This window comes from Nylanderia fulva, unplaced genomic scaffold, assembly GCF_048542155.1.
Source record: "Nylanderia fulva isolate GAGA-0341 unplaced genomic scaffold, ASM4854215v1 Scaffold8, whole genome shotgun sequence".
Taxonomy (NCBI): Eukaryota; Metazoa; Arthropoda; class Insecta; order Hymenoptera; family Formicidae; genus Nylanderia; species Nylanderia fulva.
The window spans coordinates 450,656-715,991 of record NW_028190916.1 but is presented as its reverse complement, the minus strand read 5'-3'; the positions used below and the strand labels follow the sequence as shown (position 1 = coordinate 715,991).

Below are 265,336 nucleotides of genomic sequence, written 5' to 3'. Positions count from 1 at the left end.
TAATATAGGCACACTTTTTAAATGTAAATGTCGAGAAATAGAGAAAGAGAGGGAGAGGAAGACGATGATGACGGTGAAAAGAGGTCGTCGTGGATAGAAGGAATTCGAAAACTTTCTCAGAGGTGGAAAGATCGTCGCCCTTCTCGCCACGATCCCTGCTCTCACGGGAGACAATCCGAAAGTAACTTCTGGTGCGGGCTACTGGCGCCACGAGAAGCAATCGTCCATCGTGATCGTTCGATGCAGCTTGGCGCGCGAGACAATTATTTCCCAGTGCCTGGTACCTATCTCAGTTAGACATTAGATTTATCGACATATTTTCTCAGTCTTTTGAGAGACTTTATTTACTTTTGTACAACCTCGTCTACCTCGCCCTCGTCTCGTGCTGCTCGCGCGACTACACCCGCCTTGTTTCGGCCCGCGCCGGACGCTGGTCGATCAGATCGGAGGGGGATAGCAAGAGAAACGGAGTTTAACCGGGAAACAGAGAGATCGGTGTTTGTATAAACTCTATTTTAAGCAAAGGAGAGGAGATACGTGACATGAGAATTGGTAAGAATCGGATAAGAGAGGATTGAAAGTGGAACCAGCACGGCATGTTAATCCGTGCGGAACAGAGATTTGTCCGTGTTAACGATTAAACATTGCTACATTATTATTTATGTCATAATTATACGCGAAAAGAATGTGAGAGTTTTCGAAATAACATTTAATTGCCAGATTTTTTAATTATGAATTTTTAAGCCAAAATTTCTATGTGTAAGTATATAACTCGGGATAATTGATTATGATTTAATTAGATGATTGTTAAGTAAATTGTTGAATCGAGACAAGTTTAAAAATATTGACAGAAATTTCTATTATTGGAATCATATAACAGATGCATAGGTACTTACTGCAAATGAGGACATTGCATGATCTAACTACCATGTGATTGTCCGAAACGATCCTTCGGATGCGTCTCGACGGAACTTTTCAAATAATTCGTAAAAATCCTCAGAGGACAAACAAGTCCATAAAGACCTCTCCGTTTCTCTTTCCTTGCGTTTAGCTTTCTCCTTTAATCAGTTCTTTTACATTTCATTGAGATGAGATCAATCAGAAATTCTGAAATCATAGTATATCTGATAGCATATAAATAATGTATTGAAATGAATGAAAATAAAACAATTGGGAAAACGTAGATTGAAAGAAATTTACAATAATTTATTCTGTGAAAAATTATGTCTTTCTTTTTAATAAGAAAAATTTTTTATTTTTATAACTGTCATAGTATTATCCTGTATTCTTTACGAATAATGTCCAAGAATTGTTTTAATAAATAATCAAAAGAATATCATTTAAGTATATCAATTCTTACGTTAATGAATTGATTAAAATGTAGAAAAATAGAAAAATAAAACATATAACAAAATATCGATCTTACTCTTGGAGAGAGAGAGAGAGTCATAATTTCGCGGAATAAATTTCTACGAATTTCTTTTAATTCGCCAATTTTTTTCGTAGAGATATTGAATACTATAATTCACCGACGAAGGGACTGGCAGAACGAACTCCTTCTTGTCCGACGTGGTAATTAGTCTCGATTAATTCCTCAAAAATGAGAAGGAACGCGCGCGTGCTATGCGGTAGGTAGATAGGTACAGATCTTTTAAGGTAGGGATCTCGAAGTCGAATAATAGGAGGCTGAAAGCTAATTCACGCACGGGACCTGTGTGAGCTCGAGCTTACCTTCTTCCTCCTTCCATCCTTTCTCTCTTTTACCTCCAATGCTCTAATCTCTTCTAGCCTATGTACCTACCTTGCGCTTGATTTGCGCGCATATGTATGCGTGTTCCGTTGGCACGCCAATACGATGCGTGGTAGTGCACTTTAATGCTGCGGCGCGGCCTACTTAGCGGCCGGCTTGATTAACATGGAGTGATTAATAGTCGCTCCCTCCGTTCGTAACCAACCCCAACAGCGGCAGCATCGGAGATCTAATCGCATGATATTTATTACCCTGCGCGCGTCGTCCACCTCGGGGCCCATGGCGATTTTGCGAGCCCTTTCTCTCTCTTCCTCTTCTTCTGCCCTCTTCCGCGTACTCGTCTTTTTCGATTTTGTTTATTTTGGTTTTTATTTTCGTCACACACACACACAGACATCGTTTTACTCGGAGCCGGTCCACGAGCTCCTCGCCTTTCTCAGTATCGGCCTTCCAGCATTATCTGAATTCCTCTTGGTTCCCGTTTCAGTATGAAAAGAGGAAGTCGCAATTTAATAGAGCGATATAAAAATATTTATTAATTGCAACTTATAAAGAATACATGCAACGAATATAACGTCAGTTCAAAGTGGGATATCAAATGTTTGATTTGTTGCTTTGCTTCAAGATCTCGTGCTTTTTTGCTTTATAAATAATGACAAATATTTGAGAATATTTTTGTATATATTATAAATGTCGATATTGATATTGACTTCGATGATTTTAATCGATTTGAATAAAGGGACTCTGTCTATGTTTCCAATATATTTGAGATGATACGATCTTCGGTTTTTGCATGAGACATATCTACCTCATTTATTACCTTTTTACATGTGCGTCAGCGTTACGTTGGCGCCGCATTCATCTGCTTAATCTGTAATCGTATTTACAATCTCAATTTCGATAGCTTGTTATGGATTATTCTGATCACAAATGACTACCTGTATAAACAGATAACTTTATATTTCTAAGACTATCAAGTTTTTATAATAATTATTAAAAAATATTAGTATTTTTTAGAGAGAGATATATATAACACATGAAAATATATTGGAAATAAAAAATAAACATGATTATTTTTTAAAGCTTTTAATAAATTGTTTGTAGTTTAATATAACATATTTTGCTTGAAGTGCATATCTACATACAAATATAATATATATATATATTTTTTTTTCTGTTGCTTTATACATATAGAAAATTATATATTATCTGTATGTAATTACGTATTTCAAATAATATGTTACTTTAAACTATATCAAACTACATATTATATTATTGAATTTTAATTATTATTCATATTTAAATAGTAAGAAAAAAATGTATTAAAATAAAAGATAATTTAAATATAAGAGTTTTAACAAGGCTCTGTAATATAAATATAAATTTAACGTATAAGACGGGCAACAAGAGCCAAATCGCGGATGACAATGCGTTATCCTAACGAAACTAAATAATTTTTCTAGAATAGATAATTTAAAATTTTTCTAGAATTATAAATGGTATAAAATTTGCACGAGGAAATAACATAGGTATGTCATAAAAATAGAGTATTATTTTCAATCGCATAAGAACGTCAAAAATTTTACTATGCGCTGCGATAAATTTGATAGATTATAAAAAATATTGTATTAACAAATCTGTGTGTATTTTCTTGAATAACTATATACGCAATATATAATCAATATACTAATGTTTATTTATATTAGAATGTCGAATATAAATCATTTAATTAATCGTAATAAGTCAATGGTATTATCCTATGGACAATAGCAGTCGAGGCCTCTGTATCAATAGGATATAAAGTCATTGCACGGCAATGCGCTCATCAACTTTCCGCGATAGCTTCATATTTATATGCTCGTCCCGGACAACGAGATAATTAAGACGATGTGCAAATTAACGATTAACGTGCGTTATTAACAACGTAAACAGTCTGCCATCGACGAGCCGGCGCGCCATATGGGGGATTACCGACCCGTAGTATAATAATGGGCGGATACTGCAAACAGATATCGCCGATACGTTTCGTCGTGTATACGAAAGAAACATACCGATCTTTTGCACGGACCATCGCGTTCGAAATTTGCCATTTGACGAAGTCACATCGCTGATATTTGGATATACGTGAAACGTGTATGCGAGATAGGAGATTCATAGCTGAAACGCGTGAAATGCATCGTTCGCGGAAATTAAATTCACTGGGAATTCGACAAACGTGATCAGTGACATAAATAACAGTTTTTTCACAACCGCTGCATCATTTTTGAAGATAATTTGCATCTGGTAAGAATTTTATTCGTCTTTTTTAAGTTTATAAAAACACGTCGCCATATATTTAGATGTAAAGCTTTTACATGTTGAGAGTGTAACAAAATATTTCGTACTCTTATCACATTATTATATTAATATAATTAAATAAGTTTATTTGGCATCTGGGGGAAAATATTTTTCCATCCAATGCTTTCTGATAATGCGCAATTATTGCTTTTATCAATTATTATCAAATAATAAAATTAAGGGATGATAATCTCGATGTATCGAATACATAATAATAATAATCGCACGCACGTGACAGTTGTCATTTTCGATACGAGGTACTGTTAACCCTTCTGCCCCACTTCCTTCACCCCCTGAACAAATTGAACTAATATTACTTGAGCAAACAAACTTCTCTTTCTAAATCTCAGCAATAAATTGTCGTCTATCTATCTCAGCGGGGACGATCAAAGGTACATGTCTCGCATAAATACGAGGAAGCGATAGCCGCAATTGTGATCGGGAGAGACGACATTGTCTCGATGGTCCCGACACCCACGACATTGTTGGACGGCCTTATTATCCCCGAGCCCTTTGATCGATACGGACAGATATCGATAACGGTGCGATGTTTATCGTCGTGCGGGTAGGCTCGGATAAACGCGTACGGTGTAGCGTTACACAAAGAGCGTGATGCATGGCCAATGATGGTGTCGGTGTGTGGAATGGGGAAAGAGAGAAAGGGCGAAGAGAACATCTTGTCTCTTCTGTGGTCGTAGGTGTGTACCCTCAAAAGGGCTACGAAGAAAGCTCCTCGCGTTTGTTCACAGAACGTTACAATTTGTAGGCTCTTTCTAGAACGAATAGAATATATATCGCACATTATACAATAAAATCAACACATGCGTTGATTATAATTAATATTATTATAAATTTATATTATATTATTTTTAAAAAAATTAATATATTTTTATGTATAAAAAAATAACGAGAACCGTTTATGATGATTATTACACAACTTTGCAAGCGTTATAAAAGCTCGAATTCTTATTATCAAAATAGCCATTACATTCTTGAACTTACATAATATTGGCAATATTTTCCAAGATACACAGAGAGATATTTTGCTCTTTATTAAATTAAATTAAATTCCCGGTTAAACTATATCTTTGTCTCTTTTTAAAAACTTATTTGAAAGTGTTAATAGAAAACGAGTGTTTTGCTTTTCTTTGAATCAGCCTGCGAACAAGAAGCTAAGAATGAGAGAGCAGGAGAAGAGAATGTAGGTGGAGGTGATACAGGATGAAAGATGAAAGAGGGACCAGAATCGCATGCAAGAGGGTTTGGTGCCGCTGATATACGTACGTCGATATCAGATCCGCCGAAACAAGCGGCTGAACGCGTAATTGAAATCAATTCCTCGGCGCCAAAAGAGTAGCGGCCGATGGCAATGAGATACGATCCTGCCGCACGCACACGCGTGGAACGCCGCATTAACGGCCGGAACTGTTATCGACGTCTCTATTAGGGAGCTCTGTCGATGAGGGGAATTCAACCTACCACCTCGACCAGCGCTGTCGGTTCCGTTTCCGAATTTAATATTTCGCATCATCAATACGGAATTCGTCGCGCCAGCTTCGATCCGATAATCGATACGCGTATATATCTGGAGGCGGCGACCGAACGGATGAAGAATTCCGTTTTCCGTTGTGAGAACGCTCGCTCAAAATTATCCCGACACGTGGTAATCATTTCGATTTATTTATAGATATACAGTTTATTTGTATTTTATTTAAAGTAGGGAAATTCCAAAGAAATCAAATGGCAGGACATTTATTTTTGCGCAAGGTAAACTCGCTCTATCAATAATTATTATCATATATTAGCTATTAATTACGCATCGATCAAGAATAAATGATACTTTTAAAACGCACAATACGTTTCACGCGTTAATTGACGCGGAGCAATCTCGCGATCCGGTTGACAGGAGCGGCGTATCAGAGATCGGCAAAGAGCTCCCATTCTCGGAGGAAAGAGAAACGAAGTGGCAGGCGAGAGAGGATAATAACGTAGGTAGCCTGCGGCATCGGATGATTAATAAATCAGGTATGCCGTTGAGAGAACAGTTTAACCTCCGACCCCGACGCGATGCATCGCGCTCCTTTTCATTTTTCCCCGTGCCCCATCTATTCGCATCTGCTCTCACGCGGCGCGTGAATCCTCCTCGCGAAGGCCGAAACGAACTTCTTCGTCTTCGGCGGAGCACGAAGCGCGCGCGGCGTTACAGATACGCATAGCTAATGGCTCGTTCCCACAGGCCTTAACTCTGAATGTTAATTGTTGCTTAAATTTATGACAGCCCGTCCCTCTCCTCCTTCTCTTTCCCCGATCCCTTTCGGTCTTCTCTCCCGCGTCTTCGGTCGGGCCCTTTATTCCACCCCGAATAATCATGGCTATCCATTGCGAATGACGAAGCCGCGAAACAAGCCCGATGATTAGCAATTCGGGAATTGGTGAACCAAGCACCGTGTTCGGGTTAGCGAGTATTTAGTGTCAGGAACATCTGTCTATGTTATCATCGCTGTCGCGGGACTTTGAATTTGTAATGTGCTGAATTCGTGATAACACACAGACAATGACCAGTGTGTGATGTTGCAGAATGATGTTTACAAGGCATCATTAAAGCGGCACTATTGAATCGATACTGTTGCTTGCGTGAGAACATAATGTGAGATATTTTTCTATATAAAAAGCGATTAATATTTTTTCAACAATTTATTGAGGGTAAAATGACACATGTTATAATGAGGAAAACCAGGAAATGTTAAAAAGTACAAGGTGAAAGATACTGAAAAATGCGCTATATTGGAAAATACTATCTAGTTTATCAACGTTCTTGTGTTAAAGGTCAGTCGAATTGTGTATTGAAATATCGCGCGTTTATTTGTTCCGGAAAATGCCGCGTATGTGTCGATCGTTCTGCACAGTAGGTCAGATTTTTCATTTAGAAATGTCGTGGGAGTTTATATTACGTTTGTATTCTCTTGCGTAAGCTTTCGCATATTCGCGCAATGTCGTTGAAATATTTGTGAAGTGCTTCGGATTTCTGGATATAAGTCATTAAACCCATGATATTTCTCTATAAAACTATCGCCATTTGTTATATAGAACATAACGAATGACGTTTTATTGAACAAACAGTACTAGGATTTATAACGTTGGCCGATTTTCTACGGACCATTGGTTTATTATTTCCGCGATAACGAGAACTGAGAAAAAAATCGAGCCGATGGAGTGTTTTGGGATCGTAAAAATATAATGACATTACAAATAGTCTGTGTTTGGGTATATATATATATTTATACTATTCTTAATATATTTAATATAAAACCATTTTATATTATAATTGCAATGAGACATTCGTAGATAAAACGTAACAAAAAATTATTCCTATTATTATGAAAGAGAAAGTGTTGTAGTCTTATTTATTAGATGCCCAAATCATCATTTTTTTTTAATGGATGAATTATTGAGAAGAGATTTGATGAGCTCAAAAAACATATTACGTTCCCTCCAAACGAGACATGTCCCTTGAGATTTTTTTCAAGCACGCAAACGCTCGCAGAGTAATACGGATATCCGGATAGAGTAAGCCACTTCTCGAGTTCCCCTTCGTATTCCTTGGTCATCATCGGCCAACTCGGACTTTCGAAGGAAGAGATGGTAAGGGGAGACACACTTAAGGATCTGCCGGGACGAAGGCGCACATTATAGCCGCATGATACGCGGACCGGATGACTCAGAAATTCCTGGAGCCGGCACTGACGAGCGAAATAGGTCAAATGTGATCCACTTAATAAAGAAGAGGGCAACGGACCCGCGATCATTATCATATGAATCGGTCAGACATCGTCCGAAAGGGAACACGGTCGCTCTGTCATTGCATATATATATATATATATATATATATATATATATATATATATATATTAAGAGTTTAACTAGGCTCTGTAATATATAAATATAAAATTAACATATAAAAGAAAGGCAATAAGAGCCAAATCGCGGATGACAGTGCGTTATTCTAAACGAAACTAAATTTTTTCGTTAGAATTAAATACCTGTGCACAAGGCACCAAATTTTTACTTGGACACGGCCAAGATATAAAATTGGAATAATCTCTACAAGAGATTTTTTTTTTTAATTCCATGTATCCCCTATTCCCCCTAAAGAAATAAAGTGCGAGAGAAAAATATAGATCCGAAAGTCGCAGAATCGGGAATCGAACCCGAGACCTTTCGCTTGCCGGGCGACTGCTCTTCCAACTGAGCTATTCAGATCCTTTCGATTCTATATTTTTCTCTGTTATATATATTAATGTTGGTAAATAAACGCCTTTAAGCCAGCGTGTATAAATTAAGAGTTTAACTAGGCTCTGTAATATATAAATATAAATTTAACATATATAAGATAGGCAATAAGAGCCAAATCGCGGATGACAGTGCGTTATTCTAAACGAAACTAAATTTTTTCGTTAGAATTAAATACCTGTGCACAAGGCACCAAATTTTTACTTGGACAAATTTTTACAGTGTCCAAGTAAAAATTTGGTGCCTTGTGCACAGGTATTTAATTCTAACGAAAAAATTTAGTTTCGTTTAGAATAACGCACTGTCATCCGCGATTTGGCTCTTATTGCCTATCTTATATATGTTAAATTTATATTTATATATTACAGAGCCTAGTTAAACTCTTAATTTATACACGCTGGCTTAAAGGCGTTTATTTACCAACATTAATATATATAACAGAGAAAAATATAGAATCGAAAGGATCTGAATAGCTCAGTTGGAAGAGCAGTTGCCCGGCAAGCGAAAGGTCTTGGGTTCGATTCCCGATTCTGCGACTTTCGGATCTATATTTTTCTCTCGCACTTTATTTCTTTAGGGGGAATAGGGGATACATGGAATTAAAAAAAAAAAATCTCTTGTAGAGATTATTCCAATTTTATATCTTGGCCGTGTCCAAGTAAAAATTTGGTGCCTTGTGCACAGGTATTTAATTCTAACGAAAAAATTTAGTTTCGTTTAGAATAACGCACTGTCATCCGCGATTTGGCTCTTATTGCCTATCTTATATATGTTAAATTTATATTTATATATTACAGAGCCTAGTTAAACTCTTAATTTATACACGCTGGCTTAAAGGCGTTTATTTACCAACATTAATATATATAACAGAGAAAAATATAGAATCGAAAGGATCTGAATAGCTCAGTTGGAAGAGCAGTCGCCCGGCAAGCGAAAGGTCTCGGGTTCGATTCCCGATTCTGCGACTTTCGGATCTATATTTTTCTCTCGCACTTTATTTCTTTAGGGGGAATAGGGGATACATGGAATTAAAAAAAAAAAATCTCTTGTAGAGATTATTCCAATTTTATATCTTGGCCGTGTCCAAGTAAAAATTTGGTGCCTTGTGCACAGGTATTTAATTCTAACGAAAAAATTTAGTTTCGTTTAGAATAACGCACTGTCATCCGCGATTTGGCTCTTATTGCCTATCTTATATATGTTAAATTTATATTTATATATTACAGAGCCTAGTTAAACTCTTAATTTATACACGCTGGCTTAAAGGCGTTTATTTACCAACATTAATATATATAACAGAGAAAAATATAGAATCGAAAGGATCTGAATAGCTCAGTTGGAAGAGCAGTCGCCCGGCAAGCGAAAGGTCTCGGGTTCGATTCCCGATTCTGCGACTTTCGGATCTATATTTTTCTCTCGCACTTTATTTCTTTAGGGGGAATAGGGGATACATGGAATTAAAAAAAAAAAAATCTCTTGTAGAGATTATTCCAATTTTATATCTTGGCCGTGTCCAAGTAAAAATTTGGTGCCTTGTGCACAGGTATTTAATTCTAACGAAAAAATTTAGTTTCGTTTAGAATAACGCACTGTCATCCGCGATTTGGCTCTTATTGCCTATCTTATATATGTTAAATTTATATTTATATATTACAGAGCCTAGTTAAACTCTTAATTTATACACGCTGGCTTAAAGGCGTTTATTTACCAACATTAATATATATAACAGAGAAAAGTATAGAATCGAAAGGATCTGAATAGCTCAGTTGGAAGAGCAGTCGCCCGGCAAGCGAAAGGTCTCGGGTTCGATTCCCGATTCTGCGACTTTCGGATCTATATTTTTCTCTCGCACTTTATTTCTTTAGGGGGAATAGGGGATACATGGAATTAAAAAAAAAATCTCTTGTAGAGATTATTCCAATTTTATATCTTGGCCGTGTCCAAGTAAAAATTTGGTGCCTTGTGCACAGGTATTTAATTCTAACGAAAAAATTTTAGTTTCGTTTAGAATAACGCACTGTCATCCGCGATTTGGCTCTTATTGCCTATCTTATATATGTTAAATTTATATTTATATATTACAGAGCCTAGTTAAACTCTTAATTTATACACGCTGGCTTAAAGGCGTTTATTTACCAACATTAATATATATAACAGAGAAAAGTATAGAATCGAAAGGATCTGAATAGCTCAGTTGGAAGAGCAGTCGCCCGGCAAGCGAAAGGTCTCGGGTTCGATTCCCGATTCTGCGACTTTCGGATCTATATTTTTCTCTCGCACTTTATTTCTTAGGGGGAATAGGGGATACATGGAATTAAAAAAAAAAAATCTCTTGTAGAGATTATTCCAATTTTATATCTTGGCCGTGTCCAAGTAAAAATTTGGTGCCTTGTGCACAGGTATTTAATTCTAACGAAAAAATTTTAGTTTCGTTTAGAATAACGCACTGTCATCCGCGATTTGGCTCTTATTGCTTATCTTATATATGTTAAATTTATATTTATATATATATATATATATATATATATATAGTCGCGAGGATTCGTTCGCGCACGGCTATTGTGTGTGGTCTCGGACGTGTGCGTGCGCCTGTCATCAGCTGTCAGCGGCAGCTAGCTTGACGAGCCATCGCTCACCTCGCTGTCAACGGGTTTCACGCACACGCGCTGGCACGACGACCGCATGCGCCAGCGCGCGCGTTCGTTTACGCATGTTCCACGCAACCGGTTTCACGGCCGCACCGCGACATCACCCTATAAAGGGTCTCTCTTCGTCTCTTGCACGTCGCGTCGCGCCGACTTTATCGCTTCCCGCTAATTTGATTCCGGACTCGATCCTTCGAGGGATAGGCAAATTAGGCGGCTAGGAATTGAGAGATCCAAATGGTCGGGGTCGATGTCTTAATCTTTCTACAAGATAGCACGCTGTCGCGAAGAATGACATATTCTTTTTATTTCTTTAGGTGACACATTTTTCATTCGATTATTTCAATATCCTCTTACAATCTATTATAGCGACACTCATTTTTTTAATTTCATATATTTTTTCTTTTATAAAAAAATCATTTTTCTATTGGATATCGTTTGATAAAATTGACATGCAGCTTCGAAACGTATTCCATAAGTTTCTCGCAGCACAATGATTGCTTTTAAATTTCATTATGGAACTGAATTCAACGCATGGACACATTTTTCCATTAGCCGCGATATTATATATTTGCTTTAAGTGAACGACTCGCTGCATGTGTGTGGTCACACATATTTAAAAGATCAGAAACGAATACGCCAAATTACCTTGACATCAATCACGTGTCGCGCGATCGCGAAAAGGGAAAAGCATTTTATTCGAATTACGTCGCGTTAATTTAATTATTCGCTTCGATAGCAATGTTAATTGTATCTCTCCCGATATATATACTCGCCATTGATCTTCGCTTTGCGAGGAGACCGCATGGAATCGCGCATATATATGCTAACAATCCCAATGAGGCAAATAAAGAAATACCAGCGGCGAGGCTATAAATATTCGATGGCGTATACGCATGCACGGCGAAAGGGTTAAAGTCGCTGCCTGCAACCGCTCGCGAGGCGAGCGAGACCGTAATTTGACACGGACTTGCACACAACGACGATGTCCGTCGACGACGATCGTTTAACGGACCGGTCGGCGTAAGACGCGGTTACCGATTTCCTGGACGAGCTCTCGCTCCCGTCCCTCGAACACGCCGAACGTCCTCGAGATGCTTCGAACGAGACGGCGTAGTAATGTCATTATTAACGTCGGAGGATTTTACGACGCGTTAATTTGCGCCATCCCAGCTCTCTCTCTCTCTCTTTCTTTCTCCCTCTCCTATACCGGCGCGCCGATATTAAGCTTGTTTAATTGGAAAAGAAATCGCGCGATTACGCGGTACCGAAGCAAATCGTCGCGTCGTAAACAAATGCGGGAAGTTCGGCGCGAAGAGCGGAGAACCGGTCTTTTGGAGAACTGAAAATTCCACCTGTCGGTTTCATACTCGTGTATAAATATAGTATGCACTTTTCATCTTTAACGCGTTTTGCCTCCGTTTCGAAATCTATATTTGTTTTTGCGATACTAGCAGACTCTTGTATATAAGAACTGCGAATCGCCCAAGGATTCTTCGCGATTGAACGATGAATAAGACAGTATACACACCCTCTTATATGTGCCAAGGGGGATGCGATACTAAGAAATCGGCTTAGGTAGAGAACAATAGAGTTAACGCACAATTGCGAAAGGGAGATACGCCTCCGCTTGGCGGAGTTAATGTTTGTTTGAATCTTTGTAAAGTCTATTCTTCGAGTACGCATCTCGGATGAATTTAAACATGATATGGAATTATTAAATTTCTCTAAAATATTTATGTAATTTAAAGTAGCAAAAGTAGATATATCAACTATGCATTAACTGACTCATTAAGTATAATTAAATATCATAGTTTGTGCCCTTTTAATATAAAATATTACTTAAAATATCAACATTTTTAACTAACTTTAATCGTGTTTTCATAATAATTTTTCCTTCGAATTTTTACCGTGAAAATCATGGTATCGTGGGATAATATTTAAAATTGGAAGAATTTTATTAAAGTTTCTCTGATTAATATTTACACCACAAAAAATATTAATGTCCACAATAAGATATCAAATATGTTCGATTAATTGTACATAGTTTTAGAGAAACTCTTATGCTTCCAATATCATATTGTCCCACGATTATCATGATTTTCAGGATAAATTCTAAGAGAAAATTCTCTTTGTGTATGTAAAGAATATATACCATACTGTACATTGATGACTATTATTTATACCTACTAATTATAACTGATACTTTCCTGTTGCACGTGCTAAGATACATTGAATCGAAACATCAGAGATGATGTGTTTGACACGTCATATATGCAGCGAATTCGAGTACGCGAAAATTTTACGTAAGAATCACTATACGTATGTATGGCCGGGCAGACGCCGGGTTTCGCCAAAAATAACGCTCATTGATTTAACGTTTTGAATGAACGAGTTCGCGACGGAGAATGAGACAGCAAGCCCGTTGCAAAGGGTGGGGGCGCAGTTATGTACGACTATCGAGGAGAATGGCACAATATCCAAGAACGTGGAAGCTCCTCTCTTTCTCCTCGCGGATACGTTTCACAACGTATAGATATATAACGTCGTAGAATAAATGGCGAACGAATAGAGTTATGCGTCGCGTTACGCCGCCTACGTACCGTGGTAATATCACCCTCGGCTTTCTCGCGCGTCCGATTTTGACCATAAATATTCTGAATATTCCGCCAGACCGCAACGACCGATAGAGCCAGCTTCTGCTTTATTATTCGTATTCGCCTGTACGCGAATAATAGCTCTGTGTATAGCTTTAATCGACGATAGACGCTGCGCTCGGCTAGATCTCCTTCTATAGTGTCGTTATTTGCCAGAGGTGAACGCTAAATAAAGATTTTCGCGCAATGTCCCCGCGATCACAGATAACTTTGCGAATAAAGGCGAAGCCAACGCGCTTTTATTTTCTCGCGTCTTTCTCGCCTCGCGTCGTGTTGACGCCACCGTCTGAGGTTTGACGATCGTTGCGCATCGCGATGATAGATTGCATTCCCCTTTTATTGCTCATTTGCACATAAAGAGTCTTTCGTCTCTGTAATTCGCGATGAATAACTTTGACATTGACGCCGGTTTCGGCCAGATAGCGAGTCTGCGAGTCTAGAGGCGAGTGCAAAGTTAAAGAATTTTCCGGCTATTGTTTGCTTTTCTGCTATGTCTCGATCGTTCATTTGTAAAGCTCGCGCACTTGACATTCCATCTAGAATACAACGGGTTAGAAACGCCGTGGTGTAATCGCCTTGAAAATGATGCCGTCTTACCGCGACGTTGTATAGGATTTTTCAAATATCATTTTGTACATCGCGCATTTTGTTTCGCTTGCAAAAATAATACGATCTATTTATAATTTATAACGTATTAAATATCATCTACGGAGAGAAATGTTAAGAAAAATATTAATTTAGATATTGATTTGTGTCACACAATTAGTTTTACAAGTGAATATATATTTCATTTAAATAATATTCGAAGCGCAGAAGTATATTTGACAAAAGTCATAAATGATTGTGTGACAAGTTGAAACCATTTTATTCTCGAGTACGAAATGACACTTGGAACGTGCTGTACAATCACTGTTATTATTTGCAGCTACGTACCTCTCACGCTGTACGTGCGCGAGGCAAACGTAGAACCCCATGCGTCTCCGAGTTTATTTTATGCTTACTACAGTTGGGCCTGTGTGCCTCAACTCTGCCTCTCCTCTTGCGCGTTGTTCCTATACCTCTATTTGCCGCCCGTATAATGAAACGGTAATTCCTCGTCGCACGTGGCTGATTCCTTTACGAAGACGACGACGTTAGTAGCCCTTCTAGAGAGCGTCGTTTCAACTTTAAACCATCGAGAAACGTGTAGGAAACTACGAGCGACACGTTCATAGTACTTATGTGCATCATTAAATGTTTTTTACTTCCCATTAATATGATTAATTAGCATTACCGATGTACGTCGCGTTGATACTCTCATATGATTATATAATCATAATAATAATTTTGAAGCTTCCATTTTTACACCAATTACGACCATTTTATGTCATTTGATCGATTTTCACGCTGTAATAAAGAGTGTGACGTTGTCAAAATTATCCGCATCTCACGTTCGTTATTTTATGTCTCTCGTACGCGGAGTGTATATACGGCGATAAAAATGCGTCGACGAAAATGATATCGATCAGTGACATTTGCCACGGTCCAAGGTTAAAAGGCCATCGCAAAAATGCCAGTATCGGTGAAGGAAGCATTAACGAGAAACGGCGAATTAATCGCGGACGAGAGACAGAGAGAGAGAGAGAGAGAGAGAGAGAGAGAGAGAGAGAGAGAGAGAGAGAGAGAGCTATAGTCGCGCGCGGTATCTCTTGCTCGTGAAATTTCCTTTTATATTTTTCGGTGCTCGGTCGAAGTTAATGGCAGCTTGGGAATACAGGGACACCGTTGACGTCATTGAGTGCTACGCTCACCACTACAACGCTAATCGGACCGCATCTCGCGATGCACTACGACGACTCTCTTCTCGAGTTTAGTCGATAGCATGAAAACAGGAGACGGGAAATTAGCTGCGGTTTCTAATTTCTACTTGACACACGTTACGGACCATCGAGGATGTCGGATATAATGCGCGTAGGTCGAAATAACGACGGGATTATCTATCGTGTATATATCCGCGAACGAGAATGCAGAAAGCTTTTGACGCACGAAGACGCGGACAGATCAAGGTCTCTTTGTAAAAGCATTATAAGAACATAAACTCTGCGCGTGCGTCGGGACATAAATTAAAAATTTCTCGTAGCCAAATATTTTGTTGTCACGCGAAAACGGATCTATATATATATATATATGTACACGTATATGCGATTAGAATATATGCACTTTATACTTGTGTGTTTCGCTGTCCCGTCGAGTTCATCGCAATTTTATTCGCGACGCGACGCGTTATTACGCCCTTGAGGATCACACATCGTATACAGATATATGTATATAAAGCATTTCGCCAGCAATTATCGATCGTGATCCATGGATCGCGCGTGTTGAATAATGCCCGGTAATAAATGTGTGTACGTAAGATGCGGTGGTTAATGGCTGGGCTCTGTTATGGCAGCGAGACGACGATTTTGTTTTTCCGTCCGAAACGGGACGATTGTGGAAATGGATTTTTGCGTGGTTGCGTCCTAGACTAGCGTCTACTTACGTGGGTAGATATAGAGTCAGTAACGCCCACGTCGTCGCCGCCGGGCTGCTGCTGCTGCTGCTGCCGCTGCTGATGCTGATGTCGCTATACCGCCGCTGCCGGCAAGGGTGGCTGCTGCCGCCGTTGCGCGAAAATGTCAGACTGGCCGACTGATACGTTACACCCACGCGCCGAAAAGTGGGGCAAAGTCGATTCATTCATCCACTGATTCATAAGTGTGGGCGTAAGAGCGTAAGGGTTGCCGCTGACGCGGTCCCGCGTCTTTCTTTCTCTCTCTCTCTCTCTCTCTCTCTCTTTTTGTATACAACGGAGATCCTTCCCCCCTATCACGGATAGGATAAAACATTAAGACTCCTTCGGGATGTCCCCTCATCCGGATCCACCGCCGTCGCGAACAATGTTTCCCGCGACTTCCTTAGCGAGCTTTCGAGCTCTTCCCGACGTATGTCCTCGGGAGTGAAAACGTGCATCGCGCCGAATTTATTCGCACGGGAATACTGTTGTGTGTTCAGAGGATTATACCGATCGCTGTGAGGGAAATATGCCGAACTACGTAGTAGACCGGGGGTGCAGGATGTCGGCTTTATTGTCATACGTCTTGTTACATAGGTAAGCGTCTGGACGTGAAAGAATTTGTCTGTATAAAAGCAAAAGCTCTATGTTTACTGCTTACTTAAATGTAAAGCGGAGCGCGATTGCATCAACATACGCAACTTTGAAATAGAGTGGACGCACACACTTTTTTTTAATCGCTGAAAATATAAAGGTAATTACTTAGGGGCGAGAATTTTGTAAACACGAGTATTTTTTTTTTTTGTAAATTACTAAATAGTTTTGAAGTATTTTTCTTTTGAATTTTTTAATTTTACAAAATTATCTGCCTCGATGTGCAATTTTGTTTTATATTAGCGTACTTTGGTTTCATTTACATTGTGCAATTATGTAAAACTTAATTTTAATTGTGATACTATTCTAAACTATATTATTGGCTCATGGTATACCACGCATACTGTGAAATGAAACCCGCGTCGATATGTCTGGGAAGAATTTCTCGTCTGACGTAAATCCGCCACACGTGGCGACTTATATATATAAGTATATATAGATACATATAGATACTTTTATATTACTCACCATATTAAAATAAATACTTATATGTGATTTTTTTCAAATGACATAAATAATCTTTATCAAGATCGGAAATGTCAATCATCAAAATTTGATAAAACGTAGAATTTCTGCAACTATTATTTTCTAAGAATCAACAACGATCGACGATGCAAAAAGTCACGTCACAACAAGAACTTTGTGAACTGGGATTGACTTTTCGATTGTATAATTGAACGATTGCTTAAGCCAAAAGTTTCTAGATTAATATCGCAGAGTGATATTAATTCTAGAATACCATTTGCGTCGATACACATGTATAACAAAATTACGAATATTTACTCCTTTTCTGAAGCTTCCACCCACTAACTTCTCCCCAACTCTGAAGCTCGAATCGTCCGCGGATATTATATACACTACTAAACACAATACACCGTCTGCTATTTCTGGCTGTGTGCCATTGCCGATAACCTTTGCATTGTCGAGCCGATGATGGGAGTACCGCGATAGGAATAACGTCTGCGAAGTAGCATCAGTATTCGCCGTCTGTCGCTGGCGATTCGTGAAATTGGTCGAATCTCTGGTGGTCTTTCGGCAATGCTGAAAGTTAGAGGTCACTCGAGGAAGGTCATATGATTATAAGGCAATAATTATCGGGCACTGGACATTATGCGGATTATCTTACGCGTCATTAAATAATGTGTGTGACGATTACATTTAATCTCACTTATTATCTGATCCATATTTGTTATGACAAGAGTTACATTTCTACAAATCTACACAGAGAGAATTTTGTTTTAGAATTTATCCTGAAAATCATGGTAATCGTGGGACAATATTTATTGAAAGAGTTTTATAAAAGTTTCTCTGATTAATGTTTATCATAGGAAAAAGTATTAATATGTACATAGGAAAATTAATTGAACATATTTTATATCTTATTTTTTTGTTGTAGATAGTAATAATTTTATTATAATATATAAATATTAATCAGAGAAACTCTTATAAAATTCTTCCAATATAATATTGTTATTCTATGATTACCATGATTTTCAGGATAAATTCTAAGAGAAAATTCTCTCTGTTGTATGTTACAAGATATGAAAAGATGATATTTTACAATTATTATTTTTCCGTTTTTATACGCGATTCTTCCATTATGCACGGACATTTAGAAAAAAAGATTATTAGCATGCGTCTTTGCAAATTATAAAAATACGAGAACACGCTCAATAGACATTCAAATTCCGAAGGAAAATAAATGAGCGAGCGTTGAAATGAACGTGTGGTCTAGAAAAAAAAATAACAGCGCGATGACCGTAAAAATTCCACTAAATAACTCACGCGATGGCGCCATATATGAATTTTGCGGATGCTAAAAAGCGTTGTGTATCAACAAATCGGTGTCTTGCGTAAAATTCGTAGAACAGGGGATACCAAACTTTATCGCGATTCTCTTTTGCGTCGTTATTCATACGCACGGCCTAAATCTTCAAGGAAGAGGCAGGGTAGAACGGGAGATACGATGAAACGAATGAATCGCTCGCCTACGCTTTTCTTCGTGGTTTTTTGTTCCCAACTGGCGCCCTCGCAAAATTAGAATTCGACGGCCAGAAATAGAATGCTGATCACAATAGTGCGGCTCGGCCAAAAATAAGAAAAATCGACGAAGAGAGTTTTCGCGAGCTCTTGAATATATCGCGCATTTTTCACGAAAGACCAATCGAGCGCAATTTAATAAAGAAGAAATGCGATCACAAGGAGATATACTAAGTATAACGCTATGACGAATTTTATTGATTTGCAACGTATATTTAGATGTATAAATTCATACACGTAGATATATCATTTTTATTGATTTTCTCTGACGTGAATTTTCTGATGTACGGTTTGAGATATCGGATATTGATTTATTGATATTTTTTATTCTTAACGTGAAGTATATTTTTCTGTCAATCGATATAAAAAATTATCTTACTATTAATTAACTTACTTTTTATGTAGAAGAATGAACAGCTCTAAATAACTTGTTCTCGGAAAAATTAATACGAACTAAATAAAATTTGTCAAAATTCTCGTTCCAAACGAGTTTATATGAAAATTTTCTAAACTTATTTTTTTTTTACAAAGCAATAGCAAAAAATTACAAAATTGATATCCGTGTAACGAAATAATACGAGCCTTGTCGAAAAAAGATTTCATTTGAGAAGCTCACCGTAGCAATTATATTTGTTACAAAATCATAGATGCCGTTATTTCGTACAATATAATATTACACGTTTTGTTATAAGTTTTTTTATTTTTTGTAGTGACGAATTAAGCGAGGCAATTTAACCCATTTCCGTTGTTATGCCATTTTAGGCTTTATATCGAACCTTAAGAATCCTGAGGGTTTAATCAACGTTCGAACGTATCAATCAACCCGTAAATTATTCGCAGCGAAATTGTAAATATTCACTTCGAGGAATAACTCGACGATATAACATACAATTTCGATCGGAGGTGCGAGGCGTGCATCGTGTGTGGTCCCTGGCGCTCGATCCAGTTTATCGACTAAATCATCCGCTCTGCCATCGATTTGCATAACTTATGCGGTGGCCGGTGACTGTTTATTACGCAATCGGTATATAGATACAAGTTGCAACGGATAATATTAGGAATATCTGATACAATATTCGTAATATTGATATATTAATGATATAACGATAAATTACGTTTATTTAATACAAAAGTATAGATTTTATTTGTGGGTTCGCGTTCATGTTCCCGACGTGATTAATTTAAAAGTTGTTCCGTTAAAAGTAGAAATAATAATCCAATGAATAAATAAAGTGTATGCCGCTGGTACTACATGTTGTTTCTACAAACATCACCGTCGAGTTGAGGATGTAAATCAAATGCGATATTCGCGTACAGGTATCATCATAAATAACTCTAACGTGATGCGCGCGCTTACATATAAGTGTAGGGCACGTGGTTTACATTCTTTCGACTAACTCTTATAAACTTTGTGGCACAGTGACCCGTACACATATCTACACACGTGCGGAATTCGTGTCGATATTTCTTTTTGTCCGTGAAGAAGATAAAGATACGATTCGGCAAATCCCTTTAAATCTATCGAGTTTACTTCAAACGTGCCCTGCGCCGTTTTGTGATTGCGAATCTTGACCCTCGATATCGGCAATCGAGTTTGGCGATTGCCCAAATCGATCTGCGGATATGGAGCGCCCGCCAGTGAGCCGCAGGCATAGAAAGGATGTTAACCGAGAAGAATGAACGATTATATAATTGCAAGTTCGCGTTCATAGATGAGATACATATATTTAAACAGTTTCATGAAACATATATTCTATCCTATTCGATAATAAAGTCAGTAGTAATTTATAATTTTTTATCGTCATATCTATTAAATAAAAAAAATACATAATAAAAAATATAAATAATATATATTATAATATTATATTAAATAATTATATATTTCATACATATATAAAATATATATGTATAATAAAAAGTTAAGAGATATAAATATTAATTGCATTATTGGAAAAAATAGATCTGTCAAAATTGTAATATTATCGCAATTGTATTCAACGTTTGTTTCTATTTCTTTCAATCTTCGAGATTCGTTTTATCGCGCGTACGTGCTGGCTCTATTTTTACCGTTTCAAGCTCCAGCGAAGAAGCTTCTCACTTCACCGAAGTGTTGGAGATTATCGCAAGTTGTAAAACTACAAGATAACACCGAAGGCGCATCCCGCGGCGACGTACGCGTGAGATATGTAACACGATAATGTAACGCGATAATATGAGTTTCGGAGTAATTGTTTACGCGTGCCAAGTGAGTTATTTGGCACGTGGCCCGCACGGGGGGTAACACGGTGACGGCACCCACGTGGTCGGCCGACTGCCCGCGGGATTTTTGCCCTCTCTTGTGCTTCCTACCATACACTTCTTCGGTGGCTTTTCCTCCTTCGTTCCGCGCTCTTGCGCGATTTGCTTGCACGCAACGTGCATACGCAACAAAGAAACATTTCCAAAGTGACGCGAAGGGTGGCGTTTTGCTGCGTCCCTTTGGCTCTATTGCGCGGAAAAAAATTATTATTCTCATCAAGAGTGAAGGGATAGAAGAGCACATATCATTTTCAGAAAATAATATTTTATAGCAATTTATATAACTTGAAAGCTCATATTTCGACATATTGGCAAAGCTGTATAATAGGATCTATTAATATTTTGTAGAACACGTGACACATTAAATGACAATTAATTATTTCAATATTATTAATACTTCTATTATAATGAAATACATTTAACAAATGCTCATTATCGTGTAATCTTAATACCATTTCGCACTCTTGGATTTTTCTTTTTTCAAATTCATAATCGACAACATTGTTAAATTAAACTCTCAGTGAATACACTGGGATATACTGATCGTATAAGTTCGTATAAGAAACTAGCGAATTATCGTTAAAATAAAACCTACCCTTTGTTTTTGCTACATTTTTCGGATCAAATGGCGCAACAATCGATTGCATTAGCGGTAGAGAACGTCTTCTTGCTGAAAGTCGTTATCGCGCGTGATGCAAGACCGTAACAAAGTCGCGACTCTGGAGAATGCCGGCGTCGGATGCGATCGAATCAAAGTCATTTCGAAACATCGACGGGAAGAAAGAAGGGTAGATGCGAGGAAGAAGAATAGGAGATATCGCGGTGGATGCCTCGGATAAGTCTGGAGAGGTCAAAATCGTCCTTCGGGTGGCAGCGACGTCGTCGTCGACGACGACGACGACGACGATGTCAGTGGCGACGGCGGCGGCGGTGGTGGTGGCAGTGTCGCAAGTGGGGGCACGAAATAAGGGTAGTTTGCGGGGGCGGAGGCGGTGGTTCGTCAGTTTCCGGGTTGTTCCGGAGTGAGTGAGGGCGTCGTAGGGCGCCACGGGCGGGCAGGAGCCGCGAGCCACGACACGACGAGGCGTCGCGACGTCAGTAGAGCGCCGCGCTATCGACCACCGCCACGAGACACCGCCGTCGTCATCATCTTCGTTTCCGTCATCATTATCGTCATCGTCATTGTTGTCTTCCAGCGTCGTCCTCCGACACTCTCCAAGATAGTTTCTTCGCGAGACGCGGCAGTTCATTCGATCGGCAATTTGCGGCGCGTAAACGGTGTCCCGAACCGGAGAAAAAGACGAAGAGGAAGAAGAAGAAGAAGAAGAAGAGACAAAAGTTACACATTGGCGTGAAAGATCGGCGGAGGATTGCGAGACATCGCGGAAATATCGTGAAAAATCGGTGAGGACGGTTGAAATTTTTTTTTCTGGTGAACGATCGCGGCACCGGACGCAACACGAGGATCGTACGACGACACGGCGCACGCACGCGTGTAAGCTGCACGCGTGGCCGTCGCGAGATAGCTGCGTCAGGATCGTGCGAAAACGTTGCGTGCGTGCGTGGATACATACTCCAAGCTTCGTCGTCTGAGTACTACGAGCCACCCCGTGTGAGACCCAATGACTGTCCATCCAGGGACCACGGGACACACATGTTCGTTATAAGGTCAGTGTACGAGCCGCGCTATCTGCCTGCTGTTCCCGTCGTAACGCGCTTTTTCTTTTTTTTTTCCTCTCTCTCTCTCTTCTCTCCTACGAAGGAAGATCGCGAGAAAATTTTAAACCCCGCGAAGAATCCACGAATCCTTTCGGAATTCAGTTCGTTCACGGAGAAACTTAGATTTGTGCGTACAAAATTCCAATTTGATAATTTCGTCCAAAATTATATATAGATATGACATTCTCGAAGAAGGTCTCTCATGGCCGCGGAAAAATAACGCGGAAATTTGCTCGTTCTCTCCTCCGTGCGTGATAATATCTTAGCGAATTTACGGTAGCTTCTCTACAAATGCGGACTCATTCCAGCTGACCTTTAGAATTTCCGAATAAGTGCGTTAAGGCGAGCGGATATGTCGATAAGTAGACGCGTTCTCACGACCGCCCCCGCAATCGCTCCGAATTTTCGCAATTTGCGAAGGAGAGAGAATCGCGACGTCTCGCGCGTGCAGATTTATCGTCTCCGGTTTCGTTTCTCCTATACGTATATATTCTTGAAATCGCGACGTTGAAATCCATTCTAATCGCGACGTCTTCCTTTCGCGTTCCATTTCGGTGTCGCGGAGCGACTGCTGGAGGGGACGAGAGAAGAGGGCGAGAATTTGCTCATGGTTAGACGACATGATCGCTTGGTCCAAGGCTGGATTAAAGGGATAGGATCCGTTTCGTTCTTTGCGCGAACTACTCCACTCTCTCTCTCTCTCTCTCTCTCTCGGATATTTCGCGTATCTTCCTTCTACATATTTTGGCAATCTCTTTATTTTCCGCGCAACTAGCTGCTCGAATTGTTAACGAGTCGCGCGAAATGCATAGCGTTTACGGCGCGAAGATATTGCTTGACCTCCTATTTAGCTCAGGCTGCATAGGGAGATTGTACGGATGCATTAATGCAATTGAGCGTACTGTTCGAGCGCCGAAAATGCGAAAAATAAATTCCGCGAGCTTCGAGGTAGGGGACATCGATTGAGAGAGAAAAGTGGATATATCAAAAAGACTAATGATAAATGACACGCAATACACATGTATGATTTATTCTCTCTGATATTTTCACTTTTTAATTGCTACGTAAGTGATGTAACGTGATATTGGTGACACGGTGGATTCTGGAATAAGGGAAATTTTGAATTTTAAATTCTGATGTTTCCCATTTCGCAAAATTGATTGCATTGTATATTTTCCAAGCATGTTTCATAATATTTTATCTGTCTTTGCTTGAGCTTGCTGAAATGAATTATGTAAAATGAAAATAACATTATTTTCATGTCTTATGTTATTTATATGCTCTTACATATGTAACATATTATTTATACTTTTATTACGTGCATACGTAATATATTTCATCACATTTATTACATATCACACAACATTATTTAAAATTGATATTTAAAAATTATTACGTAATATTAATGTAGTATAATGATCACATATCTTCAGTGATTGCAGATTATAAATTTTATTATCATCGTGTGTGCGGGAACAATTCGTCTGATCTTTCATATGCGCGTGTGCTAATTACGTACATCTTTATTAAAATTGTTAGATAGAAGATACAGAGGAATTTATCCAACTGTCATGAGATTTAGTGTCAATTAAGGAATTTCTAGACCATCTTAATTAACTCATACAAATTAATTAAACATTAATAACATATATGAACTAAATGATCTTTTACGCTCGATTTACACAATACTTTTAAACATTTATGTATACCAAACTTTGGGCTGTACAGTTCGCGTGTGCCGTCGATGAATTTTGTCCAGGACCGCCGGAAGGATCTCGAACCCTCGCGAACATCCGCATTCGTACTCGCAGTGACGGTCCTTACGCCTCGCGGGGCCTCGTCAAAAGCGAAACCCTCCGTGATATTTCCGCGTCAACTACATCGTCGCTTGCCCCTTCTAGTGTCCCCCGACCGTACAAAGGTCCGTGACTGAACCCGACATTGCGAGGGGACGATTTCCAAAGGAATTCGCGATTAACGCGTCATCGCCCCATTGCGCATCAATCTGCTTCCGTTTGTCGACCCGCGGGCGACTCTCGCGTTCGGTAGTGGTGGAAACAAACATCCGTACCCCACGGGTTGTCTGCGATTTCCTCCGGTCGTGCGTCTTCCTGAGAAAATGGCGCCGGATCGATCGAGTTTATCGCGATCTTTCTAGAAGCTGAATTACGATGCAACGTTTCGTTTTTCGTACATTTCTTTTCAATGCTGATGCACTTATATTTGTCAAGATAAGTATAAAGGAGAATTGGTTGCAATTTTAAGAAATGAAATTACGAATTGTTTATTATTACAAAGAGCAATTAGAGATTTTGATTTATTTAGATTTTAATCCTGTTCGCGAATTATAAAATTACTTTTTATTAAAATTGTTCCTACTTTGATATAAATATTCGAACATATAGGTCTTTAATTGTTTGTGCGATTCGAATGAATGTAAATGACAATCTCGAAGAAATGAAGATTAAAAAAATTATCATAGTGTAACAAATAACACAATTTGCAGATGCAGTAATTATTTCTAAAGATTATTGGTGCAACAGAAAGATAAAAATAAGGTGGCAGAGAAAAATAAAAGAAGATTTTTTTAATTTTCCCTTCGTGAATTAAAAATTCGTCGATCATTGTCTTATTCCGGGGTGTTAATGAAATTAGATAAAAAATATACTCTTACTCCGATAGAAAGCTGAAGCTAAATTAAAAGGATGCCGAACCTGCCAAACTTGAAAGGGTGCCAGTGCTTACGGTCTCTGGGTTAGCGAACTGGGATATATACCTTGGCCCTCGCGTATATTACAGGGTCGAACTAGTTTAGTGAGTTGGACGCGGCCGAAAGCGTGCGAGGGAGGTGAACCTTTCATCGCGTTGAATTTCAAATCCACGTATCCCACGGGAAGAATTGGCGCCGTTCCAATCGCGATTCGACGCTTACCTGCTCGTACTTCTTCATCCGTTCTTCTTTTTTCTCGCCTCGTCGTTTTATCGTGACTAAGCAATGGATAAAAGCGGATCGTGAAACTTCGTTGATTGAATTAGAAAAGTATATGCGTGATACGATTTTATTGCAAGTTTCATATTACTCAGCCTCTGCTAACGTTTGTAAGTTTAGAAAAATTATTGCAGTACTGAAAATGAACGATCTATTAAAGAAAGATGTGGAAAATGAAGAAGATCTCTTTTGCGATCGAACAATTTCAAAGATTGATACTTTATTTCTGCTGTCAGCTCGGCTTTCCAAATTCACGTTATGAGTTACGAGTTATTTTATTTTCGTCTTAATGCGATGGGGTTGCGAAAGACCGGCCGGCGCTCAAGTGCCGGGAGCCTTGACTCAGTCACCCTGAAGTTTCAAGTGTCACCGAGTCCGTGCCTCCGCCTGCGATTCACCGCTTATATTTGCGATGCGGCCCTCGTGAGAGCGAATATGCCATATTCTTGCCGAGTACCGAGAGAGAGAAAAACAGGTTGTATTGTCGCGACTATTGTCGCGTATGGTTGGTTTAGGGTCCCCTTTTACTTATTCCACTTACCGCCGTAAATACTCGATACGGCGATCGACACCGCGTATAAAGACCGCTTGCCGAAATGTTGGCTGTTGTTGCGGCCCTGACTCCGGCTGACAAGGTGCATTTTTTTTACGCAGATTGACGTTTACGGGACATGGTCGTGCATTATTTATTCGCAGTACCGGAGTAAGCGTATGTATATACGCGTCGCTCCTTAAGGCAGTGAATTTGACCCTAGTTTAGTAAGGCTTTACGCTCGCGCTGAGAATAATAATTTGCATAACGACCGGTCGACGCAACTCGCGAAACGATCGCGGATGAATTTACGCATTTTCTTACGATCCGCGACTATTAACGGCGCGAAATGTTTTCGCACTCTGGCTCGCGTATATATTCAGACCTCAATTAAAGATCTCGAACAAACGGCATCGCAAACGGCGTCGCGTGGAATTTACTTCGGTGTAAATAAACGTATGCCATTCCGGACCGTAAAAACTTGGTACCTTGTTTTCCACGGGTATTTTATCGACAATAATATAACGAAATAGTAATAGAGAGAAAACGGGGATCCCCGGTTCCCTCGTTACAGACTGCCTGTTGCGAGAGACCGTATATAGCTCCTACGCGCTCTTCCCCACCGCATGAGAATCCCCTATACATTGATTTTTACAACACGCGGCCTTGTCGTAAAAATCGACAAGGAATGTAAAATAATGTGACGTTCACGCCTTGCGTGCGAACGCAATGCCTGACGTGTTTGCAGCGCGCGTCACTGACGATGGTGAATTCATCGAATTTAAATTTAATCTCGCAGGTCAGAATTACAATCCCCAAAAGCAAATATGGTAACACGCCTCTATGGAGTTTTGAAATCGCATTTGAATGCAACTGATATTTTTATAGATGAATGATATCGAATATCCTTTTAAAATTGACATGCGCGATATACCTATTAATATAAAAATAAATATGAATTATTTATACGCTACATTTTATTTAACGTATTACAAAATTACATAGAATCCCATAATTTTGTATCAATGTGTTTGACTATTTTAATTGAGAATTTGTTATTAATAGCTAAAAAAAATTTGGTCATATAGTAATTAATTAAAAATTCAGTGTACGAATCGCAAAATAAGGTTCAGTGGTATTGATTTTACACATCAGGTTATCCCAGATATCGTAATTTATTGATCAGGACGATCGATGAATATTGTATCGCGCGAGTTTACTCTAGTTAGAAAATTCTCCGATATATCATCGCCGCGAATAGTGTCCCACTGTTACGTCGCGTGCGAGAAACTTTGCGAAAAATTCGCACCGAAATTGACAAACGTTATTGTACTCGCGCACATATAATTCGTGTGGAGAGCGCGTTGAACAGGCCGTTCGCCGAATTGCACAACTGCCATTACCATTTTGGTTCCGAAACTTACGACGTTTCACGATTTATATATCGACGACATGCTCGCGCGCCGGTACCTGTTTACGTTGGCGTCGTGGTAGCATGTTGTAAATCAGATTCCGGCGACGCGTGGTCCGGCATTATTCGGTTACGTCGGTTCGATTCGAGGTATCGTAGAGGTACCCGGTGGAGGAGAGCCGCAGGTGCCGTTATATGAGAGATGCATTCGCACTTCTTCGAGTAGACACTCTACTCCGTATACTCTCCCTTCTCAATAAAGTCGGTTTATTGCCGCTCATTGAGACGGCTATCATCTTCCGATTGTTGATCCGTGTTCATCGGAGCTCGTAAAACGATCCTCGTCGCGATCCTCATCCTCCTTCCGTGTACGGATACTTGTTCCATCGTGAAGTTAGAAGTCCGATAATAACCGCCTTTCCCCGATGTGGACCAACATCATATGTGATATAGAGCACGTAAAATGGAATAAAGAGTAGCACGTGCCATTTTTTATAGACTCTTGAACAATATAAACAAAAAGTGTGCTATAAAACTTGAAAAAAGAATCTATATGCATTGCATTATTTATGATGTATATTTCACCGATATTATATTATACTATCTGCATGCAGAAGGAAAATATCACGATCAGTATCTTTTAGAGAAATTAAATAAAAAAGCCCTACATTATTAATGTTTCTATGAATTATATATATATTTATTTTTTTTATTTTAATTATAATTCTAATTTTAATTTTAGTTTCATCGAGTTTAAAATTATACCGGAAGATTTTACGAAGTTCATAAAATGAATTTAATATAATAGAAAAAGTTAATAATGATTGTTCATGCGTTGGGTGTCAAAAATTATTTAAATTTATATAATGACAGGAAAATAACGCACTACGTTAGAGATGATGTTGTATGAATTTATCACCAAGCAATTCTTGCTAATAGCCGTCGAGCAATAAACATGACGTGGGATGAGAAAGCCATGCTTGGAGTTGACAGGGTGAAAATCGACAAATTTACGGGATCGCCTTAAGGTGCGCATTCTTTTAATAACAATAAAGTAACTTCCGGTATGTAACATATAAATGTCGATGCATGATAATTTAAGAACTGATGCGCACGTATACGCTATAGTTTCGAGATTTTAACTTTTCGGCATGACAGTATTACGAGGATACAACGAAATGTATAATAAAGATAAAGGACCAACTTTTATTGAGATGCAGTTTTTAACAGCTACCTTATTCTTTCCACTTGATCAATTTTCTACGAGGGGTAGAAGGAAACTTTTGGAGAAAATCGTCTTTCCAGATTACAGGCAGTTTTCCGCGACTTGGCAGGTAGAGAGTGCCTCGAAGATTGTGGTCTCAAGGACTAGAATATAGAGAGGGATTCACCAGCCGCGGCAATATAGCGTTAGAAAGTCCGCCTCGATCGGTGTTTGCTCTAACGCCTTGGCGACTCGTCTGCGGTTATCCAAACGAACGGAAACCCGCTCACAAGAGCACCTGTGGAGCCTGTGGCTCTGCTGCTGCTGCTTTTGTTCTTCCAGCCATTCTCATCTTCTCGCTCCTTCTCATGCAGGCGCGTTGCCGGTGGCCTCCACCGTTCTACCTACCTACCTACCTGTTGTGTTACTTACGCCTCGTCGGCCAATCACACTTCCCGGGACACGGGCGGGAGGTCGCTTTTAAAGGGATTAGCACAATTTTCGACCGCGACGCCGGACACCCCGAAGCCATCGGATGATTCCTAGCCGTGTGAAAATACAAATTACAATACGCGCCACAGTCCTTTCGTCACGCGGAGACGACAAAATTACAGGTTCTCTACCTTGGGAATTACGGGACAGCACTGATTCATGGAAATCCTTTCTCAATATAATAGTTTGAATACGTGTCGAATCAATTCGATCCGTGATTTTTAGCAAAGTGCGCGCGTTTCCATTTTTCTTTAAACTGAAGACTTATTAAATTTTAGGAGCTTATTCAAGTGTAGACAATTATTTCGTAAAAAATAAAGAACTTTAGAGTTTTGTTATACTATATGTATTATTACATTATCAGTTTTAAATATTGCTTCTTATTTTTGAGCGTTAACTAAATACACAAATAGCTGATTGATTTATAAATAATGTTGCTTAAAGATAAAAAATTTATAAGAGTTTTAACAAGGCTCTGTAATATAAATATAAATTTAACGTATAAGACGGGCAACAAGAGCCAAATCGCGGATGACAATGCGTTATCCTAACGAAACTAAATAATTTTTCGTTAGAATTAAATACCGGTGCACAAGGCACCAAATTTTTACTTGGACACGGCCAAGATTTTAAATATGAAATAATCTCATATTTTGAGATTTAATTTCAATACCCCTTTTAACCCCCCTACGGAAAATAAATAAATGAATGCAAGAGAAAAATATAGATCCGAAAATCGCTGAATCGGGAATTCCCGATTCAGCGATTTTCGGATCTATATTTTTCTCTTGCATTCATTTATTTATTTTCCGTAGGGGGGTTAAAAGGGGTATTGAAATTAAATCTCAAAATATGAGATTATTTCATATTTAAAATCTTGGCCGTGTCCAAGTAAAAATTTGGTGCCTTGTGCACCGGTATTTAATTCTAACGAAAAATTATTTAGTTTCGTTAGGATAACGCATTGTCATCCGCGATTTGGCTCTTGTTGCCCGTCTTATACGTTAAATTTATATAAAAAATTTATTTCATGTTTAGTCTACGAAAGAATAGCATAGGCATTTATATAATATTGTACAGATTTATATCTTGAATTATCGTATGCAAGTAAATGGTTGTTTTTTTTTTGTATTATGGGTTCGAAGCTGACGTACATATATCACGCGTTTGAAATTAAAACAACCGTAATTCTTAACGAATGAAAGGCGAGGTACCACAAGACGAGCGCTATACATTATTCCATGTGTCAACCTATGTTTTTTTATCCCCCTGATATTCTTAAATAAGGTTCTCCAAATTTATACGCATGATATTGTGTATTGGAGCACATATGTATTTAGACTTAATTAAAATCTAAAATCAAATTTAAAACATTGTACACACAATGAGGACTCTGCTTAGTAAACTAAAACAGTACATGTCAAGGCGCAAAAAATTCGAAACTCATTCTGAAATACGAGAGCTTTTTACGTTTTACAAACTTTTTCCGTCTTATAGCTAGTTTCTTCGCATTCTTTCACGTTCGTTCCGCAATTGTTCGTCGTTTAAAATATATACAGTACTATGAAATGAGCATACTAAAAATACGTCTCGCCGTTGTCGAAAACATCTCTCGATTCGGAACAACGACGCTCGTTACGCGACGCTCTCGTCGTCGTTCACGGCGGGAGCTTCGTTCCCTTCGCGGTTGGAAGCCTCCGATATTCCGGATACGAGAAACTTGGTCAAGATCCTTGCACAAGTAGGTCGAGTCGAGAGCGGGATTCGGACGACTCGCGCTAATTGAACGACCATATATATATATATATATATATATATATATATATATATATATATGTTGTATGTCCGGGATTTCGAGCGACGACCGCTGAAGTCAGGGAAATACCGATACGAAATATCGCGCTGATACGACTTTTGATTGTGACCTCTCAAACTTGTGCGGGGAGACGCGGTGATAAATTTGTCCCTCGAGAAAACAACTGGCAGCAACTTGGCTACGTGAGAGAGCAGCCGTTCTATCTCCCTTTTTCTTCCTTCACCCTCTCTCACTCTCGCCCGTCCGCCATTCGTACGCCGCTGCATTCTCATCTCTCATCCCTCGTGTTCTCCTCGGGTTCTCCCGTTCGCTACGGACCTGAAGACTTCGTAAATGCATCCATGCACATGTATTTTATAGCCAGCTCTTTCGGTCTTTCTCCGCTGGTTCTCTGCTGCGCGTGCCGCCATTATCCGGAAACGCGGGACAGGGATATTTTTGCAGGATGGATTCTCTTTGAAAATACTTGAAACTTGGACGATTTGTCGTCCGTGGCCGAGTCAAACTCGATAAAGCCCTGGTGGATTCATCCCGGTCGCGTCCGACTGACTTAGGAAGCGGCGCGCGCCTAAAAGAGCGGTAGTAGAGGGAGTGCAATCGATGCAGGCGCGCAGAAATCGTGGAAAAAGAAAGTCACGCGAAGAAAGCGCGGATTGAAGCAAAAAAGGGAAAGGCGAACGAAAATAGCGAGGGGATAAAAGCCGAGGGTAGTAACGGCGGAGAACTTAATCACATAAAATCCTTAAAGTTCGCCTCGATACGACGCGATGCACTTTGATCGCGAAATTTATGTCCGGGGTGCAACGTACCCGCCATTAAATCCCATGCTCGTCGGTGCGTGCCGCGGAAAAATTCATCGCGGAGACTCGCGGGCGGATTCGCTTCTTCCACCATTGATCGGCGCGGTAGCTCAGAAGAGAAGGAGGGAAGTGCTTTCCTATCCTTTCTCTCCTCGTCGTAAGAAAATATTATTCTTCCGAGAAAAAGTCGGCGTTCGCCAACGTCGGATTTCAAACTCCCTGCGGTGTCTTTCAGCCTTTCGAAAATCTCGCTGTCGGGAAAAGTTCACTAAACTCTCGCCGTCATCGACGTGCGATTTTTACTCACAATTACAACTTAGGATTCGCAGTTAAATATGTCCACCAGCCGGACAAATCGATATTCTTATACTATTCGTGTCGGATATCATTTATTTAATATATTAAAGATTTTTTTTCATTACACACCATTTCATTCGTGAACTGAATATTCCGAAAAGAGCAAAGACGATTTTTGACTTTTAACAGAGTTTTGTAATACGATTGCGATCGGGCACAAAGTTGTTGGTTGAGGGAAGCTTTTAAGAGGGAGGTGATATTTCGGAAGCGAAACGTCTCGTCGATGCGTGTTGGAGAATCGGATTGCTTTCTTATAAGAAGCACATTGACGCCCAGATACAGATAAATCGCGCGGAAAGAGAAGTTAGCCCCAGGATCTTTATGGTCCGCTGCTAAAGTCAGCAAAGACAATGAAAACATCTCGGTAAATCAGGAGAGACGACCGGTAAGCAGATTAGTAGAGCTTACAAGGCATTACCAAGGAGTGAGACGGAAGGAGACAAGCCGCAGTCATCTCAACTTGGGAGCTGGCTGATCTTTCTCCTCCTTCTTTCTCTTTCCTCCTTTACCCTTTTCGCGCGTTTCGTTTTCTCTCTCGCTTTCTATTTCCTCCTCTTCCACTCCCACTCTGTCTCTTCAGCGGCACCGTACAGATTGCCTCTCATTCTCTCTTGGGAACTGTTCGCGCGGAGTTAACCACCCGTGAAGCGGCACAATATATCTCGGAGATAATTCGCTTGTTAGGGTCGTGCGCCTTTACATTAATCCATCTGCTCGCGGTCTGTCTCGTAACTGCCTCTTTGCACACGGGAACAACGACAGGTCCTTTTGCGGCACCGTGCACTTCGAAACGAATAACTGCCGTCTCAATTTACCGCGCTTAATATGTATTATCTTCATTCTTTTTTCGGTGTTTCAGCAAACAAGAATTCTCTCCTCCATCCTCGTCGGAATAATTTCTCAAGGTCTCACGTACGATATCCTTCTTACGTGATTTCACTTTTACGAGGGTGCACATTTTTCCTAATGCACGCTATATGTATACATAAGATAGTTTGACAAATAAGCGGATACATTTTTTTCTCGAACAAACTGCATAAGAATATGTTGCAATATCTAATATGATTATAATATTTCGATTTGGGCCAATTACCCGGTTTAATCTAATTTAATTCTGCGGAATATTTTTTAGACCGAAACAATAAAGTAAAAAGTTGATATCGCGTAAAACAGTAAGATTGAAGTCTCGGATTTGTATCGATACGATGGGAAAGCCAGGCGATATAAAGTTGTCATCTCGTTCGTTCGATTACAATGCACCGATACATCCTGCATCTCGTGACTACAGCTACGTCATCGGGACAAAGATGTCCTTCGAGGCACGTAGGTAACGCGGTGTGCGAGGCACTTGTCGTCATGTCGATGCCCGCGATATCACCAGTTACCTGTCACTCGGCCTCGATTGATCGATTCTCGCTTCTTCATTCGAGAACCTCGCCCTCCTCCACCCTTTCTCCACGTTCCGTTCTAGCCGTATCTCGCATGCGGATGCTTTCTCCTCTTCGACCCTTCTTGTTCCCTTTATCGTCGTTTCGCCTTACACGCGTACGCTTCTCGCATCCTACGTAGTCTCACTAATTTGATATACGAACGGCCGGAGACTGACTAAAGATGTACCTGATGAATCGATACACCCGAAACCGATCCAACGGGATCGCGGTCTGTTCATTGTAACAGCTTGTAACGAGCTATATTCACGGGCTCCTATTCGGTCTTTTACGTTTGAACGGCTACAAATTAATGATACAACGATATTAATTTTTATACATTTTCTTTTCTTAGTATGTTACGTTGTACTTGCTGAAATTGTGCAATGTGTTTGAAGAATTCGGAAGATGAATCACTTGGAAAAAAGTTTCTAAAAAGAATTAAATTTTAATTACATTAAAAAATTAAATGTCTAACTTTTTATTGATGAATTTTTTAAATCTGTTTAAGTTTATTGTATCTTCATTTTATGACATTTAAAATGTGTTATTATCTCGATTCATTATTATAATCGATAATTTATTAGCATGTGGTCGGCTAAAGATTGAATCATTGAGATATGTATAATAATTACGTCATCATAAGATATTCTTGTGAAAAGCAACGTGCTTGAAAAAAATAAATCGAAAACTAATAATTCTGATCGATATGCCAGTTAGGTATGTAGAAGTTCATGAGCTGTAAAATCATTTAGTCACAAATATTCGTGATGTACGCACTGACATCGCTTAAGAAATGATCCTAAGTTAGCAAGAAGATCGCTATAATAATGATCGCGGCTTCTCAAGAAAGTTTATTTCAATCAAACATCGTATTAATTCTAAATTATCGCGTCGTAAAATTATATACGTTAGTTGGCGAGATCCGTGATTTACGGAACGAGGTCTATTCTAGAATGATCTTAAGCCGCGATAAATACCTCATACCGCCTTTTCTCGGGATATCGTCATCGAGATCATGCCGAGGCACCTGTGTAATACCGCCGATCGGTGTCGCACTTACGGGAGCGTATAGGTGCGACAACGCGCGAGGATTATCAGGCATTACGGTGCGTTAACGGCATGACAGGGCCGTAAACTAACGACGTAGGAAGAGCCGCTTTATGGTGGTCCGTGGAGCAGCAAGCGCCGAGATAATCCCTATGATCGCGCCGGATGTCACGACGCTAATTCATTAAAATGCTCTTAAATCCGGCAAAGTTCCGCAGTTGGTAGGCGCGCGCGATTGCAGGTTACTGGAAAGGACAGGTAGTCTATTAATTTGTCATAAACGTAGCGCACACAAATACGTGTGCTACTACCTGCCGATAATCGGCTAAATTTATAGTCCCACCTCTCTCTTTGTGCAACTCGCCTTTCCGTATTATCATTCCGTAAGTGCCTGTCGTTAAATAAATACTGACAATTATAGACGTGTCATTATGATTTAGGGTGTCTGTCAAGTTACGTGTACGTCATATTTATTTTTAAATGCTGCCTTTCAAGTTACGTAATTTTAAAAGCAAAGATGAGTAAAATAGAAAGAGCTCGAGAGAAATATTACAAAGTATTTCACACTTGCGGTATTAATATTTAAATTAAAATCTAAAATTAAAAAAAGAGGAAAATGAAATAAGATAACGTCTTATTTTTTATGAGACAATATTTAATCTATTTTATTTTCTTATAAAATAATAATAATATTCAATATTCATCTAATCTTTTTTTTCTTCATTTTTTTAAGTTTCTAAATCTAATTTTCATATACACATAGGTAAAATATTTTACGCAACGGTCAAATTTATTGATCGTCACTGCACGATGACAACCGGTAATACTGGTGTTCAGGGCGCCAAATAATAAAATTATTCGAATAGGCGCCTAGTAAGCGCCGTCTCCGATAAAATGTTTAGGATAAAGCTCGCGTCTCGCAAAGAGTGTCGAAGTCGACTAATCAGACGAGCGTGAACCGAACAAGCTGCCACCAGCCTTGCTAGGACAGCTTCTATAATCTGATTGAAGTCCCTCAATGGCTAATGAGCAACGTCCCCGCATTCCGTTCTCACCTTTCCAGACCCTTTACGCGTGCCATTAAACGTACACGCGTTTTGAAAGTTTCTGAACGAGACTCGCCTTTCGTGTTTTTCTTTTTATTGACGTCACAATAGATCGGTGCCGTCAATATTGTGATACGGGTGCGTGTACGAACAAAATATTTGTTATGCAAATTACGATACTTAAAGATGTCAACAACACAGAGATTGCGGATGCTCAATATTTCTATGAAAAAAAAAAAAAAAATTAACGATGCGGACGTTAAGATTTCCGGCTTTGTAATTGCACACGGAAGAATACAAAATATGTACACATGTTAATAATTTTTTATCTTAATGATTTTTAATTATTCTGACTTTAATGATATTTTTAACCTAGAGATAGATTCTCAGAATATATCTTTAATAAGTATTTCCGGCGAGAAATTATAGTGCACATAATATATGCAATTAATAAAATTAATTTATTATTCAATAAATGTAATAATCAGTATAGATAATATTTAAAAATTGATAACTTTAAATAAAACTTTGCTTGATTATCGTGATCCGTGTAAATATAATTTTTGTCAAAGATATATTATCCATCCATATTATAAATGATAATCGCAGTTGTATATTTTACATTGCAAATTATTTACGAAATCGTATTAAAATATGCACAAATTGTATCTTTATTTTTCATAATTATTATTAGAATGAAATTATCAAAAAGATAGGAATCGTAAATAAATCAGTGAAATGTGGATGCACTTTTTTGAAAGATATAATAAATATTCCAATTTTTGATAAAGCAATATTTTGGGGCATATTTGAATTATATGCTCTTCAGCTTGAAAACGATGATAAGATATTCAAATTAACTAGAGTCATTTTGCATTTAAAATTTTCATACAAGTACACCATCACCAGATGAAGCGAATCTTATCGTTGTTTCGAGACAGCCTGTAAATTCCATCAAAATTTCTTCCATATCTTCTTCGCGCTTCGAAAAGAGATATCACTCGTTGTTACAACTCGTGCAGCCCCTAATAGAATTATACGTCAGTAATGATGACGACACTTATCGATAGTGGCAGTACACAACCAGAAGCATCTGTTTTACAATCGCAAAGGTAGAAGCGGTGCGGCGGCATTCGATAAGATCTGCGAGGCGGGAACCGGTATTCGAGTCTCACACAAGTTTCGCGTGAGAAGAGGTAGCCCGTGATCGAAGTCGGTGATTGAACAGCGCGAAGTACCATTCATACGTGTGCATGATACATTGGGTGAAAATTCTAAAGTAATGTAATTCCATCGTCGTTCATCGAGGGAACTCAATGAACCGGAGAAAGGCTTTCGAAGTGCAAACTACGTACGTTGCCAACTACGTTGCAAATATTTTGTCGCGAAGACAGGTTAGCGATACACATTACACACGTCAATGATGTCAGGTGATAATATTCACGTGCTCGGAAACGTGCTTTAGGTATAACGTCGTTGCGAGTCTCATCCGATTACCGATAATAATAACAGTAACACTTATTCACAGCGTCACGCTTGACCAATGATGTTTATTATAATCACACTTACGTATCTTTATAACCGTCTCGTGCTAATGGAATTAGGACTGCACTCCTGTCTAGCCCCACTCGATCATCCTGATGCTCTCTTATGTCGCCAGTATCTCCGACTTTATCTCTTCTCTGCGCGCGCGGTTATCCTTTACATGCGCTAAGTTCCGCCCGTTACCAAGTAATAATGACGATGACGACACGACATCTCTTTATCACTTCGCCGTGATAATAGCTCGAGACAGCCCTTCGTTTCTACCTTCGCGATCATTTTAATAAGTTTAATTAATATGATGGTCCCCGAGACAGCGCGATTACGCGCCCCAACAACCGGATTCTGCGATGCATACGGGAGAATCTTATATATGCATTTAAGATACAATTATCTGAGATAGGTTCCACGCTCATTTCGCATACTCGTGTTCGCAGCTGTGTGACAAAAATCGTAACTGAATTATCGAGTTTTAGTTTATTCTAAAGAGAATGACAGAGAGAGAGAGAGAAAGAGTGAGATATTCGAATCAATTCCACATGCTGCGAATGAAATCCAATTAGTAACTTCAACGCGCATCGATCTGATTTTATCAGCCTGAGGCAGCTTTGAATAGTTGCATTAGCGAGCTGACTTAAGTTTAAGTGAGTTTGTTATTTTTCTTTTTATTTGCGTGTCATGTAGCGAAACGTGCAGTGCACGTATATTACATTCCATTGTATAATTTTTAACACAATCTAAATTTTAATTCCTTCTCACGTGTATTCACTTTATATTTCTTATTTTATAAAGTAATAACGATCATTAAATAATATATATAATGTTTATAAATTAAGACTTATTGTATTGGGAAAAATGAATGATGAGAAATAAATAATATTTCTTTTTTTTGTACGTCGTATTATAACATATAAGCGCTTACCTATGTCTAGGTACTTTGAGAATAACACAGTGGTATTTAAATTATGAACTTTAATTAGATATCTAGGATGAAGCACTTTTCCACGCACCAATTACATAGTTTTTGAAAAGCTTTATACCTTCAGATAAGCGTTGAATTTGCCCAGTGGCCACGATCTGTTCTTTTTCGAAAACGACTCCTGAAGCTAAAGCGCAGATCAATGTTTGCGAGGACGTCCGACGATTTGTAACAATTACGGGCTGATGCCCGAGAGCAGATAGTAGCCAGTGGTGCGGCAATAACCCTATGTCATCCTGAGCCTCTCTTGGACACGGGCTCGCAGAGCAGGGTGTTGTAGGCGAGAGTCGCGCCTCGGGAACGTTCGGTATTCGGTAATCGTGTTAGCGTGTAACGGTGCCACCCTATTCTCGGTCTCTTCTATCACGATCTCCTCCGTTAAAGCTGGCCGTATGCAGCCGACTATTGTAGCCAATCTATATCACGTAATCGTTGAGACTGTTTACGCGAGAAATAATATTTTGTAATCAGAAGAATCGCGGCGAAAGCACGGTCGCGACTCGAACGCGCAACAGAGAAGGATCTCTATGAACGCGAAGCGAGGTCATCCCTTTATTATTACCCATTTTGCTATATATAGAAGGGCCATAAAACTGCTCGACTACCGGCGAAAAATAACTCCGAAGCTCGTTATCCTTGCTGCCGAACGTAGAGCGTGAGACGCGAAACAATCCTCAGGGTTTGTCTCCTGGCTGGAAAATGACATTTCGCGCGAACAAACGTGGGAGGTGAGAAGGCCGGGAGAGAAGATGTGAGAATGGCGACACACATGGGATCTCCTTCGAGTATAGACGTGCATTTACGAAGTTGTTTCGCGCATTTGTTCGCCGAGTTTTCTGTCGATAGGCAGCCAAACTGGTCGCGCACTCCGACATGTCCTTCGCGTTTCTCTCGATCGTTTTGCCTTTAATCCTTTTCGAGGAAAACGAGGATCCTTCGTCGTGAATTCGATGTGGATTTGCGTGCGCGCGCACGACGTCAATGTTCGACGATTTTTCTCCGCGACACGTCCGATAATTTATCGATAAACGCGATCATGTATTTTGGACTGATAACCGCGACGCGTTAATAACAGGATATTATGATTCGCCATAGATATCCGTGACGAGGGGACCGTTCTTCTCCTCCTCTTTCTCAGTGCTCTTCACCTCCGGCCAAGTCTCCTTTTATGTCCTTCGGGAATCTTTTCGGGCAAGAGTATTTTTTTGGACGAAAGTATTTTTTTGGGTGCGCGAGCATTTTGAGAGCTGAAAGAAGGAGAGAGAAGGAGATAGTGGGAGAGCACTGGATTTCGTGAGTATATAATGGGCTGAAACACGAAACGTATGCAAACCTGAAATAATACGACACTCGGGGTCTTTCGATGTGAGATCCCTCCTTCTTCTTTACCTCCTGCAGGCTTCTCTCTTCATATCGCGGTTCCGTTGGTATCTTACGTACCCTCTTGCCCCCATCATATTTGCCGCGGGCCTAATTTTAAAAGGTCCACGCGAAACTTGAAACTTCAGACAATGCCGAAAAAGCCCTCACGGTTTTGCGATCCGAGATAGTCTCTTCTTTTCCTTGTGATTCAGCGACAAATAAACGTACATCTGTTTGTGCGAACAAAAAATATCGAGATATTTTGTTTCAAGTAATTTTTATTTATCTTCTATATTTATTATTTATTCAGATATATCTCTCATATATTCAAACAATTAAGCGACATAAAAATTAATAGCGGCAAATGACACATAGGCAGAAAGATGTCGGCAGCGTCTAGTTTATCGGACAAAGCTGACGTTTGTTTATGAGCTGTGAAATTTAATTCGTAGCCTCGTACGAGAGACTCTCATGCCTGCCAGTCGATGGGACATGGGTTATGGGTTTACACGCGTGCGTGTGCACACACGTATTATCGTTATCGTATGTATCCGTAGTCTGTCGTAAGGATTACTTGTCTAAAGGGGCGATAGGTTGTACCCCAGAGCGACGTCCCGACAGTCGGTTCCTTTCTTACAGCACTTCCGAAATTATAAATTAAATCTCATACTCTCTGTCGTGAGAGTCGGCGCCGCGCGAGAATCATCTATCTTTCTACTTTATCTTGTTTTCTCTCGGCGCAGGACGCAACAAAAAGCGACTGTGAGATTGTTGCGAATTACATCGTAAAATCGTTGTGAAATTGCAATGGTAATTACCGAACGAAAGTCTTTCGTTATTTTTATATGCATATACATATATATCAATGGAATTTTAATTATTTGTCGAGAGATCGGCGAATGTAAGAAGCGATATGCGATGTATATGTATTTTATGCATTTATTTTTGATAATATTAATAATATTCAGCAATATATTCGGTTGATAGAAAGTGAAGTCGTCGTTGATGTATAATTGATGATCGCTGGTCGATGCTGTCCACATTGACATTAAGGAGATCCAATTTTCAATTGGATAATCTGTCTCATTATATCAATTTTCGATTGTGCCTCGACACCTTGTCTCGTGAGAAGAAACCCCATGGCGGTAGCGCCGTCCAATCAAAGGGGCCTCGAAGCAGTCCCAAAGTCCAGATAACAGAATGCGGGCCCGAAGCTGGGCCACGAAATGCAAGTTCGATGAATCGAATTCGTGAGAAACCGAGCAGTACCCGTCATCGACCAGTGATTAATAGAGAGCGGTCGTCATATCAGCTGTCCGTAAAAGAACCAGGACTCTCTGGTCCCGTTCCTACACTCTCTCCCTCGTAGACCTACATGGTGTCCCATAATCGCTTGACAACCTGACGCTCTCCTAGAAGCATTCGATGACGAGACATCGATCATCGAAAATATTTCAGGCGCGTTTTATATTGGATTCGCTCTCGGTCGAATGGCATCTGCTTTGAGATCTTGATCGGAATCGTATATATACGTCTGTTTCGAAGAATTTTTCACATATATATTTTTTAATCTCTTATTGTCACTCTATTTTTCATATTTAATATCATTATTCTTAACGCATAAAAAAGTAGATATCTAATATTTCTAATTTTTTAATTATCTTAAATTTTACAAAAATTGCAATTGACAAAAGATTAATGTAATTATAAAATCAGATTATAACGGGATTTTAAAATAATCGGAGTTAAATCTTTATTGCGTAGCAATTTCTTATATGTATTAATCATTTAAGAATATAGTGCAATTTATCTCAACTCTCACGGATAAAGTAAGACTTGGTGTGCGAGAATATCGATGATGTGGGCAAACCGCTGTTCGACAAATTACTCTGAGACGAATGCCAGACAATGACAAGACGAAATCGTAAACTCGTCTTCCATCCCGTAGCTTTTTGTCTTGCCTTTCAAAGCTTTTTCTTCTCAATACACCCTTAGATACATCGATCGTGATGTATTGTACGAGATTACTGGAAATTTCACAATATATCAGTTAGCTACGAAAGAATATATTAAATACGCGCGCGTTCTATTATTTATATATGTAGTATATCTTACATGTTTTTAAAATTATGTTTATACGTACACTAAAATGTAAATTTAAAAAATAGAAATGATTAAAATTAAATTTATATAAAATATTTTTCTTTCTTTTTCTTTCGACATAATATTGTTTGTCATAATATAGTGTATAAATTAATATTGAAAACAATTGTAAATAATTCTTAATGGTAAGACGTGTGTTCGAGATATTGAAGTAAAATCCGTAACACTGAACGAAAGACATTAAATTTAATTAATTAATCGATTATTTGCATAAAGTCTCGATTTCGTTTATACAATATAAAAATGTGGAAATGAAATTAAATGCTCCATATTATCCAACTCGTGCGCTAACTCCGAATTTACGGTTTTTCCCGTAATAGTAGCCGACGTTGCTGTCGAGATGAATGCCCCAGCTTCCTTCATCGCGTACGTGTCTGTGGCATTTGTCCAGAAGATCTTGACCTCTCTCAATTCGACCCTACCGCAGCGGGGTCAAGTTGTCAGCTCACATATCCTCACGAGCATATATCGATCTCAATCGGCATTTCATCGGCACTATCGGCCATCTCGACGAAATTATAGGCCGCAGCCGTAGCCTTAGTGACTCGAGACAATAGTACCCATCACCTGCTTGGCTCTTTCAAAGCGGATCCTCCCACTCATTGGATCGTATCTCTTGCATCGGGTCGAGTCGGCACTTCTTAATTGGTTGGTGTTGACTTAATGTATTTCAATACGTCGCTAAGCCGACTAGGCTAGTATCTCTCTACGCGATTAATATTTGTAGTTTTATGTCTTTGTTATTAATGATTTTTTTATTAATTTATTATTAATCAATAAGAGAAGCATACTTAGAGCTTTGATATTAATTGTTATTAATTAATGTAGTTTAAAAACTTATATTAAAAACTTGAAAGATAATTTAACACACTATAATAGTATAAAGATATATATGAGATGAAAAATTATTTTGACAATTCTCTTTTATACCGCCTTGCTTTATAACTTGCATAGATTTTTCATTTTCCGTGAGATATTGTTTTCTTCAAGGGACAAGAAGCATGAAATGTTGTCGACTATATCTGCTTCAGTAAACCGATATTGAACGCATTCTTGTTTGTCGCGTCGGCGAGATTGATATCGTAATCATCGCCGAGAGAAAAGTCACGGGGGACGCAAAATAGAGCAACTTTGAATCGCATTACACGCGTCTGCCAAGCGACATTCGTCACTATCACGAGGGGGTCGAATCGGAGCAGCTATCGGATAGGGATGTAAATTATTTGCCTGCGAAGTCGTAAAAAATGCATCTGCGGGAGTCATATTGAAAAACGTCCAGACACCCCGGAGCGTTCGGTATAGATAGATGTGCGAATTGTATCCTCGTATATTTTGTCATACAAAAACACTCCACCTACGTCTACAAAAAATCCCAATAAATAGAAATAGGAAATATAACAATACATGTTGTTCACATTTTTGCAATTTTAATACACAGTTCAACATTTTTCAATCGAGCCGACACATTTTTATCAATTAAAATATTTTTTAAAGTATATACAAAAAGAGACAGTATTACATAAGAGTTTAAAAGAACAGTGGAGATTATCGTTATTGGTTTAATCTTTGAAAATGCCGAAGCACTCGATGCAAATTGAACTCGTGACGCACTCATAACTTTTATGGATGTATCAAAAACACCTCTGGAGCGTTGTTCGAAATAAGATGAACAAAAACAGATGGAGTCGCGGGAGAAAAGAGGAGTGAAGGGATGCATTCGGCGAAAAGAGAGACCAACAAAGAGGGCTGATTGAGGAGATCAACAAGCGGAACGAAGACGAGGTATTACGAATATCTCAGTGGGACATATGTGGGTCCCCTGGGGGCTGATTCGCTCGGCGGGGTCCCTGATATACGCCATCGTAAACCCCGTGAAATTGTGCCACAAGTATCGGCTGATGCCTCCATTAAGACCCGCTGATGTTATTACAGTAGAGCTTGCTCTCCATAATTTTTGTTTTCCTTTTTCCGTCGCTCTATTCTCGGTATTCTTCTTCTTCACCTAACCGCATTCCCAAAGAACGTGTCCTAGTTTCCGTTGTATATCTTGTGTCTCTGCAGCGACGACTGCGCTTGCAACTAGATCGTCCTTTCCTTTTTCATCTCCAAGTACATACGCGTCCAAAATTCCCGATTACCCTTTTACTTTCCCTTTCTATCCTCCACCTATTCTCTCCCGTCGCGTCGTTTCGCGGCGGGTTAACCCTTTCACGGTTTAAATCAATCACGCATTCCTGAGAAATGATTACGGTCATGCCTATGGGAAACAGCTGCCCGCGTGTATAATTTACGGCGAAATATAAAACGATAAAAATTGATGGAATTTTCGTTGATATCTGGACGCTTTACAGTGCATTTTATTACGAGTTGTTGACGATGACGGCTTCCAATTACGAACGCATTCTTCCGCTTGTTCTTTTACCGAAAGGTATACATCGTGTCATTAATCACATTTTAAATGCTTGTTAGACCAATTAACAAAATATGTTTATCCGAATATCTTAATTTATTTGATTTAGTTGAGTATATGCGTCATTTTTATTCATAATATTTTTAACTATAATTTTTTCTGCGTGTTACGGCAAAGTAATAATTAAGATAATAATTGGAAAGAAGAGCTGTTCCGCAATCTTCGCGGAGAATTCTCGGACAACCCGTAGAGGATCAGAAAACATGATAATAAGCGATATCTAAATGTGCCAATTAAGACGGCCCTGACCCGCGCGAACTTTGACCCACGATGGATAATGGAACGGTCGGTTCTACGCTGTGACTCATTGTCTAGATGAATTTTTTGAATGAACCGATTAGGTGTTGCTTATGACACGCGCTGTGAGTTCATTGCCTGCAATGTTTTGTTTTTCTATGAATTATTAACGTCAGACATAAATTATTTTCACGGCTTAAAATCGGAGGAATTATTTACAGCTAATATGTCTTTTTATAAAAAATGATTCACGTTTATTTAAATAAGTAATTTAAATAACTCTGTTCGACATACATATTGTGAATTTTATTACTGATTAGTCACGGATGACATTTTCAGTGGCGACAAAAACCAGCGTAGATTTAAATGCGAAATATTTTATTCTTAGTGAGGTTGGTGCGGAACTGTCAATTCAATGTCGTTCGCATACGAGGTCGTGGGGTGAGTTTCTACCCTTTTTTTGCGGGAACGTTAACACCCTTCGGCATCGAAGGGATTTACTGTACGAAACCGATCCGTCGCGGCGCCCCCTTTCAAAACCATTTCTTCTTATTGGTCGTGTTTCGTACCTCACAGTGCGTTTCACCACCCCGGTATTCATATGCTAACGCAGGGTTGTCCGTGAGTCTCGTTACGCTGTCAATGGTATTCAAACATCTCGAGACCTCGTTAATGATGCCGTAAATTTCGGCAGGACCGTCGCGTTTTGAGCACCACTGGGTCGCTAAGCGTATGCCAACAACCCTATAAAAATTCAATCCACGCAGTCTTAAAAATTATAACGCATCGCTAGCCTATACGGGGTCCCATAACGCGCAGACATATGGATACGCGTATATCTGCCTATATACCTGCCTATCTACCTGCATCGAGCCTGCGGTTCTACCAGACGTTTTGCTTCCTCGTCGTCACCGTTCCCTTTGCGGTCCCGAGGATCGTAAGTGGTTTTGTTGTAGCGCAATTAACGGGAAATCGCTTATTTCTTTCTAGTGTTAATTAAATTGGGATCAGTGTTGTCATACAAAGAGTTTTATTTTAGTTTAACTTCAAGATTATTCTCTTTAATCTGATGAATTCTAATCTCGAATCTCGACTCTTATTTGTAGTAATTATAATAGGTTTGCATTTAACATATATTAAGCAAATATTTTACACAGATATTAATGTGTTATTTGTATAATATATTTTAGTATGTTTTATTATATTCGATTCTGATTGGAATGATTTTTTTGAGTAAAATGTCTGTTTTAATTTCGAAATTTTTCACGATAAACGTTGCATAAAAAAGGCAGCAATATAAAAATTTATTATATTTCTCGTATTTCCAAATACTTGCCTATAGTTTATAGAGATTGAAATTTATCTCAACATAGATATATGCGTATATAATAAAAAAATATCTCAATATGTTCTATCGTGATTTTTTATTTTGCTAATTGAGATATAACGTGAAAAATGTTTTTGATGAAAAATAGCTGGCATTTGCTGTAAATTTCTCACTTTGATTTCATATTGCAACATTTAAAATATTTATAATGTTTTGTCTTAGTGTTAGAATTATGATAACAGATATCTATGTATTTATTCATACTGTTTTCTCTCACAACATTAGGTAAATATTATTTTCTATCAGTATTACTTATATTTATAATTAGGACAAAAATAATGAACCAAAATCGTTTTATTAATTATTGATATACGAAGTAAAATTCTTGAGAAACAAGAGACGGAGATTAAAGGGAATCGGCAATATTTCTCCGGCGATTTTCGTCTGTTAAGATTTAAATACGCGATACCGGCATTTTTCTTAGGAAGTGATTATTATAATTTCGCCACCCTTGTATGGAGAATACGAGGGCCACGTGCTGCACACTCACGCATCCCCTCGTGATTTACTGCTAATTATCGTTCTGCCCAAATAGCCTTACGCCTTCCCGGTGAGAATCGGCCAGTCAACGACCTCTTGGCGGTCGGGGACGCGCCGTTTCGCAAAAATCGACAACTAACACGCGCAGATTTCGCGGCGCGTTACAAGCACCTCGACGTGCACATCCGTATAGTCAGGCGTCGTCCCCGGTAAAAAAGACCCGGTCGCAACGAGCGGACCCCGTGAGCCTACTAAATTATTGTTCTTGCATCGCGGTGCCAAAATGTTTACAGCCTCAGCATGGTGAGGATATGAGAAGGTGCTCGAGAAGGGATTGGAGGAGGCAATGCTCAGCCTCGGTTAGTTATGACTGAGTTAAGAAGAGCCGCCTTCTCCGAAGAAAGCCACGTCTCTGTGCCTCGTGGCTACCTATCTCAGATTTTATTCCCCGGCACGATGGCAGTTGGCGCGCACCTCGTATAAGATAAACGCGTTATTGAACCGCGAGCGAATAATAAAAGTGAAATGGGTTATGCAATAAAATCAATACCGGCCATATTAATTGAGTATCGATGCGTGGTTACGTAGAGATTCGTGTTGCAGAGAGTTACTTATTCGTCAGATATGTTGGTTATTTAAGATCGTATATTGTTTTGATTATAGACAGATTATATCATGTCATCTACTTAATAAAATGAAAAAGTGTAATCTATATATTTGGAAATATTTGAATAGCGGAGGGAAGTTATGTGAGAAAAACTAGCAGAGAGAATATGATATGATCTCACATCTCTTATACTTTATATTATTTCGTATAGTCTTCGCCATCGTCGTTTGCTCCTACGACTTTGACGTCTTATCGATTGTAAACTTGTGAGATTACTGTCAGATCTAACCGAGTACTGAAAAAGTCGTTGGTACAGTAACGCTAGCGTATACCCGTATCTATATTGCGGCGTAGTTTCCTTTATATTGCTTTTCCCACGTTACGAGTAGCGCGCAATAAACGTCGTTTGCTCCCATTCGCAGATACGGTAGTCATTTCGGTATCGCCGCAGTTGCCCCTTATATCCTCTTTCTCTCTTTCTCTCTCTGTAAATTCTCGATATTATAGACAGGCTTACTCGCTCGGAGAAAATTCAGCACGTATCGTCGATGTCAGTGGTACGTTATCTGAATTGGAATTCTTCCCGGTTCCCCCCCCACAATTTTTACTTTCTCGTATTTTAATCCCCGATATTCCGCTTGGCAAGGGTTGTTACTCGGTTATTGTGCCTCCAAATTCCACTTGATTTTTTTCTTCTGTTATGTTGCCTTTTATCTTGTACTGCTCGCTGGCAATAATATACAGAGCGTCTCAAAAATTAGTCTCTTCAGTTATGGATTCTTCGAACAATTTGATGTTCAATTTTTCTTCATAAAAATTTAAATAAATCATCAGATTTTTTTAATATAATATTTTAATTTTTACTTTTAATTTGATTAAATATCTTCGTATTTTTCAAATAAAAATTCAGTTTGAGTAAAATTGACATTTAATTTGAATGGAGAAATTTTGTCATCTTTCTCTTAAAGAGCAGTAAAATTTTAATCTTTTCTGACAGCATTCTTTTATATATTTAATTTGACAACGTTGGATAAATGAAACATACTCGCGTGTTTAGGCGATTCTTTGCATGCACATAAACGCGGCGAATCGCTGCACGTGATTATTTACTCGAAAGTACATATTCATTCCCGTTAAAGACACGCGATCCGGCTTCTTTTAGAAGGGCAGGCAGACAAGAAAAGACTTCGATCCACGTTCAACTGACCCCGCGACCCTGGTCCCTCAAGGGAAGAAAGGCGCCGACGCGCCACTATAAAATAAGCGCCACGTACATACGTATCCCTCGTATATGCACATAAATCTATAAAAAAATCATAAAGTTTAGTATCGTATATTATGCGATATGCTCTCGACGAAAGTTTTGAACGTATTGATATTCGGTTTCTTATCGGTATCATTTTCTAGTACTCGAAGAATCTATGATGCAAAGTTTTATATGTTTGTGACTTTATATTGCTTTTAGAGAGATGGAAAGAAAATTGATAATTTTTGTATGCAGTATCGCGCAAGAGTTAGGAAAGTCGCGTTACATAAAATCGCGATTTCAGCCGAGAAGAGAAATCAAGGAAGAGAAAGATGATCATAGGGCGATTATTATAGGCGCTAAAATGTTAAGCCACTATCGATTATTGTTTTCTTATTATATCGCTCATAACTGCAGTGTTTCGGCAATTTATATAGTAATTACGATCTCATCCACCGGCCTCTGATAATGCACTCCTAAACATCTCCATTATATCGCGGATTAAGTCCAGATAATCATAACGTTCAAAACACCGCTATAATTTTGTTCGTAATGATTGGTAAGAGATAAGCAGGAAGCTAATAGACTTTTTTAGTTCGAAGAGATTACTTGGTATCTGCAATAATTCTTTATTATGCATATATATATATGCAACGGGAAAGTAATCATTGCAACTTAAGTGAGCATAAAAAATGTGTAATATATTTTTTTAATATTAAAATATTCTACATTAAATCGTAAATAGAAAAGAGTTATATTATTTTTTATTATTATTTAAAAATAATGTCAGACTTTCTTAAAATAAAAACAATAAATAATGGAAAAAAATACCCGGTAAAATGACGGAGATAATATTATATAATCTATAATATAAGAAAAAACAATAAAGCTGATTAAACGTATATGGATTCTGAAGTTTATGTATATGTTATTGTGTTATAATTTCGTTAGCTTGATTAACTGAAACAAACGCATGGCTACTCGAACACCCTCGATCACCAAAATCATTACCTTGCTCGATGACACAGCAGCGAGCTGGGTGTCTAGCGCATTTAGCGAACGCATCTCGGAGTGCGATAATTTCGACAGTTACTTGGCGCACACGTTAGGTATATACAAAGTTCTACCAAGGGAATAAAGGGGAAAAGAGAATTCAAAAAATACTCTGGTTCTATGCCACGATAATTAAATCCTCCCACAAGCGGGGGATTCAGCCGCGCGATGCTCAACGATATTTTGTGGAATGCGGCCAGGAGGCGCCTCGCGATATCGGCGAAAAAGGCGACTGAGATTGATGGATGGACGATCCTTCCGGATCTCAGGAATATGTACATCGCAAACGAGCGCGTACGAAATAACTCATTAGCGCGAACAGATCGAAATTTAAGAAACGGGAGGACCAAACGAGTGTTTTTGCGCGATGAATGGGTTTGCCACACGGACGAAATTCCGGGAAGAGGGTGAAGGGAACTGGCAGTCGACGGTGCATGCAAATTTTGCTTTCGATTCGATGAACAAAGGCGCACCTTCTGGCTGCTGCGTATTGCAGACTGCATTGAGACTCGTCAGACCAGAAACAATTAAGCTCTGTCAGTTATCTTCCGCGACCACGCGGCTCATCCAGTCGCGCAGTGGTTTTCATTCGATTTCAACGCTCCGATATCGATTAGAAAGACTTTGATTACGAGTCTAAAGTCTGAGTGAGATCCTATTTTAAGATATACTATGTTCCAAAATATACACGCTGTTTTATTAACTTTTATCGTTATCGCTATCTTTATCGTCGTAAACGAACATAGAGATTCATTCGGATATCAGGCAATCAATTGAATGTACAAACTTCTCCTATCGCACTTGGCAAAATTACGAGCACATAAAAAAATATGTATACTATGTTGTTATATACATTTATTTATAGCATTATACCCGGTTACATTTATCAAATGTATATTTAGAAGGAAAATAAACATGTTTTTGTGTAATAAAGGAACATAAATGGGATAAGTGTGAGAATGAAACCGAGTATTTATTGGATACGGTGATCGATATACGACTCGTCCCGTTGCAAGAGACATGGCCACAAAGACCTTAACCCTTTTCGCTTGATATACGCGCGCATTCGTACATATTTATGAGGTTGCCATGCAGCATAGAGGTCTTTTGCTTACCAAGAACCCTCATAGAAATACTATGGTGTCCTGTCAAACTGTTTACCCTCCAAAGCCTCGCACGTCAACGCCCTCCTGATTCCCGAAGCTGCTGATCCTTCCGGCACGGATTAGATCTTCCTGATGCCCGGCAACCCCTGTGACATTCAATAATAAACCTAGGGAGAGAGAACCCGTGGAGACTAGGGGAGCGAATTGACTTGTCGTAATTATCGTTGCATTCATGCATTTGTATATGACCATGATGCTTAACAATGAATGAAATTTGTAGCGGCAAACACATTACTCGTTAAGACACAAAAAGTCCCTCACTAAGCAGAGTGATATATAATAGCACCCGAAAACAATATAAATTTTTTACATTTTTTTACCGAACAATCATTTGAATAAATTTGATAAATAATAATATTTTATTATATGTAATTCGATTTTTGTATTCACGCAGATGTTGAATGCCAGCTATTATTAAAATTTCTCATCAAAACGATGTTATATGTATTCGCGACTTGTTCCTGTCTTTTTTAGAAGCGACGTTCCTTCCCAAAAATTCACGCACTGGCGACCCGTAGAGAGAATTTATGCGTAATCGCGGCGCGGATCCATTCGGGGCACCGTGCTTCCCGTGCGAGGAACGAGTGGCGCGTGGCGAGGGCCCGAGGCCGATGCAAACCTCGCGTGCCACAAATTGCTCCGACTCGCTGAGGTATACGGCAACCCGCGCGTTCGCACACTCTCACTCATTTGCTCGCTCGTGCCGCGTACGTATATAGTAAACGCGCTAGAATCTACATATTTATGCCGTTTACCAATACACGTATATCCGCGTAACCATGTAGTAACGCGGCGCAAAACGCTACGATGCTACTCTTCCCGTCAGTAAATTTACCGTTCCCCACCGTCAGCTCGCTCTACTCCCTCGCTTCTTTCCCTCGTTTGTCTTCCCGGTTATATAGCCACGAAGGACAACAACGTCTTTGTTACCCGCCGGTCGTTACTTCGACTTTCGTCGCGAGATGAAGCGAAAAGGAACTAAATATACGTATATCTAGCTATGCGCTATTTTCGATGGATTTTTTGACGTTTATATAAAGAGCGCGTCTCTGCTCTACTTGTAATATTTTCCGACAATTCGCGCAAAGTCTGGTTTCACGCGAGAATAATGCCTGTGATGCGAAATTTGAAAATCTTGTTCCCCACGTTCCCGACGTGTTTCTCAATCCCGACAAAAGGAAAACACGGTACGGTTTTATGATGCAGCACTTCCGGAGTAATGTATTATGATTTCACACTGGAAGGAGCATCGTATACGTGCTTTCGATTGCGCGCGTTTCACATCACCGCGATATATATTGCCAGTTCCGTGTCGGTTCCGCGTATATGTTTCCGGGTCCGCTCACTTTTACTTCCGGCGTGTACGTCTGCTTTCTTCTCTCGAAAAAGATGCGGCGCGAAAGTCTTCTCGCGGTAGCCTAATGAGTCAAATGCGCCTCTGAAGAAACGACGACCCGTCTGGTCCTAAATTAGGCAATTTACGCCAACTGACGTTGGCCGATTCGGCCGTGTCGCCGCCGTCGCTTTTCACTTCGCAAAAAACCCGCGCCAGGCTATTAGTCGTGGGGGGAAACGAGGGAACCGAACGGTCAGGCAGGTTTTATATTCGTCGCCTCGCAGTTCGCTGCTTATATTAGGGAATGCAGAAGAAGGAGGCGGTATACACGCTCGCTAATATCTTTCGACGCCCCCATCGGACGGGGCCCCGAACAAAAATGGTATTCGTATGGTACCCACGAGGCACGAAGGGGGCGTTTGCGGATTTTTGTACAAGGAGTAATTACAGTTCCCCGGCGTGGTATTTATTTTCGGCCTAAGTAAGGTGGAAGGAGATTATCGGAACGCGATAATAGGACGAGATTCTCGTTTAATTACGACGCGCTGGCGTAGGTGTGTCGCGACGCCGCCTCGAACTATGGCTCGTAAGATTTTTTGCTTTTTTGTCGCATGGATTTTTTTTGCGAAGCGGAATCGGGAACGGCTAAATGTAGACAGACGAATGTCCATCCATTTCTCGCGGTTGCTCCCGCCCCGACGCATAAATTCGTGCTGGTCCCTCGTTAGCGAGGTAACAGCAAATTCTCGTAGAGAAGCTACTTTGCAGCGGGGCCACCAACCTGAAAGAAATTTGATTGTTTCTTTGACCTTTGGTCGTCGTCGACCATTTCCTACCTTACTTTACGTGAAAAGAAAGGCATTCCAACGCTTACCGGATGCATGGTTGTTTTCAAATTTCTTAACTGTGCGACAATATGAGTTTACTGAAATATTATATGTTATATTTTATCTCTAATATATTTTATCCAAATATATCTTTGAATAATTTTAACAATGAAACAATGGTTTAAAAAATTAGACAAAGCATTGCATAATAGAGATGATTAACTTTTTATAAATTATTTTATTATTTATTAAGAAATTTATTAAGGCATGCATATATATTTCGAAAAATATAATTTTGGATAAACGTAGAATTTTTACGTAGATTCCTTCAAAGTTATTACTGAAATTCGTTATAATTTAATGATGCACTTAGGGAATGCTACGGAGTACATTGAGTGAATGACCTCGAATGGCGCACTAGGAGCTTTCGGCGATTCGGTTATGCAACGCGTATGAGCGTCGTTATTGTCGCTCGGCTCTTTCTATTATCTCGTAACATTATTCGGAAACGTTTCGTAAGAAGTACGTATACCTTTCCATAATTTCATCTCCATCGCACGAATAGTCAGGAAAGATTGATGCGTATTAATGAAGATACTTTGTCTCTCGCTTGTCCGACACATTATGCGTGATCGCATCGTAAACTCGCGACAATAATGGCTAATAATCATAGTCTACACTACGATATTCAAATAGATTTTGCAGACGTATAAAATAAAAAATACATAAAATAAAAATGTCGCGCAATTTATTTCAATGACAAATACTTGGTATTAAATTACGATATTTTATATTCGGTTAAATAGAACAGAATTATCGACTAAGCGAGTTTATGCAGCTGAGCAAATCGGTTGTTGAAAGGTTGGATCTTTATATCAGCACAGCATTCTCATAGGATTTCAATCATCGGTCGAGTTAATCAGCTTACGTCGACGAAATCTCTTCTCTCTTTTCCGGTACTCTCACTTTATCCTGACTGGATTGTACGCTTCCCAAACTGTTGACAAATGTAATAAAGATTATTTGTTAAAGATCAGAACCACATATGTTATATGTATACGTTTATTCTTCACGAGTGGAGGAAAGAATTTTAATAAACGAAATAATATATATAAGTAAAATTATATATGTTATTATCGGTAAATTTTTGCTTAATTCATATTGCGAATAGTTAATTTTATACTAAATTTTTTAAACGAAATATTCAACATTATGTTTTTTAAAAATAAAAAAATAACCATATTTATATATATTATTTAATATAACAAATAGTTATAATAAATGTTGTGTCGAATATTTTACAAAATACTAATCTCTTTACAATACTAAATACTAATCTCTGTTTAGAAATCGAGAAAATGTTCACACTTGTTTCTAGGAAGTTTTTTATTTATCCATTTCGTAGTGTCTCGTCAGGAATTTAAGTCAGCTTTGTGTCAGTTTAGAGACATTGACGCAGCATTGTGCGAATTTTGGTGCTTTAGGCACAATGGCAAGCGAAAAGAGGTTTGTGCCTTTGGCTGTTTCCTCACAGAAATCGTCAGCAAGAGATGAGCAAACGTTAATCCGATTTGTCCGACCATCATACTCTGATATAAGCCGAATAGAAAACAAATGTCCAAGTCTTACGATTATACGCCTCATTTGAATAGTCATTTGAGCATTGTCCCATTGGAAAGAAAAGAGAAGGAGGTTGGAAGGGAAGGCATTTTGGTCCCTCGGACCGCGAGAATGGCTCAATTTTCAAAGAGAGCGAAAGTGAGCGGTAGGGCCTCGAATGCATCACAATGTACCCCACGCTGCGCCAAAGGATGCAACGACCGAAGGGAAGTCTCGCTCGGTGCTCGATCTTGTATCATTTGTGTGCGCTCGAGGCTTTAAGACTACCTGAATACAATGATTTACCGTGCAACTGTAATCGTTATTAATGCGATGGCTGCACGTTACGAAACGCGTGGTCGAAAACATTTATGATTCTATAAACTGGCACTGCTCGCACATACTCTATACGAGAGTCGACTAAGATCAAAATGATCGAAGAGTGGATCATCAAAGGTTAAGAATGCTCGGTATCTTCGTTCGTTCGATTGATCGCTCGTTAGCGCGTGTACATTTATTAGTTAAGACTCAGCAATTATGTCTCGCTTTAATCGGTGCCATATCTTTATCTGGCTTATCCTAGTTGGAACAAATTGCGAATCTGATATCGCGCTTTCGTCTAGACGATTAAGACACACACCGAGCTTCTCTCTCGGTGTGAGGTCTTTAATACGATGGCACATTCTCCATGTCCAAGCCGGTTTCATTTACGCGGTAGTAGCTTATATTCCATTTCATGTTTTAAGTTTTCTTATAAGAAAGCCAAAGAGATTCGAAAACGAAGTATATATTTGCGCGTCAAATCAGACGATAATAATAATATTTACAAAACCATAGCGATCATTGTTAACTAAATTAGTTTCTGAAATATGTATATAATGAAATTTATTATATTTTAATGCAATTATATATATATATATATATATTAATATATAAAAAACTTTAACTTATCTACTACGAAACAGAGCATTGGCTGAATCATAACTATAGAGCTATAATAAGGCTGAATCATAGTAAGCTACATATTTTCGCGTCGGAAACATCAGAAAAAATATATCTTATCTAGCGCAGTTCCAGTAATGGCATAATCGATACAGAGAACAGAGATATTCTCTAGATAACTCACGTTATATTAGATTCACAATAAGTTGAACAAAACGTCACATACATTCAAGCTCGAATTATGTATCTAAAAGCTTTCTAATTTGTGATGTAATACATATAAACATTACAAGTGGATTGTTCGCAAAGTAGTTCCGATGTATATTAATCAGATTTTAATCAACAATTCAGTTTAATACAATATAATTTAACAAGAGTTAATACCAAGTCGATATATGTCACATTTTTTTTCTTGTTCTTTCCTCGTTGTTACTCATATTATGTTTGAAAACGATTCACGCGTATCTCCGTTGGCGTCGCGCCGGTTTACGATCGCAGCTTCTCATCCCTCGTGTCTTTCGGCACCCTCGTTCCTTCACCCTCTTCCTCCTCCTCGCATTTACATTTTTATATTTATCGCAAACGAACACGACGGCACGTTTGTTTTGTGCGTCATCGACGAATAGTCGTCCCTTTCGCTTTTGACAAAAAAATTTAGCTCATTGATTTTCCTTCTTCTTCTTCTTCTTCTTTCTTGGATTTTTATATCGTGAGAAGATGCTCGAAAAGAAAATTGGAGAATATATACTGAGAAAAAATATAAAAAAATACAAATTGCATATCTCGATACTTGCATACTTTTTTGTAAATTCTGCATTATATTACTTTTTGAATATAAATTTTGAAAACATATTTCCTTGCAATTGAAATAATTTGAATTGAGATGTCAGATTTTTATTTCTTCCAAACTTTTAAATTAAAATTATAGCATCAAAAAGTTTGAATCGCTTTGTTTCATTTATAACGAAAGTTTTCTCTCGCTAAATTTGACGTTATCTCTCTGAAAAGCATCTCGCGAATCAAATTCGTGGGAAGAAAGTGACAAATATGTGATGAAAGGAAGAAAAATGAAGAAGAGAAAAAAGGAGGACTACTCCAACAGTCCAACCAAAACAGTCAAAATGCTAATAGCTGGGTCTTTACGAGCATGTTTATTTGAGCACGGTGAGAAAAATGTTGTAACAAAAATCCTGTATGAAGAGTTTGGCAAGTTTACGTCACTCACTTTGGAGAGTCAATGGACCAGTGTAATCGTTAAAAGATTTTAAGACACGGAAATATAACTTGAAAAATATAAGAGCGACTATTTATCAGAAACTGGACAAAACGCAAATGCGATCTTGCGTAATATATAAACGATATGATTTCGCAACGAAGATAAATCTTCTCACTATATCACGAAGAGCGTTGATACGATTCGTAGTCATTGTAAAACTATTTTTTTTTAAATATATAACACGCTAAAATCGAATGAAAAAATTGACGGAGACAATTATCGGAAGATACCTATCGGGCGATGTTAAAATTTCGCAAAGTCGATCGGATGACGTAACTCGACGTACGGAGCGCGGAGAAAGGATTCGCCCTCGAAATGATCCGCGAGCCGGATTTTCGTCGCTGAGACGGGATCTTGGAGGAGACACCCGGTAGAAGCAGCGTCGCCGATCGTATTATTCACGGCGGCGACGTGTACATCGCGCGGCCGCGTCGGTGTGCTGCCGAGGTCCCTGCACCCAGGGCGCCGATCGATAATCGATGGAACAAAAAGTTAGAATTTGTTTACAGTTTAGTAACCCAAATCAGGGCGGCGGCCCGCCATCCTCGGCCAACCCTCTCCAACCCCCCAGTCGGCCGCACCACCACCATCTCGCCGCCGACGTCTCCGATCAACACGAGCCAGCGTTCCTCTTCCGACCAGCACACCACCACCGTGTTCGGCGAACATACCTCGTCACGACGCGCGTGATACCAACACACCAGTAGATAGTGAGAGAGACAGCGAGAGAAAAGAGAGAGAAAAGCCGGCGCTACCAAAGCGCCGGCGGTAGAGTTACACAGGCAAAGGCCACCTATACCTACCCAGTTGCCGTCACCTACACGTCGACCGTACACCCACCGCTCTCGTATCACTTTATTTTTCCCCACTTTTCCTGCGCCCTCTCCTCCGCGCCGTTTCGTTCCGTCAGACGCGTAGTTTGCCGAACTACTTGCCCGTCCTGGCCCCGAATGCATTTGTCAAACGGTGAAACAAATTGGTAGACAGCTCACAAATACTAGCGCGTCGTTCGCCGCCGCGCACTCGTCGACCACGTAAACTGCCTTTGACTAATGTGTTGTTCATCCCCCGACACGGCTCATGTACTCCACATTCGACGAATTTTATAACTCGCGTTTTCCCCTTTCGTTTCTGCTCTTGTCGCACTCCTCCATCTCTCTTTCTCTCTCTATGCGCGATCGCACTCCCCAGCTTTGCATTTTCGCTCGAAGACGCGATATACTCTTACGTATACGTATATATAATACGAGGATTAACATCTTGAAGAAAGAGTAGCGTGGAGATACTTTTTTTATGACGAATGAATTATTTTGCTGTCTTTTGCCTCGCGCCTCATATATATATATATATGTATGTATGTATACATGTATATGTCCCTACATTCTCGGAGTCGCCGTTCACGGAGTGACGCTCATATTCGATATTGATCTGAAAGAATTTGCTACAGTCGCGGAGGAGATGCGGAGGGAGCTTGGGATAGCCGGATGTTTTTGCTTCGAGTCGAATAGTACGATCGTAATAATTCATCCCATGTGAATTTAGTTCCTGATATTTTTAGACGATGCTAGATATTTTGCTACACGATCGTTCAATTTTGATAAAAAGGATGCATCTAATGACACTTCTGAAGAAAATAATTATATTGTTTATTTCACCTATAGCTAATATCAATAATTTTTCGAGGAGAAATTTGAAAATTTGTTTTAAAAAAGCAGGTAGAGAAATGAGAACCAAGTGAGAAATGAGTTTGCTCTTTTTTTCTTCAAGTGTCCTCGCTCAAAGGGTCTTAACTGAAATAATATACAGGATGAAAAGAAAGCTAAATATTTCTTTGGGTAAGATATGAGCCAATTTCGTGTGTTCGTTTTGCGTGTGGGCTCCATTGTGAATGAATGTGTTCTTCTTTTCCTCGATGATTAAGCATCATGACTTTACCGTTCATCGCGTTTCTACTTTTCAACAAATATATATATATATTTTTTTCATATTTTATTTGCAAAATGTATTATAAAAATTATTTCTCTTTCTCTCTATACATATATCTTCTACACATAAAGCTTTCAGGCAGTCGAGGAAGCATAAACATTATAGTAATAGCCTAGAGTTCCATTTGTGTTATGAAATGTCGGGATTTAAAAAAATGAGCAAAGCATTGTAATTTTTTAGACGGTAGTATAAAAATCGAGCAAAACGGAAAGTGTTACAGTGGCAGAGCAATTCACGATTACATTTCTATCCAGTCGTTATATATCCGTCCGACGATATTGTACGTATATACAGTCGCGTCGTGTTTGAATGTTCATTGCCATTCACGTTTCCTCCATCCAGTGATAATGTCATCACCTCGCAAAAAAAAAAAAAAAATCTTTTCAAGTGTTCCGGGAATCTGATGTCAATTGATCGCGTCACAAACTGGTCAATATACTCCTCCGTGGGAAAAAGAGAGGGAAAGAGAAGGAGTGCTCGCCCGCTCGTTGTAGATATACATAGATATGCTACTCTCGAGTAACTAGAATCGATCTGCGAGTCTCGTGGCGAAGCGCGGATACGCGAATGGCTGATGCCTAGGTGTTGGATTTTATGACTTATTGACTCTCGTCCATGTTTACCGGACTCGGTGCGACGAGTATGCGGCGCCAAGCGTCGGGAATGCGGCCACCTTTGCGAGTGAGCGACCGTCGAACACGTCGGATCGATCGATCTCTTCCCCTTCGTCCCGCTGTTTTTTGGTTCGTTTCTTTTTTCCCTTTTTTTTTCCCCTTCGCCTTCAGATGGATCGTCGATGCACAGCGATGACGATCGTTATCGTCGATCGACGTTAATATCTTGCTTTATTCGTGTCGTGCGCTCGGATGTTAATCCCAATTGCGATGGCACGGATGAATGATTGCCGCGAAGCGTTCCGCGGACTTTAACCCAGCGATCTTACAAGGATCGCGATGTTGATGACGTTACGTTCTTCCGCACGTGCATAGCGCAAGTTCCCGTAGTGGATATTTGAAAACAACAATATATACGAAAAGTCACGTTACCTCATCGTGATTAACGATCCTTCGAGTATGATTCGTCATATGCGCGACATGTAGGCGATATATATATATATATATATATATATATATATATATATATATATATATATGAATAACGTCTTTACATGACGTTAACGCAGCGTTGCATTTCTTTGCAGCAACCGGCGAATTCACCGTGCAAATAATAGATGCACGCGAGGGCGCCGCTTTCGAACGACGAACGCGAGGATTCCGCGGAATCCTCATCCAGCCGGCTTGTGCAAAGCGTCGTGAGATCTCTCTCGCACAAATATTGAATTTACTTGATACCAGGCGATTGACTGCGCCGCACGGCGATAAAACGTGAGCGATGAAAGCATGATCGAACGTTTTGCAAACTGACGTCGGGGAGGGTCTCAGACGCAGGGTCTTGCATGCATAAGTGATGCACGTCGGGTAAAAATATGAAAGTAAGAATATATTGTTTCACACGCTTCAGTAAAACTAACTTTAACTCGCAATAATTAGCGTGTGCAATCTGGCATCTTTGATCGCTGAAAATATAAGTTTACATTTACATATATAAAATTTTGATTATACATGATTTTCTATATACACTTGCTGCTTTACTTGAATAGCAGATTAAAAAAGGAATAGAAAAGAAAAAATTCGAAATAGAAAATTATTTTATTATCTTAGAAAAAGGAAGCGAAAGATACTATATCTTTCGCTTTCTTTTTTCTAGCATTATCCGATTGATATAAAATTCTCATTACAACAATAGAACTTTTATATTTTGCGAGTGCAAAAAATTTCTGCGAGAAGACTAAGAATTTCCTCGCGAGAGACGTCGAGACCTCGAACATTATGACGCGAGAAATGCGTCTCGTTGTAGCATTTAAGGGGAGGTGGGACGTATTTATCTGCTATTTATCGAATAACTGTGGGATTAGTCCGTTATTGGATGATGATTGCACGTACGTCGTTCAAGTTATCTGTCATCGACAAATACAATATTTTTTCCTCGTGAATGCGAAAGAATGGAATGTCGATTGGTATCACCGGAAGTCTGATGACCAATGACTGGTCTCGTACAACAGCGCGCGCGTATACAGGTGTCTGCACGCTGTTATTACGCCACGTGAAAGTATAGAGTTGCCGCGGGAGAATAAATATAGGCGTACCTTTATTAATACAACACACAGCCATAATTTATTTACGGTTGCGACCATTTTTGCACTGTATATACCATTCGTTCATACAGTGATATCGAAGCTTTCCTAGAAATTTCGCCGGCTCCGGAAGTCCCATATTACTCATGAATAATACATGGAAATTTCGCCTAAGAAACGTTTCGCTTAATTGAACGTGCGCCTGCATATAGGACTTAGGTCCAATCGTCTAATGCGAACAGCTTGAATAAGATATTTTATCGAATAAATAAATAAACATTTTTAATTTTTATATTTTTATGTTTTTATATTTCTAGATGTAACGATACGCACAATAATTTATGAAAAATGAAAAGAAATATAATAGGAAAAAAGAAAGAAAAATATTTAAAATATTCTATACAAATTTCAAAGATTAATGAGGCAAAATGTTATGATGTATTATTTACGGATATATTTGCGTGTATCTGCAATTTTGAATTAATTTAGTGCCTCTCGCATATAGACAAAGCGCGTGCATTTAATTTCGCATTTCTGGATGACAGCGAGACCGATTCCGCGAAAATGGCGAAGAATATTTTTCGCCAGTGCTCCCGGCACGAACGGATGGCGACTATCGGGAAGAAGTCGGACAGTGTGCTTATGCAAACACTTTTAACCGAACGTTCGTGTCGACTCGCGTCGAGCTGTATCTCTGTGAAGAGAGAACTCCTTTTCCCCAGCCTCTTCGTTGTAGCCTCCTTGTGTTTGTCTACGCTCGTATTTGCCCGACGCATTCCACTGTCGCTCGCGTTGCACCGGCGCAATCAGTTATGGCTGTGGCGATTCGCTGCGCTTTGTAGATTATCGCTGTCTCCAAGATATACCTTAAAATGTTTTAGTCATACCAAAATGTAATGTTTCTTCTGGCTTGATTAATTTTACTATTATATTACGGAATAAATTATTAAATACTAATAATTTAAATAAATAGTAAATAAGAAATCATTTAAATACCGTTGTAATATTCTTTTTTCATAAAACAGTGATGTAATATATCATATGAGAGAAAATTATTTATTCTATTTATATTTATACGTGTATCAATATATATATATATGTGTAGATACTCGTGTGGAACATGTGTCAAGCTGGATTAAAACGGCGATGAAACACGAGGAAGCTTGTAGTTGACAAAGGGTGCAAAAAATAAAAATCCACTTTTACCAATCACGTGGATCGCAACACGTCGCAAACGCCTGCCGGACATCGTCGCATGATTGCGTGTGCGTGAATATGCGTGCGGGAAGCAAAGGGGATGTCCTAAGATTTGTCACTGTTGCGGACCGCTTGGCAGCGATAATGTTCGCAAGACGGATCGGTCTCGGTTTGCTGAACTTAACCATCTATATATTTGATGTCTACATATTTGCTGACAAGATCGGATCCACACGATACTCTTTAACTAACCACCAATCGACATCGTTAACGATACATTCCTTCGCTAATCGCGGACAATTTGGCAAGAAACTCGAGTTTCTTAAATAATTATAGCTCATTCGGATTTTAATAGCATGTTTCTTCCCTGTTCACTTTCATTTCTAGTTCATTAGATATATTCGCGTAAGCATTTCAATATATACATATTAATATTTTATATAGAGCGCAATATTTTATATGCAGTTCTAAAATAGTTGAAAGGAAAACGAAAAAAAAGGGAGAGAGAGAGATATCTTAGAAATAGATATTTAAGAAAAGTTTTCTCATATGTTTAAGAGCGAAATAGATTTTATATAAGAGAGAAAAAGACACACATACGCTATGTAGAAAGCTTCTATTCCTGTCGGTTTTTTGTACTTTTAGCATCCTGGAATAGCTATCGAATATGAGTAGTGATTGTATTTCTAGTACCGGCTCCTTTCGATATGACGGAGGTAAGGTCAGGAAAATTGGGACGTTAGAAAACGTAATATCGGCTTGTGTGAACAATCCTGTACTTATTGATTCGTTGCACAAAGTCTCTGTTACACCGCCGCGGTTGACACTACTCTACATCGAGGATTAATTCAGAATAACATCGGCGATAACAGCTTTAATCTTAGCCGTGGCCGATATTGGTCGAGTGTTGGTTTATCGATACGAAACGGTTGGGTGGCGCTTGACATTACGAGAATCGTTCTAGTGAATATTATTCATTCGCTCAATGGATTTCAAGAAGTCTATCGACGAATAACGAGAACATTTTATTGCCATTCGAGATAAAATATAATGATCGCATCCTATTTTGCCAAGAAGTACAATATGCATTCGTACGTCCTGAATTATACACACTATGTTATTTTGAAAATATTATCTATATTATCTATGATTGATTTCGATAAGAATCGATTATTATCGATTTTGTGAAATTAGGTCAATCAATTCCAGAAATTTGCGTAATAATTAATAAAGAGTTGTGTTTTAACAAACACAAATATAGGATTGACTTTATCAAAAAGAATGGCATATTTGAAATATTTTCTACTCTAAATAAAAATAAGATTATCATTGTGAATTAAAAATAGGTCAAGAATAAAATGATCACATAAACGTTACTTTGTGTGTATGTATGTACGCACAGCAGTATGTATCCGATAAACATAAATCATAAAAATACTATAATAGCAGGAAATTAGTACTTCCATTATAATTCTTCACGGTTGATCGAAGATTCGATTAGCATTTAATAGTATAGAGCTATTTATATCTTATTGTTAGCGTTATATCTACATGAGAATGTAGTGTCATCGTTGCGGTCCTAATTTATTTTCGTCAACAAATTTATTATTATATACCACAGAAAATTTTTAAACCTATATGCGAAGAATTCATGAAATGTTTTAGGATAGATATAATTATGAGATCATTTTTTATTTCATAGGTTTCATTGGTTTTCGATCTCTGAATATGCAATATTCTCAAAAAGTTTTTTCTGAAATCTTTTTTTGTAAAAGAATTGTAATAGTATTTTGTCAGTTTTTTATTTGTATAAGAGATTATTTCGATTACTAATCAGATATCACCTATTTTAAACGTTTATTTAGACGATGCAATCTTATTCATTAATTAATATAAAAAATTTTCTGGCTCTACTTCTTCACTTCAAATATATTAGTCAAATAATCAGCAAAATTTTTATCTAATTTGAAAATTTTATCGAAAAATTATAATTTTATTGAAGATATCATTTATTTGCGATGTCATTTAATTTATCTAATACATCTAATAATCGAGATGCTCATTAATTAAAGATTGTCAGTCTCTCATGGTTTACACACATACATACACACAATACTAGCATGATAAATCAGTCTTGAAAGCCAGCATGAGAGATATCTGGCGCTTGCGTAAAACGGAATGGTGTGCGTATATATCAAAGCCTTTAACCGCGCACGCATCTTCAGTGCTTTGGTCGCTTCATCGACACGTGGGGTACCGCGTATCGATACATGGACTCCAGTAACCTTCGCGCGACTGACCACGTGGTCGAATGTGATGAATCAAATCCGCAACAACGGCGCTTGCTCGCGAGAGTGTCGTCGGTCAAGCACGTACTTTCACGGTATAGACAGTATACGTGTCGATAAATCAGTGTTATTGTATAATTTTAATTAATGATTACATGTGCAGCACAAACTGCAAACATTCCGTTCCGCAATTAATCGGTAATAAAGAGGCATAAAGTATACGTAATAGTGAGTGAAAAGAAAGAAACATCTACTGCAATCATGTTTCTTATTATGTTCTTTGATATTATAATTTTTAGCAATATGTGCCAATACGATAATTTTTTTACAATCATTTTTCATATTTAATTGTATATATATATATATATGATTAATAATAAATAATTTTCTTTTATATTTGACATATGATATACTAAGTGCGTAAAAAAAGATTAATTAATTTTGCATCAATACCCATTTTTTTTAATTAAGTAATGTTTTTAATTTTTTATATACACATTATTAGTAAAATATTTCTATTTCTTGATACGGTATAAAAATTAATATCTTTGTTAAATATGATTGATGATGAATGTAATGCGAGCATACGTCATTGATGTTATTTTTAGTAATTCTTCTCGTCATTGGATTTCATCGTGCGACATAGATAGGATTGCAATTTCTTGCATCATGCCAAGAGAGTATATGATATTTATTTTAATTCACATTTCCATCCGATTTCTCGATATGATTTTCGAGACGATACAAATTTTATAGCTTTTCCTCGTGTTCGCAGTCAAAAATAAAAGGGGAAAGCATTCGCGAATGCACGTATTGCGATGTCATATCGCAAATGCAACACAAGTCCGATGCACATCGCATGAGTATTCCGTCAATCGTATCTCGTAGAATATTCAATTAATACATAAGATATCACACAACGAAGGTTAGCGGGCACTGCATATAGGTATGTATGTGCAGATGTCTCGAATTATTTATTTAATCAACGAAGCTTTTATTATAAATATCGTATTGCATGTGCATATCTATACACGCTCAAATGTGCCATATGGCTTTCTTTATGCACAATATATAGATTTTATTATAGGTATGAATTAGAAGTCGTCACAATTTTCCATTTTGGATTGTACACAATTGTACGAATTAATTTAATCTGAAGTAACATATGCAATGCATTTATATCTTGTATCGAAATTTTTAAGCTTTAATCCTTAAAGGCTGATACCTAAATAAAAAAATAATCATATTCGTATAATTTGCCCGTTTTTTTTCTAATTTAATGCTTATGGTAAAAAATTATAAAACAATATTTTCAATTAAGATTGTGTAATTATCTTCGAGTGAAGACGATTCTAAACTTCGTGAATATTTCGGGTTTATAGTCTACGGTTCGATGATTGACGAAAGAATTTAAAATGCAGGAGAAGGCCGTGAATGGAAATCTTGTGGAGCTCGCCGCGCTTTCTGCGAACAGAAAATCCATTCACGCGTTCGCGGTCATTTAAACAACAAGAGGACAATCCGCCACTTGTCAAGGCGCCATTCTAACGCATCTATTACCCGTTTGCAGATATTACCTTCGTAAGTTAAAACTTGGTTTTCTTGGCGACGTTCCCGTGACATTTCATGTTATTCGCGTTCGTTTTCTACTTTTCGCGGAACTCCTCATCTTTAGACATATTCATAGATACAGCAAAAAAAGACAATCTTTAAAAAAAAAAGATTGATTAATAGTGAAAGCGAGAGATGCCATATTAGAAATGATTTGAATCAACAATAATATTTCGCTACGTACTTGTCATCGAATACAATGTTTGTATACTCGCGAATATGAAAATCATTGCTCATTTCTCTCGGTTACAAATTTTTGCCACGCGTGTGCATAAATTGCGCGCTTAAGAATGCGAAAAGCCTGAGCACCACTGCCCCGGGCCACACATGCAGTATTATTGTTGCAGAGTGGATCTCTCGTCTTCTCACGAGACGCAGTGTGTTGGTGTAGAGGCGCGAATGTTATTGCAACGGAAAGTTGTGGTGTCACAAAGCTGCGGTGGGTCCGCGTGGCGTTATAGCCGCCATCGCGGATCGCCTAAAAATCGCGTGGAATATATCGGCGAAACGTGTCCTTCTCATGTTACCCTGGCGCATATTATCAATCTTGATCGCCATGTAAATTCTCAAACGGGAAGATCGTAAGGCGCGAAGTAGCCAAGCTACACCGGTTGGCTACACTGCTGTTAGAGAGAGGCTTGAGTTTCAGGGGACCCCGGGGCCAGAGTACATAAAAAGAATTATTAAGCACTGAAAACCGCGTCGTTTACCCGCTTCGCATTCTTTTATGTTTATAGCTTACGTCTTCATTCGTTTCTCTCTCGTACGACTTTATTCAGCCGGCCGGACGCGCTCTTTCACTAGCTTTGTCCGTTTCTCGGAAGAATAGGGTCGTTCATACAGACTAAAGGAGTGAAGATTTATTGCGCGCTGGAAGATTCAATCATGTTGGGACATGTCGTAAGATATATTAAAGAAATAGTGTTCATCCGCGTTGTATAATTAATAAGAAATAATTCTTATCGTTCTTACATAGAATAGTACGAATGTTGATTTGAGAAATTTTCTCTACGTCTATATACTTTGAAAAAGGGAAGAGAAATCAGAATATATATCCGCTAATTCAGATAGTCAAGACACAGCTGCACCAATTGATTCAAAAGCATTATATATTACATTTCTTTTTAATTTTTCACCCAGTCCAATGTAAAACTTTTCATTTTCAATTTAAACTTTTTTTATTCAATATAATATGGATATTACTTCAAGAGTTAAGAATAAATTGCAGAATAAGTTAAAAGAATAGCGATATGTAATGATAAAACAATATGAGAAAAATCTCGGAAGTAAATTAATTAGTGGAGAAGTCTTGATTACGAAATTTGGAAATAACGTATTGGTCATTAAGTTTATGAACTTTGTGTAATTGATCAAAGTATATCTCGCTTCCGTCTGATTAACTTTATGTCGATTGGGGGAGTTTGCACGGGAGAGAATTTTCGTCCTCTGCCGTTTATTAATTCTCAAGCGACGTTGAAGTCAGCGCGAATGCGTGTTGGCAGCAGCGAGAATCCTTGACAAATTTGAAGATTGACGAAGGAATCTCGGGGGAGATTGTTGGTAATAATTTGAGGAACCGCGATAGACCACACAGGACCAGAGGGGTGTATCTCCTCGAAGGGTCCTGACTTCTGAGATGTAGGTATGTGTAAACCTTCTGGCACGTTACGGTGAAATAAAACGTTGAGCGTACCTGGCGTGCCTCCGTCCTCCACTTCCAGGTCCTCTCTCACGAATCCCGCGAGACACCGTCGACCCGTGCTTACGTTAATGGGACGGGCGCTATTATTTAATTCCACCAAATTGCCAGTCGGCCCACTCTCTGAAACAGGCGTAAAACCTAAAAATCTCCGTTCGGATCTCTCTTGTACTCCCGAATTCTTTCCGGGAGGAAAGGGAACAGAGACTCTTAAGACAAATAAAATCGGACTCGGTTCTCATCCCCTGTGCGATTATGAGGTTCATTAATTTTTTCCGCCTTCGTTAAAATTTTTACTAATTTATTCATGCCATAAATAAATTCATAGTATGATCACGTCCCACTAAATTTGTCGTAATAAGAAAATTTGTTTTTCAACATTTGATTCCAATAATCCTATATGCTTCTCGCGCGCGAATACCGGCCGCGTATGATTTCAAAGAACTTCCAATTGAATCATTCTGTCGCCCCTGCTGTCAGACTTACTTTCTACGATGATATACAAAAGGATCGGAGAGACGATCTCACCAGCTGGTAAACCTCGCGTCCATCTGGAGAAAGGAGTGATCGTTCTCGTCGGTATTGCGCAGCGAACGCGGGAGTTGAGTTACGTCGCGGTGTCGCACGCGAGAGCAAAGGGAACGGGGGAGAGGAGAAAACGTATTAAAAGGGCATAAGAGAGCGGGCCGCGACCGCAAACTGATTAAATGCGGTCTGCGCAGGCCGCGCCGCGGGACTTAATACGAGCCGTCATGTAAGCTACACGGGGCCCGAAGGGGACCCGTATGACGCGCGCCTACTATACACGACACTCTCCACGTGGTCTCTGCTTCTCGGTCTCTTTGAACCAGTTTCTCTCCCTTCGTGTTTAACGCGCGCGTTTTGCGGCCGCCGCCAGCGGCTCGGAAAGAAATTGTTTCTCGCATCTATACTACCTTATTGAAAACGAACGCTTTCGTAATCCGCGAAATCTTACGTAAACGCATGTATAGAAAATGGCACCTATATATGTATCTAATAATATGTACATATATATTGTCGAGTGTATAGGATTCCCTTTATTTCATGCACGCATCTATGACTTAATATGTATGGTATATGTCAGCTATTCGTATCGATGTAAAAGTGTGGCACGTATGCATTACAGTCTTGTAACATTTTCTTTATTATATGTCAAGAGGAAAGTTTTGCAACGCTTTTTCATGTTCTCGCGTTCTTGCATCGTGATAATAGCACCGTCCATTTTTTTCTACTAAGCAATTTAGACGCACGCGCGCGTGATAAGATATAACAATATCTCTAGAATAGATACATTTTTGAAAAATATATATTTGCTCATCAAAGCAGAAAATCGAACATGAATATTTATCAAAAGATAGATTGCACTTTAGATACATGCTGCACACAAAATAACAATTGAGAATTCTTAATTTATTTGGGTATTGCGTGTCTGAACGTGTTGACAACTGACAATGAGATGTCTGACGAATATCAAGCGAAGATAAATGTATTAAAGTCACAACGTATGATTGGCACAAAGTCTACAATCTGTGACAGCGATGACTCGTAATAACATTTCGTGAATAGCTATACGGGCACAGTTTAGAAGATAAACAGTTTTGGTTGGAAGTATGTCCATCGACAGAGAGATATTCATACTCACACATCGCGTTCCGGATATAATTTTACGTTAATATATTGCTTATCTTTCATAAAAAATACATTTAATATCTCTTTAATATGATTCTTTGCTTTTTCAAGCAACGATTTCACATTGATTGAATAAATTTTCTATTAATTTTTAATATTTTCTGATTATGCAAATTTACAGTTATAAAATATATCATCCGCACGTCGTCTTTAAAAAGAAAGGAAAAAAAATATTTCTCCGATATCTCGTTCACACAGTTGATGCCGAGCGAAATAAGTCGCGATTTGTTACGTCCTAAAACTGGTCGCAGGTTGCAAGCAGGTAGCAGATTGCCACGAGAGTGACTAATTGGTACGCACAGACTGCAATCTGCAGCCTGGTAAGTTTGTGACAAATAGAGGTAGAGAAAAGCGCGCAACGTTTGTGACATAACGAACCGCTTAAAATGTCTTTCTGTCTACATAAGACTTATCGTATCAATTATTCACCGACGTAATAAATACGACGCGTATTTTAGAACATCCGTGATGTTTATGGAGATGTAGGCATTATTACATTGACCGTCTCATCAATCATTGTATCTGTAGTTGAGTATTTCTCTTTTTTTACGTGAATTAATAAATTGCGAGGTAATAGAGAAATATTATAAGAAAAAGAAATTATATAGATGAAAGAAAATGAAATGATTACTCTAATAATAGGAAGACATTATTAGTTAATATTCAACGTAATATTTAATGCAAAAATCTATATTAATTCTTAATTCCAAGTTGATAATCTATATTAATATTTTATGTGAAACTTTATATTAATCGCGCGATAATAATGTTATTAACTATAAAATATTTCTGCGAGCCAATAGTTAGAATGTTGAACTCTGGACTCAATGCAGATTTTCCAAAAATACATCGCGAACGAGCTGCAATCACAGTCCGGCTGATTATCATATACATACAGTAACATAGCTCTAACATATGGTCGATAAAATGATACGCGAGTCGCATTATTTTTTTTTTTATATGCATAGAAAAGCATTACTCGTGATATTGCGGTGATTCGAATCCCCTGAGATTATAACGTTAATTAGCAACGATTAATCGTCGACTACCTGCAAGCGATCTCGTGGAATTCGGAACGTTTGATCTTTTTTAAAACACGCGCTGTTCACCGCAGTCAGGTCTAATAAAGACTTCGTGTATGCGGACTCATTCGTTTCGGAGTCGACTAAAAATAGAAGAAAAAGAGGGAGGAAGGAAGGGGCGAGGGAGAGGATATTTCAATGCATGACCGTGTCATTGGTTACTCATAGCGTCGAAGAGTTCGAGGATGTGGACAGCTCCTGCGGACGATTCGTCATCCGAGCAGATCATGAGTGACGATTATATCAATCTAATTTACATTTGCGTGAGCTTCGTTTTAAATAAGAAGAGACGTTCTTTCGGCGTCGTGCTTAATCAACTCTCTTGCCTCGCGAGAAAAAGAGAGAGAGAGAGCTTCGGGCAATTAATCCGATCATTTATCAAAGATTAACACGCGACCATTGTCTCTCTCTCTCTCTCTCTCTCTCTTCAATGATTCGATTGATTCGTTGTCAGATGAAGGTCAAGCTGATGTCGAAACAGAGATCGTTCTAAGTCTCTTGGAGCATATATAAATCTCGTAGCTTCTACATTGAAATCGAGGATTTCACGTGGAGTAACGTGATGTGATCTTCTCTGAAAAACGTTGACCGTAGAAGTAAAAGCATCTTCTCAGCCTCTCAGCGAGATTTCCGCCCCGACTAGCGAACAAAGGTCGTAGCCCATTGTTCTATGATTTACGCTAGTGTCGGACCTCAGGTATCTCGAAGTAGGTTTCTGAATTTTACCGGCAACCGACACTTGTCGCCATTGATAATTAAGCGAACATCCCGAATTCACCCTCGCTTCTCTCTTCCTCTCTTTCTTTCCTTCTCTGTCTTTTTTCTTCCTCAATATGCCAATAGATTGTCACTCGTTTCTCTTTCTGTTAATGTATGTGTGTATGTGTGTGTGAAACGAATTCCTTTAGAATAGCTTCTAAAAGATGCAACTTATAAGGGTAGGTGTAGGTAGCCCAACACAGATGGTATAGATTAATTCAGATAGGTAGGAAGCGCTTTGTACAGATCAAATTTACCGACAATCAGGACCGTATACATCGGTGGTATCACTAACAAATTTTCGCTATTATCGGAATGTTAAAGTTTCCTCGGAATAAATTTGATTTTAGTTTGAAATAAAACACCCACATACATTATTTCAATTTTTTTACATCAGATTATATATACTTTAATATAATTGTAATTTTTTTCTCTATTAAAATATAATAAAATAAATGTTTAAGTTTATATGAAATAAATGTTGAAGGCTTCGGTTATGCAAGGTCGTAAATTTTGTGTGCGAAAGAAAATTTTACCTCGAGTGTATCTCGAAGGGTCATTGTCGAAGTACGGCCCTAAAAGGCGCCACTCTCCCACGCAATGCCCACGTTGACGTTCGATGAATTAGACCACTTGGAGTAAGATTTGGCGACATGCAGTCGGAATTTTAGGAAATAGCCGAAAAGGGACGGCGGAACTGAATCTCATAAAATATAAAATGACGAGACCCTTTATGCTCAATTATCGGTTAACGCCCAGCGCGAGCGGAAACAAATTAAAGCAGCAGTCTGGAAATTAATTAATTGTCGCTTTTTATTAAATACTTTTAAATTATTTAAAAGTATTTAATAAAATATTAATATTCAATGTTACATGAAATTTATATCGCGTCGTATATTTTTTCGACAGACATTAATTTTATAACGTGTTTTTATACAAAATTAATATCTTCTCAAAGATAAGGTTCGCGCGATATTTTTCCATCAATTTCGAAGTTTCAGCACATTTCAATAAATAAGAAATTGAATACGCGATATCTCGTTGAAAGACTACGAAGGAATGAACTGCAAAAGACAATTTGATCGCTTGCATCCCTCGCACCCCTTCGACACCGACACTTTAGTTATCACGATACTATTAAAGGAACGTGTTATACAAAACGTTCTACAGTGCGGACTACTATCGCTGGCTATCTACACGCTGGCGGGCATCATCTCGTGTGTTGAAACCGTGTTGAACATGCATATTTAATAGTGCAGCGTAAGCAGAGAGCGCAGGAACGCGCATTGCTCGGTTGGCGCAGTCGTTGATTTCCTTACAGCTATCAAGGCGAAACGAGCGAGCCAATGCGATGACAACGGCGCGTCAGGAATTAATCGGCGCGCGAGATTGATAATTAATTATCTCGTTGTGCCGGGCCACCGGGCGTTCGCGACATTCTCCGTCATCAGTGCCTCGCTCTCTCACTCTCTCTCTCTCTCGCGTCGCGGAGAGATGTGAGTTGCACATCTTCGAGCGAATCTTTTTTTTTATTCTTTTTTTCCTTTTACGTGCCGTCTCTTCGCCGCGCTGCCTCCTCGTTCGTCTCGTTATGGAACGCGAAATCCGAAATGCGTATTCCGCGAAAGAGTCCTTGAGTGCCTCGTGTGAATGGTGCAACATTCATTGAAATATATTAAAATAATAAGTGTGTGTTCTCGCGCGGTTCAACTCACTCTTAGAAAAACAAACTCTCGGCTTTCGCGTGCGGATTACGCAATCGAAACGCTCGTCACCCGCGTCGATGCGAAGAGAAGTATTGGAATATATACACGCCTTGTACCGTAATTTATATACCGCCTGGCCGTCACACATCCCGGCGGCGAAATGAAAGTAATAAAAAGAGATAAATAAATCGCGTCGATATCTGCGTGCACTTTCGATCCGCGGATTGTCAGTCCGTTTATGAAGTGACCTTTAAGTTTTATTGTGCGTTGAATGCGTGTGTGTGTTGCGTGATGGTTCGAAAATGCGAATGTTCGGAAACAGGCGCGAGGATGCGTCAGGATGCTGGAGAAACGGCGGGAAGAATAATTCCGCAAGAGCGAGGAGTATCTTGAGAAATATTCTGGAGAACAAAAATATGTGGGGCCAGCAACATTTGCGCCGACTGTCGCATAGAGAGAATGCAATAACAACGTTCCCCAAAGTGCTATTTTATCAGAAGTATTGAAAAGATGATTAATAACCTGCCGAAAATATATACTGATAACAATTTAAAAATAGCAAATTGTCACGTTGCAATTTTCGAGTGGTAGCAGATGGTATTCGTCAAAATTCGGATATAAAATCGAATGAACTTTCGGTAAATGCATTTTTATTAATGCAACAAATTATTCAAATTTTCTCTCGCGTTAGATTATGAATGAAAAAAATCTGAAAATGCACACAGATAATTATTCAAAGACATATATAATAGGATTAAAATATGACAAGTAGTTTTGCATCCGCGATGCTATTTCTAAAGCATCTGCAACCGGCGAAACGCGCAAAGATCGCCGCCACGTGTTGCTATGAAATCGCCGCAAATCTTATCACCGGGCAATCTAAAGCGCTTTCCATATCATTTCACTATATAAAAGAGAGCAGGATACACATAGGTACGGCAAGGTAGAAAAGTGCGTAAGGTAGAAAAGTAGATATTCAAACGAGAAGTGCACAGTACGTCGTCAGAGAGAGAAAGAGAGACAGAGAGAGAGAGTGGGGAAGAGAACATCGTCGAAATGGAGGGGCAGCCTCGTGTACCATACGAGTGGAGGGGTGGCACGAAAGGGGTGGGGGTACATTCTAAGCGAGCGGCCAGGTAAGCCGACGAGTCGACACTAGTGGGGCTGACTTGCGCGTCTTCGAGCCGTCGAGATACTCGGCGAGCTGCACAGCGGCACTGTTGTTGTATCGTACCGTCGTGCTACGTGTGTTACGGTCGTGTCCGTCACCGTCGTCGTGGTGTCACCGCGTTCCGCCATTCGGAGGACGCATCTGGAGAACGCACCCTCGCTCACTCTTGTCCCTCTGTCTCTCTTTCTCTAGCGCGCGCTAAGGAGGGTGCGATCGCTCCGGAAGGGCTGATCGCGCTGAGAGGAGCGCATTCTTCGCGCGCATTTTTCCGAGTACCTTCGAAGTCGGCCACGTTTGCACCCCCGCGTAGAAAGCGGAGCGGACTCTTTCGTGACGGTAGAACGCTGGCACCCTTCCAAGCCCGCGTAACGACTCGACGTACTACTGGCCACGTTGTCGTCGATGCTCGTCAGTCCTGAGAACACGTTGCGCTCGTTTCTCATTCAGTCATAGGGGTAGAATCGGCGTGCGAGGGATGTTTCGCGCGAATCGTTCGGATCTTGTGTTTCTGTCACGTTCTCGATAGTATCGGTGCAACTGTAGTGTAATGCAAGCAGTGCCGCGGATGCAATAGTGACGCGACGGTGAACATCGTCGAAGGTTGCTCCAGAACGACTCGGAGTTTTTTTTCGTCGCACCTGCTCGCGGTATCGAGTCGACGTAGTGCAGTATAACAATCTTTGTGTTTAAACAATCCAGTGTTATCGAGCGAAGGAATTGCAGTGTGATTCGAGTTGCAAGGAGACAAAGTGCGATAACGAGGAAGTCAGCGGCGTCGTTAGATGCGAGGATTTTAAAAGCAGCTCCCGGAGGCCAGCCCGACGCAATGCGTCGACGCTGCTGACGCAAACGCGCCTGGATGCGTCTCACTAACACGTGAGTGTTTCTTTAACATGAAAAAAATTAAGGGATAGAACGAGAATAGGGTTTTCGCGCAAATCTTTTTTTTAACATCGGATTATTCTCTCGATCGAGTCTCGTGTGAATCGATTGAGTTAAGATGATTCCGAGGGGATCGGATGAAAGAACGATCTCGGCATCTCCACCGCATTACACCGACACTTGAGTTCATGCATCCACTGAGGATCGTACACCCACGGGTATATCCACTTGTGACACAAATCCGTAAAAAAAAAAAAAAAAAAAAAAAAAATAATTATTCCCCGTATGGTTTGTGGCGGGGCCTGCGTGCTGCGTGCGGTGGCGGTGTTATTGTTATTATTGTTATCGGTGGTAGTAGTGGTCGCGCAAGTGCGCACGCGACGACGAAGGTGGGTGAATGATCCTGGCTCCGAGCTGACAAAGGTACTCGTACACGAATACTGGGATGACGTCCGCTTCGGATCACGCGGTTCCTTCACGATCTTGTCAATCCACGTCGTCTAACGCGGAACCAAATGTAAGTTCTTGCTTCCACACGCAGGGTCTCATCGCGATATATACGCTGACGTAGGCAGAGTTGTTTGTAAAAATTCACGTGCGCTCAGCGACGGATAAACGACGAGCTGTGAAAACGGCGAAGGCTTGTCAGGCAAAGTTGGAGCATACGCAATTCAATAATTTAATGGGTACACAGAGAGAATTTTCTTTTAAAATTTACCCTGAAAATCATAATCGTGGGACAATATGGTATTGAAGGAATTTCTCTGATTAATATTTATCACAATAGAAAATATTAATATCTACCACAATAAGATATAAAATATGTTCGACTAATTTTACTATGTACATTATTATAATATTTTTTATTGTGATAAATATTAATCAGAAAATCTCATAAAATTCTTCCAATACCATATTGTTCCACGACACCATGATTTTCAGAGTAAATTTAAAAAGTTCTCCGTGTAGGTTTAATAATCAGGCACCAATATATATATGTGTATATATATATATATATATCTTTATTTAAATTTATATATGTGGTATATGTATATATAACACGAATATTTTGATTGTAATGTACTTATTAATTTGCGTACTTATTAAATTACTTATGTTTTAATTTTCTTTAAAGAAGATAAGCTTCTCCCTCTGCTCTTACAGCTCACAGCTTATCGTTTGCGATGTTATGCACGTGTTTCTCGAGTAAACTCTTTGCTACAGTAACCACATTTTCGTTTTAAGATTTCATTTAGATTAAACATATATATCGATATACGTCGCGGATTTGTTTGAGATCGTTCATCGATTGAATTCTCTTGACGATAATATTATTAGTATTTTTAAAAAATGCGACCAGCAAATTTTGTTGGTCGAAAAACGTGCTTGATTTTAAGCTGAAGCATCTATACATAAACACGAAACAGATTGAAAAAAAAATAGTTTGTCGAATGAAGTAGGCTTTATCCGAAAAGAAAAACATTCATTCTAAGGCAAGGATTTTTTTGTGGAATTTTTCACCATCAGACAGGTATATAATGCGATGAGTGGACCCGAAAAATCGTGTCGATTTTAAAGCGCAGTTATGTTCAAATACGGTAAGAGACAAGTCGTACCTTGAACAGGTACGACAACGCTTGTATAACGGTATCCCTTATGAACGCAGTGTATGTTACTAGAATAGTTTAAGGGAGAAGATCGACTCTCTTCTCTCTTGGAGGTTCTTCCCTATTTAACAAAATCCGCCCTCTTCCGACAGTACAATCAATCTGCATCTTGCAGTTGTCTCGATATCCTTGAACGCGGTATTTTAATTTGCACGAAATGTCTGAAGGAGAAAAATCGAGCTTGCGTCTCTTTTAAAGTATCACTTTTAATTTATTTGCACTGCTCTTGCTGCATAACGGTTTCGAACAGCGGTGCTCAACCAACCCTTTGTCCATATTGGACCAGTAACCCCTACAGATGAGCGTAACCGACAGGACCTTGACACGATTTGCAGTCGGCTAACGAAAAGCTATACTCGACTATACCCTTTCAAGCCAACGGTTATTCACGTTAGGTAGGGGAATTCACGCGTGATTTCATGGTGCTGCATACACGCCATTTGCGGCTTGTGTATGCATTCAATTCAGCTTTATACATCACATGATCTTTATTTCTCTATTCTGCTCTTGAATTCTATTCTTCAATACATAATTAAATTTTTTATTATAACATAATGACATGCTACATATTCGTCTGTCAATGATTTTGATCTCATAATTATTAATCGTCTTTGTGAAAATTTAATATTCCAGTACGAATTAAAAATATACACTCTAATTAGTCTATAATATTAATCTAATCCAATTTAATTGCGCTATTACTGCTAATTTTTCCGACAAAGTTTATCAGCGATTCTCAACTTCTATTATAAACAACGAGAGAATTCAATATATATTGTAAATCTAAACTTCACATATTCGCCTATAAATGTACGAACTAAAAAATATCAACTGGACTTTCGAATCATTAAGTGGGACATTCCGATTTATCAGCAATCTGCGCGAATAAGTTTTGATTTTATATAGGCGACACACTGTCGCAACAAATCGTATTCTGCTCTCCAGATCGAAACTGATCAATCTAGGAAGACGAAGACCGAGAGAGATCGTTTACTTTTTTTATCGAATAAACACTCGATCATTCGGAATTCCGCCACTTTGACGATTATCGGGAGGCCGCAACTTGTCAGCGAGAAAATCAGATGACACGTCTGTGATAACGAAGCATATTTTAGATAAGGAAAACGCATAATTAAAATACTTTTCGGATGAGCCCCGCATGATTAAGCAACGATATATATTCAATCTCAAAGTTCTTTGCTCCTCCCACGCAATCGTTATATTTGGTCAATCGTTGCAAACTGATTAAAAGTTTCTTTCATAAAATTGATGATAAATTGTCAATCGTGCGCCCGAGCATTTTTATTTGTCTCATAAAATTATATCGTAGATTTTGGCATTATTATCATCCGCAATTTTCTCATTATCTGCATTTCGATTTAGTCTGTTGCTGATTCTTATAATTTCTGGCATTTTTATTCATAGAAAAAAGAGCACGCGGCACACGCAGAACAATATAACGCGTGTAACGGGGATCATTCATTTTGCACTATGAATTGCGAGAATTATCCCCTTTCGATTCGAATGACAGCATTCGTTGCGCCGTATAGTCATATATGTCTCGCGATTCTGGAACCTTTCACGACTCGTTGGCTTTTATCGAATTTCTTGTCATTAATGGGTGGGCGACTTTTGTCCACCCTACATTTATTGGATAGGCACAATGAGTTTCGAAGAAATTAACCAGTTGAATTCTCTTACTCACTTGCTCTGCGATTTTTTAATTTTTTTTCACGATCTCGATATTGAATTTACTTTATATCTTTTATGAATGAAAAGATAATGGTGCTTTATCGCCGCACGAAAATTAGCATTAACGCTTCATGAGAAATCCTTGCGAATTTTTTCTCGTGGAGCAGCAGCTCATCGAATAATGACACCGAATAACAAAGCTCCGACTTACGTTACGACGCGCAAACATTTTAAATCCCCGACGAAGCGTGTGCTAACATGAATAATAAACGAACATAGGAAAGATTTTAGCGGGGCCGATGACTGCACATAATGCATTTTGGTCTAATCTTAGATATCGTTAAAGAATGTCCATGACACAGACATTTTAAGTTTGATCGTACTATTTTTTCTTTTTGTAAAAAACTTCTAAAGATTTTGCGAACTAAATCATCACGTATATTTCGACAGCATATATACAGATGAATTCATTTTTTTTACACAAGTATAGATATTGTAATATTTATGTTTGAGAAAAAACAAACACTGCATAATTTTGCTGTTTATATATTGTAAATTATTCTTAACCGTTTTTTTGCATACGTGAATATTTCTCATAAATTATTTAACAAGAAAGGAATGTTTAAAAAAACGTTAAGAACAAGAAAAAATCTAAAAATTCTTTTGTGAAGAATATTTCGATTCTTCAAAATTTACACATTCGTAGAAGTCTTATATATTAATAAAGATTAAACAAGAACTAAAATGGAATGTAAAAGTGGCAGGATACGCTCATTTTGATTACTGTTATATGTGTTGATTGTAATGATATACCGAATAGCATCTATACATAGGTGAGCGCAAGTAAAATTTAATCGGAAAAGACAAGATCGCGGTAATAATATTATCTATCTTGTGTCATAGTTAGTTGATATTGAATACTATTGCGATATATTTTATAGAACAAATAGATTATATATCTATGCATAAAGTCCTTGAGCTCTTTTTATTAGTTTAATACTAAAATCAGATTCATAAAATGAATGGTTTTTTATTTCTTATATAAAGCTGAATTTTAATGTATCTTTTTGATTATCACAGATAAGAAAAAATAACAAATTTTGTTTATTTTGCCTACATTTGCTTTAATCTTATTGTTAATTAAAATCATATCTCGCGAGTAAAAATATCATTAAAGTAACACGAATATGTATTAAACGCTTATCTCAAATGCGTAGGTAACTTTGTAGATCTTGCATGTAATATCGCTTTTGAACAAATACTTTAACAGTGTTTAAGAACGGATATTCCCAATTAATTTATTCGTTATATGAATATTCGTTATCACATATTATAATCGATTATTAAATAATTAATGATACATAATATTATTAATTATATACATAATCAATTAATAATGAATTAATGTTATTTATATTTATTCATTTTATAAATAATGAATTTTTTATTGCATCTTGTTTTTAAAATATTTTTTGAATTTTTTGAAATTGCATTTATTTTTTACAAAACTTAACAAAAGATCGATGTTTGGATATTATCGAATGGGAGACGCACATTTTAACGCGTTTAACATAAGTAGGCTAGTTAACGACCAAGAGAGCGAACGTGATTTTCCTAGCAGCCTCTTATCGGTAATTTGGTCAATTACTAAGCACGATAACGTGTTAAGTAGAGGCATTCGTTTACAAGCAGAACTGCCCTGCGATTATGGCAGGTACAATATCTATATATTGTAAGTATAGTACCTTCGATTCGTTCAACTACTTCGAAGTAATAATGTGCATGCGTTACTTACACTGATTGGAGTTCTTAATAATGATACGATTTTTATATATTACTGTTGTTATTTGGAAGCTTGTTCTTGATTTTTCTAAAATTCTTTATTTTTATTAGAGGTTTAAAATTTAAATTATATTGTTACATATTGTATTTTTATTCATAATTTAGATCCTTTTTTATATATCAATTTATATAAAATGTAAAAATATTGCAATTTTTATTAAAGCTTCAGAGTTTACTTTCTTTTAAATTAATACATCAATTTAATCTTGCTATCTTGTTACAATGAAAGTCCAAACGGTTTAACGACGTGGAAATTATCAGCAATCGTGACAGATCTGATCGAACGACAAATACATCATGAAGGTAATATAACGCCCCACGTATATATCGTGTACGTGTATATAAAAGTCTGGTACTACTCTCTCTCTTTCTCTCTGTACTCATTCTTTCGGTTCGTATGGGGAATTGCTTGGAAGCCTAGCAGAATCAAATATGTACGTATAATTCACTGTGTATAACCTGTGATAACACCTGTTATGACTTGCATCGAAATCGATATTTAAGAGAAATTGCAATCGTAGATACATATATGTGAAGTCACCTTCTTACACAGTAGACAGACGAGAAATATTTTCACTGCATTTGTGTATATATATCGAGACATCCTACAATCTTCGTAGGTGTTAGCAGTTCAAACATTGACATGAATGACTGTGGACGGTGTATGCTTTTTTCTACTCGACAATAAATATATTTAAAAAAAGGTCAGTCTCTCTCTCTCTCTCTTTGTACAAATTCAAATTTAAGGGCTTATTTATCGATGATTTTTTGTTGGCTCTAAAATTTCTCGTGCATTTATTTTAAATAATAAACAAATAAATAAATATAAAAGATCTATGTTACAATTAAGACTCTAACACTTTGAATAATAATAACAACACGCGTAAAAAACAATTACTTTTATTTAGCATAATCTTTTAAAAAAAATGCAGCTAATTGTCTATTGGTGTATTTTATCTTGTGTGCGAAGATGCATACTGTTATCGTATACTTTCGAAGAACCGTACGGACGATCACGCGTGCCAGTTAATTTGTTCGTGCTTCGTGCGTGGTAGTCGGTGCTAGGTCCTTCTCCTCGGTCGGATTGAGTTCTAAGCTCGAGGCAAAGATCTCGAGACCGCGCCCTCTCTCCTTCCTCTTCATGACATGCGGACGTGGTGGCGACCGTACGCTACCACTGCTATTAGGTAGCTGCGGGTAAAAGCAATGCGCTGGCTCAGGAACATTTCTACATCCGGTGTACGTTACGGGACATAAGCCGAACGGGTATCAAGTGACGTCTAATCCCTTGAAATTGCGTATTCTCCCCGTTCTCGCGGAAGGAGAGAGAGACGGGAGTTTTGCTTATGGGGACGAGTGTTCCTGTATGCTCGTCTCTCATAAATTACTTGGACTATCAGGTTATCTGAACGGTATAAGTAACATTTACCTATATTCAATAATATATGTAAAGATGCTTTTCCTGTATTCGCACTATTTATAATTTAGAATAAGAACAACTAATTAAAATTATCAAACAAATAGTAAATGTCTGAAATAATATATTTCTATGGTATATTATATTTAGTACAAATATATTTAATCGAGATCTACGTGTAATAATTAAAAAACATTGCGACCTCGTTTTTGCAAGAAAATATAGGAAAATCGGTTATTCCCGCTTATTAATACATCTGTTTTAAATGCGGTAGAAGATCGATCAGCTTAATACGAATATCGTGAATAATCTCTTTTGCCCTTTTTGAATATTTCTTTCCACGAACCTGCTTTTTATTTTACTATCTTCCGAGCGACTTGGTAAATCGATCGCGGTCATGACGTATTTATTCGGGGCATTCAACCGCAATTGAATTTGCAACCGGTGACAAAGTGTAAAGTCCACCATAATCGAAGAAGGAAGTAAATCGCGTGGACCGAAATCCATAAAGTCGTAAGGAATGATCGATGATCGTGGCCGAATCGACGCGACGGCCCGTTACCTTTTGCAAAAATCGAACGTGTATCGATCGCGATGTCTTTCTCTCAATGTAGTTTTTTCTCAGTGCACAATAATTGACAGAATCGTCTTTTTATACGATATATGCTATGTATATACGAAGTATACACACGACTCACGCGCTTTTTTTTATTACTATCTCTCGCGCACAAAATTCAATTTAAAAGACAACCGGTCGTTAACCGAATGAGCGAATCGCGTATCCAGACCGAGTTATTGCACTTTGATATCGCTTTTCTGGGAAATATCCAAGAATTTTGACCGCAGAAGAAACATACTGTTCCCCACGTGCGTATTCATTCATGTATATAATACACGTGCGTACGTGCATGTGCATGTGCATTTGTATTCGTTAAATACGCAAAAAAGGTCACATGTATATTTCACTTCTTCACCCTCGAAATATATGAAGATTAATGAAAACTGTTCATCTTTTTTTCCCTATGCGCTCGCATGGCAGAAAATTTGCGCTCATTGTTCTTCGATACGTGACAGAGAAACACAAAGCGTAATCGATTATTCTCCCCACTTATCATGATATTGTCCGGCTCGTTGTGCTATATAAGCAGAGCATTAGCCTAACGCTTAACTAAAAAAAAAAAAAAAAAAAAAAAAACTTTTATATCCTCTTTGGCGAATATTGTTTTCCATCGTTAAATTTTTTAATTACTCTTTTGGTTGGTTTTTGTAGGAGAAAAATGTATTTTTATATTTTATCTCTTTCTCTCTCGAGGCTCAAGCATACATAAGTAATTTTATTTCAATATGATTTGGACGATATATCTCCAAATCATATTTACTCTGGCATTCAATTTATTAAATAATCTATTTTTTTATGACAAAAAGGAAATTCAACGACTCAATGACTAAATATTTTTCATTTCTACATATTATGTTTAAAATTGCTCGCGAAAATTACTACGCGAATCATGAACTTTATATGAAAATGCAGCATAATTTTTGTCGGGATACTCTTTTATTAAGTTTTTACGCCGGTTCATCATGGTGTGAGAAACTGCTTACACGCGCGCACTTATCGCGTCTTCGTATCTAATAAGCTTTGGAAAGTTTGTAACATATATGGCAATTACGCTTACATGATAATTTTAATGCGATCACGAACATGCGACGATACCCGGTGTCGAAACGGAGCTACAAGCTACAAGACGAGCGGGTGTCTGAATCAAGAATCCGGTCAGTCAAGAAGACGAGCGGCGTAATGAGGATCATTTCGTCGCTCTAATAAATCAACTCTTTTCATTTCGCGCTGCGCGGATGCGCGCAGGTATGTACGAGGATCTCGGAAACTTAATCGCTCGCACGCGAAGAATAAATAGGGATACTTACGATATCTTGATACTACATCTCGATCCCATATTACGAGGAAGGTCTAATTATGAAGTTATTTTACATTGATAATTAAAGGGTTTTGTGGTAAATTGAGTATCGATTGGGTAGAGATAAAAAAATCTTATGCAGTTAATTTCGGATAGGCCTTTTAGCTGAAATTTAATTTGATACTGTCTTATACATCGCGAAATGATTGCTGTATACAATTAAAACATTGCACGCGGAGAAAAGTGATAATATATTAAATTAGATTTCCTTGAGAAAGAATATCCTTTTATAATGTTTTTGATAAAATTATGGATATTAGTGGTTCTCGATCAGTTTAAGTATTCTTAAAAAATGAGTCCTTTCTAAGAAGGATTGAATTGCTTCGGAGATTTCGAGCCCTTTATAATCACATGTTGCCGATCGGTCTTGTCATACACATCGCATCGCGTAATCTTTCATGCGATATATTCGAGTTTTTTTTTTTTTTAATCCTTTATGTCTCTGTTTCCACCTGCTCCGACATCTGTCCGTATCAAGTCGAGCTGATCTCGCTGGTTAAAACCAACATAGTAGTGACAAGGTGAGATAAAAGCGACGTGGTTGGGCGTTGTTCGTCACGGACCAAAGTAAATGATATCAGACGACGAGAACGTGTATTCACGGTGATTTCCAGTTTACGTATTATCGAACTTGTATAGACATCTGCTTGGTCGTTCCAAGTACGAGGACTAGGGATAAGAGGTTCGACGGTTGTAATTACCGGGGCTCCAATTAAAAAGTCAATCAGCCTGTTTCTCGGTGATCCGTTAGACAGATGAGAGGAACAGAGAGAGAGAGAGAGAGAAAACATTGTGTCGCGACGTGTAAGAATGAGAAATATTTATGGAAATTCTCAATAATATTTTACCGTGTTATTTGAAAGCATTATTGTCAATATAATTTCGAGTTGTATTATTATAAAAAAAATTATTTTAAATTAATTATGCCAATTAAATATTTGTTTTAATATCAATTTCTTATATCAATTTTGCGCACGATAATTGACTACGTACGCAGCCCTCGCAGCAAAACAATTCTGCGTTGTAAAATTTAACATTTGCATGGATGATTTATGACTGCGCCTATAAATTCTTCCGTTGTTTTACTAATTGGCTACGATTAACTGGCCGAGCAATTCGTGATGAGTTTGAATTCCATTTTGGTTCGTCGTAATAACGAGTTAGAGTGCTCGTAAAAGGGTTCGTTCGTTCTTGGATAGGTCGCGCACCCTCCATGAAGTGGGCGATATAAGGAACAGCTGTGTCCTCCAAAACGGCGTAAATCTCTTTCTCTTTTCTTCAGCTCAATTCCCGCCTCCCTCTATTTAGTTAGTATATCGTTAATGATCGTGTAAATCACAATGAACTGCCAAGTAACACGAATAGGACGGAAAGTTATGGATCGTCCAGATAAATCGACCGCCACCATGCGCGAGGATATAAGGGTAGACGACACAGGAATCATCGGCCCTCATATCCTCGTTACCAGGTCTGACGTCACTGGGTCTCTGGAGCTACCTAATGAGTGTCTTGGTGTAGGGACTTGCTTAGGCGGCAATTAACTTTTCTACCGTGGCTACGTAATGGCACGTCACGCTCGATGACAGGTACGCTGAGAATAAAATAGAGAGGCTGGACGAGTTAAGATTAGCGGTTAATTTGATGACGTTGAACGCTATAAAACTATCATCGCCTTACTCTCGCCGGAGACGTTTCAGTATTTTTTTTTTACAGCGTCTATTTCGTAATTGAAAGGGCAAGTGGACGAGAAGTAGGTTGATTTATAGATTACTGATTTTGAAATTGAATCCATTACGGTAATACGATTTATTATTGCATATAAATTAACTAAAAAATAGATTAAAATGTTACTGGAAAATTCGAAGAGAATCAATAAAAATGTAGCAATATTCCAAAGAGTAGCTTTCTTACATTATAAAGTACCTTTTTTTTTATTACAAAACTTTTTTTCATCGAGCTCTTTTTATGCGTTTGTTGTGAATAAAATTGAATTATACGCGCATATCGCTGGACGATGATGATGATGAGTGTTTAGCCGATAACTTTTGTCGAGCGGACACTTTTCGCAGTTAAAGACTACTCTATTCGCGAATGTCATCCGGCGTTAAAGTTCGCTCACGTATTATTTCCGTTCTCTTGCTTCTCTTTATCCGGGGACTGTGCCGGTCGGGTTATAACAATCTTCCATTATTGAGAGCCCTGTTTACAAATCGAACTCGGCGAGTTGATCGTGCGCGCCCAACCCACCGAGAACTCCCGAAAGAGCGGCGGCCATCGACTTTAGTTTAGAGTATTGCCACCACCGACGTCCACCCCCTCGAATCACCGTCGCCGTGCTAAAGTCTCCCTCCTGCTCTCTCGCCTCCGGGTCCAGGGAAGACTTCGAGTTTTCTCAAGTTTTCGGGCGCCGCCACCGCCATCGCCGCCACCGGGCAAACTTTATTCCGCTGACTTGTCGTGAGACCAGCAGCGCGTCTTGTTTTGTCCGCGTTTTCCCCTGGTCGGGCATCGAACTCGATACCCTGTACCACGTAACTTTTAAAGGAATGGGTGCTGCTGGGGTTGAAGAAGAAGCTAGTCTTTGCAGTTACCGTTAGGGTAAGAAAGGGAGAGGGAGAAATGTGTCCTGATACACACACGTTCAGATCTTACGCTCCGACAATTTTATTCGTTCATGTAAATGTTGGCATTACATACCGTACCGTGTTCACCTCGCGAAAGCAACATATGTGTTTCCAGGTCGAAAACATACATTACAAAAGTCGCCAAGAATGCTAACGCATATAAAGTTCTGTTTAATAGAATAAGGCCAAATATTTTTACGATATAGTAACCGATAATATATATTAAAGCGAAAAATAGTTGAGATAAATGTAATTTCTTCGCATCTTATCATTTGATATACATATAATTATGGACAGCGAATAACAGAACTTTACATGAACATATCTTCTTATAAAATATATATATTATCATAATTTTATTTATGTGTAAATATAAAATTTGATGACCAGCATCTTTGCGAATGTCTATAATAAAGTTACGATATTTCCGAAGCACATAAATGCTTCAATATCTTCGATATTTTCTGTGCACAAGTTATTCTCGCGATTCCCGCTATCGCTAGCTATCATAGACGTATAATAAGCATACCAACTTGGATAGAGTTAGTATATGCATTGCGCGCTACTGCATCGAACGGTAGGAAGCAGTAAAGTCGTTGAATAAAAGGGTGAGGGAATATACAATGACTCGAACACGCGTCTGCGTCACGAATCGTCTCAACTTGTAACACGATATGAGGGCGATAACGGTCTCAATGCGTTATCGTCCTTTCTCGATGGCGTATTGCATCGGTCAGGCTATCGCGCACACATTGCATATAGGATCTCTTGTCCTCGGCATACCATGTGATTAAGAAAGGATGGTACGTCTATATAAGCAGATTGGTTGGAACAGGTCAATGATCGTGAGACTAAATATTTAGAAGATGATCGATGTCGTTGCTCTTTCCGTTTGTATTATCGAGAAGCGTATCTCAACTGGGTGGGTTAGTCTTTCCATAGATCATTTCATTGAAATATTAACACTAGAAGAGAGAGAGAGAGAGCTCATTCATTCGATGCATTTACACCGCAGTTGACCCTTTCAGATAAAATACAATTTCATATGCAAGATATCTTATCGTGGCTAAAATTAAAAATCATAAAAGTAAACTACAATAGAAAGAAGAGATAATAAAAGATGCGAATGTAATTCAATACTGATTAATGGTTTCTGCTTAATTTTTTAAAATTATTTGTATTATACAAATATTTATATAAATTTTTCATTAATAATAAAATTTATATTAATGAAAGAGGTACGAGTCATATATAAAATTTATTGCGTCAATTTTTATGATCAATTACATGTAAAAAATATATGAAATTATCCCGAATATTTATTAATTTTATATGTTGTGTGTTAATACAATAACATTTTATTTTAAAAATAATTTTATTTAGATTTAAATGATCATTTCATTATCTTTTAATTAATTATCTATTAGATTATTTAATGTATAAAATATTATATAAATATGTATGAAATTCTATGATGAATATCTACTACATAATATGAAATATTATTTATTTTAAATTTAAGTTTGTTTCAAATTGTTTAATAGTTTTGTACATACCTATCACAGTTATTTCTTCCTTAAATGAAAAAAGACGCTATTAAATCTCATAACGTGATCATTATATCCCTTGGACTTTTATCGGTTTCTTATTTTATACAATAGATAGAGTTGTAACGAATAGAAAAGAGTTAGTTTGCCTAGGTTTTACATGTGTTATTGAGTTTTACTTCGGCAACCAGTACACTACTAAATATAGTTTATGTGGGATAAAGAGTTATTCTCTGTGTCTCCGCATGGGAGAATTTATATGTAGTTATCATGGCTTTACATTCTTTAAGGCGGATAGAGAGATCGGGACAGAGAGAAACCAAACTGACGTTTCTGCTGCAGATATCGACTTTTAGTGACGACGACCCCGTAGAGACTCCTGAAAAATTCATGAACTCACGTCTGTTCGATTGTGCCCGGCTCTTTCCACAATTTTCTACCCGTTCTCGAGCGAATATCTTGTTCCCGATTGTCGCTCTTGCTTGTCGAGCTTGACTAATTTTATAAAGCGATATCGAATAAAGAATAGTAATCAAATGTTTCGTAATCGTGTACACACATTACGTGCGTGGCCGTGCTGTCTGCTCCATTTTATGAGCTTCGTGCAATTACGAAACAGATAGATATGGAGAAAACATTTGGTTTTGCATAACCGTGCTGTCTTAATGCAGCGATAGCGCGTCGACAAATATTATGATCAAAAAACAGATAACGCACACTAGATTGGCGTAAATTCGCCGCTTATATTCATTAATATTTTCTTTACAAGGATAATAATTTCTATATAATTGTCACTGGAAAAATATTTTTATTCAAATTAAAAAAATACAAATTAAAGATCCATCTACGAAAAAAAAAATATATATATGTCGTTGAATTTTGTGGAAAACAATATTCATAGTGAATGATCTATCTCCGACGTATTCCTATGCGAGGCGAATTATCTCCATTTTATGTCCATAAATACTTTGTGTGAACAGACTATATGATGGAGGAAACACACAATGTGCGCGCATAAAGTCGGTTTTTCCTCAAAGTTCAGGTATACGCTTTACGGGGTTGTACAACTTCGTTTTGCCTAGTATAACGCTCGTCGAGTATAACGTGGCTGATGTGGTGTGCTTTGGGGACGACGCGATCGAAGTGTCGGGTCTCGGAAACTCGCGCGGACACTCGACGTGCACATGGTCGCCTCTTTCGAGAGTACTCCATGGCATTCTTCGTGGGAAAACCAAACAAACATCTTCAGTTCACGACGCGGGCGGCCTGGATGTTTAGCCACGGAGTACCCGGGAAGTATCTACCGCGTGTCATTGACTACGTCTAGTATGAACGAGATGCGCGGAGATGCTATGCGACAATGTTTTGCGTGAAAAGATTGTGAGAGATGGCCAAACCTGGTCGATATACTCGTCGGAATTTGGTTAGCTTCTTCCTACAATCGAGCAATGAGAGCTCCGAAAGAATGATGTATATTATATAATATTATGTAACAATTATATCGTATCTAATCGATAATAGCTGTATGTAATCGAGAAAGAGAGAAAGGAAAAAGTATCAACGAAAAAAAAGCATTAGCGGTGGAGTTTGTTTTATTTTAGGACAAATGTAAATGTTACGATTAATTTGCCTTTTAATTTTTTTTCCTTATACTTGTTTTATTATCATTAAGATTTGATTTATTATCACGATGAAATGTAAGTAAACGGAAATTGATATAAAAAGAGTAATGTTTTTTTAATTTTGCTCAAGTAAGTACATCCGTAAAAAACAATCGTTGAAGTTCAAACACTTTAGATAATGGCTCTGCCTGATGTATCGATATCTATTGATTGCGTAAATGATTACACTTTTTAAAATTTTTAATCGCACTCATTAAGAGAAATTATTTGAAAAATAATCGCTATATTAATATTAATTTTATTATATAGTTGTTTTAGTGTATTTTTTAGTAATTTTCTATTTATATTTTGATTACCATTTTGTTTTCTCTTTTTCAAATCTATTTCTTATTACATTATTTAATACATAACTTGACTATCTTTCGTGAAGCGATTAGATTATAATATTCAGATTTTAATATTTAGATATCACAGGATTGTGTGGCGTATATTCATAATCAGTATGACTTGATTCTTGTCAGAACGTCATAGAAAATAATTTCACTTAAAGTCGTGTGTATATTACGTTGATGGCATAGTTAATAATCATACATGATGATCGATGCGAAATTAGCGAGAAGAGCCGGCTAATCGTCCCATTAATAGACGAATATACTGCGCAAAGTAGAGGAAAGGAAAATAAAACGTTAGGACGTTAGCTAGTTAAGTCGTTGAGTCGCGAAGAGAAGAAATCGAAGAGGAAGGCGAAAGAGAGTACGGGGGCTTTTAAAACGACTTTACACTACCCATAGTAGTCATCTATATGTCTATACGACGTCGTCTGTACGTCGTTATCGAGACCACCTACGACGAGATCTCTCTCGTGGTTCACGTGTCTGTACAGACGTGCCCCCACAAATTCGAGGTTGCGTTCGGGGCCTGTTCGCGGTCCTGCTGTTCGGCAGGCCTTAATAGCCCGATCGATTAGGCTCGAAGGGAGAAAGAGCTCGCGCGCCCCTGATCACGCCCGATGCGCTGTTATTTCGCACTGACCGCGACGCAATTACGCATTCAATCGGAGAATCATCATTCCTGAACCTATATATCAGCATTGTAATTGGTGATCACAGTATTGCATCGTCGGCGAAAATTATTACATTAGCGCGACGATATAATTTATCTTAAACGCCACGCGTAGACGTCGATTACTTCAGATGTAGGGTTCCGATGGCAAGGTGTTAGTTTGAAGATATGTGGCGATATATTTTTTATTTTTCTCATAGCAGTTAACATTTTTTTAAATATACACTGTATGTGGATGGAATAAAAATCTATCGCAGTATTTACTATATTACCAATAATAAGTTATCGATTATTATTAACAACGAAGTACGAGTTATTAATAACACGATTCAAGGTTTGTAGGTCAACGCAACTGCACTTCTGCACATATCGCTTCGTGGTGGTAATGAACTTGTTTGAGAATCGCTAAGGCGTGTGACTAATATTTGCATTGTCAATTTGTACGTAATTTCGTGGTCGAGATGCATTTTCGTTCCCTACTTTTGAGCGTGTGGCGTTTTCACGTGTATGTAGGTAAGATGGATCGCGAGCTATCCGGGGCAGACTTTATGCTGACAAACCGGGGTTGATGGTTCGAAATGAGTAAGAGGCAATAAACACGTTGGAGAATATACGACGGCGATTAAATATGTTAATAACATAACGGTGCATTGTACACAAAGGCGCTTCCGTAACGCAGCGCCGTCTATTTTGCCGTAAGATTTATTATGCCTCTCAGCATGCTTTTTACTTGTAAAATGTCAGAGTTACTTGAACTTATTGTTAATAATACAGAGAGCGGAATGTGAGTAGCGTATACTTATCATAATAGTGTCGCGGAACATAGCGGGTGTTGCCAATGTTATGGCTGGTGGACAGTTTATAGCCTTAATCTGGGTCAGATACCGTGCCTTTGTTGCTTGTTACAAAACAACCCTTTTGATCGTGCGCATTATTCTTGTCGGGATTGCAAATTTAATTGACACCGCAGATAATTTTTTTTTTTTTTAGAAAATAGTCTTGAAATATTTTCATAAATTATCTAGAGTAATGTGATTATTGAAAATTAGTTATTATCTTGCTTTGAAATGAGGTATATATTATATATATGGTCGCATACAATAATTTAACTAAAAGTGATAAGAAAAAGAGAACAAAAGGAGAGAAAGAATGATGTTTTATAGTGTAACATAAATGTCTCGAGGTTTAGTTTGTAATAAATTATGCTTCTGCGTAATCTTTTACAAGTTGTATATCACCGATATCGTTATTAGATGTGATTTAGAAATTAAAACTACTCGAGTGCAAATGCGACTTGATGCATGAATGACGACACGTTGCAAGGTGACACGGTATTAATATATTACCGCGATACTCTGTTTACGATTACGACTCGATAAGTGTAACCCGATCAATCAACTACTCGGATTACCGTGTACTTATCTCATCTATATAGTCTTATAGTAATAAAATGCATGTAAATATACAGCATCTTAGAGGAATATAATGCGAGACGAAAGCTAAGCTGATTTCACATCTGACAGAAAATTTTACGACACTCATTTTGCGCTCACTGAAGATTGTTGGATCGTTATGTAATCACCGTAATATAGTTTCCATAATATTAACGTGGATACGATCATATACAATTTTGACATTGGTTGTAATCGGTAATGTATCCACGAGGATTCACGATAATCTGTTTCGAACGAGTCAGCGGATCGATAAATGTTTGCATTAATCGTCGCGCGCGAACAAGCCGACGTGCAAAGTGATTATAATTGTCGGATATTTTCTACCTCGGCATATCTTACGAGTCGATATTTATGTCGGTATTATAGTCCGGAATGTCAATGCCATCGATTCTTATCCTTTTTATTTTCTTATGGCTGCCCCCTGTCCGGCCGATTTTCGAAAATACCGAATAACGTCGCCGCGTTCCGGACGAAATTATACGAAAGTGGCTGTCTCTTTCGAGCGGAAATCAATTTCTTTAATCTTTCGTATACCTACATATGTACCTTCTCTGCGCGAGCGCCGATCAAAGTATATATGAGCGGTTCCATTATCGTAAAGAGTGTTCGACGTCGATATCGTAACTAAACGCGACGGCAGTTTGTAAAATTCGTCTCAATGCGCTTTCAACGGTAATATTAAGAACCGGGCGTAAATCTCGATTAATGATAGCGTGGATAGCGCGACGGCGATTATTTGCGCAAGAGACGCACTTCTTTCACCGGCGGCTGTGCGTTTTGTCGACCTTGCGGTCGCGTACTCTCAGATTTCCCGACGAAACCACTGAGCCATTTTTGTCCTTAGCGTCAAGCTGGTTCCCTTGGCAGAGGAACTTAATGTCTCCTTAATGGCTGCGATAAAGCGGAGTTATATACGTTTGGTGCCAGTATAACGTACTACACGTATGCACGGCGGTACATTGGTACGTGTACGTGTGCACGCACATAATGTGCGCTTGATAGCGTCGAAGTAGATTCATCTGCCGACCGAAAGGCAAAGGACGCGGTTGACAATAATTGCCGTTCAAGATAGAGAGGTAATGGTGGATATACGAGCGATTAAATTCCGAATATCAAGGAGCACTTCCTCTTGAGGCTTTTCGTTCGAGACTTCTTGGCCTGATTCATTCCTCCCCTGGCCATTATTTTTCTTCGATATATCTGGCATATATCTATCAATGGGAATAAACGTATCTCTCGGTATTTTCTCTTTTTTTTTAATTGTAATTTCTCCTTAAAAGAATAATATTTCTTGTCGACTCTGTTACTTTATCAACTAAATTATCTATACTTTTAGTAGTTACACATCAGAAATTATTATATATATTTTTTACTATATTTTAATTATCGTTGCTAATTGATTACAATTCTGCTTAGAAACGAAAACATTGATGAAACTTAGTCTTTAGAATTATGGATATCTGAAAGTCATCTTATAGTCTCGTATACTGAAAAACAAAATTGTTGTAAAAATATTAAAATTAAATACTTATAACATATTCAATCTAACACAAAACGTATATTTGACTGTATACTAATATATGTTTAATTTATAAAATAATAATTTAGTTGTAAGGTTAGTCAAGTCAACAAATTTTTTTCATTAACAAAATTAAGTTAACAACATTTTTTTCAGTGTAATATTGCACGGAAATTGTGTCAAATAAAAATCATCAAACTAATTTTAGCTACATACAATATATATATATATATATATTATTTATTTCAAGTATTATTTCTGCGCTTAGAAGATTAATGATGCTCGATTAAAAAATTAATGAAGGATGAAAACACGTTTATAGAGTTGTTGACAATATCGCGAGATAAGAATCTTTATTTTTTATTTTATTTCGAATTAAACTCTTGGCAATGAATTAAATTAAGAGATTGTTTTGATCCATCATTCATAAATCTTGCTTGTCGTGCAGTGATAATGATATTAATGTGGCGATAGAATTTTCTACGATTACGGATGTAATATATATTACGATTACATAATAAACAATCTAAAATCATGTCAAGTCTAAAATGTTAAGATTTTATTGCTTTCTTTCTTGCGCATATGCCTTTGATTACAAATATCGCATCTGTGCATCTGATTTTTGATATAAATAGCTTATATCTGTGCACGTGTATGAAAGCTATGTGAATTTTTCCGAAGTCCACATGATGGTGATACACAAATGTACGTCGATACATTATCACGAGATTAGATTATAACCAATATAGCATGGCGCCAATGTATTGGATAGGGAAACTTGAAATTGACACAAGTAAAAAGATAAACGAGAGAATTCTATAGCATTCGCGAAGTCATAATCAGCTTGTTTCACAGAATTTTTCTGCCGGTTTTATCCTCGCAATCACGTTGAAGATTTATCAAACGCGATGCAATATTGATTGTTGCAAAAATAGTAGCAAATACAATTTATAAGGAAGTGCATAACATTTTAAGCCTTTTAATCGCTTTACGTTCTTGGTGAAGCTAAGTTTTATTGCCTTTGACGTATTAGTGATTAAATCGTGCTAAGAATATGTGTTCGCATTTTTTGTTTATAATTTTTTTCTACTGCCATGGAACGGATATAACTTCGATATCTCATACAATCAATTGAAGCGATAAATAACAATATGTAGATTTAGATAACAGATTTAAGCAGATTGCCGAGAGATTACCTTTATAAAAACTCTATATAAAAACAAGAATTCTGGAAATTTACCAATTCTACAGAGCACAGAAAGAAATACGCATTTGACTTTATAATCGAAAGAGAGAGAGAGAGTAAGAGAGAATTGCAATTACATTATACTATTATTAGCATCATTCTTTCTTAATTTTCTTTTTATATCGGATATCGGATGTCGATTTTTAAAAAATACTAATAATTATTTTATTTTTATTCGGCTTTTCAACTTCTTTGATTTAATAGCGAAATAAATTACGAGACATCACAAAATTCTCTTTAAAAAAATACAAGGAATGAAATTTTTCTAACACAATAAAATAATTGTTTAAAATAAATAAAATAGATCTTCCCAAAATTATCTATAAATTATGGATATACTCTTGATAATTTTGTTATACATATGCGATTTAATTAATTAATCAAATATAACATAAATATGGATAAACATTTTTGCGAACAATACGCAGAGATGCGGTCAATATTTCTTTTTTCGTTTATTTTTCTTTAGCGCTCCAATTCATAAGTATTAATGAGGCCGAGGGGAATCGCAGCTGGGGAGCGCGTAAAGAATACTAATAAGTCCGACTGGCGTGGCACTAAAAAAACCGACGGTATACGCCGCAGCTTCCTATCGTTGGAGAGTGCTCTCATGTATAGCCGTCGCCGGACGGCAAATATTTTTGGCGCCAACTCTTTTTCCGCAAAAGCTTGTTAGCATTGCGCGAAGGCCTGCGAGACTGGCTGGCCGGCCGCGTGCGTGCGTGCCGCATATGATTATTGACCGAAGGCATTATCAGCGAGAGCGTATACGTGGGTATGTACGAAACGTGGCGCTGCGCGACTCGCGAGCGAGGAACCGATCGGCTCCATTCATGTTAGAAGACGCTCTTCCTGCCCGGCCCTCCGGGCTAAGTAATCGGCGACGTCCGTCGTTTGCCTTTGAAGCCGGCACCGATTCATGCCGCTTGCACGCGCGAATAAATTTGTATGTAAATGGACAAGAAGCACACACCGAGACCGGTCCACACGCGCGGTCGTCGCAATCTGTGCCGTCAGAATTCTCTCTATACGCGATACAAGATTCTCTCTATGCGCGACCTTTCTCACATTCTTTCAGTATATTAAAATCTGAATTTTGAAATATGCGATTGTAGGAGCAGGATTACCTTTGGTGTGATCAAGAAAGAGGAGATATTAAACTGTAGAGTAGTCGAAAAAGATTGGTGAAAGGTGCGCGTGCGATAAATTTCGAATTATTCATAATTGTCACATTCTGCATACGAGTATGTACATAGTTTGCGAAACGTATCGCGAGCTGCACGGTTTCTCGAGATAAAAAGTATGGCGGTATGTATTTTCTCTTTGTTATCATTACTAGTTTATGATTTTTATCACGAGCGTGATGTCGGTTCACACATTTGCAGCCGCCGCTTTATCGCTTTATCGCGCAATGTTAGATGGTTTTCGCGATGGAAATAATAATAGTTGCGACAATAATAATAATATATATAATACGATTTTATGGCTCGAACATACGAGATAGCGGGTAAATAGATTACGGATAAAAGCATATTTATCCACACAACATGATTTACAGTCCTTCAAAATTAATTGTACATTTATTCTGAAATAACAGTGGCATTCTAGTAAATTTTTTGGTTCCCAAATTTTTCTGCGATAAAATTTAAAGTCAAATGAAATTTTTTAACTAACAATTTTTTTTTCTATAGAGTAGCATTCTCCGAAATATAATTTTTTTATTTTTTGTTCAAGTCTTTACGGTTTTTTCGTCTGTCATTCTTGCTCCACTCCTAATAATTCCAATAAATGATGCTGATGTTAAGAAAATCAAATTATTTCTCAATTATGCAATAAGCCTTCCCAATTTTCGAGATTCGACAAACTGCTGTTCACCTTGTTATTCCGGACTCGTTTTCCTGGTCGTTGCATTTTTATTGGCTCGCGAAGCGTCGGTAGATCTATCGGCGATAGGGTAGCGATTTACAACTTAATCGCTTTCGATTCCCGTGGCGCACTGAATGCTGGTTCCGATTCCCCGCGGTGATGAACTTTATTAAAGTTGTAAACGCTGTGTGTGTGTGTACCTAAAATTGAATTGGCACGATATTTTCCATCGTGAGTTTTAATATTTCTGGATCGCAACTTGATCGCGAAAACGCGGATTTTGCATAGTCATCAAACATGTGTCACAGATACACAGATTGATAAAACTAGCTACGTTGGTGGTTAATCAATCAGCAGTGCGGTTAACCGATATGCCGAGGAGGGCTTGTGATCGCGTTAAAAAATTATTGATCGCATTACGTGATAAAGGAATCACATCAGCGCGATCTTTCCGTCTTTAGAAAACGATAGAATTTTCATCAATCCTGTTATCAAGCACGTCTGAGCAACGGTTGAGATTACGTTGGTAATTAAAATGATAATTATCAATGATATATATTTAAAATATAGAGTATCTGGATATTAGATCGCAAATATTTGTAGACGGGGTACAAAAAATAATATTGTGTGTACGATTCTGTAACGCATTGTACATGCGAAATATTATGCATGTCATTTCACTATTTTACATAACAAATGTAAAATATTATTCGCGCGTTATAAGACAATTGTAGAAAATATTTTTGCCTTTTTGCATTGAAAAATATATATTAAAAGTATACAATATTGTGATAATTAATAAATATATTATAATAATATATAAATGAATAATTTGAAGAAAAATAATAATTAAAAAATAATAAGATTTGCTCTGGCAATTGTGGAAAATATTTGAAAATTGGAAATCAAAACATAAATTAAAAAGAAAGTATTTTTGTAAAATTTTCGTATAATATAGTTGAAATATAGTTCGTAATATTGTTGGTTATTATGAACCTTCGAAGTTGGCAGAAGTAATTTCGTAAGCAATTGTAGTATTTCGAAAGTCCTCTTCGCGTCCAAATTTTATCGCACGGCCCTTGGAGAAAACCGAAACAGAGGGAGAGTCGCATTCCACCGGTACAAGCCGCCAAGTACAAGTGCTCCGCAAACAACGTAAATGTATTTATAGAGGGAACGACGCGTACGACATCTCTTGCTCGGTTCTCTTTGCTTCCCCTCTCGTCGAAGTATAGACTCGCGATCATCGAGTTCAGGATGCTGGTCATTCACGGATTCAAGCGGCTATTTGAACGTACGAGACGCTGTTATTTTTCCTTTTACGAATTGCGTTTTACGAACTATCGCTAAATTAGTATGTGCATGGAATTATCTTTAACTATTGTGTGTATGCACTTTGTTAAAAAAATTGACCCCGTATTATTAAAAAAAAGATAAAAAATTATTAGGTATATAAATTTTAGAATGCTCGATTTTACAACAGTTTTATCATTTTACCCCTTCACGAGTTACAACGATTATTCTTATGTTAGACTCAATAAAACAGTAAACAGAAGATGAATAGGATCGAAAGAGAATTGAATTTTAAATTAGAAACTCGCTTATTTTTTTCTACTCATTGCTACTTGCCTACTTTTACCTTACCTTACTTGGTTGCATTTACCGAGAAGCAGTTACTCTTATGCTCAGAAAGTTATACTGAATTTCTAACTTTAATCTGATTCACTTTTTATTTATTTAGCCGCTCTTTGCATCTCTCATATCAGCATTATTATTTTGAATAGATTTAGATAATTTTTTAAATACTTTAATATTTTCATTTGTTATGTCAAGATAAGATATTTGCTTGAAACGCCAAGATAAATATCGAAAAAAATGTGAATTAGTACAGAAGTCTCCGAAGGTAATGCTGAAGGCAATTGATTTATAATCGGAAATTTCCTTGCCGTATGTGAAATTCCATTGAAGTTGTAAACACCGTCGATCGACGTTCAGGTGTGTTGTGTGTGTGTGGATTGCATAATTTTCCCACGAATCATCTATCGCATCTATCGCGCAGGCGTATATAAACTCCACGATTGTGCACGCGTGTGTGACACGCGACGTGTGTCACGAGAAAAGGATGAAATATACTTTTGTATGCATGTGTATTTCGGACTTTCCCTTAATTTGCATATCAACATGTTTCGCGATTGCGGCTGATATTTGCCGTTTAGATTAGCGCGTGAACAATTCTACGTAACTATCAAACATTAGAAAAAATACGTCGATCGGATCATCCTGTCGCATCATTTCCAACATTGTGATGACGCGCGTGCTACTTGTCGCATGCGTTTATTAATCATTTGAGTAAGTTACTGTTGTTCGGAGAAGTGTATAGTCTTGTTTGGAATATCAATTTATTTTGACAAGATATTAGTTCGTAAATCCTCTGTGAGTGACACATGGAATAAAAATTAAGTTTTTATATCTAATTATCCAGTTATACACAAAACATGTCAATATATTCAGGTTATTAGACATAACAATATTGGAAAACAAAATATTTTATATTCGAAATTATTTTTTATATCTAAAATTTTTTTTTTATAATTTTGAATCTATATGTAGAGACAAAAAGTAGGTATCATCTTTTGAACGACCTTGTATATATTATACATATTTGCTTAAAGATCAATATCGATGTAAGCATTGATTCGAGTGACCCTCTCGTTATCTTTATAGATTGATTAGCGAGTTCTACGCGATATATATCATAATAGCAGAAAAACCAGGGACTGATTATGCGGGTGTCATATATAATACTTTTTGTAATAATGTCTCGGTCGATGTACGTTAATTGTTGGCTGCCAGATACGAGCAGATACTCTATCCTAAATGCTAATTTATTGTGCTTTTAGAAGATGCCTCAGAGTAGCGAACGAGTGAGAAAACGTTTCTACTGCGAGTCCTAAAACACAGTGACGTAATTTTGACTGTATATATGCTTGAGTGTAAATTGACATTGTCTTCGTGCGACTTTAGCGCAATTTATCGAGCTCCACGTTTCAATTTTAGTTGGAATTGCTCGTCGTAGCAATTCATAAATTCCGATAGTATTGACGAAGACTCTGAAATATATATCTTTCCAGCGTTGCGTAACAAGAATCAATCTTTGCACGTTGTCTTTATTTACTCTACACAAGCACTCTTATAATCAACAGTATCAGAAAAATGTGCTAAAATTTTCATCGCATAAGCAGGAAATCATTATGCTTGTTTTCTTAATAATTTACAATGCGCGAATAACATCTCAGTCATCAATATTTCACCGCCATTTTTAACGCGATATGATAAGCTATAATAAGCTTCAATCAAGTCAATTTATTCGGCAGATGATTCAGCTAAAATTGAGCTCGGTCGTTGTCCGAATAATGATTGTCCCTCGCTTAGAGGAAAATAGTGCCCTTGGCACTATATATGTACTATTACATCTTCTTCGGAGCAGTGTCGTCTCTGATCGACGACGTGACAGTATTCCCAAATCGGTATATCTACACAGAGAGAATTTTCTCTTAGAATTTACCCTGAAAATTATGATAATTGTGGAACAATATGGTATTGAAAAAATAAAAGTTTCTTCGATTAGTATTTACCACAATAAAAAATATTAATGTCTACTACAATAAGCTATAAAATATGTTCGATTAATTTCACTATGTACATATTAAAATTTATATTGTAATAAATATTAATCCGAGAGAAACTCTTATAAAATTCTTTCATTACCACATTATCCCACGATTAGCATGATTTTGAGAGTAAATTCTAACTCCGTGTACAGAAGCTCACTTCCACGCGAAACTATTTCCTCGTGCGTGCAGCGTGCACTTTCTCACTATCCCGGCCAGGGCAAAAAGGTGCCGTTCGGTGGTTGCTGACGAGGAGAAAACGGCAGGGAGGACAGCGCAAGACGCAGGCGTCGAGAGAAGAAGAAGAAGAAGAGCTCGCGGAGATGAGTTGGGCGGAGCGCGGTTGTACTCCAAACAAATAATCTAGAACGTCTCAATCCTGTCAAGCGGCGGACGTCGCCTCCTCCTTCTTTACCTCGACGCGACCTTCCCTGCCGGCGATGACCTGGCCGGTTCTGGCGTGATGTTCCGTCATGACGTTTCGCGAAAGAGAGGATCGACGAAAGGCCCGAAATCGTCGTAAATTATCTGTATGCCGTGGACATGTGGCGTTTAGCTCAGTGTAATTGATTACCTGTACCTAGGGGAGGCCCGAGGACCTTCGGGAAGTACAGCCTCGAGGCATAAATTATAATTGAATTAGCCTGAGTTCTTAATTAGACCGCTGGAGAGAGGACCCGATCTCTCTCTCTTTAGTGCCGCGGCTCCTTTCTCGCGTGCATCCTCTCTCTCTCTCTCTTTCGTCTCGGTATGGTTCCTCGCGCTTTGTCCACGTCATCGTCCGTTTCAGAGGTTTCACCTCTGTCCTGTCTCACCCGCGAGATAATTTACAACGGGGGCGTCGCTATTGCATGTCTGATGCGCGCGCGTCTCTTTCTCCGTATCTCCGCGTTTTTGTTTCTCTCGGTTTCTTTCCACGAGACGTCGAGACACACCGGCATCGGTGGCGAGAGGAACCCTTTGTGCGAGACGGTCGTCTCGGGATATCCCCGCCGCATTGCGCTATTCGATTCCCAGGACTCTCTCGTCCTGGTGTACGTCGTTCTCCGACACGCCAAGGTGGAAGGCGGTGGCGACGACGACGGCGGCTGTTGCTGCTGCTGAGGAGATTGCTATTGCGGCTATTGTTTTCCTTCTCGCCGCGAGAGAGTCCCGCTCGTTCGTGCTTTACGAGCAGAACTCACTCACGTCGGACTGTAATAAATTACGAGCGATATCTGGGAAAGGGAGAAAGCTAAGATCGAAGTAAGAAGTTTGGTGACACACTCGAGAGAGAGACCGCGATAGTTAATGAAGAGAAGAACATATATTACATAATTTATAGGTTTTGATGTGCGAGTGGCATTTTCGAATAAATTTACATTCTGCGGTATATTACGTGACACTTAAATTAAAAAAAAAAAAAAAAAAAAAAAATTGGTGGGGATAAGAAAGCTCTGCATGCTAAGTTTTTAATATTATATTACTACTATACATATATTAAGATATTTTAATAATTATTATATTTAATATATATATGAAAAATAGAATATATAATAAATAATACATTTGTTTACGCGGAAAGAATTTTCTCTGAATTAGAATTTACCCTGAAAATCATGTGATAGAGTTTCCCTAATTAATATCTACCACAATAAAATATAAAATACGCCCATTACCATTGATTTAAAAAAAATTCTGTATATACCATATTTTCAAATATTTTGTATAACACTCTGAAATAAAATTCGCGAAAATATGTATGATTAAGAGCTTATTGTTAGTGCATTAGAGTGCTTGGTTTCTAGCGAGCGAATGTTGCGTATCACCGATGAGGGGGCGAGAGATTGCCGTCTCGGTGCAACCGCGAGTGCACAATCGCGAAGGCATGCAATTAACGCGATATCGATCCGAATCTCCGAGTGCTCCCGGCAATCTCTTTTCCAGCTCGACTTAAAGCCCGATCGTAACTCTAGCTTTTATCGTGGAGATTCGTTTCCGCCGGCGCGTGCAAAACAAACGGCGACGCTCTCTCGCCCCGTATATATAGGTATATATTCGCAACCTCCCTCCCGGTTTTCCTTTCGCTTTACTCGGTTCTCCAACCCGCTCGCTCTCTTTTCCGCGCTCGTAAAAGGAACGTTTATTATCGCGCGTGTCTCGCGATAAGCATCCTGTCCAGACGTAGCTTCTGCCTCGTCCTGTTGTTGTCCGAGAGCGCGTCGCGGGACAAGGAACTTCATTCTTATATTTCTGAATCGTTCGTCTGTGTCGCGGCGTTTCAGCGAGCACGAATTCAAAGAGCATTATTCAAAGAACTCTTGTGAATTATGCTACAACGTCCCACTTTCGCGCATTCCTAACGAGCGCAATCTTGCATCAGTTAATAAACGCCGAAAAAAAATAAGATTAACATTCACGTATGCAAAAAAGAAAATTATATTTTTCTTTTTCGAAAAAAATAATTTATTTTTTTTATATAATCAAGCAGAGTCTTTTCTCGAAATAATTCTATAAAAATCCTTCAAGTTTGTTACGTGAACTTTTGACAGGTGGACACGCGACTATTGATAAATAATTAATTTTTATATTACACATGAGTTAAATTTAAAAAAAATTAGTAAGGGTAGAAAATAAGAAAACTTGTAAATTTTTAATATATTATATTTTATATAAAGATAGAGCTAGACACACACGCCGGCGGATTCTAAGGTCGTACATTTTGTTCTTTCTTTTTTGGCCGGCGCGGAGAATTCGGAGGGAAGCAAGCTCGAGAGATAGATATAAGGATGCCCCCGCGGTTAAGAAAGCGGGCGGTAGCCGTTTAGGCGATGCAAATTTGAGACCGAAAACATTCGCGATGTATAATTCATCGCCCTTTCGGGCCGGTCCGCCTACACGCGATACTACGCGTGCTCTCGTGACAATGACACAATGTTTGCGGTCACATAGGGGATATGTCGTCGCATGCGTGAGTCGTAATCGCGTGCAGAGTGTGGTCAAAGCGCGCCTCTCGGCTCGGTGATGCTGAGAACGGGGTATGAAATCTTCGCGAATTGCGCGCGCGCGTCAAGGGAGAGATTTAGTGCTGGCCAGAGGGAGAGATGAATGTTTCGGTGGACACTTTTACACTAATTGTTGAATAATTAAAGCGTGAGAATATGCGCACGCAAAAGAGGGTGGAGATGTAAGAGAATGCGTGCTCATAAAAAAATAATATACCTTGGAAAGTGTCAAATGTCAAATAGAAAAGTCGCAAGAGAGCTTTGCGGATAATTTTTCTTTACTAAATATAAAATTTTAATTTAAATATATTAATATATTTATTAATTTTAATTTTTGTACGTGTAAATTCGTTGAAAACTCGCGAACGATAACGATTTATCGCGAAGTGCCTCGCAAGTGTCCGAGTAAAGGACAAGGGGGATCGAAGAACGCGAAAGCGAAAAGTGGAAACGAGACTACGGGAGTTCGGGGATGATGAGAGAGAGACCGAATCGCCACTGGAATCCGGGTGCTGATCGTTGAACCTGAATAAACGGAGCAATCGGCGATACGGCTCGTAAAGCCATAAAAACAAAAGTATCTCGACTCGACGGCTCCCGATGTACGTGTAGGTGTTCATGTCGGACGTCACCGTGGATTGGAGAGTGGATGAGAATACGTGCACTCTCTTTCTTTCTCTCTCTCTCTCTCTCTCACACAGAAATATATACGCATACAGAGACGTGCGTGACGAACGCGCCGGGGGAGAAGAAACGTGCGTATGCACCGTGTGAGTGGAAAGATTCTGCTTTCTCCGACTCTTACGTGACAAACTTGCGCTATAAAAACGCCCTGACGAACGATACGTTCCGTGGGATATCCGCTTCGCAGACGAATTTTGTCGAGACGTCCGTCGAGTATTTCTTTATATCTGTTTGCGGCGCCTGACGGATTTACTTTACGCATAGAATGGCTTTAGAGAAACTTGTGTGCCGCGAGAGTTGAAGCATAGCCTCTTGGTTAATTTTCATTTAACAAAGAAAGATTTTATGAGAGGAGAGAAGCTGTTGGAGTATACCGTTTACACGTCTTTTATCAGACACGAGATGTGTTACACAATATATATATATATATATATATATATTTTTTTTTTTTTCACAGTTAAGTTTACAATCTTATTTGCAATTAAAATATGTTTTAGTGATTTAAATTAATTATTTTATAATTATTAATTATTTAATCGACTTAATATAAAGCTTAATTTGAATGACAGGCAAGAGTTGCGCGAAGTCTGTGTCTGACTAGTGCGGGTATTATCTACTTGTGCTCGTCTGTCCGTTTCGCGTATAGTATATATATATATATATTTCGAAGCATTCCGCGGTAAAAATTCCGAAAAAAGTAAACATTCCGAAAAAAATATCATCGAGGTATGCAGTTGCTTTTCACGAGCACGCGTAAATTTCGGCAAATGCATGCGCACATAAAGTTTTAGTTAATTAAGTTTGCCAGGCGGGACGATATATTTCTGGCGATACGATTCGCAGACTTACTATTTTTGGTTATTCCGTTGGGAAATGTACTTATTTGCCGCCCATACCCGTATGATGATGTTGGATCCTCTTCCCCATATTTGTTGCAATTAACACGATTTCGAGGTTCCTCTTTTTTACGAGGAAAGCTATATTCCCGTAATCGCCGCGCGATTTTAACAACATATGCGTAACGCCAAATATTTTAGCACTTGTTCCGGAAAGTCCAGCGCAAATAGAAAAAATTGACGAGTATATATAGGGGCGTGAGTTTGTGTCGGAGAAAGATACGCTCGTCTGAATGTCGGCGAGTAACATCGGTAAGCGATTCGGCCGCTCTTCGGCGAAGATGTTCGCTTGTTAATGGTACGGGAGGATCCTGTCGAGATCCCGCTAAAGAGTAGCGGTGTAGAGCTTGTCGATAAAAAAGAGGCAACGAGAAAATTTCCTCGTTCGCCATTCCTCCCTTCCTGCGCGCCCCCGAGCTAGTAAAGCTAATTAAGAAATAAGTCAGACCACCAACGTTGCTAGATAATTTGCATCCTGCGCCGCGGTATGAAGATCGAATGACGCGATATGAAATATTACTAATCGTATCGCGTAGATCCGAGGCACCGTAACATCTTGCGACCATTTTTTTTTCAAGACCGGAATTGGCGACCTTGTTTGAGAAATATTATTCTCTCTCGGGAATCCAATAAGGGAGCTAATAAAATACAAATAAATCAAATCCAACGAAACGAGTAAAGTGATCAAGAAAAATCTATTTTTTTTACACCTTACAGATTTAATTTAATTCAATTACTTTCTATTTTTTATATATGGTATTGGCACATATATAGAATTACGTCAGGCTCAAAATGATCGCCGATACTATCCGTGGCATCGAAATTATTCCGCCACGGCAGACCACCTGATCGCGGTTAGATGATTGTCCGTGAGTATCGGGGTCAATTAGTAGCAATATCGCCGATTGGATACCACGTTCTCGCTAACTATATCCCCGATTGGATATCACTCGGCCATGACAAAGTCCCTCCCGCGAGCGGAGAAACAGCCGCGGTACGTCCGCCTCGGACTGGTTCTACTCTGAAAGCAGGAAAGCCCCTTCTCTTTCTCTCTTTCTCTGTCCTCCTCTCTCTCTTTTTATGTCTCTTTCATTCTCTCCAGCTTGCCGCTATCGTCAATCGGTGCAAATCACTCACTAATTACATCTAAAACGACTCATGCATATGAGACGATCGAAGAAGCTGGAGAGTAGGAGACCTTCGCATCTTGTCACGCTGATGTTACATACACATACACATGCGACTAATGGCGCTCGTGCGATTATGCATACTGATGGATTCGTGGTATATACAGGCGATTGATTTCATCGCTAATTGTACCCAACCGTGTTGTTCGTTATCGGGAAAGAGGGGCATCTCTCGACGACGTTCGCTCCATCGCTGCTACTTCACAGACGGCGCGGCGTTTATATAGCGACGTTTTAATTAGGTCGGCTAATGGCTCGAAAGCGGCGCTTCTTCACAAAGAGAATAAGTGTATCGCGAATTTGAAGATTATCGGCACGGCCGGCGCTGCCGAGTTATTAAACCGAAGTGATTCCGGTCAGTTATTTCACGGCGGCTTAAAATCGCTTCTTAACTTAATATATCTGTAGACCACTCTCGTCTGTATCGCCACGAATGCTTTTTCTTTTTTTTTCTACAGGTATCGATAAGCATTAACTGTGTAATTATCTACACTTCGGATAATTAGACGTAAAATAACTTTCTATTATTTATGTCGGTTAAAGAGCAAGTTATCGTAAGAGGAAGAAATTATCGTGAAATATTTATCGATATTTTTTGATATATTTGCTCCAATTTTTTTTTCACATAGAAAATAATTATATTAAATGTAATATTGATATTTTATTAGATAATTATAATGACATTATTTTTTTAAACTCTATTTGGCATTATCTTTTTTATTTTTAATTAGTTTCTATTATTGTAATTTTGAGATAGGATATATGTACACTTGCCTAATAATTTAGTTGTTTTTCTCATACATATATCCATCATTTGTTTTTTTGCGTATATATGTATCGACTGTGTCGAGGTAGAATACCGCACAGTCGTTAGAGTGATGTGTCACGTGTAGCATCGTCTTCTCTCTGTTTTTGCTGTCGGGGTGAGTGTTCTTCCCGGTTCTTAATTTTTAATTCTTGTGAATTGTTCTACGTTTAATTTATACCATGTTGATTAGTGTTGGTAAGGGAGTCACTGCTCCGCTTCCTTCCTGACGATGGTCACCGTTAGGGAGACACTCCGACGGCCGGACGGTTTGAATAGGGAGGAGAATGATTTTTAATTTATTTGCGGATTGTATGTATACGAGTTTTATAATTTTCTGATTGTACCGATTATCTTCTATTTTTGTTTCTTTGTATTTTGCAGCTACTGAAGAAGACCCGAAGTGGGTCGAAACGTTTAGAATTTAATAAATGAGTTTGACTTGAGATCTCATTTTAATTTATTAATTTTGTGCATGTCATCCGCATAGGCTCCGATTGCCGTCGAGATTTTATTTATATCCATCAATTTAGCTTAATGTCGTAGTTGCTCATCATCTGCGATGTCTGCGAGGATACTTTTGATAAAGATTTGATATCATATCCCTTTTCTGGGGTAAGTAAACATTCGATTGTTCAATGTTGATCGCGAGAACGACATCGGTCTTAGATATCGCGACGTTGTACGTTAAGCCATTGACGTAATACACTTATTTCGGACTCGTGCCGCACGAGCACTCTTCCACGAAATTCTCGAGAACGATTACACGAATTCCATCGCCGACTTCGCAAGTCTTATCTTCCACGTACTATACTCCCACGCTCTCGTTATCAGCGATTCCGAGGGCATTGCTTTAGTATTGAGAATATTTGTTCTCGCAAGCGATCGCGATATCTGAAGCTAATTATAACCAAGCATTATTATTACACATACATGATATATGATAATTTGTCACAATTAAATTTTTAATTAGATAACAAATATCTCAGAAATAATTGTCTCGCTGCATTATTGGGTCAAAAGTTTAATTTTTCTTAGACATACGACTATTTGTTGAACTGTGTTTTAATTTAGAGATGTGTATACTTTTTCCAATGTGTGCGGGCTTTATATCTACCGCGCAATTTATTAATCCAATAATTTCTACTTCTCCAACTCGCGCATCCCTATATATATATATATATACGGACTATATTCCGAGTGATCTGATCAAGAGCGAAGTTGAATCCTCTTCGACCATTGGCCTGACCATTAAACGCAAGTCATAAAATTTTCGCGTTACATTCCATCAACGACTTGCGATTTAATCTTTCTCCTTGAGAACATTTTCCGACGGAATTCTCTCCGCGGCATTGACTTATTCCCCGCGACGAACGATTTCGCTAAATATAAATTTAATCGGTGGATCGTTGCCCGAATCGATCGAACGCGAGGTAGGTATATATTGTCGTTTCCCGATGGTGGCTCGGATTGCTGAAAGAGCGTCTCCGCTCTTGTGTGGATTCGTCGTCGTCGACTAACCAAGTTTCGTATGACTAACCTCCGGTTGTGACTCATCCTCCGGTTCGCGAGCGAGAAAGATCCGTCGCAGACAGATTTTGGCAGAGCCATTTTCTCCCAATGTCGTACATTTTCATCTCGGTAATGCAATATTATCGGAAACATTTGTCTTTGTTCATCTGTGATTTTTTCTTCTTCCCCGTAGGCCTTCGTATTTTCCGATCGAAATCTCCTGACGATACGATCCTTGACTCTTAGGAACAAAACTTTTACACAGAGGCGGAATAATAGCGAGCTTTTCCAGCCAATTGTAACGTAAAAAAATGGAAAGCCAAAACGAGAGGGCATTCGTTTTCCTTTCGATCAGCTTGCGCCTCTGTGATAGTGATGCCGTGATTCCGAGAAAAGAAAGATAGAGAAATACGAAGGAGAGAAGACACGGAAAGAGAGAGTTAAGTGATGGTGGGTGGGCGAGATGGTTATTTAAATGCCCATAGGAGCCATTAGAGATTACGGTCCAACAACAAATGCGGATGAGCCAAGTCGAACGGCGATACGTGTTGCTTTTTGAAACAAAACTTTCTACAACCGCTATATATTTTTCTTTCACTCTTTACTCGCGTGAGACGGCACGCAACATGGGTTTTGATTATTCCGCGTGAAACACGTCGCGAAACAATGCGCGTATATGTATATAACGCGTCAGCGCAACCTTCACCGTTCCTGTTTAAAAATATATAACCGAATTATGACAATTATGCCCGTAAAATGATATATACGCACGTTCACTCATATATACTTACATATATATGTATGTAGCTGCGGCTTCATCATTGCTCTCATAGCGCTGCTTTATTACGGTGATGAATTCGTAGATGAATCATATATTCTCGGTAATACGATAACCAACGAAATGATATGCAAATCATGTATTCCTCAGTTTTTATACTTAACATTGAATCATATAAAATTGAGAAAATTATTTTTTATATTTTGTTATTTAAATTTATTTTAAATGTATATCATGACTATATAGTGAAGAAACATTAATATAGAATGTATACAAAATTTTCCATGTAGGATATCGTCATATAAAAGTAGGATAGTAATCATATAAAAAAATACAAAGTTTGATTAAAAATATAATTTTATTGTAATTGCTGAAATGACAATCAGCTATAGTAATAACGATATAAATTGAAGCCTCGATATAGTGCATGTGGAACCTTTTGGATGCATCTCGTGTGATTTACGCTGAAATACATTCTCGATTATCGCGCGATCACCCATACTGAATCGTAAGACACGAAAGTATGTGCGACGATACACATAGCGGCTCCTCTTTTCAAAGATATCGTCACGTTCGAAATTCTCAGAGGTCGGTCACAGAGTTGGGCACGGCACGTTAAGGAGAGTACCCAATGGGTTATCGGCGACGAAATGAATTCCTAAAACTCAATTAACCGTGGCCTCTTTAACGGCCAAGGCTTAACGAACGACGAGACGAGAAGAGACGAGTAATGAATGGTCGGTCGTGCAGGATGCGCCGGGTTTCAAACCGGGTTGAGCTATCCGTAAACGTTCATCTGAAACCGATACCCGCCCTAAGAGCATCGAATGTGATCCAACCCTTTTAAGTAGGTCTAACAATAAGTAAAACGCTAGGAATGCAAGGGATAGCTTGATGATACTTCATCGGAGGAGTACGAGATCAATTTCAACGTGAGTCATCGCGAGTTCTTAAATGACACGGTTTCAACGCCTTTTACGATCATGTAAAAAGTGCTGATTGAATTTTAGTTTAAAATAATCTGAAATTATTGCAACTTAAATTTAATATCGGAATTTGAAGTCTGTTATATAAATAGTTTTAACAGCAATAATTGTAGTCATTGTATTATTAATATTAGAAAGTTAAATATAGTTGATGAAAAAATATAATATCAGCAATACACTTAATATTACACAGCATTGAAGAAAATATAACATCGTAATGCTAATGAAAACTGATCAACATTTTACGGCCTACAGCTCGTACAAGCGATTCACGAAAATTAATAGATCATCGGTTTTTCTTTCGCAACGACGATATTTGTTCATCTACCTCTTGCTATCTCTCGGCTCGCTATTCTCTAACCGTTTTTTCTTAACGGAGAAGAAGAGGAATGACGAGGAGCGTGTCAGAATGAATGTGACGCCGGCGGAACGTCGCGGCTTTCGAGCAAAAACTACGTCGCGTAGTCCTCTCGCGTGGCTTCTCTTCTTGTATTACTCTCTTCTCTCTTCTTCCCTCTTCTCTCTTCTTTTTTCTCTTTTGCACTCGCTCGCCGCGGTGCACTTGACGCACGACAGTCCTCTACGTAACGTTACAGGACGCGTTTAGTCGTCTCCTTATCCGTTCTCCATAAACGCGACGACGTCGACGGCTATCTACCACTTCACGTGGCACCAACCCTGAGACACGAGTGTGCTCGTGCTAAAAGGGAGAAAAAGTCGGGGCCAATCAATGAGATAATTTACGTGCAGTATCCCTGGCCTGATATAGTTCCGACATTACAAGCCGATTCGTGTTATTTCGATCCTGTTTTCGCGTAAATGACGCGTGTCCTTGTATCTTTTACAGATTGCGATTAATTTTGTTGTCGCTATAACAAATTTCTTATTTTATTACAAAAGTAATAAAGTTGCATTGAAAGTATTTATTTTTTAATTCTAGTGCATATTTGGTTATTAATAATGTGACATTTAAAGGATAAAAGTATTTTAGCATTTAAATACTTAATGAGAAAATGTGAAAATTTAATAAAAGCAATTTTTTAAGTTTTAGAATTATTAACAAAAAAGATTTTTTATGATATTAGTTATAATATTAATTAGTATCATTAATTAATAAAATTGTAAGTATGTATGTAATTGTATCAAAATTGAAACAGTTAAATTTTTCTCGGAAAATTTAAATGTTATGATACAAAGTAATGATCTGACGCATCAAACATATGGGAGACAACCGTAATATTGCCCATAGCTAGCAAATGTCACGATGACGAATTCGATGATAATCCGGGTAATCTCCTGGAATTCAGAGGTAGCTGGATTAAGAGATGCTTTTCATGGAAATAGCGTGAATGACTAGCTTATCTAATTCCGACAAAGAGATAGTCAAATTTTATGTGTACAGTCGCAAATATTTCCGATTACTCATTGATCTTGATCATTAACGATACACGCACATGAGCGAGTTCGAATTTAATCTTTGATACATAGAAGATTTATAATGTATTAGACATTGTCTGGAAAATTTGCAATATTGCTCTGTTTTATAATTGAAAAATATAATTGGAATTATAATTGCTCCCTTTGAGAAGGAGAAATAAATGAATACATTTAGCATGATTATTAGTGAAGAAAAAATATATAAATCAATCAGATTTTTCTAAAATAAATAAAGATTAAATTTTTACAATAATGACAAGTGCTGCGATAAACTACTTTTTTATTAATATAGAATTATATTTGCATTGCGGGAAAAACGCAATTTAAAAAAAATATTTACAAAGAATTTAATGAAATGTAAATACATTTTGAACCTATTATTTTTTATTATAATTATTGCAAAGATGTTTATACTTTAAAGGAATCTTTGATTGTTATTTATTATAATTTGGAAAGAAAAAAAATATGTTTTCTATTAGCAGATGCGTCCGTATTATCGCGATTATGTTGATTGTATATTGCGTCCATTATTATCTGATTAGGCCCGGTCAGTTAGCGGTCGAATTTACGGGTTCTAAATCAAATTGTGACTCGCGCGCGTCGATCTTGATCGCGATGCGCTTGCGATGTAATGCATTGCCATCGCGATTGGTCACGACAATTTACTGTAACCGTCTGGGAATCCATTGACACGCGTGATTTGTCGCAATTTGCTACGGCTATATAGGAAACATTTCGGAGCCAGCTTTTGTGACGTGACGCCAGGTGACTTTTCCCTTCAGGGCGTTCGCATAGATCGGCTCGTGCTGCAAAAGCACTACAAAGGTAGTAAATCTCGCGGTTATATTGAATGGAGACGTCGTCGTTTATATCTCCCCCATAACGCCCCCTAACATATAAAACTCCGGAGAACGGTTTACCAAACGCCCATTCAGCTTTTTACCAAATACTGTCAGTGTAGATAAACTTATGTTTTTCGAATATATATTAATATCGAGTTGATATAAATTTTCTGTAGGGTGAAATCATTTTTGTTACAAACGAAAATTGTGTTATCCGAATTTATCAACGCGATTTCATAACTTTATCATGTCTCTGCCAATACACACGTACATACACGTGCAAAATGTGGAGTATCAACCATCCCTCGATAGTAATTCATTTAGTTGGCGACGCAAACAAGTTCTGATATACGCGTCGGCCAGTTTTGTGGACGGTGATCTAGGTGGTTGATCGATTAAGTTGCTCGTTAAACGACATCGACGATGAGTGGGATCCTCCAGGATGACTTCTCAGGATTGTGCGGTGTGTCACGCACGAAATCCGCGTACTTCGCCTAGACGACAGGCGGTGTCCAGCTGAGAGTCATCGGCGTCGGGTCGGTAGCCGCGTTTTTCATCGTCGTGTCGGAGCCTATTCAAGTGTTGGCAGTTTTTCACGCGGCGGGCGACAAATATCCCCACCAAAATCTCCTTTGGATGAGTCCCCACGTGGTCCGGGATGTCGCATTCTCGCCAGCATTCACCGTGCTGATCCCGTATAAGTCGCGTGTACTCGCGGAGTGATTTTTCGAATCTATCATCGCGGATATAGCGAGCGGTCCGAGTAGAAGTTATTCCCATTTCGAGAAAAGTGATTTTGCGCGCCAACAAATCCACCGCTCAATCAATTTCTGTGCGTGTCGCGCACAGAGTAATCAAATTTTCCAGTCGCGGTTCACGGACAATTTAACATCTCGTCGATAGTGGGATATCCTGTTAAAATCCCATGCTTCCGTCAGGAATTAATGACGACGCAACGAGCGATTCGTCGTTTTTAATAGGCGCCTGGTTCGCGATACTCGGTCGAAAAACCACATCGGTCTCGTAACGTATATTACGTCAGCGTTACGATTCACTCCGATATCTACTTAAATCCAGGTTAAATCCCCGACTCGAAAACTCACGGACTTTGATAGGTGCGCGATGCGAATTCGCCGCCGATATACGTAACATATATAGACTTGATTCGGGGATTTTTCGCAAAGTCGATTTCGCTGGGACACGAGTGCGTCGCACCGTCACATTAAAATCTGCGCGATTTTTTTTTTGTTGAATTCCGATAACGATGTAACGTATATAACGCTGCTTTCGAAATTTGACTAGTTCGTATCGATCGAGACAAAAGTGCAATTGAAGTGGAATCGCGAAAGTGTCATCTGTCAAATTTATTTTTTCGCATATAAAGTATATATGTATGTCTATCGCAGATGATACATTGTCGCCGCAATTATAATAGAAACCGCGAGAATCTGTGGTGGAACGATGCGTTTAAATCGTTATTGCGGCTAGCTGGTGGTCGTAATTTGTACGGTTTACAATGTACGGATTGAGATGACACGTCGAGACGGAGATTCGCAGCTATGTCTACGGCGATCATTGGGTGAGTTATGGCGATTTCGTCGCCAACGTTAACATGTCTCGCGTTGACCTAGGACGTTTTCCGGATTCCACTTTAGAATCGGTAAATTGAATAAATGAAAAAACACATTTGGGTTATTCTTATCTCCGATTATAATTCTTCCTATTATTATGCATTTGTCGCATTAATGATAAGGAAATTCAAGAAATTAGAAAAAGATTTTTTATTTTTGTAAATTCTGCATATAAATGTCTCTCTCATGAATCACGCGTACTGTTTATTTTCTTCAAAAAGAAACGAGGTATGTGTTTGCAGATTTTCTTTGTAGCGGTAAGTATCTTTTTTTAGACACAATCAGCTACGACCAGATATCAGTATAGAAGACGTAAGTAACGAGCATTGACTGGATGCTGCGTCACGGACTGCATGACGCGCGCAGACCGTTCTTGCGTGTTGGAATTTTGTCACGGTCGGATTTCACGACGTCCCGGAATTTCGCGACTCTCCGGAATTCCATGATGCGGTCATGTGTACATCGCCAACCACGCAGGGTTCCGACTCGGCACGTGAGCGCGTGTTCACGCGACGGCAGCATCCTGCATCTCGTACTATCAGTCGCGTGTATCGATACCGATAATAGTACTTGTTAATCAAGTGGTCGAAATTGACGCACTCGAGCTCATTTCATTTAAATCACTTTCAATCCTAGAGAAACCTATGCATTTATTCTACACAGAGAGACTTTACCCTGAACGTGTGAGACAATTTTATAAGTTTATACCACAATGAGATATCAAATATGTTCGATTAATTTTACTATTAATCGTACATATTAATATTTTTTATCGTGGTAAATATTAATCAGAGAAACTTATAAAATTCTTCCAGTACCATATATATTGTTCCACGATTATCATAATTTTTAGGCTAAATTCTAAAAGAAAATTCTCTCCATGTATTTAATCCTAGACGAAATCTACATAATGTCATAATAATTAAAAATGATTATATAAATGGATATTCAAAATAATTCGCGCGACAAACAAAAAATATCGCGACTAATGTCTAACGTTATGGAATTCTTCTCAGCGTTCTTTCCATCCCGATGACACGTCTCACCCGTCCGTGAAACACTCACGAACATCTCGCTCTCGAACATTTTTCCTCCTTACGTCAGACGTCCCGGGAGAGATCCGAATGTTAATGTATCCCCGCGCCTTTCGATGCCGTAGTTCGCCTTCGTCGCTGTATACATCGCGTGTATTATCGCGTCCGAGGTGATCCACGGCCGTTAATGAAACGGCTAGCAAGTAGTTGTCAGCGGGACGTCGATGTGACTAAGTTTGCAATTATGTAAACCGGCATACCGGCGAATGGGATACTCGTACACCTTGGTTCAGAGACGGCGCGATCATCGTCGATGTGAAAATTGAAAAATCGATATTGACGCTGCTGACGTAAATTAGATACTTTGGAATGTGGCACGGTACATTCTACAAGTGGCTCTCAGTATTCAAGAAAGCAAGAATGTCACATCGAATGGCAACAGAAGGCAAATGTGGTCTACTAATATACACTGTCTTCTTTTTGTACAGTTATTATTTATTTTTATTACTATACATTTGTAAAAAGTAATAAGAATCTTTTAAAAATTATGATTATCATTACATCGAATGGATGATGATTTGGAGTGATGATTAAATCAATCTTTAACCTCTATGTGTGATCTTTATCTTTCAAATTTTTTTTTAAAGAATGTTTGACACATGCGTAAAGGTCTCTCGATTTAATAAAGCATAAATCGTTTCTTCACACATCCGGCAGCAAATGTCGAATACAGTTGCGTATTTGCAATCGAGTCGCCGTGCCGCTGCTGCAGTCGCGCCAGTGCAATTAAACCTCGAAACCTGAGTCGACTGCGTACGCCGTATCGTGCTCCACGTTACGACCCGATGTATATAACACGGAGAGTGTGATGATGAATGCATGGCAAAGACCTGCGGCGAAATCTGTATCACGTGAATTTATACCGTATCTTCCTCTTATACATTTTCTGCATAAAACGGAATAATTCTTGTTGAAGATCGCACTGATAATATAATATATCTCGCCCAAAAAATTGAATTCAATTTAATAGTAACAATCAAAATTTCTTAATTAGATTAGAAGTCTTGTAAAGAAAGGAAAAAATTGATAAAAGCGATAAAAATCTGATAGCTCGAAAATTAAACGTAATCCACCGCGAGAGAAGATTCCGTTGAACAGAGACGAAATAAAGCGAATATTTTAAGAGGATTGGGGACGCCGCGAAAGAGAGAGAATGGCATTCCGCGCGGTGCATCGAGTGCATTGAGACGGAGTAGGCGGGATGAGGCGAAAGAAAGGCATGTTTGGTCCAGCCCGCGAGAGTATGGCGAGCCAATAACCCAGCCAAATTAAAGCGGATAACGAAAGCTCCTACCGACACGATCGTTGTTCACCTGTGTTCCATAACACGAGATGCATTTGCATTACGCAACCGCTTTTGCGGCGGCTTGACGCACGCAGAGAGAGAGAGAGAGAGAGAGAGAGAGAGAGAGAGAGAGAGAGAGAGAGCTCGTGCGCGTAACTGGGTTAGTTGCAATCCGCGGCGCGTTCGCTATATTTTCTTAATTTCTGTGATTCTCTGCGCTGTCTCTCTTTGTCACACATGTTGATTTAAGACATTATGCATTTCAGATTTCAAAATATAACTAAAAATTATACAGATTTATTTAACACATTTTCTAATCTTAAATCTAGCGAAAACTATTGATTATATTAATTATAGGATTTGTGACAAACGCAATTATTCTTATTTGTATATCAAAGATTTCTGTTCGAGAATATATTAGAAGTGTTATTTGTGATGTGGATTATTTATATTAATTTCTGTGTAATTTAAAACAAAAAATTAAAATGTACAACATAGTTAATGTAGAGAAACTAAGTATCAATAATTAAGTAATAACTATTTTATGAAATGTAAGGATTTACAAAGGTACATGTGTCAATTAAACGGATTTAATGCACAGTTGAAATATAATTAAATATGCGGCATACTTTATTGGCAGTAATGTGTTTTTTTTTTCAACACTGATTACCTCGGGCATATTTTCTCTTATCAATTACAACCGATCAAATGCATCCTGTACTTTCGACATGTGCAGTTGGCAATAGTAATAACCGTACTGCGCGAGTTTAGTATATAATCATGTGAAATTTATTTGCATACGAAATCACTTAGAATCGCCGCAAATTGGAATGCACTCGATAAAAACGGTCTTATCGCATATTCCAGTTCATATTCCTGATCGACATTTTTAACTAACGGGTGTATTTTTGTTGTTTCTAGGTTACCACAGCTTACCGTTTTAGCGAAGATTTTGTGCCTCCTGATGGTGAGTAGCTTCGTAATTTTGTTAATTATTTAACATTAAGAAATTGTAGTCCCTCTATTTTCAGTAATTGAGAGTTTTCTGAGATATATACGAATAAGTACACATTAAAAAAAAATTTTGTCTTTATATTGTAACTAAACTATTAGAGAAACAATCTAGTGGGACCACAATATCGCAATTAAAATATAAAAAATATATAGCATAGTTATATATCGTTATTTAAGACACACTTATGGAGGGAAGAGATATCTCGAAATATTTATTTTTCAACACCGACGCATTCATCGCGCTATAATTGGCTCGTAATCTTATCTTTCTGAATGTGTCCGATTTGTAGCACGAACCAATTGCATAAAGGTAATCTGATGATCAGTCGGCCTAGTTTTCGCGAACGGTAACGAGCTGGTACGAGGTATCGTATCCGAGAATTTCAACCGCAATTCCGTTGAAGCCACAAAATCACCTACTTTTGTAGCTCGCGGAATATATATGTAAAGATATACGGCGGACCGCGCAATCTCGCGAGGGTGACTAGGTCAGATCTGAGATATCCCAGTGTACGAAGAAGAGGTCGAGACCTCTGAGAGAGCATCGCGTGCTTGAAACTTGTGCCAAGACTTGAGTAAATCGGCGATTATGTCGGCACGCACCTTACCTGCCATAGATTAATGATCAGGGCGCTTCCACTCCTACGCGTTTACAACACTGACAATTTATATGGCCGAGGCAGCGGTGCTCGCTGCTGGCTTTGAACTCATCTTAACTCATCTTAACTCATTGCGGCGTACGTTTAATTTCCCGCTGTGGGCGCTGCAAAGCGCTATAAGTTTTGACGTGGAATTTTTAAGTACTCGGCGGTTCATTGCGGTACCGCTAGCTTGTCATCGCACTTTGATTAACTGCGTACACGATATATCAAGAATTATAGTTTCTTTTTTTGACGAATTTTTGTTTTCAAAACTATTTTTTATATAAGTATTGTAACATATGTTTAAACTTGCTTTAATTTTAAATTATTGACAATTTAACCTGATTTCGAATGGACTGAAAAATAGTTTGATTGAACATAGAATAATCATTCATATATATCAATTCTGATTTTTCTATTGTAGTATTTAATATGATTTTTGATATTAATAAAATAATTTTTCAAGCTTGAAGCTATATATAAATTGCTCAATACTATTTCAGATTTTACATTTATTATTTTTATGCTTTTAAAATTGATGGAGCTATTTTCGACTTTCTAATATATATACGATAAGAACAATCTATGCGACAATTCTAGCGTGCGGAGACACAAATCGTATTTAATAAGATTTATGTATCCTCGATATCGAGTCTCGAGAGTGCAGTAAACGATTCGCTGATTCAATAAATAATTAAATGGGTGGTCAGTTGAATCGCGAACGATAAATTTAGATGTCACCGGTTCGAGTAACTGTCTGATAAATAGCGCGACATATTCGAGACTATTCACCTTGATGATGCGTTCGCGTGAGAATTTAATGAATGGTCGATACATGAAATTGCAAAGCTATTCACTGACGATTGTCATTATCCTTCTCGCTCCTCTTTACGCACTATGAAAGTCCTGTCGATTAAATGATAATGTGAATATTGCGGAATGAGGACGCGGAATCAATTAGCGTGCCGAGTCTTTATCGATACATCTATAAGGACAAACACATATAATGATGCATATTGCGATGCACTTATGCAGAATTTGTTACATTGCGACGCTTATTACAGCATAAAAAATTTCGGCAAATATATACGGTCGTTAACTTAATTTTTGTTTGTTAAACGATAGAGAGAAGCGTCGTGTTATGTTTTAGTTCTACTTGTCGCTTGAGCTATATACGATCGACCATCTCAAAGATATTAAAAGGTGAATGTTACAGGATCATGGAACTGCAATAAACTCTCGCAATGTGAATTTAATTGCTCTCTGTGACCGACCATTCACATGTATATTTGTTCATTGTGCGGTTATTACACATAGATACAGCATTATTCAACGCTATTTCCTTGTAATAAATCATGAAGTAATTGCGCGAAAAACATAGCATTAATTTACGTCAAGAATAATCAATTTAACATGTTATTAATTTTTAACTATAAGACACTTTCCGCATGTTTTGACATTTCTTTGACAGATCGCATCGAACATCGCAATATGTGCATTGTCAATATTTTTGATATAAACAAAACGCCGCTTTCAGCGACCATTAATGAATGGCTCGTGTTCGCTCGTTAACGAAATTTCTGCCATCAACATGTATGGTATTTCCGAACAGTCAGCACGATGACTTTTCGTCTTTCTCCGACACGGTTCACTTTTATCGCATCTTATCCGTTGTGTTGGCGAATCAACGAATGACTCGATGTCGTGATATGTGAACCGATCGTAAAAGCGTTCTTCTTAGGCGGCCATGAAAGAATTTCGGCGTCCTTAACGATTCTCGGGTCGGTCGTTGTTCTGAAAACACGGCACGCGAATTCTTATCTCTCACCAGCTCGATCCTTTTATTTAATCGGAGAAATCAACATAATATACGCCAAGGGTACTATATAAAACGTGACTCTCTAATTTTGATTCGAATTGTCTTTCACGATTTCTCCATGTTTAACTGCCTCTTATACTAACTCCGTTCGTTTAATATATTATACGATCGTGCTTGCATATGAATTTTATCGACACATTTGAATAATTCATTAAATATCGGAAATAAAACTATACGCTCCCGGCTAAAGTATCATCATCGTAAAACGGGCATCTTGAATACGGTCCTTTTACAAATCGCATAAATATATAACGCCACTGATTTGATATTGAAAGAGCTGCCGATCCGAAAGAACGCTTGCGATTACTTTATTTTCGAGGAACGATTTTTTTGTTACGCATTTTATTATATATAAACGACTCTCGGAACAAAGTACCGGTAAAACAATTTCACAAATGACGTGGCCGAGGAATTTCGAATACACGAGGGCTCTTGTAATTGCAGGTGGTGATGTGCGGGGCGGTGCCGGCGATGGTGCGCTCCGTGAGTCTCTACTCGACTTGCAGCAGCGGCAATGTTACCGTAATAAGCCGCTCGATCAAAGCCATGGGCCGCGACGATCACAATGCACCCTACCGTAAGTAAGATACCGTAATAATTCGTTATGCCTTTCATTGTGCTAATATCATCTAAACGCGATGAATAAAACATTTTTTTAATCACAGAAAAAACAGTATCCTTGAAAGAATGCAAATATGCCTTGATTCAAGTATATTTTATCCTTATAATAGCGTCAAATATAAATAATTTTGAATAAAGGATAATTTATCCTTAAACAAAGTGCAAAATATTCTTGGTTGAAGCTGAAATTTACTTATAAATATTGCAAGGACAAGTGAGCATCGGATATAAGCAATACTTTCAAGTATATATAATAATTCTTAGTTCAAATGTGACTAAGTTTGTTTTTACCATATGCGATTTTTAAAACAAGAATATATCTTAAGGATAAAATATACTTTACACAAAAGAGCATTCTATGCTTAAATCAATCAAATAGCGTTCAAGAATAAAAATATACTTGAATCAAGGATTCTTTTTTTTTCTGTGATGAGGAAAATTACTTGAATACATTTTGTTGTTCTTATTAAATTGTTCTCCAAATTTTTCAAAGCGAATGATTCATTGAAATAAATTTCTTTCCTTCATGAAAATATATTTTTTTTATTTAGAATATAATCTTTTTGATATTAAAGTGAAGAGAATTTTATTATATGTGCATAGTAATGTAATTATCTATAGGATTTATCGAATCTGTTAATTAAATCGATTCGAATCTCGGCATCTCGTTATCGCTCCGATCGATAGTTTCGTACATAAAATAAAAAGAAGATTTCGTGCCTGTAATGTCCAGGCACGCGGTGCAACTAAAGAACTTAATTTACTGCGATTCTTATCAGTCAGCCTCCATTGAGGACCTTATCTCTCTCTCGTTTTCACTAGGAAATGCCTCCACGGCGGGGGCTTTTCCGGATAAATCTTCATTTTTACGAACTAATAACTGCAGTTCTATTTTCGCGAATGGAACATTGAGTGCACGGAAAGAGGCGAAAGGAGTAAAAGAGGGTGGCTCGCCAATGAATTATGACATAATTCTGCTTTGTCTCGATTGTTTTTGGCTAGACACTGTTTGTCTCTCGCCCGTTTGCTTTATCGTGCATCGAACTCGCGCTTTTTCTCTCTTCTTTACTTATCGAATTCCTTGTTAATCGCAAGCAGGTTTACAAGGAGTTTAGCTTTACTCTTTTAAAAATCAGGGGAAGTTACTTAATAGAGAAATGCGTAGAATATACATTTACATATGTGCTTGCTTGTTTTCCATTTGCATTTTATCGCCTCGACATACATTCGCTATGATCGCACCGACGCTTGTTTATGTGTTGCGATGATACATTTACCAAACATTTCGCATCCTTGACTGATTCACTTAAATCGGGCAGATCGTTAGCGCAGGATCATGATGAATGACACTTCTCGCGTTCGCCTTACATAACTCGCTCGTTTACGATAATTTGCCGATGACCTTAATAGTGATCTAAAATTAACCTTGTTTAATATAGAGGCAAATAGCGACAGATATTTTAGAACTTTGAGTTAATAATTTCTATGAAGACTAATTCAAAAAATTCTATGTCACGTAGTAAATAATATTCATATCGTTACTATTTTTTGCGTATAACTTTGTATTAAAACAAATTTGAATAGAACGATGAATCATTAATTCATATCTCATATGATTATTTTATTCAAAATTAGGTATGAACAAATCCTAATAATAGTCAAGTGCAGATATTAGGTGCAACAAAATTGTTTTTAATTCTTCTTCAATTATTTTGAATATGAACAGGGCTCTTATTAACCCTTTTCACATCTGATTTATATATATAAAATAATCTAAAATATAAAGCGTGCTTAATATAGAGCGCAATTAAGATAATAGAAAATTCTACATCGTAGCTTAAAATTTGTTGAACTCTCGTATGAATCCGTCGTCGAAACGGTCTGCCTACGGTGGTCTCTTTCGGGCTTTCGCGAATTTTTCCGCGGGAATTTGCGCGCGATATCCCAGACGAAACGAGCGACGAGCCGGGCTGTCCGCCCTACGTGCGGCACGAGTACGAGGCGGTTCCTCTCGAGACGATCATCGTCGAGGTAGGGGACGAAAGGAAGGCTCGAAAGGAGGGAAGAAGGCTCGCTTGTGCAAACAGAGGAGCCAGTTTTCGCGCCGCACGCTGCGCGCCGCGTCTGCACCTCCCCAAGATCCATCACCTTCGCGTACCTTCTCCTTCTCCTTCATCTCCTGCCCCTTTTTACCTCCTCCTGTCTTCTCTCCTCTCGCACAGGTTTCCCTTTTCCCTCTGTTACTCTGCTCTCTCACCTCTCACGGCACTCAACTGCCGACAACGAGTCTCTCCTGACCGGCGATTACTTTAAAGCCCCTATCTCGCGCAGCAAAATACGGCACGTATATGTTGCTGCACGAGGGATCGAGACACTGTGAGAGCGTCCTTGAAGAGTGTATCAGGCTTTGAGGAAGAATGTGACATGACGAATCTTCAGGAGTTTCAAGTCTTCTGAAGTTTCGTTGTGCAAGTTATAGTCATCCGGTATCCCGATGATTTACTAAATGAAAATATGATATGATTTGCTAAATGAGTCATGTAATATGCGCCCCATGTCATGCAATCGTGAAAATAATGCAATAACTGTCTGTTGAGTCATTTTTATATAGGTATACAGATAAAAGAAGAGAGAGATTGTACAAATTCTCATGATTATTTATTTCTTATTAATTGTCGTATTAGATATTAATATATCCAGCTGTGATTTAATTACAATTCGTATTATCAGACAAGAATAGAAGAGTAGAAATTCTGAGGACGAAAGAGAAAGGGAATCCAGCCAGGAATGATAAGACATAATTCAAGTGCGTCAGAAGTAACACGATAATAACTATCATCCACAATCAAGGCAAATAATAATTATCGACTTTTTGTTACCCCTATCGAGTAAACGCAGATATGATCGACGTGGCACGCTTATAATTAGCATGACGCGACATACTTACCGCACTCATTTAAATGATCTGTCAAGCGTCTCGTTTGACGTTTAACGCTCCGAGAAATCGACTGATATCTATCCGCGCGAATTTCAACACTGTCTCGCGAAAGAGGGAAGATCAAACGAAACTACGGAGATCTGTATACGCACATATATACAAAGGGAAAAAGGGGAGGCAGGCAAAAGGCGGAGAATCCAGCAGCACCGATCGTTCGGACTGGAATTTAATTATTCGAGTCGCGGCGGACTGTGATTACCGCGTCAGCCCGATAAACCAGGTTCTTCACCTGTCGCACCTTTGATCCATCTTCGTGATACCTCGCGTTGCATTCTCCCGGTCCGTCTTGATGCGTCGGTATTCGTCTACTGTACATCGTCGAAGAGTTGGACGTTGTTCCCGGTGCGCGCGTTCCTCGCATCGGCCAATCGTGCGTTTAGGTGTTAATGACAGGGTCGCTATTATACGCGCGCGCTCATAACGAGTGAGCTGCGCCTCTCTCTTTCTCCTCCTGCCTTTCCCTTTTGACTTTTTCTTGCGCTTTACACGGTCGGTACCGGCCATCTCTCCCTCGCGCGTTGTATTATAGCTTTCATAACGCCGACGCCGCGAAATTGTAGCGCCCCAGTGGTTCTCGATCCGGCGATGGTCATCTCGTCTTCGCGCCAAGACGCAGTGTTGCGTTAATAGCCGCATCGACACCCCTTAGGTCTAATCGTGCGAGGGCGCGGCATTTTTTCGGTTTGTTTTCTTTTTCTCTAACGCGAGATGACGGAGACCTCGAGTTTCTTGAATTTGTCAGGTTGTGTCGTGGGTTAATCGCGAGATGAAATGATTTGTAGTTTGCTCCGTCGCGATAGAAAAATGCAGGTAGTTGCGAACCTGTAACAAGCGGCGAATTGGTTCCTATATCGCGAGGAGCACGTAGAAGTAATATATGGGATCCATTCTTCTCTCCCTCTCTATCTCGCTCTTTTCCTCTTACCCGCGCAGGCCCATCCTACTAGTTATTATCCGGGGTAATCGTGCCTAAAAGCCGGTGCTCGCTTTTGATTAAAATTGGCTTTTAATTCATTTGGCAGCCTCTAATCTCGCGGCGGCTCCGATCAGAGGGAACCAGAGCGAGGGCGACGAGCCGAAAGCGAATAGGACGAAGAAAGGGAGGGAGAGAAGACAGGAGGTTTGAAGCGAAAAATTTAGTGGCTTCCTCTCTTCATTCTCATACGCGCCGTCGAGCTTGCGAGTGCGCCATGAATAAATTCCAATGTGGCATCTTTCGCCAAGATATATTACATCGATCGATTGTGGAGGTCTTGCAAAGGAATGCAGCTCAGCTTCTTACATGCCCTGAATTTTATATTTCGCGAATAGCGTCAGATACGTCATAGTCACAATGAGAAAATACATAATTACAAATATAATATAAAATCATTTATATTTTTATAATTATTCACATATTATTTTTTATTACACACTCTTATCCGCTCAATTCAATATCCTAGGAATTTAATCGTAGAAAATCATTCTGGATACTCTCGTTCCTTTGCATTATGTTTCTCAAAATTCTAGATGAATTTTCTGGATGAAAATAATCCTGAATATTTTCGATCTGATATCAAGATTTATTGTGTTCAATTGACATCCTGAAATTTGGAGAAAAGAATTCATTGGTCGAGGGAGATCCATCAAATGGAAGATTGAAATCAATGCGCCGTAGACGGCTGTCTCCGCGCGTCTAGCAACTTACTAACAAACGCGTCAGCACTCGAATGGCGCGCCGGTCTCACTTCCTTTCTTTGATAACGATAACCATCACTTCGAAACGAAGCGACAGAGTTTCGCTGCGATTGCTTCGGTCGTCGACGGCGACGAGGCACCGGAAATGTGAAAGTTCGGTAATGGGTAACTGGAGCGAGCAAATACGTGGAGCGGACTTTGTGAAACGCGGTAATGTCGTTGCCATCGGGTTGTTATCATCGTATCTTTTTCCGTCGTTGTATCGCAGATATTGCGCGACGCATATCTAAAATTCCCGGTGTCATGAACCGGAAGGAAGAGAGAAAGTATATCGGTTCGTATAGTTTCTGACTTGTTTGCAACCATCAAGATATACTTATATATTATCATGTAACGCATATTCTGTATTGACTTGCTCTGCTCGAATTTTTACAGCTGCATAATTCATGCAATTGCTCCATTAAGCGTATTCAGGTATAGCGTAGATGCTTTTAAATTTTATTTTCTTATATCGATTACCTATCATAAAAGTTATCATTCATTAATCGATAAATTTCTCGTTTAATAAAAAAGTACTTAATATCTCTTATCAATTTCATCGATATTTGTATAAATAACATTTCTCTTTATGATAATATTAAAAATAATCCCAAGGTTTTATTTTTGTTAATTAATTAGCATTTGATTGATCATGACGGATCGACAGAAGAGATTATATATAATTTTTGCTCAAATATTTGATCCATTAAAATTATTAGATATAGTTCTGCATCATATGATCGATGAATCATTTGAAAAAATAACATATACATGAATATTTATCAATTACATTTTCATAAAACTATTTTTATTGATAATGATAAGTGAAAAAATAATATAGAATTTTTTTCTTTATGATAATTTTTATTATGAAATATTTTGATTGCTAATGCGATTTCTTGTATGCGAGGTAATCTATTCGCCAATGCTATGTGTATATCTATACCATCTATCTAAATGGCAAAATAATTGTATATTTCATGATTAATCAATCAGAGTTACAAGTTTTTTTTTTTTCGAAATCTATTTCTCGATTATAGCCTCCATTAACCGGCGCATTAATATTCAAAGAGCCTATCCGTTGCCATTTTAAGGGTAACATAATGATGTAGATATTTCTCACGTAGACTATCTCAAACGATGGGACAGAAGGGACAATTATTTGTTCTCTTTAACGATACTATCGGAATCGATGCTCCATTGCGAGGTAAACCCAATTAATTAGCGTAAGTGGTACAATTAATTGGCGCAGACTGCGCACTGTGTAAGAAGCTAAGCGAGACAGCAGTTTGAGATTAAGACCTCTCGCTTTTTTCGTCTACGAAGACCTGTAGAAGGCGGATGAGAGAAAGAGACGCAAAAGCAAGAGGAAGGAAACCGAGAGAGAAAGATAGAGGGAGGGAGAGAGAAAGAAAATAGACTGAACCGAAGAAGGGCTTTACGAGGCAGTTCGGGGACATTCTTGATTTCGATGTTGGGCGTCCGACGAGAACCACTTGAATTTAACGAGGCTCCGGCAAATGGGCCACCCTGCAGACTCATCTTCTTTATTCTTTCTATATTACTGAAGCTCATGCCGCACTACTAACCCACGGACAAACACTCGATCTCAAGATAGCGCCTTCCGTCACAAAGTTTCCGAGAAACGTTGCGATCGGCTGTAGACAAACCTATCAGCGAGAGGACAAAACTTTTGCCTTTTCAATTTGATTCTTTTCTCATTACGATTCTCTTCACGTGCTAACATGTATCGAAATAGAGATTCTTTAAAGCGTCACGCACTATATATTTTTTTATTTTAATTGAGGAGTAAATGCTTGTGGCATAAAACGCAAATTTATCTTTCATATGCGCAAAACACAAGGTATAAAAATATTAGATCGATTACACATTCTCGTTCGTGTAAACGACGTGAATAAGAGAGGAATCGAATTTCAAACGCTTCCGATCCAGTTCTGACGTTCTGACGAACACCATGTGAGCATATTGAATTAGATGTTTCTCGCGTGCGCGCTAGAAATAAAAAGGAGAAGGAAAAAAAAATGGAAAACGTTCGATGTGCGCACCTGTACCCGGCCGGTCCCTTTTTTTTTCTCCAACCGGCGGACAAAGGGTGCCTGCTTCTCGCTCGACAAAATTTCGTAACACCAGGTAGGAAGGGTGGAGGAAGAAAAAGAGACGCGAAGCGAAGTGACGCGGAGCGAGAAAGAAGGAAAGACGGCGCTGGTGCAACGTGCACTTCGGGGTCGAGGCACGACAGGATCCGCTAAGTGGCAAAGCACACACCGGACGGTCTGTGCCTCCTTCATTAGCACCAACTAGCCTCGGCGGCGGGCTTAGCCAAGCCTTTTCTTCTTTTCTCGATGCCGAAGAACACCTTGGTCGAGAGAGGGGGAGCCCGGCGTCGTTGTAGGTACAACTCGCGCCATAAACCTCGACGAGGTTTCTTCTCGGAAATATGCCAGCGTGCATACCGAAGCACAAAACGGTTCGCTTTGTGCATCCTGTCGCTTGTCCTCCGAGATCGGAGACCGGTAGAAATTGCAAGGGTTTCTCAAAGTCTCTCTCTCTCTCTTTCGGCCTCTTCCGAGTTATTCTCATTCCGAGTTATTTACTATGCATATTGCTTAATGCGAAGCATTTTCGTTATTCTCTCTTTCACGGAGAGAGAATCATTTTAAGGACGAATAATTTTAGGAATTATTCTTATTTAAATATAATAAATTTGTTATACGCTTCTCTCTCTTCTTGTGTGTTACAGAGAAACTCACCACACAATCGGAAGATTTCAGTAGGAGGCTGTACATCCTTGCGGAGAAGACCCAACGATACATTTGCTTCAATAAGCGGTGGAAACTTGTCGGCCTGGTAATTATTCGCCTACCAATTAGTAGACATACTTCATCATCTCGCGAGTGAGCGAGTAGATTTACACGCACCGGTAAACGCTCCGCATTGCACTGTTCGTAAATTTCTATTCGTTACTTACGTGCGGGGCTGTAATTTAGAAATTGGATTATTAACAGTCTGATGATTTAAGGCTTCAACGTTTACGACGTGTATTACAAGCTTTAATCTTACTTGATTCATCGTGCGTTAAATTTACCGCTCAATATCTGTCTTGAGGGGAGTTCTCGAATAATTATTATTGTTTACTTTTATGTGAGAGTGCTGCTCTTCCTCAAATCACATTCAAACCATTCTTTAATTTTCAATTTCGATCGATTTACTAAAAAACAAATTGCAAATTGTAAAAAAAAATTCTCAGGAGATTTGAATAAACATTTTTAGTCTCTTGTAATCGTTTTCTAATAACAGTTTTTCGAATAAAGCTAGACAAGACATTTTTTACTCGAGAAAAATGATATCCATCCATATTATCCCAACCCTGTAAGGGTTGAACAGCAGGTAGTATATGGCGAACCATCGATCGTTTGCTTTCAGCCTAAGAAACAAAAGGGACCGATGTGTCAGTTTTACGAAGTATTCAACGGCTCGTATCTGAGGTACAAGAGCGTGGTCGACACTACGCGGTACATCGGCTTCAACAAGTTCGGCAAGCAGATGAAGAATCCCCACGGCAGGAAGGAGTGCTTCAACTTCATCAAGTACAATCCCAGCGCCGACATAGAGCACCACAACAGCCTAGTGAACGCGGAGATGGGCGGCATGGAGCCGCCGCAGGAGTCGTTCGTCGTCTCGAGGAAGCCGTCGCCGATGATGAGGGCCACGAAGAACTCCCTGTTGCAGAGCAAGAGCGCGAGGGAGCACGCGCACACGTCCCCGCATCGCCATCGGCATTCGAATCGCTGGAAGAAGGATGGGGCGGACTCGGGGCCCCGGAGACGGCACGAGAGTCGCCTCGTCGAGGCCAACAACTATTGAGCCGCGTGCGAGCTCGCCGATCAAGACTGCCTCCTCCATTACCCCGTGAGAACCTGAGATCAGACTGCCAAATACGCTGGTGGACCGCTCGTGGTCGGGATGTCAGGAGCCCACTTAACAAAAAAAATTTTTAAAAATAAAAAAAAGACCTCGGCGCCTCCGTGAGTCGCGACTCGAAGCACCACGTTCGAATTCGGTCGGCGAATCGAGAGCGTGGACACGCGGCTCGCTCCCCTGCGTGAGAGAGCGCATGCATAACACGCGCGACACATACACGCCTTATGTAGCCTGCGCTCTGTTCAGTTCCCGTCCCCGGTGACGTTTTTCCGCGGCGGGAAACGGCTCGTCGTCGAGATAGAATAAGCATCCCGAAAACGATCCCTTGGGAAGACGCGAGACGACGTCGAAGCGTGAGCGCGCGCGAGTTCCCGTCCGACGAAGCTATCTCAATTTCACGCGGTTAAGTTCGATTTACACTTGCCCCGACTGACCCCTTCAGGCAAGTATGTAACAATAAGAGCGTCTTTTCTTTTTTCTCTAATCATTGATTACTCCTCCGTTTGGTTCGCGCGAATCAATTGTTCGTTATCTCTGTTCTTGTCTCTTTTTTACTCACACTGAAACACACACACGCGCACACACACACACACACACTCTCTCTCTCTATCTATCTATGTAGCTATCTATTTATCTATCTATTTTGTTCTTAATCTCGTGACAAAGCGTGGCCAATTAGTACATTTTTTTCTTTCACCCTTGATGCTGCGCATTGCGATAAACTGCGCGATACCAGTCATATATATGAATTCGTTTGAGCCCATTATTGCCCAATCGATCGTTGAATGCGAATGGAAGGGATTGACGTCGTACAGAAAACGCAACCGAACGGCTGCTGTGCTTCGAGCGCGGTCACTGGCCCGCGATGGTAGCGCAAAAAGACGCGCGGACGACGCACGCCGATGGACATGTCTTCGCAACTTGCCCGACAAAGGTAATCCGTCTTTCGGATATCGTGAAATATTATGAATTACTAATGTACACACATACGTACACACACATATATATTTTTTTTTCGAAATATTAATACAATTCTCGCAAACTTGATTCGCTCAAACATGTGATATTGATATAAAAAAAAATTAAAAAAAAAAATTCGACGAAACGCCCGATACAATTCGCGATGCAATTGAATATATATATATCTCAATATATATTGAATCTTGTATTTTAAGAAAAATTAAAAAAGTAGACAATTTCGTTTGTATACCGCACCGATGCACCATATAATGTTTCGGCTGTCGAAGAAAAATTACGCGTTAATTAAAAAAAATTCAAGTCACGATCTCCGTTACGGTTTCGTTCTTTCGTCGAAATCAAAGCGTTGTCGGCGCTGGTCCAGTGAAGAAATATTTGTCACGTTGCGGACGTCGTCGTTCTTACGCCCTCCTGCGCAGTTAGAGCTCACGCCGCGCAAGACTCTCTCGCTCGCTGTGCTAATTACGCCGCCTAACGTAGCGTGCGTGCGTGCCTGCCCGCGTGTATGAATAATGTGTGCGTGCCTGCCTGCGTGTTCGCGACCGCAGGCCTTACCGCCGCCGACGCACAAACTCGTGGCACGATCGATTACGAACGTGCCGAGTATATATGACGACCGACGACAGTTCTCCGAGTTTTTTCTTGATAATCCAAACTTTATTTTTTTCACCTAGGTCGTTGATATGACGATCGCTTTTTATATCGAGATCAATATTCTATCTACTATCCTCGGAAAAAGATTAATAATAAAACGATGTCATTGCGTGGCTTTGAAATAGAAGAAACACATGTTTCAGATGCGGGACATTTGAAGGTTTAAATATAAAATAAGGCTCGAAGAGAGCGCCATGTTTTCGAAAAAAGAAGAAAAAAAAATTACTTTTGTATATTTAGAAAAGAGCTCTCTATACTAATATAATAACAGCGGAAAGCTGTACATGTAATTTTTGAGGATTCTTATGAGATACGCAATAACGAAGAAAAAAGCAAAGAGTATATTTCTATAAAATGACATCGATTGAACTATCGACATATATATTTTTGAAATAATTTCACGTGAAAAAAATCTATCTTGCAAACACTCTTTTCCTTTCTCGAGCATTCGGACAACGGCGATCGGTTGGAACTGCATGTTTGTGCGCGAGCATATATTATGTATTTGTGTGTGCATTTTGCGTGCATACGTATTTCGCCTCTCCGGAACGCGGTGTGAATGCGTGTAATATATAATGCATTACCGTTAATGAACTTAATCTTTAGAATGCTATCGCAGACTGTATTATTAGGCTAGGTACATGAATATATGACGCGGTGGCGAGACTCGACGAAGGGAACCCCGAGGGACCTCTGAGTTGTTTGAAAGGTCTGAGAACGTCCTGTGCGATCTTATTTTTCGCTTCTATTTTTCCGACTGGATGCTATTTTATCTTCTACGCACAAGGAAGGCACCCTGGGGTTGATCCATTTTCGCAGACTCGCCACGTAAGGAGCGCCTGTCCCTTCTCCCCTTCAAGAAAAAAAGAGATCACTCCCTTATAGGTAGCTTATTTATTGAAATCATGTTTAGGTATTAACGAAAGCCGAAACGCCTGAGAGACTCTTCGTTGTCCTTGTACGTATATATATATATATATATATATATATATATATATATATATATGTACATGAAGATATGCGCTGCTCTCTTTTTATCGTTTTCATCCCCCGTTACTCCTCTTCCCTCATTTTCGTCTCTTTTCTACATCAGTCGTATTCCTTAATTATCATTTCGCACATTATTTCGTCACAATTGCGAATCATTCGATACGATATCATTAATTATTATTTGTTTGAGAGTATTTCATCGGTCTTGAATTTATTTATACTTTTTTCTCGAAAAGATATTTTTGTATTGCAAATTCTCTCTTCATATATAAAAATGTATAACGACTAATTGTATATTTATATTTATAGTTTATTGAACATACCGTTCTAATAAGAAGTAATATTCGAATTATGTACATGTATTGTCAAGATTTTAATATTATTTTTGAATAATTAAATTTACTTGAAGACATTTTTTATTTTGCATCTTTTCCCGTTTTGATGATGAAAATATGCTTTTTACACAAAGAGTTTGAAAATACTCAGTATTTGATTAATTTAAAGGGATATGAGTGGCAGTGCATAGAAAAGCTTATTCCTACGGATGTTTGTATGTGTGTTAAAAAAATGTAGGGAGCAATATGCACGTAGTAACGCCACGTTTCGTACAACGAATCATAGATTTAATTTTACGACGCACTTTCTTAATAAATTAAACATTCATTTTTTCGGGAACAACATTTTTTACATTCTGCGAATATTCTTTACCTTTTTTTGTTTTTTTGTTTTTTTTTTTAAATCACAGACTGCTTTTATCACATTGAAGTCTCGTACCTTTCGGTGATTCGTTATCGGCACGTGGCGAGTGCAAGCTATAAGCACGATAAGATGTCGCGTGTAAACAGAAAATGCCAGCAGCTGACCACGAGAGAAAGGCATAAAAAAATCCGACGCTTATAATTTAATAACAGATAACTAATCTAAAAAAATAAAACGTATATGTATTGTATTCTAATATGGGTATTGTAACTCCACCTTTAAAAATTAACCAACTCGTTTTGTATGTGTATAAGCCTAGCGTGTCACGTAGCGACGTGCAGAGAATCACCACGGCGTTCACGGCGATGTGTAAAAAAAAAAGATGGAATCATTTTTATGGAGTTTGCGAGTCTCTTCGAAAGCGAGATGTGTCACTGGCTGTCGTTCTTATTATACATATACATATATATATATATATTTATATATGTATTTATATAAAGAAGAAAAAAGCGATTCCCGATCAGCGATCATTCTCGCGTCATCTCATCGAACTATTCGTAATCGAGTCTCGTTTTGGTTATTAATTTCCGGATCGAGAAAAAAAATTCTATTACGATTTTTCGTTTGACACATTAGCGTGTTTAGATATTCTTACATATTGGCAAAAAAATGTCGTCGGTCTTTAAATTGTGTTAATATGATACCACGATCGTCTTATCATTCTTCTGACTCGATTGCGAGCAGATCATCATCACCTATTTCCCGAACCCTCTTCTTTTTTTTTTACTTCCTCACCATCGACAAACCAGAAAACGGTATGAAACGAACAAAACACAAGAGATGAATCTGACTCTACCCCTCCCTATAGATAGATAGTATACATAACAAATAAAAATAAAAAAAGAAAAAGGTAAAATATAAATATTATATATATATAAATAAAAAATATATATATGAAAGATGATGTGTATTGTAAGATATTTAATACCGACTTGTCTTAGGCACACCCGATGACGATCGATAACAATGAAACGATGATAATAATTATTACGATGATTGTTGTATAACGAACGACGACGATGATATTCTACACTGTAATTCGCGTTGTAATATAGAGGCCCACCCGTTACCCACTAAATCGATGTATCGATGTACCCCGGTCGTGCTGTGCTCATGTGCACGCATCTCGAAGGGATGACAGATCGCGAAAGGAAGAAAGAAAAAAAGAAGGGATTTGCAGGTGCGTCGCACTTTGGACGACGGCCAATTAGCCGAACTGAGATTTTTCTACGAGAAGGAGCCGGGAGCCACTTTCGTAACTGGCCGACGTTCAACGAGCGTCGCATCCCGGATCGGAGAAATTAGATCGGTTTTGATCGCGCCTTCGCGCTGCTCGGTATTAATCATTCTGGCTATAGCGCGAAAGACACATACATACACAGAGACACGTTTTATTTACGATGCGCGACAGTCTATTACGAACGAGCACAGCACGCCCGGCAGCAACTAGCAATAATATAACATTCCAACTTAAATCGCATACGTACTGCGAAGTCTAATAATGTGTGCCGCCGTACGAGAGAGAAAAACACTGTCAAATACACGCTCATACACTGCTATTCGTCGTATTTATTATCATTCCGACTTCTCTTATCCCTCTAATGGCTATAATCCTTAGTCCTCGCGCAAAACGACAATGTCGAAGGAATGGTGGCTAAACCAGTCTTCGGAGCGATAAAGTAACGGACGTATACGATTTGGTCCAACGAGTTATGCAAACTGCAGAAATGTTTACGAAAAAAAAGGAACTGAGACGGGTTTGTCTTTTGCGTAATGTCACAGCGCCCGTGACGTAGTTAATCTCACATTTCTCTCCCCCGAAGTGTTTAAGAATCTGTAATGATAACAGTTGTGGATAATTTGTTACTCTTTAAAAGAGGGAGAATATATTTTTTTTTTCTAATAATCTTATAAATGCGCGTTACACATATAAACCCCTAGTTGTATAATAGTATTATTGTTATAAATTCTTTAGATTTTTTCGACATAATGCCGAAAAGGGAAAATATTCCAGGGTCGTGAAAGAAATCCAACTTCATAGAGAGCGCCGAATTTTTTACGGTGATGGATTTGTGAGACTCTCAATATACTTATCCGTCCACTCGAGCCGTCTCGAGACGGAAAGCTAAAATCAAACACATCAAACACGTCGTGATGGCGGCGGCGACACGGTCCGACCGAGAGGTTCTCTATTTGCAGCGAGACGATTGAGAAAGAGAATCAGGATTTTCTACATATATATAGAGAAAGAGGGAAGGAAGAAGAAGCCGTAAAAAAAAAATGTGTTTATGAATCTCGCGTCTGCTCAAATCTCGAGCTACTTCCCATAAATCTTACGCGCCACGTCTCGCTATCTCTCATTCAAGTGTTTAACTTAAAATCGGCCCGTCAAAAAAAAAAAAAAAAAAAAAAGACCGTTGTGAGTTGCACCCTCCTTATCCTTACACAAAGTCTACCGTTTCGTTTTTCTCGCGCGTACCTACCCCTTTTCCTTCCTCCGTTTCCTCTATATCAACGTACATTCACGCGTCACCGGGTAGGTTGTACAATGTTCTATGGTGCGTAAGTCCCCGCATTTAGATCCCGAGATTATCTTCTACGGCGTGCGGCTTTCTCGTGCGTCCCCCATCGGAAACTCTATCTTACCGGATAATGCCCGCAATCCGCTTTCGTCCGGACGCGGCGGATTGGTGTCCCAAGATTTCACCCGAAATGCGCGCACCAGTCGACAGTACAATAAATAAATCATGTAAAATCTGAGATTCGTGTGTGATTCGATATAAAATCTATATATTATTCATCTCAATTTTGATCTTTACTTATTATTTTATTCTTTCCACCGTACATGTCTTATATATATGTATATGCCGCAAATATTTATATTTTTAAACCTTCTTTCAACTGGAGATGCGCAGGTATTGTGCTGTTAAATATTTCGCACACCCTAGTAGTTCAATACGGTAAGTAATTATTATAAATAATAATTTATTAATATATAAACAATATAATAATATATATTTTTATTTAAGTTGAATAGAATAACTGTATTTAATTTTAATAGAGATTTTTTAAGACATTTCTAAATTAAAAATTATTACTGCACTTTAATATTTTGAAACATGCGACGTTTTGTTAGTTTAGTCTTAATATCTGCAGTTTCTGAATGCAAGGTATCTTTTGTATAATATTTGTAAATACGACGTGAAAACGAGTCAAAGATGAGCGTCGTGAATTCACGAATATGCCTGCGCGAGAAAAGGGTCCAGCGCGCAGTCTCCAATTAAGATCTCTCAATTAGCGTATCTTATCGCGCAGTTGCTTATCTTTCCGGACTGTTATGGACAGGTTCCCGCACGTTCTTTTCTCCGATCCCTGGACCAGTCAGTCCCTGGATCGGTCAGTCTATTTCCCGGGCGTTTGCTTCACCTGCTTGCACGCGTGCGTTTTGTGGCGATGCCGCCCTCGTTAAATCGAGCATACCGTCGCGCCAGGAAAATATTAAGTCAACGATCGTTAAAAGCGATCCTATCGTCCTTCTGCTCCGAGCCACTACCAGCTGTTACTTCTATTTCCTAAGAGGTTTCCTGGGAGAGCCAGATACGCGCCCTCGGACGTATCTTTGCAATTAGACGCGCTTAATTATCCTGCGTGTCGAGCGTTTATTAGACTTTGAAACGGTTATTCCTAGTCGAATTAACAGACATAACTTGACACATTATTAGTCGCTGTGCAGGAACGAACGTGATATGTTGCTTCTAATATCCAAACGCATAATTGCAACATATAAATAATTATCATATGAGTATAATCGTTGCTTTTTTTATATTTGCCATTTGAAGATCTAAATTATATTAAATATTATCTTTTATTTATCGAGTGACGTATAATGTAATAATCGACGTATTGTTGGATTTTTTATTGAGTGTCGATATTGTTAAAAATTTATAGAATAGCTTTCCAATTTATATCCTTTTCTTTTGCATACACTGGTTTTCTTTTGAAACACCTCTATTTAAAGAAGCTTTAAAAGTCGGTTGTTCTGATCTTTCAAAGAGAAGTGACTTGGAGACGTCCATTCAGTAAATTGGCCTAGAGCTAGGGATGGTGGGATCCGAAAGAACAGTGACAATCCAAGAATAGAAAGGACAAATGTCTGGGTCTGTGTGTGTGAGGAAAGACCACACTGAAAAAGGGACCGGGTAGAGAAAAGAGAAAGGATTCTGTAAGGATTTTCCATACTTGGATGACCTGTGTGGCAATTTCTTGCAAAGAGCATGTCGCATAATCAAAGTACCCGAACATCTACAGTCGCGCAAGAACGTTTTGACTTTGATAATTCTGCGAAAAAATTCAATATATTTTACAAATACTTAATTATGTATGATCGTAACTATATATGAATATGTATATTCTATATTTCTATCACGTAAATTTACATACGATATCTATGAATAGCTTTATTGAATTTAAATGTACCACTTATGAATTATTTAAAATCCTCGAAGTACACTTTTCAAGAAGATCTTTAATTCATTTCGCGTTTCCGCATCTATATATACCTATATATGTGTATAATTTTTTTTACGTCTTACACAGGAAGTCAAAGATTGAGAAAGCGAAAAGCCGAAGCAGATCTGCTCTAGCGACAATGAGAAGCTGACCTCGGTAAATATTCGACAGACAGCTTTCGTATATTGTGTCACCACGACCTTTCTTTTTAATCGCTGCGAATTCTGTCGCGGCTGAATTTATGTGCGGATGGCCATGCCGGGTGGTCACGCAACGCCCTTCGAAGAAAATCGAGGAAATGTCGATTTTTTCGCGCGTTTACGCCCCTTTGCCTCGCTGGCATGAGCAACGGAAGCACCAGGTGGATTTTCACTCAGTTTTTCACCCTTGTGTAGCTCGATTCTCATCCGGGTAAATGCGACCAGCATTCGATCCTTTGGATGATCCGACTAAACGGTTTTCCGTACCTGTGTGAGATCCTTTGTTACACGTCTTACTATAGACACCATTCTCGAATATGTTTCAAATTTCATTTACAAAGAATTTTACTGGAGAGATTTTCAATTCATATATTGCAAATATCCTTATTCTTTCATAGCGCCACTATTTTCATAATATAATACGCAATAATAAACGCAATATATTATATAGATAATACAATATATATTTTAGCATGATTAAAAATTGAAAATCTTTATTAACGTATTACATTGTTTTTACATGACATAATTTAATAAATTATTATCAATTTTTTGTACTTACTATTTTCATTTGAATAAAACCATGTATACATTAGTTCATATATTTACACTTTCGCTGAAATATCAATCATATCCGCATTTGAATAGAGTATTTCATCAACTTGTTATTGATGTGTGGTCATCAACCGACTGCGGATAAATCTTTGAAAATCGTTGGAATTTTGTGATCGGCTTGCGGTTCGTCTTAATTGGACCAAGATTGGGTATATACGTATATATAAGTGTGTGCCGACCGCTTTTTTCGGCGATTGGCTTTATCTGAACCCATTATCTGTAACGGCAGCTACTCCCGTAATCGGAAATATCGATCCTAAATGATTACACGAACATGAGATAAAAGAGGGAGAAAAAGAAAAATGGAAAATGAGGAAACACAGGACAACTCGTAATTTCGAACAAAGCTCACCGACGAGATCGTTGATGTCTGCTTGGGTTGATTGTTAAGTCGATAACGTGAAAAAAATACGCTTTTTAGGCATCTGAATGATTCTCAAAGGGTTCTAATGATGGTTCAGATTTGGAATTAAAGAAAGACCAATATTATGTGCATGAGTGAGGTAGCTATTTGCGTAATATTGAATATTAATAGTATGCAATAACAATTTGCAACCGAAAATAGAGTTGCATAATGTAATTGAAAATCAATTATTGTCTAACTGAGAAAATGGATATTTTCATGTAATTTCGTGTAAAATCGTATTATAATATCGATATGAATGTGACGTCAATATTGATAATGAATTGTTATTTGTTCTCTCTAATAATTTTTGGCATTTGGCAATATCATCAATAAAATTTGATTCTTCATTAGTCATCATATGATGCGAGAATGATAAAATACTTGATTAATCATTATCACAATGAGTTATTTGAAATATTCACAATAGATAAAAATTTAATATATGATATAATAAAAGATAAGTAAATCAAATTAGCATTATTCATTTAATAAGTAATATGTGACATCTCGGTATGTGTGATAAACATTTTAGATGAGAAGCTTGTTTGAACTATTAGAGATATATTGTAGCATATTTGTTTCGACTAATAATATTTTCACTGCTATATTAAACATTTTTTTATCATTAAAAAAAGAAATTATAAATGACTAAGTGTTACGACACTAAAATTAAAACCGTATCTTATTATAGTAATTATGTGCTGGTTTTCTCAAGTGAATCTTTTTCTTGATTCCGCAATTTATCTTATCGTCGTTTTATGGCGAATGTAATTTCACGGAGAAACACCCTCGGAAGTGATACGAGATAGGTCGTCATGAGCTTCTGCGTTCGCACAGTAGAGACAGGTAATTGTGCGCTACTTTACGAGGGCGATAAGTTAGGCCGGCGCAAAAACTAATACCCGGCAAATAACAGGCATTACTTATACTTACACCGGCATATAGCCGGGACTTCAGGCCCCTGGGCCAAGGAGGCCCCGGCTCTGATATTGCATTACGCCTGCATGATATATGCATTCGCGCCTTTTACAACTTTTGCATTCGTGACAGCTACCATGCATAAAAGTATATGTAGAGAAGCATTCGCTATATTGATGCGTTCTCATGTGTTACGATGACGGAAAATACAAAGAGATGAGGAAGTTAACGAGTTATTTTTATTTCTCACTTCTTATTGCAACCGAATTATTGCGCTACTTTATATAATATTTTCTCGTTATGATCAAACCACTGTTTAATTTTTTATTATATTAAATTTGTATAATATATTATAATAATGATATTTTAATTTAAAAAATGTAGAAATTTATTTATAATACACTTCGAAAATGTGAAATTATTTATAAATTTCGAGTTAGTAGTTATTATTTATGAGAAAATACTTATTATCGCTAGAAATCAAAGATCAAATAGATTAAGACTGATTTAAAAGAAACTATGTTAGAACATGGAATAGGTTTTAAAAGAAGTCAATAGAGTGGATCTCTTCTTCAAAGGCGGAACCGCAACAGACTCGGAAATTCAATGAGTATTACGAAATTTTCTGCTGGCGTCAGTCGATTTTGTCGATATTTGGCTAGTCACTCTGAACGGGATAAAGAACTCACGTGAAAAGATTCTTTCTTTTGGCTAATAATAAAGTATAATCTGTGATTTTAATCTTAGACCTTTTCAATTTGGACATATATAATTCTCGGAAAGTCAACACTATTTTATGTGAAATGCAATATTTTATATTCTTTTCTTTACTATATCAACAATTTTATTAATTAATGAGTTCTGTAATGTCATAAGATATTGTTCTAACTTCTAACACAGTTTCCAATATGATCAGACATTAATAAAATATACAATACATGAAAGAACAAAATTCCAGCAAATATCTATCTATTTGATCGCAAAAATAGGAGGATTGATATATGACGGCACCTATATGACGTTCCGATATCAACGAGGAGTTGATCAAAAGTATTGTTCCACGATAGCGCTATCGACAGCATGATCTATGGAATAGAGATGCGAAATCTCGTAAAATAAACAAAACTCGATTATAAAGCGAGATCGTAAAACCGGCGTAAATTTACCGCGTTAATATCAAAGTGTGCTTCGTGATAGGGGATATTCTTTTTTAAATATATTTACTCGTGTGCATCTCTCTCTCCTGCTTTCTTTTTTTCCAAACGAGTCCTCGATGTACGGACACGTGCGGAACTTTCTCGCGAGTGGAGCAATTGAGAGCGATGCCATAAATATTCACCCCCCTCGTTATATTTACCCTTTCGTCATTTTTGAGCCGTACACAATAGCGGCCAAGCGTGCCGAACGGTTTCCCTTCGCAGGAATATCGCTCGAAAGCTTTGGAACTCCCTCAAACACTCATGTAGAGAAGAGGAGTTATATAACAGAGCGTATACTATAGGCTTTAATACGTATATCGAAGCCGCAGCACAATTTTAATATGCACTTTATTCTGTATACTAAAAAATTCAATAAAAGATTTAACATGAGAATTAATAATTTGGCATTATATTATTTTACTAATCCATGTATATTTTAATATTTGAAAATTAAAACAGTAACAATATGATTAACATTTGCACTTTTGTATATTTATTTATAAATTTGTGAATGTATATTCATACGATAAATAAAATGAAAATGATACAGCAATATTACTCGGCAGAGCTAAGATTTGCACTACAATGATTTTATCGATTTCAATGATATGAAATAAATTGCGAAATATATGATTCACTATGTCAAGTAAATCCGTAGATAGCATAATCTATCGTCCAGCATTTCGAATAGCTGTTATCTCATCCCTCTATGTTATTTTCGATTCACGAACATCGTAAATGTTATTCGTGTCATTTTAAAAGTGGATTATTTTTTGCAGGAGACCTCCATGATCGTGGAAGCTGCTTGACGATCTTGCAAGATTTATGAAGAAGGATAGAGCGCCGATTAAAATTAATCGATCCGGTGATTAAGACATAAACTTGTTGATACCAATACACGCATGCACATACGCACACAAATACTTGTATTTAAAGATGTAATATAAATTTGCATGATTACTTTAATCCTATCATATTCCACGTCCCTGATCACTGTACTATATTCGTTTTCGTTGGACGATATTTAGCAAGAAGGGGATTGGCGGCGAATAATATATTAGCATTCCACTCGAGCGGGAAGTTTATTGGCAGCTTAAATACATTTTGCTTACCGTTCATCTCCTGCCTACCTTTTAAGCACATAGTTTTTCGATGAATAATTCAGGCGCGAGACTTTATTCGCATTTTCCTATAATCAGGCCATTCCTTCTTTTATTATTTTATCCAATTTTTATTCTTTCTTCTCAAATATATATTTCTATCACAGCTGTTTGGATTTCTGATTGCTTCGAATACGGGCTTTTCTGGCGAGTTACAAGTTCAGGATAACGATTAAATGTAAGCTTATTATATCGACGAGTAAATTAGATAGCGTATCGAGATAATGAGTATATACATCCGATATTTAATGTCGCGCATGCACATCGATGGCACCAATTAATATATTCCGTGATATTAAATATTAAACGATAACGTATCACGTAATAAGAGACTTATTTCAAATTGCATTTAATAGATTAGAAAGCAAGATACTTTTGCTAATAGATTGATACGTCAATCGATTATTGTTGAACATTGTTATTCGTGGGATGAACCTGTATTGCAAATTATATAATTATAATATCAAATCCATTAAATAATTCAGACGCGATAATAATAGCAATATCATGTCAATAATAATGTGCGAAGAAAAATGTAATCATCTCAGTAAGAATTATATTAGATATGACAAAGAATAATTGTAAAAAAAAGCTAAGAGGGATGTTCTATCTCGCGAAGAAAAACATCGGCTACTACTTCCAAGTTTTGCGTCATCAACGTAAAACATGCATGCACGATGAGTTTACAAGTGGGTTGACTATCGATGTCATTAGCGAGGCGCCGTGTTCTTTTTACTTGTTGTTCGTGGAAGAGCGGCTCTCTTCCATTCCTTCCATTGCACAACGGCGTGACACGGGTCTCGTTAACGCCCAGCAAGGCGCCCTATTTGGTACCGATTTTATAAATAATCGTGGCCACGTGGGCCGTTGGACCCGGGCCAGAACACGCCTAGGAAGATAAATAACAATGGGGTTCCCCATTGAATTCGATTCCTTCTTCTCCCGGAACACGGAGCTGCCCGGTCCGGCAGCTTGTCCATTCGTTCTCGTGGGTGTGGACGCATCGAAGGTGCATTGGCAACGGATTCTTTCGCCGACGCGGCGGAGAGAAATCTCCGTTTTCCTTTGTCTCTTTTTGTCCGCGCCGCGTTGCCGCGTGATTTCCGGTGAAAACTGCCTCTCTTTTCCTCGTTAGGTTAATTTGCTTCTGGCCGACGGCCAACTGGACAAGAATCCTCGGGCAGGAAGCGATCTCAACGAGATGTCAGAGTTCCTCGAATTAACTTTCGCGCAGAAGAATTCCATTCGACGCTCTTGACCTCTCTTGTGAGTAGAAAAGATTATTTGCCCCAGCAGCAGGTGCATATTTTTATGCAAGTTTCCGACTTGTGCTTTTCAAGAAAACAATCTTGACACGTTTCTAGTAACGGTGTCGTCAATTCGAATACCGGGAACGTCTAAATCTCATTATTGTTCGATATGTTTGTTTTTGCGAAAATAATTAGCGTATTGTAGAATTATTACGTAAAGCAATTCCGCGTATTATCGTCGTCTTTTTTTTTAAATTTTATACGTACTCTGAAGTGATAAAACCAAAATCCCTTATTATAATTACAATTTATTAATTTTTTATTGTACTATCTGATAATTTTATTTTACGTGGCAATTAAAGTCTACTTTAGTTTGCGAAATTGTTACTGATAACGAGATATATTACGTATATATACTGATGTGACGAAATAAATTTACTCTTTGACGTAAGACGAATATTCGCTGCTGCGAGTACCGAGAATTCAATTACCACTCCGGATGTGATGGTGGGGTGCACGACTGGGGTCCGGAATTCCCGATAAGAGACGCACAGAGGAGAGACATACAGAAAGAGCGTCCTCTTTCTAAGCTGCGAGCACTCTCGTCAGAGACGCGAATACAGGTAGATTGCATATCTGCATTCACCTGCGGAGGGAGTCTGGCCAGACTGGCGCTTGATAAGCGGTCGTCGCGCGATAAGAGCGAGCAATGCGCGAGGGTAACGTACTCGCCTCTAGTGGCGTACTGTAGGATGTTCGGCGATATAGATATTTTCACACAGGTGCAACAATGTTGCACGCGTCTCTCATCATCGTTTGCACGATAAGCCGAAAGGAGATTTCTACAATATGCTCAATTACTAGGAGGGGCATTAATACGTAGCATATTTTTCTTCGTTATCTTTTATTGTTCGTTAAGTATCGTAATCATGAAATAATCCGAAGATTGCTATGGTTGTTTATCTTTGAATTCTAACGTTACGAGATCTACGGACATATAATGCAATAAATTCTATAAAATAAATTAAATTTGTATAAAAATTTTTTTTTCTATATAATATATAATTATGCGCGCAAAGTTATATCATTCTTTGATAATAAAATTCCAAAAATTGTACCGCGTGTATAAAAATTATTACTCTAATGCATGTATGAAAACATTAATTAATTATACGACACATACAAATTCAATATTTAAATCTTTAACAGAAAACAAAAAAAAAATATAATTTTCTGCGAGAATCTTTCGATCAAAATACCTATGTTTCCATTAGATATACGCATCTGTACACGTTGTGTACACCGCGCTGCACATCTCGCGCGAGACTGCAAGACTCTTGTAGTGAATTCTGAGCAGTGTGTCGCTATCGGACGACCAACTTCACTGCCAAAAATGAATCAGGGACTCGGCGAAACATCTCTCTCTCTCTCTCCTTCCATCCTTTCCATTAGAAGCGTCTCATACGTTCACTACGCTGCATGTCCCGCATGAGACTGATCCCTATCACCGATTCACAAGATTCTGCGCAGTGGTGTCGCCAACTAACGGCGAAATCTAATTTTACAGCCAAGAATGAACCAGAGCCGACTACAGCAGCTCTTTCTTTCTATTCTTTCTATGAAATTAGTACATCCTTCACGTCCGTCACGCTGCGTACCTCGCTCGAGACTGATTCTCGTGCAAGGTATTGCGATTGCGAGACTAACGATTAGTCGCGCGCGAGCCGTGCAGCGTGGTGGATGTATGGAGACATGCGTCTAATGTGTGAAAGCATATTTTTTTTATCAAAAGATTCTTTTAGAAAATTATATTTTCTTGTTTGCACTTTTTATTAAAGACGTAAATAATGAATTTTTATGCATTGCATAATTAATATATTTTTTTATACAATTAATTGCAATAATAACTTTTATGTATGCGTTACAATTTTATTATTAAAGAATAATATAACTTCGCTTCGCGCGTGTAATTATATTCACAATTAGTTACATTAAAAGAAATTTATATAAGTATGTATATGTAAAATTAAATGTGCATAATGATATATATAATGCATAAAGTTAATATTTTACTACATTTTTTTACATATTACTCTATCAAAGTATGCAATATAAACATAATCTAAAATACATAATCTTTCATTTCCGTTGCACAGAGCTGATGAGATCTCGTGTGACATCTCATTGACAAAGTACAATTCGTTCCATACATCTTTTTTAAAGCGGAAAATTTTGGGAGCCGAGTCGAGACCGGCTTAAGAAGAAGAACGAACGAGGCCGGCGAAAGGATGAAACCCGAAGTTGTCGCAGTGAAATGTGCCCGTGGTCCAGCGGTATACTTATACCTATGTCGGTTAGAGAGTAAGCGTAGGTGTAGATGTGGCGAGATTAAGTCTGGACCCCGAGAGTCGCGTGGCTTTCCCCCTTCTCGTACCCCGGCCAATTCCCCTACCAATTGCCTCCCTTTCCTTCCCTTCTTTTTACCAAGGATCCTCTCTCTGTTTCTCTCTTTCTCATCTCGTTCCCCGCAGCTTCTCACCGCACCTTCTCGCGAGATGGTGCCCACCGTCTCGCGCGCATAAAATACAGCCAGGAATTTTAATAAGCCTGCCATTGTGCCGCGCGGTCCTGGTTCCCACACATGATTTCAACCTGGCTTAAGACCACTCGCGTTTCGGGTGTAAACGGAACTTTACGGTATACCGCAATGCCACCCGTGGTTTTACGCACGCTCAGGAGTTAGTTAGATCGTCGCGGAATTTTACGATGAGCCGGAAATTCCATCTTGCGCATATATACTTTTCCTGATGGGTGTTGTACAAACAGTAAGAAAATTAAATAACACTCGAGCTGCTGAGCTACATTAGCACTCATAGTCAGTTTTAATAATCCAGAGTATGCATTTTTTCTCAACAGTTGTGAGACAAAATTATTTAAATTATCTCTAATCTATCTAAACTACTTAAATTAATCAGATAAGATTTTTTGTTTTCACTTTTTTCTTCAAAAAAAAAAATGTGTTTATATTATATTAATTAGTAATATAATATGCGTTAGATGTGTATGCTACTAAAATAAAATAGCGATTAAATAATCGTAAAGTACATCACAATATAATAGTATACTTATATCTTAAACACATCACGTAATTGGGATGCGTAATAATTAATAATGCTGTAATAATAAATTGATTCATATTAAATTTATCCATCTGCTTTCATCGCAATGTATATAAATCTTAAGCAGATCGTTCATATTTATATCGTTTCGTGTTCGATGCACGGATTGTCACTCGAGATTGCATCGGCAATCGGCCGGTTAATGCGAGAGGCTGGATCTGATGAGAGGCGGTATGCCATTCCGGAAATGCTGGAATGCCAACTGTGGCGCCAGGCCATGCATCGACATATGACCGACCGCAAATCAATTCGCACGTTCCCCGCCACTTCTCGCACCGCATGCGAAACGCGCGCGAATCCCTCTAGCAAGATTGAAACCGACGATTTTGAAACAGAACTGCCACGTTGGCCCTGTCACCTCAATCGCGATGACAGGGGGGTCAATAGAACGCGGCAGCACGTCACGAATTCGGGCTTTATTCCCGGAATTGCGCGGCACGCTTGGAAAAGGAATGGTGTCGATCCTGTTGGAACGTCAGTTAGCACCTTACAGCGATCTTCCGTGAAAATTACACTAAGTTTCGCGGCACGTAGTGAAATCGAGAAATACGTCTTTTTTTTCACTTGCCGCTGTATATTAAGCCGGATACGTCTGTCATTTACGCAACTCGAGATTTTGCTTAATAATTTGAGCTTGGGAAGGGCTCGTTTATTTTTGTTGTTTTAAGGGAAAAGTGCGAAAAAATATAATTATAAAATTTAACACAATTGCATAAAAAATATCTATTCTCTAAATAATATTTTAATCTAAAAAGATGTATCTGCGTACCCAAAAAATTGTCGATGATGAAAAATGTGAGGGTTCTAGCTTCTTATTTATAAATTCATATAGTGATCCATTATATAAAAAACAGAAGGCGATTTTTTATAAATGTGTTGCAATATCCTATATTCGCAGCATCTTTCCACTGTATATATGTATTTTTATTTTCAATTATTTATATATCGGCTCTTATATATATTTAATTATCTATGTATATCGTGTTGCACGATTAGTAAACAGTTCGGTAATCGATTTTTTTGCCGATGATTGTGATTTACGAAAACGAGATCGGGATCGTAGGAGGTGGTCCATGTAGAAGAAGCGTGCATAGCCCTGGGGCTTCTGGTATCCGAAGGAGATCGCGCCGAATCCCTGCACTTGAATCAGCAAAGACGGTAGCGATCGGTAGGAATCGCTGCAGGAAGACGAATCGAGGATCCATTCGGTGAAAGATCTGTAGCCAGGAGACTGTAAGAACGAGAGGAAGATTCAGATGATTAACCTGTGGCGCCGTGTAAGATCGTAAAGCTCCCGGGATCGTGATGAGTCCGTCTGCATGGGCCTGCAGCTCCACGTTTTGCAGGGCCTTTGTCTCGAGAACCCGTAATTGGCTTGCCGTTTTGGATGAGCGCCACTGCCGACGTGTATCATATTAGTAGCAGTAATTACAAATCACTGAACGAAGTGGAATCGACGAGATCACTGCGGTCGGGCGATTTCGTCGAGAGGCCGATCGCATGCACGAAGTATGTATGTGCTTTAGTATTTTCGTATCCTTCGTCTTCCGATGGTCATCGATCGGCGAGACATGCGATTTAAAGTAATGTCTTTCGGTCAGGTTGTTACTAGAAAAAATTATTGTACTTTAACAGGATTATTCTGGAGAGTATTTAGCATGCACGTCTATTGTTGACAGTAATAAATATGATATATCTATTTGATTTATCATTCTATTTATCATATTTATATTATAGAAATATCTAATAATGTTTAGACATAAAATATAACTTATTGGATTATTATTTAATATAAATCAACCAATGTGTAAACCAACGTGCATAGGTGTTACGTATCACGCGTTTAATAAAGACACTCTTCTCAAGCACACAGTGCGAGTACGCAATGACAGCAGTAATGGCTTTCGCTGCAATAAACCGCAGTGGTAAGATATGCACATTATTCAAGAAGGAAGAGGTATTGCCGGAGAGTAGGGAGGAAAAATGAATAATCGCGTCTGTTCGCCAGTTCCGTGCTGAGAATATCTGAAATTGGTTGCAATATGTAGTAGGCGAATCGCTGCACAGGAATTATCAAGGAAAAATTGCGTGATTTAAAAAAATGTTATGTTTGTAGTAATTGAATTGCATTATATTAATTTATAAAAAAATAAGAGAAAAACTCTTGATTCTCTTTAACGTCAAATATAATTATTTGGGAATTGAAAAAACTGGATAGAACAGTAAAGAAAAAATTAATAAATTAATTTATACAAATAGTTTTTTGATAAGAATATAATAGATTTTTTTCTAAGAAATATTAAATTTTATTTGCAAGATAATCTATTAACATTAATTTGAAAAATAAGGTACAGAATATTCAGCGTTAATTTATATAATATTAATTTATATAATAATATATAAAATTAAATATTTCAAGGCGACAGTAAATTAACTTTAATATATAGCCTTTATGAGATGTAGTGTCTTGTTGTTATCACAAGCGTGTTGTCATTCGTGCGATGACACTTGAACAATAAGGTATGGTATAGTGCCAGACGCTTCGTATATTCTCAAATTCCTTTTCAAAATCGCGACTGCGATAAGGAATAAAGGGAAATAATTTGTTGTAATTATTACGATTGACGATTAATTAATTTTTGGTAAACAACTATTATCAAAAGCGTATTTTATATTTTATTTGTAAATGATAATGCTTTGGGAATGGCTAATACCGATATATTTAATTACGACACATAATTAGAACATGCGATTAAGTCAAACTTTTTTTAAAAGTAATTTTTTATTTACACAATTATATCAATTATTAAATTTTGCTCTTATAAATTTTAAACTTGTATTTATACGAAACATATGTCAGCGATTTAATCATTTAACTTTTATTAAGCACATAATGAAATTACAACTGTACAGTTAAATGCGTTGTCGGAGATATATTTAAGTATCCTACGAAAAATAGTCATATTGTATCCTTAATATCTCTCGAAACAAATTTACCTTGAGATAAACTGTTTATATACATGCCTTTTTCACTTTCTTGATTTTGTATGTGTTATAAGTGGGACATAAATTCGGTAGATTATAATAATAAGAGGATATTTATAATTGTTTAGGAGTGTGGCTTTCAATTAACACCCGTTGTAGGCAGTTACAACTGGTACCTTCGGCAGCGCACAAATTCCTTACCGGTTCGGTGAGACATAATTTGTCCCGCGTCATAAATTACCCCTGCGACTCTCGGCCGTCCTGTAATACGCGCGTATGTGAGATCCTGCCTTATAAGGGCGGCCCATATTTTTTTATTTCCGCGTCTTAAAACTTTATCACTGTCCAATGACGCCACCGTTCTGCATAAATGTTCGCGATATGCATAAATATTTTTGTCTTCTTAATCTTAATATTTATACATGATTGTCAAAGGTTTTCAAACATAAAGACATAAATATTCGGTTGAAATTAAATTTGCAAGTTAATTTTATGACAGATATTAATATTTTTTCTTAAGTTAGCACGATAAGAGAGAAATAGTACTTTAATTATATGAAATGATAGAAGTGTATCGAGATAAATTTGGGTGCGATCAAAAGGTCGGAGTCAAAGTTACATTTAAAATTTACATGCGTTCGAGACCTCACAAAACTTTGCATTCCCCCTCGAAAGAAAAACAGCAACGATGTCGCATATGTCTTCGCGCGTTCCGCCGAATCTTAGGGTCCAATTATTTCGCTTGTTTTCTCGAAACCCACCATGACTCTTACATTCTCTGTAAAGAGAAACATGGCCTACAGTGTGTTATATGTTCGTTCGACGATCGCAATGATAAAAACTTGCCACAATGGTCGTGTATTTCTTCCTTTTTGCGAGATACTCTGTTGCGACAACAGTTGCTGTTACATTTTACTTATAATCGACTTCAAGTAGTATATTATGTAATGTTTGCCCGCAACAATATGCACACATTCGTGATGTAGACATCAAAGGTGTTTAAAATTTACGATAAATACGATGTAATATTAAAATACAATTGAATACAATATTTAAAGGACTAGTTGTCCAATATGTTCCGATGAAAATTATTCAATGAATATTTCAATCAACGGCGCGAACGATTTTTCAATATTGATGGAACGGAATTCGTTTTTTAACGACCGTGACAAATGCGCTCTATTTGCATCAATGCGTTTTACAATAGTAGGAAAAGAAGAAAGAGGAGAGATTGATTTAACGCTTCGCGTCAAACTCGAGGTGATTTTTCGTATTGGCAGCCGTATTTATGAGAGGATAACGCACCGGTTGTAGTGTTAATAAGTTGGAATGTATAATACATCTCATTGTCAGGGCAAATCAAAGACATGATCTTATCTTAAATCTTGATGTATCAATAATACTGCGACCTCATCTTCCCACACGTGTACACAATATCTTGTCGTGTATATTTTATCGCTTCAGCATTACTTTATAGCAAGCGGCATAAACCAGAGTCGCATCCTCGTGATGTCTACACTAAGAGAAGCATGCAAGATTATTTGAATATTGTAATTTTTTGCAATAATTCCAATTTCCAATTTTTATTTTCCGATACAATTTAAATTAAAGCAAAATTTTTGTTAAAAATGAAAAAAAAATATGCATAAAAGAAAATTAAATGAAGTCTTGGCGATGATGAGTTACGACTTTGTGTGTTTTTAACATGCATACACGTACACACACACACACACTTGTCATGGCTTTCTCTATTAGACGATTCTTTGAAGAACGACTTGGCGGTAGACACAGTGGACAGAGAGTGTCAAACGCAAACAAAAGTGGCGTCGTGCCACTTCGAAGGTGGTCGTTACCAAATTCGGTGTAACGAGGTCCATCTTATAGAAGATGGAACGCAGCGTCATAAATATTTCGTGTGACATTATTTCACATAAACATTATTTCACGCTATTGTATTTTACATAAAATTCGTGATTGCGATATAGGTATCGAGAAAAAATATACTTTCTATTTTCTTTTATTTTGTTTTAAAATAAAAAAAAAACATATGTACTTATATGTTTATATAAAAATATTAAAAATAATTATTATTAGGTTTGTGATCATAAAATCGTTGAGTTAGTTGATTAATATTGTCATGAACGTCGTGTTTACGTGTTATTGCGGAATGGTTATCAACACATGCAGTAATCTTTCTGCAAATATTCTATTGCGTGATCCTTATTGATTAGAATCCATAAGTTATACGGCGGCACATCCATCGGTACGGTATTGATTTTAGTTAGTAACACCTCTTATCGAAAGGAATGTTTCATCTTATAATGCCGGTAACATCGTGCCGCCGAAGCATTTCTCACTTTAATGCACGCGCGCTGGACACACATCATGAATTTACAGGAAGTTACAGGAAGTGTATATGGAATTTCAAGTCGGTGCTCTTTCTGCAATAGGAAGCCACGAGGGTGTATTATAAATTCTATTGCGGATTTTATCATGGTTGCAATAGCGGCAATCTCAATTTTAATCGGCGATAGCAACACAATTTTGGATTACGTCGTAAAGGCGCCTTACGAGCCATTCGAGACCTGCTGTCAGGAGGATGGCCGATTAATGTGGGAGTTTGCCTTCCGAGATGGAGTCATGCTGGCGCTAATTTACCGTTGTGTTTGAACGTACTATTAGACGCGTGCGTGAAGTATACTCGGAATTCACGTCTACCCACACCTCGAAGACGACGACGACGACGCACGTGAAAACGTATGCTTGCACGGACACTTGAACCTCGAACCCTGAACCTCTTTACGTCGCTATATACCTACCTACGCGGAATCTATACCGTACTCGTTAAGTCCGTCATTACCTGTTATTCGCGTGCGAAGAGAGGTTTCTCCGTGTATTGTAAGTTATTATTGGAATGCTGCCGTATTCATATATACTATTTTCATTCCGGCTCGCGTAATGGTCACGAGAATAAACTGCGCTCATATACGCGTATTTTGATTCGTAAATGTATGGTGCTTATTCACGTTGATGGAATATTGATGATGTATAGTTATTTATAAAAAAATGTAATTCAGCGAATTAAATTACTGCGTAGAAGAAGTAAGACTATAAAGTATATGGAACATTTATATATAGATTCTTGAACTTATATACCTAAAGTGACCAGGTATTTAAATTGCAAATATAAGACATCTTTTGCACTTAAAAGAAAATTATTATGTATACAACTTATTTAAAAAAATAATTTTTTTTTCTATTCCTATGGTGACAATTTCCTGGTAAAAATTGAAAATTTCTTCATGATCGAATTGACACGAGAAATAGGTTCTGGATTTTATAACCGTTTCTTCATATATTTCACATCGCTATATAGTTTCCATCAAGAGAGCCTTCGATTATCGATTCTTCCAATCATTTTATCTCGTTTGCGTCCGAACAGTTTCAGAAGAATACGAACACTCTCACATCATCCATCCACGAGGTTTACCGTTGGAAAGGCGCACGCTTTCAGGAGACTAAAATTCAGAGAAGAGCGAGAGTAATCGATTTATGATTCAAGGTAGTCGAAGAGGTCACGCGTAAGTGGTTCGACATAATTATACCATATATCCCTCTGATCTCTAGCCCGGAACGTTCCACCGCAATCGCGCGAGAGAATGGAGAGAGAGAGAGAGAGAGCTCGCACTTATGGGACAATGTGTGCGGTCCTACCCCATACACGATTGCACACCTACATATTCTCTCTCTCCTTTTCCCTTTCACGCCGAAACGGATGCTTTGTTTCAGATTAAAGTGCCGACCGTGTCCGTTTTGCGTTATCCCATTGGATACGTATAATCGCTCTGTAACGTAAAATCAAATTAGCAGGGATCCAGGTTCGGATGCACTTACGTCGAGTGTTTACAGCGCGGACCAGTTTTCCTCGTTAATATATTCCTGCGGTTTCCCCGTCATATTTTCCATCGGCGATCCCCGAAAACGGGAACCATTGACGCGGATCCCTGCGATCGTTCGCCGTACGTACCGGTGATTTTATGACTGTGCGGCCGCTTGCCTCTTCTTGTACACGATAATATTATACTGGAGTTTCATCGTTTTCTAATATAAGAGCAGTGCTGTTCCTTTACGGCCGATGCTTGTCACCGTATTCGTCTCATCGTCGCGTCGCGTTGTGTCGAGTCTCTCGCTTGACACGCGAGGCCGCTCGAAAGAGACGCGGAAACTTCGACCGAGGCGGTTTTACGACCGTTTCACGTTATTTCGTTTAATGATCTTTCAAAACTTGATCGCCGAATAATGTAGAAATGTTATTAAAGCTTTGTTGATTGCCACCGCATCGATTTAAGATACTTGACGAGACGTAGGATTTAAAAAGGAGAAGCGTTTGCGAGTAATTGTTCTGTAAAATATTTCCTTTTTATAATTAATATAAATATTTATTTTTTTATATAGATTTATGATAAAATTAATATAAATATATATCTATATATATTTATGATAAAATGGAACAATTTTATGATAAAAAAGAATTAACTAAATAATCAATTTATCTAGATCTGTTAGACAGTATATATTTACTAATAATCAAAAACTTGAGAAAAATTTAATATCAATGTTTATTCCTTCGTTATGTTATGTTTACAGTCTAATCTGTTTATCTTTGCATTATTTTGACTTTTGTTCACTTTTAATTATAATTATCTGACAAGTCTGGTACTTTCTATAAACTACACAAACTTTACCTCATGTCTGTTTCATTTACTTGTAACTACTTAACTCACTTCTTTTATATGTAAATTATGTCAGTTAGTTTATTTATTTTATTCATATTTCTTATAAATTAATAGATTATTATTAAAGATAACTTAATATTAGGGTCAAAACGTATATTTTGAATAATTTTTCATTTGAAAAAAATATTTTATTTAACGCCCCGATCTTGCATATTCCGACTTACATTGGCATTTATCTATTGCCTATTAATAATTTATGGTTTAATTAATTTGTTTAAAAAAAACCAGAAAAATAATCTTTGTTTTTTTATATATTTGAATATTCTTCCCTCATCTCCATAATATAATATAGATGCATAAATCAATTATTACGCTAATAAATTAATTTCATAATTAGAAGATTATTATATATTAATAATGCTATAAAAATAATCTTTTCTGAAACAACTTGCAGAAAATTGTAAAGAAAAAAGTCATTTTTAAAATAGATGGTCTTTAAGATTAACTAGTTCTTAATTAGTACATCACAAATGTCGCAACAATTTATCAGCAGATGTAATTTATATATTGGAAATAGAATTGATTGTTTAAAATTTTTTTCTCTAGATTATATTATAAATTTACTATTTTTTCATGTAATTTTCTATTTACTCATGTAATTTAATATTGCTGGCATGTTTGATAAAACGAGGTAAAGATTTAATAACTAATGATATTAAAACGAATGTAGTTTACAAGATTAACTGTGAAAATTGTAATGCATCATACATTGGACAAACAAAAAGACATTTATGCACTAGAGTGAAGGAACATGCCAGCAATATTAAATTACATGAGTCTAATCATTCGGTTTTGAGCAAACACAGATGTGATTTTGGGCATAACTTTGATTGGAAATCACCGACAATTTTACATAACGAGAAACATGTAAGAAAGAGAGAGATTGCTGAAATGTTCTTCATAAAGAAGCATGACAATACAGGTACAGTTAACCTACAGAAAGACACCGAGAATTTGACAAACATTTACGACAAAATAATAAAGATTGTTTAGTGGCGCGTTTCAAGTTTAGTCGTTGACGAAACATCATAACGATGGGACGTGTTCTTCTTTTAATTTTTAACTTTTAACATCATAACGATGGGACGTGTTCCTCTTTTAACGTTTAACTTTCGATTTCAAATAACACCGGTGTGATGTTATGTTAACCTCGGTTTAATTGATGGTATGTTTATAAAATTTATACTTATTTTATTAATTTAACACTTAAATGAGTTTTCGTATGTTAAAAAATATTGTGTAACATTATGTTGTAGAAATTTCACTTGAAAAGGACCACAACCAAATGGTCGAAACGTCGTGAAATAATCAAATAAAATTGCTAGTTACGTCGTAGTCAAGTCGTTTAAGCTTATTTTCACCACTAGCGACAAATATTAATTTTGATTGATATTAATTTTAATTGATCGTAAATATATTTTGTTTTTAAAGAAAGAGAAAGAGAAATAATTTATAAAGATTTAATAATTTTGATATAATCAATAAAATAGTTTAATTGAAAATAGAGGCAACTGACATCTAGTACTGCAAGAATTTACTGTCTACTCTGGCTGAGAAGGACTTGTGGGTTTATCTGAAGAGAATATCTGAAATATCTAGAGGTAACAAGATGAAATAAGCATGCAGATGTCTATATTGCCGATGTAACAGTTCGCGTAACAGTTGATACTGATATTGTACTTCTGAGACAGATGGTACTTTATGTTATTTTCATTAATTAATTTTTTTTGTTATTATTTTTATCTATCACTTATTACATTATAAGATATCTCATAGATATTTTTAAATTGTAAGAGATAGCTTTTTTTATATAAAATAAAGATGTTAAAAGTGTAATGACAATAAAATATTTTTAATAGAACAATACATTTTAGAAAAAAATTTAAACATAATAATATATTATTTCACATTATTGATTGTGTGTTATATGACTTAAAGTATTTAGATATTGACTAATGAGAAAATATGAAATATTAAATACAAACATATAAATTGAATAAATAAATGAGCTCGTTAATTTATAAATTAGAAATAATAAAACAACATAAGCCTATTACGAGCTATGTAAATTAATGTTAATTATTAAATACACACAAATAATAAAATTTTAAATACAAATAATTAATACAAAATTTTTTAATACAAAAAACTTTGAATATCTGAAAGTTTATAATAGAAATTCTTTAATGACCTAATTATTTACATCATTTTATAACAAAGTTTTATTTTTTTTAAATGTTCAATAAAAAAATTATGCCAGGTGTGGGGTTCGAACCCACGCTCCCAGATGGGAACCAGAACTTAAGTCTGGCGCCTTAGACCGCTCGGCCAACCTAGCTTGTTGTGATGGTTTAGCTTCCACAACATATTAGAATGATATACAATATATATATATATTATGTATGTATATATTAAGTGTTATGACAGATTATTTATAATATGAACATATTTTTAATAATACGTAATTATATAAATAAAATAATATTACATTTTTCTCATTTTTAGATGAAATGAATAGATAACGCCTAGTTTTTTAATAATAAACTTCAAAATAGATAAATTTGTTGCCTTTGTTATAAAACATTATAATCTAAATGTTTGTTTCAATATAACTTTTTTATAACTTATTAATTAAATCATAAATACATAATTTCTATTTAATATTTTCAAATACGACTTTTTTGAAATAACGTTATGATATTTAAATTACAACCTTTAAATAAAAAAAAATTAATTAACGCTTCTAATGCCTAAAACTTCTTAAAAAATGGAAAAGCAAATTTAAAAATATACATGGGAACTCGAGCAGTAAAGACGTAGGTATAGTGTTAACGCTTTGCACACTGTTAAATTTTTTGTCTACCATTGCGATTGATATGGGAAAACTATTTTATATGGTAAAACAATTAATAAGTTATTAATTTCTACCATTTAAATATGTAATTACATATATATATATATATATATATATATATATATATATTGCAATGCTAAATATCGAAACACATTTTTCGTTATATATATTTATGAAATAGATTAGGTAATGAGTATTAATATATATTTATTATTAGAAATTTTTATTTAATTTAATATTCCACGTACATTATATATATTCATATAAATTATAACACTTAAAATATTTCGGCAAAGAATTGTTAGTAGCAAGCAGTAATCAACTTTACTATCGTCAATAAAAGCGTGTTATTGTTGTCATTTGAGGTCCGATACTTGAGCAATAAAGATGTATAGTACTGACGCTTTGCATACTGTCAAATTCTTTTTCCACGATTGCGATCGATATGGGAAAATTATACTCCTTAAAATAATTAAAGGATCAAAAAAAATTGTCCAAAAAATGGACAAATTTCAAAAAGCTGTAACTTTTTTCGAAAAATAAAAATTTAATTTTTTAAAAAGAGTTTTTAAAAAAACTTTAAATCTCTACTTTCGAAAAGTCATAGCTTTCACCACTTTGTCATCACTTTGTAGACATATCACATACGCAAGAAGATTTGAAAACATTTTTCGACATTTTTGTGTTAAAGCCTGAAGTTTTCCCTGCAAAATCGTTTTTTAAAATTTAAATTTCGATCTTTCTTTATCAAGTTATCGCAAATTAAAGAGAAAATGTCATTTTTACTTTAATTGTTTATAACTCCGTTAAAAATCATCGTACAGCAATTTTAAGAATGGATTCTTAAAGCTGAATCTTTGCTCTATAATATGATATAGAGACTGAATTTTTTTTTAATTCGTGAACTTTTTACAAATAGATGAAAATAATGTAGAAATTCGCAAGTTTTCTCCTTTTTGTTTAAACTTTGAAAAAAAGTTACGTAAAGTGACTACAAAAATTTTATCGACAGAAATTTTTGTGTCTTCTAGTACCCCAAACTTGGTAAAAAATCAAAGACTTGCTGTGATAATTTCTTTATAGTGATTTGTATATTTAATGATCGATATGTTAAAAAATCTTGCTTTGATAAAAAATAAAATAAATCCGTGGCAGAAAAATCTTTTTTTCTCTTCCTAACATAAATCTTTTAACTGTCTCAAGATAAAATTTAGAAAATGTGCTCAAGATAAAATTTAGAAAATGTAAAGTTATATATTATTACCAAAATTACCACTACGTGGAAATTGTACGATTGGATTATTAATTTATATATTAATTTATTATTAATTTTAATTAATTGATTTCTTGACGAAAAAACTTTCTCTACGATTTCTTAGTAATATTTTTCTTATTTCTTAAATGTATAGTTTTTGTCTATAATATTTTGTTCCATTCCATGCTTTGTATAAATTTAAAAAATTTTTGGTCAATCGTTATCAATTAAAATATAGGTTTTATGCAAGTAACATTTTAATTTAAAAAAACATTATTTTTTGTATAATTTGTTAATTTTAAATAACGATAAAATTAATGAAGTCGCCAGTGATGAGTAAAATCATACAAATTTATTGAAATTTCGACCTAACTGGCTAGTACAATTTAATTAGAAACACTACGTTTCGACCCTTAGGTACGGGTCCTTTTCAAGTGTAATTTTCAAGATGTTGATTCGACAGCAGTAAAATTACTAATGTATTAGTACTTTTACTGCACATTAGTAATTTTACTGTTGTCGATCTTGAAAGTTACACTTGAAAAGGACCCGTACCTAAGGGTCGAAACGTAGTGTTTCTAATTAAATTGTACTGGCCAGTTAGGTCGAAATTCCAATAAATTTGTATGTTTTTGTTAATTTTGTTACTTGTTTAAATATGTTCGCTAATTATATTGCAAAATTGAATACATAAATTATTTATTAGACTGTGCTTGGAAAAAGTGCACAAAATGCACTTCTAACGCATCGTTTGTTGACGAGATCGCTATTCTGATAAGGTCAGAGAAATTCGATACTATTGAATGAAGATTATCGGTAATAAGCAGATGGTAATATTCTTTCACGTCACATCGGGAGTACAATGGACTTGCGACGTCGTAGAATCCAGAAAGCAAACAGAATACGAATGGAGCCGACTCGTTGCATGAGTAGATCTTATCGCGATGAACTGTCAGGGGTGGATCACAGGATTGCTCTTATCCCAGCTTGCCCGAGTGTTCATCCCCTTTGACGCGCAACCTGAGCTCAGCCTCGATAACATAATGATGGTAACGACAACGCATGGTGATGCTATGATAAACCATATTCAGTTCCAACGATAAGTGTGAAAGATTAGTTATAACTTTTTATGTATAATCTTTTTGTAGATACACTGTTTGTGAATCTTTCAAAATTCAAGCTAAAATAAATATATAATCTGCATATAATGTAATGTATATATTTATGAGGGAGATATAAATAGAGAATGGAAAAGAGAGAGAGAGAGAGAGAGAGAGAGAGAGAGAGAGAGACTTGGAAAAAATTATATAAACTTCTTTGTAGACTCTTCAAAAAATTGCACACTTTGTGTTTTTTTCATAGATTCCAATTAGATTGCGGTAGGTTGTTGAAGGGTTTTATGAAAGAGCACGTGTCAAAAAACTAAGCTGACAGATCGCGGTGAATTAAAAGCGCCTATATGTGTGTATAAGTTAGAAGCTGAAACAACAAAGGGATTAAAATGTAAAATTAAAAAATTTGCAAATCTATGTATATCTTTTATTACATTCACAATTAGTTATATAACAAAAATATTATCAAAAAACTCGAAAATTGCAGAAAGAGAATAAGAATATATAATTAATAGATAAATACATTTCGTGTAATGTGCAGAGTCAGTCTTTTATTCTGTTTAAATTTTTGAACATTTCCCTGAAAATTTATGAAATATTTGTAAATTAAAAGGGAGAAAAAGAGATTATTTCAATAAAACTTTATTTTCTTCTTTTTTTGAGATAATAGAGAAACTTTTAATTTACATATACAGTTGATGCAAAGCACGCAATCCTTGTAATAAATTATACAGCCAAAAAATTAGCGCGTTATTGTAACAGCGTGTTGGCCGTGTATGTACCAAGTGAAAATCGATACCCTTCTATGGGAAGCCAAAGAAACCAGTATTTGAAGAAAAACGATTTTGTATTGTACCCACGTTGTAACGTTTGCAATGCGGCACGCGTCACCCCTGCCACTGCCACGTGCCGGCCAATCTAAATCTAATAACACAAACAGCCCCACAATAACGTACATCATACACGCCATCGTTTGGCAGCAGGAGGTAATGGGACACCATGTGAACTAATCGCTTCAGAGTGGTCCTCCAGATCTTGTTTCGCTATTTGTTGATTCCGGCTTGCTTTCTTCTAGGATAAATGGACTCCCAACTGAATTTCACGATTAACATATTATGCAAAATATTTTTCTGTGTTCTTTCTGTCGTAGACTCATATTTGTGGTACTTGAAGCTTTAAAAATATGTACGAGCCGATTACAGTATTTATTTAGTAATTGCATTTAAATTAACATTATTTTCTTTTGTTAATTAATTCTTACATTCTCTCAATATATTTACTTCCTAATTGAATTAAATATATTTTTATTTTTTGTGTATTGGTCTGCATAATAAGTATTCAAAAAATTTCAAACTACTGGAGGACAGAAATAACTCTGTAGAAAAATTTCTAAGATCGCGCCTAGGATTTTGCACATGCGGAACAGTTTCCCGTTAGCGTTTTAAATAATTCTTCTATACCCATTGCATCCTTAGAGCATTCAATGGATATAATAGAAGAATGCTTTAAAGCGTCAGCGGGAAATTTGCGCAAAAATTAAAATTTATTCAATTAGGAAGAAAATATCTGTATGCTATAGCAGATTAGAGAATGTAAAAATTAATCAACAAATAGTGAATATTTTAAATGCGATTATTAAATCAATACTGTAGCTCAATAATTGACTATTTTTGAAGTTTCACAGAGAATTATTCTTCTTTGATATATTTCATATCAAACTGATATGTATTAGAAATATTATTTGTTTGCATATAAGAAAATCGATACTTTCATAATGTAAATAAATTTCTAACGTTATTATCTGCTTTCGATTTATATGTGAATAAACAATTTAAATAAGCATCTGCATATTTTTTATTATATATATTTTAATATTAAATTTCTTATATAATGTTTAAAAATATGTATATATTATAATACCATAATCTTTTCAGAATAGAAATTAATTACACAAGTTCTTTCTAGTTTTGAAAGCAATTACAATTTAATACTTGTCACATTATAATAATTACATACGATTGTTCTAATAAAGTCAAGGGTAATGTGAGCAAAGGATGGCATAGAGAATAGAGAAAATCTTTTCTATCATCAAGATCTTTAGTTCTCAAAAAGTAAGTTTAATTTATTTCAATATACACCGACGAGTGTCTCCATACGCGCGAAGTGTGCGTGTCGTGTTTTTTTTTGCGTGCGTACAAGAACAACGCGTCTCGTAAAAGATGACGTGACGTGACGATTGAACTAAGGTTATACAATCAATATACATGTATATAATCAACATCACAAGATTACAGAGCAGTTAGGCTCCGGGACGAAGAATGCACTCCTCTTTAGAAAGAAAAGTACACACCAAGTCGAGATATGCAAAAAGGAACTCTTTACAATAATAATTTTTAACATTTTCGCAAACGAGATATGAACTACGCTCGTAAACTGCTGTAAAATTTTCGGGGACTAACTGGGGAGATTTCAATCTGGTATATGCTTCGTATACTTTCGTGAGTTGTATGAGATTTTTTTTCGTTTCGGACTGGCTCTTATCAAACGATCGAAATCAACTATATACGTTTTATACAGATCGCGTTCGATCCAATTTTTTAACGTTTTCGTCAGCCTGATTTCGTTCCTAAGTAGATACCGGTCATTTATCTAGCTTTTGTTTTAAAGCGAGGAATGGAACGGATTACAACAAGTTCAATCTGCGAAATAGAATACGAAGACATAAACTCGTGTGATCGGAGTTACGTTAAAAAATTGGATGGCGCTGATACGATAATACGGATGCGCTACATAAGATCTACGCTTATTTACATCTATGTATAATAATTTTCACTCTAGAGAATGACGATAATGTCATTTCGTTGAATTCCTGGAAATAGTTTTTTTTTCTTTTTGTACACGTTGCAACAATATTTACAGATATTTTACAAATTATAAGTTACACGTTACGTTAACTAGGCGATATTGATTAATAATTAATCGTAAGGGGTAGGAAGTTAAAATTTTGAAGTCGAAAATGCTCTCTAAAACTATGGTATCTGTTATTCATTGATAAGCGATATGTCCGTCGAGCGGTGTCAGTTTCTTTAAATCTTCATATTAGAATTCGCAATTTGAATGATATAAAACATTTGATACCATCTCAACTGTTTTACTCGATTCATGCGAATGGCTCTCAAGTTTCTAATTCATTTTATCTATTTTACTTATAAAATACAGAATTAAAATATTTTATAATAGAGACAATTAGATATTATTCGTCAACAATATTAAATATAGCAGATTATATATTATTGTTATATAGTAATGATATATTCGATGGAAAATATATTTTTCATTAACGTCTTCGAAGCTATTTTTACATTGATTGATCATAATTAATAAATCGTTGCAATAATAGAATTTAATTGTGCGTAAATGCGCAAATTGCATTATTGGTCTATTTCTTTAATAATATTAATTATAAATTACTAGAACATTGTTATGTGAAAAATAAAAAAATTTTTGAGAATGATTATGATGATTCGAGCCATTCTATGATCGAGCTATTATGTTTACAAAAAGACACCATCTCGTTGTTCGATATGTATTGTTTCTTAATTAGTGCGATCTCATTCGTGATCGACGCAAGATATTGTTTAGATAGATTTTTGCACTGCAGATTTGCACACGATTTCTCCTGGTGATTTCAACTCCGACGAAAATGATGGAAACGCGCATGCAATTTTTTCTTTCTTTTTATCACAGAAGAAGTAAAAGAAAGAATAAAAATCGCACACAAGTGTATAATTCGAATTCGCAAAGACAATGTACGAGAGTCGATGCGAAAATTACGTAGATAATTTATCTACACGCGATTGCACGAATTAAATCATTAGCTCGCGTACAATGTTTTTGCGAAGATTGCCATCGTTTATAACATTTTCGTTGGAGTTTACATCTCGTAACACTATTTGCCGTTTGACGAAAGCAGCGGACTGGCAGCGGCTGAATATCCCTGGTTGCATGTGGGCAACATAAACGGATTCATGTTGAAAGGTGATCCAACCACTTCTCCTAGTCCTGCAACATTCCCACTGTCGATTATACATTAGTAATGCATTATTGCTTAAGTACTATGGCACAACCAATAGGTAAAAAAATAAGCGACGAGAAGCAAGTAATAATTTAACGTTTATAATGATGATTGTTTGAATAAAATCGTGAAGAGAATGTCCATGAATTTCGAGAAATATTCATGCGAGAAATAATTGTTTAATTCTATAAATAAAGAAATTGGAGATAATCAGAAAGTTTGTGCGCTCGTTCTTTTATTTTTTCGGGATTACTTTTCTGTATATGTATTTTCTTTTATTTTATATTTTCGATTTTTATTCGAAGCTTTTCATTTTCAAACTAAAAGTGTATTTTATGAATGACGGCGAAGATTCATGGAATTTCCGATATGTGGATATAAATACGATCGGATAATAAATAGAGCTATCAAAAATAGAGATATCAAAAATATATGGCGTTTCGTAGATATAAAGTAGAAGAAATGCATCGTAATGGTTATATTAATGATTATAATAGATTTTGTAGATGCTTTGTACATATATATAATATGTATCATTACAATTTTATTCCAACAAAATTAATTCTTTTTGTCACACATGAAACATATTTGTTCACTTAATATATTTAATTAACTGTGTAAAAAACTTTAATAACACAAAAGCGTGAGAAAATAAAATAAAGCACGCTGACAATTTTAAATAAATAATAGTGAATATTTTCTGCAACTAAATCAGTATAACATTATCGCGTCGTATAAATGAGCTTACATATATTCTCAAATGTCGTCTCTCATAATTCTTTAATCGCAGTGCATAAGGTGATGGTTGTAATGATGGTGTTGGTGGTGATGGTGGACGGTTAGCGGTTACTGGGCGGCTGTGGCGAGGTGGTGCTGTGTGGACCAGTGCGGTGGGACTGAGGTGGTCGGTGGTCGTACTACGGGGGCGAACGCACTCCCGTCCCCGGACGTATAGAATATGCCGTATTGTTCGTGCGCTAAAACGAAAATTCCACATAAGGGAAAATCATAAATGCATGCATTGAAAAGTAACGCTAAAATAGAAGAAGAGCATGCATGCTGGATACGTGGATACGTGGTATTAGGTTCTCTTTGAGTTGTGCCGACAATATCGATGCCAACGAGAGATTTTTTTCACTATAATATTGTTAATTATATTTCCTGATGATTAACACGGTTGCTATTTGTCCATAAAAAAAGTAAGATTGGAAGCAATTGTGGATTTGACAAAAATTGTAAATTAAAATGGACGTTGAACTTTGGCAAAAATCTGGGAGGATTATTATCATATATCGTCATAATCGAGCTTACAATACATGAATTGCATTTTAAGTAGAAAAGTGACATTGTGCAAAACCGGGATTTCATCCTGGCACAACTTGGATCTTGTAGATATATATATATATGATCGTAGCAATTTCGCATAAAGACAGGATTGTCTACACGAAAAGTGGAGAAGTAACGGACTTACGCGACGTGTAGAGAGTCGGGCTGCCGGTGTACGGATTGGCGACGGAGTAACTTCCATTGGTACTGTGACTGTGTGGTGTGCTGGCCGAACTACCGCAATAACCACCGCCGGTTACGACGCCACGTGGACTGGCACTGCTGCTCTGTCTGTAGGCATCGGTGCTCCCAACATTGGCCCCGACGCTGCTACCGCTGCCACCGCCGCCGCCGCCGCCACCTCCTCCATCGGCGGCAGCTCCTGTCGTCACGGAACTACCGTCTAGAAATAGAAACCTGCCCGTCAGACGAACTCGTCAGTATTTGATCGCTTAGGTCGTGACTGGTTGCCTAGCAAATTTAATTGCCTCGTCTTGATTGATGCGCAAGTCTTTATCGAAAAAGATTCCAAAGAGTATCATTATCAAATATTACAACAAGTGTTTCAAGTGTCTAATATGTGCAAGGGGGTGGTACGAGCGTTTGTGAAGAATATTTCGAAGGAAGGATATACATACCGTCTGTCCATTTCGCCGCGCTACCGTTTTCCTGTACCGTCACCGCGAGTTGCCCTGTATACGAATTAAAGGTTGCCGAGCTGGATGTAGGAGGTGCAGGAGCGTGTACCGAACCGGGACTTCTGGGTGCCCCCGTGATCCCCATGTTTCCGCCCTTGGGCATACTATAAATGGCTTCTGCTAGATCCGCCGCCCGTTTCAATACTATTTCCTTGGGAAGCTTCTCGGGGTCACCCGGATGCCGCGGAACGAGTTTCTGTAACCTTTGGAAGCCGTAGTCGATCGTGGGTTCGTTTACAGCTGGAAAAAAATTGGTAAAAATGCGTTGATTTTTACTCTACGATCGGCCAATTTTTTAATTATTCTCGTATTGGATTCTGTTGCGAGGAATATCGCGAACGCTCGTCATACTTACAAACATAAACAAATCTACCGGGCGCTCCTTTACAAAATTGTTTGCTTTTGTAATGTAACGTGACGTCAACAACGCCGGGTATCTGCCGTGCCGGTGCCTGCACCTTAATTGCATGTGCAGTGATAAACTGTAGATAAAAATACGAATATTGTTACATCTGCTGTCGCGAAATTAGTTAACTCTGAAGTAGAGATTTCTAGAAATGCTGCAAATTACACTGACCTCGCTCCAAACTAGCATCGACCCGAAAACTACTTGCAATCCATCGAAGAAGTTTTCACCGATGATTATGACAGTAGATCCACCCGACGTCCAACCTTCATTAGGTGATATCGCTTTTATGCATGGCGTTTGAAGAGGTATCGGCGGATATAAACCTAATTTTGCAACACAAAAATAATACTGGCTCTTAGCGTATAATTGTATTTATATTTGCATTAAATGTAAAGTGAAATCTGCTGTCAGTATAAAAGTAAAGAATTCTAAAGCATTAGTTTTTTGACGATAAATAAAAAGTAAGAACAATAAAAACTCTATAAATTAAAAGTTTGATATAATTAGATAAAAAGTAGAGATATCATGGTTTTTCTCTCAAAAATAGTTTGCGACTGACGAGAGGATATGGAAAATTATCTGAATATTCTGTTTATTCGGTTGAGGCCGAGTGGCAGATATATTTTCCAGCGTGGCAGGCAAGTTTTCGAGGTCGTGTAGCTCGTGAAGGTGAGAAAGAGGCGGAAAATGAAAGAGAAACTATGAAGGAAAGCGGTAGAAAGAGGATGAGACGGTGAGAGAAAGAGAGAGTACGAGGAAGAGACTGAGGGTTGGAGTGCTTGGAGAAGGGTTGTAACAAGAAGGAAGGGGAGGGAGCGATCGGGCCGCCGGTGTCTCTGCTTGGAATTTATAACCCAATGATATCATTTTGTACCCCGGCGAAGCCAAGCCACCCCCGGCACCAACCCTGGGCGAAGCGGAGCCACGGCAGAGTGGCTGACATCATGGTATATTGCTCCCAGTGATGCTCAAACACTTTCCACTTCGAGTGCTTATGTGCCGTCACGCCGATAAATCTCGGCGGCTTAAAAGATTCCGACGTTGTCTGTAGCTGGATGTGTTTAAAGAATATTCTCCAGATATTGTCGGCAAAAAAAGTAATACGTCCTCCAAATTAACGCGATTAACGATTATATCTTATTCTGCTTTTATTCAGGCAAATAATTAAATAATTTCTCGTTAAAATAATGTGCGAGATTGATAAATCACTTTAAATACCAATTTTGTAGAAGGTGTACATAATCTATAATGGAATAGTATCACGTGGTCGTCATATGTGTGATATATTTTTGCCCATCAGGAAAAGTCATCCATGTATATGCGCAATCTTTTTTTCTTCGGAAAAAATCAAATCAACAAGTGACGATCGCGTAGTGGAAACGCGAAAGAGTTGCGAGAGTGTGGTCTCTATGCAAATGGGAATTTTCCTCAATGGGACATTGGTATTTATTGCGTTCAATGTACGAGAAAGTCGTTAAAGAGAGTCGGCCGTGTTGGCAACCATCCTGGTAGAGAATTGTCGGTGTGGCATGGGTCGCCGCGATGGTGGAGAGGGAAAGAAGAGGAGGCAGAGGGTTGAAAAGAGGGATTCAGTAGAGGAGACCAAGGAACAAGCGTACCAACCCGGAATAAATAAAATCCCCCGTGCCATTGAATGGTAAGGGGTGTTACTCCCAACCCTCCCAAACCCCTCTTTTACCCACCGAACTATCGTCGAAGTCGAAGAGCCGTTGTACTCCGACACGTTCGGCCCGATTCTCTTTGATCACTGCGAGATCGCGCGATAACTTCGTTCTCTGTGGTAAAGACTCGAAAAATTTACTAGAAAAACTAGATTTTATCCAGACACAAGCAGGCGTTATATCACAACGATGTTCATACGTAATGATATTTTTTTTATTATTAGATTAGAACAGCTACCACTTTTCTATATCATTTGATGAAATTTTAGGAGGGTTGAAAGATTTTTCAAAGTTTAATTTTTTGACTTATTTCATTTCAAAATGTATTCTAGATAAGAATATTAAATATTCTCCCTGTTTCATGAATCAAATTTAGAGTTTATCTTTATAATCTTCACTTGCTCATAAATCAAATCTGAAAAAAGGGAGAAATTCCGAAGCATAAAGTAAGAAGTTGCAACACTACTTTGTCAAATAAAAAACGTGTTATAAAACGACACATCGGAGAAAATAGGTCGTAAACAAGCGTTTCAGATTTCATGGACAATCAAGATTTGATTTGTACAGCAACCGAGAGAATTCGTTCACAGTGACAGCAAAATCCACGAGATACCGGCGTATTCTTCCCCTTTCTCTCGCGTCTGCTGCTTCATTGGTATGCTCGTTTCAGCGTTTGGGGAGGGACATCTCGCGGAAGAGAAAGGGGGAGGAGAGGATTTGGAAAGAGTGGATGTGTTGGTACCTTCATTGGCGTCGCGCAGGGTGGATGGCATGAGATAGCTTAAACTTAGCATTCACAAACCAACGCGCCGCGGCAACCACGGCGAGAAGAGCACGGGAACGACGAAGGAAGGAAGCTGTGCGAGAGAGATGGAGAGACCGAGATGAGAGAAGCGGTCCAATTCCGCTCTCTTTCTTTTCTCGTGTCTTTGCGGCAGCCAACCAGACAAAAAGAAGAATCCGGCGCGGCGGCGGATGTAGAGAAGAGGAAATAGTTAGATGTTGCATACGTTTGAACTCACATTTTTAGACCCACATTTTTCAATACTCTTGAAAATGTTTAAAAGTCGAGCTATTTAAAAAAAAAATATTGAATCTGTTATAATAAATGCATCTACATTAAATTTTGTGATAGTGTAAGAAGATGATTTTAGTAGATAAAGTTCTTTTCATATAGATTGTCTTTGATAATAATGCAATAGAGTTACTATATAATAACTGTATCCCGTCGTTTTTCGATAAGAATATACGTATATACGAACATGAATAATAATGTTGAAGAATAAAATAGGAACCATTATCCGAAAAATCTTTAAAGTATAATTTTTAATATAAAATTGTTTTTATGTGATCAATTTTACAATTATTTAAACCAGAAAAGGGCAACAAATTATTGTTACAGTTTTGACTTACAATAAATTTAATACATGCTTTAAAAGTTAGAGTTTGATAATAATATTACGTTAAGGCAAACATGTTTACGTACAAGGAAATATATTTCATTGTTATCTTTTTAGTGTAATATATGCAAAAGCAATTTATATAATATTGGCTAAAACACTAATACACTATAATATAATTAATCACATATATATTCCAAAGAAAGGTATAAAAGTTCCTTGAAATGCGCATTCTTTCTAGAAAATTCGACGCTTTTTTTGATGAGCAGCTATATTTAATATTTATATAATTTTGGCTAAAACACTAATACACTATAATATAATTAATCACATAGATATTCCAAAGAAAGGTATAAAAGTTCCTTGAAATGTGCATTATCTTTCTAGGAAATTCGACGCTTTTTTTGATGAGCAGCTATATTTAATATTTTTGAACGTTAAAAAACATTTTCTCGAAAAATGCGGGTCTAAAAAATGCAAGTTGAAACGTATGCAACATCTAACTACTAGAGAGAAGAACCTTGGAACCCGCAGCGAGAAAAGAAGGGTGAGAGAAGAGAGGCACTCGGGCGAAATTCGCGCGAGCAGAATGGAAGGGAAAATAAAGCCGAGGAACAAGAGGAGCGCGCGCGGAACGGATCCTTCGTTTTCTCGCATCCCATTGATTTACATCTTGTCTTGGAATAGGAAGAAAAGACGGAGGAAGAAAGGCTGCGCGAGGAGGTGGCCCCGCGATATCAGCCGTTTGTATGCGCGGCCGACGCCAAACTTTGCTGAATTGCCCTATGACTCCATATATCCCATTCTGCCGCGTCTCTCTCCCGCACCCAATCTTACGATTCCGTTCCGCCGCAGCTCCCGGAGTCGTTATACCGATCTCGAAGAAAACTGACCCCACTCCAGCTTCGAGGCGCGTCTGCATGAGGGAAACAACACGCCGCTGAGCATTCGAATTCGCGATTTGCCTCGAACGCTCGGGAAGTCGAGTTTGATTGGTTGAAACGGCTGAAAGCTCGCGAAAGCGCGTGAATCGTATTAACCGTGAAAAATCGATGCGTTGAATAAATGAGGGGCGTTTAATGCGCGCATCGAGGCTTTTTAATTATCGCCTGTTAATTAATTATGATTTTACTTTTTGCGAGTGCTTGGTTAGCTCCGGCGAAAAGCCGGGAATGCCCGCCTGCATTTATCGTTGGGGAATGCAGCAGCTAACTGCAAAATTAAATAACGAAAAACTGCACTGTGGTGGTGTGGGCCAAATTGTGTTTACGGGCAAATCGAATTATCATGTAAACGTTCCGTGCACGTTACGCGATTAAGTATGCAGGCGATATTGATGCCCTGTTCCGCATATATTATCTCTTTAACGACATTAATTAATTAATAGTATTTATCGATCATACTTACTATTATATTCGCCGGGATCACTGGGATCCAAACGTTTCGCTCTGCGTCCGTGCTTGCTGTTGTTGTGAACGAACATGTTGTCCGAGACCGCTAGTAATGGTCCCTCTACTCCCACTTGTGTAGAAATGACCACCTGTTAGAGACGAAATAGAAATTTTCTGATGTAGGATAGTAAGAGAAATATCGAAATATTTATAAAAAGAAATGGAATATTCATAAAATTATTCATAATATTCATAATATTAAAGATTATATATATTTGGAAATATCTTTATGAAAATTATGAACACGAGATTCCAGAGGATATACATATACATTTGAGAACATTTTTTTTTTTCCAAGGAATACTATAGCATTTTTTATAAAACTATAATTATAGTATTTTGAAAAGAAATTAGTAAATTACAAGTGTTGCGTACTCTCATAAAATTTGTGTAATGCATCGTTTATGTCCAACTTAATAAAGCGTAGGGAAGATACGCTGAGCGATAGACATTACCGTGAATCATATTGCATTTCTCTCATGCGCATCATATACTCAGCCAAGTTCATCATATCTCTTGTGAACGAGCATAGACAATTCGATTTGCCGCACCGAGTATCACGACATGCAATTCGTGACTTGCACGTACGACACATGACACAAATATAATCGCGCTGATATAGAATATAATAGAATATAATTATAAATTAAACATACATATAAACATTATTTTTTATAGATATAATACTAATAAGACTTTATTTACGTGATCTTGAACAACTGGAAAAGAATTATTCGCTGAAACATTTATGCCGTTCTTTGTGGTGTTAAAAGATTTTCGGGGTGAAGCAGGAAGAACGTTTATAAAATCGCGCGAGAGCGGCTGGAAAACGCGGCCGAAAGTTTTGTCCTTCGCAACTTTGCAACTTTCTCGCAGTGCTAGTGATATTACTCGGCCGAGTAACACTGCCACCAACTTGGGGTGAAGGGACGATAACTCTGCTGCCCCGCGGTTGTAGACATTTTCGTAAGGGCTGCACTAAACTTTTAATTCGCAACTTTGGGCAATAAGCAATTCTGAAGCAAATCCGAAAGTGAGATGAGTATTATAATTTCAGTTCGTCGTCACGTCGAACAGTGAAAAGAGAAAACTAAAAAGGTCGAACAATATAGAGATGAAGCTGAGTCACAAAAAGAGAAGAGACTGTCGAGATAATCTTAGTTTTTGGTAATTTATTTTCTAATTTTGTCTTTTGGTTTGATAAGAATGGAGGGAAAGATACGACTGTCGCTAAGTGAAAGTAGTTATTGTCGAGAACAAATAGAATAAGAAAGTGAAAATCGAGGATGATACTCTGAAAATTTGACAATCTTTTTGGATTATCTAGATTTGATATAAAAGCTTTAATTTTCAGTTTTGCCGACTTGTTGTTTAATATTAATATCATCGATTTTATTTATTTAAATGGATTTATTGATATTTAATTAAGTATCAGACAATAAGAGTAATATATCTTGCAGAAATTACGTAGAAAAATATTATTCTTTGTGATGATACATGTCACGCGATGTTGCGGTGAAATTTCAGCATTCTCGTCTCTGTCTGTCCGCCCCTAATTTCGCGGATCGTGACTTGAATGATGCAAGTGTCTCGCGTAATGTACATTTCAGTATCGCGATACGATCTGGAACGTCTTTGAATCAAGTAAGTGGAAAGCCGGAAACGATTAAAGCTTTAAATCGTGTTCGGTGAATCATTTGGTAAAATTAGTTTCAATTTATATTTAAATTGTATATTTCTCTGCTTATATGAAAGATGCTTTGTATTACTATTGTTTTAACAAACGAACAAATCCATTAGTTTTCAAGTATGCTCAATTTTATTACTTTTAAAAAATAAAGATTTTTACGTAAGAATTTCATATCAACATTTCGGCTACATATGGAAGTAAAATTATTTTTATTAAATATATAAAAAAAATGACAAGTTTATATATATATTTAAAGTAAATTGAAAGTGAGGATAAATAAATCTCTTACCTGAAAGCGTCTCATGTCGCGTGGATTGCCAGCGTTCTTGAGGCAGTTTTGGTTACACTTGAGAAAGAACTTGAGGAAGAATCTGCAAGCACAGAGGAGACCAGATTTAAACGGTTGACAAGATGCTTAACGCTCTTCAACACCGGGAATTTAATTAGAACGCGAACTTGGACGGAAAGCAAGGTTGAATATTGTATAAGCCAATCGCGAGCCCCGTTCCACTCTTTTCTATTATTCAGCATTTCTCTAGATTAAACCTCCGACTACGTGCTTCTCGACCTTTAGGCCTGCGTACGGCATTGTATACCTATTTCACGAAATACGCAGCTGCTTTATTGTTTCCATTACTGTGTCAAAAATATTTTCCTGATTATATTTTTACAGCGAATAGATGCGTTGTTATAATTTGTAAGTTTACATATTTCTTATTTCCTATTTTATAATTATTTTTTTTATAAAAATCAATTATTTGTTAGAAATATTATTATAATATATCGATATTATATAATTAAAATAATTGAGTACAATTAATAAGCACATATGTTAAAAGTTGGAAAATGTTAGATATTAATCAATATTTTTCCTATATGCGCAAAAATCACATAAGACACAAAATTTTGTGACACAAGGATATGTACACGTAGTAGGGTTCTGCCAAAAAGCCGCTGGCTGAATTTTCATGAATTATGTAAAACGTCGGGGATATTGAATTTCAGGAAATTTTTTGAGACGCAGAGTATCCCCATTTGCGCCTATAAGAATGGAAGGGGTTGACTGAGAGACGAGAAGAGTGTGTTTGAAGATCAGGTAGCTGAACGTCAGACCGAGAAGGCGAAGGAAACGCGTAGGAAACAATCAGGAGGGCGAGACGACGCGACGCCGACGACGATGCTGGCAAGAGGGGAAAGAGGTAGTTTTCTGCGTGGTTGGTAGGCTTTTTCTCCCATGGGACGCCATTGTCATTTCCCCCAAAGAGTGCGTCCATGGGAACCGGGAACTTCATGGAAAAATCAAACGCATACCTTGAAGTAACGCATACCTTTTTTGTTTGCACTCTACTTTTATTTTTCACGTGTGGCAAAAATTTTGTCTCATGATTGTTCCTCTTTGATAGAAAGAGAGAGAGAGAGAGTGAATACTTAAACATTTTTTGCGTTGTATATAGAGTTAACGAAAACCAAGACAATATTTCTCTCGCTATGTATCCGCGATTTTGTCGAGAGTCTCTAATTCGTTTGTCGGGAAATCCATAAAGCTGAAAAGCGAAAAGTAAAAACGAAATGCATCCGGGGGCGCGAGAGGGAAGTGCTCCGACTGGAGTGAAGCGAAGGATGAGAGGCGAGACGGCACGTAGGGAATGGGAATTCGTTGATATGGAAAGAGAAAGGGAAAGAAATGTATCGATCTCGCGCGTTACACGCGTTTTCGCATCCACCACTCGCGGACCTCAAGTCTATAGTGTCTCTCCGCTGCGAGTGTTTCGGGCTAATGTCACGCGCGCGTTTCGTCGAGCGAATTTAATTTCGTTTACTCTTAGAGAACGTTAAGATGTTATCGCGGATGCTGGATGGGTATTCAAAGCATTGTAGCTTGGCTTATCGCGGCCGTGGATCTTGCTCTAAACACGATATCTTCATCGCGCCTGAGGCGTTGCCCGACGACGCTGCCTCTAGTCGTTTCCAGATAGGAATACCATCGACCGTACTTGCATCTACGCTATTGCGAGAACGGCGCGAGAAGCCGCCCATTTAACGACGTCGACGACAACAGGAACGAGTCGGTAACCGCCTTCGAATCGAGAACGTTTCACTTTGTATCTATATTGAAATCGTGTATCAACGTTATTTAATTAAAAAAAAAAAACTCCTCCAGAGCGGCGGGATATTTATATGTCGTGTTTATTTCGATCATTCCTATGCAAACTATATACATGTATTCGGAGTGTGTTTAAGAACAGAAAAAAAAAGATATGCAAATTTGTTCAATTTTAACATTCTATACATATCTGTTAATGAAACGCGCAACATTAAACATGGAGAAATGAAAATAAATAAAGAAGAGAGTTTATTTAAAAAAAGTTTTTAACGATAAAAAGAAATTTTATTAATATCTGGTTGAAAAGGGAGAGGAAAAAATCCGAGGTAATTGAAATATTCCGACTAGTATTCCGCGCTCGGCGCTTCCAGTAAAGAAATCGGACGATCCGCTTTCAGAATTTGACGCTAACAAAATGACTCTACTTACGCAGGGAGGTTCTATGAAGAGGGAGGAAGAGCGCGCGCTTGCCAGGATCGGCAATGGAAAGATAGGTGGGCTATACATCTTCGCCTTTTTTTTATGGGATTCGTTCATCGGCAACACTAATCATTTACGACACTCCCGTCGCGCCGCTGCCGTACCACTTTATTCCTCTTTCTTTTTCCCTTACACGAGGTCGTTTTCCTTCCGCGCGTCCTCCGAAGTATTGGCTGTTAGGGGCTAATGGATTGCGTTATCGACTGATTCAAATGCGAACTGGATTTCATTCCGAGTTCGATGGGGCGGCAGTATCGATGGTGTTGTAACGCGAACGCGTGCAAGAAGGGCTAGTTTCTTACAGGGAATCAAATTCGATTTCGATAGTCTATTAGATTTTTCTCTTCCGTTGCCAACCTTCGCGAGCCTGCGTCAACCTCCTCCCGGAAAAATTTATTCCAAATCGCCATTCAAAGGATCCGATGGATTTGCTTTACGTCATTGAAACATTACTTCAAGTTATATGCTTTTTACATTTCAACCGTAAAATGTTTTTCTTTTTTCGCACGTATAATTATTACAATAATTTATTTTATTATTCACATTGCAATAATTAAACGAGAAAATAGAATATTGTAAATTTTGAAATTTAAATTAATACTATATAAGCTACCACAAATTTTATCAATAACGTCATGTTTCATTCATACACATCTGTAATTAAAAATATATTTCGTCTAATGAAATATAAATGATTAATAATTAAATGTGTTATACTTATGTATAAAAAGAATTAACTTTTTATCTGTATTAATATGTAAACAATTCAAAGTCTTTTTACACTAGACATTTGAAGTCTTCCGCGTTCGTTAACAAATTGACGCGGAGGAAATATACACAGGCGATTCAATTGCAAAATCATATCTAGTCTACCCTTCGCATACCTCTTTCCATTCCCTCGGATCAAATAGAATAAAACGAAGCAGTAGGCGGTGAAGTGAAGGCCGGGAGAGCTGCAACGGTATGACAGGGAAGGGTGACGGGTTGTAGCAGGAAACGTTCGTATCGTTCGCTGTTCCCAGTTTTACAACGAGCAACTTTGCAACGTCGGATGAATGAGTGAGTGAGGAAAAAAAAAATCAACGATATAAATGAAAAAAAGGGCTAAACATCGGAGGCTCGCGAAGGACGAGAGAGTTGTACGAGCAGCAAGCGGGTAAACAGAGTCGAATGAATTCAATCAAACCTTGCAGTAAATCATCGGTATTCGCACGGCAGTTTTGTTTATATTTTCCGTGTACCAATTAGCGATTTTTCTCGCCGTACCGCGACGCCGATGTTCTTTTCTCCGCGGAAAGCAAACTATTGGCGCGGCGACCAACAAAATTTTCACGCTCCACGTGACGAACGTGATTTATAGGTACAGTTGCCTCATCGATTTTACATATTGATAAAAAAATGTATATGAGATAAATAACTACATATATTTAAAATGGCGGTATATCAATCTTTTTACGTAAATTAAAATTTGTGTCAAGTGACTCCAATATATATATATAATATATATATTTTTTTCAGTGTACCTTGTATATTTATAATATATAAATTTATTTGTGAGATATGTAATTTAATTTCTGTTATTCCAATTTATAAAGTATAGTAAAGTTTGGTGGACTTAGCGCGAATAATCTGGGGGAAAATGAGAGAATTACGAAGATTCTCCCTTCTCCTTGTTTACATGCTACCCGGTACGGCATGCGCGGGTGCCAAGTCGCAAGTAAGTACCTTCTGATCTAGTAAATATATTTCCAGCAGGGGCTGAATGGATATAGGGGGCTTACTCAGGGACTCACGCGTAATAGTTCCAAATAGGGTGGCATTACGCGTATCAGAAATCCATTTTCTCCCACATCGGAGAATCTTTAATCATGTTTTCAGTTCTCGTTGTGCACCCCTCTTCTTTCACCACCATAAAAGAAAGGATATAATGCGGCGAAAATTCAACGGCGAAGAAATCCATGATGAAACGCTTCTTTTTTTTGTATTCTTTTCGTTATATTTTCACCATTTCTCTTATATCGTGTCGTATAAACGATCAAAAATTATTCCCAATAAGATTAATTCGTGAGCTGAATACTGAGCTTTTTATACGCGTGATCAGAAAAGGTTTTATTACGTATAAAAACGATTGTGCTTACACTACAGAATCTTGCAGAATAGGCGTGTCTAATAGTGCTAATCGCACACTAATGTAAGCTATCGACTATTCTAGTAATATTATGTCTTTCCCTAATGCCTGGGAATAGCTTCGTTACAGTTTTCTTGGTCTCCTAATCTTGATGGTCTTTAGGTTAATTCATAATAGTTATTTGTACTTAAAGAGAAAATAATTATCACAAAACAATGAGAAAGAATTAATAATATAAATAATGTAAAAATGTAAATGCGATGGTTTTTCTTTTTCGGGATATTAAACGATTAATTCGAAATTATTTAGAAAGAGTAGAATATTTCCAGAGTAATAGACGGGAACGCTTACGTTTAAAAGCAACTTTTGTACGCAATACCGATAACTTCCACTCGATCGGATATATTTAAGCAAGAGAACACTCGGGAGTAATCACGAGTGCATAATGCAGACGAGCAAGACGTCAATTAGTAAGAATGTGTACGAAGGTCTGTAAGGTATAGGAAACCACCTAGAGCTGTATACCTTGCATACACCTTAACCGGGGTTAGTAAGGGGTTAGCAAGGTATCAGGGGATGCTTAATGTTTAACTAGCCTCCATTACGCCCACTGCCTCCCCAGCATCCCTCCTCTCTTCCTTTCTGCACTGCCGTCATCTAGCATCTACCGACTCGTTCCTTCGGATTCTCTCCCCAGGAAGTATTATAGAGACGGTTAAGAAGGATCGCGCGCGTAACTATTGATTAATACAGGAAATCATTTTCCAGGAATAAAGGCACCCTGGTAACAGAAGATTAACTCATCGCTCGACTCGTGATTTGAGGAACCGTAATTATGATAATAATGATATAAGGAATAATGTTATACATATTTTTTAACACAAAAAAAACTTTGCTTTTATTTATTTAAGAAATGACATCAAATTAATTGAATCAAAAGTTAAATTAAAAAAATTAATTTTAATTACACATAATTAAATGCTGAGAGTTATATACTGTGGAACGGAATGTTTCTACAATGAGCACCGATTAAACATGGGTAAATTTAATTTATGCAGGAAATAGCGGGTCAGGAAAGCTGAGAAAATATAACGACGTATGAAACGTTTAGTGCCGGTAGAAAGAGAGACATCATTGTTTAACATCCTCTTACCAGAATGTCGATGTAAATAGTTGTTCAACCAAGAATCGGCAGAAGAATAAATTTATGCGCAAATGTGCGCAAAGCTAATGTTCACGATTTTATGATTTTATACGCTTAGATAAAATTTATTTCTTCAGGAAACACGGCGAAAAATTTTCATGATGCATAGAAGCGTAATATTCCACATTTTTTTATAACTGCAAGTAGATAAGCGTTTGACATGCTTGATAATTTCTGGTCACGTGTGTTATAGAACCAGAACAGCCGATAACCAGTGACGTTATATCGTTATGTAATCTGGCATTTATCTTCAGCCAGGGCGATATCGGAGGGTATCTTGCCTCCGAGTGAATGTCATCGTGTTTACGAAAGGAAATCAGGCGATCGACTACGTGTGTAAAGATACGGATACCTTAACCAAATTCCTGGCGATAGAGAGGAACCCGTTTGCTTAAGTTCTAAGACGGTCGGAACTAAGGCTATTCGACGGGCGCGCACTGCCGAGGTACTGCATAATTCATATCTAAGTAATACGTCTTACTAGGTAGCATGGCCCCGAACTAACGTACTCTGTCGTAGCCCTCGCTTTACGTAGCCGTTCATCCCTCCCTCCTCTCCGCCTCTCGCCCTACGTTAGAGTCGACCCTTCGCTACGACAGCGAGATACCCCTAATGGCAGTCTATCACATTAGCCGCAAGACGGCTTGAGAGGCCGGCTACCATAACTAGATTTGCCTTGCACGTACGGCGCATCAACCGACGATTTACCACGTATCGCATAGTTGGTTGTAGCTATTAACTGGCGTAAGCTCCGACTTAGCTTATGCCGACAACGTGACTGTGCTTAACACCGGCCCGAGGAAGGATAAATCACGCGGCGTAGCCAAGATAAGCAGGAAGGAAAGTCGCAGATCTTCACACCGATTCAATTTTTTACTCGCGATGATTCACATTGCTATGCGTCGTGAAGAATTATTTTCAATTGTGTGAGAATTATCCTAAATTATCATGAAAATGACCGTATATAGCTTTTTAAATATTCTATCGTATTTGTATGCCTTCTCACACCAGAAATCGATACAATTTCTCAAAAGATTGAAATATAACATCTTTTAACGATATAGAAAATTAGCGACAGCTATATTTTTTGTATTTACAAAATTAAATTCGCCGTATAATATCAATGTAAATTTTTGTCTTTTTATTAATTTAATAATTGTTATATAAAAAGAAATTCATAAAGATTATCACGAGCGCATGAGTTAATTCAAATATTATTTTTGCCACGAATGTCTCGGACAGCTTCAAGGTTATTTCTAAAGCAATCATGTTGAATTTCCAGCGTGTCTGGCGCGGATACCCGAAATATCATACGTGTGACGTGCGAATTGCGAAAATTGCTGAATTATCTCACTGTGCCTTGGGCATACAGCGCTTGGACAAGGAACGGGGCATTTCCATAAATGCATCAGAACCTCCAACCGTGTAAACTAACTTAACGTCGACGACGATTCTCACACGCTGGGGTATATGAATGTACGCGCGATTTATTAATGCCTGCATTTAGACATAGAACCCTCCGAAATTATAGTAGTAGGGCCGGTTAGAAGTCTCTCAAGTTACCGAATATCGACAAAAACGACCGTAAGTTGCGCATGCTCTCGTACATCATGTGGCTGCTGGAGACAGAGAGGCAACACGCGTATTCATAACATCCTGCTGCATGATATGTTGGAGAAACATGTAAGGCGTACATATTTATCTTTTCGTTCACGGAGGAAGAACATAGCGCGGCTCTTTGCAATCGCTTCTCTGCTTTAAGAGTGTCAATGTTCTGCACGCAGAATGGTAAAAATGTAATTTTTTATATTTATTATTACATTACTGTCTTATTAAAAAAAATATAGTAACAGGAAAATTAGTTAATTAAGCGGCGTTTTAATTCGCGGCGAAATAAAATTTCATTTGCGCGGTAATTCAATAGTTGAGTAAAATTAGCAGCGTATTCTAAATAGATAATTTGCAGACTGTATAATTTGAAACTCGATATAATATTGTACAGTTTTAATTGGAATTATTAATAGAGTTAAGAAATATACGATATATACACTTGATCGACTTTCCCGACATCGTGAGAATTTGTCGCGTGCAGACAGTTTAGAGTGACGCGTGTCAGTGTGTACACAGTAATAACACACCGTAAGTTTGTCAACGGAAGCTCGTTTAATCCCGGCTAATCTCGTTGCCCGCTCGCGGAGTTTGTTGTCAAACTAGGGGAGCTAAAATGTGATTTTAATATTCGCGGCTCCTTTGAGGAAACTCGCGAATCCTTCCTTAACAGGCTTACTGAGGGAGCGTCCATCCCCTTCCACGAGGTCTGCAACCTGCTTTGAGAGGTGCATTTACTTCAAAACTCGGCACAATATCTCATTCCTCTCTTAACTTTCAAGCGTTTCATTCTTCCATTATTGAGAAGTCTCTTTGTCAATATTGTATGTTTATATTTTCTTAAATTTATTATATATATATGTATATTACTCAAAAAGACTTATAATTTTTGTGTATTTCATTTATTGCATTTATATATGGTAACTTTTACTAAAAACGCTACATTTATCGTACAAAACGTATGTAAAACTTTAAAAAATACAATTTTTACTTTGATTTTTTTTCCATGTAAAAGTGTACTTTTCATAATCCTACAAAAATTTTTTCGGTTAATGTAATTAGTTGGTGGAATTCACACTTACCGGGAGAAAAAAGTCACCTCAATAAGCGTGATCTCTATCGGGCTTTATTAAAAAATATGTCTTAATTCCGCCCGGGGCCACGTTTTTAATTTCTCCCTATGGACGCTCCTCCATGCCGATGAACGCCGGTATAAAGAATCGCTGAACGAGTGGACTTGGCAAGCGAAGCTAATTACTTTTGCAATGGAGAATCGTCACCCTAATAAATTTGCGAATATGAAAAAAAGCATTTATTGATCTAAAAAGAATCTCTATAAATATTTTTTAATTACACATACAAAAATAAATAAATATTTTTCTTTTCTATTTATTAAAAAGTAATTTTTCTAATTCAAATTAATATATTTGTATTTATCTCTGATACCGCATTTAATATTTATGATTAAATTTTCATTATAATTTCTACATTCACATCATATAAATTGTTTTGCATATAAAATTGTAAAGATATAAATGTACATAATCCTTTGAAATATTTTTTACAAACTGTATATATATATATATATATATATATATATATATCGAGAATTGTTCATTGTTATGTTACCTGCTTTTAAACGTAGAAGCGCCGAATGTAAATTGATGACAAGAAAGACGCGAATTATCGTTCTTTACTTGAGGACTTTAGAAGGTTAGCAGTCGCCATGCTGGCAGGACATGAAAGCACGCAGGACACGACGCCGTGGCAGGCCGTGTAGGGGTTGCCATGGTGATTTCATGGGGAGGGCATTCGCCCTCTCTCACCCTCACTGAGAAGATAATGCTGCCTGCCTGCCTTTCTACCGATGTTGCTACCAACCGCCGCGATATCAGAAGCTCCGGCAATAAAGCAAACGTTCATGCTTGCACGAAAGTTTATGAGACAGACCTGGTTTTCGAGTCGTGCGATTACGAGGCGACAAGCCACGATACCTCTCACGTATTCCGTTCTCATTACCACATATCTCGAAAATTATCTTACAACGTGAGGAAAAGATATTAGTATTCATTTTTTCAATTTTTATACCGTAAATGTACAATGCCCAACATTTTTCAAATATATTGTTTCACAAATTCCGTGTTATTAAATTGCAGAAACAGTGCTAGGATTACAGATTTAATTTTGCTTGCAATATTCTTGCTTGTCGGAAAGTACATGGAATAATTGATACATATTTTTTTAAATAGATTTTAAATCCGAATTATTACTATATATTTTTCTCGAAATCTTTTACATCTTTTTTCTTTCTATACTATATATTCAATACGTAGATACGTGCATTATATGTGAACAAATGATTGAAAATTCTCATTTGATGCATTAAATCTGACGTTTACATACACATTGGATATACATTAAAATTACATATACATTGGAATGTTCTATCGGGATCAGTCATGTATACACAACAATCTCATTCAAATAAATGTCACTTGGCGAAACTGAAGTGAATGAATAATTCACATTGACGTCGCGCTCGAAAGAGAAGAATCGGAAGAAAAATGCTACTTAAACTTTTTGGTGCAAGAGCGTTTCCTACTTAACTACGAAACTGAATGCGATGTGTCGCGAGATTAAACGACCTTAAACCATGAAGACGATATCAGTATATCCGAGACTTAAAGGCTTTAGTCGCGGACGCGACGCGCGCCCGAACTAACGACTCCTCGCTATCTCACCGTGCTTCCTTTTTAGAGAAGTCAAGACGAGACGCGAACGCTTCGACAAAGTGTCGTCGTATTTTTGGTTTACGGCGTTTGAGGGTTTCCGACACGATGAGGGAACGGACGGTGAGAGAGAAGGCAGACGAGAGAGGACGGGCGGTCGCCTGAGCGCTTCAACGATCATGAGGGTGGAAAGTGGGTGGTTTGGTGGGTATACGGGGAGTGATACCGGTCCCAAAGGTGTCGTTACAATTAGACAGCGCTGCCGACTGCTACGACCTCAACCGCTAAATAACTTACTGGTGCTGACAACCCGACCGCCACACCGTTACCGCTCATCGTGCCGCATGTAACCCAACCGTGGGTCTACGCGTCAGCCGGTGAAAGTGCTTTGCGTATAATTCCGTCGTCTCGCTCACCAAGCGTCTTGTAAGAGGGATGCATTTCCACTTTTACGCGTGCCGTTTTACTTCAACTTGCGAGCTTGCGTAACGTTTCAACATCTTGAAGATGGAGAAAAAAATATCAGCGATGGAAACATTTTTGTTTCGAAAAGAGTTGATTCGGTCGAAAGGCGAATCGAATAAATAATTGAGAAGCAATCCTAAAGTGAAACTCTTTTGATTATTGATTGGATTGTATGAACATTTTTTCTTGCAAGATTACTTACATTTTTGGAAAGTACATGCTCATGTGTATAAAATATTTTACATTTTTTTTACATACACATATCTTCTTTTTACTTTATCGACTTAATAAAATTGGGGATTAAACTTTTCTTGCGCAAAATTTTGGTTGAATGCTCTTTCTATTTAGAATATTTAACTTTCATCCGTTTATAACTTGAAATTTTAATAAAAATTATTTGGTAGGGAACAAAATTTGATTATGTTCTGTTCTGAAAGTTTAATTTGTGATCTCTTGATCTTTCAACAACTTATAATTTGAATACAAGTTTTCGCCTAGTACATTTTTATTAAGGAAAAGTTTATTCCAAATTGATTAAAGAGTTTATATACAAGGAGAAATGGGCAACCTGGAGACGTCCTATACATACATACATACATACATATATATGTATATATACCTATATAAAGGGATGTTCGTGTCGAGACGAAGTACAATATAAAGAGCGGAGCCAATGTCGAGGACGTCGCGCTGTCTTGCGCTTGCGCCGAGTGTTTAGAACGCGAATGCTGGTAGAAAGAGGTGACGAGGAGGTAAAGAGAAAGAGGGTGGACCTTCGAAGGAAGAGGACGGGGGTGTCCCTGGAGTATCGACTTGCCCCACGGGACTCGGCAGTCGATAGTCCCGTGGGATTCGCTGTCTCTTTCCGAAAGTCGCCTTTCTCAATGCTCTTTCCTCGTCTCTTCCTCTATTTTCCCTTTTCCTCCCTCTTTTCTTTCGAGCGTCTCCTTGTCCCGCTTGTGTATACTATCGTGGGTCACGAAAGCAGAATGGCCGAACAGGTAAAGGGAGTTGCAGAGAGACGACTTTGGACGATAAGACAAGATGAGATTTAGTTTCAGAAATTATTGAATAAAAAAAAAATATATATATATATATATATATGAGTCGTGAATATGCAAAAAAAATTATTGAGATACAATCGAGGAAGGTTTCAAATCGGCAGCGACTCGAGACCAAGTGATCTAATAATATTTAGTTTCGCATTAATGTGCAGAATACGAATGATAAAGCTTTGTATTACTTATGCATCTCGTTCTGAAACAGTGCACGGAGAGACCGTTAATGTATATTTCGGGCCATAGCCAAAATGAAATTATGCACCGTAACGCGAAACTTGGTTGAGTGATAATAAGAAAATGCGCGCGGCGTAGTGATTAAATTGCGAACAAAACGGGCCGGATAAATACAGTCGCGAAGGAAGGGAGAGTTGCTCCAAGTTTATATGAAATTCCACGCCTTCTACAAGCGTCCTTCCACTCTTCTTCCTACCATCCTAGGTACGAAGAACTACCCGTCTCCGCGCCGAGAATTATCCGCGCAACTTACAATCCCCATTTTTTCACCTCACCGTGAGGATTCCCTGCTCTGCTACTTACACGCATCCGCATATCGCCTCGCATACCGAGGTGGAAAATGAAAGTGAATCTTGAAGCGTTTATATTCGGCATCCCGTGCCTGTATCTTGTTCCCCAACGTTCTATGCGACGCGACTTTTTAAATAATCGAATGGCCTTACTGGAGGTCGCACGAGGCGTGCTTTCGCGTTTCTCACGCGCGACCTGCCTTATGCTTGACATTTTATGGTCGTCGAGAAAGTTATAGACCTTACGGTTTCCGCGAAAAAAAATGTCTATATATCTAAATCACTTATGTAGTTTTCGCTGTTTACGTTGAAACTATCTTTTGACAGCAACTTATTTATATTCAACAATCAATTTTTTCATTCAATAAATATATGCAAAACAAATGATTTGAATACAATACAATTTTGGAACTTGATTTAATACAGAAGTTGTGACGATATCGAGTCCTCTAATCTGTGCCTTAACGCGTGCGCAAACGTTACACGTTATCTGACGGAGAATTTACTCTCTGGACCATACACCTAATATCCTGCTTCTTCGGTCCGTAGCAATGAGGAGCGTGATACGTAGACACGTGGGTTCTTGTCGAGCGGGCAAAAATCGAAAGCCATCACCGCGGGTATATAGTATCTGTGCGCGTGTAACGGGTCGTAGAGGTATTGACACGTATATGTATATGGTATATATACGTACGCGTGCGGTCGTCGAAAAGAAAAGGGAAAGAAAGCCACGCGGAGGCTTTTCCTCACTCTTTCTTCGTTTTCTCGAGGAAGGGAATCCGAAGGGTGCGCGCGTCCCTCGCGAACCCTCGCGCGCGAGAGAGCCGGGCTACCGAAATTCGCCGAGTGTCCTCCCTCATTCGGTAATACGTTACACGACTGTAAAAGTATCGTCCGCAACCACCCTCGGTCCGGCCTAACCTGGAGCTAGTGCGACGAAACTTCCACCGCTCTCTCGAAGGAAGCGAGGGGGTCTCCGGAGACTACCATTTTGACTCTGGGGATTAGACGTGACCCCGCCCATTCGTGGGCAAAGTTTTGTCCCTTTCGATGGCCAGGAAGGAAAAGCCGTCGCTATATTGATGACTCCTTTCCACGTACGAGGGAGAAAGAGAGAGGGAGCGAGATGGGTAGCGAGTAGAAAATCGAGATGCGGGAAGCCGCGAAGGTAAGGATGCTGAAGAAAGTGCGGTAGCACAATTCCCGGTAGTTGCGGACTGGCCCGCTATATAATGCTGACTAGACGTGTTTCGCAGTACGATTTTAGTACGATTACTGCCATCATTTCGAAGGATTTGGAAGATTTTCTGCAATCCGTGCTTCAATTAGTTATTGTTTATCGTTGATTATTAATTATGTTTCTTCAATCGGTGATTTATTTTTTTAGAAAAGAAAAGAAATAATTCAAGGATTAAAACTGAACAAGTAGAAATATTGCTCTTAATTAAATATGAGTGTTGCTTCATTTTTTTAAATATCGTAACAGTCATCTACATGGATATACATAACGATAAATATAAATTTTTGGTACAATATATATATATATATATATATATATATATATATTTGATTCATATTTCTAAAGTTCCTCTTTAATTACTTGCTCTACTTTTAGGATTGTATCAAACTAAAAACCTTTAAATCATAAAGCAATTTGTTCTCACAGATTCTATACGCATTTTCAAATCAAATTAATTTTATTTGAGAAAATTTGATGAAAGAAAAGAGAGAAAGATTGAAGGAATTACGAATATGAGAGTGGAGTAAAATTACATCGTGCGCGTTAACATAAAATTCATCAGAGATTCGCGCAATTGGCTTAGTAGCGGACACATGCTTTCTTTATTCACAAGAGCTTTGTGTGTAAACCTCGCACAAGGAGTGGCATGAGGTTTAGGGGTTGGTCGGACAACGGCATCATAAGTCGGGAGTGGTTTGAGGGTTGGGTGGGTTGTTGGGGTGGCGAGGGTCCCTGGAGGCGGCGGGCTAAATATATCCACCCCCGACAACCCTCGAGGGAGAATGTCAAGACAACATGGCCGACGCCCGTCATCCCGTTGGCTCTATGTATACAATAGTTCGTGTTCGGCTATGCCGGCAGAACATTCAAGAACATCGGAAGATTGCAACGTTATACCGTTAAATGTATACGCGTTAAGCAATTACAAATATACACACAAACTCATGTGTTTTATACGCACTATTTCCTAGTATATATTCTCTCATTCCTTTTTTTTTTCTTATATAAATCAGAACGCGCATTTATTTTTGATCGATGGGCGAGCATTTTATTCGCGAGCAGTGTTAAACGCTTTTTCTTTCCTGCCGCTCCGGCAGCTCCGCGAGATTATGTTCTCGAGTCACGGATGAAGTGCAATCGCGAGGCGGAGCCCGTAAAAAAACCCCGTCGGCAAAATTTACATTATTGCCCCCGAGACCATTTAGGTAATCTCGGAATTCATCGCTCGCAATCGGATTTCAAAATAAAAAGAGGCAGGAGAGCGAAAGAGAGCAGGATGAGAGACAGAGAGAGAGACAAGTCCGCCGACACACAAGTTACGTTTCACCTTGTTCTATTTTTTTCCCTTTTTTGAGAACGCACCTGCTGCTCGATTGCACGTCGTCGTCATTGTCGGTACATCGTGTATATCCCCGTTGTTCCCCGTCGTCGCGCGAACGTATAGAGCAGGTACGCGAGACAAAGAGAGGACAGAGAAATATAGCACAGATTAAAAGTCATAGTAGAAGGAGAGTCTACGTTGTTGAAGCGCGGCTAAGAAAGGTCGAGGATGGTGGCCGCCGTGGCGAGAAAAGGACGCCAGGGTCGAAATTAGCCACCCTCAGGATTACCCTGAATTAACAAATTGAAAAAAGTCACCTTTCCCTCGGCTCTTAAAGGTGCCCGGCGAGTTCTCCGGCTCGCATCGAGCGTCGAGCTCCTTCGGAGCTTAAAGCACGATCTCTTCGCCGGGATATCGGACCAACAAATTCATGCAAATGCTACTTGGCTCTGCCGCGGTCGCGATATGTACGTTCTAGTGTATATATCTGTGTGTGTGTGTGTGTGTGTGTATGTGTGTGTGTTGGTATAGCCGCTGGTACAGCGATAACGCCACGTATACAGGGCGGCATTATACACGATACCTACGCGGCGATGCGCTTAAGCGCGAGCGACACGAACAAATTCCCCATGACGATTTTGATAGGAGACTTCCCGCGTTATTGAAACGCGTTAAATTTTACGCTTTTACGCGGTCGAGCAAAATGCCTCATGGTAATACGATGTTTAATTCATTCCGCGAACGTTAAATGACGCTGAGAAAAGTGAAAATTAACGTCGATGAGAGGAAAAGCTTATTTTTCAAGAAAAGAGAAAGTGCCATTTCTTTTTATTGACTTTCATAGTAGATTAATTTTGTTTCTTTTTCTAAGCACTCTCCGGATAATTCTAAATTATTTAGAGAATAAATTTAATACGTTTAGTATCGTTTAAAGCTAACGATAATATAAACATTATGTCCATAATGAGAATAATTGTCATCACATTACGATCGCGTTTTATCATAATTGATATTTGAAAATTTATTCTGTGCACACAGCACGGAAGAAAGCATTCATGCTATCATGAATATTATAGTGCGAACATATCTTACATGGTGCGGTCACATTTTGCTCAATGTATTACAAAGACATATGTACAAGGCTGTGAATGGGTACCTACAATGCAGACATACGTATATATCTTCCTGCAATAGTCCGTGTTTCGGAGCCACTTAACGTTTTACTGCCACTTCTTCTCTATCGTTATCGCCATGGAATAATATACATGGAAATTTATATATTAACGAATTATATGTGAGCGTTTAACAATAATCTTGCATAATAAAAAAACAACGCATTTTTATTATTTTTTCAAGCAAAATAATTGTCATGGAATAATATACATGGAAATTTATATATTAACGAATTATATGTGAGCGTTTAACAATAATCTTGCATAATAAAAAAAACAACGCATTTTTATTATTTTTTCAAGCAAAATAATCGCCGTTAATTTTCTGTTCTGTAAAAAAAAACGTCTCTCGATAAAATATTGAACACATTAGCGGATCGGTTTTTAACGAAATGAACTGTACCTGGATTTTTCCTCTTTATAACGTTGTTTTGGCTCCTTTATGTATACAAGGCTAAAGCACGACCAACAAACGATGCGCGGTACAACGTTGTGCGCGGGGCCTTTCCGCGATACGTGCCGCGACTGCGGAATCTTTTTCGTGGGGCCGGCATGAAATAACTGCATCGGCGAATTGTCTGCATTAAATATTCAAAGGGAGGTGAGGGACCAACGAGATGGCTACGCGTGCGTATATATTACGTACACCCTAAGCCGTTATCCGTTCTAGAAAGTGGCGAGAGGCCGGGTTTTGTTCCCTCTCGATTTTCTCTCGTTTCGTAGTCACTCGAGCCACCGATACCAGTCGATCGATTCCAGCCGGACAGAGACAAATGCCGGATCTAAAATTCGATGGGCCGGCACACTTCGGAAACCGAATTTCCACGCAAGCGAATTTCGTTGCGTGCATGCGCATTCATAGTATTTTAATCATCGAGCTTGCACGTTTGTCCGAAAATTCAATGGAATGAAGGGAAAATATAGATAGATAGATAGATAAATATATTATTAAAAATAGATTTACGGTAGATGTAATTAAAAGTAACATACTACAGGCTGTGAAAAAAAAAGTGAAAAACAAAATATTAAGAATGTGCTTGCAACTTTGTCGATTAATTAATTATTAAATTATATATATATATATATAACAGAACATTTTCTCTGATACAGTTTCGATCTGCAAAGGAGTGAAGTAGCCGGTATTCGTGAGGAGTGTTGAAGTATATGTGAAATCGTCCAGCGTATCGTAAGAGAAACGGAGAAGCGAACGATGGAGAGGTGGAAAACGAGTGAGTGGCCATAAACTCGGGTGTCGTTTGCGTTTTCTATTTAGCCATTTCAGTTCACCCCCATCTCTACTGTTCTTTTTACAGTCCTTTTCCGTTACTCTCTTGGTGTCGTCCCAACAGACGAGCGACTCGAATTGAATTCCATACGATTCGGATAGTTGGATTTACGTTGATACTGAACGCGCACGCCATTCACCGTCGTTGAACTCATCTGGCATAAGCCGACGGAAGACACGTCGATGCTTCGATTGATGTCAGTCGATGCGATATAAATGAGTCAGAGAATCGTATGTGCGTTTTATTACGCCGCGCACAGCAACGCGATTTGCTAAAGAAATATTTAATGATCGACGACGTCGCTTCGTGTTCGACTAAACTGTTAGAAATTTTTTATCGCAAAAAATTGTGGGAGACATAGTGAAAAATAAAAAAAAAAGGGCCAACGATTTTTGCCTGTCCCTTTTCAGACATGAATATAAGTGCGGTGGTGGAATCTTCGATTGGTACCTATTTTCGCGGGATGAAGCATATATACGCAAGGGTGCCTATTGGTGAGAAGCGCCGTTTGCCGTACATTTATTGCCTCCGCCACCCTCCCACGCTTTCTCCGGCGTTACGACGTTATATTTGATATTGGATAGACTCCGTATACGTATCATTGGCGTCGTAAAAGCTGCCATAAATAATATTAAATAAATGTAATACGCCCGGTAAAATGCCGCTTAGCCCGTGGACGACTCGTGGATACGTCGTCGTGGATACGACGCGACGTATCTCGCATATGGAAAGTTTAATATTCCCATTTCGAGGAGAAAGTAAGGAGAAAGTTTTATTATATCGCATAAAAAAAACCCTAGTGGACTTACATTTTACGTATGAACAACACACGCGGGGTCCTTGAACAGTCTTACCCGCGCGATGCCTGCGTGTTTCATGCGCGGATCTAAAAAATACTCTTGTCCCGCTTTTTCCGTCATGCAAGTCTGCTCTCATTTCGAGATAGAAGATAGATAGCAAGTACAAAATACGGCTACATTATTCTTCGCGTACTTACTACAATGAACATACGGTACATTTGTTTTACGATATTGTAAAATGTAAACCTCTGACTAAAAAAAATGATATAGATTAGGGTTCAAATAGTTGAGAGTCCAATGCAATGTTTGATAAAAATATAAATTGAAAAAAATGAGTGTAAAAAGAATAAAAAGCTTTTTTTAAATATTGGATTTTTTAATTAAATAAATTAAATAAAACAATTGCTACATGTTAGTAAAAAATGAATATATTGTATAAATAATAAATTGTGAAAAGGTATGAATTAACAATTTTTTTATGTATATTATAGATAGACGATGACGAAAGTCACGAGCAGCGATCTCGAAAGATAAACGAGACGAAACATGGACATATTTATAGCCATCGTAAAACTTGTCAGTTAATTGAATGTTGTAGCAAGTTTGATATGATAGTCCAGAAAAAAAAACGAGATGAATTCTTGAATTCTTGAAAGATGAAAAAACAATATGTATTCTTTATCTAGAATCACTCATTTTTTGTACGATAATATATTACAACTACACATTATAATAAATTGCTAATAATGCATTCCTTTTTACAAATTATTGAAATTTCTGCATATATACGGTCTCTCGCAAATAAAAACATTTTAAACATTATCTATCTCGATCGCTATTTAATTTCAAAGATGACAGAGTCAGTTACTCATGTTCGCAGACTTTTTGCAGAACGAGAACTCGTTGCAATTTTCAACACAATCGCACATTTCCATTTTCCGTCGAGATATCTCGTTGCCGATGCACATCAACTTGTGCAGTTCGTAGGTCGACGAGGAAGAATTACGTCTCTTCGCTATAAGATAGCGCACGCTTAAGGACACGTACTACCATAGCGGTAGTGAAACCGCGAAAAAAATCATGTATCCTCAAAACGGACCGCATCGGAGAAGTCCGCACTGCTAAGTTTCCTTGTACATACGAACGCCGGTACGAGAGAATACCGGTATTAGCCGCGGATACGTCGTCGCTCGCTTCGCCGTGGAAGGATCTTACAAGCCTCGAGAGCTCGTCGTTAATTGCTAGTGTAATTTGTAATTCGAGAAGTAGCGGGAGAAAGAGAGAAAGAAAAATACAGATGCGGATACAGAGCAAATAGAGAGGAGAAGCATAACCGAGAGGCAGAGAGACGTTTTTTTCTTGCGAAAGGAAACGAGCGTCTCGCACAGCCCTCAAAAGGAAATGTCTTTTGAGTGCGGGCTGAGAACCAGATCAAGAGGACGAGCAGGGGCGCCTGGCGTTTGCCTGACCCCTTGACCCGCCGGAGAGGATTGTGTTTTACTGGCAGCCGCATTTGTCGGAGGCGTCAAAACCTCGTGACAACTGAACGTTCTGTCGGCACTCTCGCTTCGCACTAAACCTGGCGGATCCCTGCATATATGAGGGCGACATCATCACCCGCTGGGAAATTAGCCGTTAAGTGTTTTATGTATCCGGCGACGAGGCACGCACGAGATCGGTGTCACGTGGCCTGGTTTTGTGTAAAGCTTGCAGGGATGACTAGTATGGGTGCGAGAGGAAAGCTTCGAATTGTTGTTGTTATTTCTCTTTCTATCTCTCTGCATAATATTTCTCACTTAAAAAAAAAATTGTAATTTGTAATAAATGACATTACAGAAATATGAAAAATTAATTTAAGATAAGAAGGATGTTATCGCACCGATTGTATAAAATTTTATGAAACCCGAATCGTCATTTAATGCTTCGTGCGTATTTTCAATCCAGTTGTCACATAATAACATTGCCATGTTACATTACTTTATGTCTCTCCGACGCTGATTTTTTTTCCTTCCTCCTCCGCCCTAGCAATGCGCGTCTGGCAGTCACGAGCGACCAGATCACGTCACCAGATGCCATCTGAGTCGCCCACCTCGATAACGGACGATGGTTAAATGCCTCATAACTAACTCAATCTGGGGCTTCCTAATTAAATATCTATCGTTTAATTAAGAATGATTTACGAATGGCAGTCAGTCAGCCAGTCAGCGAGTCGACCAACCAGCCGGTCGGACTGCTAGTCGGACAAGCACTGCTTATATCATTCCATGTGCCTCGGCAATCAATGCAGGAATTATCCTCATTAGGTCGATCCGCGGTTCTCCGGGTTCGCTTCTACTCGCGAGGGCCGGAGACGGAGAGAAGCTCGAAAGAAAGAGAAAAGGAGTAGGTAAGAAGACGGTGGAGAAAAGGCGCAGAGGAGAGTCGAGGACGAGGAAGAGAACGGGACAAGCTATTAGATCGAGAGTTGGCTGCGTGCAGCAACTCGAAGAAAAACTGGAAATCTGTGGCTCTTGACTGAGGATCTCAGAAAAGAAGGACCGAGGGAAGGCAGTTCTGGGGTATATCGTAGGGTCCTCCGTCCTCCCTCTTCTACTCTCCTTTCATCCCGCTCTTCCTCCTTTCTCTCTTCCCTCGTCCGACAAAAAGGAGTCGCTGACTGCGAGTGACAACTTAGCGAGCCGGAGCTCACCTCGCCATCCAGTTGCTCGGCCACACACAGACTGTCCCGACGTTATGACACGTCCTTTCCTGCGAAAGAATTCCGCGAAGGGCTACTTCAGACAAGGATCTCTTTCGTTAAAACCGCTATACGCATTTTATTAGAGTGCGATACGGTTCACTTCGATAGGAAAAGCGATTCGGTATTTCTAAAGAATTGATATGTGACGATTAAATTCGGGAGAGAGACCGAGAAAGTGAAATTATAAAGCACGCTTGAACACAGGTTAAAATTAAACTTCAAAATTAGCAATCATTAATAATTCCGAAATTATATAACGACAAGACTAAAATAAAATTGATAGATGCTTCTCTATATTAAAGACGCGCAAATATATACTTGATCTATGCGCCTCTATCATATGGCCGCATAAAAATATAGGTAAGAACAACTAACATGGCCATATGTCGGACGCGGAAGAGCTCGCGTTTACTGTACGACATATACTCGCCCTGGGCGACAGGGGTAGCGGTTGAAATGCGCTTTATACCCTCCGAATTTCGCTCCCTAGCACTCTCTCTTTTTCTCTTTCATCTTCTCTTTCGCTTTACAGGCGAATGTGTACGCGAGCAAGCAATGCGTACATGTGTGCAGCCTCGTTATGTGCATATATGTACGTATATGTACATACATATATAGATATATACATATATACATATATATATATATATGTATATATACGTTGATTCGTCTATCTCTCTCTTTCTCTCTTTTTCTCTGCGCACTTTTGTCCCGCTACTGCCGCAAGAGCAATGGATAATGTTATTTCGATTTACATATATGCGTCCGACCGTCCCCAGTTCTCGATACAGACGATGCACGATGCCAGCGATATCATGCGACATTTTGGCATCGCTTCACAAATTTTTCCTACCGACTCATGTTTATTCGATAAGGTAATCGTACTATGATATTTCGATGAATTCAATACAGTTTCTTGGCGGGACTCGAGACACAAATGCGCGCTTCGTCTTCACACGAAATTCCGAAATCCCGATATACGAAGTAAATGAAGACAAAGACGCTTTACTACGCAAGTCGTACCAAAGCAACGCGACATATAAAATTCTGCCCGATTCCACTCGTAACTAAACAGCATATGCCACGATCTTTTATTCAATATCCGCGCTTTTCTTTAAAAAAAAGATTCGGTCAATCCTTATATCGATTTAGTTTACGGGCTTCTCCGAATGACGGCGACTTCGGGATTGAGTGGTTACTGCCTGCGGTGCGTAAATGGACGTAACGCGAAAGTTTACCAGATGGGATTCTGGTTAGGCTGATCCGTCTAAGTCCGTCGAGGGGGTCTCGCGCGGAATGTCGTGTAATTGATAGCGAGTACACACTGGGTTCGATGAGCCGTAGGAAAATAATAAGCCGTCGTAGTGGCTCAGTAGTACGTGGTATTATTGGCTTTTTCGGGAGGGAGTGTTACTTGGGCGTCGTTGCGTTGGGAGGGGTGGCGTGTGGCACAATATATGCACCCTTGCATGCACCGTCGTGCTCGGATATCTCAGTCTTAGGGTGTGTCGAATGTCTATATTCGCACAAGTACATCTCCTATTCTCTCTCTATCTCTTTCTCTCCGAACAAATGGTCAGCCAGCGGAATATTAACGCCAGCGATTTTATAGATATCGCGAATGTGTACAAAATTGGCACCATCATCATTATACAGGCGATTTTTAAACAGATACGTAATTATATAAAAATATTATAAGAATTATATATAATTCTATACAAGAGCATTGATTACTATAAGATGATATTTTAATAATATTTTATTACAAAATTTGTGAAATTTCACAAATCTTTGAATTAAAAAAAATATCGCGAAGAATATTTGCATATCTTTGATATCAAGAAAACGTCAGTTATCCTAAATGCAGCGTGGATATAGAGACTCTGGGGAGAAACCTCGTGCATGTGGAATCAGGAGTAAATTGCTCGATGATTTAATGATACGACTATATTATGCGTTGCGTATGTGCTACAATCAGTTAATCGAGAACGCGTGATTCTGATCTGAAAAGAATGATTTTAACCGTTTGAAAGAGAATTAATGACATCTCTTTGCTGAGTCGTTGAGAAAGCGGAATAATTTATTTGCACAGCGTTTATACACACGATGCTCCGATATTTTCCAACTTACTGCTGGACCAAATATAAGCGATCGAAAGTCCCGATGCAATAGGAAACCGGTTTCGAGTAGCACATTATTTTTTCGCCCCTCGCATCATGGATGCGTCTCATCGCTATAGTTGATCGATTAGTCGTTACTTGAGATCATCGACTCGCAGCGCAATAATAAATCGATTTTTTAGTAATTAATTGCGCTATTTCTAAAAATATCTTTAGTTACAATCATATAAAATACAGGCGTAAAAAGGACAATGTTAATTGATTAGTGACATTTGAAAATCATATCTTGACGTATTGTAAATTTCTTACGAATAATGTAGATATATAAGAAATATGTTAACGTATATGTACTGTCGCAATTCTTTTAGGATAATACAACTTATGACAAGGCGATCATAAGATTCGGCGTAATTGAATCGTACCAGGCCTGAACGAGAGAATAGAAACGTTCCATGTATTGTAGGGACGGGGCGCGCTCGATTAGATTTGGGCGGATTAGCCAATCAAAAACTCCAATACGACAACCCCTCCACAACTAGCAGTGACATTTGATGCTGCAGGCACTCTATTAGATTTGCGCCGTCGCTAACGCGATACGGAATCGAATGATCCGTGCTCTTTCGAAACGATTGTCGCTACTAGCGCAATCCAGCGTTCTCCAATAAGTTTTCGATTTAAGCGCACAAATTTTTCAAAGTAATGAAGAAAAGAATATATTGCATTAAACATCAAATGTAATTTAATCAAGTATTTTTGATGACAGTCAATGATTAAATAGCTGTGATAATATCGTTATTTCTGTTAATTTATTGTTAGGTAATATTTTTATTATTTTATTATTTATTGCAAATGTAAATTAATATAAAATATTTATAATTTAAAAACTGAAGAAGAAATTGCATGACATGACGTAACTTCACTCTCAAATTAACTGATCCATATCAACGTATAATTCATATTCTCAAATTTACTCGCATGTTACAAAACAAACTTACAAAATACGTACAAATACGTACAATAATAATAAGCGAATCTTTCGCACCGTATCATCAACGTTTAAACATGTCATTATATTCTTCACGGGAACGTACAATTGACGGCCGGTACAATTGACGAATTTAATTTCAGGTTCACATTCACGTGTATACACGTGCGACGCGGCGCTATCAAAGGAAAGGTGCGTGAAAGCGCGCGCGTCACGCGAGGTGCACGTTCATTTACACGGGTGTGGCGAGAATGAGTGGTCGTGCGCAATTAGCTTCTTATCTTTCTCTCCACGAGGGGTGAGTGTGTAGGGGTAGGTATATGAGCCGCCACCGGGTCATCGTGGTGTGGCTCGAGCGACTCGTTTACGCCTCTCTGTTTTCTTTTCTTTCTTTCTTTCTATTTTTTTTTTCTTTTTTTTACGGAATGCGTACTCTCGGTCCTCGGCGCTTCCACCGTCGAAACTTTGGCCGGCTTTCCGATTAGCATTCTAATTGGCTCGGCAACCCTTTAAACGGCCATTTAAAAAATTAGGGGCTGCGATCGCGTCCGCCACTCTGCTCCGTGCAACGAGCGCCGATGCTATTGCGGGCTGATTTTAATTGGCGGATGCTTTCGATTTGCTTGTATTCTTGATTAGACTAATTAGTTACAGATATATAAGGATCGGATTAACGATTTCAGTATTCAACTGCCAACAGATACATTTTATTAAGGAAATTTTGATAAATTGTGCAAATTGATATTATATGGAAACTAAATATTTTGATAAAAAATTAATTCTTTTAATTAATCGATCTTATATCTGATTGCAAAGTATAAATTTCTTTAAACATCTATTTTATGATATGCACGTGATATTGTAATTAATAAGTGAATATAAACTATTACACATATGTACATATATATATATATATTTTTTTTTTTTTTTAATTAATTTGTAATATCAAGTTATTAATATTAAAATATTAAATAGGCTGCATTTGCTTTAAGTACGAATTAGTACTAAAGGGAATAAATCCACGCCATCTGCTATAAATACTTGGTGCGCTTCATTGTCAGTCGCGTACATCGTTCGTCAGTACCACATGTACAAGGAAACTCGATCTCGCAGTAAGATACCCAACACCAACCCCCGTCGTAGCATCCGCCCCCTGGACAACAAAAGGGCAAAAAGCGGGTTCGCTGCTGGTCCCTTTCGATTTCTCCCTGTCTTCTTCCTCGGGAGGAACAATTAACCGAATTTGCATTATATCTCTATCGTATTACCAGATCCGTATTATCGATAAAATTGGCAATTTGGGATAGAGCCCTAGACGCGAGATCTAGAATTGGAGATGCCTGCTCATTTCACATCGATATATTATTCCCTTAATCTTCTTTCACCCTTTCGAACGATTGTCGTGGTTCTTTTATCACTCTATTAATGTTTTTATGCATATAATAAATTAGTGATTAGTTTTACTTCAATATATAAAATAATTTTGCAATTTTGTTTCTATATTTTTACAAACAAATATTGATATTAATATGAAGCTAAATTGCAATCAGCTCATATTTTTGTGCATATTATTATTGTTAAAAAATATTGAATATTAAAATTTCGAAAATTGAGAGAATTTTCGAAAATTGTAAAGAATTATTGAACTTTTTTCATACGTAAAGGCAATCTTGTACAGGTCGGAGAGTAAGGTCTCGATAACAATAACCGACAGCACTGATGATGCGAGAGGGACTCGGCCGAGGGTGACAGAACGATTGTAGCGTCACCAAGCCGTAGTGGTGTAACTTGACACCCGGGGTATACGCCCCTCTCGCAGACGCCGGACAAGCGAGGCGCTATCGCGGACGAGCCACGGTCGTTCGGCACTGCGTGCTCGTGCACAAGTTAGTCATGGCCAGGCTATTACAGATAATAATGTAAGAGAGACACGTATAACCGAGCATCGCCGTAACTAGCGTCGCGAAATTATCGTAGCCGGCCTGGTCGCGGCTTATCGGACTTAATCGAAGCGATTGCTCGCGATTCTTCCTGCCGTTGTTTTGCCGTGACGAGACCGTCATGGATCGATATCGTCGGTTAATTAGTCACGATTGGTGTCCATGTAAGTTACAACGTGGCCGCGCGTTGATAAGGATCGCCGCTTCCTCGCCAGCTGGACGATGAGTTTTCGCGGTTGGAACGAGGAATTAGTCTGAATAATGTAACACCTCTGAATACACACACGGTATAGCGACGCTTAAGACAGACAAATAAAATTCACATGTTCGATGAGAAATATTTCATAAAATATACAGGTTAAAACTATATCAATTGTACCTAATAATAAAGATAATGATATAGAAGAAAAGAAGAGTATATATTGATGGGCACACTGCTGCGCAAAAATAACATCATATAACAAACGTTCTAACGAGCAAAGCGGACTCTTTCATGAGAGCAAATAATTTCCGATTCCCCTAAATTCCGTTTCTTTTGTTCGAGCCGGTACCTATTTGCCCGTTTACGTCTTCCTGCTAAAGACGCCGCGTGCTCGGCCTAGCCCGACATACATTAGCGATAATGTATGCGCGTAGCTGCAACAAATGCCGCATAAACGGTAGCGCAATCCACGTGGCAGCGTAGGCGCAGAAGGGCACAGATGGTCGCCCCAGGCACTTACCAGTTACCACCCCGGTACACTGTGCCCCCTCCGGTCAAAGGGATCTAAGGGGCCTTGGCTGGCCACTAACCGTATTTATTCACGGGGATGGCTGAATTTACCGAGCTACTGGTGGATAAGTCGTTGCCCTAGCTCCGGAACTTAGTCTTACAATTAGTAGCGTGAACCAGCTCTTAGCAATCCAAGAAGAACGCTTATCGATTCATAAAACGGCAGCCTACTGATGTCTTCGAAGAAAAATGAGATTTAATAAATTATTAAAAAATCAATTTATTATTACGATGAGTTTGTTATCCATTATTTTTTAAAAGGAGCGATGAAAAAACTCTAAATCTCTATTATCTATTCTGTTATATTTCGTTGATTGATAAAATATCAAGTGCTTGAGAATTTCGAAGTTGTCCAATTCTGGCAAAGTCCATTATTTACTAATACTAGGACAGTTGAGAGAAATACTGAAGAAAATATCTGTACCGATGCGGTCTATCGCGTGCTGTTTAGTCTCATACGATACACTCGTGTACACGAATATACATGGAAACTTACACGAATACAAAGAATTTCATAGACTAGATTGTTTGTATACGCGTACACGCATACACGCGCCAGATCACCGGCAAGTGGCCCGAGCAACAGATAAGTTTGATTTATTTTAATTTCTCAACACGCGCACGGGGCTGTTGGTGTGGATTCTCTGCTCTCGGGTGAATTATTGCGAAGTTATTTTCGAGTTCGTATTGATTTACGAGCGGCTTTTGGGAGCATCGTGTGCACTTTATCGTCGTTAAAGGCAGGGCGGATAGGTACGTGGAAATGCGAAAGGACTCGTCGAAATTTCGAGTCTTATATAATCGAACGTTTTATCACGAATTCTTAACAAACATCTCTTTATTTAGGAGACAAATTTGTATGTAATTATTTTTATATATTTTACAATCGACAATATACCATTATTGATTTATTTTATGGATGTTATTTTATATGGATGTATCTTACTTTCTATTTTATACGCGCAAAATATCACAAAGTTGTCGCGGTTAACTTGGAGGCACAATATAACGCGGGAAGTTAACTTATCCGAACCAACAAGGCCGGGAACGAGCAGCTCCGGAGGTGGATGGCGTGTTAGTTGTATCGTTGTTTGTAACATTAATCATGGAATCACCCTTTGCCGGCGGTCCATGGCTTCGGTCGACGAATGAGGCTGCCTTGCTATCGTTTACTACAGGTTTAGCCGCCGGCCGTACTTGTGCAACTAAACTTGGCGAATACTCGATCCGCATACAATGCACCTTAAAAATGAATATTTCGTAGATCACATAGTATCTTGACAAGCAAATGTAATACCTGCTAGAAATACATTTTTTATTTATGTATATATAACAATATACGTATTTTTGATTTTGCATTTGATGACATTTAACAACAATTTTTATATGTCATTTAAGGAATTAAATATGTTTTTTTAAATATAAATTTTAATCTTTTATAATTATGCCTCTTTATTTGATTATTATGACATTATTGGAGATCAATGTATAAATACGGTTTTCACCTTTTAAAGAGAGAATCGACGGGATAATTCATACATTCTTGTTTATGAACCGTAGTTGGATTGATTGTGTGCACTCGTACAAGACAGCAGAGCATCCGACCGCGAATATTATTATGTCTCAACGACTTAGTTATGTCCCTCGCGTACTCAGCAGCGATTCCGTCAGAATATGATCAATCTCTCGAGAGGTTCTCAATCGATGCATATATGCTCTCGTTGTTGGCAACTTTTCTTTTCCCTGTCTTGCGACCTTAATTTTCTTCGCAGCCGGCTTGTCTCGCGCCATTTGGCAGACAAAGTAAGCGGAGAATTAATCGGGACTTAATTACCAGGTTACGCGGGTACTTGTTGCAGTGAAGCGAAGGCGTCCGCTGTAAGAGGCGCGTGAGGGTGCCGTAGCGTAATAAGATTCTCTTTAATGGCATTATACGCCTCATTGGGACTTGCCAAGTCCGAAGTTCGCTGCGACTTTACCCCGTGTTTGACTTAACCGGAAGTTACAGTCTGCTCGTCCAACTGCATGGTGGAACAAAGTCGTACATCGGTTTCAAGACTCTCGAAGGGCCAAAAATTATGGCAAAAATAAGTCGTTAAAGTGACTTTTACAGTTTCTTTTAGTTATGCCACTTTTGTCCATATATAACGGATATAGAGTGTTTTTAAACATTTCTTATAATACATTTATCTTATAACGTTTTGATGTCATATTTTTTATCATAATTTCGTCAATTTTAATATTTCCGCATCCTTTTTTGAAATAAACAATATTACTTTCTTCAAGTTTTGAAATATTTGTATTTAATTATAAGTTATATTAATTAATTTTATTTAATTATATATTTTCTAAACAAAGTGATAAATATAAGGCCAACTTATCGAGCTGAATATTCGAGATGTTCAGTCAACTACCATTTATTACATGTATAAATTATAAAACTACAGTCATTATATTAAAACTAACGCAAATTACAATCATTCTATAAACGTTTCGACCGCACGCGGTCTTCTTCAGTATAATTATTGAAATATAAATTCTTACAATTCACATAATATCGAAATTTAATTATAGTTATTCAGAATATATATTTTCTATTTATCTGGAACAATATATTATTAAAATTTCTTTTCAAATTGAAACTTTAAATGTTTTGACTTTAAAGGTAACAAGTCTTTCAAGACCGTCTGTTACGTACGGCGAGGAAGATCAAACAAAAATCGCTTTTGTATAATCGAGCGAAAAAGAATGTCGACGCTTTGATTAATTACACCATCGGAGCGTCTTAGGGTAACCAGCGATGCTTGCAAGAAGTGGTCGCTTCTTCATCGATCGGCCATTAATTATGGCGTCACTTGAATTTCCAACGATCACGTGCCCACCAAGGAAGGAAATTCAACACTCATCTCGACATTGCAATCCTACGAGCGATTGTCAGTAGGCGCGAAAAAGTTATGCATGACACTTGAGTCTCCTTCTCGTTGAGTGGCGCAAGAAAGCGCTTTAAAGGAAATCCAGGGATGTCGGAACGAATAATCGGATATTCGCTTATTCATAAACCAACTCGATTCCCGAATGAATTTAAAATGGGCTACTTCCGAAATCAACAATTGTCTCTGAAATCTTCATGGGAAGTCGTTCGAATTCACGTAAGAAACGTCCACAACGCACACGTAATAGCTTAATTTATAATTCTGACAAGAAGAAATCTAATAAAAGGTCTTGAGCAAGACGCAAGGACAAAATGTACCAAGTAGAAGGGAGAGAGAGACTTAAACGAGAGATGAACGACAGCATAATGAAGAAAGAAATGCGGTAAGTGGGGTACAAAAGAAGAAGCGGAAGGTACGAGACGAGGAAAAACGGTGCTGGGGAGGAAAGATCCGAGGCTCGCAGGTGGATAGAGGAAGAAAGGTGGATGGACGACGATACCGCGAGATCGCGCGCGTCCACGAAGAAAAAGAGGGAGGCATAAGGAGCCAGCGCGAAAAAAAGTTAAAACGGAAGGAATGCCGACGCCGCCTGCGCCGATGGCAATGATTCGACAATCCGGTGCGACGTTCGCGAGGACGCTTTATATGGAGCGTTGTCCCCGTGGGTGGTCCCACCGTAGGACGTCTCGCCAGGCGTCATCCCGGATTCTCCTGGCAGATCGGCCGCCGCGTTGAGAACCGCCGCAGCTCTAACCCAGAAGACGGCAGAGAGTGAGATCGAGCCGCGACGCACGCTGAATCACTCATCGCCCTTATAGTCCTCGTCGTCGTCGTCGCCGTCGTGCGGCGTGTGCGAGCTTCTCCAGAGGCTAGCTATTAACTCACCAGTACCGATGCATTCCGTCGTTTTACAAGGTTACATTACAACGTTGTCCAGATCGAGTCATCGTTCCGTACACTTGTATTATTTGAAGCGTCATTTTCGCTAATACGTCGTCGGGCATTTCATTTTCTGCGTGCGATTTTTTTTCTTTCAATCTTGTAAATTGACAAATCGATAAAAATGACATCTTCAAAATATTTGAATAATTGATGAAGATTTATCCAAACTTTTATCGTCAGTATTTGATATATCTTCTCATGGTTGAATGATATATTAAGTGAACAAATAAATACTCTACACGAGAAATAAGCAATCGGAGTGAACAATTATTATGTGACGTAAGCTTCGATCGTCTAAATTTCCTCAGACTTTTTTTTCTCAGAGGGTATGAACCGTACGGTGAAACGGAGACATGAAGAAGGAAGGACGCGGAAGAACGGAAAGAAACTCAACGAGTGCTGGCCGAAGCTATTCTCTGAAATCCGGCGATTCTTTCGGGTGTCTTCGGAGATGATATTTGCTCGGATCAATCCATAAGGTCGCCATGGCAACCGGTCAGCCTGGTTTGTCCACCCTCGACGGCCGAAGTCTGGAAAGCCAGTCGGCCCAACGAATGGGCGAATGTACCCGGGGATGCGGTACTGATGGCTGGTTGTCCAAGAAAACCCGCGAAGGATGGACAGTAGGTCCTGATATACTTTTCTCTCGCACCGATAAAGCTGCTTTGTTTGTACCCCGAAACGAGAATGTATAAGATCTGCTTTGCAATCTTTCTATGTACAATTCTCACGCAGTATTTACATATTCGAACCACAAAATCTTGGCACAGACAATATATTCATGAATTTTGCCCACAGAACTGTCCACGCAGCTCTTCTTCTCGCCTTTATTTCTTGTTTTTTGGCTAACTTTCGTTCTATTTTCTGTTTAAGAAGCCAATATATTTCAGTATCGATCTAATTTTTATTGAGATTTAAAATGTACTGTTTAAAACACGTAATATATATTTTCAAATTTTTGTGTTACTATACATTCAAGTGGTGTATTATATACGTATAATAGATTTGTTTCTAATATTAAGATCGACGAGAGGCAAATGGCTCGTTCGTTTCCGTAACTTCTCGAATTTCGTGTAAAGTGACGGCTTCTGGGTCTCGTCAAAATGAAATTAGGCAATGCAGTCGTCCTAAGAGAAGCGGCAGCGCTCACGTAACGCGCGACGACAGATGCGACAGGCTATCCTCCGCACCTATCGCTCGTGAGAATATCCGCAAGTATTCTACATGCAAATTTATAGAGATCCTTCGGACACCGGCGCTTCGAAGGGAGATGTATTCCCGAAGGAGCGGAGACACCAGGACTAAGAGCGCTTCCTTGTACCGTCACTCCGCTCCGTTCGAATCAATCGCATAAATCTCGACGCATCGATCGTCCCTTTCGGTAACACGGTCGGACGCTCACGAAAAATTTTCTCGTCCCAGCTTCCGTGCGCCGGCAAAACGATACCGTTCTAGTTTTGTCACTCCATATTTGAGTGCAAAGTCCGATACAGGGGGAAAAAATGATAAATTTATTGGTGAAAGTGTTTTTGAAATATGCTTCCGTATAAGAACACACTTATTTCAAATGTAAGAAGCGAATTTTATGAAATAGAATATTAAATCTCTGTAAAAAATATTTAAAAAATATTAACACATAGAAAAAGCTAGTTCTGAAAATACGAATGCCGTACATTTTAACATTTTTACATTAAATTTTCAATTATTGTTATTAATCGTAATTTTCTAATTTTAATATTAACCAATAACACAGAATGTTTTTTTTTAAATTGTTATCTAAAATATGTAGATTATTTAGAGAGAACATGGATTAATTAACAATTCAATAATTGATTATCCCGATTGAACTTCGCGTTATAAATTCGTCAATATCTTTGTCCACGCAATGGGCGCATCGTGCATTAAACATTAATGCGTGATGGATCGACGGTAGACGACAGCGATTTGAAAAAAAGTCTCGAGACCGTCCGGGAGATTCTAGCGATTCAAAGTTCCGCGATTTACGTTCCACCGCGACAATCGCGCTTATTTTCATCGGGCCGTGTTAGGCCGACTGAGAGGAGAACGGCAGACGTTTGCGAGATAAAGCAGTGGATCATCATTAACCAGATGGGCGCAAAACCGCGGACGTCTGATTGACAGGCGCGCAAAGACTTTCCGTTTTTCTTAAACCCGCCGTTTGATTCCCGGTACGACTGGGCCCTTTTGCGTTGCTGAAGAACGATATACAACGAACGACGAGCAGGCGGAAGAAAGGCGAAGAAGAGAAGGGGCGAAGACAGGGTGAGGACAGGATGCTCCAGGAAGGAGAAAGGGTTCTTGGTGGTTCTTCGGATCTGATGGATAGCCGAGAGGCGCCAAGCTATGCCAACTATTTGGCTCTTGTGTCATGCTACCTGCTCGTATACGTCGATGCAGCTTCAGCGAGCGTGTGCAAAAGGGAACGAGCATATACGAGTGTGCGTGTGCGACGTCTGCGTGCTACCGATAAACCGAGTCAAATTCCAAGATGTCAATCTACTATTCCGGTGTGTCTGCTATGTAGGATTTTCAGATTCTTTCGCTTCTGCACTCCAGACCACTTGCGGGAAAGAAGAGGACATATAATTTCCTTTTTACGAAGAGATCTCTGCCTTTCTGGAATATTTATTAACCGGATGATGGGGAAGCGGTCTTGATTTCTGCGGAAAGCTTCTAGGCAAAAGGATCTAACACGAATTGATGCGGTCACAAGACTGAGGAGCTTTGTAATCGTCTACCCGCAATCCCTTACAGCGGTCGCACGCAAGTCACCTACTGATCGATGCTGAGGTTATCGTAAACCGCGAGATTCTTCCTGCGTCTAATGCTAATTCAATTCATTTAATTACAAACGGATATTTTATCGTTATCTTATCGTACATAAACAATATTTAATATGTATTTAATTCGAATATTTTTTTATAAATTTTAATGTATTGATTAGTTTTTTCTATTACAATTATTTTTAAACAAACAGAAAAAAAGAATCAATTTAAAGATAAAATTTGTTTTCCAAAATGATAAATTTCTAATAAAATAAAATATCTAAAAAATACAATTAATTATTGTCTAGGTATTAGAAAAAAATAAATAAATACGCATTCATAATCTTGTGAATTGCGACATTATTGGTTGTCACGCAGATTGGAAATGTTGTTCCACTTTGCCTTATTGCAGCGTGTGCGAGCGTGCCCGCAGCAATCCGGGTATTGGTACGTGCCCGATGTTTAGAGGCCCTAGAAAGTAATTGAGTGGCCACGCGACTCTTCAAGTGGCCGTGCAGTGAAGTCCCTTCTAGTTTTCTCTTTCTCGCTGGTAACCACCTGTTTTGAGTGGAGAGAATCTGGGGTTCCCTTTCTCTCTCGTTTTTCTCTCCCTCTCTCTTTCATTCACGTATATATCACCATCGCCGTTCTAAATTTGTGTCGCGCGTGCGATTTGCCAAAGGATTGACATACGGCCAATGGGCGCCAGCGTTTTTAAAGCCTTTCAAAAGAACCTATCGCCGTCATTGATCGCCGCACTACGGCCGACGCTGTCATTCTACGACCCAGTGGATGCGCCCCTCGGATCTGTTTGCTCATGTCTTTCATCGAGACAAACGAGTTCTTCTTCGCGCTCGTGCAATTCTCTCGCTGAATCGTAATCCATTAACAAGGGTGTTACGATTACTTAACTGTCCATTGTATTCGGCAGAAATTCTAGTCTCAATAATATATAATAATTGTTAGCATTACTTTGTTCCTTAAATTAATAGTAAGTTGTGCAATCAAAATTAATACAGTGTAAAAGATGAGCACAATAATAAATAGATTGTTTCCTGCTGAGAAAATCAAAATGCTCTTCCTTCGCGAGGCAAAGTGTCGCCGTGTCGCAAACTCTGGCTAAGAATAATAGGCGGTAGAAGGAGGTAAAAGCAAAGATCGATTTCGTGAAACACGGGAGAGAGCGCGAGCGAGAGGGGTCGTGTAAGAGGGAGAGAAAGCAGAGGACCGAATGCCATTTAGAGTCATCCACCGTGTCTCAATCTAGGAGCACCCTTCCAGTCATCGGCGAGCCGTGACGGTTGGCATCTGTTCCGCGGGCCGGGACCCCAACGAGGCCGATAGAGAAGCACAGCACCGGTGTAAGTATATAACGCCGCGTCTCGGTGCCGCTACAAAATGCCAAGGGTCCACCGCCTATGCGATACACTGTCGAAAACGGGTTCGCGCGAATCGGCCCACGGTCTGCTTTCCAAACAGTTTCATCCTCCAATTGGCTGGAAATAATCGTCCTACGTGCGTGAAATTGTAGAAAGCGATAAGTAATGACATGTCCTACAAGCTGTTTTGAACCGCGTTGGGTTATTAAAAACGTTCAAGACACCCACGCGTGATTATATTAATTTTATTATTTGCTGAAGAAGGAACATTTAGACCAAAATGTATTAAACAAGATTTTAACAGGAATAGTTTGTGCATTGTTTACCTCACTCGGCTCTTAATTAGACCGTCATTCTTTTACTTGTGATTTTACTTTACATTAAAGCCTTCTGCTTCAATTTTAAAAGACATTTGAGTTTATTTTTAATTTTCATAAATTAATTAAAAAAAAAATATACATGTATACACATACACAGTAGTACAATTATATAAATATAATATTTCAAAAATAAAATTGTGCAGAGCTAATTTAATGAAAAGAAATAATATAAACAATAAGTCGAAAAATTGAGAGTAAATACTAATTTACTTTTTCAGAAATAAAAAATTAAATATATTAAGAACCGTAAAATTCCAAGTTATACGCAAATTAAAATGCGCAGATATACGTTGATTCGTTTGGTATAGGAACCGGAAAGGGAAGACGAAATAAGTTCGGCTTTGTCGACGAGAAAGTAGATGGAAAGCCGCCGGTGAAAGAAAGAGAATGCTTCTACCTTCCTGGAAGCTAGATCGATGGCGATTTTTCACTCACTTAGCTCGGCGCGCATCAATATGCATTAAGCTGATCGGTTCTCCCTATTGGCTTCTTCTCTTTGGGAGTAAGAGAGACGGGATTCCAGCGGAAGAAAGGTGGCTATATCGAGAGAGCGCCGTGGAAACGTGGCTAGAGCGGCACCGCGCTTTTTCCACCCTCCCATTCTATCCCTTTCCTCGGCAATGTAAGGAGAGAATAGCAGACGCTATGCGGGAAGCTGTTAAGATATTCTTCGAAAATAAGGATACCGTATCGGGGTAATTCTCGGCAGGTGGAATAACCGTAAGGGAATCGAGCCGAAGTCCGGAGTACCGCCAAGATTCCATGGCGTCACGAGACTCCAGGGTACATTTTGGTATCTGACTAGGCTCTCGCATCGCTACGGTGAAGCTGCACTTACTACTTTTTGTATAGAAGGTAGGCCAATCAGCGTCCACTTGCTAGACGACTCTGAAAAGTCTTGAGCTTTCGTTATCGTATGCGACGCGTACAACCGCGTACCTTGCATTCATTTCAAGCTATGTTAATATTAAACTATCTTATTCATTTCTTAAAACAGTACTGAGCAGCATGGAGATTTTGATTGATTTTGCGATGGAAATGTATTATTTGGATAAATTATTTGATTAAATCAAAAAATCTTTAAAAAATGTACGTGCAATAGTTTTCAACAAGATAAAAAATCAAATTAATTTCTTAATTTAATTATATATACATAAATTAATACCTAATCAAAACATCACATACCAATGCTCAAGCTCGTATGACAATAAAACAATGATAAATTATTAAATTAAGGCCATGTGTAACGAGCAATACGATATTATTTTATTATTGAGAAGAAAATTCTTAATTTGACATAATAATTATACAAACGTTTCGAGCTCTACTTGCTCCTCTTCAGTGCGCAAAAAAATAGTGATAATAAATACCGATAATAAATAAATACATAAAATTCTAATAAAAAATCCGCAATACATAGTCAATATAAGTTATATAGTTGAGTCATAGTTAAAACGCAAAATATATTTACAATGAATTGAGACCATTAAATAGTTCAACAAAGTAAGAACCCAATTAGAAGCAGAATGATTCGTCCGGTTATTCATAAAATATATTAGAATTATTAATAAAAACTTGGAGTGACACTGATACATTACTCCAAATGAACCACTTATCGTTATTTGACGAAAGTCCCTCGATCTGGCAATGATTATGTTCATCCTCTCCAAATTATTTGATATTTGTTAACTGAATTTAAAGAATTTATTCAATTGTAAAATAGGATTCCACTAATGTGTATGTGAAAAAAGATTAAAAATTATAAATTAACTAACTACTAAAATATTGAACCTTTATGCTTACAAATTGTTCCGAATAACTTGAGATGACGATGCTTCTAATTGTTGTTGGCCTTATTGTTAGTACTTGACTGTTGTCTAGTCTTTTAAAAAGTCGAATAAATAGGTGTCAGATCTCACAAAATAAACATTTACATAAGTCTAAAAATTCGATATTTCTTCTAGAATGTCGAAATACGCGTTGTTAAGCAATTCGGTGTCTGTGTTATTATTTATACCATGCCTTTGTTCCTTCATGTGTATCATTTCCGAGATAAGTCTTTTATAATAATTAGATTCAATATCAAGTATTTTAACGTTATCCCAATCAAAAGCATGTTTTTTATCTATAATATGTTCAGAGACCACAGAATGCTTGGAGGAATCTAATTTAATATTATTCATATGCTCTTTTAGTCTAGTGCGTAATTTTCTTTTGGTTTGCCCAACATACGAAGCTTCACAATCCTTACAATTAATTTTGTAGACAACATTATTATTATTGTTATGCACGTTTTTGTCCTTGTGGACTTTAATTAATTTGTTAAGATTATTTAGACAACGGTATCCTACTCTGAAATCTGATTTTTTTATTGTCGATGCTATTGTCTCAGAAATGTTATTAATGTATGGAATGACGAAAAATTTTTTCTTTCTATTATCTTCTGCAATTTCTTTTTTTCTATTGTTGTTAAACTGACCATTGTTTAAAACTCTTATTCTCTTATTTATTTCTTTAAAGATTAAATGAATAGGGTAACCGTTGTCCAATAATATTTTAATACACAGTTCTAAATTTTTCTTATGATATATGGGATGAGATAATAACAATGCCCTATTAATAAGATTATAAATTACTCCTATTTTATGGCACATAGGGTGACTCGATAAAAAAGATAGTACTCTGCCTGAACATGTCTTTTTTTGAAACCAATCTAAGTGTATGATGTTGTCTATTATTTTAATGTTTAAATCTAGAAAATTTATGCTTCTATTAATTTCGTATTCAATCGTAAATTGTAGTCGTTGATTGTAACTATTAAACTTATTCAATACGCTATCAATTTTATTCTTTGGTGCCACCATAATAATGTCGTCTACATATCTATAATATATTTCAATACCGATGTCCAATTCATTAATTATTGATTCTTCAAGATCTTGCATAACAATATTAGCAATTATTGGCGATAACGGGGAACCCATAGGTGTGCCATAAACTTGCTTGTATACAATGTCATTGAATGTGAAGTATGTTGACGACAATATAAATTTAACCATGGAAATGAATTCATTTTTTGGAATTAATGTATGTGTATTGATATAATTCCATCTATTGCTCACACTTTCTATTGCAAGATCTATCGGAATGTTAGTGAATAGTGAAACCACGTCTAATGATATTAGAATATCTTCCGCACCGATTTTTTTACCCGCTAGCTTGCTGTAAAGTTCAAAACTATTATTTACATTACTTTTTCCCGTAGGAATACTATTTGAAATGATTTTATGTAAAAATGTGGCTATCGAGTAAAGCGTGGTATTAATCGATGACACAATTACTCTAAATGGAGTATTCTCCTTGTGTATTTTTGGGAGACCATAACATTTTGGAAGAAGGGAGTCGCTGGAACGTAGTGAGTAATATTCTTTATTAGAAATGTACCCTTTTTTTTGCCATTTCTTAAGAATATCGTTTAGTTCCTTTTCTATTTTGGAGGATGGGTTCTTTTTTATGATAGAATAGGTGCTATTGTCTTCAAGTAAACCTTCCATCTTATTCGTGTAATATTCTTTTGTCATCGCGAATTTAAATACATTACGTAACAATCTGGTTCCACAACTTTCCTATTTTTTACACGGCAAAACTAAGTTTAATTCAACTCAAGAAGATTTGATTAGTATGTATAAATATACAAGGAGGTTTTGCCATGATAATCCGGATATTCTTTTTACAAGGGCTGATAAGGGCAACGTAACAGTCGCGATGACAAAAGAATATTACACGAATAAGATGGAAGGTTTACTTGAAGACAATAGCACCTATTCTATCATAAAAAAGAACCCATCCTCCAAAATAGAAAAGGAACTAAACGATATTCTTAAGAAATGGCAAAAAAAAGGGTACATTTCTAATAAAGAATATTACTCACTACGTTCCAGCGACTCCCTTCTTCCAAAATGTTATGGTCTCCCAAAAATACACAAGGAGAATACTCCATTTAGAGTAATTGTGTCATCGATTAATACCACGCTTTACTCGATAGCCACATTTTTACATAAAATCATTTCAAATAGTATTCCTACGGGAAAAAGTAATGTAAACAATAGTTTTGAACTTTACAGCAAGCTAGCGGGTAAGAAAATTGGTGCGGAAGATATTCTAATATCATTAGACGTGGTTTCACTATTCACTAACATTCCGATAGATCTTGCAATAGAAAGTGTGAGCAATAGATGGAATTATATCAATACACATACATTAATTCCAAAAAATGAATTCATTTCCATGGTTAAATTTATATTGTCGTCAACATACTTCACATTCAATGACATTGTATACAAGCAAGTTTATGGCACACCTATGGGTTCCCCGTTATCGCCAATAATTGCTAATATTGTTATGCAAGATCTTGAAGAATCAATAATTAATGAATTGGACATCGGTATTGAAATATATTATAGATATGTAGACGACATTATTATGGTGGCACCAAAGAATAAAATTGATAGCGTATTGAATAAGTTTAATAGTTACAATCAACGACTACAATTTACGATTGAATACGAAATTAATAGAAGCATAAATTTTCTAGATTTAAACATTAAAATAATAGACAACATCATACACTTAGATTGGTTTCAAAAAAAGACATGTTCAGGCAGAGTACTATCTTTTTTATCGAGTCACCCTATGTGCCATAAAATAGGAGTAATTTATAATCTTATTAATAGGGCATTGTTATTATCTCATCCCATATATCATAAGAAAAATTTAGAACTGTGTATTAAAATATTATTGGACAACGGTTACCCTATTCATTTAATCTTTAAAGAAATAAATAAGAGAATAAGAGTTTTAAACAATGGTCAGTTTAACAACAATAGAAAAAAAGAAATTGCAGAAGATAATAGAAAGAAAAAATTTTTCGTCATTCCATACATTAATAACATTTCTGAGACAATAGCATCGACAATAAAAAAATCAGATTTCAGAGTAGGATACCGTTGTCTAAATAATCTTAACAAATTAATTAAAGTCCACAAGGACAAAAACGTGCATAACAATAATAATAATGTTGTCTACAAAATTAATTGTAAGGATTGTGAAGCTTCGTATGTTGGGCAAACCAAAAGAAAATTACGCACTAGACTAAAAGAGCATATGAATAATATTAAATTAGATTCCTCCAAGCATTCTGTGGTCTCTGAACATATTATAGATAAAAAACATGCTTTTGATTGGGATAACGTTAAAATACTTGATATTGAATCTAATTATTATAAAAGACTTATCTCGGAAATGATACACATGAAGGAACAAAGGCATGGTATAAATAATAACACAGACACCGAATTGCTTAACAACGCGTATTTCGACATTCTAGAAGAAATATCGAATTTTTAGACTTATGTAAATGTTTATTTTGTGAGATCTGACACCTATTTATTCGACTTTTTAAAAGACTAGACAACAGTCAAGTACTAACAATAAGGCCAACAACAATTAGAAGCATCGTCATCTCAAGTTATTCGGAACAATTTGTAAGCATAAAGGTTCAATATTTTAGTAGTTAGTTAATTTATAATTTTTAATCTTTTTTCACATACACATTAGTGGAATCCTATTTTACAATTGAATAAATTCTTTAAATTCAGTTAACAAATATCAAATAATTTGGAGAGGATGAACATAATCATTGCCAGATCGAGGGACTTTCGTCAAATAACGATAAGTGGTTCATTTGGAGTAATGTATAAGTGTCACTCCAAGTTTTTATTAATAATTCTAATATATTTTATGAATAACCGGACGAATCATTCTGCTTCTAATTGGGTTCTTACTTTGTTGAACTATTTAATGGTCTCAATTCATTGTAAATATATTTTGCGTTTTAACTATGACTCAACTATATAACTTATATTGACTATGTATTGCGGATTTTTTATTAGAATTTTATGTATTTATTTATTATCGGTATTTATTATCACTATTTTTTTGCGCACTGAAGAGGAGCAAGTAGAGCTCGAAACGTTTGTATAATTATTATGTCAAATTAAGAATTTTCTTCTCAATAATAAAATAATATCGTATTGCTCGTTACACATGGCCTTAATTTAATAATTTATCATTGTTATATATACATATTTATTTATATAATTATTAATTTACATATATATTTTTTATCAAGACAATTTTATTAATCATCGATTATTATCAAAAAAACGTTATAATTAACTAATTAAATTTTATTGATGCGCATTGCACGTAAAATATTTTATTTTTAGGTATATAATAAAAGGAATTTTTGAAGTAAAAAACTCGATGTAAAAATGTGATATTTAAAGAATTTTAGTTTATATATATGTGTAGTTTAAATATGTTAAAAAAATCTATTTTCTAAGAATAACTATAAGAGGAAGAGAATATTTCTATCTTCTATTTTCTGGAAAACTAGAGTGTGCAAATGATTTTTCTGCACGCAAGATTACGAAAAAATGTATTAAATGATATGTTCCAACAATTCTAATTGATTCTAATTAATTCTAGAATTGATTCTGATACATAATGGAACGACAAGTTTAGCTAGGCATAAATTTTCCATAAACTAACTGAATAGATTGAGATATCGATAATATCCAATATAGATTCCAAATGCATTTCGCGACCGAAACGACTATTTTAGGCGCATTATGTCCATCACTCACCAGAAATTATGTCTTTAGTTTCTCTTTCTATATTTGTTTGACGATTACAGGAAGATATAATTTTTTGCGAATTAACTAATTGGATAAATTTACGATTTTAAAGTCCCTGGCTAGACCATTTTAGAATTGACATTTTTTCCTTTCAGTTTATGTATCTCTTTAATATTTTACATCTTCTGGAAAAGATTATGTCGACAAAATAGATATTATTCATCTAAACTATTTGGAATTTTACAACAAATATTGTTGTACACGTCGGAACAATTTGTCATTTTTTTACTTTATTTCTTTGTTTCAGTTTTTTACAAGAACATCGATTTGATATTTTTGTTTGTTTACCCATTTTTTTACCCGATTTACCGAAAAATAATTAGCAGCGCAAATATCAGGATATTTAATCGGCGATTTCGCGCTCGAACGATCAGCCGCTTTCGTTTTAATACAAGAGCGTGCACGCGCACTCTTGTCCATTTATTTTAGGGGTATGTTGAGAATGGAGGGTGTGATACCCTCCAACTATAGGGACCCATATGCTTCGCATACAAGAGAGAGAGGGAGGAGTAAGAGCGAAATAAATATATATATAGATAGAGAAAAAGAGAGAGACATCTCGTGCCTTACCACTCACTATGTTTTGATTTCCTTAATAGTCACGTCAGAAAATAGTCTTTTTGAAAGCAGTTGAACCAAAAATACTAACACTGTCTATATTTTGCTTGACGTTACTGTCATCAAGAATAAAAAAATATAGTTTTCCACAAAAAATGACACATAAAAGATATTTAAATATTTTTATTAGTGCTATATAAATCAATTTCATTAAGATTATATTTTAGAGATATATAATATCTAACAGCAGAAATGTTCGAAAGATATTCAGAGAATATCCATAGAATATTGCAACATTCTATGGATATTCTCTGAATATCTTTCAAACATTTCTGCTGTTAGGGTATCAAGTAGTAAACAGCAAACACTTAATTTGTCAACAATTTGAGCGTTATGCCAATATTGGGGCAAAAACAATTTCACGATATAAACTGATTGTCGGTGTATAACCGATCGCGTGTGGAAAAGTTAAAAAAGAGAGGGCGATTCTAAAATTAATTATGATTGTCGGGCGAGATTTCCCACTGGATCGCTTGGTTTGACCAATGAATGGACGGCTTATTTCAGTATGCATCGCGTACATCGTTCATTTAATAAGCTTTTCCTTATCAATGTAAGTCATCTATGGCGAGCAGTCGAGACCTATCATTATTGGTTTTATCTTGGTCGATCGTTCTCGATTATTTTTGTGAAAAGTTGCCCGATACGCGCGTGCGTACTCGTTACGTGAAGTAGAATTAATACAATGTGGTCTGACATGTGTTGCTTGTTGGCCGCGCTTTCACCTGATTAAGTTTTACCGGACCACCAAACTATTTCCGCTTACTACAACGTTTGTTCCACAAAACCGGTATTTTGCAATGCTGCTCCTTGTGGAAAGCGTAAATATTATATAATAATTATCCCGTTGAGTATGTAAGAAGGAACAAATAATATAACATTAAATTAAAGAAATTTATTAATATATTATACAAACATTGTAATACATTGGTAATAAGAAAAAGCAGCGTTATAATCGTTTTTACAATTTTCTGTACTATGATTGTGCGAAAGACTCGTCAAGTGTCAATTTTTGTTAAATAAAAATAAAGAGATGAATGCATTGGCAAAACAGAGAAACGGACAATTACGGTTGAATAAAATATCCCGATGTTTGTGGCGTAGAAAGACTTTTCAGCGCATAGAAAACGGCCTGCCCGGCCTTGATATCGAATCCATATTGATGGAGATTCGCAGGAAGGGTGTGAGACAACGTGCCACGATTCGGCCAGATTTGCATGCATTAACGCCACAAGCGAGACTGATTGACAATCCGTATGTCATTGTGACGTCAGTCAAATCGGCCGAGCGTCCTCCATCAATCGCAATCAATTAAGGTAACGATTGATTGTTACGCGTTTGGCCTCGGAGAAGAGAGAATATCGTGAACCGGTATTTATGTGAAGCATAACGGAACATTGCAATAGCTATCGTAGAAGCGAAAGGGACGATGAAAAATATTTAGAATGCATGTTGCGTGTCGTTTATTTTTGCAAATTATCATTTTATACAATTCTTTTTTCTCAGTTTTGTTGCAAGATGTTTCAATGCGATACAGATATATTTAATTATCAAATTTGCTACCTGATTATACTACAAAATTATCTCTAGGCATAAAAAAAAATTATATATTTTTTGGTTTAATTGAAACAATGATCTGATGTTTGTACATTTCACATCTATATTATCGAATCATAAATTATATTTAATTTTTCTTTTATTCTCCGAGAATTTTGTTAGACAGATTTATATTTCTAAGAATTTGATGTTAGTCTCAATCATTTCCAAATATCTTTTCATCTTCAATTGAACATGAAATATAACGTTTCCATGCGCGAGCGAGTATAGAGCGATTTGAAATCTGCCCGGCTCGCCACCAGCGGATTAACTTTTATCGCGCGATGCTGACCACCAGCCTTCGAGCATTTTCTTTCTTTTTTTTTTTTCGTGCAAATTTTCGTGCCGTAGCGTCCCCTCGGAGGTGGAAGCGAAACGATCGCGCGGGATCCGAAATGGAATCCATCAAATTGACGGAGGGAACAGCGGAGAGATGGTGCGTCACGGTACTGACGGTCATCGCGCCTAGTATGAGAAGGATGAGAGCAAGCGAAGAGGAGGACCGCCCGGTTACAAGCGCACGGAGGGCGCATACACGAGGGCTATGATCGATGCCCCGAAATTAAGGGCTTGCCCACTGAGCGAAATAAAGTTAGCCAATCGTGCCGGCCTGTTCGAAACATTATTGGTTGTGGCAGTGTCAGGGTGCGTTATTCGTCGCACATTCGACCCGATGCCCGATTTTTTTCACGCATTCCCTTCCCGTTCCTCTGTTTTTTCGGAGGGAAAATTTCTGGACACCGGCAATTGGAGAAAGAGAGTGACACCGGAACGCGTGAGCGGAGGAGGCGGGTGGATTTTCGTAATTATGAAACGCCGTTAGCCCCCGGGGGATCCGTCAGTCGACGGGGGAGCAACCCCGTGGCGCTGTCCAGCTACGACAATGCCATTTTAATTATGCATGTTAATTGGTTTCCGAGTCCGGCGTAATACCAGCTTCTCTAGGACTGTTCTCGCAATCCGCCTATACGTCGATCGATGCCGTCACGTTTTGAGTTTCGATCAATCGATGGACCGATTACATCAAACTGCTGTTCCCTAATAGAACGGAGTTAAAATCTCTGCCATTTTTATGAATCTGAATTTATGTTTGTCGGTTTGCAAAATATATATATCCATAGTACGCAGAAATATTTTATCATCTTCGAGTCGAATCGGATATTATCCGCAATAACAAATATCAATTCAATTAAAAAATATGTGTGTATGGAACAATCTTGTCATAAAAGTTCTCGCATAAAATGATGAAGTATCGTAATAAATAAGAATGATTTGAAGTTTATTCTCACAATCTCACACAAATCTCAAATAGCAAATGTCATATGACATGTATAAAGCATATAAATCTAATCTATTATGTGCATCAACCAGTGAATATATCAGTATTAGTTTAAATGTGAAACTTACGATCAGATATTGCGTCGAAAGTGACGCGACAGAATGATAAAACGATCACGATTACGAATACGAATGCTTTGTTTTTCTCTTTAGTCAGATATATACCGAATTGATGGAGAGCGCGTTGTACTTTCTGCACAGCTGAGTGAGCATGTCACAATCGACCAGGACCGCCTCAATCAAAGTGGCATTGATACCCTTTGCCCACTCTCTCAATTCGGTTTTTGCATTCTCTATTGTGGTTTTGTGTGAGACCAAAAATCTATTAGCTTTCCGATATATATATACATATATATCTGATATACATACACACACACACACATATATATATATATATATATATTTGCATAAACAAAGACATATTCATATATTTACAAGAAAGAATAAAGAGACATGTTGATATGCATGTATAATAATTTGTAAAAATATAAATCTACTGATTTCAAAAAATGTATTAAATTTAATATCTTCTCATATATTACTTATATGAGAAGATATTAAATTTAATACATTTTTTGAATTTGTGTAATATTTTATCCAATTAAATTTAATAAATAAATAAATAAATTTTGCATTAGCATAATTTGATATCAGTACATAATCAATATATTGTATGACTATTTAACATTATATAATGTTGTATATATATATATATATATATATATATATATATATATATGTTGTATAAAGTAAGAGATTATTTTAATTATTAAATGGTAAAAATAATTATAAGGTTGATTTCATTCTATAATTTTGCGGAAGTTGTTCATTTACAATTTTATTCTCGTTACGATCCATCGTGTCTATGAAATAAACTCGAGGGTGGCGTTCGTCACGACACGCGACCGCATCGCGGTTGCATTCACATTACAACGCGGTTGTTACGACATTATTCGAGTGCGTGCGTGTCGTGTGCCAAACGAGCATTTTCGAGATTAATTCTTCTATCGTTTCACCGATCGGACCAGCCTACGAGATTGCATAATCTTTAGAACGGATATAGCTACTATTATTCTCTCAACTCTCCTGTAATACGATATGTACATAGACGTACTTTAATCAACACATCGAATATTGTATTATTAAAAATCATTTTAAGATACTTAAAATTTTTAAGATTTTGTTTGCAATTTTATTTTGAAAATCACGAAGCTTAGGTTAATAAATATTTTTCGAAATAAAATTATATTTTTCTCGCCTATTTCTCCATATGTTTCGAGATTAATTTATATATGGAACTTTGTAATCTCGTATCAAGAGATACAGTTCCGAATAATTAATTTTTACAATTTTTCGTTCTTTGGCTCTGTTGGTCGATTTAGAAAACATCATATTTATATTGTTTATATTGAGAGCCGATTTAAAATATTTATTTCTGAAAATTATATTTGTTATGTCGCTACCAAGTTAGTTTCGAATATTGGAGAATAAAACACGACTGTCACACATGGCATCGGGGTTAAAACCCAACAGGTGTAGACGTCGGGAGACTCAAAGGCGTAGAAAAATAGTTACTCGCGAGGCCTATCGGGCTTTTGCCTGTCACCGGCGTGTAACACATATCCCTTCGAATACGGATGAAAGCTCGAAGCCGCCGACGTATCGAGGCCCGAGAGTTGAGCATCCCTGAGCACAAGATGTCCTCTTGAAGACTATCTCGGTCCAGGTCCCGCGGGAAACCTCTTCCTTCCTGCCGTTCCTATCTCAGGACACTCTATAGCCTATTCAGATACCAGGCTCACCCTGCTTCTCTCGTGTTAGCCGCGCCGGGAGAGACAGAGCTAGTACACGCGAGAGGAAGAGCGAACAAGCGAGATAGATGTACAAGGGGAGTCTATGTTACCATGGACGAGCAGCACCGTGCGCAAGGTAGAGAATGTATAAGTACGTATTCGAGTACTCTTCTACACGGCAGCCTCGTCGCACCTCGTAGAAAACGTATTTTGCAAGCCTAAATGTCCTAGGAGCTTCGGTACACGGGATTCTATCTTATATATAGGCGAATCTCCTTCGAGAAGGAGTTACCTGGCCCCTTATTTCGTAGATCGTTGAAAACGATGATAGCGTGAACGACAAGCTGATACGAGAGGCGTTTCTACGGAATCGATGCCTATTCGTCGTTACGTTCGCTATCGAGATTTCGTCATGCGCGCTTTTGTAATCGTAAAAGCTCGGTCGTTGCGTAATAAACACGCGAGATAAACACGTGCGTTTAAGCTGATCATATAGTGGTCCCGATATCGATACGTTTTTGCTCCGCGAATATAATATTAGATGACAGATTCCACTCACCGGTCGATGATGACAGGATCGCTGGGTGTTTCGTTCCTGTTGCCGCAGCTTTTCTTATCGCAGCATCGACTGCAAGCAAAAAGCGAGTTTCTCTCTAATTATTCTGCGCGGGAAAAATTTATTTTTCTAAGAAAGAATACGAATATAAAAAGCTTCAGCGGAGTCAGAAGTTTCGAGTCCGTCTAAAAAATACCGAGACCCTTGGGATTCGAGAAGTAGGTAGCGGAAACTAGTGGTAGTGCGCTCCCGAAGTCCCATGGGTCACAATGAGTCAGCCACCCCCGGAAAACGACTACATCCCCGTATGCCTCGTTATGTTTATGCCACGAGGGTGGCTGCCTATACAGAGGGATATTTTTCTAAGCGCAAATAACGTAAACTGAAGTGTGAAGCAACTTTACACCATAAAAAAGTATATTAATAACAGATTCTTTAATAATTTAAAAATAATTATATAAGCAGATAAGAAAATACTTTTTTAATATTTATGTCAAATTTGAGAGTTTCCCTTTATTATAAAAATGATTTATATAAAATAAATTATTTTTAAACACACAAACCTGCACATAACTTCATGCGTTAGTAGAACGCGGCACATTTCCGGATTCTTATCTTGTCCCTCGTACATGATTGCCTATAACAGAATAAGAGTAATTTATAAGTTATCAATATTTTTCTCTGCTCGCAATAAGTAACTGGCAAAATATTAATAACTTTCTATCTGTGTAAGCTGCGTTTGCTCTCCCCTATAAAAATTATTTATTCTGCCAAACTTTGAAACGTAGTCGTTACTTATTGTTGAACTTCTTTTGCAACATCTATTGTGAATTCTGTTTGCTTTTGATACGCACGCGAAGATTTCTTTCAGATTTTATTTTAAAGAGAGAAAAGTGCTAATTAGCGTGGACGCAGACTACGTAGGAGTAATCCAGTTCGGCAGATAATTCTACCACCGATGGAAAATATGTAACGTATTAAGCAAGCTCGTATGTGGAGCGAGATGAGAACAGGGGCTACTTTCCCCGCAGGACTACTAAGCCATGGGCGGCGCAAGCAAATCCGTTAAGCCTCCTTCGCGACCACGCGATTGATTTTTATTTAATGACAACACGTCGTTATCCTGTATTCGTGCACTTACCGATGGAAACCTTCGCGCGGATTAACTGTGGAATAACAAAGCGCGAATAGATAGGCTCGCGCTTTGATCTCATGTATAATAGCTTTTCGAAATAGAAGAATAGCTTATTTCTTAAATGCAGTTATTATCCATGTATAAAATTAAATTTATAGGTCATATGTATATTTGCTTTAATAATAAGAAACGTGATATTTATATTTTGTTCAGCTTATATATATATATTTTTTTTTATTACAATAAATACGCTAAGATTGTATTATTTAGATTGTTCCGATTTAAGAAAATTTGATCATTATTTTGCCAGTTTTGAAATTTTTTTCAACATCAAAACGTTTGATGGAGCTTGGGAAAGTTCAAAGAACAAACGTGTACAATCGTATCGATTGTATGCACGATTTCTACGCAATTTCGTAGTTTGCATAACAACCTGAATCGCTAGAGTTCGCGGAGAAGAGCGATAAAATGTAAATATTGTGAAATACAGTGTCCCAGGGAATTCGTCGAGTTGACGGCACCGCTGGCGCGCGCTTGGCCGGTTAAACGTCGGTGTATGACAGTAATGGTATCAGACGCACTTGGTTCCGACGTGTAGGTGCGACTTCCAGAATGGCGTCAAATATTTATGCGGACGAAATAACCGAATTGCAACGTAAACGAACCACCGTGGCTGTATATGTATATCGCAATAGGTAAATCAGAGAGGGATCCGGCGTCGAAACGGAGACGTCAGGATGGAAAATAGAGGGGCAGAAATAAACATGGCGGAAGAGCTTGCAAGGGCTTGGGGTATCGCCCACGATGGCAGGGGAAAAGTACACGTTCTCGGTAAGAGCAAAGGAAGAAGTCATAGAACGTTACGTGCCGTCCGGCTATTACGAATCTTAATAGTAAAGGGACATGCAAACTTATTTGTACCAGGAATAATTAACATAAATATGTACTTTATACGTATTAACCCTTGTCGCGAGATAAAGCTAGCGTTTACACCTAAACAATTAAGTTTTGTGTGAAATATCATTTGTTATGTGAATCAAGATTTTTCATTATATTTAAAAGGACTACTCGATGTAATAGTTACGTAAGTTTTTACAAAACAGTGTGCGATAGTTATTTAAAATATGCTGTAATAATAAATATATTTGAAAATGAAAGAAATTGGTTTTTACTAATAATTATTTGCTTGTGCAACTAGAAAAATATGTACTAAAAAATCAAAATTATATAACGTTTTATATATTAACTGTACATTTAATTGCTTCTTTATTATAAAGAAAATTGTCTAAAAAATTATCAATAAAGTTAGTAGCATTTTTTAAAAATATCATGTGCTAATAATGTGGTGATAATAATAGAGAAATTAATATTTTAAAATCAGTCTGTCTCATTTAACTAAGAATATCTGAATTTTCGACTTTTAAAAATTGTTGAATCATTGTAATTATTTTTGATGTTTATATATTTGTACATGCGGTGTGCAATAATAATCGATTAAATACAACTGTCTGGTAGATCATGTAACACGTGCGACGTGACATGCAATATTATTTGTTTAGCGGCTATTACCTGAGTTAGAACGGTTTTGTTTATTCTGTGTACACGCGCAATATGTGCGAACAATTTGTAAGCAATTACTTTTATCACACGTGTTCTCTCTTTTTTTGGAAAATTATCTATTTGTTTTCACAAAAAATATTGTCTTTTAATAATGTTATATCTGTATCTAACAAATAATAGAATAACTAGAAACAAAAACAATATATATTATATTTTTACATGCGTTTGTTTTTTTTATTGATGTGAAATAATTACGATTAACAAATTAATAAATAGATAAAAATATTACACAAGTGCAGAATTTCCATCAGAAGCTGTATCTCATGGAGATCTAAAACTTGTAAAGACTCATTACGATATGCTGTACATTCAGTTTACATTTTTACATGTCCGGTGTGTCAAAAGAGAGGCGCCATTGTCTTTCTTTGCTCCTCGGTTTATTGGATATCGCGGGGTTATGTCGCAAGATGTCTCAAGGGTGAATAGCTGAAGTAGGCGAAGGGTGGTCGGAGGCAACGACATCAAAGGAGGGTCCTGAGGGTGCGACCAGTCAGTATGATCCCCTCGGGGGCCTTTCTTCTGTTGCCTTCTGGTCCCACCAGGAGAATATTTGGGCCCCTGCCCAGCTTAATTCCCACGGGAATTACTTACTGAGGACTTATAGCGGAAGATCCTTCGAAGTGTCCGATCATAATTAATTCATATTACACAATATTGCATTCAACGCATCAAAACAAGATTTTTCTTAGAATTGTCATCTTGTCAAACTTGTTCACGTTGCAAATGTAATAGCTGCTAACAATTAAGCTTTCTTAGCGATTTTCTTGAAAAATATTAGCAGATTTAGAAATGAATGTACATAACTACTATCAGTAGTCAGTTTTAATGGTCTAAGAATAATCAGATGACGATCGAAGCCAGCAAAATTGTCATCCATATTCCATTTATCTTATGTTTATTTTTGGATACTATATTATCGAAATCAGTAGGCAACAGACTGATATCGTTTGACAGTAGAAAAAGGAGCGACGTGCATGATAATAAAAGAACGTAACGTCGTTCTCTTGGAGATGATGGCGGAAAGCAAGCAGGGAAGGATGCAGATAAATTCGAAGATAGTCATTCAAATCTGCCGTAATGATTTCCATCCCGAATCGATTCCAAAAATCTCCTGGGAATCCCCCTCTATATTGTCTGGGCAGCCTCCCATACATACATACATGTATACAATGTTACCCTCGCCCCTAGAAGACTGTCCATTGCCTGAGGGGAAGCCGTCGGCCTCTCTTTCTCTCCTTATCTGCCTAGGATTAACTTATCTCAAACTTATTATTTCCTTAATCTATGGTTAAATACTCATATTTCAGTATTAGCCACAGGCACTTTTTGAGACTGATGCCGGTTCAACTCGATAACATAAGTTATTGTGGCTTCACAAATGTCACGTCGATTAGATAGATGAAAAAAATGCAAAGAATAAATCTTGGAGTATATAGATGATGAAAGAACGATTCTCGTATAATTCGATTAAACACGCGGTTTTTTTTCGATATTTTGTAAATGTTATCCAATCGGCACGGTGAGAAAAAATATTGATGATTGAACCATTTCTAGTCGTCGCGCGGATGGAGTTTAAAAAGGTTAAATACAATTTCCTGTTGTTCATTCATTTAGAATAACGGCGTTGCGCGGTTCTCTGCTTCTACCATACACATGTCCTGTAAATGCTTTTTTATCCCCGGAACTAATTACCATTTAGCATTTTTAATCCCGCGAAAAAGCGCATTCTAGCTCTCGTTCGTCCCCCTCTTGCCGGCCGGAAGTTCGTTCCCGAGCGCTTAAAAGCGTACGTTGTTAGCCGTTCAGCCACGCTGCACGAAACTCGTTTCTTTCTCGGGAAGCAGCTCGTATTTTTCTGGAAATTTCACCGAGAAACGCACGGTTCTCAACATCCTGTGCCCTTTTTTTTCTTCCCTACTCTCTCCATTCCTTTCTCTCTTCCTTTTTCGTTTGCGTCTCGTTGCACAGGTACTTCGCTCGCTGGAATTCCAGGAAGCGAACGTTGATATAGATATCTACCTTGGCGAGGAGCGAAGAAATTGAAGAAAAGCTTAAGGGTTGGGAGGTTTCACCACGAGCTCAGCGGCCGACTCGGTGTAGCCAATTATTGCGGATTTATAACCGAGCACCTGATTCGGTCTCGAGAAAAGTTGGCGCGTTTCCGAATCGCAATTTGCAAGCCGTAACTCGGCTTCGCGCTTGTGAAGGATTCGTCGGGAAAGTGGAACGGGCTTTTCCACAAATACTTGTGAACTTTTCAATGTGAAAATAATGATGATAGTTCTAACAAATATTTACTACATGTATTTATTTTGAGAAGTAATCCATTTTTTTTATTTAAGGAAAATTAAATTGAAAGTATTTTCAATAGAATCTTATGTAAAAAGTTTTTATAAATGTCTTTTTACGAGATTAATTTATACAATTTCTTTTGAGCTTACAAAAATCATAGATGTACCGAGAACAGTTATTACGAGAGAATAAAATTCTTAATATTTTTAAACTATTATTAGAGAGTTATTGCTCAAGCTAAGAAGTTATAATCTTCCAAATCAGCGAATTTGTATGAGATAGGAAGTTTTAATATAGGCTTTAAGTGATTTTTATTCCGTGTTTTAATCATGAATTGGAAAACGCATCGCGTTTGTCAATTTTCTAGAAAACAATGAACAGGGAGATACACCGATCTGGATTTACTAAACACTTGGCGCACTTTATTGTATGTAACGGTGCACACGGACACGGCAAATATACATCGATTCTCCTGTCTATATCTCTTCCTCTCGTTCTAGCAGGGTGGCGGAGACGCGTTCAATCGAAGCTTTGATGTATAAATTGCAACTTTCTCGTTTTCGATTCTTCCCCCGCCCTCCCAGCTTTCTGCTCCTTTTACCAGCATGATTCCTCCATAGAATCGAGAAGGGTGTCTCGGCATCTATCTATCACTTCCGCTTTTCTTTTCTTTATGGACAATCGTCCTCGAACACTCTCTCGACCTCTTTTTCCTTTTCGTGTTCTCAACTTACTTCTCTTTCTCTAGCATATAATTTTTCTTTTATTCAAGTTGTATATATTATATATGTATATGCAAAATTTGTACTACATACATGCACATATACATATATAAATTTAATTTTTTTTTATATTCATATTATATATTTATATCTTATTTATTATTAGATATAAACATTTTCGTTCTTTTTTATTATTTGACGGTTTTACAAGCTTTACATGATATGTGTCACATATATAATCAAGATATCTTTTTAAAAAATTGCATAATTTTATATAGACACTCGGACAAATTGTATGTGTTATAAATTAAAAGAATTTAGTATTCTAAAACCAATATTTGCGTTTAATATTCTTTTTATTCATATACTTTTTATTTCGTCACTTGCTTTAAAAATTAATGCATATATCGATCACCTTCTATTCTAACCATTCAACCCTATGACATCCCGGATCCGATTAATAAAAGGAATGGATCGCGAATTGAGGACCGGTCTCTGCCGGTGCAAGGCCACCGCGGCTTAGTAATTTAATCAGCTAAAACTAACATCAGCTCTGTTTCCCCAACCCTCCTTGCTCCTTCCTTTCTTCGCTTCCTTCTTCTCTCTACTACTACCCTCTTCTTACCTCGGTAACCGACCAACCCCAAGATGATTTAATTTGCTAAAATGGTGCGCATATCTATAGAAACTTGTTAGAAGCTCGGGTCACGACACGAAAGAAAATAATTTTAAGAAATTTAATTTCTTATTTGCATTTTCTTCATATTTCTTCTTTGTGTAATTTATAACTTTTTCTTATAGATTAATAATGTTTTTTTAAATTTAAGTAACATAATTTTCAATAATTTAAGGGTTACTATTTTTTTGTAAGAAATCAATAAAGTACATATGGAAAATATAAATATATTCCATTTTTTAAGTTATGACTCATATATGTACTTTCATGTCCACTTATTTTATTGAAATCATTTCTTTACGTGTCATCTCGTAGGTGTGAAACATACTCTTTTCACAAAAGTGTCGTTGTCCAAGAAGTATCCCCGGACGAATATAAAAGGAAACTTATCGCGATCGCGATCGCGCCCGTGTATTTGCGTTTGCACGAAAGTTGTGATCCTCCTTTGCACCCTTATCGAAGCGCAGGGATCTACGTCCCTGGGTGCGGGATCACAACACGTGGTTCGCGGGCCGCGCGCAGAGTTCGCCACGTGGCGCAGATAACAGGATGGGACAGCCGCGCGCAGCGATGTGCCTGCTTTCCCGGAGGGGTAAGAATCAACCCCCCGGAAAATTAAGTGCTTGTAGCCGAGATGATAACACCCCCGTTCACGTGCGCGCATCGCTACGACGATTTCGCACGAGTCTTGTTGCGTTAAAATGGCAAAAGAGAATGATGCAAAAGTTGCTTGCGTAAAAGGAGAGACGATTGGTATATTTTCTCTTGAATTGCTGTCAGATATATATAATATACGAGATATACATTCCGCTAATGTGTACCATATTTTTAAAAATTAAACTAAATATTGAAATTAAAATGATAAAAATAAAAGAACATAACTTGTTTTTCGACATGAAAGTCATTATTAAGAAATTGTATCAGAATACTTAAGAATATAATATTTCTTAAGTCACATTAAAAAATTTTAAAAAGTGATGACATAATGAGATATATACAATATTAATTCTTGATGAGAAATATACAATAACGTTAATAGAATAAGATTTAAATTATAAATTAAAAATGAAGATATTTACACTTACTTGTCTTGTCGCGGAGTCTATAAGCCTGACGTAAATATCCTGGACCTGTCTGACACCTATAAAATAGATAAAATAATGTTAGTTTAAGTATATCAATAAAAGATCGAGATAATATATTATCGTTGTACAATTTTGTTTTCTTCTCGATAAAAACGCTATTAAGTAAAAAAGAGTTCCGCGCAAGGAATTCGCGTCGTTTACGAGAGGAATGCGACGAATATGGAAACATGTCCAAATTTTGTCAAGCATATCGCTGTCGAAAGCGTGTCTTTCAGAAAAAGTTGCATATTAAGGAATATTTAAAGTCGACGGCGATACAAAGCGACTCGTTCTTGTCCCTCGAAACGTATGCACCATATTTCTCCTTCTTTGTATCCTGACGCTGTTTTGAAACATTGAAGTACCGACATCACCATATCCTTCGACAGGAAGCCAAAGGCACGTATGCGTTAATTATCATGCCCTTGCATGTTCTTTCGAGATAAAAATTCGAACTTGAGGAATTCGGCGATCGTTGATATCCACGCATGTACAAGGCACGTTTTAAGGTAAACGCGGTTTCCAATTAGAGATCGAAGATGTTTCAAGTCTTGATGTCATGTGTCAATAAAAAAAATTTCAGGTCCTTAATCTGTATATATTTCGTAATTATAACTATTGCAAAACGCTATATAGCGAAAAGAATTTGAAGAAAATTTCGGGGTACGTATCGGCACGCTATTATCGCGTGTTATCAGGATTGTAATTATAGTTTGCCTACAACGTATACGTCTCGGCGTTGCAAGTTTTCGAAACTGTTCCTTCCTTCCTGGGGGAGTCCCGGGTAATCCCGGGGTGTATTTCGGACAGACACCCCCGTGGCTTCCGGCTTCGCGTGCCCGGTAAGCCAAGTAATCCCGACATAAGACTCCCAGACCCGGCGGGCGCCCAGGTTCAGGCTCACCGCCGCATAACGTTATTGCGGATTACGATACTCTGCTCGAAACTAGCTCACAAATTACCTCGAGAAACCGTCGCGGCTTTACCGGAAGTTACGTACGCAGTCGACCGGTTTACCGTATCCGTGGCCATGTCAGGATTTGCAAATACGGGTCGACGCTAAACTGACCGAATAACTGCTGCCAGCTTCCGTCGGAATATCTAGCTTTCTCTGCTACAAGTGTTCTAATCAGTAACGATCCAACACGGAAATATAAATTAGATATTTTTGTAAACGTAATATAATTTGTGATAAAAAGAATTTTAAACTATAAAGAGTTTGACGTCTCTCACGAGATAATATTTTTTGAAACTCTGTAAAATATTTTACTTTTCGGGCATAAAAGATTCTAAACGTTAACACATATGATGTTATTTTAATTTATACAAAAATACATAAAATGTGTGTTATTCAATGTTATACAATCCCTGATTTTTCTCTTTTATAATTATATGTGTTTAACCATCAAAGTTTTCGAGGGATCAATAACACATCAATAGTATTAATCTTTAGAACATTTAAAATAAAGAGGACAATGTTCTAAAAATGAAGAAATTAAATTAATATTTTTTTTATACACTGATTCATTTTCTATTGATTAAAAGATTTTGATTGTAATTATATAAGCATGCGGAATGCCGCGTGTGAATTTTATCGCCAGCGACGACGATATAAAGGTAAGAGATGAAAAACACACTGAATAAGAAAGATGACTCGCGTGCCATGTCCCGCTGTGAGTGGAGGCAAATAAGTCTAGGTCGATTGGCATTAGCATAACTAGGCGACCAGGTTCGAAGGGGAACAAGAACGATCTTCTCGAAAAAGCAAACACCGGCCATTATATCGTTCTGATCAGCGATCCTTGATCAGCGGCGCTTTTATTATGCACCGCGTTATATTCCGCCGGCTACAAAATCGCGCGTTTCATCTTTGTCTCTATTCTCCGAATACGTGTTGTGCGTTTCTTATCGCTCGCGTGTGCGAGACGATGGCACGGGAAGCGTGCAAGAAGAGGGTAGACTATGTAGACGAGGAAGAGAAGGATGAAAAGTGAGCGCGCAGGAGGAACGAGCGATGACAAAAAGAAGTAGGACCCGATATGGGCGAGAGCCCGTCGTCACTCGAACCGTAAGGAACGCTCCTTATTTATTATTTAATTATAGATTTATTGCCTGGTCGCGCGCGAAGCGATCGGTGATGCCATGACGTGCACGGGAACACCTGATGTGGATCTGCCAGTGTAACGGTGGACGTGGAGAGACGAGGCATGTCCGCGATCCAATTTGTCTCCAGGGCATAACATTCGTTCGCGTGTGCACGTGGCAAAGTATTTCGTGCATGAAACTTTTATAAACGACACGACAGTCCGATCTACAGCGCATAAATCAGAGCCGCACAGATGTATCGAACGATTGTAAAAAGCTATGGCTAGTAGTATGTACTACTCGCGTGCGATAATGTATAAATTTCGTTACATCATCATTGTGTTCGAAGAGCGATAGAAGGGTAATTTTTTAAAAATGTTTGTTCAACATTTTTTTGCAAGTAGTGTAATTAATATTTTTATATTCCAATATTCCATGCATGAGTTACTTCTTTTCTCTCTCTCTTCTAGATATATGATTATTATTTAATAAACTTTTATTTTTTTAATGAGAAATTAATTGTTTATCAGATATTTTTATTTTTGCTAAAAAAATTAAAAGAAATCATTCCTTTATATTTCCAAAGAACTTGTAACAAAAAACCTATTTCTTAGAATAGATTTGAATGCAGCATACAATTCATTAAATTTAAATGATCCTCCAATTTGCTTCTGAATCTTTCATGTTCGTCGATTTGGATCGTAATACGCAAAGCCGGCTGCCGACAAGACCAGATACGAATGGCATCGCGTTTGAGAGAAAGCAGAGACAAAATTGCATAATGATAAGGAGAGGCAAGGACGCAAATAGAGCACGTACTCTCTCGTAGATAGAGAATATACGCGAGACCGAGAAGCGGTAACCGGAATATTGTGAAGAAACGCGCGAGAGAGACGAAAAACTCGGCTGAAAGACGCACGTCGGTATTTCTTAGTTTGCAACAGTTAGTTGTTTCTTGTTCGCGATGTTGACGACACGTTTTAGTGCCCATAGATGGGAGCGCGGTCCCTCAGTCGAGCCTCGGTCAACGCAAAAATCTTGCATTGATTGATCGGGCCCCGGCAACGGAAGAGAGAAATAAGGGTGCGCTGTAGTTTAAGTCCCGGAAAAAGGAAAAACGGACGAGGCAGAAGAAAGGTAGATGAAGGGTGATTTTCATAGCGACGATGAAACGAGACGACGACAAGAACAAGGAATAGAGAGATGACCGTGGCGTATATGTATATGGAGCGAAAAACTGTAGGGGATCTGCAGATGTATGGCGCCTCGCGACTTTTTAATATGTTCGTAATACGAAGACGTTTTTCGGGGGTCTGCTGGTCGGACCACCTTCAAACTGCTTCGTTTCTTCTGCTCTCTTTCTGTCCTCTTTCCGCTCTGCCATTCTCGCGTGCACATTCATGCGCTTCTTCAACGCGGAAGCTGGACCTTTTTTTTGCCACGCTGGGCCAGTGACGTAAAATATGTCTGTTGCGGCCGGGCTTTAAAAGTCCCTAAGCTTTTTAGCGATCTTAAGAGACCGGGTGTCCACGTGGAATGTCGATGGCCCGTCATCGTCGCTGTGGATGGGGTTATTTACGTATCCCTCTCTTAGACGCACGAATACGTATCTGCTGATATCAATTTGAAAGTCTATCTGATCATGCTACCTTTCCGGGTAAATGTGATTTCGAAATATTTATTCATATGTATATTTTATTTGACCAAAAAATGTTAATATTTAATATAAACATACGGCGCGTTAATGATTGAATAATCAAAAGTACGAAAAAACAAATTTTTAAAATTGATTACACTTTGTTGATGGTTGAAATTAATAAATTATTTTAATTATTTCCTAAACAAATCCGAAAGATTATTTTCAGTTACTCACCATTGGAATAGAGTAGATGAAGACTGTACTGGATACCGTTGTTTGTTTTCTGGCCTTCAGACTCCTGTAAAAAAGCAGACACACAATATACATATATGTATACGGAAATGACAACGCATTGTATTAATGTATTGATTGTATTCTTAAATTATGTATACACACACAAATTCTAACACACGTAGCTCACAGTGGTTATCGGTCTCGCGTTCTTCGCGCTCCGCTCTATTTTAATTAAGTGCATCGTGACGCAACGCCTGTGTGTGCCCAGCCTGCTCCACCTCACGCTAATTATTAATTTCTTGATGCGCCGGTAAGAGCCATGCCATTACGTATGGCGTGCGATGCATAATTATCATCCTGCCCCGTTGACGAGTCATGCGTGCATCGTGCCATATGCCGCGACCGCGGTAATGCATTTTCAACTACCAACCCCCGGAACATCATGGTCGCTGGTACACCCACGACTGTACCCCTCTCTCTTCCCTCTCCACGCCACAACCACGACTTTTAGTCGTGCATACGACCTTTCGCTTCGAGAATAAACGTTGGCAGTCCGATCGATTCTACGTCAAATTAACGTAATTACGCGCATAGATGTGTAGTAAAACTTTGTCACGCTGTGTTATTCTTCTGTCCGCGCAGAAACGCGATGTTACTCAATTATATAGAATTTTTCTCTAATATAGATCGTGTTAACCTTTCATAAATTGTATCGTTTTTTTTTTTAGATGAATTAATACGATACGTTGATTGCCATATTTATAAAAGAATGTATTTCACAAATATAGAGAATTAAATTATATAGGTATTATTTCAAAAAGAATATATACAAATTTTAATTACCTAATCACAAATAGTAAAGTTATATAGATATTAAATATGTTCATATTTATAAATTCTTGGATATAAATACATGCGTAATAATTTTTCAAATATAAATAAAAATTATTCAGGATATATAAAAAAAAAAAAAATTAATTTAATATTAATTTTTTTACGACATTTTAGGTTTGTCATGGACAATCTAATTTTTTTAAAACTCTCTTATATTTCAAACTCGACTGTATCAGTCGCTCCATTTCGACGAGTTCCGTAGGAGAGATATCAAGATTATAGCTTATCAGCTTAAGCCCGAGAATAGTAGAGACGCGAATAAGAACACCGCATAAATCCATCGCAAGATTTCTCGGCGAACGAACGAGAGAAGTGATCATTTTTCTAACGAAATATTCCCCTCTCTCCGCTCACATCCGCATCATCGGATAATCGGCCCTACTACTTCGCTGATCGGCGTCTGACCGACGACGTCTTCCTTCCCTTTTTTTCCGCCGCGCGCGCGCGGCACCGCCCGACCGAGCGCACGCATTAAGCTCTTCCCTGTCGTCAGTGTTCGTCGCAACCATTAATCTCTAAATTCGTCCGGCGCGCACGACGGACGGACGTTAATCAGATATACACGCGGATAGGTCGAGCCAGCTCTCTCTCTTCGACTACTTTTTAATTAAAGCGGGCAAAAAGCGGACGGAACGGGAAAATACTAGGTATTTATCTAGAACCATTTTTTTTTCATCGGTTGCATCGAGTTTAGCGAGATCTCTCAATTCACCTGCTTGTATATTGTCATCCGTGACAAGCAATCATTTTGACATTACTTACGCACAAATTTTATATGTCAATTGTGATGTTGTAATTTTTATTCTTACAGTAAATAAAGATAAAATATGCTCTTGAGATTTTTATCAGTCATTTCTAGGGAATGCTGTAAATAATTATTACTAATCTTTAATTCAATTATTAATATCTTCGGCATAATTTTAAATATGTGCTATATTTCTCGCGTTAAGATACAACACAGCAGCTCTTGACGGAAATATTTCTACGCTATAACTGTAGTAAAACACAATTCCGATTAAGATCGGCAATGGGCCGGAGGTGTGTGGTTCGAGGTACGAACTCGGCACGGGGTTGATGCATGTCCGCGGTGCATGACCCTAATTAATAGGGAGGCCAACGATGCAACTGTCCCGACAACATAAATTATGCACGTATTATAAGGTCAGGATAGGAGAGAGGAACGAGCGGGAGCGTTATAGATTTGTGGAAAGATGAAGCGACAGATGCTGAAAAGAACAGTGTAACAAGAATAAGAAGAGAATATTAATATTCGTTTTACGTAAACTTTTTGCAAATCCAATATTGGAATAAAAAAATTTGTATTAGGAATAGAATTTCAATGTATATTATATCTGTTATATCAAATCGACTGCAAGAAATTTTTTGAATCACTAGTATTATTAGAAGTATCATTATAATATAACGTAAGATAAAATTTCTAATTATTTTTTCATATTACATGTAATATTAAATATTAATTATTTTGTCTCTTCATGCACATTACAGATGGAATTATTGGTGGAATCCAATTTTCGATTTGCCCAACTTCACAACCTTCGGCAGTCGCGCTTTGTTACATTCTTAAATCCTACATCCGAGAACGCGATCTATACGCCTTCCTGTCGAATTAGCCGACGATTTATGGCGGATAGATTTATTAGGGGGAGTATACCTCGTTACCTTAGGGTATAGAGGAAGAGAAAGAGAAAAGCACAGAGAGACACGAGAGAGAGACAGAGGGACTTCCGACAGGACGTCGTCGTTATACGGGACTTGCCAGAATTTCAGAGGTTACGGCCGGGATTACATTTCGATAATTTATACGCGCGTGGACCTTGGCTCGTCCTCGTGTCGTGCATCTGGATTTCCGTCGGTTGTTTGGTACATACACATATATATGTATACGATAGCGTGCACTATGGCTCGCTACGTATTGCATTTAATGTAGATCCGATCGATCGATGTAATGCCATAAAACGCGCTGCATGCTGGTTGTTTTGCGTATACGTATATATACTGGAGATGTATATATATATATATATATATACTTGTGCAAATTCGCGAGAGATCTCTCGACGTAACGATTTCTCTTGCGCAAGAATGGATGCTGCGTCGCGCGGCGGCAGTTAACTTCTCCTTAAACAGCTATACTAATTGACCAATAGAAAGTGGAGCTCTAACGATGACTGAACGCTGACAATCGCGTCCCGTTCGAGAGATTCTTTCGGGATTGCAATAACTCTACGAACTTGGATTCACAGCTGTTTGATGATTTTCATTGAATCGATGTGAATTATTGCGCGTTATTCCTTGCCGATTGGAAAAGTATATACAATTAGCAGCTGCCATTTAATTTTCGTATATATAGAGTCACAATTTAGGTGTTTCAATTATCGTGTGTCCAAAGTCCGCGTAATTTAGACGTAAAATCTGGTATGATTATAATTGTATTATAATTTTTGCGCGAGATGATCGTTTCAAATATTATCTTTATATAACAGCACTGTTTCTGAGCTGACTTGTGGTATCCAGGACAGCGAAATTGAGCGTAAAAAAATAGCTTCGTCGCGTTTCATAGCCATAACGTGAAAGGTCTTAAAGGTATACGAGCAAAATGCCCTTTCGCATATACATCTATATTATACATATGAGCATATCGCGTCATAAAATATATAAAAGCGTATGACAGAAAAAAAATTCATTGTTATATAATTAGCTGTATAGACTGTATCGTCGGCAATTACGGTAATTTCCCGTATATATGAAGGCCGATATTTCTCGCGCGAGTGCCCGGTTAACAAACGCTCGTCAAAGCGTAATCTCCGATCGAAGGTACGACGAGAGACCCTCTCAGGACGCCTCTTTATTATTCGTAGGTCATTCGCGCTTCGCGTGACCGATCCTGCATCGCGGTCGTCCATCCATTTCTCACGCGGCCGATGGATTTCTCGCTCGTCCGACTAATTGCCGGAAAAGAGACGCCGGATTATGGATTCTATACGGGCGACTATCGATACGCGTACACACACGCGTAGGCGTCGCTGTTTAATATTTGACGCCGGCCTCGATGGAAACGGCAATTATCGAGATAAGCGCGCGCGCGCTGCGCTTGCGCTTGCACGATATTCCCTGGCGTCATAAAGGGCCTCATCGTCCTCTCCTTTTTTCCATCCGCGGCCTCCCGGGAGAGCGGCGGTTAGGCCGAAGCATTGAAATTCCGAACTTATCACTCGCTATCGTCGCTCCATCGTCATTTCCACCGCTGGTAGGTGCTCGCAAACTCGTTCGCCGCCATCGACGCGCGCCTTCGTGAAAGAAAAATGTCTCGACGCGAGAGATCGGGCTCTTCTCCACGAGCTTTTTTCGCGGCAGATCATTTTTTCTTTTGCGCTGTCACGATTTAGGACAGTAATTCGCGTCCCGCGATTTATCGGTCGATCAGACGGTCTTGGAAGTTTTTAAAGAATCAAGTGCGAATATAGTAGAAATCATTTACCTGATCTTTCTCGTCGAAACCCATGAACGACGTCCTCTCAATCTCGATCGGTTGGCCATGTCGATCGTAAAGTGCGATTACGAAATGGAAAAAATTACTTTTCCTCAGATTGCTCGGTGGTTGTTTCTCGAAATGTGCCCGGCCCACGCCAACCCTGTTCAATCAATCAGATATAACACAGTTTAGAATACCGTCCATAATAATTGTCTGTTTTGCATTAGAATTTAAATATATTTGATAAAAAAAGCACATTTTGTTACGCTAATTTAAAGTAAAGATTTTTAAATATTTAATAGGATAGCAGAAAGATAATACTAATTTTTTTATTACAACAAGCGCACAAATGATCTTTGGCAACAATTTGGCAATCCTTAAAGTCAAGTGAAACGTTATGTTCTTCCATGGAGTCGAATAGATGTATCAGTCTTTGAGTGGAATAAGAATGCGCAAACTGGCAGAGAGAAAAGACAAACGAGGTCGACTGTGGGGAAGCGCGCAGGTGGCCTCGACGCCTTAAAATCCCATTAAGGTCTCATGTGCCGAGATTAGGCCGCCGGACTCCAATGCCATCTTTGAGTAATGGCACGGAAAGTCCCCTTTTCGTTGCACTTTGCCTAGTTTGCGTCAGGATATCAGTATCACTCGATGCGAATAGATCTCGTAATACTCGGAGGTCTTTATCACCGTTTTACCCTTCATTCTTTCATATACTGATGTTAATAATTAAAATGCTTGCGATAGAGTGATTATTACACGGTCTCAATTTTATCATTATTGATGAAAGCTCTTTCGGTTTCATTCCGTTAATCCTCTTTTTGTAAAATTATAAAATATAGGCTGCGCGAAACTCTTCCCGGATCGCAGCAATGAATCGTTGTCGATTCATAGTAAATATGATTGCGGATTTTTCGAATTTTTCCGCAGAACGTTTATTGCGCTCGGCGGTTAAAAATCACCGCCGAGAAATCGCATTATCGGCGCCGGTTCTGTGTGTGCATGATCGTGCCGTCGCGAAACGATAAAACCATCGCACGACTGCACAGAGCCGCGCGCACAGAGCCATCAGGGCGGACCCTCGGAGCGGAAAACTGAATCGACTGGACCGAAAATGAATAGCGGCAGTTTTGCAGCACATTTGCGAAATAAATGATGGTATCGGCGGTGCGTTTGTCACGCCAGGTGGTGGGATGCCGAGCCGCCGGCAGGTCTAGGGGGTGGAAACGCGAGGTGGTGGATGGAGCGCGGGCTTTCGGGAACAAACGGGGTGGATCACGGCAAAGGGAGGACGCGTTTCCGTGGAGGAAGGGGAGTGATGTACTGCCCGTGTCGATAATTATCGGTGGCTGATTAACCGGTCGCCGGTTCGCGCCCCATAACTCTCGACGTCCGATTATTTTGCCCCGTTTGCCATGCACCAATTCCTGTATAACGTGTAGGCACGTTCCGCCGTATACCGTTATATTATCGCCTCGCACCGATGCACCACCACGCCTTTTCGGAGGCGACTATCGAGGATTGCGGAAAACCGCGCATACGCATGCAGTTTGTATCTCTCTAACGTGACAATAATGCGTATGCGGTTATCGGTGCGTGCAAAACTTACGCGTAAATTTCTTTAGGGTGGAATTCATTTCATTTTAAATTTACATTGTATTTGTTAAGTTATTTAAAATTTTATATACATATATTATACACAAAACGTTAGAGAAAATAGAAATAAAAAATAGTACAAGCTGTGTAATTACAATTTTTTTTTCAAAAAAAATTTTGTAATTAAATATTTGATAAATGAATATATATCCCAAAATAGTCGGAACGTTTGGTAAAATTTAATAATGATTAAATTGAAGATCGTGGTAATGTGCGCAATTCTTCATAATTCAATTTTCAACAAATAATACTTGCTTGAGGAAGATGTAAATTTAGAAGAGAAGAAAAAAAAACATGCAAATTCGCAATTTGTTAATTTTAAACGTCATAATTTCAAACATATAGCATAAGAAAAAAAAATCAACATTTTTATCGATACATTCGTTCCTTAAACGACTGTTTTTGCGTTATTTCTCGTAGTATGAGCGCCGTACGGGACGCTCAACGTTTATGAACGTTTATGAGTTACGTTGCACGAATACACGAGTGTAACGCGCTTCATGCGCTTATAGGTGCGCGCGTGTTGCTCGCCCTACCGACCGACACCGAGGTGATAATTACGGGCTCCATTCGCGTTTACTGTATTCGTGCGTGCAATTTGCCACCCGCGCACTTTCGGCTGGCAGATAACGCCCCGGTGCTCGTTTCGGGCACCTGCGAATCATTCGATCCCCCACCGTTATTCCACCGCGATGATTATTCTTTTAACTAAAATCGTGCGATTCGATTCGATTTGCACATCCCGATATCCCAAAGCGCGACGTGTATTCAAATACGCAAATAACGCGGTGCAAAATACGCGGGAAGATATAATTCGCTCCCAACGCAACGTCTCGATGTCGCGAGAAAAAAATTCTGCGTGAACTTATTACGTGTGACTATTTCGCACGATTATGTGATGAATAAAAGCGAATAAAGGCGAGACATACGCGCGATTTACGAACCGTGCGGATATGAAGTTACGAGGAGAATTGCGCTTTATGTATCGCGTTAGGAAAAAATTATACGATGGAGCTTTTTCGCTTCCGTGAAATCTGTGATATCATTCAGAGACCGGGATATAACGACGTATAATCGACATTTAAACGATGACGAAGCATAATCTGCGACGAAGCATTTGGAGAGAGCGGCGGATTGTCAGATAAATGATCGATATTGCTTATACTTTATACACGAAATGCGACCTACGCTATTCCGCGCGCGCCGTACATTATGAATGAAATATGCGGATAATACGAACCCGCACTGATATGGTTACGAATTCACGGATAAAGCAATCGTAGAGAATTACAATAAATCCGCGGGTAATACGCACCGTCGGGCGTTATATTAGTTATTGCGAGTTTACCCGAAGCACATTCTCTGTTTACGCTCGCACCCAACGCGATTCATAATGCGCGCGGAGATAATGAGCAATTTGTAATATATCCGAATGTAATTTGCTATGAGCACACGTGTTAATGCGAGCGTTGTTCAATTTAGCATGTTTCATCGTTTCATAATGTTTCTTCTGCATAAAAATGATACATTAGTTATTAATAGACGCACGACAAGTATGTATATTTTACGAATATTTTGCGTAAGAATGTTCGCGATATAATAAATAATTTTTGTGGATTTTAATTAAGCTAAAATAATTAAAGCTCTCATATTAAAGTATTTATATTTTAATCGGCTAGTATATTCAATTATTAAATATATTTATAAATTTAAATATAATTAATATAATATATGTATATATATACAATTTAATTAATAATTTTTTATAAATATATAAACATTATTTATTATTTTATATTATAAAATGCAAACGTATTATGATACTGAAAGAGCGATACATATATGTATTGCGATATGTCTTTCCCCAGATTTGTCAGACAACTAACCGTTTCGAAGATCGATTGCAATTTTTCTCCCATTCGTTTTTTCTTTTTTATCTCTGATTCATATGCGAAGTCATACGTTTTTTTTGCTACGCGACAGTCCCTTCCGTCGAGTGCGGTAGTTTATTGCTTCATTAGGTGGAAAACTTTTTTAGGGGTTTTTAAAAAGCGTGAGAGTTTATGCCTCTGTTTCGCGGGAGTTTTAAAACAATTTCGCAAACCTCTCCTCTCTTTTCTCTCTCTAGTTGATTTCGATGTAACGCAGTTGTGTGGTACAACCGTTCTTCGCAGCAGGAAACGAAACTTTCCAGCTTGAGTTTCCATGAAGGCGAAAGTTGACGCTTAACATTTTGCGACTCTTAAACTTTGTAAGACAATTTATCTTGATTGCCGCAACATTGATATAATTAAGTTTAATAAAAAGAAAAATTATGTTCTCTCTGAAATTTGGATGCCTATCATTATTTCTTACAATAAATAATTTGAATCATGTAACATATCAATTGCTTAATCATGTTTGTAATGATTCTAAAATTATGCGATTTAATTATGTACATTATATTATAAAAAGTTCATTATACTGTTAAATTTATATTTATACAAATATATAATTAATTGAAAAATATATTTAATTCGCATTTAAAATTTAATTCTTCATTTGCTTATATTTCTTTATATATTTTTATTTTTTAATAATCTTGTAACGTAATACTATCTGAGCAGTTATAATAAAATTCGCGCTTTAGTTTCACGAGTGCGGAATGAAATAGAGTTGTCTCTCTTCTTGAAGAGGCTTCAGAATTGTCTGCAGAAAGAACGATTGGATAAACGAGGGAGAAAGTACGGGGAAAGTCCGAGATGAAGCGATGAGCAAAAGGCGCTAAAATTCTCAATTACATTAACTCGATTCCGGTCGGTCCTCGTGTCACGGTACTTGGAGGAAGGGATTAGTTAGAGAACCGCTATTGGATTAGCGAATCCGCCGGCTCGCCCGGTTTACCTTGCTGAGTAGTAGATATTTGTGCCTTCGTCGTTTGTACGTTGTACAAATCCTTTAAACGAAACTGCAATAAAGCACGGTTTATCGTTCGCAGGAACGTGTAACATCGCGATTTGAAACGATATGCTCGTGAAAATAAAGAGACTATTTGTTTTCATAGCACGCAACAGTAACTATGCTGTCAATTTTCAGCGTTATCATCTATGAAACGATGATAATAGGAAAGAAAAAGATCTAAAGGGTCAATTCACCGTTCTATGGTGCAAAGAAAGAAAAAATTGCATTTTACTGATTTGTTGATAAATGATAGAAGAGTGAATTTTATATTACTACGTTAATAAATTATATCTTCTTAAATCATTTTTTTTTATTTCTTTCTGTGATAAATTTATAATGTGTATATTTGTAAAATATAAAATTGATCTCTGATTGTGTATTTGTGATAAATATATCTAAAATTGTCGCAATTCTAGTGAATACCGAGTTTTAGGGGATGCGAAGGGATATAGGTCGCCGTGCGATCCGACGGCAAACTGTCGGCAAACATAGAAGCAGCACGCATTTATTTGCACAATTTATATGAAAGATGAATACATTTCTGTATTTTTTATTATCACGAGCTTTGATTATTTATTATAATAGATGAAAAATTAAAAGTAAAACAATTTTAATGTTATACAATGTGTACTTTGTTTTCTTCTAACAAACAATTAACAAAGTAGAAATATAATATGCACAATATGTCTTTAAATATAATTTATATACTGCATCAAAATACAAATATCACATTTTAGAAATTGATAGCAACACAATTTTACCGCGCGATGATAATTTTGTTCTTTGACAAAGTTAGTACAAAAGTTATTGCGTGTAAAATATTTCCTTTGTTTAAATTCTTGTTTAATGCAAAAGGAAAATTACATGAAACTGTTATGTCTCTCACATGCATTTTCAAGTTATACAATTTAATAAAGAATTTCATGACGAATCCAATATCTTAAACGTATCACGCAAAAATATTTCCACATTAATGTATAGTTAGATATATTTTTTCTCGATTCTTATAATGAATATAATATATAATTTGAATAATAAAACATAAATTTTGTATACATCTGGCAATAAGTACATCTAATTTGACATGTGTCTCGATTACTTATTGTCAAAGAGTATGCAAAAATGACACATGGATGTACTCACGTTCCGTTGTCGGCGAGCGCGGGCTGCGGCCAAGCACGTGGTACAGGTTCCTCCTTCAGTATCTGCCTCATATCTTGAGGCGCGAAAACCAACGGCGCCCGTGGATGATGATGAGGCGGCGGGGGTGGCGGTGCCACACTCGCACCGTACAGTTTACGTCCCCAGTGACCCTCGAGCTCGACGGGACTTCCGCCTCCCGTGGTGGCTCCGGTACCACCCCCGGCGCCGAGTCCGAGCCATGCCGAGCCCCCAGCACCCACGATCGTGGAGCTGGGCAGGAGACTGCTCCACTCGTCGGACCGCGTGGTGAGGCCGTAGGGACTCTCTTGGGGCAACAGGCTTCCTCCTTCGCGTTGCCACTCTTTGCAGAAACCTTCGTCGCCTCCTCGTTCGCCACCCCTTCGCGCTTCCGCGAGAGACTCCACTGGTTGTCTCTCCGTCAGAGCGAAAATGTTCGGTGCCACGTTTCTTTAGATGCGCGCATGAATTGTTATCACTTGAACGCCAGCGGCCGGTAGCCCGTGGCGGTGCATGAATGTCCGCTCACCACTGACGGTGTCGCGTCGTTCCGGGTTGCACCGTCAAACCGGGCGCACCGACCGCGTGTCGATGCACATGCGTCCGAAACGTGCGTGCCACGAGTTCGCGATACGAGCGCGCACTAAGGGGTTGCGTCTCACAATGCACTGTTCTCACTGGATGACAGTTCTCGTTCGCTCGCGCAGAATCGCGAAAGTGTCTCTTCTCTTTCTCTATCTCGATTCGCGTTGCTTCTCGCCAAATCTCGAGGATCTTTATCACCGGTTGTTAATCACTTTCTACACGATGCGCCGCATATTCGCAGATCTCGTACCGGACGTCATGCGTTATCTCTTCAACCCTCTCTTCGATCGTCTCTATGATGATGCTTTCTTCGAAATTGATTTACGATTTTTTCTACTTGATGATGATATATTGGGACACGTGAACGTAATGCAGTGGTAATCTGAGCACTCGTCGGAGGCACCCTGGCACGTATTATCGTCGTCGCCGAGACGTCTCAAGCGTATCTCGTGACCAGCGGAGAGGTCCTTCGAGGTCCCCAGTCGCACGTTGTTTCCCGTTACGGAGCCGCTTGTCGAATGTGTCAGGGCCGGCACTAGCGGCGTGCCTGCAGGTCCCAGTGGGGTCGGGCTTTGAGGATAGTGGTGGGCGCGGCCAAGAACGACATCGCGCAGCGACCATACCGTTGGGGTGGTTTTACCCATTTGGTGCCTTGCACCAATCCACTGCGAGTTCCTCGACCAATGGATGAAGCTGTCTGTATCCATCTCGACGCCCATTCCAGATACCAAGGATTGTGGCGCCGCTACGGCAACGTCATGAGACTGTCACTCTGGTGCGAGCCGCACTACCCTCAGGGTCGGTACTGTGACGCTCCATTCCTTGGAATAAAAATGTAAGGGGTTAAACCTCTTAAAAATATCGAGAAATTGCATTTTCGGGTACTTGAATAAATGTTTTTTAAAGTTTTATGCATTTTTCTTCATGAAATTTACAACTTAATTTTTTATTGATTTTTTGTAAGATAAGTTAGGTATTTTTCAGCTGCAGTACGTCAAATATTTTCTCGTAATTTTTATCACATTATTTCTAACGATAAACTAAATTGTATGGATGGAGATAATTTTATGTAAAATTTTGCTATTATAGAACATTTTTGGAAAATTATTTGCCGTAGTAATATAACTTACTTTCTTAAGAAAATGCGATTTTGGTAGATAGCTTGTATTTAAAACGATTTAAATATTGTGCAGCAAAAAATTAGATTGCTTTGGCTGAACGTAATACATAGCTTCTCGCTGGAATCTTATTTTAACGCAATGACATTTAGATGTACCCTATATTGCAAAAATATCTTTTATTCTGCTCTAAATATTGTTTTGTGCTCGCGTTCTGTCATAGTTTTTGCCAGGATATAATCAGAGTATAAAGAAATCTGTGATCTTTTCCCTCAAGAATTTATCGAGTCTTGTCACCAACTGACATACCATTTCTATTGGCGTTAAACTCACTCTCTCTTCGCCGCGTCGTAGATCACCCGTTCTACTTGCTGTTAAATCGATTAGTATACATCAATTTGGTGCTTAGCTAATTAAATAGTAAAAAAATTATATTTTCTTCATTTACGTATTTTAAATTTAATTAAATTCTCTTTTTTGATATATTCATTGATATTCATTCAATGTAGAGAGTTACATATTCATCATTTATTCAGAGAATTTCTTGCAGTTTTTAAAAATATATTCTGATATGACAAAAGTGTTTAATTATCTATTGGTTATGTGTTAACTTTTTAGAAATATTTGTAAGTTTGTTAGAATTTATATAAAAAAATTTGATTTTATTTTAAACAGATTAAACTTTACAAAAAATTATAATATACATTCTGTAAACGACAGAAACATTAAGCGTTACTATGTAATCGAGTATATAAATCTCAAGTCGAGTGGCAGTTGGGTCGAAAAAGTAATTATAGAATTTGTTTGAATAAATTTATGTGATGGAGGAAAATAAAGGCAATCGCGAAGTTAGAAGGGAAAGAAGAAAGAAAAGACTTGCAGTGTTTCGCAATCCTCTTACTAGTGTAAAGTCTGAAGAAAATCTATTCTTTCCTCAAGATCTTGTTTGAACAATTTACATCGGAGAGCCACTGCTTTGAGGGTATGGGGCCTATCAAGTGGAGATAATGTGTTCTGTGCCGGGTAATTTGGCTCTTCTCCCTTCTTTCCACTTCAACCGTGAATCTACATCTTTGACTGTTTTGCATTTGCAAACATTTCTGAATATTCTGTTGTATTTATCTATTATACTATCGATTAACTTAATTGTATATAACTCAAAAATAATATTGAGGACATTATTTATTGCGCTGCGCGTTATATATATATATATATATTAAAAATATACGTGCATTTATATTGGTTATAAGAAATACTAGCATTCAAATAAGATTAAAATATTCATTTATTTGCTAATAATGTACTAGTTACGGAATCAAGTTTAACCGTGAGTAATCGCTGAAACTATTTAATGTACATCCACCATACATGCAAAGTGTCAGAGGTCGCCGATTAATGTTTATCACATGGCAAGATAATGAAGCTTAATGAGGGTCTGCAGGCGTCATTACGAAACACTCGACATGCGCGCGTGCCAAACCGGTTTCAATCTCCTTTTTTCTGAAGCTCGTCTTCTCTTCTCCTGCCGTGATTCATGAGATCCCTCTCAGCTGCCCAACAGCCTGTAACATTGCCACCTTATGTCAATGACGCGACTCCGGGGTATGAGAAGCTATTTAGAAATGCTCTTTGCTCCGTTATGCCTTAGTTCATAAAAAAAGATCGTTTTAGTTTGCAAAAATAAAATGCTTTGCAAGAATCCTCCGTTACAATTGAATTATTATTTTTCAATAAAGTCTTGTAAGAATTTCTTTATATTTCATTTTTCCATTTCCATTTCTCTTGCAACGCATCAATTTATGTATTTAATAGAGATATTGATAACACTAATATAAAAAAGAGATACAAATATCAAATGAAAAATATTTTTGATAGATTTTATGTGAAAAAAAGAACTTTTTTTCTCTCAAATATTCAACTAATCCAATAGCAAGCGGTATCGACGTTCCTAAATGTCCCAATGATGTCAAATGCACATCATCGCATTGGCCAAATCCAATTATCAATTGGAAGGGTCGTGCGACTTTTAGTATTGTTATACGGTTTGCGTAGATATAGGTATCCTGCATTAGTTAACTTATCTTTTAAGCCTATTATTTGGCTATGATAATATTTAGATTCTGGTTTTCTTGTTTGTTCCACGTGGAATTCATCCCTGCATATGTCGTCGGCTTAAGGGGATGAAACTGTCAACCGGATTTTCGATTCAGTTCAATAGCTGGCATATCGATAATTAGGAAAATGTTTACTGATTAAAGTACGAGTCGTCAGAAAGAAATATTGCATAACTATTAAAAAAGTTAAGAATTGATAATAGCTAAAAAAATATAAAATGTGAAATATCTTTACCAAAGAAATTTATTCAATGAAAAATCGTTTTCTTATCATATTTATCTTATGTATACATTTTTTTCATTAACGTAATTATACACATATTATTTTTGCAATAATAAAATAATCATAAATGTTAATGTCATTAAGATTTTCGGTATTATTTCAAGATTATAAGATATTGCTGTTTGATTTTCTCCTATTGTGAAGTTTGGGGGTGCAAAAACAGCGACAATGTAAACTTCGCGCACGACCATGGATCGATGATTCTGCAAAATCTAAAATAGACGGGCGTGTTGCCGTAGCGAACCGCACTTGTCCCACCGTAATAGTATATCCGTATAGATGCACCCTACGGCCATCGAAGCACCAAGGTACCACCAGTACGTAATGGTACATCATGGGTCGGCAAGAAGGGTCCTGTCGAAGAGACCTCGACATATGTGACGCTCATATGGGGTGGCATCCCTTAGGCTTGCGAATTCGGAACATGTGCGCGGGATAGCGAAGTGTCCAGAATTCTATGATAGAGTTTGTTTGCAGTTGCACTTGCACGATTCGTGAAGTGGTCCTCTGATTATTTTCGTCTATATTAAATCGAGACGTCCCCACCTGTCAACCGTTTTAATTGTAAGCATTCGCAAAAACGAGAGATCGAACTCAATTGACAAGTGACAAGAAATGAGAGCTCTTCTGATGCTTGCAATACTTCTTTTTGATATTATTTAAACATATTGCTTAAAATAATTATTTTTTTAGCATCATTTTATTTCATAATTTTTAATGTAGAATTATCTAAATGCATGATAGAGAATAAAATAATTTCTCTCTATATTATTAAATGTTTCCATTTTCAGATGCTTAATTAACAATCTTGGAATAAATCCACGTCGCAGGGACGTCATCTCTCGGGATCGCGTGTTTCACAAAAAAAAGGCGGCTTTAAAAACCACCATAGTTCATCCGCATTGTATATTCTCGTGCTGTCTCGAGTTCAGCATTTGGTATGACAATACCGCTGATCAGCGCATTGATGCGTGATTATAATGATAATACCGCCTCCTGTTTCTCAGGGGGGTGAGCGCGGGTGCGCGCGCGAAAACCCCTAAGGGGCGCTCGAGTTTTTCGGGTAAAGTTTTTCCTACGCAGATGCGCCACCGGACGGGGGCTATTTATTAGCACGGCCATCCTGCTCGTGCACTCCCATTCAAAAGGGCCGGACAACAGGTTGCCGCGTCAACGTCATTAGCCATTGCGTTTTTGTTCCTTGCCCATTGGGGTTTACCTCTATGCCGATAAGAGACACGTTGGTCGTTAATCCTTTTCTCGACGAGATAAGCTGTAAGGCGTGATTTTCAGTGGAAAACACAAAACGCCTTTGCCGTCGCATCCATAGATGAAATTTTCAAACCGCAAGGCTTTTATTACACTTTCATTCCGCGTAGAAAATTGCTCACGTCATGCGAAATCGCTTTCAACGTGAGATTAATGAAAAATAAGAATTGCCTATATTACAGAAATTTTTTATGTCTTACGAAACTTCCGTACACTATGGACGAAACTTGGAGAGATCGCTTCATGATTTATTCCGTAGGCTCGCATGGTCATGGTAGCCGTAACCACCACTAAACTCCGTCCACCCGAATCGAGGACGCGTCTGTTTCCATAAACCAAATTATTTTTATATCCAGGGATATCTACGTTCTCCTGAATTACTGATAAGCAAACATGGCTACTCAATATGTCGCTGACCGCTCATACAATCCCTATGATATATTTAGCGGATAAAACCTCGCGAATTGCAATAGCGATTCCTTCATCGGTTGTCCATAATACAAGAGATTTGTTTTCACTTTTCTATCCCGCAACAAATTACGCTTGTCACATTAAGTAATGCTGACGCATCACGAGAAATATGTTCGTATAAATAAGATAAAATTGTACAAGCATCTTTTTATTCAAACTTTGGTTTAAATTATATTTTAATTATCACAGATAATTGTTAATTTTGTGGAGAAGCGCATTCGCACACACATTGTACGGCTTATGTCTCATTGGAGATTCTAGGAGAGGGCAATCAACATCACCGCTAAGTACTACGAATTACCGTCGACCCTGGTATATCGTTGGTTTCATCGGTGATTCGCGAGAGGGTCGACAATGTTCGTGCGCGCGGTCGTTAGTCGATCGTTTTGGGGATGGACACGGGAAATTCGGCCAGTTAACCAAAGTGTAACGATGCATCCAAGTCGAGAAATCGTTCCGGCGAGAGGCGATAGCGCGATTCGTGGAGGGTGCGCCTTCGAAGATAGGATACCCTCGAGAGCTGTAGGGGTACACGACTTCGACCTGTGCGTGTTCAAAGGTTACCGAAAATGTAACTTATTTCGCGGGAACTATTGGAATAATTTTTCGTTGTATCTAAAGTTTTCTTTTCTTCTCAAATGAGTAGCAAATTTTCAACTACATTGCGTTGCTATATAATACTCTTTCTAAGCAATAATTATTATATATGAAAGCTATGTGATTTTATGTATGTCATAGGTTTTTTATAGATTTAATCATTTTCTAAAAAGGAATCTCGATTTTTTTTATAAATTACAATACGGAAAGATATAATTTGCTGTGAGAGCCTAATTTGTTAAGACTAGATGAGAAACAATCTCAAATTTTTGAGATATGAATTCTTCGATTCCCCTTTTAGCCCCCTACAGTGATGTAGATGAGAAAAATATATCAGCCGACTTTTTCGAAGGAATCGAGGAATTCATATCTCAAAAATTCGAGATTGTTCCTCATCTAGTCTTAGCAAACGGTAAGTAAATTACGTGCAAGTACATCCACGACAGGCTCTCACAGCGAATTATAATATCTTTCCGTATTATTTATAATAAGAACCGTGTATTATTATTATTTGTTTCTTCTAAATTATTGTTCTATACAGATTCCACGCTTTATAAAAAGAAATAATTTTATAAGTTATATATATGTCAATAGTAATAATTAAGAATTGTTATAGTTATAAATTTATTCGCGTCACATATCACTGTAAATTGAGAGCGATATCGGCTCAATTCTCATTATTAGAGTAGAAATGGTTGTATGTTTCCGTTAATTAATTTGGACACGCTACGTGCGCCTCGATTTCCCGCTAATGACTTAAATAGATTACCAGCTAATATCCGCGGACGGCTACCACTCTGATCTGTCGGATTGGTTCGCGTGTACGCGTGCATCGCATGAACTTTTCAGAGCCGTGCGTCGGTCTATAGAGGGAGAAAATTTTGCGGGAAACACGAAGCTACGCTGCCAAACGTGGCTAAGCCACGCACGAAAGTGGACAAGGAGAACGGGACGAATACTGCGGAAAGGAGGATGAGGAGGAAACGTAGAAGCGAAACGGAGGTTGCCAGCGTCGTCGACGGGACGTGTATTCGCTGGATTGCGGCCTCGTTCGGGAATTCTCGTGGGAAGCTGCCATCTTGTTCTCCTACGTAGATATCCGCTGCCCGCCAGCCCGATGTCCTGCCATCCCTTTGCATAAACTTAGGAACGGATGATGACGTCAAGGGGCAAAGGCATTCGCGTCCTGGCCATTTTATCGATTTGTTATGTGCATCGTAGAAAGCGAATTTAATGAAACGCCGGATTATGCTGCGCTCAAAGATGCTTTTAGAGAATCTAAACTTATTAAATGTTCAAATTGCGATGACGCTATACTCGGCTGAAAAATATATTTATATCAACTTTTCATGTTAGAATATTATATAAGAATTTAATAATAAAAATCAATTTTGATTTGTTAATTAGAAAATACAGTTTCAACATATTGCAATATATAACAAATGAATATGTTTGCAAGTAGGAAAGAAAAAGAAGAAAAATTCTAGCATTATAAATACCTTTAATGCGATAAATACACGTTTGTCCTATTTTTTCACAGAAGAATTGCAGCAACCAAATTATGTTTATTGTATACACGATATTTTATGTATTAGAGTAAATGAGGTTCTTTCTGTTCATTGCGCCATACAATGTATACATTTTATCGGCTTTAATTGGACGCTATCGCATATATATTCCCGGTTAATTAATACGAAAAATTGGCAATGTTAATAACGCATGCATTACCTGTTTGGTACGGTCTGTTGCATCGACACACGGACCGATGCACCGCGTAGGGTCACTTGACCCGGGGTTCATATAGAGTGGGTGATATTAGCGTATTTTGTTGTAATTACCGAGCAGTCATTCGCGCTAACTGTGCGCTGCGATTCTCATCCAAAGGCTTTATCATACGGACAAATTTTGTAGCCCCTCTCCACTTTGAAACATTTATCGTGTCACACAGCCAACGAAATTTATGATTATTGTGGCGGTTTTGGCAATTTTTCGTTACACGGGCGAAAACTTTTATTCCCGCGATAACACTCTCTTTTCACGATATTCGTTTCGGCTTCACGGCCAGTTAGCCGATATTCGAATCAACGCGATATTCGATTAAACTGCGCAGAATCACTTCTTTCATTTGAGAACCCCGCCGAGAGCAGATAAATAACGAATTGAAAATCAATGGTATTACGAGATTATGCGTTTATTGGTAAAGAGCTAGCAGAGTTACCGATGCCCAGAGCAGTAATATCGAGTAATTGCGTAAACGCACCCGTATCCCACTGCGTAGCCTCTCTCCCTCTAACAAAATCCCGCGAATGCGTCCACCCTTTTGCGTGCTCGGCTATTCATGCTGCTAACGATGGTGTTTAAAATAATTATTGCGACTCTTTTTTTTTCTCCCACACACTTACAACACCGCTACTTATTATCGGATAAAAAAATGGCATGTAAATAATAATATAAAAAATTCAATTTACATAAAATCAAACATTCTTAATTAGGTATAATTAAAATATTAAATGTACATATGTGCTCTTTATATACATATATGCATTTATTTGTATCAGAGAATTAGTGTAAACGAATATATACAAGAAATATAAAAAATGTATATTATTAAAGTTATACTAAGTTATTTCATATATTTGATCAATCTGAATTATTATTAATAACAATTATTTGTGCTATAAATTATGAACGAGCGGCAACGTAATATCTTTTAGTCTAGGCCCGACCTTAATAAAACTATCATTTCTTATAGCGAAGATACGTACATCTTGTTCAACGACATCCTCGCAATATTAGCCGCAGCAGGATGTGTGTATTTCGCACATTAACGTATTTGCAGAGGACTGATTCTGAACCCAGGCGCGACACATTGCGTGCAATATCCACTGTTTGTTTCACGCTGGCTTGATTCGGCCCGCCACGCTTCCATGTTTTCTCTGTAAATCCATTATTACACCGGCGGCTTTCGAAATGTCGTGTAAATATTATTGTCATTTATTTAAAATTATTTGTTTGTTCTGCGTGTCCATAGTCTTGATATAAAATTCCACTAGTGTTTATTGTATAATTAATTGTTTCATTATTGAGAAATATTAAACCTCGCTTTTACATTGTAAGGAAGATCGATATTAACTGTATAAGGTAATGATCTCTCTTATATTCGTGCAGCAGGATAATTATAAGACAAACGTCTCAACGAAAGGTGATGATGACCTTATATCCGTGCTATTTAATATGTAATCCAACTGCATAATCTCGTTTGCGGCTTAATTATACGCGTAGGAAAAAGGGTGAAATCAGTGGCAAGGGTAGAAATGTCGGCCGGTCGTCGCTGGTTCGTTCGACGGATAGTGGTAATTCCGTCACGTCGTAAAGGTTGCTTTTTATCGTTCCTGCGTTGTACATCCATCCAAGATCCTTCGGTTCTAGCTAGATGCGAAGGTATTCTTGCTGTTTTCTCGCGTATCCTCGCGTTTACTTCACCGGCTCCGCATCTTACACGCGCTGCTTGATTGTTCAGGTTTTATTATCACTCGGTGCTCCCTGAGTCCTCGTTCATCCGAACTATGTACATCACCCCTAGCGGAAACGACTTGCTATCGTCGAACACGATCCCAGAAGTTAATTGACCGGCGGTTTATTTTTTTACAGTATCCCTGTACTGTTACCTTTGACATTGAAAATCTAAAAATTGGATTAGAAAAGTGTTAGTATAATGGATTTTATGTGTATCAATTTCTTCGTATTTTGAAGAGACGATAATTTATCTTTAATATTTTTGTTTCCTACTACACATATTTCTTTAAATATTCTTTAAAGTTATTTAAAATATGTTTCATAATTCTTTCGAAAAATAATCTATCCTATGAAGAAAATCTTTGATGGAAAAAATATGAATCCTTGCACACCTTTTATTTGATTAAAAATTTGCAAAATGCAGGATTGTAAGGTACATATTTATGAATGCGACATCGCACGTTTGCATCGCGGATGCATACGCACCCCATTTTCGCCCTATGGCAAATGGAATTAGCGGACGGTTTAGTTCGGCGGAGTCGCGAAATAGAGGTTGCATTTTTACGGTCGTATTAATACAGCCGGAAACGTACTATGATCGGGCTTGTAATGCAGCCCTGGGGGCCCGTGTGATATGATACATTTGCTTCGCATACAGGACAGCGAGTGAGCGAGCGAGCGTGTCGGAAGAGGAGAGAACAAATGGTTGGCAAAGAGGGGTAAAACGAGAGGGATCGAGAGGAACGGAACGATGGTGTGCCTCGCGTACAAGCGTGCTTGCATTTCATAACAAGGTACAAACACGCGGAAACGCGAGCAACAGCGTCACGGGAGTATTCGCCGATAGTACTTGTCTCTATCTATCGAGGCGGTATTCAACCAATTATGTCTGTTTATTGTCAAACGCCCAGTTTTGTTTACGTATCTGTAGTGTCGGAGCTCGCTACGTTAACAATATTGCTCGCCCATTTCGAAAGATTTAGTTACGCTGAATCCAGTTATGGTATAGTTACATATTTCAGCGAATATATATGGGGCTTATATATTGGAGTATGTATTTTTCTCATATATTCAAATATATGAGAAATAAATCTAATTAAATATCTTTTTATCATTAAAATGACATACTGTGATATAAAACGAGATCTTACTTTAAATATTTAAAGATGTATTATATTGTATAATATTTTTAAATTTTTATTTTGTTTATAGCTTTTGTCACTTTCGCAAATGTTTGTCAAATAATTTTCGGATCATAGTACAGGCAATGTAACGTGGTGTTGGTGTTTCCAAACAAACAGATAATCGGATCAATTGCAGAAATTGTTCACTGAACATTTTTTCCGCCAGGTGCTACTTCGGACATTTAATGTCGCGCTCGGAAGGAGTACAATGGCCATTTGATCGAGTTGGCCAGAACAATAGTACTTGATGTAAAGGCAACGAGATGTCACCGACCATGAATTAGCGCCGCGGTCGAACTCGATCAGAGGGGTTCAAGGGTAGCGAAAAGGGTTTCAGAAAGGGGTAACAAGGCAGAGACATGGAATTCTTCTTGCGCGCTCGGCTGCAAGTACGTTCTCTGAAACACATGGTATGCAGCTTGTAATATCGCGCAGTTCAACTCAAGATTTATGTGCTGTCAAACTGGCTTGTTGATGACTGCTTGTTGATGACTATGTCAAAGAGAAACTACCTAAAAGTAGACGGAGAAATATTTGACAAGGGTTTTCTGCCAGAAATATGATAATCCCAGTATAGTTTGACCCATAATTATGCTGACTAATGTAAAAGTCATTTGGTCAATTTTGGTCAACACAAAGTTAAAGCTGTCTTCACCTTTCAATTGAAGTTAAAACATATAAAATATTTTGACTCTAAATTTATAATAAATTTTATATATTACGCATATATTAGAAATTAATATTTTTACGAAAATTATAAATTTTTAACTTATTTATAAAAATAAAATTACTCAACTACATATATTTAAAAATTTACATACGTAAATTTAGTTATATAAAAAATTATATATACTGTATACATGAGTAATAATTATGAGAGATTAAATCACATTTATTTCGATGCTTTAGTAGACATTATTAAATGATATACAAAAGAGAGACAGAAGAAACAAATTTAATTTTCTATTTATACTTTTCTAAATATTTGTGATTTATAATTAAAACATTGGGAATGTATGCCAATGTCGTTTGAAAAAAGGTGAATCTCGGAAAATCTGCACTTTCAGCTCACGGCGTTTAGTTGAAAACCAGGAAAATAGCTGTCCACAGGCGAGCACATGGTCGATGGTTACGGTGAGTGGATACGGCACCCTCTGTTTGGATTATGGACTCGTAGCTGCGTTGGTGTCTATAAACAGAGAGAAACGGGAGAGAAGAGGCATGGCACGTAGAGACACAAGCTCTGCGACCGCTATGACAGATTGAGAGAGCGAGAGAGAGAGAGAGAGAAAGAGATAGGAACATTATCCTTTGGTGACCGACGAGGCGTTTCGACGCCTATATCCCATACAGAGGACAAAGGCTCTTTCCCTCGTTCTATCGTCTGTGTGTCGTTGTATCTCTCTTGTTCTGTAGCGCATTACCTCAATACTGCGAGGTGGACGCCTTCATCATTTATGTAAACTTCCTCTCGATAACAGAGACAGCATTGCACAGCGAGACACCTGTCACAAAAACAAAAACTAGAAATGTTTTCTGTCTCATATCTTTTTAGTTAAATATGACATATTACATTTTTTTTACATTAATCGTATTTTGATTAAATTTGAGTAAAATATAAATATTAATAATAATACAAAATAGTGTCATTGTAATCAAATTAATATTTAGATTTGAGTGTTAAATTTGTGTAGAGAATACGATGAAGAATACTTAATATATATATATATATATAATTATACATATATAATTATATATATATATAATGCATATATATACATATATTGTATATAATATGTTATTAATATTTAAAAATGATAAAAAAATAGAAATATTTTTTATCTTTATATTATAGAATTATGAATACATCTAAGAACAGCATATTTTGCGAAATAATAAAAATTATGATTATATACTCCCATATCGCGTATGCATAAAAGTAAAAGGTATTTGCGGTCGAACGACGGTCGTTCAGATACGGGGATGACAATGCCTTGAGACCAAAATGCACGTTAGAGACACCTAACTGCCGTCTCTTATTGAAACATCATATCTGCTTACCTGTATGGAAACGACCACTAACATTTATCTATAAAGAGAATGATCCTGGCATAGAAACCATATTCTATATCTCATTTCCAACACAACGCGAAGGATGATTTTATTTTTTAACTTATTCTCTCGATGGTCCATCTACCTGAAGCCCCGATCTACCTGATTATATTGTCAAACTTTGAATTCGTGCAACAATAGTGGTTGACAACTTTGCGGCTTTTTAGCTTTGCTAATATCTTTTCTCATCTTTCAAATTTAAAAATTATAACCAGATAGTATTGATACACATATTGAGAATAAAGCAAAAAATGTACGTGTTATTTTATAAATTATAATTTTATTAGAATCATTACATATCATTCGAGGCAGCAAAAATTTCACTGTTTTTATCAGTTGTCAATAATTATGGAGTAAACAAATTCTTATTGTAGACAACTGTGACAGACGTTAATCAGTTAAGCCTGTATAACCACGAAAATCGAGCCACTTATTCCAATTGCAAACAGATGTGGTCATCTCATCTCGCGACTAAACTCCCCTTTCCTTTCGCAACACGTTCAGCATTCTCTGTCATTCTCGCGAGTATCTCTAAAACTTGTTTAACAGAGAGATACTGCATCCACTTTGAGGGGCACCAGGACCATCAGCGAGGGTGCTACCGGTATCCGCAGGGAGCATCAGATTTTAGACCGCAGCAGAACGGACAAGTGCATGCTCTCTCCATTATAAACGTGCCTCCCGGCTTTACTTTCGAGTGCAACGAGCCATGAAGACCGCGTCATATGTGCATTTCCTATTACTGCTTTTGATCGGCACATCGATCTTTCTGGCACCTTACTTTTTCTAATACAATATGTGTAGGTATATGATACCTTTGTATCTTTTATTGTTCATTCTTTACTACTGCTTGATTTTTTGATCAGCATTTTTGGCCTCGCATCTGTTAACTATTATTTATGTACTTTTAAAAGAATTTATACTACATTATTAGAAATTAATATGCCCATGTCTTTGCAAATTATAAATTATTCATACATTGGAAATTGTAAATTCACACATAATTAACTTATTGCTCTCGCGGGAGCTTTATTATTATGAAAATGTTTAATGTCTGTTATTAATTACGATATGTAATGGAATTACATCAACATTAAATCAAGCGAATTTATAATATCACATTTTTCCATGGAGATGAATAATATGGCATTTATTTTTCGTTTTCTGAAATTCTTTACTCGAAACTGTGAACAATCGAGATGTTGTAATGACTGGATTTAAATCAACTTAAATCGTTTGTAAAGCGTTATAATCCTTAATTTTTAATTCGGATAATTGAATTTCGACAAGAGAGAAATATGTACATGAGTAAGAGGAATACAATGCAAGAGGTATGCAACAAAGATAAGATTTCGCGAGAGTTACCTCTGCTTTCTCACAAGAAGGTAGACGGAAGTGAAATGAATACAAATGACGCTTGGGTCACCTGCACCGTAATTGGATGATCCTCTACTCTGAGGATTATCTGCCGTTCAACGGCTTGGGATTCCAACCTTCGCTATATCCGCCCGTCGTTGGCTATTCTACGAGTAAAGAAATTTTGGTCGAGAGTAAACTGTCAGATGATAGAGAAAGGGTTTTCTTGAGGGTTCAAAAATATCATTAATCTAGTATAGTTCATTTCTCCGACAGTTCAAAGCCATATCTAATATCGCAAATAATATTCAGATATAGTGTTCATTTATCAAAACTTGCTGACAGTTTAGCCGCTCTTTGACAAAAGAAAAATATGTCCGTAACGAATGCCAATTGACACTTCTTTCGTTTCACTTTGTTATATTTAAGTCCACCTTTTTTAGATTGAAGAAAGAGAAAGATTTTTGCTAGAAAATTCCTTGTTTGTTGCTAGATCTGTAGGATTATAAAATTGTAGTAGTTTCTATCCACCACATTGCAATATTATTCATTTATTATTATTAACATTTTAAATATATAATTTACTTATGTATAAAATTATTATATATCAAAAATACGTTATTATTAAATAAATAAGTTAATTTTTTTCATTATATAATAATCAAGAATTATTTTACTTTTATAATATTTATTTTAATTTCATATTATGTTGATTATATATTACATAATGTTTTGTGTTCTCTCGTAGTAATAAAAATAACTATGGTTTCTTTATAATAGTTATCAATTGAGTATATAGAAATCTTATAAGATAAACGATAACCTAAACAAACGACAATATATTTCCAGTAGAATAATCTCTTGAATTCCGATCTTGCTTGGTTCGGATGATTGGGGGAGAAGCGTATAAATAAATCTTATCTGAACTTTAGCATACTTTGCCAATTAAAATACTCGGCGACGTTTTACGAGCTGGCATAAGCCAGTCTCCCACTTCGTTTGTGTTCCCAATGGTGTCCTTGTTTCGTGCTACGCGAGGTGAATTTACCTCGTTGTTTAAATGCAGATCTGACATTGGTGAAGAAATCTACCTTGAGCGATGCCTAACGGAAAAATTCAGACGCTTTTATCGTTATCGATTTTAATAAAAAATTATTAAATACTGAAATGTAAATATAATGTTTATCATTCTAAAATAAGTGTGAAATAAATTATTATTACTATGTAATTAATGTGATAAAGAAAATAAACATTACACAGTAGAAAGAGTTTAAGAAAAAGATACATATATTTTAAAATATAACTTTATTAAATTTTGTTGTTTTAATAAGTTCAGTATCTGAAGATAGGCAGAAATTCTCAAGAGACGACGATTATAATTAAAAATGAATTGCTTGACACAGGAAATTACATCATCGTGGGTAACTATATCTGTCGAAAGAAAAATTACGCTTTTACCTCCAAACAAAATACACATTATTCTTCTTTTCATTAATATTTTATCATTATCAATGTCATAATTGTAACAATTTACATATCTTTTAAATTAAATAAATCTTTATAAATCATAATCATACCTTGTTTTAAAAATTCTTATAAAAAAAGCTTTATACATACACAGGTGCACAAGCAAATTTATTTTTACAAGAAAAATATCGCATCTGCTATTTCTTAAAAAAGTTACTTAAAAAAGATATTTTATATAAACTTGCTCAAATGACGTAGGCACGCGTATCAAATTTAAAACACTGCCAGGAGGCATACGGAATATCGTCATCGGTATTAAGCAGGATACAGAGAGAAGTAAAGAGAGAAAACCGTCTTCAAAAGTCGGATCCAAGCCACGGTGGAAGTGATGCGACCTATCCGTAGGAGGGTGGAGAGACGCTTCCAGAGCGTGGTTTAGGGTAGATAGGGGCGAAAGTCACTGCACAGCCCCTGTGGGGGCCACTAGCCAGCTTCGTGCCTTCGCGACTTCAGGAACTCCTGTTGCCGACTCTGCTGAAAGCTGTACATCCGAAGAACTGGCGGGGCAGAAAAGTGGACAACGTTCTGCGAAAAGATAGAACGCTGCCACTATCCATCGTAAATCCTAATTTTTTATGGAATATCTCGAAGAATTTGCACAATCGTATATAAGCGTATTATATTATTTTTTGGAACAATAATTTCTGCGACAATTTTTATGAGATGCTAGAAAAAGAATATATAATATAAAAATACTGTGTTTAAAACAATTTGTTTACAATAACCGTATTTGTGCTGTGTTATAATATTAAGAAAAATTATATATCTTAAAATTTCTGAATTTTCCTCTCTCTCTCTCTCTCTCTCTCTCTCTCTCTCTTTGTTGTATTTCTCTTTGTTTATGAATGTATCTGCTACTCTATCTTCCTCTTTGTGCGGTTGTTGGTATCGCGCGAATGCCGTGGGTGTTAAACTTTATTAATATCCTTATCAAAAACAGCGACGTGGATAACTGCGCTAGTTGCAGTTCGCAGGATTTGGAAGTTCCGTTCCTGTGTGTTCGAGGATAGTTCCTAGGGTTTCTCCCGTGGGCGCCGTGGCCAGCCGTTGGGTTTGCGAGCCCTGAAGGACTCGTCCGTATCTCTGGCAAACTATCGTTCGAGACGTGTACAAGAGGTGGGATAGCGGTCGACGTAGTTATATACCACTTCATGCGTGTACTCTCGTTGAGATGTGGAACGAATTAAAGTTCCGCGAAGAAATCTGTGAGTATACCGGATGGCAATTTTCAAATTGCAAGCAGTGAATTAAAATGATTTTCATTTAAATTACATTTTTAAATTACATGATACATTTACCGTTGTTTAATGTGATATAAATGAATTGTTATTTATTTCTATATTTGTAAAAGATTTTCGGTATTATAAAATTTATCATATCAGCAAATAAAAATCTTTCTATCAATTATAATTTTATTCAAACATATAATTTAATCAAAATTATACAAACATTTTATAATAGCATAGCAAATATATTAAATTAATTTAAATATGCAAAAATAACATTAGTATTTCTTAGTATTTATGAGTATTTATATAATTAAATAAATTATTAATATTGAGACACCATTAAACATAATTTTTAATACGTTGTTTTAAAGTTCTAAAAACTTTGAAAACTATATTTTTCTATGGGAGAAGACTTAGAGTTTTGCAATTTTCAGACCTGCAATCGTGCAGTATGGGAAAATTCATTAAAAGAATAAAGCTTTATATCGTTTATATAGTATTCTTGTAATATATAAAATGACATATTTCAAAGCAATCTTTGAGTTGTGAAGCAAATCAGTAACATTTAAAAAAGTTAATTGTTTATGTCCAATTATATATCATCTTGAATATATTGTAGTCTCTATGGATGCTTGTAACTGATCTCATTATATACATAAAAGAGAATTACACTTAACTGAATCGACCAAAACTTAAAACAAAAGGACTTGATAAACCGGTATAAAGAAACATTTGAAAAATCAATTATTATAATCATATGTGATAATTTGTCTTTCCTATTTTTGTAGTTCGCAATTATAGGAAATTTTGTCTTTTATGTAATCTCAATTAATATAAAAAAAAATATTTTTTTTATATAAAAAAATACATTTTTAAAGATGTTTATTATTTTATAAAGAAATATATTGTATACATGTATATGTGATGAATCATGGTTGACCACTTGCGAAAATTCAGTTAATTTTAATCATCTATTTGCGACGAAAGGCCAGTGCGTTTTGCATGATGGTAGGGAGTAGGTAACGAGGATCGTGCTGTAACCCACGCCAGTAAAGTTATGATGGTTTATGAATACTAGCGTAACGAATGCTACGGTAGCCCCACGCACCCTACTGAATGGCACACCGTTATGCTATAATACAAAACTATAACGCGTGATTTTCTATGCTGGAAATTGTTTTACGCCTATAAATAGAACCTGCTGTGCAGCGACAGTTGGCGCATGAAACTATAATGATTATCGATATGTCGGTTTTTTTCGCACAATCGAAGCGAATAGACAAAATTTAAGTAATTTGAAATTATCCAAGCACATTTTAACAAAACTTTAGTATTATATCTTTTTATGTCACATAAAAAAACTGAAATATACAAGGAAAGAAGAGCTCGTGAGATTATAACTTTGCAAAATTGTAATATGCATCGATATTACAAAAAATTATATATATTCTTTTATTTACAATATTCTAAAGTTATGCATATTTTTTGAAGATATGAGTACATTGAGATGATACTTAAGTGTGTTGCATATTATTTTACATGTTAATTATCATACATATTTTCTATTGTATTGCGCTTAGTAATAAACAATTATTTTATCATTTATGTTTCAATTTTTTAGATTTATCAATAATTAATTTTTTTGAACATTCGATTGACAATGGTTGTGGCAGACAAACAGATGAGCATCAAGTATAACGTATGAGATTCAGCAGGTACGGCAGCACAATGCGCTCTAATGCTGAATTCGACACTCAGACATTTAGAGACATGACGTATCGTTGACACAGCTACAGGGGGTACGATAGCTAGCAATTTGTAAGAGGGACCCCTGTGGAGGGGATGTTACAGAGTCGCATTTAGCTTAGGGCGCAATATGCTATGGCACTTGATTAAAACACCATGGCGCAGCCTTTGCAGGATAAAACACTTCTAAATGGCGATGCAAAGGGATAACTCCACAGAGATTAATTTATCCTATGAATTGGAAGAAGAAAAATATGAAAACTATGACGTTGCTCGTGTTAAAAATTCCTGCATGTAAATATTATAATAATACATTTCATCTCAAACAATGTAATTTTTTAAAAGAAATGCATTCTTAATATTCTACAAGAGATTTATAAATTATAAAAGAAAAAAAGGAGAAGAGAACATTTGTAGAGAAACAAAAATAAAAAATATTTTAAGAAAAATTAAATCTTATTTTGTTATATTTTAATTAATGTTGCTATAATACTTGTTACATATATTGTATTTACATTTTTCATATACTACAAAGAGAGAAAGGGAATAGAACTTTTTATTTGCCATACATAGCCATCTATTGTAGCATATAATATGACGTAGCAGTGCATTGTATAGTATTCTATGCTGTTGAGAGGACTCTAGCAAGATGTACCGACAGATGGAAGTGTTAATAATTGATAGTTGCTGCCCTTGCTGATGATTGGGTGAGTCGTACTATTAAAGCGGATATCTTTTTGTAAGAGGAACAATGTATGCATAATGTGTTAATTATTTTAGTTGTGTTCTTTTACATGTATACTAATCGATATTTTTGCATACAAATCATGAATACTCGAGAAAGAGTGATGGCAAAAAGACCTGTTTTTTCGCCTATTTTATAGGGTCGAATTTTGGGACCTCAAATTTCAAACTTTTTTTTATGCCAAATAATATTATTAGATGAAACATTAATCTCAGATAATTTAAATAAATAAATAAATAACATAAAACTGACTAAAAATCATCACTTAATTTTCCCTTCATATTTTCGAAACCGTGCCTATGTTCATCTTGAAATTTTACTAGGATTAAGTTTCATCTAAAAGTATTATTTGTCATGAAAAATAGTTTGAAATTCGAGGCAAAATGGCAAAAATGGGCAAAGTTTGCCATTACTCTTTTCCCAAAAATTTGTAGTTTACCATAAAGCAGTCCTAAGTTGTTTTGTGAAATATTAAACCTTCTGACTTAGGTCATAGAAAAGGTTTGAAACAGCTTACTATGGGGCGTACCTAATATTTTCATTGTATTGTGGTCAAAAATAAGAATAAGCAAAGCTATTTATGATTAGTAAAATTATACTATTGAGACGGACATCTTTTTTTACAAGAAAAAGTTGTTTTGTAAAATATTAAACCTGCTGACTTAGGTCATAGAAAAGGTTTGAAACAGCTTACTATAGAGCGTACCTAATATTTTCATTGTATTGTGATGAAAAATAAGAATAAGCGAAGCTATTCATGATTAGTAAAATTATACTATTAAGACGGACATCTTTTTTTACAAGAAAAAGAATGTACGCATAATATACTTATTTATTTTCATTATTGTACTCTTTTATATCAAGAGTTATTCCATAATACAAAACACGAAACCTTTGAAAGTTATTTTCACAAAAGAGACAAAGACGTTTCAATCTTTCAGTAAATTTGTTATTCAAAAATTTATAGTTCCTCATAAAATAAAGTCGTCTAAATTGCCCCGAAATATTCCAAATTCTATTATCAAGGGTGTAGATTCTGGCAAGAAAGGATTCAGTTTTGACTATGGTGCAGGATGCCTAACGTTTCCATCATATTGTTGTCAGAAGAAAGACGGAGAATGAGCGAAGCCGCGAGAGGTAACGAAGGAACGGAAACGATGGGAGAAGGATTTGAGGGTCCGGTGCGAAGGTGGGCCGAGGGCAGGACGACATAATGGACACATTAGTGCCTGGCCTCCAGTTTAATTAGTTTACATTACCGTGGCATCGTCACCACCGCGAAGGGGTTGGTGGACGGGAAGGAGAGAACAAGAGCGAAAACGGGGACGAGAGAGCGCGCACCGTAGGGGCAGGCCGAGGTTGATTAATCGAGAAAGTTTGATGCGAGTTGACGGAGACGCTAATCACGCCTCGTAACCGAATAATACTGCGCGCTCTAGCTTGCAATATTCATGAACCGCTCAACATACATGTAGCAAACGGAATTCATTATCAACGACATTCGTTAAATATCGTTGCTCGAGAAGTGAATCACGCGAATTCATATGTCGTTTATAGCGATTCTGCATTTCGAAAAATCAGAGCTTCTTCTAAAAAAAAAAAAAAATAAGAAAGTTCATTTATCACTCGAGAATAAAAATCTCTGGGTTCGCTCTTTATTTTTTATGCATAATAATAATGATAATAATAATAATAATAATAATAATAATAGATGTCAATATTAATTAATTATATTTTCTGTATAACAAAGAGAAAGATACTCGAGTTTTTTTTTATTCAAGAAATCTTTGGGTTCGCTCTTTATTTTTTATGCATAATAATAATAATAATAGTAATAATAGTAATAATAATAATAATAATAATGATAATAATAATAATAATAATAATAATAGATGTCAATATTAATTAATTATATTTTCTGTTGTGCCGATAAATGCCACAAGAATATTAAAATATATAAAAAATAAAAAATGTACACGAAATAAAAATATATGACAAGCGACGAGTGTTAAGGATATCGCGACCGGTGACACAAAATAATAAATAAATAAATAAGCGTCTAGCATGACGAAGGTAGATTATGATTTCCGAATAGAATAAAAAGCGAAAGTCTTCAAAATAATAGATAGACTAATCACCTAAAAATAAAAATAAGGTCGTGGAAAAATCGAGAGAAGCAAGACGATACGCGGCCTCGAAGGGCAGATAGATTTTGACTCGCGCTCGCGATACACGGTTTTCCTCGGTGGAGAGTAAAAGTCTGTATTTAATAATCCGAATAAACGCAGTAAAAGACAATATAATTATAACACCTATTAACTATTCCGTCTTAACGATCCTCTCCCGATTCGCGATATTGATAGAGCAATAATTAACGAACTAAGCTACACACGCTCGCCCAAACTGTATAACAAAGAGAAAGATACTCGAGTTTTTATTTTTATTCAAGAAATATTACCATGTAATGTACACAGTAAGCTCTTTGAGCATATCGCAGTCCTCGAAAGCGCGTTGACCCAGTTTGCGTCGCTCGCGATGCTGACCAACGGATTGCATTGTGCGCGTCTCGCAACGTTGCGCGGAGATTGAAAGGATTACAACGTTCGGGCGAGGCGAAAGGCGCGGATCCGCGTGCACACGCGAGTGAGCGAGACGAGAAAGAGGCGCGGCATAGCTCATTTAATTACAAATTCCATTAAAATGAATGCCAGTTCAGAAACAAACTCCACATATCTGCATTAAGCCGCGGGGCAACATGTCTTAATCAGGTTAATATAAATATGAAATATGCAGCAAGAGAGAGAGAGAGAGAGAGAGAGAGAGAGCCCTCTGGGTTGTGCTCGCGAGTAAAGGGTTGCGTGGACCGGCATACGTGTGCCACCACCTTACGACTCCTGGGGGGCGCCTTCATATTAACCCTTGCATATTAAGCGCGCGATAACCGGATTCTCTAATATTAACGTTGTCACTCGACGCTCGCCGTAGCGTCAACTTACTCGGCGGTCCTTACCAAATGCTATTTGCCCGAAGACGGATCCATCTCGTCGACGAAATAATGCACGAGCCGCGTGCCGTTACTCGCCCGCGGGTAAATCTTGACGGGGCCGCTGTCGCATTTGGCACGAAGTTAAAGCGTACGTTTGCGAGAACATTGAAATAAAAACCTACCATGAGCGTTCACAGAGAGGGCCAAGAGAGGACATTTGCTCTCCCTTGGAATCAGTAAAAAAAAAAATAAGCATTTGCTCTCCTTTTAATTAAACACTGGAATTTATTTGTATATTTAATATAAAAAAATAAAAATAACAAGAAATTTAGAAAAAAATTCAATTACGCCTTCCGGAAAAAATCCTGCGGACGCCTATGAAAGTTACTGTCGATGAGAAACGTGTAGATTGTACGTCTACGCAATATTCTCGAAAAAGGCGGAAAGATAGTAGACAGCAAGAAAATGTACAATAATCCCGTAAACGTTAAACGCTAGAAACCTTATGAAATAATGCAATTCTTAATCTTACAGATGTCTCGAATTTAATTATTTTTGAAGAAAGGCATCAACGCGCAGTAAAATTACGCGCCGCGCGAGATATTTGTCGACGCGCGCAGAGTAAACTTTAATCAAGCCATACCTGGGTCGGAGAGCAAAAAAATGCCCGAGAGAAAGAGCACGTGGGAGTGAAAAAAAACCAAAGGAATGCAAACATTTCGTTCGACTCGATATTTTTCAATATAACCGCGGCGCCGTCGGTCTGACCACCAGGGGAAATCTGGCACGGTCTCCGAGACTGGACGATATTATAAATATTAGATCAATTAAGAATTAACAGAACGGCCATCGTCCCATCTCTGAGTAGAGAAAAGTAACGACTTTATAAGTCACATATGGGTTCGTAGGTTTGAATGTGCTAGTGTCAACCATCGCGGCGCGTATAAGAGAGAGAGAGAAAGAAGACCATTGGCAGAAAAAGAGGGTGACACGGAAGAACGACAGAACGCGACAGAGAGAAAGAGAGAAACGGGGAACGAGAGAAGGAACACTCGTGCGTGGTCCCAAAGTCCCAGAGCCGATCCTGCCAAGTTATTTAAATTCAAATTCGAAATATCGTCGGGGGTTGCTAACATATTGTTTGTTTCGTTTGGACCGCAGCGATAGTGAGAGAGGGTGAAGGCTATCTCGCGGCTATCCCGAAAACGTCCCCCTCTTCGAGCCCTGTACGTCCGATCGTGCACACACGAATTTTGTACAATCGATAAAAACAACTTTCCAATGATTTATATTCGTCTCATTATAATCGCCCGGTAGCAAATATCGGAATGCGTAACACAAAAAATAAAATCAAAACAAAACAAAAAAAAAAAAAAATAAAAGA

The 265,336-nt window shown here is 37.7% G+C and overlaps 2 protein-coding genes, 1 long non-coding RNA gene and 1 other non-coding gene across 7 annotated transcripts; 2 read left to right on the top strand and 2 right to left on the bottom strand.

Annotated features, from left to right (window-relative positions):
- Nucleotides 1-22,279: 22,279 nt before the first annotated feature.
- On the top strand, nt 22,280-134,078 carry LOC114931180 (fibroblast growth factor 18). Of its 2 annotated transcripts, none has more exons than XM_085489236.1 (5): nt 22,280-22,869; nt 117,249-117,294; nt 120,306-120,438; nt 127,958-128,064; nt 128,641-134,078. In XM_085489236.1, exons 1-5 carry the CDS (start codon nt 22,856-22,858, stop codon nt 129,079-129,081), a joined length of 741 nt encoding a protein of 246 aa, XP_085345362.1. In that variant the 5' UTR covers nt 22,280-22,855; the 3' UTR covers nt 129,082-134,078. The 2 variants fall into 2 exon arrangements, with proteins under 2 accessions (XP_085345362.1, XP_085345361.1); XM_085489235.1 differs by lacking the exon at nt 22,280-22,869 and adding an exon at nt 74,077-74,995.
- A 20,587-nt stretch (nt 134,079-154,665) lies between these two features.
- LOC146719988 (uncharacterized) lies at nt 154,666-155,054 on the top strand. The gene is made up of 2 exons (XR_014926274.1): nt 154,666-154,901; nt 154,993-155,054. It is a non-coding gene; the product is annotated as an uncharacterized LOC146719988 (long non-coding RNA).
- Nucleotides 155,055-155,990: 936 nt separating this feature from the next.
- TRNAL-UAA (transfer RNA leucine (anticodon UAA)) lies at nt 155,991-156,074 on the bottom strand. Its single transcript has one exon. It is a non-coding gene; the product is annotated as a tRNA-Leu (tRNA).
- A 4,979-nt stretch (nt 156,075-161,053) lies between these two features.
- Nucleotides 161,054-242,234, bottom strand: kn (EBF transcription factor knot). 3 transcript variants are annotated; one of them, XM_085489188.1, is made up of 13 exons: nt 241,097-242,234; nt 235,364-235,517; nt 230,974-231,037; nt 226,977-227,032; nt 220,010-220,083; nt 219,450-219,518; nt 171,978-172,059; nt 169,955-170,087; nt 165,634-165,788; nt 165,412-165,538; nt 164,997-165,296; nt 164,504-164,761; nt 161,054-163,019 (listed from the first exon to the last, which is right to left on the bottom strand). In XM_085489188.1, the coding sequence occupies exons 1-13, from the start codon at nt 241,165-241,167 to the stop codon at nt 162,907-162,909; spliced, it is 1,656 nt and encodes a 551-aa protein (XP_085345314.1). In that variant the 5' UTR covers nt 241,168-242,234; the 3' UTR covers nt 161,054-162,906. The 3 variants fall into 3 exon arrangements, with proteins under 3 accessions (XP_085345314.1, XP_085345315.1, XP_085345313.1); XM_085489189.1 differs by having other exon boundaries at nt 162,953-163,033; XM_085489187.1 differs by lacking the exon at nt 161,054-163,019 and adding an exon at nt 163,786-164,009.
- Nucleotides 242,235-265,336: the final 23,102 nt, after the last annotated feature.

Excerpts from the sequence above, each read along its gene's own strand:
- kn (XM_085489187.1), bottom strand. The coding sequence starts at position 241,167 with ATGAGGCAGATACTGAAGGAGGAACCTGTACCACGTGCTTGGCCGCAG. Across the intron at positions 227,033-230,973 it reads TCATCTACTCTATTCCAATG|GTGTCAGACAGGTCCAGGAT; the intron begins GTGAGTAACTGA and ends TCTATTTTATAG. Across the intron at positions 219,519-220,009 it reads ACGCATGAAGTTATGTGCAG|TCGATGCTGCGATAAGAAAA; the intron begins GTTTGTGTGTTT and ends TTTTGCTTGCAG.
- LOC114931180 (XM_085489235.1), top strand. Across the intron at positions 117,295-120,305 it reads AGATTTTGTGCCTCCTGATG|GTGGTGATGTGCGGGGCGGT; the intron begins GTGAGTAGCTTC and ends TTGTAATTGCAG. Across the intron at positions 128,065-128,640 it reads GGTGGAAACTTGTCGGCCTG|CCTAAGAAACAAAAGGGACC; the intron begins GTAATTATTCGC and ends GTTTGCTTTCAG.